The sequence below is a fragment of the Rhinoderma darwinii genome, chromosome 2 (assembly GCF_050947455.1).
Source record: "Rhinoderma darwinii isolate aRhiDar2 chromosome 2, aRhiDar2.hap1, whole genome shotgun sequence".
NCBI lineage: Eukaryota > Metazoa > Chordata > Amphibia > Anura > Rhinodermatidae > Rhinoderma > Rhinoderma darwinii.
In genome coordinates, this window is record NC_134688.1 from 409,851,285 (window position 1) to 410,122,205 (window position 270,921).

The window sequence follows — 270,921 nt, forward strand, 5'->3', positions numbered from 1 at the left end:
TACCTATTCTAGTGATTATTTAGTTAACCCTGTGGAGGACGACTATCATTTAACCTCATAGTGAGGGTGGATCACTAATTTTAGTTTAAAGAGGCTCTGTCACCAGATTATAAGTGCCCTATCTCCTACATAATCTGATCGGCGCTGTAATGTAGATAACTGCAGTGGTTTTTATTTTGAAAAACGAGCATTTTTGGCCAAGTTATGACCATTTTTATATTTATGCAAATGAGCCTTTCTTAAGTACAACTGGGCGTGTTTAAAGTTAAGTACAACTGGGCGTGTATTATGTGCGTACATCTGGGCGTTTTTACTACTTTTACTAGCTGGGCGTTGTGTATAGAAGTATCATCCACTTCTCTTCAGAACGCCCAGCTTCTGGCAGTGCAAAGATACAGCGTGTTCTCGAGAGATCACGCTGTGACGTCACTCACTTCCTGCCCCAGGTCCTGCATCGTGTCGGACGAGCGAGGACACATTGGCACCAGAGGTTACATCGACTTACCTGCAAACGCCGATGATGCTGCAGAATCAACTGTAGCCTCTGTCGCCTGGTGCCGATGTGTCCTCGCTCGTCCGACACGATGCAGGACCTGGGGCAGGAAGTGACGTCACAGCGTGATCTCTCGAGAACACGCTGTGTGTCTGTGCACTGCCAGAAGCTGGGTGGTAACGAAGAGAAGTGGATGATGCTGATTCGTTAGCATCATACACTTCTATTCACAACGCCCAGCTAGTAAAAGAAGTAAAAACGCCCAGATGTACACACATAATACACGCCCACTTGGACATAACTTTAAACACGCCCACTTGTACTTTTGCAAGCCTCATTTGCATAAATATAAAAATGGTCATAACTTGGCCAAAAATGCTCGTTTTTGAAAAAAACAAAACGTTACTGTAATCTACATTGCAGCGCCTATCTGCTGCAATACGAGATAGGGGTTGCAAAATCTGGTGACAGAGCCTCTTTAAGCAGCACCTGCCTTTTAGCCATCTCACTGTTGTACTTTCTAGATCAGTGTTCTTCAGCTTCTGCTAAAAAAACAACGCCTGCCATGACCTGACAGCATGCTGGGAGTTGTAGTTGAACAGTAGCTGAACAGACACAAGTGGGAGATCATTGGTCTAGACTGAGCTTGCTGTACACAGAACCTGCCAGAAACAACTTCGTTCCCATCCAAAGAAAATGATAAACATCAGCACAACCTAACCTACAGCACACAAGGACACGCCTCTTTCCGGTTTCATCACTTCCTGGAACTAAAGAGTGCTGTGATCCTATTGGTGCGGAGGTCGGCGTGATTACGTTGCGTCGTGGATTCTACATCCGGGTCACCGTCTGAATCGTGTGTGCTGCGTTTATCCGCCATTGTGTTTGTACGGGTAGTGGATCCAAGCGATAAGCACGGAGGAGAGGAGGCGGGGAAGCAGGTTTGTGCCATAGATCGCGCTCGGGGTTTAGTCTGAGGTGATCTTCATATTGAGGTCATGTTTGAGCTCTGGGAATTGTAGGCAGAGGTTTTGGGCCTAAAGTGCGGAAGGTGCTCGTGAACGTGATTCGTTGGATAGCTGCACCCTACAATATAACCCCACCCCCCTGCTTTTGCATCCCTAATAAACGTATATTGAAGGTTCTGATCTTACAATGTTGTGGCGCACTGCGATCATGGGGTCCTGAGAATGAAATGACCGAGGCCCCTTCTGTTTTTCGGTTGCACGGTAATGCTCCTGTCAGCCTTCTGCACGGAGATCTGCAGCAGGGCCACGGTCTGCTGAATTGGGCTGTGTTGCCATTTACTGAGAAGTGGGTGTACAATAACTCCAAAAGAATCAAAACGCGTAACTAGCGCTGGGGCTCATTCATTCTGAGGATCAGAGGTATTTGGACCTCCGCCGTTCAGGAATTGATGGCAAAACGTAGTAATATGCTTTCCCTTCTATTGCTGGGGACTAGATTTAGGGCTCTAAGCGACCAGCATGTTGTTTTAGTGTGTCTCAAAACAGTACGTTTTAGTGTTTTGTCTAAAAAAAAAAAGTTAGAATAAATGCGCTGTGTATAAATTACCAGAGCAGTCTTGAGATGAGTCCAGCAGCATCCTGCACACGCTTAGTGCTCAGAAGAAGTGGAGGCAAGTGCATCCTAGGCGAGATGTGCTGCCGACGATAATGATTTTTACGTCCACATAAAGGCCTTTTTACATGCGCCGATTATCGGAGGACTCAGACTGTTACTTTGTCGGCTGATTGCATCTTTTATGCCGCGATAAGAATCATTGTTATAGTGGAAGGGGAGGGCGTTGTAGCAATGCCTGTTATCTCAACGTTTAATTTTCCCGGCACTTGATATGCGCTCTTGGCTTCTCTTTAGAGAGCATTGCCATCCCCTCTGCTCTGAGTTAAGGCCCTAGTGGTCTCCTCCTTAGACGCTAGAGCTGTCACTCAGAGCGTGGCGACTGCTGCGTCGCTAGAAACAAGCGTCGACAACAGGTATTGTAATGCCCTCCCCTATACAGCGCTGTCAGAAGTTTTGAGACCTCAGAAGTTCTGTGCACATAACCTCCTTTTTGTTTTGCTTCTATCAATTTTACTTTGTTTTTCAGCTTGAAACACCATGGCTGGGGTGTTTCCATACAGGCCTGGGGTACCCCCAATGACTGGCCCACCACCTTTAGCGCCCGATTACATGTCTGAAGAGAAGTTGCAGGAGAAAGGTGAGCAGTAAAGGGTTAAAACTGAATTATAGTTATATGGTTTGGGCCTACTTGGTTGAGAAGCATTTGTTTTTTCTAAAATTAATTTTCCCTCGTTCACTTCATTAGCTCGGAAATGGCAGCAGCTCCAGGCCAAGCGTTACGCAGAGAAAAGAAAGTTTGGTTTTGTGGATGCCCAGAAAGAAGACATGCCTCCAGAGCATGTTCGGAAAATCATCCGTGACCATGGAGACATGACCAACAGAAAATTCCGGCATGATAAGAGAGTCTATCTAGGGTAAGTACAGAAAACGTGGTCAATAAGCGTATAGAATATCTGGACAGATAAAACATACACTAGATTCCTTGTGTCGTGCATTTTATTAATGGAAAATACTGTCTTTATTTTCAGAGCTTTGAAGTACATGCCTCATGCGGTGCTAAAATTGCTGGAAAATATGCCCATGCCATGGGAGCAGATTCGAGATGTGCCAGTGCTGTATCATATTACAGGAGCCATTTCATTTGTCAATGAGATTCCTTGGGTTATTGAGCCGGTCTACATAGCACAATGGGGGTAAGAAACTATTAGGACTTGCACAATGTTTGGGAATGATGTATAATGCATATGAATCTGTCACGAAGTAATATCTATTTGTCATTTTATGTTTTACATTAGCCACAAGATTTAAAATGAATGTTCACTTATAACTATCTGTCCTCTTCTCAAAGAAGCCATAGGGGGAAGTCCATGAGCTTAGACCTCCACCTATCGCTTAGGTGCCAGCTAGGGTTATGGAGCTTCCATTGATACCAATGGCATTGTAATGCTCGTGTACATTGATGTTCTGTAGATGGGAGCACGGGCAGCGTAGCTCAGATACAGAAACCTGAATATCTATGTCCAAAAAGAACAAATGACCTTTGCAAATAGACTTGTTAAATATATCTTAACATTGTTTTCTCCCAGGTAACAGACACGCAGTCTTTTCTCTTCCATCTGTCCCCTACTTCTTGCTATTGTACATTCTTTCGGTTAGATAAGAACTAGGGGGCAGACGTAAGGGAGTATGACTACACCAGGTTTACTTAAAAGTTGCCTTATTTTTCTAGTTAGCGATGTATTGAAACAATCAAATAAATTTGCTTGTAATGATGTGCAAACCCTTATAAAGTGGTTTTCCCCAAACCCTAAATTGTCACCTTTCCAATTAAATGAACTGCTATCTCAGTCTCCTCAGGGACCAGGATAAATTTACCTATGAAGGTCGATGAGAAAGCAGGAGCAGATAGACACAGGCTGCTGCTAAGTGGTTTACGTCACCCCAGTTCTAGATTCTCAGCTACACTGCTCCTTACTGCTGTATAATCTCCTCCTGCTGCTGCAGCGGCTTCTGTATATGTGATCTATAGAGAGAGGATAGCCGTATTTTCTTCTATGTTTTCAGTGAAGAGAAGATATGATGGCAGACTCCACGCACTAGTACAGAGAATTAGAGATGGCTCCTGCAGAAAACTACTAAATGCCATATACAAGTCACATAATGGCCAGGAATAGTTTTATTCCTCATGTACGCACATGTGAAAAGTCACCTGAAAGGTTAGGATGGGACACAGTCTCCAGTACTGGTCCTAATTGGGGATTGTTAAGGAAGAGTTTGAGGAGGACTTGTTCCATGTGCTCCTGTCTTTTAAGTGGCCTACAACGAGAAGTGAGCTGCATGCTATCCAGGGAGCGGGGCATTAATTAATTTGAGCAGTTGTTATGGATGGCAAGCACTTCAAAGACTCAGTCATGGTATGGGAGAGTCTGGAAATATCCCCCTTTTGCCTGTTAAGGGGGTGCCAAATGCTATGCGGGTACAACACCTTGGGTGTATTTGGATTGCAGGCCCTGTGGGTAGAATGTGGTAAGCTGGTGGCAGGTAGAATTTTTCATAGTTGCTGCAGGCATAGTATATTACCAGTCACCCCTGGCCCGGCTGTCTGCTGGGATTCTCCTAAGATGAGACATGTCATAAAAGGGAACGGAACAGACAACTAAGGCTCTGTTCACACTGTTTTTTTTTGCAGGCAGAAAAATCTGCGTCAGATTTCTTTTTTACCTGTCTTCAAATACTTGCCGCAAATTTTGCGGCGTATTTGTGCCTGATTTTTGCCAACGTCCTGATCAATGTAATATACCCTATGTGTTCGTATAGAAATTTACTTCGTGATGTAGAAAGTTCTGCTAGTTACACTGAATCTTTTAGTATATCACTCGCTAAGGCTCCGTGCACACGACCGTGCCCGCAATCACGGTCCGTGATTACGGGCGGCCGCGGACAGTCATCCGCGATTGTGGGCCGTGCTCCCATTATAATGTAAGGGATAACGGTCCGCAAAATCAAAAAATAGGACGTCCTATATTTTACAGATGCTTTCTACGGTTCGGACACCTTCCCGTAAATATACGGGAAGGTGTCCTTGGGCCACAGAAATTAATGGAACCGTATTTTGATACTCAATTACGGTCCGTAATTGCGGACCAAAATTACGGTTGTGTGCATGGGGTCTTACGTGTTGTTTTCCTTTGTTTTCTCATAGGTCGATGTGGATTATGATGAGAAGAGAAAAGCGAGATAGACGACACTTCAAGAGGATGAGGTTTCCTCCATTTGATGATGAGGAGCCACCGCTGGATTATGCTGATAACATCCTTGATGTGGAGCCCCTGGAAGCCATTCAACTAGAGCTGGACAATGAGGAAGATGCTCCAGTCATGGACTGGTTTTATGATCACCAGCCACTAAGGGACAACAGAAAGTGAGACTTATTACTCATTAAATGTAATCTGATAGACAAACTTTTAATCCAACGTCTGCTATTGTTAAATACTAAATATTTTATTGGGTTTTCCTTAGATTTGTAAATGGCACAACATACCAGCGCTGGCAGTTCACTCTTCCAATGATGTCTACGCTGTACCGACTGGCGAATCAGCTGCTCACAGATCTAGTAGATGATAACTACTTTTATCTATTTGACTTGAAAGCCTTCTTCACATCCAAGGCGTTAAATATGGCAATTCCCGGTGGTCCCAAATTTGAGCCTTTAGTTCGGGACATTAACCTGCAGTAAGTGAAAGCTTGTTTACTGCTGTGCTTTGTCGTTCAGTATGTTGCTTTTTTTCTTTTAATTGCCTTGTTTTTTTTTTCTTTCCTAATCTTCAGGGATGAAGACTGGAATGAATTCAATGACATCAATAAAATCATTATTCGCCAGCCGATCCGCACAGAGTACAAGATTGCATTCCCCTATCTCTACAACAATCTGCCTCATCATGTGCATTTGACATGGTAAGACACCGACTACATGTTATGTGAAGTTGCTTTACATGCAAGGAACAAACTGCTGACCTTGGGTTTTGACATTTGACAGGTACCACACTCCAAATGTAGTGTTTATTAAAACAGAGGATCCAGATTTACCAGCTTTCTACTTTGATCCCCTCATAAACCCTATATCACACAGACACTCTGTAAAGGTAAGCAGCTACCTTAAATGTTTCTGATGCTTAGGAAAACATGGTTATTTAAGTAAGTTGTGTTCAGTTGTAGTTCACATGCCGCCATTGCTAGCAAATTTTATATAATTCTGTATACATAATTAAATACCGGTTTCTGTTCACCATTGATCACCATCTGGTCTTGTATTGTTTTCAGCTTTCACTATAGCACCTAGTCTGTGCTGCACTTCAGTTTGTATGTGTGGTAAACCCCACGCTACCCAGAGTGCAAATGAACAGGGCAGGCCTGTTCTGACCTTGAGCAATTCAGAGAATGCTAGAAGATTATTGCTGGATGCTGAAAACATACCGCTTTAACCTTGCATAAGCCAAACAGCTTAAAGTATACCTCCTGTCTTGTAAAACGATTGACACATCATTGAGACCCTTCAAAAGTTTTCATTAGTGAGTGTATGAAGCTAGGGGCTACCCCTGCTCGAATGAAGTGACCTCAAACTCTTTAAGGCTCTGACACTTTTGGCCTTATTCACACGACCGTGTTCGGTCAGTGATATACGGTTCGCATGTCGGGCACATTTCCCGGACCGAACCACAGTTCAGGGAGCCGGGCTCCTAGCATCATAGCTATGTATGATGCTAGGAGTCCCTACCTCCCCGCGGGAATACTGTCACGTACTGAAACATGTTTTCAGTACGGGACAGTAGTCTCGCGGGGAGGTAGTGACTCACAGCGTCATTTATTACTATGATGCTAGGAGCCCGGCTCTCTGAACTGTGTTCGGTCCAGGAAATGAGGCCGACGTGCGGACCGTATATCACTGACCGAACATGCTCGTGTGAATAAGGCCTTAAAGGGAATGTGTTGCCAGCAAAACATGTTTTTTTTTTTTTTTTTTAATTAAACAGTGTATAGGTGATTAAACATTGTTCTAATTTTTTTTTATTTTTTTTTCACGAGTCAGGAAATATTATAAATTGGATTCAATTTATAATATTTCCCAGCACTGGTCACTAGATGGAGCCATTCCCAAAATTGCAGCATTGCATGTGGTAAAGCAACCACATTGCTTTATGCTGCAAAATTGGGTAAAAATCCCTCGCTCTAGTGAGCTCTCAGAATCCCCCCCCCCCCCCTCCTTTATCCTGGCTAGTGCCGGAATAAACGAGGGGTTTGAACGGTCTAACCTCCTACACTGTGTGTCGCCATTTTTTGAGCTAACACACAGTGTAGAAGGTTAACATACAGTAGTAAACACACTGAAACACGAACATACATAGAAATAACTTACCTGCTCCAGTCGCCGCCGCTCCCTCCGGTCCATCCGCTCCGTCTGCTCCATGTGCACAAGTCCGGAAGCCGCGACCGGAAGTAGTAATCTTACTGTCCGGCCGCGACTTCCGGTCCACAGGAAAATGGCGCCGGACGGCGCGCATTTCAAATTGAACTGTGTGGGAGCGGCGCATGCGCCGTTCCCACGCAGCGGCGTACACGAAAGTGGATGGAACGGGCCCCGTTCGCAGTCCCTATGGGACTGGAGCTGCCGTATTCCATGTCTGTATGTGTCGTTAATCGACACACAGAAATGGAAAAAAAAATGGCAGCCCCCATAGGGAAGAAAAAGTGTAAAAATAAAAAAAAGCAACACACAAACACACAAATTAATCCAAACGTTTTTAATAAAGCACTAACATCTTTAACATATTAAAAAAAAAAATGTGGTGACACTGTTCCTTTAAGCTGTGCGCTCAAACTCCTTGTCTCCAAACATCCTCAAGTTAAATTATTGACAGTGCTCCAATATGAATGCACATTGTTTAGGTTTTTTTTATTTTATACCTGGATAATTTTTCCACTGCAATTTTATAGCTTTCTGCCATAACTTCTTATAATGCATTTATTCTTAGCTGTTTTTATTTGACTGTCTTTTCAGAGCCAAGAACCTTTGCCAGAAGATGATGAAGAGTTTGAGCTGCCGGAATATGTTGAGCCCTTCCTCAAAGAAACACCTCTATATTCAGACAACACGGCCAATGGCATTGCGTTACTTTGGGCTCCTCGTCCTTTCAATCTCCGGTCTGGTAGAACTCGGCGGGCTGTGGACATACCGCTTGTGAAGAATTGGTAAGTGATGGTAACTGCTATGGGACCTGCTTTTGACTTTAATTTCTAACAAATGTGTTGCAAATAATATATGCATTAAGTTAAACAATAGGAATATTTATTAATTCTCAGGTACCGTGAGCATTGTCCTGCAGGCCAGCCAGTTAAAGTTCGAGTGTCCTACCAAAAACTTCTGAAGTATTATGTCCTTAACGCTCTTAAACACAGGCCACCCAAAGCACAGAAGAAGAGGTAAGATAATCCGTTTTTCAATTTCACAATCTTTAATTTTTAATGTAATGAAATTGAATTCTTAGTAATAAACATTGTATTTCCAGGTATCTCTTCCGTTCATTCAAAGCCACAAAGTTCTTCCAGTCTACGAAGCTTGACTGGGTGGAAGTGGGTCTGCAGGTGTGCCGGCAGGGCTACAATATGTTAAACTTGTTGATCCACAGAAAGAACCTTAACTATCTTCATTTGGATTACAATTTCAATCTGAAACCTGTGAAAACACTGACCACAAAGGTAGGTTCCCAATACTTATAATACTGCTTTAACCATTTGTTGCTTAAGCCATTTTTCATTTTGTGTTGACATATTTTAAGCCCATTTTTTTTTTGGATCCCGCTCAATACTTCACCCTCCTGACCATGAATGTGCGTCAAATTCCGTGAAGGGGTTGAAGTTACTTACTAATTTACTGTATACTTATCTTTTTTTTGTTGAGATAGAAATATCAATGAAAGTTAGAACTGATGATTTCCACCCCCCCCCCCCCCCCTCCCAAACTAACTTCTCGGGAGTCCTTGCTTCTATATTTGTAGTATTTTTTTTTTTATACTTACTGCTTGAATGAAGCGACCTTATAACAATCGTATTTGGAATGCATCAGTCAGTTTTAATTTTGTGGTTTATAGATGTGTAAGCAAATTCTAATAAACGGAACAATACATTTTATATTTTTTAGGAACGTAAAAAATCTCGGTTTGGCAATGCTTTCCACTTGTGCCGAGAAGTTCTGCGACTGACCAAGCTGGTGGTGGACAGCCATGTCCAGTATAGGTTGGGAAATGTGGACGCTTTCCAGGTAAAAATAAGTTTGTATTTGATATCTACCTAGTTGTGCACCACTGCTTGTCTAGCTGCCAATGGGTTTTATTTATTCTAAAGTACCATGAAAGTGTAGCTTACAAATGTATTAAATATGTCTTGCTGTATTAACAGCTCTCAGATGGTTTGCAATACATCTTTGCCCATGTCGGGCAACTGACTGGAATGTACAGATACAAGTATAAACTCATGAGACAAATCCGAATGTGCAAAGACTTGAAACATCTCGCCTACTACAGGTTCAATACAGTGAGTACTGCACTTGTAACTCCAACACTCTCTAATAACCGTTCTGAAATGACTTCACTAAAAGCTTCTTTTTTTTTTTTTGTCTTGTTTAGGGCCCGGTTGGGAAAGGACCTGGTTGTGGCTTTTGGGCAGCAGGCTGGAGAGTGTGGCTGTTCTTCATGCGCGGCATTACTCCTTTGCTGGAAAGATGGCTTGGAAATCTGCTGGCCAGACAATTTGAGGGCAAGTCATTACGCTACTTTGTGTTTGTGACTTATAGTACTTCCCTTTGCCCACCCCTCCGAGGGTGGTCCTCACATTCTACTTAATGTTTCTCTTACTATAACTTCACTATGTGCAGCAATAAGTCGCTGCTATGATATTATATTCCACTGCACCCATCTTTTGCATATAGACGTGTCCATGTTCTCTGAATCTACTGCCTCTGCCTTTTTCATGGTTCGCTAATAAATTGCAAACTTTTGGGAAACTGAAACCCTTTGTTATACGTTTGTCAACTTGAATAACTGCAAAGTTTTATAATATTTCAGACATAAATGGTAATGCACCATTTAGGTACCCAGAGCAGTGACATTTTTGTTACAAGCGGAGGTCAATTAGATCTAAAAGAGCTGTAATAGTCTTTGAACCATTGGTGTAAAATATCTAGTCATTTTAGTGCATTACGAATCCTGATGTGAGATTTGAGTTAGTCATTGAATTTAAGTTCTCTAACGGGTTTGTCCAGTTTTTCTATAGCATAGGAAATCCTACAGATTTCTGATATACATGTATTAAAAATTCTTCTTTCATAATAAGTATTTATTAACAACACGACAACATCCCTTAGAGACAGGCAGCCATTTAAAAAAATATATAAAAATCTAGACCATAAATCCAGGCACAGTGAAGTAGTTCATCATTAGTCCTGTTCACATAGCCCACAGGCGTGTCCCCTAAGTTACCCCAACACATGTATGTCATGTAACCCTGTTGCTAACTGAATGCTAGCAGTCACATGATTGACGCCATGTTTAGTCCTATTCAGTTAGCCTGCGGACACATTACACAGGACTTATCTGTGGGCTATACCGTTCCACTGTGTCAGGGGCCTCATGCACTGTAATAAATGTATGTGTGCAGAATTTCTAATACATGTATATTAGAAAACGGCATGATTTCCCATTCTACAAATAAATAATACTATCTGGACAGCCCCTTCAAGTGTGTGATTTTTATGATTTGAAAAAAGTTTTATATTTTTTGCGGGTCGTTTTCTTTCAGGTCGTCATTCTAAAGGGGTAGCGAAAACTGTGACAAAACAAAGAGTAGAGTCTCATTTTGATCTGGAGCTCCGAGCGGCTGTCATGCATGACATTTTGGACATGATGCCAGAGGGCATCAAGCAGAACAAGGCTAGGACAATATTGCAGCACTTGAGTGAAGCCTGGAGATGCTGGAAGGCAAACATTCCTTGGAAAGTGAGTGCTTAATACTGCATATAAGCCATATCTTACTGCAAATGTACATTTGTCTGCTAAATATAAAATCCTGCTGTTAGTGCTTTTCTCTCATTACTTCTCATTATTTTGCATTTGGTCTGATGTGATCTCTCTCTAGGTGCCTGGTCTACCTACACCCATTGAGAATATGATTCTGCGTTATGTGAAGGCCAAAGCTGACTGGTGGACAAATACTGCTCATTACAACAGAGAGCGTATTCGCCGTGGTGCGACTGTGGACAAAACGGTTTGCAAAAAGAATCTGGGCCGACTGACACGACTTTATTTAAAAGCCGAGCAGGAGAGACAGCACAACTACCTGAAGGTGACCGCTTGTCCCCAATATAGGTTTGTGTTTTCCTAAATGTGTCCTATCATATGTAATCTGTTTTTGGATCTGTTTTTACAGGACGGGCCATACATCACTGCAGAAGAGGCTGTAGCTGTGTACACCACCACAGTCCACTGGCTGGAGAGCAGGAGGTTTTCTCCTATACCATTCCCTCCCCTCTCATACAAGCATGATACCAAACTGCTCATCCTGGCTCTGGAAAGACTGAAGGAAGCATACAGGTAAATGGTCATATATATGAATACTCATTTGGCCAACCGTTATTCCTCCAGACGCCCCTCCCTCATACACATTTTTGTTTGTTCAAGCGTTCATGTATTCTTAATAAGTAGAAGAGAGAAAGCGGTGTCTGGCGGTGGCTTATCTTAAGAACAAAAGGATCGGGTATTGTAACAGCCCAATCCCTTTTCTTCGCCAACATCTGCCTTTGGGGTAGTGTCGGGAAACGGCCATAACCTTTAGATGGTAGACTGGTCCTACCAAAATCTTGTGTATGGCCCCCTTTATTTTCACTTGAGAACTTCTGACTTGTTTTTATTCCATGTTAGTGTGAAATCCCGTTTAAATCAGTCCCAGAGAGAGGAGTTGGGCTTAATTGAACAAGCTTATGACAATCCTCATGAAGCCTTGTCCAGGATCAAGCGTCACTTGCTCACTCAAAGAGCCTTCAAGGAGGTAATATTCTATTTTATATTCTTAGTGCATAATAAAAACCCCTTTTGGGCAAATAAATGAATACTGGCACAAAGGGTGAAATGGTGCATTTGGCCTTAACAACCAATACTCAACAACAATTCTCCTGTGCTTCCCAATCTTTTGGCCAGCCAGCCTATTTTATGGAGTATTTGTAAACCAAAACCAGTAGTGGAACATAAAACTAGGAAAGTCTAATTGAAAGATTTATACCTAATCTGTGTATTGGAACCACTACTGGTTTCAGCGTAAAAATACTGGCTAAAATATGCCTGTGAAAATCCTAGCTAGAGTCTCGTTACTGCGGACATCCCCGCTTGTCTGGGCAGCTTATAAATACTACATGTGTGCTTCATCCTTTTGTAACCGTGAAGGCTAGTTTTGTCCTGAAACCCAATGTGTTACCTCTCTAGGTCGGGATCGAATTTATGGATCTTTATAGTCACTTGGTCCCCGTTTATGATGTGGAGCCCCTTGAGAAGATCACAGATGCTTACCTTGATCAGTATTTGTGGTATGAAGCTGACAAAAGACGTCTCTTCCCTCCTTGGATCAAACCTGCAGACACCGAGCCACCTCCATTGCTTGTATACAAATGGTGCCAAGGTATGATGAATGCGTGTTTGCATAAATGAGTACCAAAGTTTTGTTTTGTTTTTTGTTTTGTTTTTTTTTTAAATTATTATTAGGCTGGGTTCACACAGGTTTTTTTGCAGACGGAAAATCTGCCTCAAAATTCAGTTTTGGAATTTTGAGGCAGATTTTGCTCTGCATGCACGCCGAGTTTCGCTGCTTTTTTCGCCGGCGGCCATTGAGCGCAACGGGCAACAAAAACGCCGCGAAATACGCTTTCTCTGCCTCCCATTGATGTCAATAGGAGGTTAGAGACGTAAACGCCTGAAGATAGGGCATGCCGCTTCTTTTTCCCGCGAGACTGTTTTTCCGCTCTTGGGGGAAATCAATGGGAGGCATTTTCGGCCGTTTTCTGACGCGTTTTCCCCCGTCAAACGTGTCAAACTCCGTGTGAACTGGCCCTTAAACTATATTCTAAATTTCAGTTCAGTCCCATAAGTTATCCTTCTGATACCCTGGATTTTATTATAGGTATCAACAATCTACAGGACGTGTGGGACACAACTGAAGGAGAATGCAATGTGATGCTTGAGTCACGGTTTGAGAAGATGTATGAAAAGATTGACTTGACACTGCTGAATCGTCTCCTACGTCTCATTGTGGATCACAATATTGCTGATTACATGACAGCAAAAAATAATGTGGTGATCAATTACAAAGTAAGTATTGAAACTAACTGGAGATCATTATAAAACTAATTTGCGCTGCTTTTCTTATCACATTACTGTTATGAGAATGCTAAAATGTCATCTTCCATTTTTGTAGTACATTTATGAACATTTATCTTGTACAGGACATGAATCACACAAACTCGTATGGAATAATCCGTGGCTTGCAATTTGCATCCTTCATTGTGCAATACTATGGGCTGGTGATGGACCTGTTAGTTCTGGGTTTGCACAGAGCTAGTGAGATGGCTGGCCCACCTCAGATGCCAAATGACTTCCTAAGCTTCCAAGATGTGGCCACAGAAGCTGCTCATCCTATCCGCTTGTATTGCAGATACATTGATCGCATTCATATATTTTTCCGGTGAGTGTGCTGGTGGGTATAACAAGATATCTATCTATACCAGTATTGTTAAATAGCTAACATGTCTTTTCCCTCTAGGTTTTCAGCTGATGAGGCGCGAGATCTCATCCAGAGGTACCTTACAGAGCATCCAGATCCCAACAATGAGAATATTGTGGGCTACAACAATAAGAAATGTTGGCCAAGAGATGCTAGGATGCGGCTCATGAAGCATGATGTCAATCTGTAAGTGTTGGGTATCTTGGTATAAATTTTGCTGTACGCAGCTTTTTATTTTTCTTCTCCCCTGTAATTTGACTTTGTTTTTTTTTGTTTTTGTTTTTTTAAAGTGGTCGTGCTGTTTTCTGGGACATTAAAAACCGCCTGCCTCGTTCTGTCACAACTGTACAGTGGGAAAACAGCTTTGTGTCTGTGTACAGCAAAGACAATCCCAATCTGTTGTTCAATATGTGTGGCTTTGAATGCCGAATTCTCCCCAAGTGTCGTACAAGTTATGAGGAATTCACTCATAAGGATGGTGTCTGGAATTTGCAGAATGAGGTGTGCATGCAAATAGTTTTTTGTTAGTTTTTTTGGGGCGTGGTAGATTTGAAAAAAAAAAGTTAATAAGGATTCTGCGCTTATAGGTGACCAAAGAACGAACTGCTCAGTGTTTCTTGCGGGTGGATGATGAGTCCATGCAGAGATTCCACAACAGAGTTCGTCAGATTCTCATGGCTTCCGGTTCAACCACGTTTACCAAGGTTAGTACTTCACTTTATTAATGATTTGCATCACTAAATAGCATTTTGCATTTTTAAGTTAACTTAGCAAAAAATCCCACATTGACATGATTGTATTAACTCTTCATTCCAACTGTTAGGGCTTGTCCACACGTAACAGAGTTGCTCGGTATTTTCCGCCCAGAATTGCGGACGGAAAATACGCAGCGGAATACAGTAGCTGCAAAGCGATGAGATTTAACAAATCTCATCCACGTGCTGTGTAAAATTTCAGTCCTGAAATCTCCTGCTGCAGAAAGTGGGCTGAATTGCTGTGTTTTTCAGAGAAGATATCCCCATCTCAGACTTACAGGGAATGTGTTGCCAGCAAAAAATGTATTTTTTTTTTTAGTTAAACATGTAAGTGTGTAGGTGATTAAACATTGTTCTAATTTTTTTTCACGAGTCAGGAAATATTATAAATTAGATTCTAATTTATAATATTTCCCAGCACTGGTCACTAGATGGAGCAATTCCCAAAATTGCAGCATTGCATGTGGTAAAGCAACCACATTGCTTTATGCTGCAAAATTTGAGAAAACACACTCGCTCTAGTGAGCTCTCAGAATTTCCCCCTCCTTTATCCTGGCTAGTGCCGGGAGAAACGAGGGGATTGAACGGTCAAACCTCCTACACTGTGTGTCGCCATTTTTTGAGCTAACACACCGTGTAGAAGGCTTACATACACTAGTAAACACACACTGAAACACGAACATACATAGAAATCACTTACCTGCTCCAGTCGCCGCCGGTCCGTCCGCTCCGTCTGCTGCCACTGCTCCAAGTGCACAAGTCTGGAAGCCGCGACCGGAAGTAGTAATCTTACTGTCCGGCCGCGACTTCCGGTCTACGGGAAAATGGCACCGGACGGCGCTCAGTTCAACTTGGACTGTGTGGGAGTGGCGCATGCGCCGTTCCCACACAGACGGCGTACAGCATAGTGGATGGAACGGGCCCCGTTCGCATTCACTATGGGACTGTAGCTGCCGTATTCCATGTCTGTATGTGTCGTTAATCGACACATACAGAAATGGGAAAAAAAAATGGCAGCCCCCATAGGGAAGAAAAAGTAAAAAAATGAAAAAAGTAACAAATGCAAAAGTTTTTAATAAAACACTAACATCAAACTTATATAAAAAAATTTTTTGGGGTGACACTGTTCCTTTAAAAAATAAAAAATAAAAATGCAGCAAAAGCCGCACCGTTTTCTGCAGTAAAAAACGCAGGAAATGTTTTTCCCGCAGCAGAATGTCTGCTAGTTTTAGTGGAAATGCAGCAATTCCGTTACGTGTGGACAAGCCCTTAGTGTATTGTCCTTCCAATACATACATAAGCATAATTGGGCTTTTCCTGTTTGGTGGTTAACAAAAAAATAATTACTTATTTTGCGATCTTTCTCCAGATTGTAAACAAATGGAACACTGCGTTGATTGGTCTCATGACTTACTTCCGGGAGGCTGTGGTAAATACTCAGGAGCTGCTTGATCTGTTGGTGAAATGTGAGAACAAAATTCAAACTAGAATAAAGATTGGTCTGAACTCCAAAATGCCAAGTCGTTTCCCACCTGTGGTCTTCTACACGCCCAAAGAGCTTGGTGGTTTAGGAATGCTGTCTATGGGACACGTGCTCATCCCACAATCTGACCTCAGGTAATAAACTGTTCAATAACTTTATGTTTATAATTGTTATTCTCCGAAATGTATTTATTTTCTTGCCCTCTTCTTGCATTCACGTGCAGGTGGTCAAAACAGACGGATGTTGGAATCACCCATTTCCGTTCTGGTATGAGTCACGAGGAGGACCAGCTGATTCCTAACTTGTACCGCTACATCCAGCCATGGGAGAGTGAATTTATTGATTCTCAGAGAGTTTGGGCTGAATATGCGCTGAAGAGGCAGGAAGCTATCGCCCAGAACAGGTACTGATCATCATCTTCCATACTTTACAGGCACAGGTTTTGTGGTTGCAGTTTATTGATGCGATCCCTTTATTTCAGGCGGCTCACCCTGGAAGACTTGGAGGATTCATGGGATAGGGGTATCCCACGCATCAACACACTCTTCCAGAAGGACAGACACACTTTGGCTTATGACAAAGGCTGGAGAGTTCGTACAGATTTCAAACAATACCAGGTAACCTGACACAATACATTTATAGATCTATTGGCGACTTGTTCCGGGTGCGTGCTTCCTGGTGTTTTCACCATACCATTTTGTTCCCCAGGTACTGAAACAAAACCCCTTCTGGTGGACACATCAAAGACATGATGGGAAACTCTGGAATCTGAATAACTACCGTACAGATATGATCCAAGCCCTCGGAGGTGTGGAAGGCATCCTGGAACATACATTGTTTAAAGGCACTTACTTCCCTACATGGGAGGGGCTCTTCTGGTATGGAACTCTTCATTCATTTTCACAGTATTTTAAATATATGACTGCTGTACTGCAGGAAAAAATTTCCTAAATTCGTAGGGAGGTAACTTTTCATGTTTCTGTATTGTTTGTCTTCTAGCAAAGTATTTGGTTAAGTCCTTAATTATTTCTTATTACATTCCCATGTGAGAATACGAAGTGTTATTAAAAGTGCATTGCTAAAACTTACCATTTTACATATGTAATTGGTTAAATAAATTGAGCAGACATGCAGACTTGAATGTACAGAATGGAGAGTTTTGCATTTGACTGTATTCCATGTTTAGCGTTGTGTACACCTAGCAATATCAATTCTTCAGCACCTGACGTTTTGTCAAACTTCCGTTACCAGGGAAAAAGCTAGTGGCTTTGAAGAATCTATGAAATGGAAGAAATTGACCAATGCTCAGAGGTCTGGTCTGAATCAGATCCCCAACAGAAGATTTACACTTTGGTGGTCACCCACAATCAACAGAGCGAATGTATGTTCATAATCTGACAGTTAAAAGTACCTCTCTCTGCTGGCTTTCAGACCCCTTATTTATAGTCTGTTTCTGCCTTCTAGGTGTATGTTGGATTCCAGGTGCAATTGGATTTGACTGGCATTTTCATGCATGGCAAAATTCCAACATTAAAGATCTCACTGATTCAGATATTCAGGGCCCACTTGTGGCAGAAGATCCATGAAAGCATTGTCATGGATCTGTGTCAGGTAAGTCTGGTTCACACTGAAAATGTTGTTTTTGTTAATACTGCGTTGTGAACGTTACAAAAGGAACGATTGCTGACTGCTAGAACTGCTGTGTTCCAGGTGTTTGATCAAGAGCTGGATGCTCTGGAAATTGAAACTGTTCAGAAGGAAACGATCCACCCTAGGAAGTCTTATAAGATGAACTCGTCTTGTGCAGATATTCTGCTTTTTGCCTCCTACAAGTGGAATGTGTCCCGTCCATCTCTGCTGGCTGATTCAAAGTATGTAACTTGTATTTCTGTTCAAACCTATTATACTGGCTACACTTTTGTGTGAAACCTAAAGCATAGATACCCTATTGGTGAACCTACTTTTTATTTTGTTGTTAGATTTCATTTTGGCAAATTTCCTTCTAACGTCTTAGTCAAATTGCTTCTTGTAAGAGCGTCAGGGGTCTTGTTGCTAGTGGGGAGCAGATGTAGGGAAATTACATTTCCGGTCGAATACAAATGCCATTTTTCGGTCAATGGAAAGGGCAGTGTGGCTGATGCCGGTCATGACGTTCCCTTTCCAAAGGGACTTTTTTTTTTTTCCCCTACACCATTCAGGTGCATCTACTTTTTAACACCGTACACACCTTTTTCTACTACTGAATGATGGTTTTGTTTCAGAATTAACCGTTAAGATTTTGGGTCTATTATGGGGACATCTGAAAAGTTTTTTGTTTAGTAGTGATTTCCATTGACCATGTTTGTTGCAGGGATGTCATGGACAGCACAACAACACAGAAGTACTGGATTGATATCCAATTGAGGTGGGGAGACTATGATTCTCATGATATCGAGCGATATGCTCGTGCGAAGTTCTTGGACTACACCACTGATAACATGAGTATTTACCCATCGCCCACTGGTGTCCTCATTGCCATAGATCTGGCCTATAACCTCCACAGGTAAGAAAATGTCTGACCTTCAGTGTTTGTCAGCTTTTCATTCTCTTATTTTTTGTATTTTGCACATAAGCCACCTTGAATTTGGATGTAACAGGCGGCTTCTCTTTGTATTGCTAGTGCCTATGGAAACTGGTTCCCTGGGGGGAAACCTCTGATACAACAAGCAATGGCCAAGATTATGAAAGCAAATCCGGCCTTATATGTGCTGCGTGAGCGCATCCGTAAAGGATTGCAATTGTATTCTTCTGAGCCGACTGAGCCATACTTGTCCTCCCAGAACTACGGCGAACTTTTCTCCAATCAGATCATCTGGTTTGTGGATGATACCAATGTGTACAGAGTCACCATTCACAAGGTATGGCATATCATTATTCTTGGGAATTTGACACTCTTAAAATGGCAAAAGGGCCTGAACTTCTGCTTCTTCTATATATATTGATTTAGACCTTTGAAGGCAACTTGACAACAAAACCCATCAATGGAGCAATTTTCATCTTCAACCCCAGGACAGGACAACTTTTCCTGAAAATTATTCACACATCTGTATGGGCAGGACAGAAGCGATTGGGTCAGGTAAGTTGTAAAGTTAAAAAAAAAAACAGACTACATGATACAACCCAGCAGCGTGGCCACGTGACAGGTTGTCCCCAGTGGCCACGCTCATTTGAGTTATCAAAACTAGTATGAAGGAAAAGTGGAGCGATTGCTAGGAGCAACCATCGGATATATATTTTTTTAATCAGTAACATTTTATTAAAGATTTTCAGATATTAAGAAAGCAAAACATCCTCTTACCCCCCTCCCTGGTCCCTCCACTCTAGGGAAGCTGCCATGCGGCCAAGTTCACAGTTCTTCAGCGTCTCCAAGCCAATAGTCCTTATAGTCCACGATGATAACAATCAGATTTTAGTCCTCATTGGTCAGAGTGTACTTGGGAAAAATTAAATCCGCTACCTGATTGGTTGATATGGGTAACTGCTCCACTTTTGCCCTCCGAATGTTGAAGTCTTCACATGAATAAATGTATTGCTTACTATTTTATTTGTTTAATTTAAAAAAAAAAAAAAAAATTCCAATCTAATTTTGTTTTTTTGTTTTTTTTTGTTATATAGCTTGCCAAGTGGAAAACTGCTGAAGAAGTTGCTGCTTTGATCCGTTCCTTGCCTGTAGAGGAGCAGCCTAAGCAGATTATTGTCACCAGAAAGGGAATGTTGGATCCTCTTGAGGTGAGAAGGAGGATTTTTGTTCCCTTTTTCAGTAATTTTGGGAAGGTTTGTATCCATCTGTTTGCTAATGTACTTATGTGATGTTTCTCCCCATTTTGAACCTTAGGTACATTTATTGGACTTCCCTAACATTGTAATCAAAGGATCTGAGCTGCAGCTGCCTTTCCAAGCCTGCCTGAAGGTCGAGAAGTTTGGAGATCTGATATTGAAAGCCACAGAGCCACAAATGGTTCTTTTCAATCTCTATGATGATTGGCTAAAGACTATCTCTTCATACACGGTACCTAGGATAAACTAATATTGATTAGAGTATGCTTGTCTGCATATATTAACCCCTTAACGACCAAGGACGAAAATGTACGTCATGGTCGGCTGCTAGTTCCCGCACCATGACGTACATTTTCGTCCGCATTTCAAACTGTCACTCTGTGTAAACACAGAGTGACAGACCCGCGCTGACAGTTGTCCCCGACAGCTGAGACATCAGTCTCGCCGGACAGCGGACCATCGCCGCTGATTTCGGCAGTTAACCCCTTAAGTGCGGCGACGGATTGCCGTCGCCGCATTTAAGTGGTTTGAAGCACATCAGCAGCCCCCACGAAGTGATCGTGGGGGCTACCGATGCTTGTCACGGCAATCGGAGGTCAGATAATGACCTCCGGGTTGCCATGCACGGAAGCCTCGGAGGAACAGCCTCCGGCCGTTCCTCCTCTGCTTCCTGTCAGTGTGACAGTCACGTCACAATGACAGTTAGAGTACATTACACTACGTGTGTAGTGTAATGTACTCTAGCAGCGATCAAAGCTGCAAGACTAAGTGTCCCCTAGTGGGACAAGTTAAAAAAGTAAAAAAAAGTAATAAAAATGTTTTAAAAAAAGTGTAAAAATAAAAGTTATAAGTTCTATAAACACTAAATGCTTTTTTTCCTATAATAAGACTTTTATTATAGAAAAAAAATGAACACGTTAAAAAAGTACACATATTTGGTATCACCGCGTTCGTAACGACCCCAACTATAAAACTATAATGTTATTTTTCCCGCACGATGAACACCCCAAAAAAAATCAATAAAAAACTACGACCGAATCGCAATTTTTTGGGTCACCACCGCTCCCTAAATAAAGAATAAAAAGTGATCAAAAAGTCGCATGTACCCGAAAATAGTACCAATAAAAACTTCTATCCGTCCGCAAAAAACAAGCCCTTACACAGCTTTTTTGACTAAAAAATTATGGCTCTCAGAATATGGTGACACAGAATTTTTTTTTTTTATAAATAAGTCATTTTATTGCGCAAACGCTAAAAAAAAGGACCAAACCTATATACATATGGTATCGCCGTAATCGTACCAACCCGCAGAATAAATTAAAAATGTCATTTATTGCGTACGGTGAGCGCCGCAAAAAAAAACAACTAAAAAAACGGTGTCAGAATTCCTGTTTTTTGCTCAGGATTGCAAAAAAATTGAATAAAAAGTGATCAAAAAAAATCGCATGTACCCCAAAATGGTACCAATGAAAACTACAGATTGTCCCGCAACAAATAAGCCTTCACACCACTCTATTGATGGAAAAATAAAAAAAGTTATGGCTCTTGGAAAGCGGGGAGTGAAAATCTAAAATATGAAAGCAAAAAATGGATCAGTCCTGAAAGGGTTAATTCATTTCTAATGAAAAACCGTATGACCACATGTGGGGTATTTCCGTACTCGGGAGAAATTGCTTTATAAAAAAAATGGTTGTTTTTTTCCTCCTTTATCCCTTGTGAAAATGAGAAAATGCAACATTTTAGTGGAAAAAATTTTGATATTAATTTTCGCACCCTAATTCTAATAAACTCTGCAAAAGACCCGTGGGGTGTAAATGCTCACTACACCCCTAGAAAAATTCCTTGAAGGTTTTTCCAAAATGGGGTCACTTTTGGTGGGTTTCCACTGTTTTGGTCCCTCCAGTGCATTGCAAATGCGACATGGCACCGAAAACCATTCCAGCAAAATCATAAATCCAAATGGCGCTCCTTCCCTTCTGAGCCCTGCTGTGGGTCCAAACAGCAGTTTATTACCACATATGGGGTATTGTCGTAATCGGGAGACATTGCTTTACAAATGTTGGGGTGCATTTTCTTCGTTATTCCTTGTAAATAATAAAAATTTCTATGTTGTTTCAGAAAAAAAGTACATTTTAATTCTTACAGACTAATTTCAATATATTTAGCGAAAAACCTGTGTGGTCAAAATGCTAACTATACCCCTAGATAAATACCTTAAGGGGTCTAGTTTTCGAAATGGGGTAGTTTATGGGGAGTTTCTATCATTCTGGCAGCTCAAAGCCTCTCCAAATGTACATTGGGGCCTAAAACATTTTCAAGCAAAATATGAGTCCTGAAAGCCTCCGGGTGTTCCCTTCCTTTGGGGCCCTGCCGTGTGTCCAAACAACGCATTAGGGCCACAATGTGGGTATTTTTGAAAACAGGAGAAAGAGGGTGATAGATTTTGGGGTGTGTTTCTTCATTTTCATGGTCGCTTTACAAAGAAATCGGTCTTCAAACAAATACTTTTATGAAAAAAGTGAAATTATTATTTTTTTCACCTGATATGCATTAAATTTAGCAAAGAACTGTGGGGTCAAAATAATTACTATACCCCTAAATAAATACCTTATGGGGTCTAGTTTTCTAAATGGGGTCGTTTATGGGGAGTTTCTATCGTTCTGGCAGCTCAAAGCTTCTCCAAATGTACAGTGGGGCCTAAAACATTTTCAAGCAAAATATGAGTCCTGAAAGCCTCCGGGTGCTCCCTTCATTTTGGGTCCTGCCGTGTGTCCAGGCAGCGCATTAGGGTCACAATGGGGGCATTTTTGAAAACAGGAGAAAGAGGGTGATAGATTTTGTGGTGTGTTTCTTCATTCTCATGGTCGCTTTACAAAGAAATTGGTCTTCAAACTGATACTTTTATGAAAAAAAGTGAAATTATTATTTTTTTCACCTGCTATGTATTACATTTAGCAAAAAACTGTGGGGTCAAAATACTTACTATACCCTTAGGTAAATACCTTAAGGGGTCTAGTTTTCTAAATGGGGTCATTTGTGGGGTTTCCATCACTCTGAGACCTATGAGCCTCTGAAAACCTGGCTTGGTGCCGGAAAACAAAATGTACTTCAAAATTTATAAAATTATTATTCAATTTGTAAGTCCTCTAAATTGCTGAAAATTTATTTTATTTTTTCAAAAGTGCTGCCAAAATGGAGTAAAGAGATAGAAATATATATTTAATTAAAAAAATTGTACTGTATGTATGTACATATGTGACATATTGCAGTTAAAAATAGGGGAAAATGGTAATTTTTACAAAATTTCTTCCATTTTTCTATTTTTTAATTAATTTCCGCAAATCGTATCAGTCTACTTTTACCACTAAAATAAAGTACAACATGTGACGAAAAAACAATGTCAGAATTACTTGGATATTCAAAACTTTCACAGAGTTATTCTCTGATAAAGTCAGACATACCAGATTTGACAAATCTGGCTTGGTCATTAAGGTACTAACATGCCCGGTCATTAAGGGGTTAAGAACACGGCCAATTTTGGCCTTGTGGACAGAACAATTATTTTTTTATATTTCCCTCTTTGCATCCTGACGCTCAACTTCTTCTTTTTTTTTTTTTTTTTTTTTTTTGTATGAGACTGTTTTTTGCGGGACGAGTTCTACATTTATGTCGGTACCACTTTTTTGGTACAAATACATTATCGTTTAATTTTATATAAATTTTTATTTTGGCGAAAATTTGGAAAGAAGCAGTTCGGCTGTAGTTTATTTATTTTTATTTTTTAAACCATACAGCGAACATCAAATAGTGTTATACATTTGTTGTTCAGGCTGTTATGGTCGTGGCGATACCAAATATGTCCATTTCAAGTTTTGGGACCTATAGTTTAAAAAGTTAATTTATTTTAAAAAAAAAATGTGTACTTCTGTGAATTTTTTTTTTACTAGAGCATTCAATTATTTCTTTCTTTTTTTTTTCACTTTTTTTTTTTAATCCCATAGAGGGATTTTTCATTTTGATTTTTTTTAACTGTAATGTACTGGCATATCTACATGATAGTACATTAGCCTGTATACCTCCCATATACCCTAACAAGAAATATGGTCAGACAGCCCTGGGGTCCTTCAATGGACGCTGGGCTGTCTGGCCATACAAGTTAAGGGCTTTGATCGCGTCACAGGGATTTTCTCTAATTTACTTTGAATGCCGCGATCAGCTTTGATCCTGGCATTCAGGGTCTTAACGGCGGGGTGAAGAGGTTTCTCTTCTCTCTGTCGTTCAAGCGGGGCTGCGGCTGTGTATTGCAGCCGTTGCACTACTTGTGATCGTGGACGCTGCTGTCACACAGAACGAGAATACTCCTCCTAATGCGCGAAATACCCGCCGCTCTGGACGAGTATTCTCGTCCTGTGTTGACAAGTGGTTAAACAAGGGCTAGATGTAATTTTGAGATTGGAAATTTCATAAAATTCTGGCAGAGCAATGAGCATGGTTTACTGTTATAGTAGATTGGATATAATTTTTTTTCCTGCTGTCCGATTCTTGTCACTTGTTCTGCAGGCATTCTCTCGACTGATTTTGATTCTGAGAGCGCTGCATGTGAATAACGACCGTGCGAAGGTAATCCTGAAGCCAGACAAGACTACAATTACTGAGCCTCACCATATCTGGCCCACGCTAACAGATGAGGAATGGATTAAGGTAGAAGTTCAGCTAAAGGATCTGATCTTGGCAGACTACGGCAAGAAGAACAAGTAAGAATATTACTTAGTGTTGGTGTTTGATGACGGAGAACTTCTAGTCTCTTTTCATGACCTATTTTAACAAATGCATCCCCTTTCTCTTTTCAGTGTAAACGTGGCTTCTTTAACACAGTCTGAAATCAGAGATATCATCTTGGGAATGGAAATTTCTGCCCCGTCCCAGCAGAGGCAACAGATTGCGGAGATAGAGAAACAGACAAAAGAACAATCTCAGCTCACTGCAACCCAGACACGTACAGTCAACAAGCATGGAGACGAAATCATCACCTCTACCACCAGCAACTATGAGACCCAGACCTTCTCTTCTAAGACAGAGTGGCGTGTCAGGTAATAGATTTTTTGAGTAGTTTTGCAGTCTCTGAAACTGTTTGCAGTTGTCGCTTGCAGTTTTTGTTCAAGGTAGGTTTTTGCTTACGTTAGCGTGCTCGCTCTCATGGAAGGCTGCTTGTATTTCCAAATTATAACTTCTCTGATGTGACATGTTCAGATAAAACTAGTAGGGAATTGCTGACTCCTCTGCACACTAATCAAATTTGCCTATGTGACTGGACCTTTGTATAATTGCATTTATACATAATTAGTTGTTCGCCGTTGGGTCACATGTTGTGGTTAGAATAAGTTGTTTTTGGATATGGATAGAATTTTTGCTGCCCTGGATGCTCTTGTTTGTAGTAGATGCTGCACATCAGAGGTTGTGTTTTTTTTTTTTTTTTAATTGATTTTGAAAGGTAAGGATGGTTTTCCATCTTTATCTAACTTTATAGTCAACTTTTTTTTTTCTTTTTGGGAGTTTTCAATTAAATATTTACAATATGCAGAAAATAATTTGCACTATATAGGGTAAAAGGTGGCTGGGGACCGACCACTAGGGTGACCGATACCTTGATGCATGTTACCATGCACTGGCATAAAAGATCCCCAAAAATATTAAAAGCAGGGCTGTAGATATTATACATGTATCAAAACAAAAGTGGGGAAAGTAATGCAGACACCATACAGGATCATGCAAGTTTAATGAATATATCACAAATTGTAAAGGGGAACAGTAATATATGGTGATGAGAAGTAACGTTTGAGATTACCTGTACTACTTCTGTCCAAAATTGGTGAAGCAAAGTACCTTCCCGCCACAATATGGAGCACGTCACCAGTAGTAGCCTTCACTTTATGGTGGTATTTGTTTGTTTTTTTTAATGTCCAGAGCTATATCTGCTGCTAACCTTCACCTTCGAACCAACCACATTTATGTGTCCTCTGATGATATCAAGGAGACTGGTTACACTTACATCTTACCCAAGAATGTGTTGAAGAAATTTATCTGCATTTCTGACCTGCGAGCTCAGGTAAGTGTATTCAAACTGGAGGGCTTTCTTTCTTTTAATGCTACAATATGTATCCAAGTATGTGTAGCTGGAGCAGCGTGAACTTCATTCGAAAGGCTTCATAAGCTGTTAAACAGCTAGTTATTAATACGGATGTTTTTTTTTAGAAATCCAAAAACAAGAGTACCGTGTTTAACTCTCTTCAGTCTAATTGCCATATAATTGATACTATCCTTGTGGCAAGTTACTTTAAATGTGAGAATACTGGGTTTGTTCTAGTATAATTTTAGCTTGCAATAGCCGAACAGATGATCATTTACGGCTCGTCTGTCCTGCTGTGTTTAATCCAGACTTTTTTTTTTTTTTTTTTTTCTTCCTTCGAAACTTGTTTTGAGTAATTAGTATAGTGTTTTGTAACTCCACTATGTTCTAAAGAGTGATCTGGTGTCTGTTTGACCTTTTTATTTAAAGATTGCTGGCTATCTCTATGGGGTGAGCCCACCTGATAACCCTCAAGTGAAGGAAATCCGCTGCATTGTGATGGTGCCACAGTGGGGAACTCACCAGACTGTTCACTTGCCAAGTCAACTGCCTCAACATGAATATCTAAAGGCAAGTCCAAGGTCCCGGGTGGTGTCTCCTTCCTTTTTGTTGTTGCTGATTTTATGAATATTATTATTTCTTTTTTTCTTTCAGGAAATGGAGCCGTTAGGATGGGTTCACACGCAGCCGAACGAGTCTCCTCAGCTATCTCCACAAGATGTCACCACTCATGCTAAAGTCATGGCAGACAATCCAGCTTGGGATGGAGAGAAAACCATAATTATAACATGCAGGTATGTGGCCGTAAGATCCTTTTGCAAGGTATGCAAATTCAATCAGATATTGTGTGGACAAATATGTTTTTTTTTATAATATCAGAACCATTTTAGTTTTTTGTTTTCTCATATGATCTCCAATTTCTGCAGGTTTCTATGATAACCTTTCTGTATAATTTCTGACTTGACAATATTTTGTGTCCTCAGCTTCACTCCTGGATCCTGCACTCTGACCGCTTACAAACTGACACCCAGTGGTTATGAGTGGGGAAGACAGAACACTGATAAAGGGAACAATCCTAAAGGCTATCTGCCTTCTCATTATGAAAGAGTGCAGATGCTGCTGTCTGATCGTTTCCTTGGTTTCTTCATGGTACCAGCCCAGGCATCGTGGAACTATAACTTCATGGGTAAGTTGTGTGTTTTTTTTGGTTTTGTTTTTTTAAGGTATTGTGTGAAGACGCACGCTATTTATGTAGAACACTAGTAAATGCATGATAGAATGTGGTACTTGCTTTGTTTCAACTTTATCACTTAACTCCTAGGTGTCAGACACGATCCCAACATGAAGTATGAACTACAGCTTGCAAACCCTAAGGAATTTTACCATGAAGTTCATCGCCCATCGCACTTTTTGAATTTCGCCTTGTTGCAGGAAGGGGAGGTGTACTCTGCTGACCGTGAAGACCTGTACGCGTAGTCAGTACATGAAATGCATCAAGACTTGATGGCTGTTGATATTCAACATGGGACTTTTTTATGCACATGCTCAGAATTCTACACCTTCAGTTTCTGTCTTGCAGCTCTTGACGACTTGCTTCTCTACATGAGTTTTTTTTTGTTTTATTTTTTGTTATTTACTGTTATGTAGTTTGGCTGCAACTGTGTAGAAATTGAATGGACCTCTATTGTCAATATCCTTGCAATGTAGTTGACAAAAATATTGATTCAATAAAAGTTTTTTTTATAAAGGTTTTTATTTATTTTCTTGTGGAAACTTTTTTTTTTTTTTTTAATTTAGCTAAAATCAATGCATGATCACAGGCTTAGTAAGAAAGATGCCTGTGTTTTCACTTTAGAGGCTTCAGTCCTTATGTAATTTAGAGACTTCACACGGATTTGAGATCCAGTAGCACGATCTTCAGATTTAAGGCATTTGATTCATCTAAAGGAGACCTGAGGGGATCCATTGGCTCTTCTGATAGGTAAATACTTGTTTCTTTTTAATCGTTGCAGGACAGAGCATCATTGGTAGATGCTCCTGCCTCTAGGAGGCAACACTAGGTAGGAAAGTCTTGGCTCTGACCAGGCAGGCCATACCCTTCCCACAAACACCCAGTTTTTAGCCTATGTAGTAGGAGGCAGACATAACCTGAAACTCAGGCCTGCTGCTATTTATTTTTTTATTTTTTCAATTTTTTTTAGCCACAGGTGGGGTTTCAGCCTGTTTAGTCTGTCAACCCCCTGCGAGTGTTGAGAACCAGTCCTCTGCTTTGTTTCTCCCTCTTCGCAGACTGAGTGCCAGTACCCCACTATGTGCGAGGTGACCCTACGTGCACCTGAAGACGCCTGAGCGTTAGTACATACCCCGTCCCACTCTATTAGTATTCTAGTAATAAAATAAAACACAATCGCCCTTTTTGCTTATAAAGTGCCTTTATTAATAAAAAAATAAAAATAAACCATACATATTTGGTGTCACCGCGACCGTAACGGCCTGAACTATAAAAATATGTTCATTCCACGTGGTGAATCAGGCTGCATGGACTGCTCTTCACACCAGGATGTAAAGGTTTTCCAAACTCTATTATAAACCTTGACTGTAGATGGCAGTCTAGTTGATAGAAGGGTATTAACAACTTCCACGGATAAACCCAAGACTGTCAGCCACCCAACCGTAAGTTGTAACATTTGGGGTCGAGGATGGAGGAGATCTTGTATATTGGGAAGTCTCCAGAATCTGCCTTTCGAGAGAGACCATACACTAGTGAACCATGCCCTGCAGGGCCAGAAGGGAAGAATAGCTATTAATTCTGCTTGGTCTTGGATAATCTTCATCAAGATCCTGGATATCAGGAGGAACGGAGGAAAGACATAAATCAGACCCTTTTCCCAAGGTGAAAGGCTGTTTATAGCTAGAGTCCTGGGGGGGGTGGTTTAGGAAGCAGCAGGTTTGAACTTTTGAGTTCTCTGTTGCCGTGGTGTCCAGAACTGGCATTTCCATCTTCAGAACAATCTGAGAAAAAACTATTGGATTTAAACTCCATTCTCCTGGATGCAAGGGAAAGCGGCTGAGAAGGTCTACCTTGACATTCAAGGCTCCTCTGATGTGCACCCCTGATATGCCCAGAGTGTTGTGCTCTGCCCAGGACATGAGGTCTCTGCATAGTGCAGACATTTTGGAACTCCTCTTTCCTGTTTGTTTATATAAAACACTGTGTGGAAATTGTCTGATTGGACCACCAGATGAAAATTTAGTAAATGTCGGGTTGCTCGTTTGACCGCCATTAGTTCTCTCAGATTGGAAGATTGCCTTGTTTCTACTTTTGACCACTTGGCCTGCGTGAATAGACTGTCTACACGGGCACCCCAACCCCATCCGTGGTGAGAATCTTCTGAGGTTGGGGAACCAGAGATCTGCGCTGCAAAAGTCTGTCGGAATTGAGCCACCACTTCAGTTCCTGTATTGATGATGGAGAGACTATCATTTGATCTTCCAGACTGATGTCTGTTCCAGGCTTGTAAGATGTTACACTGTAAGGTTCTGATGTGGGCTTTGGCCCAGGGGACTGCGGCTATTGCTGATGTTAGGAGCCCGAGGAATCGCATAGCTTTCCGAATTGAGACTTTTAGGTGATCTATTGGACGTCTCACTGAGGATTGTATGGATTTTCTTCTGTCTGGAGATAAGGAAATTGTGGGATGACATGAGTTTATTACGAATCCTAGAAATATGAGCTCTTGTGCAGGAGTGAGCTGTGATTTTTATTTTTTTTATTTTTTTTATTTTTTTTGGGGGGGGATTTATGATGTGATCGTGCAGAAATTGTGCAATGAAGATGTTGACGTAGGCGCTGTTCTGTAGGAGCTTTTGTTAGCCAATCGTCAAGATAAGGTATAATGCCTATCCCTCTCAACCAGAGAGCGGCGGTTAGGACTACTGTAATCTTTGTGAATACCCTGGGAGCTGATGTTATGCCGAATGGAAGGCAAGTGAACTGCAGGTGGTATAGGTGTCTGGATATCTGAACTGCTATCCTCAGATTTCCGATGACTGGGAAGAATAGGGATATGCAAGTAGGCGTCTGTGAGATATATGGTTGCTATAATGTCGTTTAATTCCAGAAGGGATATCACTGAATAAATGGATTCCATTTTGAATCTCTCTGAAGATATTTGTTGAGAAAGGTAAGGTCTATGATTAGTCTTAATCTGTTGTCTGGTTTGGGGATTGCAAACACCATGCAGTATACTCCTTGGCCGACTTCTTCTGATGGTACCTCTTCCAGTGCTGATTTTTGGATAACTTCTTGAAGTTGATGAATCACAGAGAAAAACGATTTGTGGGTTTCTTTAAAAACTCTAGTGCATACCCATTCTGAAGTGTTGAAGCAACCCATGCATCTGATGACGTCCTAGATCATAAGGACGAGAAATTCTTTAATCTGGCTCCTGCCTGCATAGGGGGAGACCTGGTGTTCTAGTTCCAAAGGTTTCTGATTTGGACCCTTTTTCCTGAAAAAAAGAGGACGATTGCTTATTTGGTCTAAATCTTCTTTTGTCAAAGAACTTGTTGTTTGCTCTGGATCTTGGAGAGCTTCGAAGTCCTTTGACCTCGAAGGGACCGCTGAAAGGGCATTTTCTTAGGTTATCGAAATTTTGTGCCTTTACCTTCTCCAATGGACTCTTGAATGTTGTCCATTTGTGGACCAAAGAGGGTTCCAGGATGAAAGGGGCAAACTACAAAAGTTTTTTTTTTTGATGGAGTGTCACCTGCTGACCACAATTTAATCCGTAATGCCCTTCTGGTCATGTTAGAGAGTGCCATTGCTCCAGAGGAAAATTTCATAACCTCTAAAGGAAAATCACATAAAAATTCTGATGCGGCAAACGGCTGTGAACAGGGCCTTAGGGTTTTCTCTTTTTTTCCTTGTGGACATTGGGGTATTTTTGTTTTGTTTTTTTAGCTAAAAGTAGATCTTATTGGAAAAAAATTTAAATATTGCATTTTCATGTCCAAATTCTAATATGTGAAACACCTGTGGTGTCAAAATGCTCACTACACCCCCTAGATGAATTCCTTGTGGGGTGCAGTCTTTTTTTGGCATGTTTCCTTTGTTTTGGCATCACAAGACCTCTTCAAACCTGACATGGTGCCTAAAATACATTCTAATAAAAGAAGGCCCCAAAATCCTCTAGCTTCTGAGGCCGGTGCTTCAGTCCATTACCGCACTAGGGTCACATGTGGGATATTTCTAAAAACTGCAGAATCTGGGCAATAAATATTAAGTTGCGTTTCTCTGCTAAAATCAATTATGTTACAGAAAAAGGATTAAATATGAATGTCTGCAAAAAAAAAGTCACCTTTTAGTTTTGAATTCTTGTGAAACTCTTAAAGGGTAAAGAAACTTTCTAAATGTGGTTTTGAATACTTTGAGGGGTGCAGTTTTTAAAATGGGGGTGACTTATGGGGGATTGTATAGGCCCCCTCAAATCAACTTCACAACTGAACTGGTCCCAGAAAAAAATAACCTTTTCTTGAAAATGTGAGAAATTTCTGCTCAAGTTCTAAGCCTTGTAACGTCCTAGAAAAATAAAAGGATGGTCAAAAAAAGATGCCAATCTAAAGTAGACCTATGGGAACTATTAATTAGCCACTATTTTGTGTGATATTATGATCTGTTTTACAAGCAGACACCTTTTAACTTAAGAAAAATGCGAAATTTTGTTTTTCACAATTAAATACAGAACATATTGACCAAATTTGCTGCACCTCCTAAGATGGCGGAAGAGGCAGCGTTCTGCGCACGCACCAGACGGAGCTTCCGGTGTCAGCAAATTTCTATTTACTGCGGCCTGGCGTTGCATGCAGTTGCACTCAGCTGGACAGCAGAGTCTATCTGGTCACACTAAGTCCCTGGGCTCCAGGTGACGTTCCCTGCGGACATTCTGAATGTGTTGTCTTGACTCTGTCTCTATTTCAGATGTCTCATCGGGAAAAGATCCAGGAAAAGCAGGCACAGATTGTGCCTGGAATGTCAACAGCCGCTTCCAGAGGTACATGAGGACAATGTTTTGTGAAGCTTGTATACCTTGTCCAGATAATTCTTCTTTCCCTATTGTTCCAAAGGCAGCACACAATGGGTTAATGACCTGCTTCTTCCCAGCTAGTACAGAAGAAAAAAGACCATTAGTCTTAATTACAACCTCATTAACCCTCAGGCTAATGGTATAAAGCACACCTTGAAGGGACACCCAATGTTTTGTTTTTTTTCTTCTGTCTCAGCTGGACAGGTTAATTTTCTTCTCTCAACAGGTTTTTTTATTTTGTGCAACGTTGGCCATGTGTGGAATCCTAGGGAGGTCTCTAGTGCGTCCCCTTAGCCCTCCGAAGTTGTTTTCCCACTGTGTGGTGTTTACTGGAGTGGCATTAATTGACACCTCCCTGGTCGGATGATTAGGCGTGTCTCGTGCGTCTTACCAAAATTCACGGCCGGAGCATCAGCTGTGATTTCTGCTGGGCTTGTCTGGAGTAGAGCCGCACGCCTGCACTGAAGTCCCTGGTAAGGGAAATTGCCACTGTGCAACTCCGGAAGTCAACGCTGGGATGCCAGTCTGGACGTAATCGGTGTATGCCCAGTTCCGGAAGTCGGCACAGTGCGCATGTGCGGAAGTTACCGATCATCGCGAGATGCCATCTTCAATATAATGGTGCGCTTTTCAGCAATGGTGGCCAGTACCATTGCCAGGCTCCCAACTACAGTCAGCCAGAAAGGTGGGATGTGGTTATTTCTTTTGCTCTTAAGGCCTCATGCACACTTCCGTTTTTTTCTTCAGGGTGCTATCCGGTTTTGTCACTGATAGCACCCTGAACCCATTAATTTCAATGGGGCCATGCACACCTCAGTTTTTTTGACGGTCCGTTGCTCCTTTCCGTTCCAAAGTAGAGCATGTCCTACTTTGGTCCGGGATTCCGTGACCGTGAGGCCCATGCAAGTCAATGGGGCCGTCAAAAAAACTGAAGGCACACGGAAGGCATCCGTGTGCCGTCCGTGTGCCGTCCGTGTGTGACGGAGCCGTTGCCTAGCAACCGCCGGGCGGGCAGAAAAACATGACAAAAATATTACACTAATCGGCAGCCACTTGTCTCTATCAATAACTGATAGAGAAAAGAGGTTTCTAATTAAAAATAAAATAAAAAGCCTTTCATATGTACCCGGTCGTTGTCTTGGTGACGAGTCCCTCTTCTTCCTCCAGTCCGACCTTCTTTTGTGACGCAGCAGCCTGTGATTGGCTGCCGAGACCGCGGCAGCCTGTGATTGGCTGCCGAGGGCGCGGAAGCCTGTGATTGGCTGCCGAGGGCGCGGCAGCCTGTGGTTGGCTGCCGAGGGCCCGGCAGCCTGTGGTTGGCTGCCGGGGCCGCGGCAGCCTGTGATCGGCTGCCGGGGCCGCGGCAGCCTGTGATTGGCTGCCGAGGCGACATGGATTGAACGTCATCGCTGGAGGCCGGACAAGAGGAATGTAAGTATGATTTTTTTTCTTTATTACATTATTTCCGCGCGCCGAGCATGGTACTGTCACCCTGGACAGTACCATGCTCGGCGCACGGAAACGGAAACACGGAGTGCACACGGGAGTGCACACTGAAACCACACGGCCGCTAAAACGGGTTCATGGACCCGTCAAAAGCGGCCGTGAAAAAGGTGTCGGAAGTGTGCATGAGGCCTAAAGGTTTATAGAGCAAAGAAAAGGTCTTTTATTACTGGTCAAGCCTGCTGTTTTCTCACACTGTCCCTAGATGCCTAACTCTCAAACGGGAAAACGCTAAAAGATAGCTAAACATAGGATGTGTTCTCAGTGTGAATGTCAGGGATCATTACCATGTATATTGTTTGCAAAAATATTATCCATATATATATATATGTATCAGTATATTACACAAAGAGATTGGATCTATAGAACACAAAGGTACCTGGATACTGAAAGCTGCAACCTGTTTACAAAAACGGCCTTCAACTCTAAGCTGTACCTGCAAGTACGAGCTCTTACGGTGAGTCTAACAACTTACCACTACTATCCATCATTCTGCCTATCAAGGTTTATCTTGCACCATATGGCGCTGGGTATATTTTTCTCTTCTCAGATTAATGTCTCTGGCTCTGTACTGCGCAGACGCAGGCCACAGCAGTCACACAGCAGAGAAGCCGGTTTGTAGGGAGATCGCAGGTGCCATTATGAAGACCAGCTGCACTGCAGGTAAGGTGTGTGTCTCTGTCTGTCCCTGTCTGTCCCTCTCTCTCTCTCACAGACCCCCGCTCTCGTGACCCCCGACGGGCCGCCCATGCATTGCATTGCAGACTACAAGCTGACATAAACGGCCCTTGTATTCTGCTGACGACACCTGCAGTGCAGCCATTGAGTCTGTCATCCCCTGCTGATTTATTATCAGTGCAGCTCCTGCTGATTACATATCGTGCTTGTTCTGATCTTCTAAGGCATCATGCCCACTTCAGTCTTTTTCTTCAGGGTGCTAGCCGTTTTTCAGACAAAAGTAGAGCATGTCCTACTTTGGTCCGAGATTCCGTGACCGTGAGGCCCATGCAAGTCAATGGGGCAGTCAAAAAAACTGAAGGCACACGGAAGGAATCCGTGTGCCGTCCGTGTGTGACGGAGCCGTCGCCTAGCAACGGCCGGGCAGGCAGAGGTACACATACAGATAGATACTGCACTAATCGGCAGCCCCTTCTCTCTGTCAGCACTGATAGAGAGAAGAGGCTGCTGATCAGTGCTGGAACGCAGCAATAATAAGAAAAATAAGTTCATACGTACCCCGGCCGTTGTCTTGGCGACGCATCCCTCCTCTGACATCCAGTCCGAACTCCCTGGATGACGCAGCAGTCCATGTGACCGCTGCAGCCTGTGATTGGCTGCAGCGGTCACATGGTCTGAAATGTCATCTCAGGAGGCTGGACTTGTGGAAGAAGCAGGCAAGCAGGGAGCTCTGGGTAAGTAGTAACTTTTTTTTTTTTGTTGCGTTTTTTAAAAATGAACCATTGATCTATATTGTAAGCGCCGCGCATGGTATTCCCTGTCCAGTGGTAGTCTCTGTCCAGTGTGCTGAAAGAGTTAAAAGGCTGCACTGATCGGCAATAACTCTTTCAGCACCCTGGACAGTGAGTACCGATGGACAGGGAATAGCATGTGTGGCACTCACAATATCGTGTACATAGTGTGAACGGGTTTCAGTTTCCTCTCGGCCGTGACGCTGGAGGAGACTGTCAGCAGTATTGGGCGGTGATTCTGGAGGAGACTGTCCGCAGGATTGTATGGTGACGCTGGAGGAGACTGTCAACAGTATTGGGCGGTGATGCTGGAGGGAGACTGTCAGCAGGATTGTATGGTGACGCTGGAGGAAAGGGTCAGCAAGATTGGGTGGTGATCCTGGGGGAGACTATCAGCAGGATGGAGGGATAAAGACATTTAGCAGGAGAGGCATGTAAAATGCGCAAAAAAACCGTGTCAAATACACGCTGTGTGAACCGGTCAACTGAAAAGTTATTCACTTCACTTTCATCATTCTAAGGGTATGTTCACACGCAGTGTTTTCAGCCGTTTTCCGGGCCGTAAACGTCCCAAAAAACGGCTGAGAAATTGGAAGCAGAACGCCTCCAAACATCTGCCCATTGATTTTAATGGGAAATACGGCGTTTTGTTCCGACGGGGCGTTTTGTTCCGACGGGGCGTTTTTCCAAAAATGGCACGTAAAAGGATGCCCATCAAAAAGAAGTGCATGTCACTTCTTGGGACGTTTTTGGAGCCGTTTTTCATTGACTATAGAAAAACAGCTCCAAAAACTACCATAAAAAACGCTGTAAAAAATGCGAGTTTGTTTAAAAAATGGCTGAAAATCAGGAGCTGTTTTCCCTTTGTTTTGTAAGCGTGTGAACATACCTATAGCCTTTTGGTGTGTCATATAGCTTCTGCGAGCTGCATTTCAACAATCACACCCAAAATGGCAGCCGCACACTGCTTAGCAATTTGAAGACACCTTTTCCTGGCTTGTAGGAAGGGGGGGGGGGCGAGATTCCCTCCCATATTTACGGAGCTGTGCTTTGCCTTATTCACCTTGCTGTAATTCTGGGAAGTGATCCCTCTGGTGGCGAACATAGGAAAACATGTCAAATTATTATTTAATTTTGAATACTTTCCACCATGTGGAAGAAAGCAAAAAACGTAAAAAATATAATAGAAAAAAAAAGGTTTAATTAGCGACACATTCCCTTTAAGACCAGTACGGTTAGCACTGGTACATCTTCAATCTCTCCTTCAGAACAAGTCAGTTCTGATACAATCAATCTGGCCATTGTATCTTATGTCAACAAACAGGGTGGCACGAAGAGTCCAGCCCTGATCCGAGAATGTGCTTTCATAATGAAATGGGCAGAGAAGAATGTGCTGAATATCTCGGAAAGCCATCTTTGGGGTCCCTGAATGTGACAGCAGACTGGTTGAGCTGGAATATGGTCAAGCCCTCAGAGTTGGCTCTCAACAGACAAGTCTTCTTGATGATAACCCAGAGAATGGAAACTCCAGAAATGGATCTCATGTCAACCAGTCTGAACACTCATCTGCCTCAGTTTTTCTCTCTGAATAGAGAGGATCAATCGGTTGCAACAGACGCTCTATCCATCAGCTGGGAAGGAAGATTTCTATAAATATTTCCTCCTGTTCCATTGATCACTAGAGTCCTGCAGAAAATCAGGAGAAAACAATTGTGATTGCAGTAATTCCATTCTGGCTGAGACGGGGATGGTTTCCCCTTCTGCTTTCCCTATCAGAGGGAGAATATTGGAAGCTGCCACTGAGGAAAGATCTCCTGACTCAGAATGGTCTCCTTCACCTGGACCCTCAGCGCCTGCACCTTACAGCTTGGAAGCTGAAAGGGGGAACCTAAAGAAAGCTGGTTTCTCAGAGGAACGCTCTCTGCAGCCAAAAAACCCAACACTATCAAAGTGTATAACAGGGTATGGAGGATATTGTCAGAGTGGTGTACTGTGTTTTCAACCTACAGAAGTTCATCCTGTTCACCCTCCAGCTCCTTCATGGGACATTTCCATTGTAATCAAACATCTATCTTAGTCTCCGTTTGAGCCCATCAGTGAAGCTTCCTTGCAACACGTTGGTGGCGGTCTCGTCCGCTAGAAGAATTGTTTAAATTCAAGCTTTCTACCTTAGAGACTTGCAGGACTGTTTAGTTTATCGTACAATGCCAGGGTTCCTCCTTAAAGTACCATCTTAAATAGCCATTAATCATGAGATCTTCCTGCCAGTTCTGTCCCCAAATCCTGCTTCAGAGGAGGAATCAAAACTACACTCCTTGAATGTTGTTACGATGCGGGGTGTGGACCCACTGGACTGTACCGCGTAGCCACGGCCATCGAGGGGTAAGTCAGAACGACGGGCCGTGGCCATAGACGTAACATTATCCCCCCTCTTACGCCCCCTCTTCTTGGGACCGGAGAGGGAGGTCCCGGACGAGCTGCCAGGAGCCACTGCGGATCTAGGAGTCCTGGAGTAGTGGTTCAGAACCACGGGTTTCAGCAAGGAGACATTGAAGGAGTTAGGGATCTTGAGGATAGGAGGCACCCGCAGCTTGTAAGACACTGGGTTAATCTGTAGCAGGATTTCGAAGGGTCAGAGGAACCTAGAGGCAAATTTGCAGGATGGCACCCTCAGCCACATATTCTTAGAAGACAACCAGACCTTCGTACCTGGAAGAAACTGAGGAGGAGCCCGTCTTCTTGTATCTGCCTTTCTCTTCATTCGGTCCACCGCCAGCAGGATAGAAGATCAGGTCCGTTGCCATATTTGCAGAAAGTCCCTGAAGGTAGCATCAGCTGCAGGCACCTGGGACATAGTAGACACAGGAAGAGGTATACGAGGATGTTGGCCGTAGACGATGAAGAACGGACTGGACGTGGTGGACTCACTAGTGTGGTTATTATAGGAGAACTCTGCCCACGGGAGCAGCTGCACCCAGTCATCATGCTGTCTGGAAACAAAGTGACGCAGATAGTTTTCCATAGTCTGGTTAACCCCCTCGACTTGCCCATTGGATTGGGGATGATTGGCCGAAGAGAAATCCAACTTTACACCGCGGAGACAGCAGAGTGCTCTCCAAAATTTCGAGGTGAACTGGACCCCTCGGTACAAGACAATATGCCGGGGCAAGCCGTGCAGACGAACGATGTGTTGAATGAAGAGGTCGTTCAATCGTGCAGCAGAAGGCAGACCAGTCAAGGGGACAAAATGAGCCATCTTAGAACATCGATCCACCACCACCCAGATCACACTGCACCCCGCAGAGGGAGGGAGATTTGTGACAAAATCCATTCCGACATACTGCCAGGGAGCAACGGGCACAGGCAGCGGCTGGAGCAGACCAGCCGGTCTGGAGTGGGCAAGTTTATTTGCTGCACATATTGTACATGAGGAGACAAAATCCATGACGTCTTTGGGCAGCGTGGGCCACCAGAACTGGATGGCGATTAGATCTTGGGTCTTACGAGCACCCGAGTGACCTGCCAGCTTGGAACTGTGACCCCAGTGAAGGATTCTTCCTCTGTCTGCCAGACGCACAAAAGTCCTTCAAGGAGGAATGTCTCTAACTTGCAGAGGGTTCACAGAGAAGATGCAGGAAGGATCAATAATATTCTGTGAGGACTCCACAGTGTCCTCTGTTTCAAATGACCTAGACAAAGCATCGGCACTCACATTCTTGTCGGTAGGTCGGTAGTGGAGTTTGAACCGGAACCGAGCAAAGAACAATGACCACCTGGCTTGATGAGGATTCAACTGCTGGGCCGTCTGTAGATAGGTCAGGTTCTTGTGATCCATGAAGACAAGGATAGGATGGACTGCGCCCTCCAGTAGGTGTCTCCACTCCTGCAGAGCCAGCTTGATGGCCAGTAACTCCCGATCCCCAATCGAGTAGTTGCGCTCTGCGGAAGAAAACAGCTTGTAATAGTAGCCACATACTACAGTCTTTCCCTTCAGACCTTTTTGGAACAACAGTGCACCAGCACCAACAGAGGAAGCGTCCACCTCTAAAGAAAACTGTAGGGATACATCAGGGTGGTGAAGAATAGAGGCTGACGTGAAGGCTTTTTTTAAGGATTCAAATGCGGCTTCTGCTTCCGGAGTCCACACTTTGGCATTCATGCCCTTCTTAGTGAGGGTAGAGATGGGAGCTGTCAAAGATGAGAAGTTGGGAATGAACAGCCGGTAGAAGTTGGCGAATCCCAGGAAGCGTTGTATGGCCCTTAAGCATTGGGGGTGTGGCCACTCCAGGACAGCCTTTACCTTCTCAGGGTCCATCTTGAGGCCCTGATCGGAGATGATGTAGCCCAGGAAAGGAAGAGACTTTTTTTCAAACACACACTTCTCCCGCTTGGCATAAAGATGATTCTCTCTTAAACGAAGCAACACCTAGCGGAAATTGCTCTGATGAGTTACTGGATCTGGGGAAAAAAAATCTAAATGTCATCGAGATACACCACAACACAAACATAAAGGAGATCACAAAAACTGTCATTGACAAATTCTTGAAACACCGCGGGGGCGTTACACAGGCCGAAGGGCATAACCAGGTATTCGTAGTGCCCATCACGTGTATTAAAAGCAGTCTTCCACTCGTCACCTTGACGAATCCGGATCAGATTGTAGGCCCCCCGCAGGTCCAGTTTAGAAAAACATTTTGCCCCCGTATGCGATCAAACAGTTCGGAAATCAAAGGCAGTGGGTACCTGTTCTTCACTGTGATCTGGTTGAGGGTCGATTGCAGATTTCTGAGGGCTTAATTGCAGACTTCCTGCAATTATGTGCGCACTGGCCCTTTAAGACCGTGCACGGGTGGATACAGTCTTGATACCAGGAAGTGAGTGCCGGCGTCTCACTGGGGGACGACGCAGCAGAGAGCACACACGTCCATGGCCATGGCCGTCGAGGGGTAAGTCAGAACGATGGGCCGTGGTCATAGACGTAACAGATGTCAGGAGGGCAGTACTTTGTTTTCTAGACAAAGTCAAAGACTTTTGGCTTTCGGAAGCTCTATTCATGCAATACCAAGACAGGAATAAGGAAAAAAGACCAGCAAGTCAACGTTGGCAAGGTGGATTCGTAACATCGTTTCCTTCTATTATCAATTGGAAGGCATCAAATCCCTGCTTCAAATCAAAGCGCATTTTACAAGATCCACATCAGCATCTTGGGCAGAGTTTGCGCATATTTCTCTAGACCAAATATGCAAAGCTGCAGTATGGTCCAGTCCCACTACATTGATTATGAAGCATTTATCGTTTGAATCTAAGTATCACGATGGGCTCGGCCTTTGGCAAAGGAGTGCTTATTGCTTTGAACATTCTTTCTGTGCTGCCTGGGAACGACCAGGAATATGAAAATTTACTCACCGAAGTTGTTTCCTGTAGTCCGAAGGCAGCACAACTATATCCTCCCCAATAAAATTCCTTTTGCTGCACAAAACAAGTCTGGTTAATGTCTCCAGAGGGCTTATATAGGGAGCCTGCTTGCCAATTTAATTGCTAATTAATCTGTTATCTTCTGTCCAATAGGCGTCAAGTGAAACGTAACCCTTCTGTGCTCCCTTCAGGAAACAAACATTTTGGTGAGTAAAATTTCATTATTACAAGTTATGAGAACTACATTCTGGAGATGGGACGTTGATCCAGGGATTTATTCTGATTGCCATATGTGTAGTCGGGGAGAAATTCTTCCCCTAATGAGGCAATTGACATCAATCTCATGGGGGTTTTTGCCTGAAAATGACTGTCCACCGACGGTCCCCATCCAACCTGACAGAGCTTGAGAGGATCTGCAGAGAAGAATGGCAGAAAATCCCCAAATCCAGGTGTGCAAACCTTGTGGCATCATACCCAAGAAGACTGGAGGCTGTTATCGCTGCGAAAGATGCTTCAACTAAGTACTGAGTAAAGGGTCTGAAAAATGTTGTCAATGGAATATTTTCGTTTTTCCTTTTCAATGGATTAGCAGAGATTACCAACATTCTGTTTTCACTTTGTCATTATGGGGTAATGAGTGAAGAATGATGGGGGGAAACATTTTTTGCGCAAGGCCACAACATAGCAAAATGCGAAAAAATTAAAAGGGTCTGCAGACTTTCTGAATGCATTGTGTATATATATATATATATATATATATATATATATATATATATATATATATATATATATATACAGAGTCAGGCAGCACTGGCAGCGTATGGGTGCAAGCTCTAAGGAACAGACCAAGTTCCAAGTATATACAAATCGAAAAATAAGCAGCAACTCCAAAGTTCAAGTGAAAAAATGGGTACTTTATTTCCCGTGCGACGTTTCAGCTCCATCCACTGGAGCCTTTCTCTGCTTGAGAAAGGCTCCAGTGGACGGAGCTGAAACGTCGCACGGGCAATAAAGTACCCATTTTTTCACTTGAACTTTGGAGTTACTGCTTATTTTTCGATTTGTGTATAGATAGATAAGTAGATGGATAAAGAGAAAAATAAATCAGCACAGCTTCAGTAGTCGGGTGCAACTCAGTTCTCCCAGACTCGAGCTATAAGTCAGACAGATTCAAATAGCAAAAAAATAGAGGCAGCACTCCAGTGGTGTGAGAAAAAGTGGTGTGTTTTAATTCACTCCAGTAGGAACGTTTCAATCCGTCTCGATGCGATCTTTGTCAAGCATATTTTTAAAGTTGTGTTGGAAGCAGGAAAAATAGTCAAGCCTAAGGATCTGAGCGACTTTGACAAGGGACAAATTGTAATAGCTAGACGACAGGGCATCTCCAAAACAGCAGGTCTTGTGGGGTGTTCCTGGTATGCAGTGGATAGTACCTACTAAAAGTTGTCCAAGGAAGGACAACCGACGACAGGGTCATGGGCGCCCGAGGCTTATTGATGCGCATGGGAAGCAAAGGCTAGTCAGACTGATCCCATCTCACAGAAGAGTTACTATAGCACAAATTACTAAAAAGTTAATACAGGCTATGATAGAAATGTGAAATGTAAAAACACAGTGCATTTTGGGGCAGCATAGTCGGAGACCGGTCAAAGTGCCCATGCTGACCCCTGTCCACCGTCAAGAGCACCTATTATGGGCACGTGAGCATTAGAACTGAACCATGGAGCAATGGAGGAAGGTGGCCTGGTCTGATGCATCACATTTTGCATCACGTGGACGGCGGGGTACGTGTGCGTCGCCTACTTGGGGAAGAGATGGCACCAGGATTTACTATGTGAAGAAGGCGAGCCCGTGGAGGCAGTGTAATGTTCTGGGCAATGTTCTACTGGGAAACTTTGGGTTCCGGCATTCATGTGTATGTTACTTTAACACGTACTACCTATCTCAAAATTGTTCCAGACTTATTACACCCCTTCATGACAACAGTATTTCATAATGGCAGTGGCCTCTTTCAGCAGGCTAATGCATTTACATGGGGAACCTCTGTGGTATACAGAGAACATATATCCTGTCTGCATTGGCGTAACTATAGGGGTTGCAGTTGCGACTGGGCCCCTATGTCGATGGGCTGTGAGTCTTCAGTTGTCGCCCAAACATGTCGGCCCTTATAAGCCTTGCAAGCAACAATAGGTGATCTTGTCTCTTATGTCACATACATAGTAACAGTTTGTGTTAAATGACTTTCATGTTGCACGGCACAATGAGTAATTCATCTTTAATTTTTTCGGCACGCAGTACAAAAAAGGTTGCCTACCTCTGGTCTATGTGATAAACAGCCAATTTACAAATGACTTACTTTAAAAATTCCTGTTTTATATATGCAAAGTGTCCAGAAGTCACTGCCACTTAGGGTATGTGCACACAACATATTTTCAGACGTAATGGAGGCGTTTTATGTCTCGAATTACGCCTGAAAAACTTCTCTAAAACGCCTCGGAAACCAACTAATTTACGAGTGAAATAACGCCCCAATTTACGCCTCAACATGAAAAATGCTCCGAAATACGCCTTGAAAACACCTCAAATTCAGAGGCTGTTTTTCTTAAAATAGCTCCGTAATTTACGGATGTATTTTGGTAATCGTGTGAACATACCCTTAGTGTAACCCTACGAGCCAGAGGCGTAACTAGGAAAGACTAGGCCCCATAGCAAACTTTTGACTTGGTCCCCCCCCCCCAAGGTGCCACATACAACCCCCCTTATAGATGGTGCCCCCTGTAAACAGTTCTATACAGTAGACAGTGTCACACCGCACTTGTAGATAGCGCCCCACCTCCCCCTTGTAGATAGTGCCATACAGCCCCCGCTGTCGATATTACCATAAAGCCCCCCTGTATATAGCGCCATACAGCTCCCTTGTATATAGTGCCACACAGCTCCCCTTCCTTGTATATAGTGCCACACAGCCCCCCTTAGTAGATAGTGCCACACAGCCGCACCTTTAGTAGATAGTGCCACAAACAGACCCCTGTACACTGCTCCACACACAGACCCTGTCTAGCGCCACAGCTCTCCCCCTTGTAAAAAGTGCCATACAGCCACTAGTATAGTGCCACACAGCCTCCGCTTAGTCGGGCCACACAGCCCCTAGTATATAGTGCCACCCTGCTCCCCCCTTGTATATAGTGCCGCCTTGCTCCCCCTTGTATATAGTGCCACCCTGCTCCTCCCCTTGTATATAGTGCTACCCTGCTCCCCCCTTGTATATAGTGCCACCCTTCTCCCCCCTTGTATATAGTGCCGCCCTGCTCCCCCCTTGTATATAGTGCCACCCTGCTCCCCCTTGTATATAGTGCCTTGTACTGCCCTGGCATGCGCGGTGCAGCGATGAAGCAGGGCAGAGGACACCGCGCTGCACGGTGCATGCCCAAGTAATACAAGGCAATGGCGCATCCGAGAAAGTTATATCAGCCAGGGGGATGTCAATCAAACATGGAAAGGTGGGTTTGGAGGCAGGACTATGTGACTCTTCAGGATAGTGGCACCACCCCATGACCCTTTAATGAGTAATTAGCATACAGCGTGCACCGTTGAAAAAGATTTTATAGATTTTGCTGCATCTGAAAAAAACATACATTTGGAAATATTGTCAGGTCATGTATTAGTGAATGGTGGCGGTTCAAGGGGTTAAAATTACCAGGTTCCCATTAAATATACAATGAATTAAAAACAATTCCATCTGCCCTGCAATTTTGTTATTATAATTATACTCTATATAATTACAGCTCCAGAACCAAGCTCAGTACATATATGCAGCACCAGAACAAAGATCAGTACATAAATACAGCACCAGAACAAAGCTCTAACGCACGCACGCACGCACATACACGCGCACACACCCCCCCTATAGATAGCGCCAGGGTCGGGATTCCACTGCTGGTGAAGCCCCTGAATTCACTATCCATATATGGACAGTGACGTCAAAGGATCCTCCTTGGTCGGATTCTCCAGCCAGAGTGTTGCTGATGCTCAGTGTCCATATATGGCTGGTAGATTTAGGGATGATGGTTGTTATATAAAGGGATTATAGTTATATACAGGGATGATGGTTGTTATATACAGGGATTATGGTTATATACAGGGATGATGGTTGTTCTATACAGGGATGATAGATAGTCCAGCCATCATCCCCTTATATAACCCCCATCATCCCTGTATATAACCATCATCCCTGTATATACCAGACATCGTCCCTGTTTATAACCTCCATTATCCCTGTGTATACCAGCCATCATCCCCTTATATAACCTCCACCATCCCAGTATATAACCATCATCCCTGTTTATAACCCCCATCTTACCTGTAAATACTAGCCAGGCTGGTATATACAGAGATGATAGGGATGATGGCTGGTATATACAGTGATGATGAGGGATCATGGCTGGTATAGTCAGGGATGATGCAGGTTATATACAGAGATGATGGCTGGTATATAATTAGAATGCGCCTCTTCAGTTGTAAACATGCGTTAGGGGGTTTTTGCCTTGTCCCGCTCCACTAAACCCCTAGCTACGCCTCTGCCCGGTAGTAATAAATGAATCGCTCAGGCCGGGACTATGAAGGGGACGTGCAGGGAGCACTGGCGGAGTAAACCTAAGGTCAAACAGTGGGCGGTCCCGTACTTGTGGGTGGGGCGATGAAAAATTCAGTGAGTGGGCGTTCTCGTGTTTGTGGGCGGGGTTACGAGCCTCCCTTGGCTTGACAGCTGTGGCTGCAGGCATTAGAAGACAGCGGCGGGATGGAGGCTCCAGAGCGAGTGTGGCGGAGGGCCCCGGGTTCTCTGTCCCTGGAGGATGTGTACAGCATGGCGAAGAGCCTGGGCACCGAGCTGCAGAAACTGACAGAGCAGTACGGGCCGGAGTCGGTGTCCGGGGTGGTCCCGCAGGTGGTGCGCGTTCTGGAGCTGCTGGAGGGCTTCGCGGCCACCGGAAGGGAACGGGGCCCACCGGAGCATGAACTGCTGATCCGGGCCGTACAGAACATGCATATGGGCAGAGACGAGCGACCCGCACCGGTAAGTCCTATCTATTTATAGTGTAATGGAACGTGTGGAGGGCTACAGGTACCAGAAGGCAAGTGTGTATTTCCCCGTGGGAGTTATTGTTGTCAGATGGATGCTGACAGACACACGATCGCATATGTAAACCACTGCAGGCATGATTCATACAATAATATTGACTACTACCTGCTGCTGACAGCGTCACAACACGAGCAGTCTACTGCTGCAATGTGTGACGTCACATCGCGATATGATAAGACTAGATCGTGTAACGAGATTATGACATCACTGGTCCCCAGAGGATCCGGCCACATCACATGTCACAGACCCTGGGAACCAGAGATGTTCTGAGAAGCACAGCTAATGTGAAACTATTGTTCATTGATCAGGGACTAAAGGGGTTCCCCAGACCCTAAAAAATTTGTAATATGTGCAAGAAATAGTTAAATTCTAATATTTCCTTTCAAATTTGGCTCCGCTGGTCAGAGTTTCACCATTTTTTCTTTTGCCTTGGCTGAGCAATGACGTGATACCGCACCATGTGTCATGTGACCTTCAGCAGCTAACTGCTTTCCGCAATAGTGACGTCATTACAAACAACGCGTCTCTTTTGCGACCAGCTCCAGGAGTCATGTGATGCAGCACTGGACTTCATTAAAAAATAACAGGTAGCGGCAGGCGACCCGAATGATCAGCGATGCGGAAACGGTGGCTAATTTGATTGGTTATATATTACACAATTTTTAAAGGTCGGAAACCCCCCTTTTAGTAGAACTCTATATGTCTCCCTGGTCAAATAATCAACTTATTTAAAGATATTTACTTTCCAGATTTCCCTGTAGTACGTACAATAGTTGAAAAAACGTTGTCATTTGACAGTAAGCGTGGTTTTACATGGGCAGATTTTCCGGCCGTAGCGGGCGCCAATCAATGATAACTGCGCATCGATTGGCGCTCGTTTCCTCCGTTGACATCGTGAGTATGGGCACAACAATCGCTCATATGATTGTTCGTCCCCATACAGTTTGCATATTGTCGGTAGCACGTCCTCTGTTTACACGAATGATCAATATTTCGGTGGCATAAAAGATGTCAACAGCCGACAAACAAGCGTTTGCTCGTCAGTTGGCCAATCGCTGCCCTGTTTACACGAGGCAATGATCGAGAACGAGCGCTCACACAAGCCCTTGTTCAGCCGATCGTCTGCCTATGTAAAAGAGCCTTTAATTGAAGGTTAAAATAGTTTGTTCAGCCAACTAGTGGGTGAAGATTTGAAGCTTTTCCACGTTTTCCCCAAAGCAAGTGACAAAGTATCAGGTCAAAAATGGATCAGGCAGGTTGGATGATTCTTGGGCTTGTCAGCCAATGAAAACAAGCTTTGTCACTTTTTGGATTACGTCATATGAGTAGGTTAAAGGGATCTTAAGGTTTATATGGTATATCAACTAGTTATGCCATAAAACTTTAAATCCAGAGAATGTGGGTGCCCACTCAGTGTTCCGGGTATAGAAGTGGTCACTCTCGATTTAAAGTTCTACAGAAACGGCTGTTTGCTCACCCGCACATCCGTTTTCTTCAGATTGGTAGGGTTCTTTTTTTTTTTTAAAACCCAATAACTCCCTCTTATTCCTATCGTCTTCTTGATCCCAGTACGATCATTTAAAAAATTTTGGTCCCCCTATGGCCCCTGCTCCGCTTCGGGCCTAATATAATAATTTTTAGTAAATGTCCAGAGAGGAGGAGACCTCATCTCTCCTCAGTAGGCATTGCCTCCTGCATCACTGTGAGGCTGTCCGCTCTGATTGGACAGCGTCACAGTGAATCAGGAGGCAATGCCTACTGAGGAGAGATGAGGTCTCCTCCTCTCTGGACCTTTACTCAAAATTGACATTAGGCGCCAAGCATAGCAAGACAACGGGAGGGATAAAAAATAGACCGTGCTAGAATCAAGAGGATGCCAGGAATAAGGGGTCATATGTGGCTTGAGGGGGGAAAAAAACCATGACCGGTCCTTCATATTCTTGCAATGGTTAGATGAACAACCAGTTGATCGTGGGCCAGCAGATAGATTTCTCTCCGGTGTCTTTGGCCGACTTTACCTTTTGTACCTCTTCATCTTTCTAACCTCTCCAGATCCACTTCATGCAATCTGTAAACAGTATTTCTTTAAAACACACAGACGCACCTGCTAGAAGTGTTTTTCATACTTCCCTCTATTATACTGTATATTGTATATTTCAGTTTGGTGAACCTACTACTTTTATATTAGGAAATTTCATAAGTCCCTAATATTAACTTTACTGCTGCTTTCGTTTGCGAAACTTATAATAATAATAATAATAATAATTAATAATGCAAACCCGCCAGAGCAATGTAAACTCTGCAATGCCATACAAGCGTTGGTCAGGACTTTGTATTCTGCTGATGAATTTGCGGAGCAACTTCAGGGATTTGATATCTTTGCTGCCCTGTAAGTTTATTGACTCTTCGTGTGAACCTGTGTAAAGTTTTGTGTGTGTTTCTTTTTTTTGGTGTGTGTGTATATAATAAATCAATAGGATTTCTGTAGCTCATATGACATTCACTTTTAGTATCACACCAGTGAGGAGGTCAGATAAAAATAGGCAGCGACGGAACGTTAAAGGAAGTGAACGTAGTGCTGAACCAGACGTCTTGTGCACCATTACCCCATAGGCCATATATATATTTGTCAGAACAATATCCTATTGATAAGACTTTGGCAGTAAATTTTAACAGGTCCTTCTTTTTTTTTTTTTTTTGGTATTCTGTCTTCCACTGGACATCTGTACAGATGTCAAGCCTTATAATAAGATGACAAAGGCGTCGGAAATACAGGGGGGGGGGGGAGGGTCTGCCGCATTGTTTGTCATAATTAGTTTCTGGGACCCTACATTGACTGGGTGCGCCTCTGCATACAATAATTTACTGTACACGGGACCTGCTCCAACATGCCAGGCTTTCTATATTACTGATAACCGGTAGGAATTGAGGCTGTAACCCATTCCCTGCTCCTCTTGCTTTGTTTACCTCTGCAGTGATATCATTTTCCATGCTATAGTGTACTGAAAGTGAAGTTCTGGTCTAGAGCTACTAGAATAATTGGGGTATATTCCCGCAGGGTGGACATGCTGCGTAAAGCACACCGCGTATCCTCCCTGGGCACAGCAGGGAATTCCGGACGAAAAACCGCACCAAATTGTGGTGCAGTTTTTTGGCTGGAATGTCCGCACTGGAAAATTGCACTTAAAAAAAAAAAAAAAAACAAAAAAAAAAACTTGATACTTACATAGTCATGACGTCGCGTCCCTCCGCTGTCTAATCTCATCTACTCTGCTGCTACTTAATTATGCTGCGATTTTTTCCGCACCAAAATCAGTTGTGGAAAATCCCCCGTTTTTACGCTAGATGTGAACATACCCTTATTGTATGGAATTGCATAAATTACTACTTAATGTAATGTTATTATTAGAAGCTTTTGTTTTATGAGTGCAAGTGATATAATATTTTCAAGCATTGATGTACGCATGGGGGGGGGGGGATTAGAGATTAAACCTACCCACTCGTGCCTTCCCACATCATGGCAGTAGTTAGAAGATTCACTGATGTCCTGCCTGCTGTCATGTGGCTGAGACAGTGGTCCCCTGTGCACATCTGGACGTATATACATATATAGCCTGAAAACTTTATAATTGTTATGGTTGTCTAAAACTGGCCAAAGATGAACCCGTCACTTTCCATTACATTGATCAATTATACAAGACGAAAACCCCGGTAGCCACATTGCATATAAATTTGCTGGTGCCTAACTTTTTAAGTTGTTTTATTAAGGTTTTTACTTTTTGGCTACTAAAAAGTCCAACCAATTGAAACCTAGCAGCTGAAAGATTTTTTGGAAAGTGTCCCTGTTGCTGGATGTTCTAGCTTTTTCGGAGCACTTAACTGTAATTGGCTCAACGTCACTTGTTCGGGTCCGTGCAAGCCAGTTGTGCGCTGCGTTGTGAATTGTTCTGCTTATAGTAAAATCTTGGAAAACAAAGGGAGGATGTCTCCAGCTCACCCGTCCAACGCCTGACACTCCGACCTCGCACGGGTCTCCGCAACGGTCCACGGTGAATAGCAGGAAAAAATAGAGAAAATTGATCCAGCGCTGCAGGAGTGTATTTTAAAAAGGAACGTATTCCCAATTTTATTTTAATCCAGAAAAGTTAAAGTATAGCAGGCAGACTTGGTAGCAAGGCAGCAGCAGGTAGGTATAATAAGCCTACGCGTTTCAAGCACATCGAGTGCTCTTACTCATGGCTATCATTCATTCACTGAAGCACAAGTCCATGGGTTTATATCGTGGAGCTTAGGGTCTTATTTAATTAATTAATTAGGGCAACTTCTGTGTTTGCTTGGGAGTGTTGAGTATAGTGTTAACCCTTTGTTGTACGTTGGTAAAATGATTTTCTCTCCCGCAAAAACACAGAAAATATACCCTGGAAATACCAAGCGAAAGCGTCCAGTTTGTAAGTATATTTTGTGTTCTTTTTATATCTTGTAAATAATATACATAATATCTCCAATAATATATCTTTTATTAGTATGGAGTTAATTAATGTCGATCTATAATATAAGAATCGGCTATTATCGCATTTGGAACGCACCAAATGTGAAGGCAGACTAACGCTGGGGATCAGAAAAAAGGAGGGGTTTTAAATCCCTTTTTCTTTTTTGGACTTGTGTATCTGTGAATCAGTGAATTGTAGATGAATACCCGTATTGCATCAAGTTGGAAAACATAAAAGAAATTGGTATAAAAAAGATAATTTTAAAGAGGACATACATAATTTCAGTTGAAAAAACATGAGGAAATCTTAAAAACAAGTGTAGGTATGAATATCAACAAGGTAAATTCTATATTGTTTTAAGGAAAACAAAAGAATGTTTGTATGAATAAAGTGGAAACCGTTACTCCTAAGATGCTGTATATAATTGTTTCGTATATTCTTTATTCATGCGTGGATGTATGTATGGAGAAAACTACCTCCATGTATCTATTTCTTTGGGCATGAATAGCACGAATACAAAAGTGGTGGTAAATGTACACTTAACTAATAATTTTAAATCCTGAAGCTTCGGCTATATGGATATCGAAGTATACTCTGCATTTAAGGGTAAGATATATCTAGGCTCTGATTGAAACTTATTACAGAAATTATTTTTTGAGGAAATTAAAGGTGATACAATATTGATGTATTAATAACAAGTTTGTCATATAAAGAGGAAGTTTATTTATGTGGATGTTTGCCCGATTGTAATTTATTTGTGTTAGGTTGACTAGATGGAAAGAGAATTAGATTGGCTGGGTAACTCAATATAAAAACATGAGCTCTTTTCGCAAATTTAAACCCTGCGGGAATCTTGTTTTCAAATTATATATCCAAAATGCCTCTCGCGTTAGAAGCACTTTTTTGAGGTCCCCTCCTCTGATAGAACTTTTAATTTTTTCAATAGCATAGGCTTTTAGGAAAGTTGTATTTCTATCATGGCAGGTGATGAAATGCCGTGCGGCATTTGATATGTTGGTAATTGCGGGATTTCTGACATAGCTCAGGTGCTCCAGGATTCTGATTTTAAACCTTCTAGTAGTACAACCTACATATTTCAAGTTACAACTGGTGCATTCTATGATGTAGATTACAAACTCCCTGTTGCAATTGATATATGATTTAATGGGAAAGCTGTATTCACCATTAGAATCTTAGAATTTTCTGATTGAGTGTAATTGCACACCTTGCAGGGGTAAGATCCACACTTAAAGAAACCTTGCTGTTCAAGCCAGGTAGTGCTAGTTGTATTAGTTGGCAATAATGAGGGAGATCAGATGTTACCTATCGTCGGTGCTCTGCGTGCTACTATCCTACACCCTGATTTGAGAATATTTTCCAATTTGGTGTCCTCATATAATAATGGGATATATCTGTAGATCATATTTTTGATATCAGTGAATTGGTTGCTAAATTGTAAGCTTAGTGTTGGAATGTCATTATTTACAATATTTTTCTTTTTATTGGTATTTTTATCTATTAGTAAATCTTGTCTGTTTTTAGTATTCACTATAGCTTTAGCCCTATTGAGCATCCAATTCTTGTAGCCCCTTTTATTTAATTTTTTACACATTTTGGATTGTTCCCTATCGAAGCTCTGGCTTGAGCTGCAGTTCCTCCTTGCTCTTGTAAATTCACCAATTGGAATTGATGCAATGGTGTGTTTTGGATGATTGGAACTGGCATGTAATATAGTGTTACCAGATATCGGTTTCTGGTAAATTTCAGACTGTATTATCTTGTCTGTTGTGCCAGTTAATTTTAAGTCTAGAAAGTTGATGTTATTCTCTTGACTAATATAGGTATACCTGAGATTGAAGTCGTTATTATTGAGATAAATGAGGAAATCAGGAATGGCAGATACATCTCCCTCCCATATAAATAGGAGGTCATCTATGTATCTGCCATACCAGTGTATATATTTTGCAAAAGGATTGGTGTTGGAGTATAGGGTAATTTCCTCCCACCAGGCCATGACCAAATTGGCCAGTGAAGGAGAAAATTTGGCCCCCATTGATACTCCCCGTTTTTGAAGATAGAAACAACCATTGAACTTGAAATAGTTGTGAGTCATAAGGAATGTGAGAACATCCATGGCGAAATTCTGTAATATTTGGTCATATTTGCCATATTTCTGCAAATGAAATCCCAGGGCCTTGACTGCTACTGAGTGGGGAATACTCGTGTACAGTGCAATGACATCGCAACTGAGCCATGAAAAGTTGTTTGCCCATATTTTTTCTTGAAATATACAGAGGACATCTTTTAGTGTCCCTGAGATGACCAGGGACCCTCTGTACCAATGGTTGGAGCAGAAGATCCAACCATTCCGAGAGTCTCTCAGTAAGGGACCCAATACCAGAGACAATAGGACGCATGGGTGGTGGATCTAAGCCCTTATGAGTTTTCGGTAATGCATGAAAAATGGGGATAATGGGGTGTTCGACTAGTAAGTAATCATATTCTCTTTTAGACAGGACGCCACTCTCTAGACCGATATTTAGTAGATCGCTTAAAATTGAGCGATAACTTTGAGTTGGATTATTCCCTAATTTTAGGTATGTTTCGGTATCTGTGAGTAACTCCATAATTTGTAATACATATGTATCTGTATCTAAAACAGTAACACTACCCCCCTTGTCAGACATGCGAATTACAATGTCTCTATTCTCCTGGAGTGATTTCATAGCTTTCTTCTGGGCAATGGACATGTTATGTTTGCTGCTGCTCTTCTTCTTTGACTCTTGTAGTTCTTGAAGTTCTCTTTCTACGATAGCCTGGAATTTGTCCATGGACTCTGTTCTCGATTGAATGGGATAGTATGATCGATTAGAAGTTGGAAAATCCTCCATTCTGGTGATTGACTTTGACTCTGTGTTATCTGTTAATTCCTCTAGATTGATGATGGTCATTTGTTCTTGAAACGTGAATTCCCTATATATGTTATAATCTTTGAGAGTGTGGGAAGTACAGGGTTCTTGTGGAAATATATCCACATCGTCTTGTGGTAGAAAGTGTCTCTTTAGTGTAAGATTTCTAATGAATTTGTTAATGTCCAACAGAGTGCTGAAGATGTCGAAATCATCATTGGCTGGCACAAAATTTAAACCCAGTGACAAGAGATCCACCTGTGCTTGTGTTAATGTTGTAGAGGATAAATTAATAACATCCATGGTGGTAGCTGTTAGTGTCTTTGGTTCCTCAGTTTCCGAGGTTGTGCAGTCTCTGTTGGATTTGTGCTTCCGACCCCGTTTTTTGACGTTTTACGTGTATCTCTGTAATATTGTCTTGGCGCATTGAAGCTTGCGGGGAATTCTGTATCTGTTCCTCCTTCAGCTCCATCCGATGTTTCAGGCTCCGTGAAGCTGATCCTGTGTGGGCTGATGTTCCACTTTTTGAACCTTCTTTGATTCTTCAGGATAGATTTGGTTCCTCGACTGGTGTTCTCTCTCTGGCTCCAGTTATACACCTCATTCTTCGCATAATCGTTCATATCACGTTTGAATTTGTTTTTTTTGGTTTCAGCTATTGATTTCTCAAGCTGTTCCAGATATTTCATGGTGCGTAGTTCCAGGATCTTGAAATCGGGTGAGCTGGAGCATTTTTGTGTTTCCTCTTGTAACAGTGTAATTTCCGCCTGAAGCTCAGTTAGTTTTAATTCCTCCTGTTGAATAATGAGGTTCATTAGGCCCAGTGAACATTTTGATAAGTTGTTCTATTCCATCATGAAATCCGTGGAATATGAAAATGTGGGCATTTTTCTTATACGAAGTCCCCTAGGGATCATTTCTTTGGAGACATAATTGCGTAAAGTGGTAAGATCCCACCATATTTTTGTCTCATGTATAGACGCTTTTTCCAATTCACGAAATTGGTTCTGTAATGTAACATCAGGACTGTTGCCTGAGCCATAATCCGAAAATACTGAGGCCGCCAATTCAGCTCTCGAACATGGTTGACCATGTAACATTGTAACCATATATAGGAGTTTCCACTATAAATGTCCTTTTTGTTGTAGCCACGTAGCTTAGTTTTCCATGTTTCTTATTTAAACAATGGTGCAAAAAGTGGAGCTGCCTTGTTAATAATGACAAGAAAGTGCAAGTTGTTGTTCTAAACAATAATTCCTCTGAATATAATTGCACCTTCGTATTAGTGCTGGCAAGCACGGAGGATATGACCGTAGTAATTAAGAAAACAAAGGGAGGATGTCTCCAGCTCACCCGTCCAACGCCTGACACTTCGACCTCGCACGGGTCTCCGCAACGGTCCACGGTGAATAGCAGGAAAAAATAGAGAAAATTGATCCAGTGCTGCAGGAGTGTATTTTAAAAAGGAACGTATTCCCAATTTTATTTTAATCCAGAAAAGTTAAAAAGTATAGCAGGCAGACTTGGTAGCAAGGCAGCAGCAGGTAGGTATAATAAGCCTACGCGTTTCAAGCACATCGAGTGCTCTTACTCATGGCTATCATTCATTCACTGAAGCACAAGTCCATGGGTTTATATGTTAGGCTCTATGGGTGGAGCTTAGGGTCTTATTTAATTAATTAGGGCAACTTCTGTGTTTGCTTGGGAGTGTTGAGTATAGTGTTAACCCTTTGTTGTATGTTGGTAAAATGATTTTATCTCTCCCGCAAAAACACAGAGAAGTCTGGGAGAGGAGTTCAGCACCATCGGGCGCATGTAGCCGAGGACAGTATACCTCGCTTCACTGCACAAGCCCAATGTACTGTATGTGCCCAATGTACTTCATGTACCCAATGCTGCTTCCAGGCTCATCTCATTAAATTGTAATCTAATTATTCCCGAAACTGACGTTTTTGATGTGGGCAGTTTTGAAACACAACCCCAGCTGCATAACGAAATGCTGGTGGTTTAGTGGCTTCAAACTTAGTGACAGGTTCCCTTTAGAGGGGTTCCATAGGACAACTCCTTATCTACAACAAGCCATCCCCGAAAATCCACTACTGTTGCCGGAGAAAAGCTGCAGCAACCGCACATTTAAAGTTGCATAACGCCCAGTGAAATGAATAGGCAACCATGTATGAACCACTCTTTGCAGAGACTCTCCACTCTAGTTTTTAGAGGGGGGGTCCCCTGCTTGTGATCGTCCTCTGACATCCAAATAGGTTGTGTCCACTCCTTTTTGTTTTTCTCATAATGTGAAAATCCTTTGACAATCATTTGGCTGATGGTCAGTAAAAGTGAAATTTAGTTCTATTATATTTTTTGTTGCTTTCACTTATTTTTCCATTTTGTGTGCACTGTAGAAAACTAATATTACCTAGAAACTGTCGACAAGCTGCTGTTGACAGATCTGTTATTGTTCCCTTTCTCTATTTAGACCCATGCAAATAAAACGTAACAATTGTATAATGGAAGTTTATGCAACTTTGTTTCAATGAGTCACCGTTTTAAAGCCCTCTGTCAATAGAAACAAACATACAGTGGAAACCTACTAAGTTTGTTCCAATAAATCCAGTGTAGAAATATCAGTCTGGAGTTCAAAACAGGAGAGAGATTTGTGTTGCTCCAGGACTTGTTTAGCCTCTGAATGTCAGTCAGTCGCTCTTGAATTTCATGTATTTTACGGTTTTGAATGAGATTTTCTTCCAGTATCTACTTTATAAACTGTTACGACTGAAAGTAGAAGCTAAAAGAACAGTTCCAAATGGCACAACGTTCAACCATCCCGAATACACCTCCGCCCTGAAGGGCATGTACACCTATAAAAAGATGTCCAGAGATGAAAACAACCCTCTCACCCCGATATCTCATACCAGCGTGCCATAGGCTATCCACTTTAATTAAAAACACCAGGTATTATATCAGAATAAGTCTAGAAATTATCGTGTGAACTTTGATAGAGCTGAAATAATGTGCCTGTTTCTCCTGGGCAGGCCTATATGTGGCATAGTAAATCATTAGTCTCTATCCCTGCATTATATCCTTACCACCACCGTCCTAGTATTCACTCACCTCAGAAGTCATTCACAATCCAGACATCACATGTCAAGGTTGTAGCCTAACATATCAGCCTGTCCTTCCAAATAATATATACATTTTCCTTTTTATAAATCACTTTATTTACGAAGATATCATAATGCCTGACCGCACACAATGCTCTTAAAGGGTGGCACCTCTATTTGTGCCTTATGTTAGGGGCTTTAAATCAGTTTTTTCCACCATAGACCCTATTGGCATATCCTGTGGACATGCTATAAATAGCGGACAGGTGGGGGGGTCCCAGTACAAGGTTGTCTGTCTCTGTTACATAGACCAGGGCTCATACCCCCCTTCCCTGCTCCCCATTGCCTCAATTCCTGTAATGTCTGTAATGCATGGATAAGAGGATACCTCGTACCTTGCAACTGCTTCACTTATTTGCTGCCGAGGCTGCTTTGTTATTTCTTTAACATACCTTAGAATAATTGTCAAGTGTGCGCTCGTAAATGTCCTTGAGGCGGATGCACTTGTATAAAGCCAGGGTCACGCACACAAAGTTTGATTTAAGGTTTTTTTTACTCCGTTTTTTTAGCCAAACACAGAAGAATGTAAATGCATCAGTCTTTCCTTTATAACTTTTTTTTTGCTATTTTTTTTTAGATCTACTTCTGGCTTTGGCTACTACGCATTATTTGTCAGTATTCGTAATCCAAAACCAGGAGTGGAACCTCCACAGGGAAGTATAATGGAAAGACTTGCATCTCTACCGTGTTTTGGCTCACAAATACTGCAGCAGAATACTGACGTCTGAAAGTGGCCTATATCTGATTTTAGACCAGCATTTTAGACCTCCGAAACCCAAACTCTTTTGTCAGACTGGATGCTGCAGAGGCAAAAAAGAACCTCTTATTTAACCCCTTAAGGACGCAGCCTAGTTTGGGCCTTAAGGCTCAGAGCCCATTTTTTAAATCTGACATATTTCACTTTATGTGGTAATAACGTCGGAATGCTTAAACCTACCCAAGCGATTCTGAGATTGTTTTCTCGTGACACTTTGGGCTTCATGTTCGTGGTAAAATTTGATCGATATATTCAGTGTTTATTGGTGAAAAATTGCAAAATTTAGAAAAAATAGCATTTTTCAGACTTTAAATGCATCTGCTTGTAAAACAGACGGTTATACCACCCAAAATAGTTACTAGTTCACATTTCCCATATGTCTACTTTAGATTGGCATCGTTTTTTGAACATTCTTTTATTTTTCTTGGACGTTACAAGGCTTAGAACATAAACAGCAATTTCTCATTTTTTTAAAGAAAATTTCAAAAGCCTTTTTTTTAAGGTACCTGTTCAGTTCTGAAGTGGCTTTGAGGGGCCCATGTATTAGAAACCCCGATAAAACACCCCATTTTAAAAACTAGACCCCTCAAAGTATTCAAAACAGCATTTAGAACGTTTTTTTAACCCTTCAGGCATTTCACAGGAATTAAAGCAAAGTGGAGGTGAAATTTGCAAATTTCATTTTTCTTGCTGAATTTCAATTTTATTCAATTTTTTTTCTGTAACACAGAAGGTTTTACCAGAGAAACACTACTAAATATGTATTGTCCAGATTCTGCAGTTTTTAGAAATGTCCCACATGTGGCTCTACTGCGCTCGTGGAATAAAACACAAGCCCTAGAAGCAAAGAAAGCACCTAGTACATTTTGAGGCCTCTTTTTTTATTAGAATATATTTTAGGCAGCATGCCAGATTTGAAGAGGTGTTGAGGTGCCAAAACAGTAGGAATCCCCCAATAGTGACCCCATTTTGGAAACTACACCCCTCAAGGAATTCATTTATGGTTGTTGTTATCATTTTGACCCGCACCTATTTGAATTGGGCTGTGAAATTAAAAAAATTTCATTTTATCCAATAAGATGTAATTTGTGATCAAAATTTCCTATTTTCACAGGGAACAAAATACCCCATTTTGTTGCCCAATTTGTCCTGAGTGCGGCAATACCCCATTTGTGGTGATAAACTGCCGTTTGGGCCCATGGAAGGGCTCAGAAGGAAAGGAGCGCTATGTGTTTGTTGGAGTCCAGATTTTGCTGGATTGGTTTTCGGGTGCCATGTCGCATTTGCAGAGCCCCAGAGGCATCAAAGCAATGGAAACCCACCAGAAGTGACCCCATTTTGGATACTACACCCCTCAAGGAATTCATTTATGGGTGTTGTGACCATTTTGACCCCACAGTTTTTTCACAGAACTTATTTGAATTGGGCTGGGAATTAAAACAAAATTATTTTTTTCCAATAATATGTCGTTTTTGGCTGAAAATTTCTTATTTTCACAAGAAATAAAATACCCCATTCTGTTGTCCAATTTGTCCTGAGTGCGGCAGTACCCCATTTGTGGTGATAAACTGCCGTTTGGGCCCATGGGAGGGCTCAGAAGGAGAGGACCACCATTTGGCCTACTGGGAATTTTTGGTGCGAAGTCATGTATGCAGAAGCCCCTGAGGTACCAGTACAGTTGAAACCCCCAAGAAGTGACCCCGTTTTAAAAACTACACCCTTGAGGCATTCATCTAGAGGTGTAGTGAGCATTTTGACCGGAGACATACACCCCATAAACTGTAATGTGGGTTGCGAACATCTATTTGGGTTGGTGGGAAGAAATCGTTTTTGATAGAATGAGTGAATTTACCAATCATGTCAGTCTATGGCGGCGATTTATAGATGATATTTTGATAGTTTGGAGTGATACTGACTCCAACCTTCAAGAATTCATACGCCAACTTAATTACAACAATCTCAATCTTAGACTGACATTAGATTTTAGTTATAGCTCAATATCATTCTTGGATATCAAAATATACAGAGATGAAAATGGAGAGCTCAATACAGACCTTTTTAGGAAAGAAACTGCCACCAACAGCCTACTGGATGCTGGGAGTGCACACTCTCATGGTACCATTAGGGGAATTCCCAGAGGAGAATTTCTGCGTCTAAGACGAAATTGTTCAACCTTTGGAATTTTCAAACAGAGAGCTGCAGAATTAAAATCAAGATTGCAGATGAGAAACTACTCGAATAGGAGTATAAAAGAAGGCTACAACATAGCGCTAAGAACGAACAGAACTGATCTCCTAACTCCAAAAAATAAAAAATAAACTGTCTTTCCTCTTCAACCAAGATTGATCACGGATTATCATGAGGATTGGAACATAATGTTGGACATTTTAAACTAACACTGGCATGTTCTAAAAACACACTGATTTAAGAAAAATTTTACCGCAAAGGTAAAAGCATCTCCAATCTGCTTGTCTCAAGCCATTTCTCCCGCACAAACAATAAACAAAAAACTGCCACACCAGGATTTTACCCTTGCAAGGCATGCAGAATTCTAAAGAGTACTAAGTCTTTTTTGGACGGCTCGGGTAAAAGCTATATTATCAGGGAACATATCAAATGTACATCAGTAGGCGTGATTTATTTTTTGGAGTGCCCTTGTGGTCTCAGATATGTGGGCAAAACGAAAAGAGAGTTAGAATTAGAGAACACATCGGCTCCATCCTAAACTATGAAAAAAATAAGCAAGAAAGTCAGACACAGAACAAGCACTTCACCCCGACCCCAATTGCCAAACACTATAAACAATGTCACAATTTGGATTGGACAAACCTTAAAGGTTGGGCAATTTGTCAACTCACATTGGGCATCAGAGGGGGCAATCTTGATGAAGCCCTCTTGAAAAGAGGAAGTCAGTGGATTTTTCAAATGAACTCTGTCAATCCACATGGTCTAAATGAAAATTTCAACTTTGGCTGTTTTTTATAGATCTCTTCATATTTTACATCATGAAAGGAATTTGATGTACCTTATATAATTAAAGACATTTGAGTCTATGAACTAGACCATTTTCTTCATTAATAACCTGTCTTCCAACAACTAAAAATGTTTACTAAAAATTTTACTGATATACCTCCTTGGATATCCTATTAAATTTTCATAGATAGTTTATAAACAGTCTTTTGCCTTGTATAATTAAAGATATTTGAATCTATGAACTAGACCACTTTCTTCATTAATAACCTGTCTTCCAACACTTAGAATTTTACCAAAACACCTCCTTGGATATCCTATTACATTTTCATGGATAGTTTATAAACAACCTTTTGCCCTTTTTTCTTGCCAAAGAAAAATATATATACAATTATTTTATACATTTGAACAATATATACAAATGGCTATCTTCGCAAATTCATGAAATAGATACTCTAAAAATGTATATGTATTTTATACAATTAAAAGGAAAAAAACAGAAATAAAACAGGCATAACAGTCATTACTGACTAAAAGCTTTGATAATAAATGGTCTTCTTGAAAATATTGGAGCATTTTTGACAGGCATTTGGAATCAATCCACCTGCCATTTACACACTGTTATAAATATAAAAATACTATTGGCCCTTTTAGCTGTCAATCAGCACTTACCGTATTTAAGGGTGTCAAAACCGGCGGGTCACACCCCATTAGGAAGCCGGCGAAACGCGCGTCGGGTGTCTAGCCATACCAATGTATGAATACCAATGTATGAGGTCTAGCATCTATCAATAATATCTGAAATACAATCCAGTAGTCAATTCAACTTTGAGCCCAGCTGCTTCTCCCAGCTTGGAGAACGACGGTGATTCTCGGCGAACGCTGCCGAGTTAACTCACTGACAGCGTCTGCTTAGTCCTCACAGCGGCATATAGAGACAGCTCAGCCCGTAATCTCGCCGAACGCTGACTGATGGAATCACTGCTAGCGTTCACTGTGTCATCGTAACGGCACATAGAGATTGCTCAGCCCAAACACTTTACACAATCCTGCCCTACGTCTCTCCGATTTCTGCGGTGCTAACGTTCTAGACACTGACATAGTGTCTTCAAACTTAAAGCGTAGAAACGCAGGGCATTATACCTAAATTTGAACTGTTGTAATACTGTCTGTCCTAGAAGCAGGTGTTAGCGATGGTTAGCGGTGCACATGACACTAATTTGGTGTCTAACTTACTATAAGCATCCAACTATAAGCGCACTTCACAAAGTGCACCTCACCACTGGCAGAAAAATTGCAACGTTGGTGATTGACATATACCGTCTCGATCTGGACTGCCAGATTGACTAACTGGCACACCACATTGAGTATAACTAGCGGTGAATTCAAACTTCCTAGCATTGTATCTACTGTGCTTTTGCCTGTCATCTCTCACATGGTGAGGACGTCAAGACACCTACTCAGTGTCTATCAATTCACAGCTAGCATTGATACATTCAGTGAATGTAAATACAGCACAACATTGATACACTCAATGTATATAAATACAGCACAGTATTGATACATTGAGAATATGTGAATACAGCACACTGGGAACAAAGACTACTGCCCTATGGTTACTAAACTCTGATATAATAGACTTAGCTCACATTAGAGCATACAATACAGCTCGTCATAGAGTAAGATACTCATAAAAAAGCAAGTCTGATTTATATTAGTGTATAACAGAAATAAATGATAGATAATTATTCCTAAGGCTAATTTTGCCCAATGGTGTATGACCGGGGTCATCTACACCGCAATACAATAGACCCACATTGGATAACTTTTTTAAATAAAAAATGTTAAAATCTCAAAGTTTTTATTTATTTTTTACTATTTACATTTCTTTAACCCCTTAAGGACGCAGCCTAGTTTTGGCCTTAAGGCTCAGAGCCCATTTTTCAAATCTGACATATTTCACTTTATGTGGTAATAACGTCGGAATGCTTAAACCTACCCAAGCGATTCTGAGATTGTTTTCTCGTGACACATTGGGCTTCATGTTCGTGGTAAAATTTGGTCGATATATTCAGTGTTTATTGGTGAAAAATTGCAAAATGTAGAGAAAATTTTGAAAAAATTGCATTTTTCTGAATTTAAATGCATCTGCTTGTAAAACAGACGGTTATACCACCCAAAATAGTTACTAGTTCACATTTCCCATATGTCTACTTTAGATTGGCATCGTTTTTTGAACATTTTTTTATTTTTCTTGGACGTTACAAGGCTTAGAACATAAACAGCAATTTCTCATATTTTTAAGAAAATTTCAAAAGCCTTTTTTTTAAGGTACCTCTTGAGTTCTGAAGTGGCTTTGTGGGGCCTATGTATTAGAAACCCTGATAAAACACCCCATTTTAAAAACTAGACCCCTCAAAGTATTCAAAACAGCAGTTAGAAAGTTTTTTAACCCTTCAGGCATTTCACAGGAATTAAAGCAAAGTGGAGGTGAAATTTGCAAATTTCATTTTTCTTGCTGAATTTCAATTTTATTCATTTTTTTTTCTGTAACACAGAAGGTTTTACCAGAGAAACACTACTAAATATGTATTCTCCAGATTCTGCAGTTTTTAGAAATGTCCCACATGTGGCCCTACTGCGCTCGTGGACTAAAACACAAGCCCTAGAAGCAAAGAAGCACCTAGTGCATTTTGAGGCCCCTTTTTTATTAGAATATATTTTAGGCAGCATGCCAGGTTTGAAGAGGTGTTGAGGTGTCAAAACAGTAGGAATCCCCCAATAGTGACCCAATTTTGGAAACTACACCCCTCAAGGAATTCATTTAGGGTTGTTGTTACCATTTTGACCGCACAGTTTTTTCACAGCACGTATTTGAATTGGGCTCTGAAATGAAAAAAATGTCATTTTTTCCAATAAAATGTCATTTGTGATCAAAATTTCTTATTTTCACAAGGAACAAAATACCCCATTTTGTTGCCCAATTTGTCCTTAGTGTGGCAATACCCCATTTGTGGTGATAAACTGCCGTTTGGGCCCATGGGAGGGCTCAGAAGGAAAGGAGCGCTATATGTTTGTTGGAGTCCAGATTTTGTTGGATTGGTTTTCGGGTGCCATGTCGCATTTGCAGAGCCTCAGAGGTATCAAAGCAATGGAAACCCACCAAAAGTGACCCCATTTTGGAAACTACACCCCTCAAGGAATTCATTTATGGTTGTTGTTAGCATTTTGACCACACAGTTTTTTCACAGCATCTATTTCAATTGGGCTGTGACATTAAAAAAATGACATTTTTTCCAATAAGATGTAATTTTTTTACCAAAATTTCTTATTTTCACAGGGAACAAAATACTCAATTTTGTTGCCCAATTTCTCCTGAGTGCATCAATACCCCATTTGTGGCAATAAACTGCCGTTTGGGCCCATGGGAGGCCTCAGAAGGGAAGGAGCGCTGTGTGTTCTTTGGAGTACAGATTTTGCTGGTTTGGTTTTCGGGTGCCATGTCGCATTTGCAGAGCCCCAGAGGTATCAAAGCAATGGAAACCCACCAGAAGTGACCCCATTTTGGAAACTACACCCCTCAAGGAATTCATTTATGGGTAATGTGACCATTTAGACTCCATAGTTTCTTCACAGAACTAATTTGAATTGGGCTGGGAATTAAAAAAATATATATTTTTTCCAATAATATGTCATTTTAGCTCAAAAATTCTTATTTTCACAAGAAATAAAATACTCCATTCTGTTGCCCAATTTGTCCTGAGTGCGGCAATACCCCATTTGTGGTGATAAACTGCCGTTTGGGCCCATGGGAGGGCTCAGAAGGAAAGGAGCGCTGTGTGTTCTTTGGAGTCCAGATTTTGCTGGATTGGTTTTCGGGTGCCATGTCGCATTTGCAGAGCCCCAGAGGTATCAAAGCAATAGAAACCAACCACAAATGACCCCATTTTGGAAACTACACCCCTCAAGGACTTCATTTATGGGTGTTGTGACCATTTTGACCCCATAGTTTTTTCACAGAACTTATTTGAATTGGGCTGGGAATGAAAACAAAATTATTTTTTTCAAATAATATGTAGTTTTGGCTGAAAATTTCTTATTTTCACAAGAAACAAAATACCCCATTCTGTTGCGCAATTTGTTTTGAGGGCCGCAATACCCCATTTGTTGTGATAAACTGCCATTTGGGCCCATGGGAGGGCTCAGAAGGAAAGGACCACCATTTGGCCTACTGGGGATTTTCTAGTGCGAAGTCATGTATGCAGAAGCCCCTGAGGTACCAGAACAGTTGAAACCCCCAAGAAGTGACCCCGTTTTAAAAACTACACCCTTAAGGCATTCATCTACATGTGTAGTGAGCATTTTGACCGGAGACCTACACCCCATAAACTGTAATGTGGGTTCTCCCGGGTATGGCAATACCCTACATGTGGCTGTTATCAGCTGCCTGGACACACAGCAGGGATCAGAGGGGAAAGACGAGGGGGGATAAGCTGTGTGGAGTGCATCAGGGTAAGTAAAATTGGGGTAAATTATAAACCAAGGGATGTATGATAAATTTTAAAACACTTTCATACAGAGCTCTGGTTATTCGGGACACGTGTCACATTGATATATTGTGTCCTCCCTTACCCCCTCTTATAGCAGACTTTGCACCTCTTTTGACTTTTTCCCTTCTTGCCAGTTTGGGGAACTTCTCCTGGAAAGTGTTGCCCTGGTACGATGCGTGTGGGCTCGCTTCCAGAAGTACTGGGTGCCCCCCCCTTCTTGGTCCCTAAAGATTAGGTTCTTGATAATCACCTCTTGAAATTCCAGGAAAGTTCCCGTCTGGCCTGCACATCGACGTAGCATGTACGCATTGTACAATGCCATCTGTATGATGTGCCCGGCCAGCTTCTTATACCACACCGCATGGCGCTGTAGGGCTTCAGGGCTTGATCTTACAAGTCCATCCCTCCCATGTACCTATTGTAGTCCAGGATGCAGTCTGGTTTGGGGGTGGCCTTTCCTTCATATATCCTAAACCTGTAGGTATACCCTGATGCACTCTCACAGCTTATACATCTTCACGCCATACCTTGCCCTCTTACCCGGCAGGTACTCGCGGAATTGAACCCTCCCTTTAAAATGTACCAGGGACTCATCAATAGAAATACACTTCTCAGGGGTGTATGCTTGGGAAAACCGGGCACTGGAACGGTCTAATAGGGGTCTCCGTTTATACAAACGGTCAAAACTGGGGTCATCTCGGGGTGGGCACGGCTCATTATCAGTATAATGTAAGAAGCGAAGTATTGCCTCTATTTATTTTTTTAGGTTCCAGTTCAGTTCTGAAGTTGCTTTGAGGGGCCCATATATTAGAAACCCCTATCAAACACCCCATTTTAGAAACTAGACCCCTCAAAGTATCCACAACAGCATTTAGAAAGTTTATGAACCCTTTAGGTGTTTCACAGGAATTTAGAGCAAAGTAGAGGTGAAATTTACATTTTTTTTTGGTAAGAAAATCCTCTTTATACCATTTTTTTTATAACACAAAAGGATTTATCAGAGAAACGCAACTTAATACGTATTGCCCAGATTCTGCAGTTTTGAGAAATATCCCACATGTGGCCCTCGTGCGGTAATGGGCTGAAGCATCGGCCTCCGAAGCAAAGGTGCACCTAGTGGATTTTGAAGCATCTTTTTTATTAGGCACCATGTCCGGTTTGAAGAGGTCTTGTGGTGCCAAAACATTGGGAACCCCCCAAAAGTGACCCCAATTTGGAAACTAGACCCCTTGAGGAATCCATTGTAGTTTTCTTGGGGTGCATGCGGCTTTTTGATCAGTTTTTATTCTATTTTTAGGTGGCGTGGTGACTAAAAAACAGCAATTGTACGATTGTTTTTTTTTTCGGTTTTTTTTACAGCGTTCACCGTGCGCTATAAATGACATATTCACTTTATTCTGCGGGGCGATACGATTACGGCGATACCAGATGTTTATAGGTTTTTTTTATGTCTTATGGCGTTTGCACAATAAAATACGTTTTGTAAACAATCATTCACTTTTTGTGTTACCTTATTCTAAGAGCCATAAAGTTTTTATTTTTCAATCAATAAAGCCGTGCGAGGACTTATTTTTTGCGTAACGAACTGTAGTTTCGATCAGTACCATTTTTAGGTACATGCGACTTTTTGATCTCTTTTTATTCCATTTTTTGGGAGGTGAAGTGACCAAAGAATTGTGATTGTGGTTCGGTTTATTATTTATTTTTTTTACGGCGTTCACCGTGCGGGATAAATAATGAAATAATTTTGTAGTTCAGGCCGTTACGGACGCGGCGATACCAATTATGTATAGTTTATTTGTTTGTTTATATATTTTTATTAATAATAAAGGACTGATAAGGGAAAAAGGGGGATTTTTACTTTTAATACTTTTAAATCTTTTATTTTCTTATTTTTACACAACTTTTTTTAACTTTTTTTTTACTTTATTACTTTGTCCCACTAGGGGACATGAGGGCAGGAGGCCCTGATCGCTATTCTAATACACTGCACTACATGCGTAGTGCAGTGTATTAGAACTGTCAGCTACTCACTGACAGCAAGCATAGTGGGTCCTGACGTTGTCAGGACCCACTAGGCTTCCGTCTATGGCATCGCCGGACGCCATTGTTTGGTGTCCGGTTGCCATAGTCACCATCGCCGGCCGCTATCGCGTAGCAGGCCGGCGATGGCAGCTTAACCCCTAAAAAGCCGCGATCTCTATAGAACGCGGCTTTTAAGGGTTTAATCAGCGGGGACACAGCGATCGGTCCCCGCTGTAGGAGCTGTGACAGCTGCTGAACAAGACAGCAGCGTCACAGCTCCTGTATGTGTCGGGAGGACGGCCGAAACGGCCGTTACTCCCGTGACGTACTATTACGTCATGGAGCGCGAACGATACAGCTGCCATGACGTAATAGTACGTCAAGGAGCGGGAAGGGGTTAAAGGAACCATAATTCTTGTCCCACTTTTCCTTTCCTCCAATATAAATTTGTATAACACTGGTGGTATACACCATTTTGGTTCCAACACTCACTTAATATAACATAAAAAGTGAGGGTATTTGCAAAACTCCCTATTTTTGGTATGGCAATACCCTACATGTGGCTGTTATCAGCTGCCTAGGCACGCAGCAGGGCTCAGAAGGGAAAGACGAGGGGGGATAAGCTGTGCGGAGTACATCAGGGTAAGTAAAACTGGGGTAGATTAAAAATCAAGGGATGTATGATACATTTTGAAGCACTCTTTCATACGGAGCCTTAGTTTTTCGGGACACGTGTCACATTGATATATTGTGTCCTTCCTTATCCCCCTCTTATAGCAGACTTTGTACCTCTTTTGACTTTTTCCTTTCTTGCCAGTTTGGGGAACTTCTCCTGGAAAGTGTTGCCCTGGTACGATGCGTGTGGCCCCGCTTCCAGAAGTACTGGGTGCCCCCCCCTTCTTGGTCCCTAAAAATTAGTAACTTGATAACCACCTCTTGAAATTCCAGGAAAGTTCCCCTCTGGCATGTACATCGATGTAGCACGTACGCATTGTACAATGCCATCTGTATGATGTGCCCGGCCAGCTTCTTATGCCACACCGCATGGCGCTGTAGGGCTTCAGGACTTGATCTGACAAGTCCACCACTCCCATGTACCTATTGTAGTCCAGGATGCAGTCTAGTTTGGGGTTCTCTGTACTGGTACCTCGTACAGGTACATGGGTACTGGTGTGGCATCTCTCTTGTCCTTGTACTTGACACACAATATGTTGCTGCTAGAATGTGCCCTGCTCTCACCCCTTCTGAGTGTTTGCCCTGCAGAGTCTTAGGGAGGCCTCTCGGGTTTCTTCTAGCAGTGAAGAGTGGGACGCTGGTATAAAAATTATCCAGGTAGAGGTGATAACCCTGGTCCAGCAGTGGGTGCACCAAATCCCACAATTTTTGCATTAACTCCCAGTAAGGGCATTCTGGGGGCTGAATACTGGTGTCCTTCCCTTCATATATCCTAAATTTGTAGGTATAGCCTGATGCACTGTCGCACAGCTTACACATCTTCACGCCATACCTTGACCTCTTACCCGGCAGGTAGTGGCGGAATTGAACCCTCCCTTTAAAATCTACCAAGGACTCCTCAATAGAAATACACTTCTCGGGGGTGTATGCTTGGGAAAACCGGGCACTGGAACGGTCTAATAGGGGTCTCCGTTTATACAAACGGTCAAAACTGGGGTCATCTCGGGATGGGAACGGCTCATTATCAGTATAATGTAAGAAGCGAAGTATTGCCTAATTTATTTATTTTTTTAAGGTTCCAGTTCAGTTCTAAAGTTGCTTTGAGGGGCCCATATATTAGACACCCCTATGAAACACCCCATTTTAGAAACTAGACCCCTGAAAGTATTCACAACAGCATTTAGAAAGTTTATGAACCCTTTAGGTGTTTCACAGGAATTTTTTGTCAGAAAATCCTTTTTTATACCATTTTTTTTTTTTTTTTTTAATAACACAAAAGGTTTTACCAGAGAAACGCAACTTAGTACTCATTACCCAGATTCTGCAGTTTTGAGAAATATCCCACATGTGGCCCTAGTGCGGTAATGGACTGAAGCACCGGCCTCCGAAGCAAAGGAGCACCTAGTGGATTTTGAGGCCTCCTTTTTATTAGGCGCCATGTCCGGCTTGAAGAGGTCTTGTGCTGCCAAAACAGTGGAAACCCCCCAAAAGTGACCCCATTTTGGAAACTAGACCCCTTGAGGAATCCATTGTAGTTTTCTTGGGGTGCATGCGGCTTTTTGATCAGTTTTTATTCTATTTTTAAATGGCGCGGTGACTAAAAAAAAGCAATTCTACTATTGTTTTTTATTCTATTTTTTTTACAGCGTTCACCGTGCGCTATAAATGACATTCACTTTATTCTGCGGGGCGATACGATTACGGCGATACCCTATGTTTATAGTTTATTCTTATGTCTTATAGCGTTTGCACAATAAAATACGTTTTGTAAAAAATCATTCACTTTTTGTGTTACCTTATTCTAAGAGCCAGAACGTTTTTTATTTTTCCATCAATAAAGCCGTGCGAGGACTTATTTTTTGCGTAACGAACTGTAGTTTAAATCAGTACCATTTTTAGGTACATGCGACTTTTTGATCTCTTTTTATTCCATTTTTTTGGGAGGTGAAGTGACCAAACAATTGTGATTCTGGTACGGTTTATTATTATTTTCTTTTACGGCGTTCACCACGCGAGATAACGAAATAATTTTGACGTTCAGGCCGTTACGGACGCGGCGATACCAATTATATATAGTTTATTTGTTTATATATTTTTATTAATAATAAAGGACTGATAAGGTAAAAAGGGGGATTTTTACTTTTATTACTTTTAAATCTTTTATTTTCTTATTTTTACACATCTTCTTTTTTTTTTTTTTTTACTTTATTACTTTGTCCCATTAGAGGACTTGAGGGCAGGAGGCCCTGATCGCTATTCTAATACACTGCACTATATGCGTAGTGCAGTGTATTAGAGCTGTCAGCTACTCACTGACAGCAAGCATAGTGGGTCCTGACTTCGTCAGGACCCACTAGGCTTCCATCGATGGCATAGCCGGACGTCATTGTTTGGTGTCCGGTTGCCATAGTCACCATCGCCAGCCGCTATCGTATAGCAGGCTGGCGACTGTAGCTTAACCCCTAAAAAGCCGTGATAGCTATTGAACACAGCGATCGGTCCCAGCTGTAGGAGCTGCGGCAGCTGCTGTACGAGACAGCAGCTGTCACAGCTCCTGTATGTGTCGGGAGGACGGCCGAAATGGCCGTTACTCCCGAGACGTACTATTAGGTCATGGAGCGCGAACGCTATGGTTACCATGACCTAATAGTACGTCCAAGAGCGGGAAGGGGTTAAAAAAAAAAAACGGCCCTTGTAGTGAGACAGCAAGTCCTCCCTATCGCCCCCTGTGGGAGCACAATAGTAGATAAAGAATGTAGAGAGAGCCTTGTCCCTGCACTGAGTTGTCTCCTCTCTACAGCTGCATAACAAAACCTGGCAACCTCAATTGCCGTCAACATGGGCAATGCATGTAAATCAACACGAGCGCGAAGATCTGCATGTGTAACCCATAGGCCAGTCCTTGGCAAATAGCAGGGTCTATAATAAATGCAGAAAAAAATCTGCCTCCAAATTTCCTTCAGGTTTTTTTTGGGTTGGGAACCATATTCATCTGTAAAATTTCTGCCTCCAGTTGATTTCAATGGGAGGTTCAAGAGCAGAGTCGACCCCAAGATAGAGCAGAATGTTTTTTGTGTTTATTCAGCAAGCTGAAAAAAATCACGCCTCTTGTTTCCCATTGAAATCAATGGAAAGCATATTTTAACGATGCTTCTGAGGCGGAAAAACATGTAAAATAAAAAAAATGCTGTGTGAACAATGCCTTATTATGGGTAACAGATTTCACTGAAGTTTTTCCTGTACCCTCTACTAGGATCTACATTGTGGATTCCTGTTTATTTATAGTGAAGGGGAAAAATAAGCAACATGGAATACAGAGGTGTAAAATACCCGTCTGAATAAGTTCCTCTTCTGCTGACAGATGTGAAGGGGAAACTCCCTCCTCCTCTCCCTTCTTTACATAAAGGCGTATTTACACTAGGGATTTTCCTGAAAAGAAACGTGATACTTCTCTTATTGTAACACGTTACTCAAAAATATATTGCATGGTAGCATGGTCATCTGTTCTATTGTACCGCTGCATTAATGTGTGGAGGAGTTTGTTCTGCTGGAGGATCATGATCCCAGCTTTAGAAGGGAGTCTGCTGCCAGTATTGGGGCACATTGTTTGCACGTCATGGAGTTTGTACACAGTCCAGTCACGTTATTATGACCACCTCCTACTCTCGACGTCCGCAGCGCGCAGCCCATGAGGGACGTGATGTGTTGTAGCTGGCTTGGTGGGTATATAAGGCGTGCGATAGGCTGTCTGAACACATATCACTCGTTGCCATGGGTAAAAGGGATCATTATTGGCTTTCGGTCCATGGGTGGCAGTATTTCTCAAACAGCGCAGTTTGTGAACTGTTCGCATGCTGCTGTGTAGTGTAAATGTATAGTGAGCGGAGAAATGGCACCATTGGAAATAACCGACGTGGAAACTGCGCAGCACCACGTGCCATTGATGTGAGAGGTGAACATCGGCTACGATGGTGCACGAGGGCAAAACGACACGGTACAGTGGAGCAGCTCACCGTGAAAATCAACCAGGGGGCTACCAGACGTGTGTCTAAAACAACAGTTCAGCGAACCCTACTGCGTATGGGGCTCCGAAGCAGACGGATAGTCACTGCTCCTATGCAAAAAAGGCTTCAATTTGCACGGCAGTATCAGAATTGGACCACCAATGATTGGCAAAGGGTTTCCTTCTCCGATGAGTCACGTTTTCTTTATCGAACGGATGGACGTTGGCGTCTCAGGCGAGAAATGTCAGAGAACAAACTCCCTGCAACCATTTCTGGAAGAACCCAAGCTGGTGGCGGCAGCGTTCTGGTCTGGGGAATTTTTTCATGGCACTCTTTGCCCACTCATCCATGTCGGAGGTACTTTGAACCAATTTGGGTATGAATCCATTGATGCAGATCACATCCACCCATACATGCTGTTTGTCTTCCTGGGGCAGATGGAATCTTCCAGCAAGACAATGGGACATGTCACACGGCTAGAAATGTCTGACAGTGGTTGGAAGAGCACGACCAAGACTTCCAAGTCCTTCCCTGGCCCCATAATTCACCAGACTTGAGTCCAATTGAGCATTTGTAGGACCACCTCGATTGTCTTGTTCGCTCTATGAATCCTCCAGCAAATGTGGGATGCGCTGCAGTCAGCATGGCTCCAGATACCGGAGACAACCTACCAGCACCTTATTGTCACTCCCAGCCGGTCTAGCTGTTGTCCGTGCTGCACACGGCGGTTACTCTGGATATTAGCTGGTGGTCATAATAACGTGACTTGACTGTGTGTTTTCGCCCGATGTTTGTCTTCTTGCATAATGTTTCCTAGTACTCTGGTTTCTTCCCAAAATCCATAAACATTCTGGGTGGTCGGCTGAGGCAACGTATTACGTTAGTGTATCAGTGCTGTATCTTGTAACAAGCCGTGCACCTGTGTGTCTGACATGACCAGAACAGATTTATCTTCTGGAAGTAAACCGTGAATGCTCCTATTAATTGACAGCAAGCAGAGATCTTGAAAGTGGTGAGGAATTGATACAGAAAGTATATTTGAGAATTGTATAACTTCATTATACAATGAAAAGGCTGGCATTTCTCTTAATGCAGTCTGCCCCAAGAAGAAATTAATAAACCATGGGCTTGTTAATACAACTGTTAGGTTTTCCTTATGTCATATCACACTTATTTACAGGATTTCTATACGGTCAACATCTCTAGATGTCGTCAAAATTTCTGAAAACATTTTGGCATGGCGCTTGTCTATGCGGCAGATCTGGTTCTCTCATGAGTAGATGCTTTTGCAGTAATGTTCATATTTTTGGTGTTCCCTGTTTGACCCTTCCAAAGGGTGTCTGGTTGGAAAGAATTAGTCCTCCCCCTCCCCCGCAAGTCTTAATTTTAGTCATCACAGTTTACTGTTCTTTATTTTTCTTCCTTTTTATTGCAGTTTCGCTTTCCTTTCCCCGGTTTATCTACATGGGCAGCCAAGTGTTCTAATGTCAGACAATCTCTTTATTGACTTGGAAGTCAGACGTGTCATATTGGTGGGCTTCCAGCAGTTGGGACCCTACAAGTGGCTAGAACAAATGGAGCCAGCTCCCCATTGAAATTAGTATGAATTAAAGAAACTGATCAGCAAGAGCTGTTTTCTGTAGCCCCTATTGGTTTCAATGGCGAGAGAGCCTCACAAATGCGCAGCATGGACCTGGTTGTCCTTTACATGGGGTCCCAACCGCTGGACCCATCAATATGACTACAAAGATACGTCTGTTATGTTATTAAAGAGACCCAGCTTCTTTTGGAGTCTTGGGTGATGTCACTTGCACCCCAATATTTTATTACTTGGGACAGTAGCTACTCTTTTTGTCTATTCTAATAATCTTTATATAGCGCCAACGTATTCCACAGCACTTTACCATTCAGAGGGCTCATGTACAGACACGGAATTGCAGGCCCCATAATAATAACAACCATATATTATAATCTTATATCTGCAATAAAGAAATGCACAAGCCAGTATTATGGTGAAATTTTGCCGCAGTGTTTATTATGGGTAAGTGATACATTCAGTTTGGCAATCTATATCAACACCAATATTGTAAAACCATCAATAATCTAACCATTTTATTAAATACCGTCCATAAATTCAGCCAAATCACAATTCCACCCCCCCCCCCTGTAAAAAAAGAATGGGTGGGAGTGCCACAATTCCACTTGTCCCCCGTCCTATACAGAAAGGGGGCCCCCTAACAGTGACAAAACTAATAAATCAAACAAGAGGAGTGGGGGCCCTGCTCACCAGAGCTTACAATCTATTATACAAATATATCCTGGTAGTGTACTGATCTGCCCAGTATAAATTTCTCTATATCCATTATATATACCCTGCAAGACAGCGCACATGACTAAGATGTTATGCCTGTATAAGGCCTTATTCAGACAAGCGTAAAACTCGTCCATGTGCTGTGCGTGGAAATCACTCACATCACATGGACCCATTGATTTCAATGGGGCTATTCACACATGCAGGATTTTTCATGCAGCGAGAGTCCATTGCATGAAACTCTGCATGTCCTATATCGGTTCGTTTTCATGCACCTACGCGCCCATTGAAGTCAATGGGTGCATGAAAACCACACGCAGCACACGGATGCATGTCCGTGTGACTTGCGCATCATTTCCATTGGAAAAAAAAGGGCTTCGCGAGTGCGTGAAAAAACGCATGCCACTCGCAAAGCACAGATGCAATAACACAACGCACACTGACAGATTTACGCAGGTTTTTTACGCACATAAATCGGTCACGCTCGTGTGAATCTAGCCTAGGCGTCGAGAGGGGCGCTGTTTCAGGTAAATCAAAGTCTTGTGACTCTCAGATTAACATGACTTGGAACGCATATATTTTTTTGTAGTTGTTAATGGCTTCAGTGTGCAGTATTATAAAGTGATACTAAATACCACCCTGGTAAATATGTTAACCCTATCACTAACACTATCGCCCCGTGTGAATATGTCCCAATTGTAAACGGCTTCTCCTTTGTTTGACTGGTGCCCGTGTAGAGCCTGTTTTATTCTTCTATACGGGGATTTAACTTGTGCCTTCTGTTATCGAGATGTGGTTTCCTGAACTTGCTCTCTAGATATTTACATGTATAATACTTATCGGTTATGACCGTGGAGTTCGGGGAGGTTATTTGGTTTTCAATGACGTGGCTGTTTCTATATTTTTCTTTCCTACAATCCTGGCTTTAGCTCTCACTCGTGGTTTAGTTAATGTACGGTATTTTATTTGATAAAATCTGGCATTTCATGACATGTGGTTCAGAATAAATGCTGCGTTGAAAGCAAACAAAGAAACATTTTTTTTCCATTAGTTCTGCTTCATAATGTATTGATGAAGTGCATCTTCTTTTTTTTGTTTGTTTCCATACTTCTTCTTGAGGATAGCCATACAGGATATGAGCTTGATTCATCACGTGACCGGAAATGACTTCTATTCGATCCACCCCGTGTAAATAATCTCTTTACCATGGATTATCACGTGTATTCTGCCTCTGATTTTGTGAGATTGAAGATTGCTGGAATTCTTAATAAATTGTAAGAAAAAAAAAATTGGGCATGGATAAATCTTAGCCAGGTTTCCGAGCCATCTCCCAAAGTTAGAAACCAGCAATGACACCCTGTAGGGCCAGCTCCCCCCAACCGGTTAAGGAGTCAATGAGGATGTGCAAGCCTGGCTTTATATGTCATTGGGTTTTTGCACCCTAAATAAAGCTGCTGTTATTAATGGCCGTCTTACCAGTGTACCCCCTGCACTTCGTAGTAAAAATGACTGTGCCCACCACACCTCCTCCGTAGTCACAGCAGACTCTCCACCCAATAGTCACAGCAGGGCCCTACCTCATATTTGCCAATAGTCTCCGCACACACCATTGTTGTTATATGACCGCTACTGTGTGTCTTTGCTCATCTGTAAGCCGCTTCTGGAAAATGAATGGCTAGGAGCAAAACTCAAATTGTCTAATCACCATGGTGAGTGTGCTTTGTCCAGCCCTGATCAATCAAAAAAAAATAAAAATCTAATTCATATATGTATCTATCTTAACCCCTTAACGACCAAGGACGAAAATGAACGTCATAGTCGGCTGCTAGTTCCCGCACCATGACGTTCATTTTCGTCCGCATTTCAAACTGTCACTCTGTGTAACAGACCCGCGCTGACAGCTGTCCTAGACAGCTGAGACATCAGTCTTGCCGGACAGCGGACCATCGCCGCTGATTTCGGCAGTTAACCCCTTAAGTGCGGCGACGGATTGCCGTCGCCGCATTTAAGTGGTTTGAAGCACATCAGCAGCCCCCACGAAGTGATCGTGGGGGCTACCGATGCTTGTCACGGCAATCGGAGGTCAGATAATGACCTCCGGGTTGCCATGCACGGAAGCCTCGGAGGAACAGCCTCCGGCCGTTCCTCCTCTGCTTCCTGTCAGTGTGACAGTCACGTCACAATGACAGTTAGAGTACATTACACTACGTGTGTAGTGTAATGTACTCTAGCAGCGATCAAAGCTGCAAGACTAAGTGTCCCCTAGTGGGACAAGTGAAAAAAGTAATAAAAATGTTTTAAAAGTGTAAAAATAAAAGTTATAAGTTCTATAAACACAAAATGCTTTTTTTCCTATAATAAAACTTTTTATTATAGAAAAAAAATGAACACGTTAAAAAAGTACACATATTTGGTATCACCGCGTTCGTAACGAACCCAACTATAAATCTATAATGTTATTTTTCCCGCACGATGAACACCCCAAAAAAAAATCAATAAAAAACTACGACAGAATCGCAATAAAGAATAAAAAGTGATCAAAAAGTCGCATGTACCCGAAAATAGTACCAATAAAAACTTCTATCCGTCCCGCAAAAAACAAGCCCTTACACAGCTTTTTTGACTAAAAAATAAAAAAATTATGGCTCTCAGAATATGGCGACACAGAATTTTTCTTTTTTTATAAATAAGTCATTTTATTGTGCAAACGCTAAAAAAAAGGACCAAACCTATATACATCTGGTATCGCCGTAATCGTACCGACCCGCAGAATAAAGTAAAAATGTCACCTATAGCGCACGGTGAGCGCCGCAAAAAGAAAACCTAAAAAACGGTGTCAGAATTCCTGTTTTTTGCTCAGGATTGCAAAAAAATTGAATAAAAAGTGATCAAAAAAAATCGCATGTACCCCAAAATGGTACCAATGAAAACTACAGATTGTCCCGCAACAAATAAGCCCAAACACCGCTCTATTGATGGAAAAAGAAAAAAGTTATGGCTCTTGGAAAGCGGGGAGTGAAAATCTAAAATATGAAAGCAAAAAATGGATCAGTCCTGAAAGGGTTAACTCATTTCTAATGAAAAAACGTATGACAACATGTGGGGTATTTCCGTACTCGGGAGAAATTGCTTTATAAAAAAATGGTTGTTTTTTTCCTCCTTTATCCCTTGTGAAAATGAGAAAATGCAACATTTTAGTGGAAAAAATGTTGATATTAATTTTCGCGCCCTAATTATAATAAACTCTGCAAAAGACCCGTGGGGTGCAAATGCTCACTATATCCCTAGAAAAATTCCTTGAAGGTTTTTCCAAAATGGGGTCACTTTTGGTGGGTTTCCACTGTTTTGGTCCCTCCAGTGCATTGCAAATGCGACATTGCACTGAAAACCATTCCAGCAAAATCATAAATCCAAATGGCGCTCCTTCCCTTCTGAGCCCTGCTGTGGGTCCAAACAGCAGTTTATTACCACATATGGGGTATTGTCGTAATCGGGAGACATTGCTTTACAAATGTTGGGGTGCATTTTCTTCGTTATTCCTTGTAAATAATAAAAATTTCTATGTTTCAGAAAAAAAGTACATTTTAATTCTTAGAGACTAATTTCAATATATTTAGCGAAAAACCTGTGTGGTCAAAATGCTAACTATACCCCTAGATAAATACATTGAGGGGTCTAGTTTTCGAAATGGAGTCGTTTATGGGGAGTTTCTATCATTCTGGCAGCTCAAAGCTTCTCCAAATGTACAGTGGGGCCTAAAACATTTTCAAGCAAAATATGAGTCCTGAAAGCCTCCGGGTGTTCCCTTCCTTTGGGGCCCTGCCGTGTGTCCAAACAACGCATTAGGGCCATAATGTGGGTATTTTTGAAAACAGGAGAAAGAGGGTGATAGATTTTGGGGTGTGTTTCTTCATTTTCATGTTCGCTTTACAAAGAAATCGGTCTTCAAACAAATACTTTTATGAAAAAAGTGAAATTATTATTTTTTTCACCTGATATGCATTAAATTTAGCAAAGAACTGTGGGGTCAAAGTAATTACTATACCCCTAAATAAATACCTTATGGGGTCTAGTTTTCTAAATGGGGTCGTTTATGGGGAGTTTCTATCGTTCTGGCAGCTCAAAGCCTCTCCAAATATACAGTGGGGCCTAAAACATTTTCAAGCAAAATATGAGTCCTGAAAGCCTCCGGGTGCTCCCTTCCTTTTGGGTCCTGCCGTGTGTCCAGGCAGCGCATTAGGGCCACAATGTGGGTATTTTTGAAAACAGGATGATAGATTTTGTGGTGTGTTTCTTCATTCTCATGGTCGCTTTACAAAGAAATTGGTCTTCAAACTGATACTTTTATGAAAAAAAGTGAACTTATTTTTTTTTTCACCTGATATGCATTAAATTTAGCAAAAAACTGTGGGGTCAAAATACTTACTATACCCTTAGGTAAATACCTTAAGGGGTCTAGTTTTCTAAATGGGGTCATTTGTGGGGGTTTCCACCATTCTGACACCTATGAGCCTCTGAAAACCTGGCTTGGTGCAGGAAAACAAAATGTACTTCAAAATGAATAAAATTATTATTCAATTTGTAAGTCCTCTAAATTGCTGAAAATTTTATTTTTTCAAAAGTGCTGCCAAAATAGAGTAAAGAGATAGAAATATATATTTAATTAAAAAAATTGTACAGTATGTGTGTACATATGTGACATATTGCAGTTAAAAATAGGGGAAAATGGTAATTTTTACAAAATTTCTTCCATTTTTCTATTTTTTAATTTCCGCAAATCGTATCAGTCTACTTTTACCACTAAAATAAAGTACAACATGTGACGAAAAAACAATGTCAGAATTACTTGGATATTCAAAACTTTCACAGAGTTATTCTCTGATAAAGTCAGACATACCAGATTTGACAAATCTGGCTTGGTCATTAAGGTACAAACATGCCCGGTCATTAAGGGGTTAATTAATTGAGAACAGCCACCTAAGTGTCCCGTTTACATGTGAAGATAAATTGATTGTATCCGCGCTGGTTTCCTATCAAAAGACACGCGTTTTATATGTAACAATAATCGTATGTTTTCTTGTAGCTTCACTGGCTTTTGAGATCACTTTCTCTTTCCTCCTTTCGTTGTCTAACGGCTAGCAGACCCCTGTTTACACAAGGATATAAAACGCTGACAAATGATTATAGGCGTCATAAAATATTCAATCAACAACAAGGGAGCAATTTCTCACTAATTGTGCAATCGCTAAACAGAGTAATTTATGATTTATCGCCCTATTGCGGGTAAAATATTCTCTTATCTCATTTGCCTACGTTTTAACGATTAGGCCGTACGTTCCAACAACACGTAGTGTAATACATTGTCATCTGTATTCTTATCTTTATGAACATTCCAACGTCCCTATGGGTAGTCATATGATTCGCATCCTCATACAGGCTGCTTTCACTATAGGATAAACTAATATTTATGCTTTAGTGTTTTATAGTATGTTTTTAGGCTGTGTTTACCTGTAAAAAGGAAGCAATGACCGAACAGATCTATTATGATCCATTTTGTAACGGATCCAGTCAGATTCCATTGACTTTTATAATAGGACTTGCATTAAATAAAATATCGCAGCAGGCTATGCTAGTCTGGCCATAAAAAGTAGCGTAATTCTGTCTAATGGAAGTGTAAATATATCCAAAATGCTTATTATTCATATTTATTATTATGCAATGTTTTATGAAGTTGTGATTTTTCTTTTTATTTGCTATATTATCTTGTGAAAAATTCCTACCTAATAACAAATATATATATTTTTTTATTTTCTGATTTTTTTGTTCTATGAAAGTAATTTATGCCATCAACCTCCCCAATTTTATAGAACGATGTGGCCTCCGCACCAATTAAACGCAGCGGACACTTTTTTACATAGCACGGTGCTGCTCCTGATCCGCTGCTGTTCTGGTACCGCAAATGAGCTGAATTCACATGAAAGCGTCCCCTTAATTTTTCCCTTTAATTTTCACCGCAAATTTCAGAAAATAATGTTGCAAATTTACAATATATGGTTACAAGTTGCATGTGATTTCTATTGCTCCCTATGTAGAAAATAATAGATAAGTCTTGTATGCAACTTGTCACTTCACGTTATTTCACAAAAAAAAAAAGAACATTGAACCATTAACCAAAAATGCCACCTACTTAGAACCTAAAAGATATAATAAGCTTGGGTGTTCCAGTGACTTGGACATTAATATGGATTTCCTATGAATCACTTTTTTTTTTTTCTGCGTTCTTTACAGCTCTGATTGATCCTGCTCTTATTTGTACTCACCTGAAAAATTCTATACATCCTCAATGAGAATTTAGTTTTTTCTTAGATTGTCATCTTTGTTGCGGAATTTTCAGTGTACTGTAAATGTATTCACTATGTACATGAATATTACAGCATGTACACATCACGTCTATAATCACACGGCAGTATTCTGTCAATAAATGTTGTGAATGATCGGTTTATAGAACCTGTAAAATATTAAACTTTGGCGTTCCCTCTTGATTTGTATTTTTACATAGGATCTAGAGCAGAAGTTGCTTGAAGCGCAAAGAAAAGAACATGACCTTCAGAACCAGTTGTCCCAACTTACTGAAGAGAACCAGAATCTCTTGGTACAACTGACCGAGACAAAGTCCCAGGGAGGTAGGAGCGGTTTATCAGCTTTAAAATCTTTAATTGTACAATAAAATGCCAATTGCAATATATTTTATTAACATTTTAATAAAACAAAAAAAATGTATATGGCATGGGCTGGTATAAATGGGGCATGTCATATGTATTCAGTTCATGAAAGAAGAAGAAGGGAAAAAAAAGCAGATAAAAACATAAAAAAGGAAAGGTGGGCATGATCATTAGAAATGTAGGGACGGCTTAAAACTTATTTTTGGCACGTAGTTTTCAAGCTGCACTTTATCAACCCTTTCATTTGTCGACTGCGTTCCTTCTCTGTACAAACCGCATCCTTATCATTCCTTGTATTGTACAGGCTGTGCCATATTGAATAGTCCGTTTGTACCTCGATTTAAACTTTTTACTCTGACTTGACGAGCTGTATTCGTTGTTTTCTTCTGTTTGATAAAATTCAATAAAAAGATTTTAAAAGAAATGCAGGTACGGGAGAGGATTGGGGAGCATTTATATGGTCCGGAAGTGTGCGCAAAGACGGCAACCTCAAACATCGGCAATTTATTATATAATGTGTGCGTCATATTTTTTTTAATTTTTATTTTATTTTTTTTACCGCACGGCATGCTACCAGCCTATGTAAATACACCCTCAATAGTTAATGGACAAGGAGTACTAAAGTTATAAAGGGGAAGTTCTACAGTCCATTGCAGTGTTGGCCACAATACAGATCCATATATTAAAGATACCAGTTCTGTCAACAGCAACATGTTGACAGTTTCCATCAAAGAGAGAGATCTTCTTTATTTATTTATTTTTTAAACTCTGATTTTACATTTGCTGACTATTCACCTAATGATGGAACTAAAAGGGAATCGGAACTAAACACCCAAAACTTAAAGAGACTCTGTCACCATATTATAAGTGCCCGATCTCCTAGATAAGGAGATCGGCGCTATAATGTAGTTGACAGCAGTGCTTTTTTAAAAAAAAAATACGATCTATTTTTACCACTTTTATTTAGATTTATGCTAATGAGTTGCTTAATGCCCAAGTGGGCGTATTTTTACTTTGGTCCGCGTCATACACTCCCCTGTACAACGCCCACTTGGTCTAATCAGCCTCATGCACTCCTCTCCATTCATTTACACAGCGCATAGGGATCCTGTTAGATCCTTATGTGCTGTCTTATACTAACACATTAACAATACTGAAGTGTTTAGGCAGTGAATAGACATTCCACGGGGTGTCTATTCACAATCTCTGCACTTCGTTACTCTGTCTGTGGTAGTTACAGCCGAGGAAGCGTGATCTTGCGAGATTATGCGGTAAATGACAGGTTACAACGAGATCACGCTTCCTCGGCTGTAACTACCACAGACAGAGTAACGAAGTGCAGAGATTGCGAATAGACATCCCGTGGAATAAGACAGCACATAAGGATCTAGCAGGATCCCTATGCGCTGTGTAAATGAATGGAGAGGAGTGCATGATGCTGATTGGTCAGCGTCATACACTCCCCTGTACAACGCCCACTTGGTCTAAAGTAAAAACACGCCCACTTGGGCATTAAGCAACTCATTAGCATAAATCTAAAAACTCTAATAATGTGGTAAAAATCGTTTATTTAAATAAAAAGCACTGCTGTCACCTACATTATAGCGCCCATCTCCTTATGTAGGAGATAGGGCACTTATAATGTGGTGACAGAGCCTCTTTAACCTATTAAAGCATTCCTCTAAACCGTGAGTGGCCAAACTTTTTCAATATGGGATCTACTTTTTGTTTGAACCTAAGTGAGTAGATCCACTAGGGGACCAGGGACGGGCACATGTGGACACAGCAGCAATTTTTTTTTATTTTTGGCGCATGCCCCTTTTTCAGATTCTTCAGATCCCATTTTAGTAATAGCAGCCACCGTCCGTAAGGTCTCATGCACACGACCGTAGTGGTGTGCACGGTCTATGAGCGTGGCCAGCAAAATACGGCCGTAATAAGACATGTCCTATCTTTTTGCGGTCAGGCTCCTGGGCAATGCACGGACCGTGGAAACCACGGTCGCGTGCATGGGCCCATAGAAATGAATGAGACCGCAATTCACCCTCAAAAACACGTTCGTGTGCATGGGGCCTTACTGGACATGTTCAACAGCCATGTGTTCTTCATATATGCTGTTTTTACCCTGCTCTGTGCAAAATTGTGTATTTGCAGTCAGTAATGGAGTTCCATGTTGAAGGGTGGCAGGGTCCTGCAGCCATCCTGTCAGGCAGAACAGCACACATAAGTAAATCTGCCAGTGACTGACCTATCTTACATGCTGCCCTATTCCTAATCATGTACTAGTATACTTGAGCAAATTAGTGAAAATGAATTGTAACAGACAGTGGCGTAACTATAGGGGTCGCAAATGCAACTGGGCCCCGAAGCCAGGGGAGCCGCTGCCCCCCCGCATCACATCAATGAAAAGTTACTATGGTAACTGGGGCCTATGTAATAAACTATACGGGCCCCTGTTAATATAGTAACTGACAGTACTTACCCTCCTCTTTCCGAAGCGCAGCGGAGATCTTGACATCACAGCGCTGTGCGCAGCGCATGGCGTCACAACGCTATGTGCTGCGCACAACATCCCAACCCTGGATGGAGTCAGGACCTCTGCTGCGGCTGAAGAAGGGGGTGCGGCACTTGCACGAGCGCTACTTCCCCTTTATTCCAGTCACTTTTTCACACTGAATTGCCGACCTGGACGTGTCAGCGATTCACAGTATGAGTTAGTAAGGGAAATGAAGGGGAAGCAGCGCCCGTAAGAGCGCTGCACCCCCTTCAAAACAGCTGATTGTCGGGGGTCCCGGGGGGCAGACCCCGACCCATTAGCTATTGATGGCCTATCCTGAGGATAGACCACCAATGTTTAGGGACATGACAATCCCTTTAAGCTAACCTTGTGGTAGGCTTAGATACAGGGTCCAACAAACAGTATCACACATGCCCATGGGCCCTGTATCTAAGCCGCCTACCATATGTGTTGGGCTGTGTGCACATAAACATTGCCCTTCCATTGAGGGGTTCCGTAGGAGGTTTCCGCCGGGTATCTCATCAACGGAAAGGCAAACTGAAACCTCAGCTTCTGTTTACCTCAACATTGATCTCAATGCTAAAGGTTTCCGTTTGTCACCGTTGTGACAGGGTTCCGTTGTCCTTGACGGAAACCAATAGCGCAGTCGACTGCGCTATTGATTGTCAAAACAACAGTAATGTGAACAGGCCCTTACTAATGTATTTAGTTTTTTTTTTTTTTTTTTTTTTTTTACAGGTTCAGTTGTTGGACTACGTCGGATTCGCGGTCTACTTCGATGACGGCTTTTTTTTTATGATCGATAAAATGGTTAACGAGGGTTGTGTGGGGGTTTTTTATTTCAATAAACCTATTTTTTCTATGTCTTTGTATTTTTTTTAAATCTTATTGCTACCACCTTAGTAAAGGCTGCTGACTGACAGCGTCCATTACTAAGGCTGGGCTTAGTGTTAGCCGATGCAGAGGCTAACACTAACCCCCACTATTACCCTGGTATCCACCGCCACCAGGGGTGCCGGGAAGGGTCGGGTATGATACAGTATCCGACCATCTGTACTGAGGGGCGGGCACTGCAGCGGCCGCAGGCTGGTATTGGGCTGGGAAAGGCCAAAAACAGTGGCCCTTCCCACCCTGGTAATGCTAGGCTGCTGCTGCTGTGTTGTATCTCCCTGGCTATGAAAAATGGGGGGGACGGGACATCACGTCATTTAAAAAAAAAGAAAAAATAATTTGCAAGAACGATGTGGTGGTCCCCCATTTTCATAATCAGCCAGATACAACATAGCAGCAGCAGCCTAGCATTGCCAGGGTGGGAAGGGCCACTGTGTCTGGGCTTTCCCAGCCTAATAATACTAGCCTGTGGCCGCCCCAGTGCCGACCGTCACTACAGATGGTCAGGTGCTGGATCGTACCCGGCTCTTCCCGGCACCCCTGGAGGCGGTGGGTACCAGGGTAATAATGTGGGTTAGTGTTAGCCTATTCATGTCCAACATTAACCGCCTTAGTAATGGACGTTGTCAATCAGCCAGCGGCCATTACTAAGGCGGTAGTAATAAAGTTTAAAAAAAATACAGACACAGAAAAAAATATTTTATTGAAAGAAAAATCCGACACAAGACGATTGTTATCCATTTTATCTAAGTAGTCCTCGAATCCGAAGTAGTCAAACAACCGAACTTGTGAAAAAAACACACGCCTAAAAAAGCAAAACAATTATTATACTTGCCTTTCCTGTGTCCAGAGCTGGGCCCCATATATAAGCCTATGTGTGACACTGTCTGCTGAGCCACTGTATCTAATCCCAACATGTGCGATACTGTGCTGAGCTGCTGTATCTAATCCTATCCATAGCTATAGGGTCATAGTGCTATAGATATGCTGTCTCCTATTCACACATATATATATATATATATATATATATATATATGTGTACACATACAAATTCTTTTTTTTTTTTTTTTTTTTTTTTTTTTTTGGGGTGGGGACACACATGCATTGGGGCTAATTCCCCATACGCGTTAACACCTTAGTGACGCCCCTGGCTGCTAGTGCTGCGTCGTTGGGTCACTTAGGAGACCCAGTGATGCAGCTGAAACCTGCGGGCCTTCGGCCATGAGAAGTTTAGGGGAGGGGGCAAAAAGAACCTTTGCATCGGGGCCCATTAGCCTTTAGCTACGCCCCTGGTAACCGATCAGGATACTTGATAATTGGTGAGTGGCATCATATCTTCTACGCTTGACTTTGCACTTGTACGATAAACTGTTTGTGACTGCAATGTAGAAGCTATGAACTTACTGACTGGTGTACATTTCTAGGATGATGGGATCTATATGCAGCATTACATTTTTTGTCCTTGTGAATATTAGAATTTTTAGAGAAGTAGACTAACCGTATATTTTCCCTTATTAAGAATGCGCAGCAAGGGAAGAGCGAGATCTGATGTTGAAGTTGAAAGTAGTTGTGGACAGACAGAGGGATGAAATGCGATCCTTGACACATGAGATCCAGCAAAAGAACAGGGACTCTGAAGCGGTAAGAGCCAAATTAAGACTTCAGTCTAAGATTGCTCAGCTTCCCATTATTGATCATTTTGTGGGTGTTCTCCTTTATGGGAATGCCAGCCCTATAGCTAATTATCTTCAATCTGCACATTAGCTTTGTAGTGACATGCCCACACGATGAATCCGTGACATAAGTCATTGTGGAACGCATTCATCTTCCTAATAAACACACAAGCTTGTTTGCCATAAGATATACTTGTTTATAAAATCCATAATACGCTGTGACTTTTAGGGTTAGGCTAATTGCAAGTCAGTCCGGCCGGCCGGCTTTAGACATTCGTAATATATGGTGGGGATGGGGTAAAATGTGAGACTAATGGAGAAGAATATGGATGTAATTGTGGATCATAGACCAAGCAACAGCCTACAATGCCAGTGAGCTGCACTAAGGCCAGCAGAAGGATGTAAAAGGGGCATAGAACCAGCAATAATCTTACCCCTTTACAGCATTAGTGCGGTCTCATGAATATTTGTATTCTGATGTCCTGGAGTTAGGACAACAACATTGATATGGCGTCGTTGAAAACCGGAGGAAGACTTGGGGTATGTTCACATGGCACAAATTTGAAACTCGGAAATTGCCGCATATTGACCAGTGAATCTGTATGCATATTAGCCCCACTGTATTTCAATGGAACTAATTTGCAATTTGTAACCGCTTCAGGGCCAGGCTAGTTTTGAGCTGTCAGGACCAGACAATTAGCCATTATTAGCACGCATTAGTTAAACAGCTGTACGATTTTGTCGTAGATTTTGCAGCCTTTTTTTTTTTTTTTTTTTTTTATATACATCTTTTTTTGCTATTTTAGAATTTTCATTCTTGGGGTATGTTCATACACTTTGCAAAAAAAAACCTCAAATATGGAGCTGTTTACAAGGGAAAACAGCTCCTGATTTTCAGCCGTGTTTTTTTATTTTTTTTGGCAAACGGCTCAAGAAGTGACATGCACTTCTTTTTTTACGCGCCATTTTTTCAAAACTGTTGCGTGAAAAACGCCCCGTCGGAACAGAACGCTGTTTTTCCCATTGAAATAAATTGGCAGATGTTTGGAGGCATTCTGCTTCCGATTTTTTTTCGGGACGTTTACGGCCTGAAAAAAGGCAGAAAATAGCCCGTGTGAACGCACCCTTAGGGTATGTGCACAGGTAGTGTTTTCAGGCGTATTTCGGCGCATTTACGACTTGAACAATGCCTGAAAAAAACGGAAGCAGAACGCCTACAAACGTCTGCCTATTGATTTCAATGGGAAATACGGTGTTATGTTCCGACAGGGCGTTTTTTTACGCCTCATTTTTAAAAAAACGGCGCGTAAAAAAGATGCCCGCGAAAAAGAAGTGCATGTCACTTCTTGAGCCGTTTTTCATTGACTATAGAAAAACAACTCCAAAAACAGCCGTAAAAAAACGCGAGTGGCTTAAAAAATGTCTGAAAATCAAGAGCTGGTTTCTCTTGAAAACAGCTCCGTATTTTCAGACGTTTTTGATTTTGTGTGTGCACATACCCTTACAGTTTGAAAATAATTGAAAAGTAAAAGCTTAATTTTTTACAGCAAATTTTTTTTCTGATTTATAATTTTACCCTAAAATAGAACTTTTATTTGTGATCGTCATTGTCTACTCTTAATTTTGATATATTACACTATTTTAGGGCAATTGGGTCCGGGCTAGTGCTAAGACAATGAAGGCGTGGGGAATGTTTTGTGGTTTTTTTTTGAGTGGGTACTTCATGTGTATTTATTTTGTGTTTTGTGTTTTTTGTTTTTACACCTTGGTTTTTCCACGGTTACTGGGGGCTGCTGTGTTTGCAGGGGAAACCAGCCCTCTTATAATGACTATTGTCACTAATAGGTCTGTGCTGGATCTGGTTAGACCCAGCAGCAGCCTCTCACTAACTGCATCCTGGCGATCATGTCACTAGTCACCAAGCTAGTGAGGTGCTGCCTCTATTCTATACACGGCGCTCATTAAAGAGGCTCTGTCACCAGATTTTGCAGCCCCTATCTGCTATTGCAGCAGATAGGCGCTGCAATGTAGATTACAGTAACGTTTTTATTTTTAAAAAACGAGCATTTTTGGCCAAGTTATGACCATTTTTGTAGTTATGCAAATGAGGCTTGCAAAAGTCCAAGTGGGTGTGTTTAAAAGTAAAAGTCCAAGTGGGCGTGTATTATGTGCGTACATCGGGGCGTTTTTAATACTTTCACTAGCTGGGCGCTCTGATGAGAAGTATCATCCACTTCTCTTCACAACGCCCAGCTTCTGCCAGTGCAGACACAGCCGTGTTCTCGAGAGATCACGCTGTGACGTCACTCACAGGTCCTGCATCGTGTCAGACGAGCGAGGACACATCGGCACCAGAGGCTACAGTTGATTCTGCAGCAGCATCAGCGTTTGCAGGTAAATCAATGTAGCTACTTACCTGCTAACGCCGATGCTGCTGCAGAATCAACTGAAGCCTCTGGTGCCGGTGTCCTCGCTCGTCTGACAGGATGCAGGACCTGTGAGTGACGTCACAGCGTGATCTCTGGAGAACACGGCTGTGTCTGCACTGCCAGAAGCTGGGCGTTCTGAAGAGAAGTGGATGATACTTCTCATCAGAACGCCCAGCTAGTGAAAGTATTAAAAACGCCCCGATGTACGCACATAATACACGCCCACTTGGACTTTTACTTTTAAACACACCCACTTGGACTTTTGCAAGCCTCATTTGCATAACTACAAAAATGGTCATAACTTGGCCAAAAATGCTCGTTTTTTAAAAATAACGTTACTGTAATCTACATTGCAGCGCCGATCTGCTGCAATAGCAGATAGGGGTTGCAAAATCTGGTGACAGAGCCTCTTTAAGCGCTGTGTACAAGAGATCAGAGAAGACTGAAGCAGTGAAAGCTGCTTCTATCTCCTCTTCAGGGTCCCCGGCAGTAGCCACTGACTGCTGGGCACCCGACATTCAGCTGCCCGATCGGGCTGCAAACCTGTGCCGTAGCCGTAGATACACTATGGCGCAGGTTTCAAGGACCTCGACCGCTGGCTATACATATATATATATATATATATCTCACACTCACACTCCTCGGTCGGTTAAGAAACGTGCTGCAGATTTTAAAATCCACAGCACGTTCACCGTTCCACGCAGATATTTTCCTGGTCGTATGAATGGAGCATAAAATACTTAATACCCCTGAGTTACAGGCAGAATGCGAATGTATTTTTGACCGCATCCTGGCAGAATCTTGAACGTGTGAACATGGGATATTCAATGGTCCTTACAAAATATATGATCTCCCTTGGCCGAGGGTCACGTGGTTGCACTCAAATTGAGATAAAATTGTGAGATTGCAAGCCGCCGGAGTAAAGCTCTTCACATTTTCGTCAGGGCTCGTTGCAGTAGCCTTCAATGCAGATTCTGTCATTTCTGCTGGACAAAATAGTGCAGTCTGCAGCGCTTTATAAAGTCAACAGGTTTCGTTTAGCACTGTCGGTTCCCATCATGCGACTGATCTGGTGCTTCTGTTTTTCTCGGTGTGACTGAGCAGAATAACCGAAAACAAAACGCAGATGTAAACCCAGCCTGAAACGGTGTGCTGCCATGTAGCCCTAGCTTTGGTGGCTGGAGGAAAAAAGCTGCAATCTCCAACTGCAAGATATGGATCAATTTAGGCCCTGTTCACACAGAGGTTTTTTTTACGTGGAAACTGCACCAAAAAACAGTAGAAACCGCCTCCCACTGATTAAAAAAAAAAAAGAAAAAGCGACATGACCTATGTTGAGGTCATCTACTTAGATGTCTTATTTTGCTTTCTTGCTCTGCGTCATATGCTGTTATCGGACTCCTGCCTTAGAGCAGTTCACACAGTTTCTTCTGATGGAAGTTTTTTTTTTCTTCCCTTCTTTTTTGTGCTATACACTAGTGGTTTCCTATTGTCCTCCTACACTACTGGAGGTATACAGTTGTCCGATTTGTAGTCTACTTTTTATCTATATGTAATCTGTATTGTCAAATAAAATTTATTTTTCTATGCCCTTGGCAAATTATATTCTAATAGTACATGACTCCTTATTCTCTGTGTTTTTCTAATGTATTTTGGAGTTTCTATTCTGACATTGGGGAGGTCTAAATCCGGACTTGCTGGTGACCTAGCCCATATAGTAATTTTCCCTGTGAGACATATGTTTATACTAAGGAGCTAACACTGGAGAACCCAACACTTCCATGACAACACAGACCAGTGGTTATGATAAGAACTGTTATGCTTCATTTCTCCTGTGGTAGCGCTGTAGATGTATCGAGCACTATCTGCTGGGTTTCACCCACAGATTACAGCGGATTACTGAGGTTCCCTTCAGTGAGACACCTTGTGATCAGTTTATGATTTAAAGGTTGCATCTAACAAAAAGGGAATTTCCATAGCAGAAAACCCCTTTTAACTGCAGTAGTAAAATAAAAAAATCCCATGGAACAGCATAAAATCCCAAGTAAACAGAAGTCCTTTAAGGGGTTGTCGATTTTGTTACATTTTTTTTACATATGCCTGCAAATATCCTGAAATAAAAAAAATTATATTCCTTCACCCGCCTATCCAGCACTGACGTGCCAGCTGTCCTCTGAGTGTTTGTTTAAGTGTGGGCAGCATGTGACCGCTGCAGCCAATCGGAGGGCTCCGCAGTCATGTGGTATTTTTCTGGCATGAACGCTTAGCGATGGGCGCCTTGATGCCAGGAATGCGACACGTCACCGCTGAGCCCTCGGATTGGCTGCAGTGGCCACGTGACCCGCATGTAAACAAACCCCAGAAGGAAAGCCGGCACTGGGTGAAAGAATAGATGAGTGCTGATTTTTATTTATTGACTTATTTATTTTTTCGGGACGTTTGCAGTGGCAAAAAAATTAACCAGGATATCCCCTTTAATTTTTCCTTCTGTGACTTTTAAGATCTGTGTTTATCTGTTTCTATCAGTTCCTAGGACAACTAATGTGAACGTTGTAATAACGGCTATATTGGTTATAACCCAGCTTTCCCACACTGCTAACCTGCAGATATTCTTAGTTTTGCGTGGTGTTTTATAAGTAGGCAGATTTGCCATTCAGGAGTAAAATGACAAACTGTATGTTAAATGTTTACTATCTGGGGTTCATGGCGGCCAAAAAAAGCCACAAGCGGGAACTCTGTTTTTGGACTGGGCACATCTTCTATAGTTAGGCGGCAGTAAAACTAATCCTGTAGCCCTTTAAATAGTGTATGTGCTGGTCGGACAGGGTGACATAGCCACGTGCTCCTCCATTAGAGATGCTGTACCAGTGCTTCAACACAGGGAGCTATCTATAGTCATCCGGCACTATTTTTGACCCTCTGTGCTGCTTTTTTTTTTTTTTTAAGTTTGTTGTTGTACTTGCAATATTTGTATCTCAAACAGAACCTGTCGCCTGATTTATTTTTCTTTTTAGTTTATTATTTTTTTTTATGTCTCTGTCTGTCTATCTGTCTGTCTCAATAAATTAGGCAGCACTCCAGCAAAAAAAGAAGTGTTTATTCACCCATCAGTATGCAACGTTTCAGCCCCAAAACATGGACCTTTCGCAAGGTCTATCATATCTATCGCCTCCCAACATTGCAGTTTCGTAAAGAGGGACAACTGAAGCAGCGTGTGTAGCAAATTTTTCCCCCGGTTAAGCCATGACTCTAATCCTGCCCACACACACATGGTTCAGCCCACACAGTACAATGCTCCCATAAAACACCCTACACGGTATAATGCTCCTATAGCTGACTGCTCCTGCTCCCTCACTCCGGGCACACAACACTGTTGCACCGAGCGACGTACTCACGCTGGGCGCAGGCAGCTGACGAGCCAGGTCACTCAATGAAATTTTATTGCCTTGTTTTATGGGACATTAAGGTGATTAGCTGGAAGGAGCGTTGTCACCATGACTCCTAAACAAATGACACGTGAATATGGGAAAACCCCAATTCACTGTTGTACGTGTTATGGCATGAACTCTGGTTTTCCTTGTTTTATTTACTTTTAAATATAATAATTTTTTTTATTCTGATTTATTTTTAGAAGTGTTTTGACATGTTTAACCTTTTTACGACCGGGGTGTTTTGGGCCTTGATGCCCAGAGCAAAATTTCACCTTTTGCAACACTGCATTCTTCGGCTACATTCACACGAGTGTATCAGATTCACGCGTGTGAATCTGGTCCGTGTGTGTTGTGTTATGCATCAGTGTGCTTTGCGAGTGGAATGCGTTTTTTACACACTCGCGAAGCACATCATTTATTTTTATTTTTTCAATGGAATTGATGCACAAATCACGCACAGCAGACGGATGTGCATCAGTGTGCTGTGTGTGATTTTCACACGCCCATTGACTTCAGTGAAAAACGTACCAATATAGGACATGCAGTGAGTTTCACGCAACTGGCACACGCTGCGTGAAAACTTCTGCATGTGTGAATGGCCCCATTGAAATCCATGGGTCAGTGTGCTGTGCGTGATTTTTACGCTCGTCTGAGCCCTAAAGGTAAATTTTGTTTTCTAAATTTTGGTGTTTTTTTTTTTTGTCTATATTCTTGAATTGTTTAAAATTTAGAGCTGGTGTATTTTATTTTGTAGGTCTTATTTAGGAATTTTGTTTTTAAGGTAATTTTGATTAATCAAAGAAATATTTTATCCCAAAAATTGGTGATTAATCTTTTGTTTTTTTTTGGGTAGTATACATTCTGTGCGGGTTCGGAAAGTTGTGCACTTTTCATTTGTGGGGGGAGGGAATTTTAGCTATTTATTATTTTTTATTTTTTTTTCCCATTTTATTGTAAGCTGAAAATATTCTCCTTATGGCTACTGTATAGTAACTGTCAACACTGTATATCTGACTCTTACAGCTACAGGAACAGTTGAACCGTTTCATGAATATGAATGAAGACTTGCGGCGTAAAGTGGCGGTTGTCCATGCTCAACTTAAAAGCTCCCTGCAGAGGAAAACTGACCTGGAGAATCTACTTCAAGAAAGACAGAAGGAGATAGATTCCATGTTACAGAGGTTCCATGTGGCCCAAGTGGTCACTGATAAAAATATGGTATGTGGTGGTGCCAAGCAAATGTCCGTCATATACTACAGGGTGTACTTGAAAATTTTGTTGGTAAATTTACTTTATAATGAGTTTGTCGTTACAATAACGTGGATGTTGAGCTTTCTCTGAAACCTATCCGACTCTATGGAGATCTGTGAGCTGAGGACCCTGCGTTCACTAGAATAAAGGAGGCTGTGGTGCTTTACCAAGTGCGTTGCCTGTTCAACTTCCAGTATTTTGGGGATTTCCATAGCTCTGAGTTTGGCTGACTGCGCTCGTAATGCATTTAATTGGACTGTAATTTACTTACAAAGTTACACAAAGGTTCATGATAGAGCATCACAGACACATCATTTGAGTGATTGTTGGGGGCCTCCGCACACGGACCCCCATTGATGATATCTTTTGACATGTCAGATGATAAACAAAGGTGTATATACCCTTGTTCTGGGCAGCAAAGCTTTTTACGTGCCCATTTCCCTCACCCGTCAAGAGTCATGCACTAAAACGAATATTTCCTATTTGGAGCTCGTGTCCTGTTTATGCACTTCACCAATAAATCCACATTCTGATGACTCCGTGTATAATAAACTATTCTGATCACACAAGCGATCACATCATTCTAGCAATATTTTTTTTTCCCTTCAATGTAGCCATATGTGGGCTTGATTTATGTGGGACAAGATGCCGTTTTCATTGGTACCATTTTGGGGTATATGGGATTTATTGATTAGATTTTATTATATTCGAAGGTAACTTTGATCCTGGCCATTAGAGCAGGAGCCTGGCTGTCATTAGACAGAAGAGCACCTGCTCTAGCCCACACTGGATACCCATGCGCAAGACTTAGACTAAACTGATTTAAAAAAAGCCGTGGGCTAGCCTATGGCCATCCGTGACATTCATGAAAAGGCGTGGTCATTAATGGGTTAATTTGCTAGGACATGAGAACCGATTAGATCTAAATACTTCTCTAGTGCCATATACTGGTCAGTAAGAAAAATGTAACGTGAAATAAATGTGCGTACAAATGAATAGAATACATAATATATTTAATTTTTTCATAGATGATCCTCCAACAGAATTAGTAGCCAAAAGATTTATTTTTTATATATATAATAAATAAATATAAATAGAGATATATATATATATCTATATCTCAGATTTACAAAAATATATCTTGTATATATTTTTCGGAGAAAAAACCCAATATATTTTAACCAGTTTGTGTGTGTTTTATGGTACTTTTATTCCCTCTTCTGTTCTTCTCCGTATATCTCGGCCTGTATTTACGTCATGTAATATGTTTCAGAATACATCTGAATGCCAGTCTCTGGAACAGGATGGAAATGACAAACCACCACCATCAAACCCACTATGTTTCACCAAGGAAGATGTGAAGCATATTTTACAGGAGAGGAATGAGCTGAAGACTAACCTGTTCCTGGTAAATGAGGAGTTGCAATATTATCACAGGTATTTTTTTTCCCAGTAACTTTATAATATATCTGTATTAAGAATAGTCAAGAAAAGCTGTGCTGCATTTCTGGACCTGGTTTTACCTGTGCTCTGCGGGCTTACTCAGACAAACGTATAATACGTCCGTGCTACGCGCGTCGCACGGACCTATGTTAGCCTATGGGGCCGTTCAGACTGTCAGTGATTTTTACGCAGCATATGGCCGCTGCGTAAAACTCACGACATGTCCTATCTTTGGCCGTTTTTCGCGCATCACGCACCCATTGAAGTCAATGGGTGCGTGAAAACCGCGCACGGCACACACACGCACTCCCGTGTGCCGTGCGTGATGCGCTATACAGTAGTCAAAACTATGAATGAAAACAAAAGCACCACATGCTTTTCTACTTACAAACATAAAAACAGTGTCATCATGATGGCGGCTGCGTGAAAATCACTCAGCCACGCATCATATGGTGATGACACACGGAGCTTTTATGGAACTTTTGCGTGCACAAAACGCACACACTCGTGTGAATCCGGCCTGATGGATCAATCCCTTATCAAAATAAATAGGGCTTGTAGACTGTATCCCTAGTTTTGTTGTTTTAGAATCCGTCTTCTACAAGCCCAGTTGATGGTGATGTTCTTGTGCTGGAATGGCCAGAGGGACTGTTCACACCCAAACACCAGGCTTTTTTCCACAAAAAAGCCTCTCAGACAGAGGAGTAACTATAATGGTAGCAATCCCCATTAGGCCCAACATCTGGCGGCTCATATTCCACACAACCCATATGGTGGTGCAATGACTTTTTTAAATTCTACCTCCACTTTCAGGTAAAAACTATTCTAGTGCCGGAGTGTGCACTAAAACCTCTTTTCTTAATCGCTTGTAGTACTGATTTTGCTTCTAGCAGCAGCATGGACTGTGTAAAGTCTGGGCTACCGGCTGCTCATAACTCTTTAGTGGGAGACAGAGCGTCCTGCTCGTCTTCTTGGCTCTAATATCCAGAACAGCCGCCAGTACTATAGAATCCTATAGCGCTGGCGGTCGCTCAGGAGACCTGGAGACCAGCAGGACGCTATATAGTTATTGTCCTAATTATATAAATATACATTTTAAAAAAAAATGATGCATTTAAGGTCACTTGGTAACATGTATTTTGTTTTTTGTTACTAAGGGAGTTGCTGAATGATGAGAGGATCCCCAGCCTTTTGTTGTGTGGCATGAAATCTGCCATTAGGAAGCAGAAAAAGAAAATTAAAGCCAAAATGCTGGGAATTGTGGAATCTCCAACCAGCAGGTCAGCTATTGCTTTATATTCCTTCAATTCTGTCAGAAATACATTAGTTATAGCAGTGCTAGTGGCTATTTGTGGCAAAAAAAAAGGTGCAACATAGGCCGTAAATCTGGCGCAGCACTAATAGTAAATCTGTCCCATTGTGGTGTTCACATTCTCTATTTTGCGGACAAACTTAATACACAAATTCTGATAATCTGGCATCCTCAAGACTGCCAAAATTGCTGGATTATTGAAAATTCCATAATAATGGAAACAAAGAAACACACACACACACACACACACACACACACACACACACACACACACACACACACACACACACACACACGCGCGCGACGGGGTCATAAGTGTATAATGCCAAACGCACTCCGGTGTAGACCATATACAGAAGCCTACAGTATTTTGATGGGCCTAACAAGATTCCTATGTGAATTCAGGGCTTGCGTTCTTTGAAGTGTTGGTGCAGTAGAAATAAAATGGCTCCTCTAATCTTTATATAGGGAGCAGGAATTCTGGTTAGTTGTGTAGCTTTGTCTTTTAAAAGTTTTGGGTTTTTTGCGTATTTACCTTGTAAAGTTACTCTGATTTTCAGTTACGTTCTAATAATTCTAAATCTGTATGTTTCTGGTTGTTGCAGTGATGAGGAGAACACCTGGACACAGACCACAGGAACAGACTGTGTGGACGCCAAGCCGCCAGACTCCAAAATCAAGAGTTTGTAAGTTTCCTTCTCCTCACAATTCTGTCTAAAGATCAGTTCAACAGCAAATTTTCTTCAGACTGAAAAAAAATAAAAGCCTGCTGATGAGTGTTCAAGATGAACAACTGGTGAGAGTCCATGCTAGACTTGCAGAGCCAGTTAATATCGAAATAATGGCAGAGATTCTTAGTCTAGCCGTTCAGTACTGGTTGGAGCAAGTTTACGGTTTGTCGCTTCCTTACACCGCACATCGGTACTGAGGCGGAGCAGAGTTCTCCTAACTTATGTTGAGGACTAGCACCCCAATACATAGTTAATGGTTGTAAAGTTTGGTCAATTAAAAATTCTTTATAGTTGGTTGTATACTTGTACAAATACACTCCTCAACATTGAAAAGTTTTGGAGTTGTGGAAATCATAGATAGACATGTTAATGATTAGCAAATGATAAAAAATATATAAACAAAATATTCCAAGCGTCTTTAGTTTTTCAGTTTTCTATTATGACTACCTTGTCTAGATATACATGCACTTACACGCCTTGGCATGCTATCAATGAGGTTAGGCCCCATGCACACGAACGTGAAAACGCCCGTAATTACGGGCCCATAGACTTCTATTAGCCACGGCTACCTCCCTGTATGCTTACGGGAAGGTGCCCGTGCCGTTGAAAAATATAGAACATGTCCTATTTCAGGCCGTAATTACGGCACGGGCAGCCCATAGAAGTCTATGAGGCTCCCGTAATTACGTCAGGGGATAGTTACTGTCCAGGGTGCTGAAAGAGTTAAACGATCGGCAATAACACTTTCAGCACCCTGGACAGTGACTACCGATCACAATATAGATTAACATGTAAAAAAAATAGAAGTTCATACTTACTCAGAACTCCCTGCTTCTTCCTCCGGTCCAGCCTCCCGGGATGACGTTTCAGCCCAAGTGACTGCTGCAGCCAATCACAGGCTGCAGCGGTCACATGGACTGCCGCATCATCCAGGGAGGTCGGGCTGGATGTCGAAAGAGGGACGCGTCACCAAGACAACAGCCGGGTAAGTGAATTTCTTTTACTTTTACTAAGAAAAGGGCTGCCCCTTCTCTTTATCCTGCACTGATAGAGAGAAGGGGCTGCCGATTAGTGCAGTGCAATTTTGCAGCGAAAACGTGCCCGTAAATACGGGTGGAATACTGGTGACACCGGACCCGTATTTATGGGCATGGGTCTGTAAATACTGGTGCAATATGGGTCGAATACGTGTGACCAAGGACGGGAGGATAAAAATACACTGCACACCTCTTGTTGTCATTCCCATTCGTTGTTGTGCTCCCAAGCTCCGGGACATGCAACGTTGAGCAGTGCGGACATCGCGGCCTAGGTACGTAGCGATCTGCTGGAGTGATTAACCCAAGATCTTTCAGTACAAAGATTCTGTCTCCCTCAGTTTGCGACAAGTGGCAATAACTGGCACGTCTACGAACAGGAGGTATCGCACAATCATCCTATACCATTTGATCCGATTTTTGACGTTTCATGGGGCTAAAAAAACCTTTGCTTTCAATCTGGCTTTCATGCCTCTCCCACATGCCACAGATTGGAGCTAGGTGCTTAAACATTTGATCATTTGAAGATCTTGGCGACACCTGCTACTTCCTCGATTTGCATAACCTTACGGCTTCTCCTTCTTGGTGTTTCAATTTCAATGTTTGGGACTGTATATCTTGGGTGGAATGTATAGGGTCACATAAAAGAATCGAGTAGCGACACCAATTTGCTTTGACCTTTACTGCACAAAACAAGTCTCCTAGAATAGCTGAGGTTGCAACAACTGATTTATTATTTGTTTGCCTCTTTACAAGCTGAAGCGAGGTGGGTGAGCAAACCACCGGGATATACAGTTTCCTGCAGTTGCTTTCCCCAGTGCTATCTGCAGAATACAAGTACTGTTTATAGTACTTGTACTTACCAAGGTGATGGGGGTGGTGGGGGGGACATGTGCCACAACTGCTGTCTAGGATCCCACAAACTGACTAATGTCGCAGTATTTTGGTTTCACAGGTTTGGGATGTGGTACGGGAAACAGGAAGCAGAACCAGGCCCCTGGGAAATCATCAATGTCAAAGAAATCAGCCTGATCGAGAAAGAAGACAGCAGTTCTGACATCGTCTGAACCAGAGTACAAATGTCTTGTACAAATCTCTGGTTATCTACCACATTGTGCTGACTGAGAGTATGTGCACACACACTAATTACGTCCGTAATTGACGGACGTATTTCGGCCGCAAGTCCCGGACCGAACACCGTGCAGGGAGCCGGGCTCCTAGCATCATACTTATGTACGATGCTAGGAGTCCCTGCCTCGCTGCAGGACAACTGTCCCGTACTGTAATCATTGTTTTCAGTACGGGACAGCAGTTCCACGGAGAGGCGGGGACTCCTAGCATCGTACATAACTATGATGCTAGGAGCCCGGCTCCCTGCACTGTGTTCTGTCCGGTACTTGCGGCCGAAATACGTCCGTCAATTACGGACGTAATTAGTATGTGTGCACATACCCAAATTCTGATCACTGTTGTGAAGGAATCGTACCTTTGTGGCATAGTAGACTCTGCATCCTATGTAAATTGTAAATTAATTGTCCCATGAAAGGGAACACCAATATATTTTTCTAACACTATTTTTATTGGAAATTCCTTTTTATTAAATTAAATGTAATTTTTAAATGTGTGTATGTATACAGAGTATTTTTTCAGATGTAAATTCTGTATAATGTATATCTGGATATTTCTAGTGTTTATTAATCTTGAAGTTTAGGAAAATAAATGTGTACACCTAAAATTAGTATTCTCTGTAGATTTATTTATATTTTGGTGTGCTGGATATTCACCAACATTTGATCTGCCAGGAATATTCATAAGGCCTGAATTTTACTGCATTTTAATAAATCTTCGTATAAATGCATAAGATTGCCATTTTGTGGGTTAGATGGCTGGCTGGTTGGTCCATGATCTGAAATATTAGGAAAGTGCTACATAGGCGACATTCAAATGTCAATATTGGATCAATACTGTCTCCAGACATGCCACACCGCAGACTACCAAAAACTGCATCATCTATACACCACATTTATACCCTGACAACCTGAAGGGAAGGACCTGTTATTCCAGCAACATCGCAAGATAACCGTGTTGCCATAGCTTTTTTTTTTTTGTTCTGGCTGGAGGAACATCCAGCAAAAATCTGCTTTGTATGTGCGGGAAGGAAAATTATCCCTGTGTCCAGATGGACCTTGTCAAGTAGAAGAAAAAGTGGATAGTTTGCTAACTGGTCCCCTCTCAATGCCATGAGCATGCTGAGGATACTAAGCAGTGCTTGGCATGATGTGACTTGTAGTCCTTGTCACAAGGAGGCTCACTGGCTCCATATGCTGAAAGCTGTGTATTTTCACACTAATGGCCAGGAACAGAGAGAACTCTGATCCTGGCAATTTAACCACTTAGATACCGCGGAATCTAAGCTATTAGAAAGGGGGGCCGTCCCCTCCGACAGCCCATTGGCCCCGATGAAGGCCCCAGGACTGCCATTTTACCCTTTCACCTATGACAGCACCCCTGGAGAGACGTCCCATCCGTTGGACAGGAAACCTGCGGATATAAAATTGGACACACCTCTCCACACGCCCAGTCAGGTTTCCTGTCCTCCGGATGGAAGGATTGTCCTGAGGAAAAGCACTTCTCCTGGGGTTGCAGACCCCCTAGCAAGGTCTCACCTTATTCCACTAGGGGTGCTCTGGAAGGTATAAGTCTCCTTTGGAGAGAGCAACCTTGAGTCTGGTGCAGGTACTCCCTCCTCTCCCGGTCCATCGCCTCCCTCCTGCTGCAGCAAAAGGAGGTGGTTTAAGGCCCACACTGTGGGCCTTCCTCTGGCGGGGAGCGGATTCCCGGGGTCCCGTTCGGCTCTGCCGGACCATGCACAGCGTTGGCGGCTTTCCGGCACTCTCACTGGCACTTCCGGTAGCCGCAACGCGTCACTTCCGGGCGGTGATGCGTCCAACACTCCAGGGGGCGGTGTTTTGGTGACCCACGTGGGGAGGAGGGGCTCCAGCGTCCGGAGCCGAGGGCCTCCCAGCCAATCCATGGCCTATTTAGGCCAGAAACAGCAGGAGCTTCGGTCTCCAGTCGTCTTCCTCCATTATGGAAAAGCCAGGAGAAGCACCAGGACGCACTGACCGCTCGGATGCCAAGTCCTCCAGTCCGGTACTTGAGGACGCCAGGAATATGGGGTAAGATAAAAAACCCTCTTCCTTACCCAATACTGTTCCCTTTCTCTTGTACATATGTTTAGGCCAGGGATTGTCCTAGGAAAAAACAGGATAAGGCTCATAACCAGGAATGTGCGATATGTAAAAAGAAACTCGCATCATCCTATAACAAAAGGCTCTATCAGAAATGTTTAGACAACATCATCTCAGAAGAGTCTACAAACTTAGCCACAAGTATCAAGGATATTGTAAGGGCTGAAGTTAGGAACTCACTAAAGTCCCTTAAGAGGAAAAGAGATCCTCTGTTTGCTTCTTCTAGCCGGATGGATTCTGATTCCTCAGCTGAAGAGGATCCTCAACTAGGTGAAGAAGGGGAGTACAGCTCCTTTGATTCCTCAGGTGAGGATGAGGGAGAAAGGAATCTGTTCCCAACTGAGGACATAGACCTACTCCTAAAGACGGTTAGGACGACTATAAATATAGATGATCCTAAAGAACCTCGGTCCGTCCAGGATATAATGTTTCAAGGCCTAGGACCTAAGAAGAATAGAACCTTTCCTATCCATAGAAACATATCTAACTTCATTAAAAAAGAATGGAAAAATCCTGATAGGAAAACAAGTATTCCCAAATTTCTCAAAAGGAAGTATCCTTTTGAGGACGAGGCATGCAAGGACTGGGACAACATCCCTAGACTTGACGCTCCAGTAGCCAAGATATCAAGGAAACACTCCCTTCCCTTTGAAGATCTAGGCTCCTTGTCTGACCCTATGGATAGGAAGGCCGACTTCTACCTTAAAAAGACCTGGGAAGCCTCTACGGGGGCTTTTAAACCAGGCATTGCAGATCCCTGAAAATCTGGCTCGCACAATTGGATTTACATTTAAAAGACAAGACCCCTCGGGATCAGATCCTAGCCTCCCTTCCAACACTTTCCAAAGCCGCAGATTTCTTGGCAGACGCCTCAGTAGATTCTGTACGCCTTTCCGCCAGATCAGCGGTCCTGTCAAATTCTGCTAGACGAGCTATCTGGCTAAAAACCTGGAAAGGGGACATCGGATCCAAAGGGAAGCTGTGTGCTATTCCCTGCTCAGGAGATTACCTTTTTGGGCCCCCACTTGATGACCTGCTGGAAAAAGTATCAGACTGTAAAAGGGTTCCCTGCACAAACAAGGCCAACAAGAGATTCCTTTCGTCCCAAAGGGCTTAATAACAAAAGACCTAACCCTAGGGGACAGGACTTTAGACCTTCAAGATTTACTAGGAAGAATAAGTCCTTTCTCTTCAGGCCCCAGAACGACCCTAAAAATAGGGACCAACAATGACGCTACAGGGGGTCGTCTTTCCCTATTTTTCAAGGATTGGCAAAAGATATCAGCAAATCCTTGGATTCTAGGAATTCTAAAAACCGGGTACGTACTAGAGTTCAGATCTCTTCCCCCAGACAGATTTTTTTCCCAAAAGGGCCCTAAGGAGCCCGGACCAACAAAAGATCCTAGAAATAGAAGTTCTGTCACTCATAAAAAAAGGGGTCCTAATCCAAGTTCCAAGCATAGAGACAGGGCAGGGCTTTTATTCCCCTCTCTTCCTTGTGAACAAACCAGGAGGCAAACACAGGGTCATTATAAATCTAAAATAATTAAACCTTTTATCTGACCTACAAAAAATTCTGCATGGAGAGCATTGCATCAACTATAAATCTCCTCTCCAGGGATTGTGTGATGGCCTCCGTAGACCTAGAGGATGCTTACTATCACGTACCCATATGTCATCATCATCAAAGATACCTAAGGGTAGCAGTGACACTCAACGTTTCTGTATTTCACCTACAATACAGAGCCCTCCCCTTTGGCATCTTGCAAGCCCCAAGGGTATTTTCAAAACTGATAGCGGAAATGACCTCTTACATCAGGATGAACGACATTCTCCTGATACCATATCTGGACGATTTCCTGTTGGTTGCAGAAACATCTCAAACCTTGACCCTACAGATACAAATAGTCCGTGATATATTAAAAAAATTAGGATGGAACATAAATTTTAAAAAATCTAATTTAAACCCATCAAAAAGATGTGTATTCTTAGGAAGCCTGCTGGACTCCTCCGAGCAGATGCCCTTCCTTCCAGAAGAAAAAATCGGTCCCCTGATAAGCAGGATATCCGAGATCTACCTGAGCCATACGACATCTTTCAGGGAAGCTATGTCAGTCCTGGGCTCATGATATCATGCATCCCAGCCGTACTATGGGCTCACTTCAGATCCAGGCCACTACAGTGGGACATTTTAAATCAATGGGACAGGAGAAGTCTCTCCTTGGACTAGCCTTTACACATCTCTTCCGCAGCAAGGATGTCCCTCAGATGGTGGTTGAACAGGGAGAACCTCATGAGGGGTATTCTATGGAAGTTAACCCCTACTCTCAACATGACCTTAGATGCGAGTCCTTGGGGGTGGGGAACCCATTACGACTCCTCTTCTTCAGGGTCAGTGGGATCAGCAGACCGCTCAAAGATCCTCCAACTTCAGGGAACTGGCAGCAGTTCTTCAGGCCTTAAAGAGATCCATACATGCAATCTCAGGTCAGCACTTGAAGATATATTCAGACAACACGACCACAGTATCTTATATAAATCGGCAGGGGGGTACGAGATCGGCCTCGCTGATGGACTTATCCTCACAGATATTTTCTCTGGCAGAACAACACCTATTGACTCTATCAGCTGTTCATCTGAAGGGAAAGGACAACCAGGTGGCAGACATCCTAAGCCGAGAAAGGCTTCACCAATCAGAGTGGTGCCTGAATACAACAGTATTTCAGGAAATCATCCTCAAATGGGGAACCCCACCAATAGACCTATTTGCGTCCAAGGAAAAGAGAAAAACCCAGAGATTCTTCTCCCTAAACCGTTCAGACCACCCAACAGTAATTGACGCATTCTCCCAGTGTTGGAGTCAAAAGAGAGGATACGCCTCCCCCCGAACCTCCTCCCAAGAGTAATAAAAAAGGTCAGAGAAGACAGGGCCAGTGTGATCCTAATAGCCCCCTTCTGGCCAAAGAGACCATGGTTCACGTGGTTAAGAAAAATGTCTTCACACCAACCATGGGTTCTCCCAAACATGTCAGACCTTCTGAATCAGGACCCAGTAATACACCCCGACATTCAGAAACTCCATCAGACAGCCTGGAAACTGAAAGGATAATCCTTAGGCAAAGAGGATTCTCTGAATCGGTCATCTCCACCCTACTAGCCAGTAGAAAACGGATTACCTCGAAAATATATCTGAGGTCATGGAAGGCATTCTTGAATTTTGTAGGCAGGGATATTTAATCCTTTAACCAAACCAGATATTCCCTTAATATTGGATTTCCTGCAGGCAGGATTAAATAAAAACCTTAGGCCTACTACGTTAAAGGTTCAGATTTCTGCTTTAAGTTCCTTCTTTAATTTCAAATTAGCAGAACACCCCTGGATCAAGAGATTCCTAACTGCCGCCTGCAGACTTAAACCCCAGATAAGATCCCCAGTTCCTCCCTGGGACTTAAATCTTGTTCTCCAGGCACCTTTTGAACCAATAGACTCTATCTCCTTGAAAATGCTGACACTCAAAATTCAATTTTTGTTAGCCATTACATCAGCCCTTAGAGTGAGTGAGATTCAGGCCCCCTCTGCCTTCCCTCCACATACCCTACTGCTAGATGATAGTCATCCTAAAAACCTTACCAGAATTCCTTCCTAAAGTGGTCTCTCCTTTTCACTTAGACCAAGATATTGTCCTTCCCTCTTTTTGTGATTCCCCAAAAAATCGGAGGGAACAACAGTTTAACTGCCTAGATGTAAGAAGATGCCTAGTCCAGTACCTAAAGATTACCCAGGATCTGAGATCCCCAGAAAACTTGTTTGTCCAGTTTCAGGGTCACAAGAAAGGTTCGGCAGCCAGTAAAGCCACCATAGCAAGGTAGATCAAGCAGGCCATACAATTGGCCTACATAAATCAGAAGCTCAAGCCCCCAGAGTTTTTCGGAGCTCACTCCACCAGGGCCGTGTCCACTTCATGGGCAGAGAGAGCAGACGCATCCCTAGACCAAATATGTAAGGCTGCCACATGGAGTTCTCCTCACACCTTCTTTAAACCCTACCGATTACTACTGCATACAGCCTCTGACTTGGCCTTTGGTAGAAAGGTGCTACAAGCTGTGGTCCCACCCTAAAAATATTGGTTTCTATTTTACATCTCCAGGGGTGCTGTCATAGGTGAAAGGGTAAAAGATTGATTACTTACCGGTAATCGGTTTTTCAAGAACCTATGACAGCACCCCGCTGTTACCCTCCCATGGTTCTAGCAGATGATCCTCATAAGCTGGATCGCTAACCTTAAATTTAAGCATTTCTGTAAATATTGTGTGAGGGAATTTCACAAAAAAAAACCAAACATATAAACTAAACTACTTCTCATCCTGAGTTCTTCCTAATGCCTGGGCGTGTGGAGAGGTGTGTCCAATTTTATATCCTCAGGTTTCCTGTCCAGGGGTGCTGTCATAGGTTCTTGAAAAACCGATTACCGGTAAGTAATCAATCTTTTCTGCTCCTGTTGCCCAGCCTCTGGCAGGGCTTAAAGGACCAGTGTCACGAAAAAAAATTTTTTTAGACCAATTTGCTTTTAGTGTTTTATTAAACATTTTTTTTATTTATTAGTGTGTTTGTGTTTTACTTTTTTTTATTTTGTCACTTTTTTTCTTGTCCATGGGGGCTGCCATTTTTTTTTTTCATCTCTGTATGTGTCGATTAACGACACATACAGACATGGAATACCGCACATACAGTCCCATAGTGAATGCGAACAAGGCCCGTTCTATCCACTATGCTGTACGCCGTCTGTGGGGGAACGGCGCATGCGCCGCTCCCACACAGTCCAAATAGAACTGTGCGACGTCCGGCGCCATTTTCTTGTGGACCGGAAGTCGCGGCCGGACAGTAAGATTACTACTTCCGGTCGCGGCTTCCGGACTTGTGCACTTGGAGCGGAGGTAGCAGACGGACCGGAGGCGGCAGGAGCAGGTAAGTTAGGTCTGTGTATGTACGTGTTTTAGTGTGTGATTACTACTGTATGTTAACCTACTACACTGTGTGTTAGCTCAAAAAATGGCGACACACAGTGTAGGAGGTTTGACCGTTCAATCCCCTCGTTTCTCCCGGCACTAGCCAGGATAAAGGAGGGGGGATTCTGAGAGCTCACTAGAGCGAGCGAGTTTTCTCTAATTTTGCAGCATAAAGCAATGTGGTTGCTTTACCACATGCAATGCTTCAATTTTGGGAATTGCTCCATCTAGTGACCAGCGCTGGGAAATATTATAAATTAGAATCTAATTTATAATATTTCCTGACTCGTGAAAAAAATAAAAAAATTAGAACAATGTTTAATCACCTATACACTAACTGTTTAACTAAAAAAAAAAAAAATAATTTTTTTTTTCTAGCGACACATTCCCTTTAATAAGAGTCAGTAAAAATGACAACACACTGCAATACAATAATATTGCAGTGTATTATACCAGCAATCTGACTATCGCTAGTTCAAGTCCTTTAGGGGGAGTAATAAATAATGTAGAAAAATTGTTTGTTTTTAGTAGTGTACAAGAATAAAAAAAAAAAAAAAAAAAGAGGAAAACCTTTTCGCATTCTCTAAAGTAATGTAAAAGATTTTTTAAAAAAAATACCAAAATTGGAAGAGCCTTGCCCGTAAAAGTCAGAACTATTACAATCTAATATAATTGACCTCACACCGTGAACGCCGCAAAAAATGTTTAAAAATTTGAAACTCCAGAATCTCTATTTTTTTGGTCACCATAGCTCTAAAAAAAATAAATAAAATGTGATAGTCGTATGTACCAATAAAAACGAATTCTTATTCCGCAAATAAGCCATCCTATCGCTCAAATGACGAAAAAAATAAAAAGTTATGGGGCTCAGAATATGGCGACACAACCATTTTTTTAACATAGTTTTTTTTCTATGTAAAAGTAGTAAAACATTAACAAAAGCTATATAAATTTGGTATCGCCGTAATCTTATTGACCAGCAGAATAAAGTTAAATTTTTATCGCACAGTGAAAGATTTAAAAACAAAACCCAAAAAACAATGGAGGTATAGCATCTTTTTCGAATTCCACCCCACAGAGAATTGTTTTTCAGTTTCCCAGTACATTTATATGGTACTTTTAAATAGTGCCAATAGAAACTACAACTCCTCCCACAAAATAATTTTGCCTTCACACCATTCCATTGATAAGAAAAAAAAGCTATGACTCTTGGAAAGCAGGGCGTGAAAACCAAAAAACTAAAAATGGCTGTGGCGCCAACAGTGGCAAATCCTCATAAGGGTGGTTCGGGCGGAGGGGGCCCTAGTGCTAGCGGCAGCCACATTCACTTGTATCTGCGTCCTCAGGACGCAGATCCAAATTAACACCATAGGCTTCAGGCCACGTTAGGCCTGCAGCCTATAAGGCGCTGGGAAAACTCCCTGCGAAGGCCAACGTGATTAGGTCACTGCATCACGCTGGTCTGCGCAAGCGTCCCGCCCGGAGGATTGTACAGCACTATGTCCGTCGCAGGAACAAGGTAAGTACAATACCATAATTTTTTTTTTGGGAGGGCGATGTACAGGGTAAGGATTGCAGTGTAGCACTATATACAGGTGGGGCTGTGTGGCACTAAATACAAGGGTGGAGAGCTGTGTGGCACTAAATAAAAGGGAGTGGGGGCTGTATGGCACTATGCACAAGGGAAGGGGGTTGTGTGGCACTATATACAAGAGAGGCTGTGGTGCTATTTACAAGAGGGGGAGGTCTGTGCGTGGCGCTGTCTACAGGGGGGGGTTGTGTGTGGAGCTGTCTACAGGGACGGGCTGTGTGTGGAGCTGTCTACAGGGACGGGCTGTGTGTGGCGCTGTCTACAGGGCGGGCTGTGTGTGACGCCATCTACAGGAGGTGTGTGGCACTATGTACAGGGGGCACTGTCTATGTGGTGCTTAACAGTGACGCAATTATATTCAGGGGCAGTGTGTGGTGCTATTTTGTTCAGGAGCGCTGTGTTTGGTGCTATTTTATTCAGGGGCACAGTGTATGGCACCATGATGATAATTTTATATTCGTTTATTGGTGTGGAAATGTTAGAAAAGTGAGGAGCTGAAGACATCTGAGTGGCAAATTCTGCAGAAATGGGTCATGGCTGGGAGAAGTAGTAATGAAGTCTGGACAGGATAGAGAAGAAAAGGGGGGAAAAAAAATTCTACAATCTGAGAAGTCGTCACCTGTGAGTCACTAGATTTATAGAGAATCTATCACCTCGCCTGACATGTTTATTATAGGAATCCTTGTATGTCACAAAAAGTCTTTGTGCAGTCCAGGACTGATAGACAAATGGGTGTTACCATTCCCCTTGTCAGGAGGATGTGTCCCTGCAGGGGAATCATAATATCCAATTGTTAATGCTTGCACAAAAAGGTAGTGTTAACAATAGTTACGGTGCGGCGGTGGAGAAGGGGGGCACAAGTTTGGGTAACGCCCCAGGGCCTATGGTCTACCTAATCCGCCACTGGGTGTCAAGGGTATATATATGTCTGATAGATAAAGGAGGATAATCTTTCTCTCAGTGGCATATCTACCGCTATAGCTGCTGCTACGGGGCCCGCGCCACCTGCCGGCATGCCCCTCCATGCCCGTTGGCGCCGCTAGCAGCTGCTATGGCTGCTACAGAGGTAGCAATGCCATATTCAATAGTATCTGCGTCCTTAGGAAGTAGATACTGTTGAACACTTTGGCAGTGCAGGGAGATATCTCCCTGCTCTGCCATTTACTAGGCTACAGGCCACGTTCGGCCTACAGCCTGGCAGGGGCCGGATCCCTGCGCAGGCCGGCCTACGCAAGGATCCTGTCGGCGTTGTGAAGCAGCTCCATTCATTGTGGGATTGGGGCCTAGGTGAGTATATTTGTTTGGGGGTCACTATCTACAGGGAGGGGCTGTATGGTGCTATCTACAGGGTGGCTGTATGGCGCTGTCTACAAGGGGAGGGGGCATTATCTACAAGTGGGGTATGACACTGTCTACATGGGGTCTGTATGGCACAATCCACAGGGGGACACTATCTACAAGGGGGGGCGGGCTGTGTGTGGCACGAAGGGTAGAGGGGAGTGCCTAGTCAGAAGCTTTCTATGGGGACCAGTCCTAGTTACGCCCTTGCTTGCTCTCCTATTTCTGTGTGCTGTGTATAGAAGACATGATAGCCATTAGGCTCCAACCACTAGCACAGAAACCACTGAGAATTTCAGAGAGAGCCTGCAGAGGGGAAAACTGCTAAAAAAAAATAAAAATGCAGGGTACAAGTCTTATAAAATGGCCACAAATGTGGAAAATTTACCTGAAATTTTAATTTCCTGGAGTCCGTAGGCAGCACACTTAAGGGTTAAGATACTTCATCTGACCGGATAGAAGAGACTTATTACTCAGCAGTAATCAATTAGGAGAGCCCAAATCCCTTCAGAAAGTGTAACGTATGCAGCAGTGTGTGTGTATGTATGTATATATATATATATATATATATATATATATATATATGTGTGTGTGTGTGTGTATATATATATATATATATAGTGGGAAACTTGTGCTGCCTACAGACTCCAGGAAATGAAAATTTCAGGTAAATTTTCCACTTCCTGGTCGTCCTAAGGCAGCACACTTAAGGAACTTAACAAGCAATGACAATGGAACCTTCAGAAGAAAACAAGTCGAGCCAGCGGCATAACTACAGCGGTAGCAGCCGTAGCGGTAGCTACGGGACCCGCGGCTTGAGGGGGCCCGTGCCGCCAGCTGACACGCCCCCCCATATGCCCGGTGGCGCCGCTAGTAGCCGTCATGGTTGCTACAGCGGTAGCGCCGCTACTACGGGGCCCGCGCCTCTGAGCCCTCTAATACCCGTAGGCGTCGCTAAATGACTTGTCCCGCCAATCAGCGCCTTTCAATGACGCTAGCGGCACGATGACGTAATCGCGCCGATTCCGTGCTTGAAAGGTGCTGATTGACGGGGCAAGTCATTCTGCCCCGCCAATCCGCGTCATTGAACGAAGCGTCGTTCAGCTCCAACAGACCTGCTCAGAAGAGAGCAGATCTGCCATCGAAGGCGCGGGAACGTGTGAGTATGTAAGGTTTTTTTGTTTTTTTTCCAATAAAACTGTGGCTGGCATTATTGTGGCTGGCATTATTAGTGGGGGCTCTATCTACAGTGGAGGTCGTCTTTATTTGGGCTACTATATACAGGGGGGGTTCTATATGTGGGTTTGTGGAGCACTATCTACATGGGGGGACTATACGTGGGGATGTGGGTCACTATGTACAGGGGGGGTCTATAGGTGGGCCACTATATACAGAGAGCTATATGTAGAGCACTATATATAGGGGAGATATTTTTAGGGCACTTTCTATAGGGGTGGGCTATATGTGGGACACTATATACATGGGTGGGTTACCTGTGGGGGACTAGCTACAGAGTGGTTATATGTAGGGCACTGTCTACAGGGGTGACACTATATACAGGGGGAGCTATATGTGAGACTATCTACAGAGGTGGGCTATACGTGGAGCACTATCTATAGGGGAAGCTATATGTAGGGCAGCACGGTGGCTCAGTGGTTAGCACTATTGCCTTGCAGCTCTGGAGTCCATATGTAGGCACTATCTACAGAGGGCTGTATGTGGGACACTATCTACAGTGGCTTCTATGTAGGGCACCATCTACAGGGGGCTATGGGGGCACTATCTACAGGGTGCACGGTGTGTGTGTGGGACACAGTGTATGGTAGCATTATAATCAGGGACACCGTGTATGGCGCTATTATAGTTAGAAGCGCAGTCTTTGGCACTTTATTATATTTAGAGGTATTGAGAATTTTAACTTCGTTTATAGGTGCAGAAATGTTTTAAAAGTGTGAAGCTGGAGACATCTGAACGGAAAACTGCAGAAATGGGTCGTGGCTGGGAGAAATCCATCATAGAGGTCTGGACCGGAAGAAGAAGAAAAGAACTAGAATCTCAGACGTCACTGGTGAGTCATTTAATGTAAATGTTTATTCTGCCTCTAATCATTATTGTAGTCACTGTGTGATCTGCAGCGAGATGATGGTGGTATGATTTTTTTTTTGTGAAACCGCATCTCCCAGCATATCCTTACCATTGTTTGGGTCATGCTGGGAGCTGTAGTTTTACGCCGTACAAACCTATACAGCAGGGGTTGCACTAAATTGAGCTGTATTTGTTCTGGTGTTGTATATATGTACTGATCTTGGTTCTGATGCTGTATGTAAGTACTGAGCTTTGTTCTGGTGCTGTATATATGTGTGAAATTGGTTTTGGTGCTGTATATATGTACTAAGCTTGGTCCTGGGGATGTATATATGTACTGCGGTTGGTTCTGGTGCTGTATTTATATACTGAGGTTGGTTCTGGTGCTGTATATATGTATGGGCTTGGTTCTAGTGTTGTTTTTATGTACTGAGGTTGGTTCTGGCGCTGTATATATGTACTGAGGTTAGTTCTGCTGCTGTATTTATGTACGGAGGTTGGTTCTGGTGCTGTATTTATGTACGGAGGTTGGTTCTGATGCTGTATGTATATATATATATATATATATATATATATATATATATAATGTGTATGGGCTTGGTTCTAGTGCTGTATTTATGTACTGAGCTTGGTTGTGGTACTGTATATATGTCAGAGCTTGGTTCTGGATCTGTAATTATATAGGATATATTTATAATAAGAAAATTGCAGGGCAGATGGAAATGTTCTCAATTCATTGTATATTTAATGGGAATCTGTCAGGTAGTTTTAACCCCTTGAACCGCCACTATGCGGTAATACATGACCTGACAATATTTCCAAACATTCCCTTGAATGTTCTTTTCAGATGCAGCAAAAGCTTTAAAATCCACTTTTAAAACGGCGCACACTGTATTCTAATTACTCATTAGAGGTTCATGGAGCGATGCCGCTAACCTGAAGAGTCACATAGTCCTGCCTCCAAACCTACCTTTCCATGTTTGAGTGACATCTCCCTGGCTGATACAACTTTCTCGGATGCACCATTGCCTTGTGGCACTATACACAAGGGGGGCTGTGTGGCACTATACACAAGGGGGAGCTGTGTGGCACTATACACAAGGGGGAGCTGTGTGGCACTATACACATGGGGGAACTGTATCGCACTATTTACAAGGGGGAGGGCTGTGGCTCTATCTACAGGGGGCTGAGTGTGGCACTCTACTAAGGGGGGCTGTGTGGCACTATATACAAGGGAGGGGGCTGTATGCCACTATATATAGTGGGAGCTGTATAGCGCTATATACAGTGGGGGCTTTATGGTGATGTCTACAGGGGGCTGTATGCACATTCTACAGGGCCCCCGTCAAGAGTTTTCTATGGGGCCCAGTCTTACCTAGCTATGCCCCTGAGTCGAGCATATAGTGTTTAATGAAGGTTGAGGAAGAAGACCAAGTGGCTGCTTTGCAGACCTGGTCTAAGGGGACATGGTCTTTTTCTGCCCGCGATGTGGATGTAGATCTGGTTGAGTGGGCCCGAATATCTAAAGGGGACTCTAGGCCTTCCAGTGAATAGCAGTCCCTGATGGTTTCTTTGAGCCATCTAGCTAGTGAGGCTTTTTTCCCCTTATTTGGCCCCTGAAATTGGGAAACAGCCCTTCGGATTGTCTAAAGGGGGCCGTTATTTCTAGATAAGCAAGTAGGGACCTCCTTACGTCTAAGCATTGTGAATCAATAGGGGTATCAGAGGCTGAGTCTACAGATAGGACCGGCAAAACTATCTCTTGATTTAAGTTGGAGCTAGATGGTACTTTTGGTAAGAACCCTGGCATTGCTCTAAGGATAACACACTCGGGTAAGTTCCTAAGATGAGGCTCTTTACAGGACAGAGCTTGCAACTCACCAACCCGCCTTGCGGAGGTAATAGCTTAATAGCTATCAAGAATAGGGTTTTATATGATAGAAGCTTAAGGCTTATACTGTGAAGCGGCTCAAAACGGGGCACGGCTGACGTGCTCCAAAACAATGGGCAATTCCCAAGAGGGCAGAGGATTGTGATAGTATGGTCTTAATTTTTTAACTGCTTTCAGGAATCTGGTTATCAGTGGATGGTTGGAGAATTGCAGAAACTGCAATGCTGTGGACACTGTATCTGGTGACCTGTCATTATCCTGACACCATTTTGAAAATATAAGCCATATTCGAGAGTATATTTTTGTAGTACTGGGTTTCCTGGAGGCTAATAGGGTATAAACTACTTCATCAGAGAAGCCCTTATTTTTTAGAGACTGTCGTTCTGTTTCCATGCCGTCAACTGTAACCTGTCTAACGTGGGATGAAACCAATCCTCCTGTAGCAGGAGATCTGGACGTAATGGGAGTTTCCAGAAGTTTCCATTCGAGAGTTTCAACACGAGCGGAAACCATGCTCTTCTGGGCCAATGAGGAATGATCGCTATGGCCTTCACTTTCTCATCCCTTATTTTCCTCAACACCCGAGGAATTAGAGGGATGGGTGGAAAGACCTATATGAAGGTCTTTTCCCAACTCAATTATAGGCTGTCTAGGCATATGGGTGATTCGACCTGTTGAGGAAGCAAAACTTCCTTAATTTGGCATTTCTTTCGGTCGCCATGACGTCTAAAGATGGTTTGCCCATTTTCCTGGTGATTTGGAGGAAGATTTCTGGATTCAGGCTCCACTCTCCTGGGTGAATCCGTTTCCTGCTCAGCCGATCACCTTTCAGATTCAACACTCCTCGAATGTGGACTGAGGAGACTGATCTCAGATTGCGTTCTGCCCAGCGCATGATCTGACTGCATTCCTTTCTGAGAAAATTGCTTCTGGTGCCCCCCTGCTTGTTTATGTAAAACACTGCGGGGAGGTTGTCCAACTGAATTTGTACATCGTGATGATGGAGTACAGCCTGAAAGTGTAACAGGGCTAGTTTGATCGCCCTGAGCTCTTTCATGTTGGATGAAAGGCAGCTGTCGTGTGTGGACCATTTCTTTTGCACCCATGATGTTCCCACATGTCCTCCCCAGCCTGAGCCTGAGGCATCCGTAGTGAGGAGTATCCGATGAACTGGTTTCAGAGATCTGCCTCGATCGAGATGGTAGGGTACCAGCCACCACTGGAGGTCCCGTTTCACATCCAGAAGTACTGATATGAAGGTGTTGAGTGACACTATTCTCTTGTGCCCGCTTTTTAGTATGTTGGATTGCAACACTCGGATGTGTGCCCTTGCCCAGGGTACCGCCTCAATAGCCAATGTTAGAAGGCCTAACACTCTCATGGCCTGACGGATGGAGCAGTGACTCAATGAAGTCAGTCGCTGAACACCCTGACGGATAGAACATATTCAGTCGCTGGACAAAGTCAGTGACATTTTTTGTGTTTCTACCATGAAGCCTAAGTATTTCAACTTGGTGCATGTTAGATGAGACTTCTGGATGTTTATGATAAAACCGTGCGATCTGAGCACGTCTAGAGTGACCTTCAGGTGTTTTATGAGCATGTCTTCTGACTGGGCTCTCACCAGCCAATCGTCCAGGTATGGACATACGAAGATCCCTTTCATGCGTAGTACTGCAGACAGTACCACCGCTACCTTCGTAAACACTCCGGGTGCTGATGTTATCCAAAAGGGTAGGCAGGTGAACTGAAGATGTAGGACTTGATGATGAACAAGAACTGCTACCCGAAGAAACTTCCTTTGTTTCCTCAGGACTGGGATATGAAGGTATGCATCTTGCAGATCGATAGTGGCTAGAAAATCTCCTTTCTGGATAATATTTATGACTGATTGAATAGATTCCAGTTTGAACTTTTAATTTACAAAGAACTGGTTCAGATATGTCAAATCTATCACTAACCGCCACTTGTCTTCCTTTTTTGGAACAGCAAAGATAGGGAAGTACGCTCCCCGACCCCGCTGATGATACGGGACTTCCTCCAATGCTCCCTTCCTTCTGAAGTCCTGAATAAGCCTGAGAACAATAATCTGTTCTTTGGAATGGTGTTTAGTTATAGCGAGTAGCCATTCTGGATCGTGGATCTGACCCAGGCGTCTGTAGACGTTTTTAGCCATAGGTGAACAAAGTCTTCCACCTACTGGACACATCTCTCTCTTGACATCATAGGTTAGAATTTTTTTGAAAGGGTGATTTCTTCCAAAACGGAGGGGTTAAACCCTTGCTTACGTTTGAATCTACGCTGTCAACCCCCCTGAAAATATTTTTGACCCTTAGGGGACATTTTGCAACCGTTTTGAAAGGTTCTAAATGGCGGCCTCATTGGAGGACGTGGGAAGGAAACACCTTTTTCATCATTAATTAATTTAAGGATGTCTTCCAGCTGAGGGCCGAAGAGAGAGGAGGGATGGAATAGTAGGGAACAGAAATTATTTTTAGATGGCACGTCCCCTGTCCATTGCTTGATCCAGAGGGTTCTACGTGCCATATTAGAAAGAGCCAGGGATCTGGAAGAAAACTTCAAGACATCCAGAGGCTCGTCACACAAAAATTCTGCAGCCGCTTTCATGAGCAGGATATATTTAGCAAATCTTCTTCCTCGGTACGCCTTCCTCCAGATCTTGAGAGAGCTGACTCAGCTATGTACGAAGGGCTCTGGAAACCGGAATGGAAGCTGATGCCACTTTACACGCCGCAGCCGAGAGTAGGCTTTCTTTAATATGGAATCAGCTCTACGATCCATTGGATCCTTTAAGAGCGAGGACTCCTCTGAAGGAAACACAGATTTCTTTGACAATCTGGCGACGGCAAGATCAACGTTGGGCGGAACATCCCAGTTAGAACTGAACTTGGGATCTGTTTTGTAGGCGTGTTTAAACCTCGCCCCTTGATCGATGCGTCTCTCCGGCTTATCCCAATCTTTCTGGACCCAGTCTGTAATAACAGGATGGGAGGGAAGTACTCTGTCTTTATTGACCGGAAAATAATAAAGTTGTTCCATTTTAGGTTTATGAGACACATCTTTATTAGTCTCCACGGTCCGTTTGACTGCTTTCAGCAAGTGGGGGACCTTGTCTTTATCGAACAGATAAATATTCTCTAAGGGTTCCCCATGAGAGTCCTCTGAATCCAGATCCTCCTCTGATAGATCATATTCGGAAAGGGATTGCGGAGATGGCGACCGCTTTTTACCTTTAGGTTTTTTCGGCATAGCAGCCGACCTAATCTCCTGAAAGGTATCTGTAAACTGATCTTTAAAACAGGAAAGAAACCCCACGGCTTCAGTATGGAAGGATTGTTCAGGAGGTCTGCAAGATGAGCAGAAACTCTGGTCTCAATCCCCTGGCAACGGTTGCTGACAACCTTTACACATATTGTGCTTGGATTTCCTTTTACGTTTCCCTTGATATGCAGGACTTGCATCTGGAAAAAAAGGCATGCAATTACAATCTTATCTGTAAGTGGCCTTAAAGGGAATGTGTCGCTAGAAATTGTTTTTTTTTTTTTTTTTTCGTTAAACAATTATTATTTAAGTGATTACACATTGTTTTAATTTTTTTCACAAGTCAGGAAATATTATAAATTAGATTCGAATTTATAACCTTTCCATGTGCTGGCCACTAGAGGGAGCAGTTCCCAAAATTGCAGCATGGTCAATGTGGTAAAGCAACATCATTGCTTTATGCTGCAAATTTGGGGTAGACACACTCTCTAGTGTCTTCACACAATCCCCCCTTCCTTACTCTGGCTCGTGCCAGGAGAAGGAGGGGTTTGAATCTTCAAACCTCCTACACTGTGTGCCGCCATTTTCTGAGCGACTGCACAGTGTAGAAGGATTAGATACAGTGCTCAGCAGACAGTAGAACACAAAAATAAACGAACCTAACTTACCTGCTCCTGCTGCCGCCTCCGCTCCTATTCCTTGCGCGTTCGCTTCCTTGAACATATGGCCGGAAGCCGCGGCCGGAAGTCGTCCTCTTTCTGCCCGGCCGCGGCTTCCGGTCCACATGAAAATGGTGCCGGATTTCGCTCTGCGAACGAGCTTCGTTTTGATCTGTGTGGGAACGGCCGTTCCCACACAGACGGCGTACGCTGCAGTGAATGGAACAGCTCCCGTTCGCATTCTCTATGGGGTTGTATGTGCCATATTCCATCTCTGTATGTGTCGTTAATCGACACCTACAGAGATGAAAAAAAAATGGCAGCCCCCATAGAGAAGTAAAAGTAAGAACAAAGTAAAAAGTAGAACACGAGAATATAAATAAATAAAATTTATGTTATCGTATTAAAAGCAATATGATAAAAAGAATAATAATTTCATGACACCTTCCCTTTAACGAAGCAAAAAACCCTTCTCACATTACACAATGAAAGTTTTGGGTACCTTAATCTCCAGGGTCGAACAGCTGCACCAGCGCCGTAGCCCCGGATTCCCACGAGACTTCCGTTCTCGCGCATGCGCCGACAGCACCGAAGTCCTGGAGAGTGCACAGCGCATGCGCCGGAATCCAGCGTACACCTTACCTCGGCGGCGGCCATCTTGGGACACCCGTCCGGAGGTGTATGGGATCCACGTCTAGGAGCCGAGGGGCAGGTCAGACCTGTATGCCGCCCCAGACTGGAAGCGTGGCTTCTCATTACCTCCAGGTAAGAGTTTCAAAAGCCAGACCGAGGGACCGAGGAAACCCCCAGCATACAGCCCCCATGTCCTCATGGGTCGCAGCTTAGGGACAGAGGAACCCCCTCTGTATAAAGCATTTTGGTATAGGTGTCTTCTGTCTTCAACTATCCATGTTCATGGAAGAGAAAAAATACGCTTTCTGAAGGGATTTGGGCTCTATTTAAGGTTACCTGGGACCTAATTGTTTAATTGATTACTGCTGAGTAATATGTCTCTTCCATCCGGTCAGATGAAGTGTTAGGGTATGTTCACACGGCCAAATTTCAGACGTATACGAGGCGTATAATGCCTCGTTTTACGTCTGAAAATAGGGCTGCAATACGTCGGCAAACATCTGCCCATTCATTTGAATGGGTTTGCCGACGTACTGTGCAGACGACCTGTAATTTACGCGTCGTTGTTTGACAGCTGTCAAACGACGACGCGTAAATTTACTGCCTCGGCAAAGAAGTGCAGGGCACTTCTTTGCCACGTAATTTGAGCCGTTCTTCATTGAAATCAATGAAGCACGGCTCAAGGTTTACGAGCGTCTCCGACGCCTCGTAAATTACGAGGAGGAGCTTTTACGTGTGAAACGATGCAGCTGTTAACAGTCTGTCTTTTCACACGTAACTGCCTCTCAGCGTGTGAACATACCCTCAGGGATCATTAGCCTGTATATTGCTTGCAAAAACATTATTACTTTATATGAAGTAAATATCAGTATATTCCACAAAGAACTTAAATGAAACTAGATGGAGCCTGCATCAGGAACACGCCTACGGAGACACCGCCCCTGGAATGCAAGAGGAGTGCACAGATGAACTTACAGCTTAATAGAGCCAATAGGGCTTAAAGGAACAGTGTTACCACAATTTTTTTTTTAATATGTTAAAGATTTTAGTGCTTTATTAAAAACGTTTGGATTAATTTGTGTGTTTGTGTGTTACTTTTTCTTATTTTTACACTTTTTCTTCCCTATGGGGGCTGCCATTTTTTTTTCCATTTCTGTATGTGTCGATTAACGACACATACAGACATGGAATACGGCAGCCACAGTCCCATAGGGACTGCGAACGGGGCCCGTTCCGTCCACTTCAATGTACGCCGTCTGTGTGGGAACGGCGCATGCGCCGCTCCCACACAGTCCAATTTGAAATGCGTGCCGTCCGGCGCCATTTTCCTGTGGACCGGAAGTCGCGGCCAGACAGTAAGATTACTACTTCCGGTCGCGGCTTCCGGACTTGTGCACTTGGACCAGCGGCAGCAGACGGCGCGGACGGGCCGGAGGGAGCCGCGGCGGCAGGAGCAGGTAAGAGATTTCTATGTATGTTCGTGTTTGTGTGTGTTTACTACTGTATGTAAACCTACTACACTGTGTGTTAGCTCAAAAAATGGCGACACACTGTGTAGGAGGTTAGACCGTTCAATCCCCTCGTTTATCCCGGCACTAGCCAGGATAAAGGAGGGGGGGGATGCTGAGAGCTCACTAGAGCGAGGGCTTTTTACCCAATTTTGCAGCATAAAGCAATGTGGTTGCTTTACCACATGCAATGCTGCAATTTTGGGAATGGCTCCATCTAGTGACCAGCAATGGGAAATATTATAAATTAGAATCCAATTGAATCCAACTTCTAATATTTCCTGACTCGTGAAAAAAAATAAAAAAAATTAGAACAATGTTTAATCACCTACACACTAATTGTTTAACAAAAAATAAATAAATCATGTTTTGCTGGCAACACATTCCCTTTAAGCACGTTCCACATCTTTATGGAGGAGATTTGTAAATTCTTTGTTCAATAAAGCTCAGTTGTACTTCCTGTCTCACTGAGGGAGGATCTCTACCAACATTTGTCTGTCTGGTACATGTCTTCCATGCATGCCCTCAGTTTCCAATTTACAGAGGTGGCTATTCGGTATGGAATAACAGGGAGAAGGAAGTAACCCTGTCAGAAGTGTCTTAACCCTTAAGTGTGCTGCCTTAGGACGATCAGGAAAGTGTTATTCCTAATGTACACACGACAGTTTATTCTAAGTCACCTGAAAAGTCAGGTACGCTTTAAGGCACCATGCACACGACCGTAGTTTTCAGCCATAATTCCGGATGAAATTGCGGACACGTTTGTTTCTACAGGCCACGGACACCTTTCCGTATATTTACGGCTGTGTGTCCGGGCAGTAGAAATGATCCGAAAAATATAGAACATGTCCTATTCTTGTCCGCAATAGCAGCACGGACTTGCCCATAGTAGTCTATAGGTGCTTCCATAATTGCGGACGGCTACGGATGTGCATCCGTATTTGCGGATCCGTATTTCCAGACAGTAAAAAGCCGTACGGTCGTGTGCATGAAGCCTAAGGCTGGAATTACGCATGCAGTTTTTGTTGTAGTTTTTAATGCAATTGTAAGTCTTTCCTTTATGCTTTTCCTTCTATTTGGCTCCACTTCAATTTTATTTTTAAAATGTATTATATTTATATTCTTTTTCTAAAGTTATTGATCAAAATACTGCAATACTTTGAAGACTGGATTAATATAATATTGTGTTTTGCTGAATGTAATAATAAACCACTAAAAACAGTGTAGCTGAGCAAGCTCTGCTGTATTAGTAAAACTGTCCAGCCATGCACAGATTCCCTGACTGTACACAACTGCCACCTCACCTGGCAGGACAGGGTTAAAGACCCCCATTCAGGATAAAGCGGTGGGTCTCAGAGCTGGGATCCGCATCTATCAGACATTTATGGCAAATTCTCTGGATATGATGCATTTCCCTCTTTTTCTTAAACGAATAGGAAACAGAACTGTAAAACCCCGCAGCCTCTACGTTTAATTTTGCCTCTTGCCACCAGATGGTGCTATAGACTTGTTTTCAATATGACACCTCTGATACAAATGTTTTAATTTATTTAAGTTTTAGTGGATTACTACTGGTTAAAACCCTGGGTCATGAGACATCACAGTTAATATTATAATAAAGCCAGGGGACTAACCTGTACTTGTCTAATGGGTTTCCCAGGGATTCTCCACAATCAAGCCAAATACAGGACAATCACAGGCTACAGTGGTCACATGGACTGCCGCGTCATCCAGGGAGGTTGGACTGGATGTCAAAGGAGGGACGCGTCACCAAGACAACGGCCGGGGTACGTATGAACTTTTTTTTACTTTCAAACGCTGCAGAAACTCTGCCCGAAAGGGCTGCCCCTTCTTTCTATCTTGATAGAGAGAAGGGGCTGCCGATTAGTGCAGAGAAAACGGGTCCGTAAATACGGGTGGAATACTGGTGACACCGGACCCGTATTTATGGGCACGGGTCCGTAAATACTGGTGGAATACGGGTCGAATACGTGTGACAATGGACCCGTATTTACGCAAGTATTTACGGGAGGAAAAAATACGTTTGTGTGCATGAGGTCTTACACTGGTTGTTCTCACATAACTTTTTACCTTAAAGGGTAAGTCTACTTTTGAAAAAACTTTTGATTTGTCATAGTGACAAGTCAGAAGTTTTGATCGGTGGGGGTTCAAGCACTGAGACCCCTGCCGATCGCTAAAATGAAGTGGCAGAAGGGCTCAGGTGATCGCTGTTTCCTCGAAAGCCAAGCAAGCAGTGTACGGGCTTATAAACCTTCTATTGAGCCGGTACACGACTTGCTCGGCTTTCTGAGAAAAGCTGATCAAAAAAAGGAAACCACTGGGGGGGCGGAGTTACCGCGCATTGTGATGGACGCTTAACTTAAGGGCTCCTCACTTCACCTCCAGAAACAACAGCTTTTAAGCGGTATACAGCGATAAAACAGCGACAAAATGGTGAGAACCTCTAAAGATAAATACAAAGAATCTCCTGGTCTGGCAAAACAGGGGAAACAACAACCTGAAATGGATAAGTTTCTGAGGAAAAAACTCACGGCCCCGGCTAAAATGGCGCTGGAGTGCCAAGCAGAAGAGGCCGGAGATGACGACTCCGATGGAGAAAGCTCGACAACATACTCGGATACGGCAAGAAGTAGAGATACTTTATCGAGGTCATATTTTAAGAAAGCCCTGACACAGGCGGTCTCACCGATAATGCAAGAATTAGCGGATATCAAAAACGACATCAGACAAATTGGGCACAGAGTGGATGCGTTGGAAGAGGCCCAGTCCTCCATCTTGGAGCATAGTGCTGCGATTAATACGACGCTTGCATCACATCAACTCCACATTAATAATACTCACCTGATGATAGAAGATCAAGAAAATCGTAGCAGAAGACGGAATATAAGAATTAGAGGCCTTTCCGAACTGACAACAGGAGAAGAGCTGCAACAGGTGACGAATCAAATTTTTGTGGAACTAGTGGGGCAAGAAAGAGCCGCTACAATGGTGATAGAGCGTGTACACAGAGCTCTGAGACCAAAACCTGCGCTGCATGAACCTCCAAGAGATATAATTTGTGGACTGCTGAGTTTTGTGGATACGGCATGTTTGTTGAAAGCAGCGAGAGAAAAAGGAGACTTTCAGTACGAAGAATCCAAATTATTATTTTTTCAAGATCTTGCTCCTAGTACCCTTGCAAAGAGGAGAATTTTGAAACCTGTCACGGATAAATTGAGAGCTAATAAATTACCTGTGAGATGGCTATATCCGTTCGGGTTAGCTACCATAAAAGATGGACGGCAAATCTCCATTCGAGCTCCAGAAGATTTGACGAAATTCTGGGAGAAGACGGAAATACAACCAATTGACATCCCGTCCTGGCTACCGGCACAGATGGATACAAATTTTCCGGTTCTACCGACACAAGAGGAATGGCAGAGAGCCTCTAGATTGAAGTCTCCAAGGAATAAGAAACAACAAACGTCCGACTTCAGACCTCGAGACACTTGACTTGGACAGAAGGATGTTTTGTGATAATATAATTTTCTCATTACTACAGAAGCGGTGAAATTAGAAGATGCGTGAGTGATGTCAAAATATGTTTTATCTATATCTCACCCATTTTATCTCTTTCCATACTTTTTCAAGATTACGCCATTTTATTTCATGGCATTATATAAATATAAGTGGATGAGAAAATGTAAAATGGCTGTACTAAAATATCCCTGTAGAAAAAGATGTTGCATTCAGTTTAGCATAAAGAGAGGAGAAGCTGTTCTTTACCGTAAAGATTGTTTAATATGCTACTAAAGATTCTGGAGGGGGAATTTATATCTGGTGGCGCTATGCTTACCCCCCCCCCTCCTGTTTTTCCTTGCTTTCTTGTTGTTCTAGTGAGGAGAGGCAAACAGTGACCAGGGAGAAGTTCTGTCTCTATATGGTCATTAAAATATGTTTAACTCTATGTCTTGACATATTACTAAGCTCAACTAGACAAGGAGAGCAGGATATAGAAGAAGAGTTTGAAGATGTATTTGTATATGAGTTGTTAAGTTTAAACTGTGATCGTGCTTGGATAATACTGCGCCTGTCTCGCAATGAGGTAAATAGATGGCTTCGTGCAAAATAGTATCTTTTAATGTTAAAGGATTGAATATCCCGCAAAAAAGAAGCCAAATATTTAACTTAATGAGACGGGAAGATGCCGATTTGGTCTTCTTGCAGGAAACACACTTTAAAACAAACAAGATCCCCGCAATCCATACCAAAACATATGACAAATGGTATCATTGCACTCATAGTGCGGCCTCTAGAGGCGTTTCAATTGGAATACGGAATACTATACCATTTACCCTGGAAACTTCACAAGTAGATCCATTAGGTAGATATATCTTCATAAAAGGTTCTATTTCCGGTAGGAAAGTAACGTTAGTAAACCTCTATGCACCGAACGTGAGACAGGCGCAATGGTTACTGAAAATTATGAGTTTATTGCAACCCTTTTTCGAGGGTCTAGTAGTATTAGGGGGAGACTTTAACCTGACTTTAGACCCGCTTATGGATTCCTCTTCCAAAGTTTCACCTGTTGCCCATAGAAACTTGAGACGTCTTAAAGTCATGCTAAACAAATTCCAATTAATAGACGTATGGAGACTACAACACCCATCTATGAGAGATTACACCTTCTACTCTAACCCACACGATTCGTACCATCGCTTAGATTATCTGTTTCTATCTAAACAATATTTACCCCAAATATGTGCTTCCACAATTGGGAACATTACGGTCTCCGATCATGCCCCGATTTCTGTTAAGATAACTTTGACAGAATTACCTGTCAGGGAGTGGAATTGGAGATTAAACGACACACTATTAGAAAATAATACAGATGTAGCTTCAATTGAAAGTAAAATGAAAGAATTCTTTGCTTTTAATGATGATCCTCTCATATCTAGACCTGTATTATGGGAGACACATAAGGCGTTTGTGAGAGGAGAATTAATAGCCTTGGGCTCGAGAGTAAAGAAACAGAGATCTCAACTAATAAACGAAGTGTTAAACCAAATATCCTACTTAGAAGCAGTACATAAGAAATCGCAATTGAAAGCTAATCAGATAGAACTACAGAACCTCAGACAAAAATTGAAGAATATATTGAATGTAAGAACAGCGAAATCCCTGCAGCTACTAAAATATAAAACATATGCACACGGAGATAAGGGAAATAAAATGATGTCAAATCTTATTAAACAGCAGAGAAGGAAAACATTTATATCAACTATTCGAGACAACGTAAATAAGAAAGTCACAAAGACAGCCCAAATAGCTCAAGAATTCAGGAAATATTATGAAGGGCTATATAACCTAGATACAAGTGAACAAAATAAGGAAGATTCTAGGGCTAATTTGGTAGGGAATTTTTTGAAGTCAATTGAGACCCCATCCTTAACAGAAGAGGAAAAATCCTCGTTAATCGCACCATTCACTTTAGAGGAAATAGAAAAATGCCTGAGCTCAATTCCAAATGGGAAAAGTCCCGGACCAGATGGTCTCCCGATAATCTACTTTAAAAAATTTAAACAAATCCTATTACCTTATTTTATGACGGTATGTAATGATGTTTTGAAAGGAACGCAATTCCCAATGCAAACATTAGCAGCAAATATCACAATAATCCCTAAGGAGGGGAGGGACCTGGAAAGATGCGGTAACTATAGACCCATCTCACTGTTAAATACAGATTTAAAATGGTGGGCAAAAATATTAGCGACAAGAATAAGTTTCTTTCTGGCCAAACTGATAGGAGTGGAACAAGTGGGATTTGTGCCTGGACGAGAAGGGAAGTTCAACACTACTAGAACCATTCAAGCCTTGTTCTATGCAAAACAACATAAAATTCCGCTAATGCTTCTCGGCACAGATGCAGAAAAAGCATTTGACCGGATCGACTGGCCTTATTTAAAAGCGGTTCTACACAAATTTGGCTTCCCGCAACAATTTATTGATGCAATCTTCTCCTTATATAAGAACCCCTCAGCAAGAATACAAGTGAATGGCGTCTTTTCAGCCCCCTTCCCTATTGGAAATGGAACACGCCAAGGATGTCCATTATCCCCTACCTTGTTCATACTGGTAATGGAAACTTTATTATTAAAAATAAGACAAACTTCTAAAATTAAGGGACTTCAAGTAGGGAATTTTGAACATAAAACAGCTGCCTTTGCTGACGATTTACTAAGTTATATAACTAATCCCCTAGAAGCGCTTCCAAACATTTTACGGATCTTTGAAGAATTTGGTCAAGTATCTAACTTTAAAATCAATTATGACAAATCAGAAGCGCTTAATGTATCACTACCACATAATTTGTTTCTAGCGGTCAGTACAAAGTCTCCCTTTAAATGGCCAAAGTCTGAACTAAAATATTTAGGTTTAAAAATTACAGCGAACCCAAACATGTTGTTTGATAGAAATTATAATCCAATATACTACAAAATTAAAAAATTTTTGGCAAAACTGAAAATACCATTTATGACAATGCTAGGTAGGAAAAACCTGATTAAAGCCTTTGTCATACCTCAAATTCTTTACATTTTACAATCCTTGCCCATTGATGTACCAAAGTATTACTTTTCTAGATTCAAAAGATTATTCATGGAGTTCTTATGGAATAAAAAACGCCCTAGAATTGCATACGCACAATTAATAAGGAAAAAAGGAGAAGGGGGGTTGTCATTCCCGGATCTAAATACTTATTATAGAGCTATACAACTAGGGAGATGGACACAGTTAACAAACAAAAATATATCTCTGCCACATGTTGATATAGAAAGAAACTCTTTAGGTAATAACATGGTATCTTATTTGTGGGTAAAGTCACAATTACCCCCCAGAACAGTGATTCAGAGTGACATGACTAGGGGACTAATTAAGACATGTCAAACTTCCTCGGCCTTACATCTACAGGAAAATATGTACTCAACTCTGATGCCTTTATCTATAGCACCATGTGTAGTCGACAAAAACTGCTCTCGGATTCCAGAGACATGGTCACAGCTGCACCCCATAAAAATAGCGAGGCTCTTCGAACAAACTGAACTACCATCTTTAAAGCAATTACACAGAGAATTACACATACCGCAACCCAATGATATACAAACACTAGATTTTACACACACATGTCAGAAGTTGAAGTCGTTAGCAAAAGAGAGAAAATCAGAACCGACTTGGTTAGAAAATTATATACTGTTCCCCACAACTCCCAAAAAATCTATTTCCAAAATATATAAAGAACTAATAACTAATATGACAAATAAGGTTCCGAATTTTGTGTATGCTTGGGAGAAAGAATTTGACTGTAGATTCTCTGAAAAAGAGAGATCTATTATACTGAGACACTCCCATGGTTTTTCGAGATGTATGAGAGTACAGGAAAACTCATATAAAATACTCACACGGTGGTACAGAACACCTGAATTCTTACACAGTATATCAGTCTTATCAGTGAACACATGCTGGAGATGTAATAAAGAAATAGGTAATATGTCACATATTTGGTGGTTATGTGCGAAAATTCAAGATTTTTGGAAAGAAGTGGAAACTTTAATCAGAGATGTGTGCTCGATCTCAATAAACCTCACGAAAGAATTAGTGTTGCTTTGGTTACCTATTAAAGATTTCTCGCCTTCAACAAAAAATCTACCCACTTATTTAATATCTGCAGCAAAGTTACTGATCCCAGCTCAATGGAAAAAGACACTCCCTCCTACTAGAGCGCAACTTTTGATAAAAGTACACCAGATCTGCAGGTTGGAAGAATTAGCTGCGTGGGAAAACAAAAATAGAAGTTCCTTCTTAAATATATGGCAGCCCTGGATAGATTATAGGGACAAATTGTAGAAATAAAGTTTGGAAATATGAAAGGACACAAGGAGGCAAATAGTAAACATAGATAGAAGATAAGAAATAGATCTTTATTTGCTTATTAACATTGCAATCCGGTCCGTAAACAAATGATATCTGCGGTTTATATCTGAGACATGATCACAGTGGTTCACATGTTCTTTGGTTCTTTTAATGTATGTATGTCCGTTCATTATTTGTTCCGAACACTAGTAGACACAAGCTTGGTCATGAAAAGAAACACATTATTTACGCGAACATAGTATGTAAATTGGCATGAGATGATAAGATGTGATGGCTCACTGATAAACAGTGTTAATGTACTATGTAACTCAAGAAAACATGTAAAATAATATGTATTAAAATGTTATGTATGTCTACTTTCAATAAAAAGAGTTTATACAAAAAAAAAAAGGAAACCACTTATCACTCCCCGAGCACTTCTGCCACTTTGTTTCAGCAATCAATGAGGGTCTCAGTGCTCAAATCCCCACCAATCAAAACTTCTGACATGTCACTATGACATATCAAAAGTTTTTTTAAAGTTTAGTTACCCTTTAAGTTTCCACATCCTTTTGAAAAACTGTTTAAGGCTGGGTTCACACGACCATGTTACGTCCGTAATGGACGGAACGTATTTCGGCCGCAAGTCCCGGACCGAACTAACTGCAGGGAGCCGGGCTCCTGGCATCATAGTTATGTACGACGCTAGGAGTTCCTGCCTCGCTGCAGGACAACTGTCCCGTACTGTAATCATGTTTTCAGTACGGGACAGTAGTTCCACGGAGAGGCAGGGACTCCTAGCATCGTACATCACTATGATGCCAGGAGCCCGGCTCCCTGCAGTGTGTTCGATCCGGGACTTGCGGCCGAAATACGTTCCATCCATTACGGACGTAACCTGGTCGTGTGAATCCAGCCTAAGAATGAAAGAGTAGCAAATGTTAATAAACATTGTGCAATCAATCCAAATAATGAAGCAAACAGATGAAGATCTCGCTGACAAACTAGGCCACCAATTCTGGACATATTTACCCTCTTCATAGTTTACTGTGACCTGAATTCAGTGCTCGGGGGTCGTCTGATATACTGTCTGCGGCCACTAGACACAAACAGAACACTTGCTTTCCTCAGTCCACAAAATGTTGCGCCATTTCACTTTGGGCCAGTCAATGTGTTCCTTGGCAAATTTTAACCCATTCAGGACATGTCTCTTTTTCAACAACGGAAAAGATGGGGACGTATGGCCACCACTATGTATGAAAGAAATCTATATGGGGTGCTGCAGCAACATGCAAAAAAATATGCATACCGGGAGAGAGGAAAAGGCACATGTACAAAATTGCGCACACACACAAAATAATAAGAAAGGGATAAGAAAAAACAGGAATGAAAAACCAAACTTTATTATACACTACATACAAAATATAAAACCATTAAAAAAATGTAGAGAATCCGCAAACCTGTAAAAATGAAACCGGAAGCAAAACACAGACAGAAATCTCAAATAGGATTCCAAATGGGACAATATGAGCCAATATCAAAAGAATACAATAGTCGTATAAATGTATTATGTGCAACTAGTAAACCTGGAAGGTAACCACATGCTGAAACACACAAGAATACAAAGTGCAAGATAATATCTATACCCCAATGAGGGGAAACTGTAGCCACACAGATAGGTTCACCAAGTGTATATATATATATATACACTTGGTGAACCTATCTGCAATAGGCGGGCACAGCACTGACCACTCGTTGCACAAGCAGTACGGTCCTAGGCACAATAAGCGGAAGATATTGGATCTAAAGAGAAATTATCATGATAGAGCAAATTGATACATGACCCAAATAGGCTGTGGAATTAGGACAGACGACCCCACGCGTATCGCTGCCTCTGGGTGCAGCTTCGTCAGGGGTGAATGAAATAAGCCCATTAGTGTAGAGCATAAATAGATGTTTAGCCAATTAAACAACATTAGAAACAGTTGAGAAGAATGAATCACTTCAAAGATTAACAAACCCTAGTTGCAGTTAGGCTGGATTCACACGAGCATGTTAGGTCCGTAATGGACGGAACGTATTTCGGCCGCAAGTCCCGGACCGAATACACGGCAGGGAGCCGGGCTCCTAGCATCATAGTTATGTACGATGCTAGGAGTCCCTGCCTCACTGCGGGACAACTGTCCCGTACTGTAATCATGTTTTCAGTATGCAACAGTAGTTCCACGGAGAGGCAGGGACTCCTAGCATCGTACATAACTATGATGCTAGGAGCCCGGCTCCCTGCAGTGTGTTCGGTCCGAGACTTGCGGCCGAAATACGTTCCGTCCATTACGGACCGAACATGCTCGAGTGAATCGAGCCTTACCTTCCAATGCAGCTCCTACACAAGACTCTCACACCAGGATACGAGCGGCGTCCGGATGTCCGCACTGCGCATACCCAGGGCAAAAAATCAGGGCACGCGCAGCGCGGGCAAGCCCGACGCCACCCTGATGGCCTAAGGCTGGGTTCACACAGAGTTTTTGCAGGAGGAAAATCTGCCTCAAAATTCCGTTTGGAATTTTGAGGCAGATTTTGCTCTGCCAGCACGCCGATTTTCACTGCGTTTTTCGTCCGCGGCCATTGAGTGCCGCGGGCATAAAACGCTGCAAAATATGCTTTCTCTGCCTCCCATTGATGTCAATGGGAGGTCAGAGGCATAAACGCCCAAAGATAGGGCATGTCCCTTCTTTTTCCTGCGAGCCGGTTTTTCCGCTCGCGGGAAAAAAACACCTCCGACCTCACATTGAAATCAATGGGAGGCATTTTTGGACGTTTTTTGGCGCGTTTTACGACGCGGCTTCTGCGTCAAAAAACGTGTAATAAAACTCAGTGTGAACTGGCCCTTATAGTTAAAATATTAGGCTGAGAGTTTAAGAGATGTAAATACATAATACTCTTGCTATATTAAACTAAGTTAAAGGGGACCTGTCACCAGCTTTTCACCTATTAAACCAGCAATACCTAGTGGTAGAGGGTGAAAAATCATTTCTATATTACCTATAATTATCTTCTTAGTCGGCTCTGTAGCGTTATTATTCAGCTTTTTAGTGTTCCCACACTGTATGCTAATGAGCAGAAAAGAGTCAGATCTTCATTTGAAGAGAGTCAAATCTTCGTTTGGAAACAGTCATATCTTCATTCCTCAAGTCTTTCCAAGTTTACCCCGCCTCCTTACTTTTGATTGACAGCTCCTCGCCTTCCCCCAGCACACACAATCCTGCGCTTGTGCATTGATGTCCTCCTCTGGGGTGTGCACACAAAGGGACACCGTATAATTACGATAAAAGGCGCAAAACGTTTGCAGACCGTTATTTACAGTCGGAAGAGGAGTTTAGGAGCGGGGATAACGGCAATGAACTTTTTATAGCAGCGGCCAGTGAGGGAGAAGTAAAGTTCAATAGGTGAAATGCTGGTGACAGGTTCCCTTTAACCAAAAACAACGAAGAAAACATAGGCATAGAAGAAAAAGGAAACTAGTGAGCAGCAGTTCTTCATTAATGCCATATGGTGTCACTGAATTTAACAAATAGATCCACTTTGATTCCAAATGCAGGAGGCTATTACGTGGGTCACAACCGTGTATGCCAGTGATACATTTTTCCAAGCCTACAACCTTCATGCCTTTGGATCTTCCATTGTGGCATTTGAGAAAATGAAGTGCCACTGTTAGCGTGTTGTCCATTTTTATATCCTGCTGTGCCAGTGTAACAGTGGAGACATGTTTTTGGATTCTTTTGCGTAACTCCTGTGTTGTTTGGCCCACATATACTTTTCGACACGGACTAGTGATAGCATAAATTACTATTTCAGTCCTGCAGTTAATGTACCCCTTAAGCCTAAATTCTTCGCCATTGGCCGGGATTCACAAACACTTTTGTAGAATTAAAGAATAGAAGAGGCTGGATGCAGCCTGCAAGGCTTAGGAGGGAAGCCTCCATGACGGACCTAGTAGGGAAAGGGTTAACTATGAGGGAGAGGTAGGGGGTGGAGGATGAGAGGAGGGAGGAGTTAGGGGGCCGTTACCAGGCTTCCCGCTGCTTTCGGCATTGAGCCGGAAGCAGCGGGAGGAGTAACACATAACAGTATAAGCTCCTCTGTTGTCCCGCTCTGTGCCATGTCGGAGGCCGACATACTTGCGCGGCTGCGTGCTGCAGCTGTTCACCACGGTCCCGGATGGTTGGAGGAGACCGTGGCGGCACTCACCAGGATCCCAGACGCCGAATCGTCGCCACGTCAGGCACGGCACCCGAGGTCTGTTGCTGAAGAGGACAGGCTCCCCTCCCCCGGCCCCCTTCCTAGCAGTAATATGGCGGCGGGGGGGGAGTCGGCAACACCCGCTCCTGCTCAGAGGAGGCAGAAAGCGTCGCCAGGGGCGACGGTGACTCAGGCCGGGTCTACCCGTCGCTCCCGGCGGTCCCGCCCTCCAGAAAGCCTCAGCCCTGAGGTGGTCCCGCGGACACGGCGTCGCAGAGGGAGCCCTACAAAGGACGCTGCAGGCCAGGCAGCTGGGGGGGCCGCCTCTTCCCAGGCCCTGCGTCCTGGCAGGAATCCCCAGCCGCGACGGGGTCCGGCGGTAATCAGGGAGTCGCAGGCCGGGCTCCCTGTCACCCCTCCCCCATCGGATGCAAGACTTGGAGGACAATCTACGGCCGCCCCGCCTGGTGATGCTCCGGCCAGGGGGCAGGCTTCATCGGGATCGTCTAGACGGACGCCTAGAGCTGCAGCGACGACGAGGCAACAGGTCCGGTCGGAAGTCTGGGTCCCAGCGGTCGGGCGGCAGGTTGCCGGCCCATCTGTCAGCGCGTCGTCGTCCCCGTGTAGGAGATGTCGGTGGGATGGCCAGTCGTCTGCGAGAGAGGAGCTGGAGGAAGGTGAACTGGACGTTTATCGGCGAGGTCAGGATGGTCCGGCTGACGGGAACACAGCGCCTGTGCAGCCCGGTGAGTGCATAACTCCGTCTTTGTCATATCCTGCGATTTTTATGTCGGGTGTCGGCGGGGGGGCTGCTAGTGTAGCGTCGGCGGCCGGTAGCGGCGCGGTCGGGCGTGATGGCGCGGGTCTAGCGGACTTAGTGGGTTGCTTGCGGGAGCTGGTCGGGCGTCTAGATAAGGCGGCGGCTCCAGTAGTTACGGAGGTGTCCCCGGTGGTAGTTTGGGAAGGCCCCCGGGAAGTGGGATCGTTACAGGCGCGGCCCGGGATGGCGGCGAAAGAGGCGGTCGCGGTGTCAGTACAGACCGAGGCCCAAAAGGAAGGCGATAGGGTGCGTATTGATGATCGTGCTCGTGGGGAGGTGTATGTTTGCTTCGAAGGTCCGTTGGGGGCGCATTTAAAGCAGGAGGTGCGTGAGCGGATATGGAAGGACGAATTTGTCGAGATTTTTTCTCTCCTGCCGCTTGCTAAATTCAACTTGGATAAGAGCAAGCGGGACGAGAGTAAGAAGGATGAGGAGGAACGTCGGCGGTATAGGCTTATCCCGCAGACGTTTGTTAATTGGTCGCAGGCGTTTGCCATATTAGCCAGTGTGATAGGGGAAAAGGCGCCGGAAAATTGTTCGGCGTTGTTTTGCTATTTTGATGCCATTGGGGAGGCTCATAGGGCGTACGGGGGGCAGGCGTGGCTAAGATACGACGAGCAATTCCGTCAGCGGAAAGCGGTTCGGCCGGCGATTCGGTGGGACCAGAAGGATATTGCTCTCTGGTTAAGGGTTACGGCTCCGGTTAGGCAGTCCTTTCCCGGGAACGTCGGCCAGGGAGGCCAGTCCAGTCAGGTCGGGCAAGGCGTCGGGGCAAAGCTGGGATTCTGCTGGCAATTCAACGATGGCCAGTGTAAGTTCGGGGCCACGTGCAAGTTCAAGCACGTGTGTTCAGAGTGTAATGGTGCATCCCACGGGGCTGCAAAATGTATGCGAAAGAAGAGGTCAGGGAACCAGTCCTCCTCGGTTAGTCAAGGGGTTGTCACCGGTGAGGGTGGAAAGGATGGTCCCTTATCTAAATGAGTATCCGGATAGGGCGGCGGCCAAGTTACTTTACGAAGGGTTTTGTGTTGGTTTTATTATTCCTCCGCCTCCTTATGAGGTCCCGGTTACGCGGAGGAACCTTAAGTCGGCCTATTTGCATGCTCAGGTTGTGTCGGAAAAATTGTTTAAAGAAGTTTAGTTGGGTCGCATGGCAGGGCCTTTTGTTGATCCGCCAGCAAAAGATTTAGTGGTGTCCCCGTTGGGTATTGTTCCAAAGCGCGAGCCTCGGAAATTTCATTTGATTCAGCATTTATCGTTTCCCAGGGGTTCGTCGGTGAATGACGGGATTGATCACGAGTTGTGCTCCGTAGTGTATACCTCATTCGATAAGGCGGTGGGGTTAGTTCGGGCTGCGGGTCCTGGCGCGCTGTTAGCAAAAACCGACATCGAGGCGGCTTTCAGGTTGTTGCCAGTTCATCTAAAGAGCCAACGGCTGTTGGGTTGTTTTTGGAATGGGGATTTTTACGTGGATAGGTGCCTTCCGATGGGATGTTCCCTTTCTTGCGCATACTTCGAGGCGTTTAGTAGCTTCGTTGAGTGGGTGACGAAGGGAGTAGCTGGGGTCGACTCTTTGATACATTACTTGGACGATTTCTTGTGCGTCGGCCCGGGGGGTTCGCCGGTTTGCGGTAATTTGCTTCATGCACTGCAGAAGGTGGCGGGGGATTTTGGGATCCTTTTGGCGCCAGAAAAGACTGAGGGCCCGGTATCGACTATTTGCTTTTTGGGTATTGAAATTGACTCTGTGGCAATGGAGTGTCGTCTTCCTGCGGATAAGTTGGGGGCTTTGATTCAGAAGGTACGCCGGGCTTGTAGGTTAAAGAAAATTACGCTGCGTGAGCTTCAGTCGTTGCTGGGGAAGTTGAATTTCGCTTGCCGGATTATGCCAATGGGGAGGGTATTTGGTAGACGTTTGGCGGCGGCAACGGCGGGGGTGCGTGCGCCACATCATTTTGTGCGGCTCAAGGAGGAGCATCGAGCTGATCTGCAGGTATGGGATGACTTCTTGGGCCAGTATAACGGTCGCTCGCTATGGATGGCTCCGGCACAGGATACGAGTGATTTAAATATTTTTACGGATGCGGCTGGGGCGGGCGGTTTTGGAGCGTACGGGGGAGGTCCGTGGTGCGCAGGTCAATTGCCGGCTAGCTGGGTGTCCAGTGGACTCACGCGGAATCTGGCCCTGCTCGAGCTGTTCCCCATCGTGGTTGCGGCGACCATTTGGGGGGACAGGCTCAGGGATCAGAAGGTTCGTTTTTACTGCGACAACATGGGGGTGGTGCTGGCCATTAATAACATCACGGCATCATCTCCGTCGGTAGTTCAGTTGTTGCGACATTTAGTGTTGGTGTGCTTGTCATTGAACGCGTGGGTGGTGGCGGTTCATGTGCCGGGGGTACGGAATTGTATCGCTGATGCTCTTTCTCGCTCGCAGTGGGACCAGTTTCGGCAATTGGCACCGGGAGCGGACCGTCTCGGTTCGGCTTGTCCGGAACATCTCTGGGATCTGGTCTCGGTCCCGTAGAACGATTGGTGGAAAGGTCTTTGGCACGCACAACGTGGAGTGCTTATTCTGCTTGTTGGAGGCAGTGGGAGGAGTGGGTAAGAGAGTTGGGTGACGTCAACACGGATAGAGACAGGTTGGTGGCACTTTTGTACTGGTTAGGGGACGCCTGGGAGGCGGGTTTTTCATTGGCAAAGGTTAATCGTTTCATGTCTGCGGTAGCGTTTGGTTTTAAGTTGCGGGGCTTTCGGGATATATCTAAGGAATTTTTAGTGGGACAGGCTTTGAAGGGTCTGCACCGAGGGAGGGTCGAGGCGGATTGTAGAAGGCCTGTGTCGTTTTCTCTGCTTAGCTCTTTGGGCGGATCATTAGCATCGGTCTGTCGTTCTTCGGCCGAGATGGAGTTGTTTCGGTTCGCATTTTCTTTGGCGTTCTTTGGGGCATTTAGAATTGGCGAGCTGGTGTCGCCTAGTACCAAGCGGGCAGGGGGGTTGAGACTGGGGGAGGTGAGCCTATATGCAGATCGGCTCGAGGTATGGTTGCGCCGGTCAAAAACTGACCAATTGGGAAAGGGAAAGCTGATAGTTTTGTTCGCCCTCCCGGGTTCGGCTATGTGCCCGGTCGCTTGCATGCGGGGTTTTGAGCCACGAGGGGGGTCTCCAGAGTTGCCATTGCTATGTCACGAGGATGGGTCATTTTTGTCCAGATTTCAATTTGGAGCTGTATTTAAAAAATGTTTGGCGGTGGCGGTCGGTGTCGCGGCGGGCCCGTATTCATCTCATTCCTTCAGGATTGGCGCAGCAACAGAAGCAGGGCACTGGGGGTTGGATGATGAAGGGGTGCGGCGCATCGGTCGTTGGGAGTCCAACAGATTTAGGTCTTATGTCCGCCCCCATCTGTTATGAGTCATGTTGTTAGCGGTTGAAAAATGTTTGTGAGTTGGTATCTAACTTTCTTTTCCGTTTCAGATCCGCCTCCGTGTCTGGTGTGGTTGTTGGGCCACTGTTACGTGCATTGGGGGGCTTTGAGGGCGGACGTCCGCCCGGACGGTCGCCAGTTGCGCATTCCGCGGCAGGATGCGGTTTTGCATTGGCTGGGATTTAGAGGTATGTCATGGAACAGGGTGTTAGCGGAATTCCAGACATATTCCCGGCTGGATAGGGTTCCAGAGGTCTTGGTATTGCACGTGGGTGGGAATGACTTGGGGGTCCGCCCCTTCCGTGAGTTGGTGCGGGATATCAAACATGATATGTTGTGTTTGTGGGTTTCTTATCCCAGGTTGGTGATAGTGTGGTCGGACATTGTCCCAAGGAAACATTGGCGACTGGCTAGGTCAGTGGAAAGAGTCAATAAGGCTCGCATTAAAGTTAATCGGGTGGTGTCCCGTTTTGTAGCCAAAAATGGGGGCATTTGCGTGCGGCACAGGGATTTGGAGTCAGGAGTGGGGAACTACTGGAGGAGTGATGGGGTTCATTTGACCGAAGTTGGGATCGATCTGTGGAGCCTGGCAATAGCAGAGGGAATTGAAAGGGCGGTGGTGGTGTGGCGGAACTCACAGGCTTAAGGTGGTCAAGGCCTGTTTCGCTGTGGCGGGGGGAGTCCTTGAGGTCAGTCAGTACAAAATGGTGGGGGGGTCGCATCGGGGGTATGCGTCCCCCAAAAAAGGTACATGGTTGAAGACTTCATCGGGTGTTATCCCTTTGAAGTGGTCTTCTGGTGGTTGGAGCCATCTGTAGAGGTGAGCGGTGCCTCCGAGCTGGTTTACGGCTGGAGGTAATTGGTTGGTGGTGGTTGCAGATGGCTAACTCGGGGTGTTTAAAAAGGAATATCTAAAATGGCTTCAAGGACTTCCCCTGCTCGGATTAATGTTAACGTTAAATTGTTATTTATGATTCTGACCCATGTTGGGTCATGTGAATTATTAGAAGGAATTCTCTGGTTGGATTCCTAATTAGTTATCCGAATGTTTCGGATTTAAATGGTATTTTATAAAACTGTGAAATTAATAAACGGCTGCTGTGGCCATTTCACATCCAACCTCGGTGTCACGTGTCTTTTCTAAAAGGTGGGGGTGGTGGGATAGGAAGGGATAAGTGAAGGTTCACTAACACACGACTCTACTTAGGCAGGTCATGACACGAGGTGCAGTTTCCACAAGGGTGGGATCCAACAAACTTCATACCTCTTCCCAAACTAACAGTAGGTCGTAGTAACCGTGATAAGCGGGGTCTCAGAAATAATATTCTTCACTCAGGGATCTGATTGTAGGATTTGCCAGTGGCTCCTAAACAGCATCCACATCTTGTTCTACCGGTTATTGAACGGTGCAATAAATCTAAGTTTTGTCTTGTACTCGTGATCCAGGTTTCAGCAGATCCTTCCTTTCACTAGTTCTGGCTCGCTGGTAAGCATTTGATAGAACCTGTTATAACCTCATTGGGGTATAGATATTATCTTGCACTCTTGCACTTTATATGTGTGGTTCAGCATGTGGTTACCTTCCAGGTTTACTAGTGGCACATAATACATTTATACGGCTATTGTATTGTATTCTTTTGATATTGGCTCATATTGTCCCATTTGGAATCCTATTTGAGATTTCTGAATGTGGTTTGCTTCCTGTTTCTACTTTTCAGGTTTGCTGATTCTCTGTTTTTTTTTTTTTAAATGGTTTTATATTTTGTATGTAGTGTATAATAAAGTTTGGTTTTTTCATCCCTGTTTTTTCGTATCCCTGTCTTATTATTTTGGGTGTGCGCAATTTTGTACATGTGCCTTTTCTTCTCTCCCAGTATACATATTTTCAACAACGGGACTTTGCGAGGAGTTCATGCTGGTAACTTGGCTTCACTTAATCATCTTCTAAATGTAGCAGAAGTACTAACTGGTACCTTCAGATCAACTTTGATCTTTCTGGACTGAGCCTTTGGCATTTTGGCTATTCTTCAATCCATTCAGCCAGTAGTTCCCCACTTACTTCTGCGTCTTTCAGGTTTTGGATGCCACTTCAAGGCATTTGAGATCATTTTAGCTGGGCAGCCTATAACTTGATGCACTTCTTTATATGTTTATCCCTCTCCAATAAACTTTTTAATCAAGGTACGTTTTTCATCAGGACAAATTTTCCGGAACGACCCATTTTCCCCAGTATTTCAGAAGGAAATGCACTATATCCAAAATGTTAAACATTGGCCACCCTCCTACCTTAAATACGGGCCAAAATTGACACCTGTTATTCCACAGAATGAATGACTTCACCAATGTAACTCCTCACTGCTATTATTTTGAGCCCCTTTCAATTAATGATTGAATTCCTCAGAATGAGCGGCATGCATGTCCTAATTGTTGGCTCTGGTTTTTTTCTACTACACTTACAAGTCAATTATTTGCTATTTAGAAATATCACTTCTACCAAAAACATTCTTTTATCAGGTTAATGATGTTGGACTGCTATTTTTTTGAACACCACTGTATATGGCGGAAAATTGAGTTTAGCACTGTCTATTTTGGATTTGAATGGCTCAAGACCATATCTAGGATTCTCCATGTAGAAATGATAACAGTATATTGCATTTAGCAGCACCCATTGGCCTATAATGACCGCTATTAAATAATGAAACATGTCTGAATAAAAAAACTGACTCATACAATAGCTGCTAATGAGAGAAGATGACAGAGCACATGTCTATAGGACTTCTTCCTAACCTTGGCATCTGCACAATTTCAGGCGTTACTACAGACATAAATGCTATCACAGTCTAAAACACAATAAGCAGTGATACATTCCGCAGCACCCAGAAATACAACGCTCTCCCGTTATAACAAAGAATGACGGTAGTCACTTCCTGATGAGTGACACACTTCCTGTACTCTCCTTAAAGTCTGAATGTATCATCAAATAATACAACAGATTTTACAATGTGTGTATTTTATTTCCTTACAGGCACATATCACTATTGCAAACTATATTTAGGCACAATTTATTTTCTTTGCGATTTCAGAATTTGTATTCTTTAGAGGCAACGATGTGAGTTTTGGATCATTCATTGGTTTGAAGACTGGAGGGACTAGAAGAAATAATCTTATGTGCAGAGCACAAAGGACACAGTGCGGCTGCCAGGAAGACCCGGCCTGATCTGCTGATATGCGCAGGAAAAAGGTGCTTCCTACAAAACTGCTGACTGCTGGGGGCAGTAAAACATGACAAGGAGAAGGAGTGGTTACAACAATGATAGGAACATGCAAAGCAACTCAGGGAAGTCTAATGCTATAATAGAACCATCCGGTGTCTGCCCACATGTTTACTCACTAAGAGTTCGGACCTGTTTGATGTGCTGGACATTATCAAACTTATACAGAACTATATTACAGAGGATTACTGTATAGCTGGTCATTGACAGACACAAGGAAACATTAAACCAATATTACGCGGCTAAAAAAATACATTTAAATTGCTTTGGATAAATTGAGATACAGGACACAAAAGAGTTTCCAACACAATGTTGCACATTGCTGTAAAGCATTATGGCTCCCAATTGCAGGACCAACAAAAACACCCTTGGATCACTTTGATTTATGAATTAAATCTGATTGTATTCCCATATAGTTCGTTCCGAGTCTGGTTCCCAATAAAAATAATAGATACAAGGTTTTTCTTTCTTCTATAATAAAGAAGATGATTTGCGCTTTTCTTCTCAAGGTTTTGATTTGCAGAATAGGATGCTATGGTTGTGGTCATCATGCGGAACCCGGCAGAAAAAAATCTTATGGTACCTAGGTATAATAGCTTCTTATACACCTCTATGGTTGTTGCATCACGGCTATGTTGTACACAGTAGTAATGCAGTCTTGTGCATAAGCCCTTATTTTCAGGGTAAATTTATATAAATATTATGGAAAGCATAGTCGTGTAGAATAGTATCCAGATTCCATTTAGTATAAACTGCAATATAAGGAATTGTTTACTTAAATAATTGGTATTTTCCCAACTGCTAATCTATTATAAACAACTAATGTTTATTATCCCATATTCCAAAATCCTCCCTACAGATAATAAACAACCCCATAGTGACTAGTCTGTGACAAGATTAATGGACGTCCCTGTGATCCCAAGATCCAGTGACCTTGTCAAAACCAATGCTGTCTGAAATGTCCCATTGTATTCTTATCTCCCATGCCTTGAACCCATAACACTTGTATTCATAAATTGACCTGTGTTCTAAGGGTGGACACAGAGAGTAGAGGTTCTCCATGCAAGTATAGGGGCCCCTAGCTCTCCAAGAGCATCTCCTTTATGTCTCTCCAGCAAATCTCTTACAAATAAGCTAATTTAATCAGTAATTGTAATCCATAAAATGTATTAACTAAATCCCTTATTAATGGAAAGTATAATCCATCTGATGTCCTATTATGGAGCTATTCTCCCCTAGAAGCATTTCTGAAGCACCATAAGTCCGTTGAGGGGGCATACTTTCAAATATATATTTTTGGCGGAAATTCGTTTTCAATGTTGTACATATAGCTTATATCCATTGCTATTCTTGTCTTGATTTCTCTCATCTGACAGTTGCTTAAACTCAGTGATTGTAAAGTCCTATATTTCTTTTGATTGATAGATTGTTCAGAACGGAACAGATCCCACAGAAGTAGAAACAAAAAAGCTGATCTGTTCCTACTAATTCAAAGATACATAATTACATAGCAATAAATTATTTAAATTGCTCAAATAAAAGTCACAACAGAAAAAAAAGAATAATTAGACCACGTAACAGGTATACGGAGGATAAACACAGCGGGCAGAGAGTGACGTCATCAGTCATGTGCTCCACGGCAGCATCGGGAAACGGGGGCCAATTTTGGAATTCAGAATCCTGACACTTCGGTAATGTTTGTGTGAGATTTACAGCAAGGCAAGCGTAATCTCGCGAGACAACACTGTAAATTGTCATTTAAAAGGCGATTACGCTTGCCTTGCTGTAAATCTCACACGAATGTTACCGAAGTGTCAGGATTCTGAATAGACATCACGTCCTGGTTGGTAGTGATGTCTATTCACTGTCAGGACACTTGAGTAACGTTAATGTGTGTGTATGTGGCTGCACATAGTCATCTATCTAGATCACTATGTGCTGTGTAAATGAATGGAGTGAAGTGTATGACGCTGATTGGACAGCGTCATACACTTCTCTCCACAATGCCCACTTGGTCAAAAAGTAAAACACGCCCAGTTGTCTATTAAGAAAGTCATTAGCATAAAGCTAATATAGGTCATAACTCCATCAAAAATTATTGTTTTTCTAAATAAAAAACACTGCTGTAATCTACATTATGTAAAAGATAGGCCACTTATAATGTGGTGACTCCCTTATAGTGGTGTTCATACATGACCCCTGTTGTACCTAAAAGTGTTTACTAATACTGAACCCATGTATCCATATATGTTGCGATACTTCGGCATTTACATTTTATTGCACTTCAGATTCTGTGTCACTGTTCCCCCTCCCACTTGATGGATTCAATAGCAGGAATTATGCACCCCCTCCTTCACTTCCTCAGGAAAAAAAACTCAAGAAGGAACTTGATCCCGATGAGTGGGCATTCACACTGGGATGGATACTGCAGGAAAAAGACCACTCAGCCTGTGACTATGATGGAGGTATTCCTTACCAGCTCCTGGCTTATCTTTCAGCCTCTCTAGGATCTCAGTTTCCTGGTTTCTCATTTATTCCATGTAGCAGTACAGTGAAAATGTCCAGTTATTGCAGGAAGCTAAGACTGATGCTAATGCTCTGGACCTGGCTTCAAAAAGTGAACTCTCAGGACTTGGATCCTGGTGGAAAGAATGTCTGTAAATCTGATAGGTAAGCAATCATGTCAGTTGATATACATAAGTCTTCGGCTACTTATCTATATAATATTACTGCACCCTACAGGCACATTGTGATTATCAGACTGTACTACTAGGAAAATGCTAGAAAACCTCTTAAAGCTTTGATAATTTTAACAAACTATAATGTAGAAATGTAGGAACGTTATCTCATTATACTATATGATGGATGGAATCTAAAGGCGCATTCAGGAGGAGAATATAAGTTCAGGTGCCTATTATGCTGTCAATCCCATTAAATACATATATATATATATATATATGTATATACACACACACACACACACACACACACACACACACACACACACACACACACACACGTTAACTCCTTGTTCATTTTGTGATTTCACAATTTAAAAAATTACTGTGAAAGGCAAAATTTCAATATGTCTATGCTATGTATAAATATTTTTGCAAATCTTTACAAATCTTTTGGGGCACCCTGACTATACAGGTGGGAAGGGATGGGGTGACAACTTTTGTCTCCTCCATATATGGATCTCTTATATAATATGCCACTTATTTAGGCAAGATGAAAAATAACCGCATATGGCTCATACCTCATGGCTGCGACTAAGACCATATTATTTTTATGAGAGGATTTTTTTTGTGCTAAAACATCATTACACCTACTAGTGACATCACGGTGCCAAGTGGCTCCGGGATAATAACTTTAGTCAGTTCATCTGTAGTGTCTGAAATGTTGGTTATATTTTTATGGTGGTGTTTAAGTGAACGGTTGAACTATTGATGATCCAATTTAAAGCAATAAGTTACAAGTGGGATTTTGACTGAAAAATGTAAAAATGGCAATGTATATGATTGATATTTTCGAGCAGAAGCCAAAGTACGTTTACAATGTTTCACTTTCAGCAACTTCAGCATGTTTCCATTCTGTTTTGGCAGCCATTTTGCAAAAGTGACAAAAGGAAGTGCAGCCATATTGGTTGTTACTTTAGGTTAGCTTCCCAGAGAAAACTCTAAATTTTGATCCACTAATATATGGGCAATTTTAAGTTTTGTGTGTAATCACATATTTTCTATCATCGTCATTTCTGTTATATATATAGATAGATAGATCCTGAGAAAGACATGACAGTGCCTTGAAAATAATGACACACGGTGAACATATAGGGGCCAAATTAATATTCTCTAGGTGGTCACATAATAGTGATATACATTGTCCACATAACAGTGAAATATAGTGTGCAACTAACAATGTCATTTATTACCCAAATAGTGCCACTGAAAGGGCAAATATTGAGGCTATACCATGCTTGTGAAAAGGGGTTGCTTTGAAATGTCGCTGTGTCCCCTAGGAATTGGATAATATCTGAAGGCTGCACAATTTTCTTGGAGTTTTAACACCCTTCCAGAACCTTAATGACATCACAGTCATGTTACTGTTCTGACCAATGATAAAAGGGGTGTGTTTATGTCAAAGTGATGTCATAATGGTTATTCTACCCTCATGCGACATTAACAGTCAGTGCCAAGAATATGCCCAGCCCTGGAGATAACTGCAGGTTGAACTTAGTGAGACACCAGAGTTTACCATGGGGGGACACTGTTGCTGGCATAAGTACATGTGTGGCTGACATTATAGGGGGCACCTGGGGCTGAAATGGGTGCATGTGAGTCTGGCACAATAGGGGGCATCTGTAGCAGGCTGCCCCTAAAGAGACTAAAACTAGCCCAATCCTCTATATCATGGAGAAAAAAATGTGAAATAAATTGTATCAACACATCCTTATACCAATGATGTCCATGTGGAACCCCACATATATTGCAGCTTACTCAGTGGTCCGTTGGGGCTTCATCTTATTCAGGGTTTTTTGTTTCTGTTTTTAGATGTTTCTTAAATTGTATTGCTTTTGTGGGTGCCGTGTGTTTACATAATCAATAAAGTAAACTTTTTTTTCATTATAATCGGTGTGCATGTGTCCTTTTTCGTTTATATTGTAAGTAGAAGAGACACATACTGTACTTCAAAGCTGCAAATGGACATACACATCAGACTACTAAGACACCAAGCAAATGTTAAATAGTTACAAAATTTGCACTATTCCAGTTTCAGTTTGGGCACAGGTTTAGGTGCTCATAAACAATAGACAAAACTCGTCCGAACCTGATGATTTTCAGGGAATCGGACCACTAATGTGTAAGGGGGTCTCCCAACTCTCCCCTGACAGCAGATTGAATAATAAAGAAGAATTGGGTATTTTGGATAGCAACATGCCTGATCCCCTGTTCCCACAGAAACCACAAATAAGTCAATGCGGTCTAACAGGTGTCCTTGCGACCCACTAACCTGGAATCCCTAGTTGCAGACAAGTATAAAATATTGCTGTCAAAATCGTGAAAACCCCAAATAAGCCAATGTGGTATGTAAGGTGCCGTTGGGAACTGCTAACCTGTCATCCCTCGTTGCACCCAAATATAAGCTCCTACAAGAAAACAAAAGCGTTTTCTTTGTACTGATTTTGTGTTTGACAAAAATGATAAATGACCCTGAATGAATCCCTTTTGCACGTCCTGCTATAAAACACAAGTGGCAAACACATCAAAACCTTTTTTTCCAGATATTTAAGGGGAGACAGAAGAACATACTAAAAATAAATAAATCTACAATGAAATATGTACAAGTTGTCTTGTTGTTCATGCAAAGTATCTAGTAACTAATAATTTGTAGGGACAGCAAGTAAAGGCAAAGTATAAAGGATCTGGAAAAAAATGGGTCAGATAAGTTAACAATTTTTTAGCAGACAGAAAACTCAGAAATAAATTGTAGGAACTGGTTGATGACTTGGCTCATTAAAGAGGCTCTGTCACCAGATTTTCAAATCCCTATCTCGTATTGCAGCAGATCGGCGCTGCAATGTAGATTACAGTAACGTGTTTTTTTTTTCAAAAACTAGCATTTTTGGCCAAGTTAAGACCATTTTTATATTTATGCAAATGAGCCTTTCTTATGTACAACTGGGCGTGTTTTCTCTTATTTCCAACTGGGCGTGTATTGTGTTCGTTACATCTGGGCGTTTTTACTTGTTTTACTAGCTGGGCATTGTGAATGGAAGTGTATGATGCTGACGAATCTGCATCATCCACTTCTATTCACAACGCCCAGCTTCTGGCAGTGCACAGACACACAGCGTGTCCTCGCGAGATCACGCTGTGACGTCACTCACTTCCTCCCACAGGAACTTAATCACGTCGGATGAGCGAGGACACGCTGTGTGTCTGTGAACTGCCAGAAGCTGGGTGGTAACGAAGAGAAGTGGATGATGCTGATTCGTCAGCATCATACACTTCTATTCACAACGCCCAGCTAGTAAAACAAGTAAAAACGCCCAGATGTAACAAACACAATACACGCCCAGTTGGACATAACTTTAAACACGCCCAGTTGTACATAAGAAAGGCTCATTTGCATAAATATAAAAATGGTAATAACTTGGCCAAAAATGCTCGTTTTTGAAAAAAACAAAACGTTACTGTTATCTACATTGCAGCGCCGATCTGCTGCAATACGAGATAGGGGTTTGAAAATCTGGTGACAGAGCCTCTTTAAACAGATTCGTTATCTTTAGGGCAGATACAGACGGACGTTGCGTTTTTGCGCGCGCAAACAACGCAGCGTTTTGCGCGCGCAAAAACCATTTGACAGCTGCGTGTGTCATCCGTGTATGATGCGCGGCTGCGTGATTTTCGCGCAGCCGCCATCATAGAGATTAGGCTAGTCGATGCCCGTCACTGTCCAAGGTGCTGAAAGAGCTAACTGATCGGCAGTAACTCTTTCAGCACCCTCGACAGTGAATGCCGAACACAATATACAGCAACCTGTTTAAAAAAAAGAAAAAGTTCGTACTTACCGAGAACTTCCCGGCCGTTGCCTTGGTGACGCGCCTCTCTTGACATCGGGCCCCACCTCCCTGGATGACGCGGCAGTCCATGTGACCGCTGCAGCCTGTGCTTGGCCTGTGATTGGCTGGAGCTGTCACTTGGACTGAATTGTCATCCCGGGAGGTCAGACTGGAGGAAGAAGCCGGGAGTTATCGGTAAGTCAGAACTTCGTTTTTTTTTCTACAGGTTCATGTATATTGGGATCGGAAGTCACTGTCCATGGTGCTGAAACAGTTTAACTCTTTCAGCACCCTGGACAGTGACTATCTCCGGACGTCGCGTACCGGAAATTTTTTTGCCGGGTTCGGCCAAAACGAGTTCGGCCGAACCCGGTGAAGTTCGGTTCAATTGTCCGGGTTCGCTCATCTCAAAGACACTCCATTTGGATGTTTGGAAACAGAAAAGCACGTGGTGCTTTTCTGTTTCCATTCATCCTTTTGACAGCTGGTGCGCTGTTTCAGTCAGTTCGCACGGAAGTGCTTCCGTGCGACCTGCGTGGTTTTCACGCACCCATTGACTTCAATGGGTGCGTGATGCGCGAAATACGCAGAGATATTGAACCTGTCGCGCTTTTTGCGCAGCTGACAAACGCTGCGCAAAAAGCACAGACTGTCTGTACTGCCCCATAGACTTGTATTGGTCTGTGCGTGGCGCGTGAAAACCACGCGGCCCGCACGGACCGAATACACGCTCGTGTGAATCCCCCCTTAGAAGGATAATTCTATATAGAAAACTTAAACAGATGCAAAGGTTCACATGCTTAACCCCTTCACGCCGCAGCCATTTTTCAGATTTTAATTTTTTCCTCCCCGCCTTCTAAAAGCCATAACTTTTTTATTTTTCCGTCAATAGACTGGTGTGAAGGCTTATTTTTTTTGCGGGAGGAGTTGTAGTTTCTATTGGTAACATTTAAAGCACAATATAACGTACTGGCAAACTGAAAACAAATTATTTGCATGCCGAAATTGGAAAAAACTGCGATTCCTCCATTGTTTTTTGGATTACATTTTTACGGCTTTCACCGTGCGGTAAAAACAACAACTTAACTTTATTCTGTGGCTCAATACGATTACAGTGTTACCAAATTTATATAGGTTGTTTTATATTTTACTAAAAACTTTTTGTTAAAAAAAATTAGATTTTGTCGCCACATTCTGAGAGCCATAACTTTTTTATTTTTTCATCGATTGAACGGTCTGAGGGCTTGTTTTTTTGCGGGACCTTTTATCAGTATTATTTTTTGGTACATATAATTTTTTGATCACTTTTTATTACTTTTTTTTAGGAGCTAAAATGACCAAAAAACAAAGATTTTGATGTTTTAAATGTTTTATTTTTTACGGCGTTCACTGTGCGCGTTAAATAATGCTATATTTTAATAGTTCAGACTTTTACGGATGCAGCAATACCAATTTTGTTAACTTTTGTTAATTTTACATTACTTTAGAGGAAAAATTTAGGGAAATTTTTTTTTTTTTTAACTTTTAATTTAAAAAAAATAATAATTCACTACTAAAAACTTTTATTTCACTTTTTTTTCTACACATTTAATTTGTCCCTCTAGGGGACTTGAACCAGCGATCAATAGACTAACGTATTGCAGTATATTGGGCATTTTGGATATCAACATATCCAAAATAACTAACTGTCCACTGGTTGTGTGTGGTATTGCAGCTCAGCCCCATTCATTTCAATGCAAATTAACTACAATACCAGACACAGTCCATGGACATATGTAGCGCTGTTTCTGGAAGAAAGCAGCCATGTTTTTTCTAATCCTGGACAATTCCTTTAAAGGGGTTCTCTTTAATATTGAAGAATATTCTTAGCGAATGCCATATATGTTTGATTGGTGTGGGTCTGGCCTCAGGGACCCTTGCCAATCAGCACAGTGAAGGGACTAGCTGCAGTACCAGACACAGCCACTTGTATAGACAAGCCTCGGCCCCTTCACTGTCTTGATCAGCGAAGGTCCCAGAGCTCCGACCGCCACAGATGAAACCAGGATAGGCAATCAATATTAATGTTCTGGAACCCCTTTAAGCTGCATGTCAGGTATCTGGAAAATTCGGAAAAATCCATTTAAACTGATATGATGTAAGTATTCGTCCCCACTAGATGTCCCCTATTATTTCTCAATCTAAAAGGCTTCTAAAAAAATATATAGATCCCACAAAACATAAAAAAATTTCAATTGGAATCATTTTTAAAAAATGTTCTAAATATTGCTGTTATATACTTAACCTTTTCCCACCGCAGCCATTTTTCGGCTTTTCACTTTAGTTTTTTCCTACCCACCTTCCAAAAGCCATAACTTTTTGATTTTTCTATCAATATTGCCGTAAGAGGGCTTGATTTTACGGGACGAGTTGTAGATTTTCACGGCACCATTTATTGTACAATATAATGTAGTGGGAAACTGGAAAAAAAATCTTTGTGGTGTGGAATAGAAAAAAAACCTACTATTTGGCAGGTTTTGTTTTTACGGCGTTCACCGTGCAGTAAAAACGGCATGTTAACTTTATTCTGCGGATCAATGCGATTATGGTGACACCAAATTTATATATATTTTTTTACGTTTCACTACTTTTAAAAAACCTGATACTGACTTTTATGGACGCAGCTATACCAATTTTGTTAACTTTTGTTATTTTTTATAATTACTTTAGAGGAAAAATGGGAAAAGTTTTTTTTTTAAACATTTAAATGTAAGCCCGCTTCATATTCTCCCACCCGACGTGCGCCGTATATATACACGGCGGATGTCTGGAAGGGGTTTGGTTGATTCCATTTTAGAATGTTCACCTACTTTTTTTTAGTGCCGATTCTCCGTGGCCGGTAGGACTGAGCTATTGGGCATGTGCAACCTTTAGCACTGGACACATTAGGTGAACGTTCTGAGAGGGAAACAAAAAGAACACCAGGGGTCGCCATATCATGTATGTGACAGCAATATCTAGACACAGGAGCATATGGTTTTTTTAAAAGATTCCAAGTGCAAAATTGTTATGTTTTGCTTGATCTAACAGAGAATTTTAATATTGAATTGTGAGACAAACCCTCTAAGAGGACACCACCGGTGGCCGACAAAACCCATTGACTTTTATGGGTTCTGTCGGGATTGGACTTAAATCAGAACATTGATCAGTCCAACCCACAACTTTTTTTGTTTCCAATTAGATGCTGGATCTCTCATATAGTCAAGGATTTATGTATATTACAGCAGATCATGTGGCTGCTATGGAGTCAGATATTATGGGAAAACGTTTTGGTGTTACCTAAAGAAAATGCGTAAATCTAACCAGTTAGAAGGAACCCATCTGATATTGCTGGCAACAACGAAAAGTATGCTTAGACACTGGTTAGATAAAGATGAGGTATCCTTGGTTGAAATAACAACACTATGATATATTTTATACATATGGAGTGATTAAATATAAATAAATATAAAAAGTATAACAATATTTTCCTCTATAAATCGGGATACTATCTCTCAAATATGCGCTCCACAGATAAAAGGGACAAAATAAAAACATCTTTCATTTTTATAGATGATTATAGGGTTTGGCCGAGCCAGGGCAAGTATGGAGGAAGGTGAAGGGGATGGGCATAAAATAATTCCTGTTTTTTTTTTTCTTTTTACTGCTAAATTTTAGAAAGAAAAAAACAGCATCAGAAGGGGGACTTTATTTTTAATTTTTTGCTATGAGGACTCCTCTATGTACTGGCCTGCATATTAAAAGGGTAGACCTTGGGTTGAATTTTTGAGAACCACTGAAACTAGTAAAGTATTTAATAAACTTTATAATACACTTAATGCATGTCTCTTACCCAAGAGCATAGATATAAGGGGTGCAGAGGTAGCAATCGCACCTGTGCTCTGGTGACTGAGGAGGCCTAAATTCCCCTCTGCTTCATAGGAAGACACCAGTATTATAAATATAATGTGGTAGGTGGGCGGGGATCCTGTTACAGATTTTGCATTATGCCTCGGCCCCACTGCCAGTCCCCCTCTGTCCCGTGTGATGACTACATTACATTACAACACTAAGGACAAAACTTCACAGTAGCCTAGTCATCACAACCAATGGAGGGAGCGGGGCAGCGGGAAAGAAAACCATTCCAACAGTAAGTACATTTTATTCTTTCTTTTTTTTAACTGGTGCAAGATGTCTGGATCTTGGTAACAACATATTACTTTATAAACACAAACCTCTGTATCTTAAACATCACATTAGGTGAGACCACAGAGTAAACTTTAGTCAAAATTCAGGAAAATATCTTAATGGGAAGCTTGAGGTTTGCCAGGATCTTGGCATGTAGGTTAAGGAGAAAGTAACTGAATCAGGGAAGATGCTGAAGAGTTCGCACATCATCTGTCTAGTGCCGATTTCAGGATGTCATCAAAAGAAAATGGTGAAACTAATCTACTTCCTGCTTCTCCCTTCCCTTAGTGACAGCAAAAGGCTGGTGTGCTGCCCGGGTTGGAAACAGGAAGGGCGGGAGTGTACAGCTGGTAAGTTAAAAAGTCCATCCTTGAAAGTTGACAGGACAGCTTAACCAGGCAAAAAAAGGATGTCACTAATGGCAATAGCTCAGGGACAAAATGTTAGGGACATATCATCCCAAGTTTGTGTGTGAGTTTTTCACTAATGTATACATTCAATAAATCTACACTATATGGCTTAAAGTATGTGGACACCCCTCGTCATTATTTAATTCAGGTGTTTCAGCCACACTCAATCAAGCACACAGCCAGGCAACCTCCACAGGCAACCATAGCTAGTAGTATAGGTCATACTGAAGAGCTCAGTGACTTTCAACATCCCTACTTTCAAGTATCACAAAGAGGGACAACCGATGTGCAGCGCCCCACTGCAAATGTTTTTTTTTCTTTTAAGCCATGCCTCTAATTCCACCCAGTCCCCGCCCATACACACCCAGGTCAGCCCACACAGTACCATGCTCCCATAGTGCCTCCCACACAGTATAATGCCAAATAGCTGCCCCCACACAGTATAATGCCAAATAGCTGCCACCATACAATATAATGCCCCCATAGCTGCCACCATACAGTATAATGCCCCCATAGATGCCCCCATACAGTATAATGCCCACACAGATTCTCCCATGCAGTATAATGCCCACACAGATGCCCCCATACAGTATAATCCCCACAGATGCCCCCGTGCAGTATAATGCCCAAATTCCCAAATACATCATAATGCCCCATAGCTGCCCCATGCAGCATAATGCCCCCATAGCTGCCTCATACAGTATAATGCTCCCATACAGTATAATGCCCACACAGATACCCCCATACGGTATAATGCCCCTATAACTGCCCTATACTGTATAATGCCCCATAGCTGCTTATACAGCTTAATGCCCCCATACAGCATAATGCCCCCCTAGCTGCCCTTATACAGTATAATGCCCCCAAAGCTGCCCCTAGTGCCAGTGCCCACGTATAAAGTGCCAGTGCCCTTGCAGATAGTGTCACAGTGCCCATGTAGATAGTGCCCCAGTGTTCATGTTGATAGTGCCAAACCCCCCTTGAAGATAGCGCTACCCCCCTGCAGATAGCGCCATTGGGACTCCCTATAGGAGTGGCATCCCCAGCCAGAGCATAGGCCAGGGATTCTGCTGCTAGAGGGAAGTCCTGATGTCACTGTCCATATATGGACATAGACGTCAGTGGCTACTGATTGAGCGGAATCCCCGTTGCCAACTCTGGCCGGGGATTCCACACCAGGAGGAGCCCCTGATGTCAATGTCCATATATGGACAGTGACCTCAGCGGTTTCCTCTAGGAGCGGAATCCCCGGTCCGATCATCGGCAACAGGGATTCCGCTCAGTCAGTAGCCCTGATGTCACTGTCCATATATATATTCCCCTGCTTCAGAATTGGGTTCAACTGTATCTCCGTCTTGAAAACGCAGATACAGTTGACAGCAGGACATACCCCCGGCCGCTCAGGACAGCGGGACACCGCTCAGAATCCGGGACTGTCCCGCTGAATCCGGGACGGTTGGGAGGTATGCTTTAAATTTGGCACTGTTATAGGATACCACCTTTACCACAAGTCAGTTTGTGAAATTTCTGATCGGCTAGACTTGCCCTGGTGAACAGTAAGTGCTATTATTGTGAAGTGGAAATGTCTAGGAGTAACAACAGTTTAGCCACAAAGCGATATAGCACGTAAACTCACAGAGCTGGGCCCCAATTGCTGTAAAAATCTCCTATCCTCTGTTGCTTCAATCACTAGAGTTCCAAACTACCTCTGAAAGTGACATCAGCACAAGAACTGTGTGTCAAGAGCTTCATGAAATAAGTTTCCATGGTCGAGCAGCTGTATACAAGCCTCAGATCACCATGCACAATGACAAGTATCGGCTGAAGTGGTATAATTTACGGCACCACTGGACTCTGGAGCCTTTTCCTCAGCTTCCTCTTGGAAGACGTCACTCTTCAATTATTCACACCCTTTATGTGCCTCTCTACTCCTTCTGGCCCTATTGTTTCAGGCCCTTGTCACTCAGTAGCTACAATTCCACCCTTCCAGGGCAAATCTACCAAGCCAGTGGCAGATTATAATATGGGCGCCCATCAACTTTAGACACATGACATTGATTATTAGCCCGCAGTCGCCACGTGTGTCTGGCTGCAACCACGGCACTACATAAACTAAAAATTGTCCCCCCTGAAAATATGGGGGAAATGAAGTGGAGTGGTAGCCTACCCGTGCTTACAGCTGCTCAAATACTGTCTGGCACTGACTGCTACCTCAGCCACTTATGCGACTATATAGTAAACTGAGTAGTCACTGGTTGAGATAAGCATCACTGTCAGTCAATGTTTCAGCAGATGTAAGTGCGGCTGGGTCCCCTCCTTACTCCACCTCCTCCATATTGCCATGGCCCCCTCCTCCACTCTCCTCACTAATCGATTTTCTGACCTGAGCAGCATTTACAAATCACTTCCCGTTGCCGGCTGCCCACCCACATCCTGCTGACTGCTGTAAAAGCAACATGGCAGTGGGAGTAGGAAGAGAAGAGGCCTGGTTGGCGATGAGTAAAGTAACTACAACTACCAGCATATCTTGACAGCTGCAGACTTCAGTGCAAAACTGAAACTCCCAGCAATGCCTGTAGGCCTACAGCTATAATTTACCAACAGATGAATAGATAACCCATTTTATAAGTGTATGACCCTCCATCTGTTGGGAAACTACAACTCTTTTATTTACAAAAAGGCTGCAATTTGAGCTTACAAATTGACCCTACATTAACAGCGCATATGAATATTTACAATAAATCTATATTTAACCATTATAAGGTGTATAAACATTAAAAAGCATGTGTAACATCTAAGATTTTAATTCCCTATTAGTTTTTATTTTTATCTATTGGATCCTATTGCCAAAATCCAAATAGTTTATTTTTTTTTGTCATCTCAATATTAGGTTTTTATCATAGTAACAATAAAATATACTGAACAGTTGGATACTATTCAATGTAAAGAGCATTCAACCCAATCTACATAACAATACAGTAATAAACAATATTTAATAACCCCCCCAGAGCCCCTCTAAATAGTTATTACGGTATATATTTTGTGTCCATGTTTCTATCTTTGTTGCTGTATTCATAGACACTATTACATTATCTGTAACAATTATGTATCCAGATGAGGACATGGTATATAGACTGAGATATAAAAACTGCTACACAGATACCCCCAATAAGTTTTGATGTCATTTATGGCTTTAGCAAGAGGACTAGGATCTATCTATCTATCTATCTATCTATCTGTCTGTCTGTCTGTCTGTCTGTCTGTCTGTCTGTCTGTCTGTCTATCTGTCTATCCGTGCTCAGCACTGCGGGACGCAATGTAACGCATCCCCCATAGTTGAGAGTCTATGGAGGGATGCGTGATGCGCGAAAAGAACGGACATGTCCTATTTTCCCACGGACCCTTCACACGGTCCGTTGAAACAACGGCTGTGTGAACGGCCACATTGAATTACATAGGTCCGTGGGACGGCCGCTGTTTCAACGGTTGGAACAAAGTGCTCACTCCTAATTCATTTCTCTTCGCAGTGGCTCTCATCTCTGGCTAATAGAGTGGGGTCCTAAGAGGCAAACTGCTCTTTGTGATGTTCATATGTCCAAATAGAGCTAGTAGTATTAGTAATATTCTCAGCAGAAGTATTATAGCAGAAAGGCTAAGTTCACACTACCGTTATAGTACGTTGATCACTCTTCCGTTGGAGGAAGAGATGAACAAGAGTCCAAACGGAAAGCATTGCTTCCGTTAGAATTACCATTGATTTCAATGGTAATTCTTTTGTTTCAGATGCTTTCCGTTTGCTAGATTTCCCGATTTTTGACGGAACCAAAAGTGCAGTCTGCAGCACATTTGCTTCCATGACAAAAACACGGAAACCTAGAGAACGGAGGCAAACGGAAAGCATCTGAAACAAAAGAATTACCATTGAAATCAATGGTATTTCTAACGGAAGCAAAGCTTTCCGTTTGGACTCTTGTTTATCTCTTCCTCTGACGGCAGAGACCTAAACATACTTGAACGGTAGTGTGAAAGGAGTCTTACAGCAATGTAATGCAATGTTAGAAACATTCTCAGTCTTCTCAATTAATTTTCCAGCAACAGTTACATACCCAATATTCAAAAATAGAGAAAGGGACCTCCAGCTCACCTTGTATATATGGTTTAGATCATCTCGCACGGATCCTCGTGTCGGCACACGATATGTAGACAGCAATAGAAAAAAGAGGATTTGGATCCAGCGTGGATTTGTGGAATAAAATGGAACGATGTTCCAAGTTTAATGAAAAAAATTTGTATATTAAAAAAGGAAAAAACCAGGATAGATGCTTGAGAGTGTGCAATCCTGGTAGTGTGAGGAAAAATATCAGTAGTGAATGAAGCCTTTACCCAATATTGCTTTAATGTTATTGCCAAGGCAGCATGAACTATATAGAGGAGAATTTTGATATGGACTTATAATATGTTTGCAAGAAGTTACTTTTGTAACTTTGCCTTTTCTTTCACCCCAGCAATCTGTGATGGGGATGATTCCTGCAAAACCGATGAAATTTGCATAAGACCTGGAGTGTGTCGTTGTAAACCAGGTTTCTTTGGTGCTGATTGCAGTTCACGTGAGTACAGCGACAAAGATATCTGTATTTTATCAATTATGCAATAGTTTACATCTACATAACGTGTCAATTATGAATACTCCAAAATACAAGAAATGCAGCCTCTGTGACTCCTATCGGCCCCTGGAGAATGGTCTCTCTTGCCACTTTTGAAAAAAGGGGATGTGACATTCCAAATGGGACCGCAGTGGCCAGCCAAATTTATTGTAATTTACATCAGAAAAATGGAATAAAATATATCAGAAATTTATTCCAGCTACTAGCTGGAGTAGATTCCACTCTGTGGAGCGTAGTAAAGTAGAGGCCCATGCCAGGCTCCGTACCTTGCTTCCCCTTCCACATCTCCATGGGACAATTTAAAAAAAAAAAAAATGTATGTTCACCTCACCGCTCATCTTCGTTTCTTCCTTCTGTGTACGCTCAGGCTCCCGCGACTTGTATGTGATGCAACAATCAGGAAAATTAGTGCTGTGTCGCATATAAGGCCCTGACGCTGCTCGGCGTCAGGACCTTGTATGAGCTGCAGCATGCTGAGGGAGCCTGAGGGGACTGGAGGGGAGGAGAAGTGATGAGGAGCGGTGAGGTAAGGATAAAGTTTTTTTGGGGGGAGAAATGGATGACTTCCCCAAAGACTGTGGGAGATAATTGATAAAATTTGCAAGTAAAGATCTGACCGGATGCTGATGCTACACTTGGACTGTATTCAACAACATTTCTTGATTTCTGTGTATCCAGTTACATAGTGTGAAAGCAGGAATATGAAATGCAAGAATTAGGGACGAGGGACGACTAGGGGTAGCAGGGGTTAAAAATGGCCAGCATGTCTGGGGGGAGGAGGATGAACTCTTTGTTCACCTGGGGATAGGTGTAAAAAAGGGGGGTTATGGCGGGAAGATCTAGGTGAGTGCATCAGTAATGAACAAAAGGGGAGGGGGAGCAGTGTAGGGGTTTATAAGGGCAGAGCAGTGTGAGTTAAGACATTACTTACCAGGAGAAGGAAAGACCGACCCAACCCTCCCTTGTTAGGAATAATGTTATGTTATGTTATGCTATGTGATGTAAAGCCGGATCGGATCGTGGCACTGCACTCCTGCTAAGAGCAGTTTCGGTGGTTGAACCACAGCGAGTTTACGACTAGCTACATAGGGGGGTGAACTCGAACGTGGGGGGACACTAGTTATGCGGCAGGTCCCCAGGATGTTTTGGCATGGGCAGTCACGAAGGCCGGACGGCGATCCGGCGGCTGCCTGGGGGTAAGCCGTGGCAGGGGGCACGGCTGTCCTGGTGACAGGATGCGAGCTGGGGACAGACGGGCCCCAGCTCAGGGTGTGCTGTGTTGCGATTGAGGTCAGGCTCCTCCTGCGCTGTATTGCCTATGGTAAATTTTTAACCCCTAGGCGCACCACGACGCAACTGTACATCCTGGTGGCCAGTGTCTTAGCGCACCAGGACGTACAGTTGCTGCGCAGTTCCCGGTGCACACTGTCACCTGACAGCTGACACCGACAGCTGACACTCCACTGTTGCCGATCAGTGGATCATGGCCGCTGATTTAGGCAATTAACCCCTTAAATGTGGTGATCAATCGCCGCATTTTAGGTTTTGTTTTGCACATCGGCAGACCCCACGATGAAATCGCGCGGTTTGCAGATGGTTAGCATGGCAACCGGAGGCCAAACAATGGCCTCCGTGTCTGCCATGTACGGAAGCCTATCAGGACCAGCCCCCTGATAGTCTTCCTGTCAGAGTGATAGGAAGTCACTGTGTCGTTCGCGATGCACACTGTCGGTGACAGTGTGCATCGGCAACCGGGGGTTGACACTCCACTGTTGCCTATCAGAGGCTCATCGCCGCTGATTTCGGCAACTAACCCCTTAAATCGTCTAAATTAGTTTTTTTTAGCACATCGGTGCTACAGGTAAAAACCAAAAAAGTGTAAAAAGTAAAAAAAAAAAAAAAAAAAAAGTTAATAAAAATGTTTTATAAAAGTGTAAAAATAAAAGTGTTTTTTTTCCTATAATAAGTCATTTATTATAGGGAAAAAAAATGAAAACGTTAAAAAAAAGTACACATAGTTGGTATCACCGCGTTTGTAACGACCCAAACTATAAAACTATAATGTTATTTTTCCCGGACTGTGAACACCGCAAGAAAATAAACTAAAAACAATGCCAGAATCACTATTTTTTTGGTCACCACCCCTCCCAAAATATAGAATAAAAAGTGATCAAAAAGTCGCATGTATCCCAAAATAGTACCAATAAAAACTACAATCCGTCCCGCAAAAAACAAGCCCATACACAGCTATTTTGAATAAAAAATAAAAAAATTATGGCTCTCAGAACATGGTGACACAAAAAATTAATTAATTTGTGATTGCAAAACATAAAAAAAATATATACATATGGTATCGTTGTAATCGTATTGACCCGCAGAATAACGTAAAATTGTTATTTATAGCCCACGCTGTACGCCGTCAAAAATAAAGAATTGAAAACGCCAAAATCACTGTTTTTTGGTAAAATGTAATTAAAAGTGATCAGAAAGTTGTATGTACCAAAAATTGGTACCAATAAAAACGACAGCTCGTCGTGCTAAAAATAAGCCCTCACACCACTCAATCGACCAAAAAATAAAACAGTTATGGCTCTCAGAAAAACATTTTTATTTTTAACAAATAGCTTTTCTTTGTAAAAGTAGTAAAATATAAAAAAAACTATATAGATTTGGTATCACCGTAATCATATTGAGACGCAAAATAAAGTTATGTTGTTTTTTTTACCGCACGGTGAAGGCGGTAATAACGAAACACAAAAAACAATGGAGGAATTGCAGTTTTTTCCAATTTCGGCCTGCAAATTTTTTCAGTTTACCAGTACATTATATGGCACTTTAAATGGTGTTAATAGAAACTACAACTCCTCCCGCAAAAAATAAGCCCCCACGCTCTATTCATGGAAAAATAAAAAAGTTATGGTGTTTGGAAGGTGGGGAGTAAAAAACGAAAATGAAAAAGCAAACAAAGGACCAGTCTTGAAAGGGTTAATTAATTTCTAATGATAAAACATTTGACCACATGTGGGGTATTGCTGTATTCGGGAGAAATTGCTGTACAAATGTTGGGCGGCTTTTTCTACTTTATTTAATTATTTTCACAGCCTAATTCCAATAAATTCTGCAAAAAATCTGTGGGGTCGAAATTCTAACTATACCCCAAGAAAAATTCCTTGAGGGTGTAGTTTCTAAAATGGGGTAACTTTTGGGGGCTTTCCACTGTTTTGTTCCCTCCAGTGCATTGCAAACGCAACATGGCACTGAAAACCAATCTAAATGACGGTCCTTCCCTTCTGAGCCCTGTTGTGGATCCAAACAGCAGTTTATTACCACATATGGGGTATTTCCGGAATCGGGAGAAGATGCTTTACAAATGTTGGGGTGCATTTTCTTCTTTATTTATTGTAAATATTAAAAATTTCTATGTTTTTCCGAAAAAAAGTAGATTTTCATTTTCACAGACTAACTCCAATAAATATAGCAAAATACCTGTGGGGTCAAAATTCTAACTATACTCCTAGATAAATTCCTTGAGGGGTGTAGTTTCCAAAATGGGGTCACTTTTTGGGGGTTTCCACTGGTTTGGCACCACAAGAGCTCTTCAAACCTGACATGGTGCCTAAAATATAATCTAAAAAAAAAGGAGGCCCCAAAATCCATTAGGTGCTCCTCTGCTTCTGCGACCTGTGTTTCAGTCCAGTAGCACACTAGGGCCACATGTGGGGTATTTCTAAAAACCGCAGTATCTGTGCAATAAATATTGAGTTGCGTTTCTCTGGTAACTTTGTTACAAATTCATTTCGGCCAAAAAAATGAAATTTGTAAATTTCCCCTCTACATTGCTTTATTTCCTGTGAAACGCATAAAGGGTTAAGAAACTTTCTGAATGCTGTTTTCAATACTTTGAGGGTGCAGTTTTTAAAATGGGGTGATTTATTGGGGGTTTCTAATATATAAGGCATTCAAAACTACTACAAAACTGAACTGGTCAAAACTGAACTGGTCCCTGTAAAAATAGCCTTTTGAAATTTTCTTGAAAATATGAGAAATTGCTGCTAAAGTTCTAAACCTTTGTAACATCCTAGAAAAATAAAAGGACGTTCAAAAAATGATGCAAACATAAAGTAGACAAATGGGGAATGTTAACTAGTGACTGTTTTGTGTGGTATTACTATCTTTTTTACAAGCAGATTCATTTAAATTTAGTAAAATGCAAATTTTTGCACATTTTCTCAAAATTTTGGTGTTCTACACTAATAAATATTGAATTTATCGACCAAATTCTTCCACTAACATAAAGTACAATATGTCACGAGAAAATCTCAGAATCTCTTGGCTAGGTAAAAGCATTCCCAAGCTATTGGCATATACAGTAACACAAGTCAGATTTGAAATAATCGGCTGTGCCGCAAGGCCAAAATAGGTTGCGTCCTGAAGGGGTTACTAAATGGTGGTGCATGCCACAATTTACTTGACAAATTTAAGACTGATGTGTTTGTTAATGTTTTAAAGTATGTTACTAAGGGTCTAGCACGTGCACACCTTATGAATGTAACAAAAAAAGATAAGGCTTGGTTAGGGATAGTTAGGCAACATTCAGGTGAGAGTGGCAGTCGAGACATATAGCAGATATATGACTGACGTAGCTTGCTGTCATTTGTAGGTGATCTGTTTTTTATATCAGCATGGCTATATGGCCACAGATTAACCAAGGCTAAAGGATGAGGTCACAGATGGCTAGATACTAGAGACTGGGGATATGCAACACAAATTATACAGACAGACAGACAGACAGACCAACAGATAGATATTATTAACAGTTTTTTCTTTATTTTGTAGCATGCCCTGATCAGTACTGGGGTTCAGATTGCAAGCAGAGGTGTTCATGTCATCCCTTTGGAAGGTGTGATGGGGTCACTGGCCATTGCACCTGCTATCCTAAGCGATGGGGGTCTACTTGTCAGAATTCCTGCCACTGCATCCCACACGGGACCTGTGATCAGCTCACTGGATTGTGTAAGTGTGAGCCAGGCTGGTGGGCTCAGCACTGCAATAAACCATGCGTGTGCAACCTGGAAACTTCACAATGCAACCAGACTAATGGACAATGTATATGTAACAGCGGTTGGTGGGGAACACGATGCAGTATAAAATGTAGTTGCAACGAATCGCCATGTCTACAAACAAAAGGAAATTGCATGTGTCGAGAAGGCTGGTATGGTCAGGGATGTGAACACCAGTGTGACTGTGTGAACGGTAAATGCAACTCCAAAAGTGGTGAATGTGAGTGTTACACGGGATACCAAGGAAAAAAATGTGCAGATCTCTGTCCTGTTGGATATTATGGACCCAAATGTGAAAAACGGTAAGTCAAAGAGACAATTAGAGATGTACAGTACATTCCCAGCACTCACACTATCAACATGAACTGCAAAATCCAATGTGATGACACTAATATATCAACACCTAACTAAACATAACACATGCATATGCTTTAACCCTACTGGAAACTCACAAATATATTGCGAGCCAATTTTGTTTTCATGCATTGTTTTCATGAACTGCAAAATCCAATGTGATGACACTAATATATCAACACCTAACTAAACATAACACATGCATATGCTTTAACCCTACTGGAAACTCACAAATATATTGCGAGCCAATTTTGTTTTCATGCATATTTGGACAGTGATGTCAGGGGCTCCTCCTGGACCTGAATCCCCGGCTGACGCTCTGGCCGGGGATTCCTCTTCTGGAGGAGCCCCTGACTTCACTGCCCATATATGGACAGTGACATCATGGGCTATTCTAGGAGCATTGCCAAAGCTCTGACCGGGGATTTCGCTCCTAGAGGTAAACCCTGACATCACTGTCCATATATGTACAGTTACGTCAGGGGCTCCTCCTGAACCGAAATCCCCGGCCAGAGCATTGCCGATGCTCTGGCCGGGGATTCCTCTTCTGGAGGAGCCCCTGATATCAAAGTCCATATATGGACAGTGATGTCAGGGGCTCCTCCTGGACCGGAATCCTCGTCCAGAGCATCCACTCCTAGGAGGTAGTCCCTGACAGGGACGTCAGGGACTCCTCCAGGAGAGGAATCCCCGGCCAGAGCGTTGCCGATGCTCTGGCCCGGGATTCCTCTCCTGCAGGAGTCCCTGACGTCACTGTCCATAACGTCAGGGGCCACCTCTAGGAGCAGAATCCCCAGCCAGGGCATCGGCAACGCTCTTGCCAGGGATTCCTCTCCTGGAGGAGTCCCTGACGTCACTGTCCATATATTGACAGTGACATCAGCATCAGGGGCTACTTCTAGGAGCATTGCCGATGCTCTGGCGGGGATTCCGCTCTTAGAGGTAGCCCCTGATGTCACTGTCCATATATGTACAGTGATGTCAGGGGCTCCTCTAGAAGAGGAATGCCCGGCCAGAGCATCAGCAAGTGCAGACGTTGGTAACAAAATTATTTTATTAAATAATTTTATTAGGGTATATTGCTGTTGAACCGCAGCCCATTGTGCGGGCAACACATCAGACAGTAGGAGACTGTCTTGCTTTGTCTCCTAGGCTCTTGACATCAGTGCAGGTGAGGGTGGGCATCTAATGTGCAGAGCACAGCTCGGACCGCGGTTACTCCATGCTGTGGTTTAACAGAAATATACCCTAATATAATTATTTAAAAAATAATAATATATTCCTACGGCATTATAATTGTTTTTCTTTTATAACTGGAGGTACACTTTAAAGGGGTTGTACAGGACTAAAAAAATAAATTCCTTCCAGAAACAGCACCTGTCCATGGCTTATGTCTGGTATTGCAGCTCAGCATCATTAAAGTTGATTACTATGTACTGCATTTCATTCTTATTATGTTCAATTTACCAGCTGTGGAAAATGTAAACTGGGTCAAACATGCTCCCCTTTGGATGGATCCTGTGTGTCCTGTGAGCCTGGCTGGAAGGGAACACATTGCGATTTGCCTTGTTCAGCTGGATATTATGGAGAGAACTGTGCACAGAAATGTCCAAAGTGTCTTGGGGGAGAAGAATGTATCCGAGAGAGTGGGACTTGTCTAAACTGTGATCCTGGGAACATGGGACCCAGGTACTTATTGCATACCAGTACATACCTAGAGGTGATTATTAAAGGAGCCCAACCAAAAAGTGGTCTCAAATAAATATGTTTTATATGGATAGTGGCATAAAAAACATTTTGAAAAATACTACAAACATTAAAATAAAAACAAAATGTTTATACAAAAAATCTGATTTAACCCTTTGAGGACGCAGCCTGTTTTGGCCTTGTGGCACAACCAATTTTTTTCAAGTCTGACATGTGTCCCTTTATGTGGTAATAACTTTGGAATGTTTTTACCTATCCAAGCGATTTTGAGCCTGTTTTCACATGACATATTGTACTTTTTGTTAGTGAAAAAATGTGGTGGATAAATTCAATATTTATTTGTGAAAAACACCAAAATTAACAGAAAATGTGCAAAAATTAGCATTTTTTCTTAATTTAAATGTATCTTCTTGTAAAACAGATAGCAATACCACACAAAATAGTTACTAGTTTACATTTCTTATATGTCTACTTTATGTTTATCATTTTTTGAACGTCTTTTTATTTTTCTAGGACGTTACAAGGCTTAGAAATTTAGCAGCAATTTCTCACATTTTCAAGAACATTTTAAAAGGCTATTTTTTCAGGGACCAGTTTAGTATTTTGTTGGCCTGAATTCTATTTATGTGGCCTAGCCTGATATGGGTGTTAATTGTTGTACTTGTCTCCAAAGGTGTGAGTTCTTTTGTCCAGACGGAAGTTATGGGAACAGATGCAAACACTTGTGCCCACTCTGCATCCATGGGAAGTGTGACCCAGTAACAGGAGAGTGTGTTTGTGACTCTGGATACTGGAAACAGAGGTATGACATTCATAGGTGTATGCAAAGGGGAGGTTACAGGGACCAAACTGCCCCTTCATGCCTGCCAAGTGCCCCCGCAACCATCCCACTGAGTCCTGAAGGTCCTGACATCTGGCAGGACTCTCATGCTTGTTAACCTGATGTCTCAATGAGATAACTTGTTTTACTGGCTGCAGACAGCAGAGTACCACGTAACTAGTCTGATCATTGTAGGAGACTTAGTCAAGGTTGGAAGGAGGAGAACCGTCTGCCCTAAATGGGAACTATAAGGCTGATGATTATCTGGGCACTCTGGGCACAGTACATCACCATGTGGGTACAATAAGTCATTATGTGAGCAGTGTAAGGCTCTATGTAAAGCATGGCACTATGTGAGTAATGTTTTTTTTAATGTGAGAATTATATGACACTACGTAGGTAAAAAATGGAATTCTGGACAATGTAGCATGCACTATGTATCTGAGCAATGTATGGCATTTATTGGACCTAATGGATGCTGTATGGCACTGTTTGGGCAAAGCATGACTCTAAGCAAGAGGTTCAATATTTATCTAGGGATACCCAATGTTTATCTGGATGGCAGTACTATGGGGGCATTGTTATATGGGTACTGATTTTGAGATTTAAGATCCTGCATATGCTTCTGATTACATCAGTATTAACCAAATTAAAGCATAATTTTGCAGCCTTTTTTCTATTTCACTTTTTTCTAATCTCATTTAACAAAACAATACATGTTTCAAACCTTCCTTCTAGTATTGCCACATGGCCATACATCAGAGTTCCATTTGGTCGCTTATATAAGATTTCAAATAAATGAAAATGAAATTTGCTACCTACAGAACAGTGTACGTACTCGTCTGCCTATATCTTCTGACCTATTATACTAAAATATCATACACAAGTGTTTTTTAATATATACATATTTTTTTAATGTTTTCTACAGTTGCAATGAAACATGTCTTCACGGATATTTTGGATCCAACTGTTCAAGCATCTGTGATTGTAGTGGTGGCCCATGTAACCCAAAGCATGGAACATGCCAACTGAGTAAGCAAGCTCTCTACTATTCATATTTACATTTTCCATCTCCCCTATACTTTTTCTCACAATATCACTCTTCTCACATGTCCCCATTACAAGGCTCTGCACTTCTGTAAATGACTACATTTACAGGCCTACAGCAGGGGCGGACATATCGCCGGTGCAGCCAGTACGGCAGCACAGGGCCCGCTCAGCTGCCCTAAACGCTGTGCGCATAGATCGGCAAATAGATTGGAACGGCTGTGCGGCTGACAGAGGGGCGCCCATTCCCTCCTTGTGCATGTTCAGCAACACACAGATTGGGCCCCCTTCCTTCACATATGTTATTGATGCCATCAGTAACATATGTTAAACAAGGGGGCCCTCCATCTGCCGTGCGGCCACGCCAATCTATTACTTAGAAAACTTATTAGGAGGGGAGGGGCCTGGCGAGGCTTGCTCTGTTTGGTGGTCTTCGTCACCTAGTAACCAGCGTCACTGTCAGATGCCGTTCAATATCTGACAGTGACGCTCACTAGGTGACCAAGACCACCAGATAGAGCGCGCCACACCTATCAAGCAGCATCGCTATTTTCGGACAAGTTATTGATCCGGGATAGTGGCGCTGCTGAAATTAAGCATAATACTGGTTGGCTGAGCCTCTCAGCCAATCAGTGTTAGGGTTCTTCTTGCTCCGCCCCCTGAACCTGCAGATGCTTTTACTGCGTGGTGTGTGTGCTGAGTGTCGTGAGGGGGACTGACTGAAAATAAAAATAACTAGGAGGTAGTGGTTAGTGCCCTGTATGTAGAAAATGAGGGGAATGGAGTGGAGCTCAGTGGACAGTTAAAGGGGTTTGCCCTTCTTTAACATTTATGGCATATCCACAGGATATGCCATAAATGTCCAATAGATGCGGGTCCCACCTCTGGGACCTGTGCCTATCTCTAGAATGGGACCCCCTAAACCCTGTTCTGCCTTTCTCGGCTCCTGCTGCTTCCTGGCCACTTCCTGATTAGATGGTCGGGAGTTACGAAAACAGCAAAGCTTGCTGAGCTACGCGCTGTTTCCGTAACTCCCACAGAAGTGAATGGCAAGTATTTATTTTAAAATATTTAACTTTTCTGTCAACACTTCCTTGGTTCAGCACTATTGCATTTCTATAGGTGAAGTATCGCAAGTTAGTCCTGCTTGATAAGTGACAGTGCAATGAGCCAGAGAAAGTCATTATAAGTTAGTTACATGAGTGCTTTGTGTTATACTCAGTTATTAAATATGGAAATTATTTATGTTTGTTACTTGTGTTCTAAACTAGTAATAAAATGTGCAATATAGATTTGTATACTTTTATATGCGCCCGGGGGTGGTTAGGTTATGGGGGGCCAAGGCACATCCTTTGCACAGGGGACCTCTGCAGTCTGTGTCCGCCTCTGGCCTATGGTATATCAAGAAATATTTACGAAAATCTATGTGCATAGTGGACAAGAAAATATGCTTTGCTTCTGTAATCTTGGGAAGACAATCTTGGTAGAATAGAAACAGAATCATTATTCACACAGATCAATGATTTATCATTGAACCACAGACTGTTTTGTTATAAGGTCAAACTGATTGTGATGAAAGAAAAGAAAATGGTGAACACTATATGAAACCTCTCTTACATCAATAATACAAAATCACATTCATACAGCATTATTCTATGTGCATATATTTAGTAAAACATATGGATTGATGCGTTTTCTTAACAATGACCTTATTATGTCCTGCCTTGTACTAGAAAATATTTAGATGGTGTTTGAGAATAAATTGTGCGATAATATTAATGTTACTAAATGAGCATCACACTGTTGTTACTAAAGAATTTTCACCCTAATTTTCACACAAAATGTATTCGTACACAGATGCGTTAAACATTAAAGGGGTATTCAGATTTTGAACATTTATGGCATATTCACAGGATATCCCATAAATGTCTGATAGATGTGGAACGTGCACCTATCTCCTGAACAGAAGTCCCCTCACCACGTCCCACCAGGTGAGACGGCTGCTGGCCAACGCAGCGTGTGCTACGCTGTTTCCATATTTCCCATTCTCTTCTAAAGGAGTTACAGAAATAGCGTAGATCAGCGAGCTCAATAGTTTCCAGAATTCCCAGCCACCTGTGCATTAATTCCATGCCTGGATGCGGCGGATAGAAGGTGCTTCATCAGACTGCCCGGTGTCGAGGGACCCCTGTTCGTGAGACAGGTGGATGCCAGGGGTGGAACCTAGATCTCTCAGAATTTTTTAGCATATCTTGTGGATATGCTAAAGGTATGAATACAGCATTAATAGTGCATTTAATAAACCATAACCCTATTTGCTATTATATGGTCTCCAATTGAGCGCTGAATTCTAACATCACCTAGATGGTTGTATTCTCAACCAAGCTGGAAGTCTAGCTTTCCCATCAAACTACTATGAAAGGAACACAGAATTACATCTCCGCCTATAGACCACAATGTTTTAGCCTTTATGTCTGGGACTTGATTGACACTGTAGTTAAGGCATCTAAAGACGTAACAGTTATCTATAATGATACAAAATATTTTATGATCCTTAATGATAATTGTTTTAGCCTAAGTTGCACCTTCATTTGGCGCAAATCAATTATGACCAATTATTATTGATTTGTAAGAAAAAGAACAGATGATGTTTGCACCTCAGTACACAATTTTCAAAAGTGTCTGGAAAAGGAGGCGTGGCTTAGCAGAAAGGGGTGTGGTTCACCAACATTTTTGCACAAAAAAATGGGATAAAATATCACCAAGAGTTATTATAAGGAAAAGAAAGGTAACATGGCTTAGTCAGATGCTCCAAGTCTATCATACAGCGTGCGCCACTTTGATAAATTTGGCATATCATCTGATAGCCTGGTCTAAGTTTACGTTGTCTAAATATTATTAGTAAATCTGGCCCCTATTGTTTATGCTTCAAAAGTTTTGTTAGTAGTTAATATTAACATTGTCTTGCATTTACTTTACCAAGGAAAATGCTTGTGTGGCACGGTATTTTCCATGGTATAAATAATTTTCTATATGAAAATTTGTTTATATAGTGGAAATATATCTTCATGTATGCCTCTTTCAGTTCAACAAGAATTGGGACACCCATTGGATCAGGGAAAATCTTTGCATCTATGGCCAGTTTAAGAAACTGCAGTGTGTGGGTCAGTTAGATATTATATAATTTGCACCCAATAGTAGTGCAGATTGTCCAAAGTTAAAATGCATTTCCAGGAATTGGATGACAAAATACTTGCAAATTGTGTTTCTTTCATTTCTTATGTGTCAAAGAGCAAGGAGTGGTGTAGCTATGGTTGGTGCAGAAGTAGCAGTCAGAAACAGCTTCCTCCCGATGTGGGACCCTAAAAATCTTGATGCAACATACAGATGTAGCGATCTTTAAATTAACTTTTGACGTGTTATACACACAGTGGCAATAACCTTTAACTTGACTTTTTCAAAGATTTTCAATGACTTAGGCCCCATGCACACGGCCGTACGGTAGTTTTCATCCGTTATTGTGGATCAGGTATTTAAGGATGAAATTGCGGACCCATTTAGTTCTACAGGCCACGGACACCTTTCAGTATATTTACGGATGTGTGTCCAAGCTGTAGAAATGAGCCGCAAAATATAGAACATGTCCTATTCTTTTCCGTAATTGCGGCACAGACTCGCCCATGGAAGTCTATCGGCGCTTCCGCAATTACCGATGGCTACGAATGTGCATCCATAGTTGCGGACAGTAAAAACCCTTACGGTCGTGTGCATTAGGCCTTAAGTGATAAGTTATCATGCTGCAACAAGTTATCAGAGTCAAGATAAGGATTGCTACATCTGTAAGAGAATGGTCTGGCTATATGTTAGTGGTGTAGACGGATCATGCTATTAAAGATAGAAAAGATGGCAGAAAAATAAAATGGAAATGAGCGTACTTATATCTTCTATATGTATAACGGTCTGCATGCCCCATTATTTCTGTATGTGTGTTCTATTGTAGCATCCAGCCAAAGAGGAGCCATAATTGCTGGGGTTCTCGTTCCTTTATGTCTGCTTATGCTCCTGTGCTGCTGTTGCTGCTGCTGTGGGAATAATGAACCTGAGAGTAAAGACAGGTAAATCATATATGTTTTAATTAATAATAACAATAATAACAAAATAAATAACAAAATAAAAATGAGAGAGAGTTTTCTTGGTAATGGATTCTGCTTTGAACATTTTACAGTTTGAACTATATGAAATGTTAAATACTTTTGTGTCAAAAAAGACAAAAGTATAATAGGTATGATACCTTTATTGGCTAACCATAAAAGTTCTATATGCGGCTTTCAGAGCACAGAGGCCCCTTCTTCAGGCAGTTTACAAATGAATGACTTAGAAAAAAGCACAACATTTAGATGTTACACAAAGACAATTAGTACATGAGGTGATACATCATTAAGATAAGCCGGGGCAATAAAACGGAGGTTATAGGGGTGATGACTTAGGAGTTAAGGCATCTGGAGTCAGTCTGATGGGGGACGTGACGTGTGTCCATGTAGTGGCTCATAAATCCTGGTGTTAGATTGAGGCCTTGTGTCAATGACTGGAATTTTATCATCATCTTGAATTCCCAAATTTTTCTTTCTCTGTTGTTTTTAAAATGACCCTTCAGAATGAGTACCTTTAAATCTGCCAAACTGTGATCAGGTCCAGAGAAGTGTTTTCCCACGGGTGTATCCACCTCCTGTTTTATTGTATGTCTGTGAAGATTCATCCTGGTTTGTAGTTTTTGTATTGTTTCTCCAATGTACAGTTTGAACTAAAAGGGTTTTCTTACGTTGAGGCTGTGTTCACACGTCACGATCAAATCACATTTCCCGCTGAGATTTTTGAAAAAACAGGGGGAAAAAAATGCAAATTGACAGGGACGTTTGAACACAAACATTTACCACCTATCCTGTGCACAGGTGTTAGGTTGATTGTTGGGGACCCTACCCTTGGGACCCCCACTGATCACTAGAATTGGAGTCCCGTTCCTCTTCAACTGCAGGGACCACTGCTCCATTCAAACTTTACAAAGTTATGGCTATTCCTGTAAGGCTGGGTTCACACGTCCTATTTTCAGACGTAAACGAGGCGTATTATGCCTCGTTTTACGTCTGAAAATATGACTACAATACGTCGGCAAACATCTGCCCATTCAGTTGAATGGGTTTGCCGACGTACTGTGCAGACAACCTGTCATTTACGCATCGTCGTTTGACAGCTGTCAAACGACGACGGGTAAAAGTACAGCCTCGTCAAAAGAAGTGCAGGACACTTCTTTCAGACGTAATTTGAGCCGTTCTTCATTGAACTCAATGAAGCACAGCTCAAAATTTACGGCTGTCAGAGAAGCCTCGCAAAATGCGAGGAGGAGGAATTACGGCTGAAACGAGGCAGCTGTTTTCTCCTGAAAACAGTCTGTCATTTCAGCCGTAAAAGCCTCTCATCGTGTGCACATACCCTTACTCTCATAAATACATGAAATAACTTATAATGCTAAAAAAAAAAAGAAGATTGAACACCTTCCTAAGAGCTTACTGAGCTCCTATGATGGAGTTTTTCCTACATCAGATTACATACTATTCAATGGCTCTCTGTCTGTACCAGAGCAAGTTATGTGCAGAAATCAAGCCAACAAGAAATGATGATTACCGATCTGGCACCTGCAGTATTGTGAATGCAGCTCTGGATAATAATAATATACTCTTGCTCAGAATCAGTGCAAAATAAGAAAATTAGTGTCTTTTGCAAAGTATTTAAACTTTTTAGAAAGATTAATAATATATTCAAACTGTAAAATGGTGTTGAAAGGAAAATATACACTTGAAAAATGTTTTGTTTTATTTAGATTTTAGTAATCTTTTGCAAACAATTTTTCATTGGGTACATATTACAGTTCCCTTCAAACTTGTAATATGTATGGCTTAAAGCCCAGAAAGTGAGGCTGATTTTTGTTAGTTTCACTCCCAATTTTAAATAAACAATATATTTTCAGAGACATATTTATTATTTGATGGAATTTTTTTACATTTTTCTGCAGAAACAAAAAATAAACATTCATCCTTGCAAATTGACACTAGTCTGCTACCCAGTGGTGACTAAACCACTAGACTAAGTTGCACAAATTTTTGCTGCTTTCAATTTTAAATTGTCTCTACATTAGCCCCTCCTTACTGGTGATGACTACACCAACTCTGCAATGTTGGTGTAAAGAAAGATCCTCCTGTTACTTATCATTCCAAAAGTTGGACATACAGAATCAATAGTTAACTGTTATATCTGATAGTCTATGGTAGTAGAGGGGTTTATGTTAACATTTTAAGAGCTCGAGTAGTGAAGGGGTAATAGGTCACATTCTTGTGGTCAGTGTGGCGTAATGATCACGGTCGCAATGGGTTCAACTGTGACTGGGCCCGAAGAAGGGGGCTCGCAGAGGGCCTGCCCCAGATCGTCTCAGTCTGCCACATCAGCCTCTGGCACAAAAAGTCTGTGCTGTGGCGCATAAAATGTTCTGCTGCGCGGTATGTGATGCACACAACGTCCTCCAGCATCAGGACCTTCTATGTGCCACAGCAAAGAACTTTTGAAAAAGCCAAGGGTGGGCTGGACCTGAAGAGGAGCCAGGGGCGTTGAGTAAATACTTTCTTTTTGTTAATATTATGTCTTATCTGGGTTTGATATAGGGGTCTGATCTGGGGGGGTCCATACTGGAAGAATCCATGCTGGATGAGTCCCATTCAAAAGTGTGGCATGGTGCCCCGCCCCTCCAGTTATGCCTATGCTGGTGGTCCAGTGCAGTGAAGGGGTTTATAATTAAATCCTTGGTGGTCTGGGCCTTTAGGGTAGTGAGAGGGTCAATATTAACATCCCTGGTGGTCTAGGGCAGTGACTCGTAAACCTCCATAGAAATGCTTTTCATTGTTCTTTTAATTGCAGAGTATCTAACGGTGACAGAGGATGTCTATCAAGGATGAAGCACAATTTCCAAGGAGCCCTTGTTAATATAGGCTTCTTCTTGCCATGTTGTTCTGTTGGGAGTGATAAAGTTTCTTGGGTTACCGGTAAGAATTTTGCCTGTACAAATTGTTTCTAGTAATTATAAAAATGATTTTATGTTTTATCTTTGTTGAATACATGAAACTAGTGAATTATAATTAGAAGCTTACACAGCGTGAATGAAGGTGTCACAAAAATATTTTCATCTTTTGTTTTTATAATTCCTCCCTTAGACACATAATATGCAACCATGGGCATTGCTATAGGGGGTGCAGAGGTAGTGGTCGCGCACAGGTCCTGGAGTATGAGGCTCCCAAAAGGCCCTTTTACCACATAAGAAGACACAAGCATTATCAATGCCACATGATGGGTAGAGGTTGAGTTAAAGATTTTGCATTGGAGCCCAGGAGTTTCATGTTAAACCTCTGTATGCATCTCTATTACAAAAAGCTGTGTCACATGTATACCATACCCATGTCTGAATCCAGCATAAATTTCTCATTAGAAATGTTAGCACCAGCAGCTTCATCATTTAAGTCATCTCATCAATAATGTTCAGGTGGATGTCCTTAGAATGTGCATTTCTTTAGACTTGAATTTTCTAAATTAAATGTAGCTCCATGCAATTATTCTCCATCCTAGAATTTCTTTGCCCTGTATAGCATATCATGTAGTACTAATACTTTGGCCCCATGCACACGACAGGCGCATTTGTGTCCGCAATTTATCTGTATTTTTGCGGATACATTGCGGACCCATTAATTTCTTTGGCCCTATGCACGCGAGTGTAGTTTTCACGGATCAGTGCTAGAGCCGCGAATCCTGACTGCAAAAAACTCGAAACAAGTAATTTTGCAGTCTGGATTTGCCGGTTCACATTACTGGCGATATAATTTTTTGGGTTGTGGATCCATGAATCCTGATGACACACGGATTCACAACAAAGGTATTTTGCGGGTCAATGGACCACAACGGATCGGTGGCTTTGCAGTACGCAAAAATACTACGGTCGTGTGCAGGGGGCCTTACAGTATAGCTCCACCTTTGAATAAAATAATGCAGTTTACTTATAGATATAATCTATATAAAAAAATTGAGTAACATGGGAAGGATCTTGACTAATAGCCTATAATACAGTACGACTGCAGTGTCAGCTCGGCTGGTTTTTGAGTTAAAATCTCTCAACACTCCTTGTTAGACAAATAAATAATTTACCGCTGTAATTGTACATAATAATTATGTTTGTCCACTTGTTAAGTTTAAATGGTTGTCCTCCGACATTTCCTAGTAAACTGCATTGCTGGTACGATCAAATATCATATAAAATGTAACCCTTAACTTTCCCAGAATGCAGAGCAGTACAAAGCATTGTAATATAAGATCTCAGATGACTTGTTAAGGGAGAGTTTGTAAAGAAATGACTGCTGTAATTAGCAATCAGCAGAACTGTAAATGCAACTCTGGACTAAAATACACATTGTGGGATGTATGAGACTATAAAAAAGGCTCATATAACCCCTGTGACCTGTTGGCGCGTAGTGCAGTAATAGTGCAGAGCTGTCGGGACTAAGCTCACGCACAGCTCCATACTTTTATGGCCTTGACATTGCATGGACAAAAACTTTGCCCCATGATAAGGAGCGCAGCATCCGCAATCCCCCTGTAACGGCAGAGATCAGAGAAACCTCTGATGTTCACTATTTAACCACTTCTTTCGCGCGCTCAAGAAGAGGTAGATCAAAGTGTGATATGCCTCTTTGTGAGCGTTCCTTGTGCAGAGAGCCCAGGATCTATTGAAGGATCCTACGTCTTTTAGTAAAGCCAGTTGCTAGGGCATACCTATGAATGTCCTAGCAACTGCTTGTGTATTTAACATACGCAGGGTAATATACCGCCATATATGTATGTATATGCTAGCATATTACAAAGTTAAAAAAAAGATCAATAAAAAAAATCCCTTAAAATAACGGTAAAAAAAAAGTTTAAAAGGAGAACAACACTAAGGGCATGTTCAGACTTTTTTTCTTTGGTTTCTATAGCTTTTTAGTTAACTTACTGCAAACATTGCGGAAAACGTTGCAGAAACTAGCTTGTGGAGCGAAAATTAAATCTGCAGCATGCACAGTCTGCTGCGGAGAAAAAGTCAATGCAATGCTGAAATGTGCGGCAAGTCCACGGCGAAATCCACGACGTTTGGATGAACAGTTAAATATGCAAATTTTTCTTCAGATTTGTTGTGTATTTGCCTCAAACTTGTGGCAGAATCCACAGTGGAAAAATTCTACCAGATCTGACTGTGCGATAATAAAGCACCATATTTATTTTTTACAATAAATAAATATTTATTAAATATTAATTGGAGGACACCAAATAACAGAGATATTTGGTATCCCCATAACCGTAATGACCTATATAATACATTTATTATACTATTTAAGAAGATTGGTGAATAGTGTAAAAAATAAAAACAAAGGCAAAATTATTTTTGGTCTACATTTCCCTTATATTATAAATACATAAACATTAACAAAGTACAACTTGTCCGGCAAAAACAAACGCCTCACACAGTCATGTGACAATCAGAATGAGGGTAGGCAAAAATAAAATAATTCTTTGGGTCCTGAAGGCCAAAACTGTCTGAGTAAAAGAAGGTATTATAGCCATATTGTGGATGGAAATAATATTCCATGTAGCACAATGTGTAATGTTCTGAAAATGTATTGACTTTATTAACTGTTCCAACTCAAGCCAATAGTGGCACATTGATGATAGAAGATTCCTAGATATGAAGGTATATGATAAACATTGGTGGAAATTTATCAAAAATAGTGCAAAGGAAAAGTGAAGTAGTTGACCATAGCAACCAATGAGAGTCCACCTTTTATTTTGCTGAGGTCCTTTGAAAAATGAAAGTAGGAACCGGTTTGGTTGCCATAGGCAACAACTTCACTTTTCCTTTGCACCAGTTTTGATAAATCTCCTTTAGGCTACATTCACACGAGCGTGTCCGATTTGCGTGCACAAACAATGGACCGTATTTCCTGCATTTCATGTCCGTGTGCCATCAGTGTGCGTTGTGTATGGCATCAGTGTGCTTTGAGTGTGGCATCTGTTTTTGATACCCTCTGCATACATTTCCTTTTTTTTTTTCTTTAAATTCTCTGCATTTCTTTACCAACTGATGTGTGAAACACGGACAGCACATGGATGTCGGTAGACTTTAATGGACGACAACGTCCACAAAAACGCACCAATATAGGACATGCAGTGAGTTTCATGCCTTGGACACTCGAAACGTGAAAACACGCATGTCTGAATAGCCCCATTGAAATGCATGGATCAGTGTGTTGTCAGTTATTTCAACGCACAGCACACGGACAAGGAACACGCTAGTCTAGCGCTTAATGTGTGTGTGTTATAAAGTACACATTTTTTATCTTTTATCTTCCAGTTTCTCATCATGACACAGACTTTCCCTTCAACCACAGCTTCATTGAATCCCCCTCTACAGGCTGGTTATCTGAAAACTCCTTTTCTTCCTTTGAATCAGATGAAGAAGGACCTGTGTACTGCGTTCCTCCAAGAGAAGGTGACAGCAGATTAATCTCAGTTGCAAGGCAATATACTTACATAATATAATGACAACTTAGAGCATAGGGTGTACATACATGCATATCCCTGTCCCAAAGGAAGAAAATAATGGAGCGGAGCAGTACACTACTGTTAAAGGGTTATTCCCATCTTATAAAGTGATAGCATATCTTACGATGTCCCAGAGGTCCAATCCCCGCTGATCAGAAAGAGATGGCATATCTAAGGGATATTCTATTACTTTATGAGATGGTACGCAGATGATATTATTATTATTATTTGTGAGGGACCCAGAGATCTCCTTGAGACATATTAAAGGAATTCTGGCCGAGTATTCTAAGGTTTCTTTCTATAGATTAAATTAAACTAAATCGCAGTTGCTGCCGCTCAAAATACCCTCTTCAATGGAAGTACAATTGAAATCTCTATACTCTTTTAAGTGGGTAAGCACTGGAATTTCTTATCTGGGAGTCACGATAGCTCCAGATATAAGAAATATAGTTAGGCAAAACCAGTCTGGGTTGGTGAACAGGATCAAAGAGATACTCCAAAAACTCAAGAGTATCAAGAGTTAACCTCTCTTGGGTCACTAGGATAAACGCTTATAAAATGTCTGTGCTACCCATTATATTATATACATTTCGGTGCATTCCGTTTAAGTTCACCCGTAAATTTGTGGACGAGCTACGGCGTAGAATGCTGCATTTTATATGGGGTGGGGGAAGAGGTAAAGTACGCATCACAGATAGAGTCATGACCCTTCCACTAAAGGAAGGGGGAATGGGACTCCCCGATCTGCACGCCTACTACTTGGCCACACGTGTAGAGACACCGAGGTTTTGGTGGGTAGAAGAAACATCAATGTCATGGGTTCAGTTGGAGGCAGATGGCCTGCCGAGGGGTTGGTCATTGAGGCAGCTAATGCTGTTCTCCATTCTAGATCTAGGTACCCTGACAAACAAGCTCATAGGAGATCTTCTGAAAGAGTGGACACGATTTCATAAAATCGAAGGTAAGGCATTAGTCAGCATAAAACGATCAGATTTTAGGATCTCATACTTTGAACAGATTATCCCAGATTGGAATTCAAGGGTTGGCAGAAGAAAGAGTTTTATATAGCAAAATTTGATTCCCGGAACACAAATCATTGTTGGAGACGATGTGGTGAGGTGGGGGATTTGCTCCACATGTGATGGAAGTGTGATAGAATCAAGCAATTCTGGGCAGAGGTCTTTGACCTGATACAGATGGCTACATCACAGTTGATAACTCCTAGCCCCGAAACTGCCTTGTTGAATATAAATCTGGAAAAGGTGAATAGGGAGGCCAGATGGGTGATCTCCCGAATCTTAGATGCTGCCCGAAGCTTAATCTTATATGGTTGGAAATTCCCTAATATCTCAAAAATTATGGAAGTCAGAGATAAAGTGAATAATATACCTGAGATATGAGTATGGAGTTGGGATCGAAAACGAAACTAAGAAGGAAACTTTCCACCAGAGATGGGACACATGGGTGACAGACCCAAGTCTATTTAGGGGATATGCTCTATGGTAGTCCATGGGATGGGCTGAGAGGAGGTTTTTGATGGTTGTGAGAGGGAGTAATATCAACTCCTTATTCTCTCTGTTTTATTTATTTATTTTTTATTTACTTTCTCTCTCCTCCTTGTTTTCTTTTTCTTTACTTCTCTATTTTTTTATTCGTTTATTTTTAATTTTTAGTTGAGTCGTTTGGGTGGAGGGCACGCCGACCAAGGGTGGGTCTCCATGTGGATGCCTACCACAGATATGTTGATGTCCTTCAGTGTTACCTTTTTGGATTGTTTGTTTTTGTAAAAGAATAAAAGAAAAAAAAAGAGATGGTAATAACCCATGAGGGAAGCCTCATTGACTTACTCTAAGAAACAGTGAAGCTAAAAAAAGGCAACCAATGGCCCCTATAGTGCCAGATTCACATTCACCCATTCCATCGCCAGGTACCCACCTATAATGCCAGCTACAAATGTCCCTATGCCAGCCACAGTGTCCTCCATGGTAGCATCAGGTATCTCACATAGCTCAGTCCACACTTACCTCCAGGGCTGGGCTTCTTTTCTCAGCAATGTCTGTCCATGTCCTGCAAGAGTGACCTGTATGATAACACATTCACTTTCCCTCCTCTCTGAACTTGCAGAATTATTTTCATTGTTTGTGATGTCATAAAGGTCCTTCTGCTCCTGGTTTTTATTAGCCCTCTATTTACATTTTCCTTACAGAATCAAACTGTCTAACATAAAAGCTGGCTTTGTTGCCCATAGCAACCAATCACAGTGTAGTGTTAATTTTTCCAAAGCCGTTGAAGAAATGAAAGCAGAGCTCTCATTGGTTGCTATGTTAGACAGTATTAATAAATTAGACCCATAGTTACTCATTTACATATCTGTCCCTGGTGAGTCTAAGGGTGCCCATACACATTAAATGAAAGTTGGCCCAACCCGCCGGACCGGCAAACAATTTAATGTGTCGGGAGGAATCTAAAGTGTATGGGCACCTTTAGATTCTAGAAAGCCTGCTGAATTGGTCACAGGGGATCAAGGGAAGACAGAGTTACTAATGGGTTCTTTAGCTCTGTATATACAACAGAAGAAAGAGCAGCTGATGTAGCTTAACCCCTTAACGACCAAGGACGAAAATGTACGTCATGGTCGGCTGCTAGTTCCCGCACCATGACGTACATTTTCGTCCGCATTTCAAACTGTCACTCTGTGTAAACACAGAGTGACAGACGCGTGCTGACAGCTGTCCTAGACAGCTGAGACATCAGCCTCGCCGGACAGCGGACCATCGCCGCTGATTTCGGCAGTTAACCCCTTAAGTGCGGCGACGGATTGCCGTCGCCGCATTTAAGTGGTTTGAAGCACATCAGCAGCCCCCACGAAGTGATCGTGGGGGCTACCGATGCTTGTCACGGCAATCGGAGGTCAGATAATGACCTCCGGGTTGCCATGCACGGAAGCCTCGGAGGAACAGCCTCCGGCCGTTCCTCCTCTGCTTCCTGTCAGTGTGACAGTCACGTCACAATGACAGTTAGAGTACATCACACTACGTGTGTAGTGTAATGTACTCTAGCAGCGATCAAAGCTGCAAGACTAAGTGTCCCCTAGTGGGACAAGTGAAAAAAGTAAAAAAAAGTAATAAAAATGTTTTAAAAAAAGTGTAAAAATAAAAGTTATAAGTTCTATAAACACTAAATGCTTTTTTTCCTATAATAAGACTTTTATTATAGAAAAAAAATGAACACGTTAAAAAAGTACACATATCTGGTATCACCGCGTTCGTAACGAACCCAACTATAAAACTATAATGTTATTTTTCCCGCACGATGAACACCCCAAAAAAAATCAATAAAAAACTACGACAGAATCGCAATTTTTTGGGTCACCACCGCTCCCTAAATAAAGAATAAAAAGTGATCAAAAAGTCGCATGTACCCGAAAATAGTACCAATAAAAACTTCTATCCGTCCCGCAAAAAACAAGCCCTTACACAGCTTTTTTGACTAAAAAATTAAAAAATTATGGCTCTCAGAATATGGTGACACAGAATTTTTTTTATTTATAAATAAGTCATTTTATTGCGCAAACGCTAAAAAAAAGGACCAAACCTATATACATATGGTATCGCCGTAATCGTACCAACCCGCAGAATAAATTAAAAATGTCATTTATTGCGTACGGTGAGCGCCGCAAAAAAAAAAACTAAAAAAACGGTGTCAGAATTCCTGTTTTTTGCTCAGGATTGCAAAAAAATTGAATAAAAAGTGATCAAAAAAAAATCGCATGTACCCCAAAATGGTACCAATGAAAACTACAGATTGTCCCGCAACAAATAAGCCTTCACACCACTCTATTGATGGAAAAATAAAAAAGTTATGGCTCTTGGAAAGCGGGGAGTGAAAATCTAAAATATGAAAGCAAAAAATGGATCAGTCCTGAAAGGGTTAATTCATTTCTAATGAAAAAACGTATGACAACATGTTGGGTATTTCCGTACTCGGGAGAAATTGCTTTATAAAAAAATGGTTGTTTTTTTCCTCCTTTATCCCTTGTGAAAATGAGAAAATGCAACATTTTAGTGGAAAAAATTTTGATATTAATTTTCGCGCCCTAATTCTAATAAACTCTGCAAAAGACCCGTGGGGTGTAAATGCTCACTATACCCCTAGAAAAATTCCTTGAAGGTTTTTCCAAAATGGGGTCACTTTTGGTGGGTTTCCACTGTTTTGGTCCCTCCAGTGCATTGCAAATGCGACATGGCACCGAAAACCATTCCAGCAAAATCATAAATCCAAATGGCGCTCCTTCCCTTCTGAGCCCTGTTGTGGGTCCAAACAGCAGTTTATTACCACATATGGGGTATTGTCGTAATCGGGAGACATTGCTTTACAAATGTTGGGGTGCATTTTCTTCGTTATTCCTTGTAAATAATAAAAATGTCTATGTTGTTTCAGAAAAAAAGTACATTTTAATTCTTACAGACTAATTTCAATATATTTAGCGAAAAACCTGTGTGGTCAAAATGCTAACTATACCCCTAGATAAATACCTTAAGGGGTCTAGTTTTCGAAATGGGGTCGTTTATGGGGAGTTTCTATCATTCTGGCAGCTCAAAGCCTCTCCAAATGTACATTGGGGCCTAAAACATTTTCAAGCAAAATATGAGTCCTGAAAGCCTCCGGGTGTTCCCTTCCTTTGGGGCCCTGCCGTGTGTCCAAACAACGCATTAGGGCCACAATGTGGGTATTTTTGAAAACAGGAGAAAGAGGGTGATAGATTTTGGGGTGTGTTTCTTCATTTTCATGGTCGCTTTACAAAGAAATCGGTCTTCAAACAAATACTTTTATGAAAAAAGTGAAATTATTATTTTTTTCACCTGCTATGCATTAAATTTAGCAAAGAACTGTGTGGTCAAAATAATTACTATACCCCTAAATAAATACCTTATGGGGTCTAGTTTTCTAAATGGGGTCGTTTATGGGGAGTTTCTATCGTTTTGGCAGCTCAAAGCCTCTCCAAATGTACAGTGAGGCCTAAAACATTTTCAAGCAAAATATGAGTCCTAAAAGCCTCCGGGTGCTCCCTTCATTTTGGGTCCTGCCGTGTGTCCAGGCAGCGCATTAGGGCCACAATGTTGGTATTTTTGAAAACAGGAGAAACAGGGTGATAGATTTTGTGGTGTGTTTCTTCATTCTCATGGTCGCTTTACAAAGAAATTGGTCTTCAAACTGATACTTTTATGAAAAAAGTGAATTTTATTTTTTTTTCACCTGCTATGTATTAAATTTAGCAAAAAACTGTGGCGTCAAAATACTTACTATACCCTTAGGTAAATACCTTAAGGGGTCTAGTTTTCTAAATGGGGTCATTTGTGGGGGTTTCCATCACTCTGAGACCTATGAGCCTCTGAAAACCTGGCTTGGTGCCGGAAAACAAAATGTACTTCAAAATTTATAAAATTATTATTCAATTTGTAAGTCCTCTAAATTGCTGAAAATTTATTTTATTTTTTCAAAAGTGCTGCCAAAATGGAGTAAAGAGATAGAAATATATATTTAATTAAAAAAATTGTACAGTATGTGTGTACATATGTGACATATTGCAGTTAAAAATAGGGGAAAATGGTAATTTTTACAAAATTTCTTCAATTTTTCTATTTTTTTATTAATTTCCGCAAATCGTATCAGTCTACTTTTACCACTAAAATAAAGTACAACATGTGACGAAAAAACAATGTCAGAATTACTTGGATATTCAAAACTTTCACAGAGTTATTCTCTGATAAAGTCAGACATACCAGATTTGACAAATCTGGCTTGGTCATTAAGGTACAAACATGCCCGGTCATTAAGGGGTTAATTCCTTAATGACCGGGCATGTTTGTACCTTAATGACCAAGCCAGATTTGTCAAATCTGGTATGTCTGACTTTATCAAAGAATAACTCTGTGAAAGTTTTGAATATCCAAGTAATTCTGACATTGTTTTTTCGTCACATGTTGTACTTTATTTTAGTGGTAAAAGTAGACTGATACGATTTGCGGAAATTAATTAAAAAATAGAGAAATTGAAGAAATTTTGTAAAAATTATAATTTTTCCCTATTTTTAACTGCAATATGTCACATATGTACATACATACTGCACAATTTTTTTAATTAAATATATATTTCCATCTCTTTACTTTTATTTTGGCAGCACTTTTGAAAAAAAATTTTTTTTTTTGAGCAATTTGGAAGACTTACAAATTTAGTAATCATTTTATACATTTTGAAGTACATTTTGTTTTCCTGCACCAAGCCAGGTTTTCAAAGGCTCATAGGTGTCAGAATGGTGGAAACCCCCACAAGTGACCCCATTTTGAAAACTACACCCCTTAAGGTATTTATTAAGGGGTGTTGTAAGTATTTTCACCCCACAGTTTTTTTGTAAGAATTCATGCAAAGCAGGCGTAAAAAAATATTTAACTTTTTTCATAAAAGTATCACTTTGAAGACCGATTTCTGTGTAAAGCGACCAGGAGAATGAAGAAACACACCCCAAAATATATCATTCTGTTTCTCCTGTTTTCAAAAATGCTCCCATTGTGACCCTAATGCATTGATTGGACACACGACAGGTCCCGAAAGGGAGGGAGCACCCGGAGGCTTTCAGGACTCATATTTTGCTTGAAAATGTTTTAGGCCCCAATGTACATTTGGAGAAGCTTTGAGCTGCCAGAACGATAGAAACTCCCCATAAACGACCCCATTTAGAAAACTAGACCCCATAAGGTATTTATTTAGGGGTATAGTAAGTATTTTGACCCCACAGTTTTTTGCAAAATTTAATGCATAACAGGTGAAAAAATAAATTATTTCACTTTTTTCATAAAAGTATCAGTTTGAAGACCGATTTCTTTGTAAAGCGAACATGAAAATGAAGAAACACACCCCAAAATCTATCACCCTTTTTCTCCTGTTTTCAAAAATACCCACATTGTGGCCATAATGCGTTGTTTGGACACACGGCAGGGCCCCAAAGGAAGGGAGCACCCGGAGGCTTTCAGGACTCATATTTTGCTTGAAAATGTTTTAGGCCCCACTGTACATTCGGAGAAGCTTTGAGCTGCCAGAACGATAGAAACTCCCCATAAACGACCCCATTTCGAAAACTAGACCCCTTAAGGTATTTATCTAGGGGTATAGTTAGCATTTTGACCACACAGGTTTTTCGCTAAATATATTGGAATTAGTCTGTAAAAATTGAAATGTACTTTTTTTCTGAAATAACATAGAAATTGTTATTATTTACAAGGAATAACGAAGAAAATGCACCCCAACATTTGTAAAGCAATGTCTCCCGATTACGACAATACCCCATATGTGGTAATAAACTGCTGTTTGGACCCACAGCAGGGCTCAGAAGGGAAGGAGCGCCATTTGGATTTATGATTTTGCTGGAATGGTTTTCGGTGCCATGTCGCATTTGCAATGCACTGGAGGGACCAAAACAGTGGAAACCCCCGAAAAGTGACCCCATTTTGGAAAAACCTTCAAGGAATTTTTCTAGGGGTATAGTGAGCATTTACACCCCACGGGTCTTTTGCAGAGTTTATTAGAATTAGGGCGCGAAAATTAATATCAAAATTTTTTCCACTAAAATGTTGCATTTTCTCATTTTCACAAGGGATAAAGGAGGAAAAAAACAACCATTTTTTATAAAGCAATTTCTCCCGAGTACGGAAATACCACACATGTGGTCATACGTTTTTTCATTAGAAATGAATTAACCCTTTCAGGACTGATCCAGTTTTTGCTTTCATATTTTAGATTTTCCCTCCCCGCTTTCCAAGAGCCATAACTTTTTTATTTTTCCATCAATAGAGCTGCGTGAGGGCTTATTTCTTGCGGGAGGAGCTGCAGTTCTTATTGGTACCATTTTTTGGTACATAAAAAGTGATTCAAAAGTTGTATTACATTTATTTTTAGAGCAAAGGTGACAAAAAAAAACAAACTGCGATTTTGGCGGTTTCAATTATTACATTTTTTTAAGGTGTGCACTGTGCAAATTAAATAATGGTGTATTGTAATAGTTCGGACCTTTACGGATGTAGCGATACCAATTTTGTTAATTTTTTTTACATTACTTTAGAAGAAAAATGCGAAAAGGTGTTTTGTTTTTTTAACTTTAAAAAAAAAAATCTCACTACTAATAACTATAATTCTTCTACACATTTTATTAATCAATCCCCTTAGGGGACTTGATCCAGCGATCATTGGATCGCTGGTACAATACGCTGCAATACTAATGTATTGCAGTATATTGTTATTCTTACAGGCTTCTGTAACAGAGCGATCGCTGTTCCTGTCCGTTAGTCCCGGGTGTCAGCTGTAATACACAGCCGACACCCGCAGCGTATGGAGCGGGCTCAGAACGTGAGCCGGCTCCATACATCAACCGCCGCACCATGACGGGCAATTAAGTCATAGTGTGCAAAGGGGTTAGTGCACAGCGGATGGTTCAAAGTGAAAATTGCAATTTTCCACCGATATGCCATTTTAGTGCATAATATGTTGTGCCCAGTTTGTGCCACAGAAGACAAATACCTCATAAAACGTTAAGCGGGTTCTCTCGGGTATGGCAACACCGTATGTGTGGGCGCAAACTGCTGCTTGGGCACGCTGCAGGGCTCAGAAGGGAGGGACGTCATTTTGCTTTTGGAGCGCACATTTTGCTTGGTAGGTTTTCTGTTTTTGGTTTCGCTGGTATTTCAGTTTATAATGTGGGGGGCATATGTAATCTGTGCGGGGTACATCAGGGCATAATAAGAGGGTATAATAATGGGGTAAATAAATAATAATTCATAGATATGTGGCCGGTGTCGCACTGATAAATGGCGCCCGATCTTATCCGCTTTTGGAACATTTGGCATCGCCATATTCTGAAAGCCAGAACTTTTTTATTTTTTCACCACCGGAGCCGTGTGAGGGCTTATTTGTTGCGGGACAATCTGTAGTTTTCATTGGTACCATTTTGGGGTACATGCGATTTCTTTTTTTTATCACTTTTTGTTACATTTTTTTGCAATCCTGAGCAAAAAACAGGAATTCTGACACCGCTTTTTAGGTTTTCTTTTTGCGGCGCTCACCGTACGCTATAAATGAAATTTTTACTTTATTCTGCGGGTCGGTACGATTACGGCGATACCATATGTATATAGGTTTGGTCCTTTTTTTTTAGCGTTTGCACAATAAAATGACTTATTTATAAATTTCTGTGTCACCATATTCTGAGAGCCATAATTTTTTTATTTTTAGTCAAAAAAGCTGTGTAAGGGCTTGTTTTTTGCGGGACGGATAGAAGTTTTTATTGGTACTATTTTTGGGAACATGCGACTTTTTGATCACTTTTTATTCTTTATTTAGGGAGCGGTGGTGACCAAAAAAATTGTGATTCTGTCGTCGTTTTTTATTGATTTTTTTTGGGGTGTTCATCGTGCGGGGAAAATAACATTACAGTTTTATAGTTGGGGTCGTTACAAACGCGGTGATACAAAATATGTGTACTTTTTTAACGTGTTAATTTTTTTTCTATAATAAAAGTCTTATTATAGGAAAAAAAGCATTTTGTGTTTATAGAACTTATAACTTTTATTTTTACACTTTTTTTTAAAACATTTTTATTACTTTTTTTTACTTTTTTTACTTGTCCCACTAGGGGACACTTAGACTTGCAGCTTTGATCGCTGCTGGAGTACATTACACTACACACGTGACTGTCACACTGACAGGAAGCAGAGGAGGAACGGCCGGAGGCTGTTCCTCCGAGGCTTCCGTACATGGCAACCCGGAGGTCATTATCTGACCTCCGATTGCCGTGACAAGAATTGGTAGCCCCCACGATCACTTCGTGGGGGCTGCCGATGTGCTTCAAACCACTTAAATGCGGCGACGGCAATCCGTCGCCGCACTTAAGGGGTTAACTGCCGAAAGCAGCGGCGATGGTCCGCTGTCCGGCGAGACTGATGTCTTAGCTGTCTAGGACAGCTGTCAGCGCGCGCCTGTCACTCTGTGTTTACACAGAGTGACAGTTTGAAATGCGGACGAAAATGCACGTCCTGGTGCGGGAACTAGCAGCCGACCAGGACGTGCATTTTCGTCCTTGGTCGTGAAAGGGTTAATATATCAGTTGATATACTGAATTGGCTGAATGTAGATATGCTCCAAGCTAAGTTCAATAAAATAAATGTACACAAGGCCCCGGGACCAGATGGGTTACACCCTAAAGTTCTTAAAGAGCTTAGTTCAGTTATTTCTGTCCCCCTCTCCATAATATTCAGAGATTCTCTAATGACTGTTATAGTGCCAAGGGACTGGCGCAGGGCAAATGTGGTGCCTATTTTCAAAAAGGGCTCTAGGTCTTCCCCGGGTAATTATAGACCAGTAAGCTTAACATCAATTGTGGGGAAAATGTTTGAGAGGCTATTGAGGGACTATATAAAAGAAGTATGTGACAAAAAATAGTATTATAAGTGACAGCCAGCACGGTTTTACTAAGGACAGAAGTTGTCAAACCAACCTGATTTGTTTTTATGAAGAGGTGAGCAGAAGCCTAGACAGAGGGGCCGCTGTGGATATAGTGTTTTTGGACTTTGCAAAGGCATTTGACACTGTCCCTCATAGACGCCTAATGGGTAAATTAAGGTCTATAGGTTTAGAAAGTATAGTTTGTAATTGGATTGAAAATTGCTCAAGGACCGTATCCAGAGAGTTGTGGTCAATGATTCCTATTCTGAATTGTCACCGGTTATAAGTGGTGTACCCCAGGGTTCAGTGCTGGGACCACTATTGTTAAACTCATTTATGAGGGTATGTTCACACACTAAAGTAAAGGCAGCTGTAAAATACGGAGCTGTTGTCAAGGGATTTTCAGCCGTTTTTAACCCCTTCCCGACATTTGCCGTACATGTACGTCATGGAAAGCATTGACTTCCCGCATCTTGCCGTACATGTACGCCAAATGTTTGGGACCGGCTCAGAAGCTGAGCCGCTCCCATCATCACCGGATCTCAGCTGTATCTTACAGCTGACATCCGGCTGTAACGGCGGGGACCGAAATTAGCTTCGATCCCCGCCATTAACCCCTTAAGTGCAGTGCTCAAACGCGATCGCTGCACTTAAGGTGTTTGCAGCTCATCGGAACCCCAGTAATGAAATTGCCGGGGTTCCGGTGGCTGCAATGGCAACCGGAGGCCTAATACTGGCCTCCCGGTCTGCCTAGCACCGAAGCCGGTCAAGATCCGCCCGGCGGCGGAGCCTGATCGGCTTCCGTAGCTGCCGGCAAGATGGCGCCGGGTCAGGAGCTGATCCGGCGTCATCAGCGGTGGAAGTCAGCTGTACTGTACAGCTGACATCCACCTGTAACGGCAGGAACCGGAGCTAGCTCCGATCCCTGCCATTAACCCCTTCGATGCAGCAATCGAAAGCGATTGCTGCATCGTAGCGGTTACTAGCAGATCGCCAGCCCTGACAGGCAATCAGGATTGGCGACTGCTGTTATGGCAACAGGAGACACAATGGTCTCCTGCTCTGCCATTACGGAAGCCGATTTAGGCCCCGCCGGGAGGCGAAGCCTAATCGGCTTGCTGTCAGTGAATGACTGACAGATCTAATACATTGCACTACATAGGTAGTGCAATGTATTAGAAAAAAAAAATCTGACCGTTGGACTTTGAAGTCCCCTAGTGGGACTTGAGAAAAAGTGTAAAAAAAGTATAAAAAAGTGTAAAAAAAAGTGCAAATAATGAAAGTTTGAAAACAATAAAAGTTTCAAGTAATCAAATAAAACACAATCCCCCTTTTACTCTTATCAAGTCCTTTATTATTGAAAAATAATAATAAACCATATGTATTTGGTATCGCCGCGACCGTAACGACCTGAGGTATCAAAATATTATATTATTTATTGCACGCGGTGAACAGCGTAAAAAAAACCTTAAAAAACGTTACCAGAGTTTCTGTTTTTTAGTCACTTTGCCCTACAAATGTTAGAATAAAAAGTGATCAAAAAGTCGCATGTATCCAAAAATGGTACCTATAAAAACTATAGCTCGTCCCGCAAAAAACAAGCCCTCACACACCTCCGTCGACAAAATAAATTAAAAAGTTATGGCTCTCACAACTTGGCGACAGAAAAAATACATTCTTTTTACAAAAGTAATTTTATTGTGAAAAAAGTTGTAAAACATAAAAAAGTGCTATAAATTAGGTATCGCCAGAATCGTACTCACCCACAGAATAAAGTTAACATGTAGTTTATAATGCGTGGTGAACGCTGTATAAAAAAAACCAAAAAAAGCTGTGCCAGAATTGCGTTTTTTTGTTTACCTGGCATCCCAAAAAATAGGATAAAAGGTGATCAAAAAGTCACATGTACCCCAAAATGGTACAGCTCGTCCCGCAACAAACCAGCCCTCATACCACTACGTCTATGAAAAAATAAAATTAGTTAAGGCTCCAATAAGTCAGGAAATAAAAAAATATGCAGTTGTGCCCGAGGGGAACATTTCTTCTGTTTGAAGAGGCGATTTATCAAGGACCTAAAATTAGGGAACCAGGAAAGGGAGGGCCCAAACATATCCGCTGGAAGCGACGGTGCCCGTATTATACCAGGACAACACTTCCTAGCAAAATTCCCCAAACTACAAAGGTTGCGGAGTGTGGACCAAAAGGGGGATAATAAAGGACGCCATATATCAGTGCGACACCGGCCTGTGCAGAAAGGATTGCCTCACAGCGTAACACACATCTATGGATCATTTTATTGTTTTTTTTTACCCCATTATTATACCCCCTGACTATGCCCCTTATATACTCCGCCCGGCTTACATGTACCCCCACATTATAAACGGAAACACCAGTAAGACTCCAAACAAAACTACTATCAAGCAAAATCCACGCTCCAAAAGCCAAATGGCGTTTCCTCCCATCTGAACCCTACAGCGGCCCAAACAGCAGTTTCCTTCCACATATATGGCACCGTCATACCCGGGAGAACCCTTTTAGCAATTTTTGGGGTGTGTGTCTCCAGTGGCATAAGCTGGGCACGACATATTTGCCACTGAATGGCATATCTAGGGAAAAATATAAATTTTTAATTTGCACCATCCACAGCGCATTCATTTATGGAAAAGACCTGTGGGGTGAAAATGCTCACTACACCCCTTAATAAATGCCTTGAGGGGTGCAGTTTCCATAATAGGGTCACTTCCCAGGGGTTTATTTTTATTATTTCACATCTGAGCCTCTGCAGTTGTGAACCAATACTTTGTAAATCGCCAAATTAGGCCTCAATTTGACATGGTACACTTTCACTCCTGAGCCTGGTCGACTGTCCAGGCAAGAGATTAGGGCCACATGTAGGGTGTTTCTAAAACCAGGAAACCCAGCATAATAATTAGAGAGCTGTCTTGTTATGGTGGCACAAGCCGGGCACCACATATTGTCCACATATCTGTGGAAAAAATCCCATTTTCACTCTGCAACATCGAGTTCACACTAATTTCTACAAAACACCTGCAGGGTTAACATGCTCACTACACCCCTAGGTAAATGCATTGAGGAGTGTAGTTTCCAAAATTGGGTCACTTCTGTGGGGTTTCCACTGTTTTGGGCCCACAGGCGCCCAGAAACCAATCCAGCAACATCTGCACTCCAAATGGCGGTCCTTCCCTTCTGAGCCCTGCCGTGTGCCCAAACAGCAGTTTATGACCACATATGGGGTATTGCCATACTCGGTAGAAATTGCTTTACAAATGTTGGGTTCTTTTTTTTCCTTTATTTGTTGCGAAAATGAAAAAATTTGCGCTAAAGCTACGTCTTATTGAAGAAAAAGGATTGTTTTTATTTTCACTGCCCAATTCTAATAAATTCTATGAAACATCTGTGGGGTCAAAATGCTCACTACGCCCCTAGATGAATTCCTCAAGAGGTGTCGTTTCCTAAATGGTGTCACTTTTTGGGCGTTTTCATTGTTTTTTCCCCTCAGGGGCTTTGCAAATGTGACATGGCCTCCGCAAACCATTCCTGCTCAATGTGATCTCCAAAAGCCAAATAGCGCTCTTTCCCTTCTAAGCCAAGCCGTGTCTCCAAACAGCCGTTTATTACCACATGTGGGGCATTGTTTTACTCGGGAGAAATTGCTTTACAAATTTTGTGGGCTTTTTCTCCTTCAGTCCTTGTGGAAATGAGTAAAAATAAGCTAAACCTACATTTTCTTTGAAAAAATTTTGATTTTTATTTTCAGGGCCTACTTCCAATAATTTCTGCAAAAAACCTGTGGAGTCAAATCGCTCACTATACCCCTAGATAATTTCCTCAATGGGTGTAGTCTCCAAAATGGGGTCACTTGTGGGGGGTTTCCACTGTTTTGTCTCCTCAGGGACTTCGTAAATGTGACATGGCCTCCGCAAACCATTCCTGCTAAACTTGAGCTCCAAAAGCTAAATAGCGCTCTTTCCCTTCTCAGCCCTGCCGTGTCTCCAAACAACTGTTTATTACCACATGTGGGGTATTGTTTTACTCGGGAGAGATTGGTTTACAAATTTTACGGTGCTTTTTCTCCTTCAGTCCTTGTGGAAATGAGAAAAAATTAGCTAAACCTACATTTTCTTTGAAAAAATTTAGATTGTCATTTTCAGGGCCTATTTCCAATAATTTATGCAAAAAACCTGTTGGGTCAAAACGCTCACTATACCCCTAGATAATTTCCTCAATGGGTGTAGTTTCCAAAATGGGGTCACTTGTGGGGGGTTTCCACTGTTTTGTCCCCTCAGGGGCTTTGTAAATGTGACATGGCCTCCGCAAACCATTCCTGCTAAACTTGAGCTCCAAAAGCCAAATAGCGCTCTTTCCCTTCTCAGCCCTGCCGTGTCTCCAAACAACCGTTTATTACCACATGTGGGGTATTGTTTTACTCGGGAGAAATTGCTTTACAAATTTTACGATGCTTTTTCTCCTTTAGTCCTTGTGGAAATGAGAAAAAAAAATCACTAAACCTACATTTTCTTTGAAGAAATGTTGATTTTAATTTTCACGGCCTACTTCCAATAATTTCTGTAAAAAAACTGTGCGGTCAAAATGCTCACTGTACCCCTAGATAATTTCCTCAATGGGTGTAGTTTCCCAGATGGGGTCACTTTTGGGGGATTTTGACTGTTTTGGCACTGCAAGAGCCCTTCAAACCTGACATGGTGCCTAAAATTTATTCTAACAAAAATAAGGCCCCAAAATCCACTAGGTGTTCCTATGCTTCTGAGGCCGGTGCTTCAGTCCAGTAACACGCTAGGGCCACATGTTGGATATTTCCTAAAACTGCAGAAACTGGGCAACAAATATTGAGTTGCATTTCTCTGGTAAAACCTTCTGTGTTATAAAAAAAATTGTACTAAAAATTTATTTCTGCAAAAAAATATGAAATTTGTACATTTCACCTCTACTTTGCTTTAATTCCTGTGACATGTGTAAAGGGTTAAGACATTTTTGTAAATGCTGTTTTGAATACTTTGAGGGGTGAAGTTTTTAAAATGGGGTGACTTTTTTGGGGTTTCTAATATATAAGGCCCTCAAAGCCACTTCACAACTGAACTGGCCCCTGTAAAAATGGCCTTTTGAAATTTTCTTGAAAATGTGAGAAATTGCTGCTAAAGTTCTAAGCCTTGTGAGGTCATAGAAAAATAAAAGGATGTTCAAAAAACGATGCCAATCTAAAGTAGACATATGGGGGATGTTAATTAGCAACAATTTTGTGTGGTATAACTGCCTGTCTTATAAGCAGATACATTTAAATTGGGAAAAATGCTAATTTTTGCAATTTTTCGCTAAATTTTGGTGTTTTTCACAATTAAATACTGAACATATCGAGCAAATTTTGCCAGTAACTTAAAGTCCAATGTGTCACGAGAAAACAATCTCAGAATCGCTTGGATAGGTGAAAGCATTCCGGAGTTATTACCACATAAAGTGACACATGTCAGATTTGAAAAATGAGGCTCGGTCAGGAAGGTCAAAAGTGGCTAAAGAGGGAAGGGGTTAAAGCATCAAATGTTTTTTTTAATTTGTTCTTTTGGAGCCATTTTTGGAGCTGTTTTCCTATTGACACAATGAAAACCAGCTCAAAAAACGGCTCAAGAAGTGACATGCACTTCTTTTTACGGAGCGTTTTTTTACACGCCTTTTTCCAAACGACCCCTAAAAAAAACGCCCCGTCTGAACGAAACACAGTTTTTCCATTGGAATCAATAGGCAAATGTTTGAAGGCGTTCAGCTTCCATTTCTTCAGGAGTTTTTCCGAGGCGTTTACGCCCCCAAAAAATGCCTGAAAACACTGCGTGTGAACATACCCTCACGGATATAGAGCATGGGATTAATAGAACTGTTTCTATTTTTGCAGATGACACCAAGCTATGTAGTATAGTTCAGTCTATGGAAGATGATCATAAATTACAAGCCGATTTGGACACACTGAGTGTTTGGGCATCCCCTTGGCAAATGAGGTTTAATGTAGATAAATGTAAAGTTATGCATCTGGGTACCAACAATCTGCATGCATCATATGTCTAAAGGGGGTTTTACACTAGACGATTATCGGGCAGACGAGCGTTCACAGAACGCTCGTTGCCGATGATTGCCCAGTGTAAACAGGGGAACGATCAGCAGATGAACGAGCAAACTATCATCTGCTGGTTGTATCGTTTTAAAAAGTTAAATATTATTGTTGTCGACAGTAAATCTCACTGTGTAAACAGGGAGAGGCGCTGCCAACATGATAATAATGTAACGACCGCTTGTCCCCATCCATAGCTCCGTGTGACGAGTGACGATCAACGATGTCTCGTTGATCAGTGCTCACTGCTCCGGCTCCTTATTGGCAAGTGTAAAAGAGCCTTTAGAGGGAGCTATACTGGGAGAGTCACTTGTTGAGAAGGATCTGGGTGTACTTGTAGATCATAAACTAAATAACAGCATGCAATGTCAATCAGCTGCTTCTACGGCCAGCAAGATATTGTCGTGTATTAAAAGAGGCATGGACTCGCGGGACAGGGATGTAATATTGCCACTTCACAAAGCATTAGTGAGGCCTCATCTAGAATATGCAGTCCAGTTCTGGGTTTCAGTTCATAGAAAGGATGCCCTGGAGCTGGGAAAAAATACAAAGAAGAGCAACTACACTAATGAGGGGTATAAAGAATATAAGTTATGAGGAAAGATGAAAAGAATTAAACCTATTTAGCCTTGAAAACAGACGACTAAGGGGGGACATGATTAACTTATATAAATATATGAATGACACATACAACAAATATAGTGAAAACCTGTTCCATGTAAAACAAGGGGGCACTTCTGGAGAAAAAAAGGTTCAATCTCCAGAGGTGACAAGCCTTCTTTGGGCCGAGTCCCCACGGAACGGAAACCACGCAGCATATCTGACCTGGAACACGCAGTACATTCCGTCCGAAAACTGCGCCACATTGTAGTGCATTTTTTCAGATGGAATTTCCGCTGCGGAAAGCAGCAGTAAAAACTGCTCATACTAACGTAGGTCGTTATTATGACGACACGTCCCTCCATCGCAGTCCGGTCTCCCTGGATGACGCTGAAGCCAATGTGACCACTACAGCATGTGATTGGCTGCAGCAGCGAAGAAGGAGGGTGTTCTGGGTAAGTATGATTTTATTTTATTTTGCATAGTTGCGATTTTTGTGGCGTAATTGCTGCGAATACGCCACAACAGTTGCAACACTGGGCTTTCTGTTGCGGGTTTTGCTTCCCCATTGAATAAAATAGGGAAAACCTGCAACGGAAAATCAACAAATACGCAGCATTTATTAACGTTTACGCTGCGTTTTTTTCCGCAGCGTGGGCAGGAGATTTTCTGAATTTCATCCACTTTGTTGCTACTGTAAATGCTGTGGAATTTACGCACAGAATTGTGTTGCGGATATTCCTCCGCGTTTACTCTACGTGGGAACCCGGCCTTACTGTGAGAACTGTGAAATAGCGACCGCAGGAGCCGGTCACAGTAGGGACAGTAGATGGCTTTAAAAAAGGCTTCGATATTTTCCTAGACCAAAAAAATATTAGCTCCTATGTCAATGTCTAGAATTTTTGTTTTATCCCTTCCCTTTTTCCCATCACTTGGTTGAACTTGATGGACATATGTCTTTTTTCAACCATACTATGTAACTATGCTCATGCAGAAATCCACTGGATGCAATTTCATAGAATTTCATAGAAAGCTAGTCATCTAGCCATGAAATGTATAAATCAACAAGGCTCTCTGAAGCTATTGTCTAGAACAGGGGTGGGCAAACTTTTTGACTCGCGGGCCACAATGGGTTCTAAAATTTGACAGAGGGGCCGGGCCAGGAGCATTTGGAGGGAGTGTTTGGGCCGGATATACTAAAGCATTAAATGTAGTGTGTGCAAACCTCATAGCACAGTAAGAACACTACAACCCAATTTATTAACTGTCTTTCAAATGTGAAAAATAGCCCTTATCAGTTAATAAATTTGTCTCAAGGAATATGCAAGATATGGCATTTACATACTATTTCGCAGATACTGGGAGGAGGAAATGTAAATAGATAAAAATAACATACGCACTGTGATTTATCAAGAAAAAAGTTCTGTTGACTCTGTAAATTAGCTGCCAACCTCTGAGCAGTAGCCGCCCGTTCTTGTGTTGACTGCTTGCTAGCATAGTTTGCATGCTTCGTGGCAAAGTGACGGCTGATATTGTACTCTTTGAAAACCGAAGGGCTTAATGGTGACGTGAAACGAAGTGAAAATTAAAGTGAAATAAAGAGAAATACGCGCCACATTAACCCCTTAATGACCGGGCCATTTTGCACGTTAATGACCAAGGATTATTTTTTGTTTTTTCATGGTCGCATTCCAAGAGTCGTAACTTTTTTTTTATTACGTCGACATAGCCGTATAAGGGCTTGTTTTTTGCGGGACGAGTTGTATTTTGTAATTGCACCATTTTTAGATGCTTACAATATATTGATTAACTTTTATTAACTTTATTTTAGGAGAGAATTGAAAATAAGCAGCTATTCCAGCATTAATTTTCACGTTATAAATTTATGCCCTTTACTATGCTTTATATGTTTTCCTATGTTTGCACAATAAAAACCCTTTTAGAAAAAAATTACTTGTTTTTGCATCGCCGCGTTCCAAGAGCCGTCATTTTTTTATTTTTCCGTCGATGTGACCGTATGTGGGCTTGATTTTTGCGGGCCAATGCGTAGTTTTCATTAGTACTATTTTGGGGTACATAGGACTTATAGATTAACTTTTATTTTATTTTTTATGGGGGGAATGGGAGAAAAGAGAGAATTTTGCCGTTGTTTTTTGCGGGTTTTTTGGACGCCGTACATCCGGCGGTTTCATTAATGTGTTCATTTTATTGGTCAAGTTGTTATGATCGCGGGGATACCATATATGTGTATGTGTTATTTGTTTTGACACTTTTACTGAATAAAACCACTTTTTGGGCAAAAAAAGTAGTTTTATTTGATTTTGACTGTAATTATTTTATTTTTTTTCAACAAACTTTATTTAACTGATTGACATTTTTTTTTTAAGTCCCACCAGGGGACTTCACTATGCGATGTGCCGATCGCATATATAATGCTTTGGTATACTTAGTATACCAAAGCATTATTGCCTGTCAGTGTAAAACTGACAGGCAACCTGTTAGGTCATGCCTCCGGCATCGCCAAACAGGCAGTTGCGGAAGACAGACCTGGGGGTCTTTGTTAGACCCCCGGCTGTCATGGAAACCCGACGGCGACCCGCGATTTGTTTGCGGGGGCGCCGATCGGGTGACAGAGGGAGCTCCCTCCCTCTGTCAAACACATTAGATGCCGCTGTCACTATTGACAGCGGCATTTAATGGGTTAAACTGCCGGAATCGGAGCGCGCTTCGATTCCGGCAGTTGCAGCAGGAGCCAGGCTGTGTATAACAGCCGTGCTCCTGCCGCTGATCGCGTGGGTACACTGGCAGTACCCGCGCCATCACAGGACGGATATATCCGTCCTCCTGCGCGAACTAGCAGCTGCTGAGGACGGATATATCCGTCCTTCGGCGTTAAGGACAACGGTCAATGTGTTTTGAGTGCGCCATCTATTGGGAAAACGTGGGCATTGCAGGGAAAGGGGAAAAAAAAGGAGGTTTTTACTATGATTTGGACAAGTTCGGCGGGCCGGATTAAAAAGCCTAACGGGCCGTATGTGGCCCGCGGGCCGTAGTTTGCCCATGTCTGGTCTAGAAACTTAATAAGCTACAAATAATTCTGACTTAATTCTAGATATAAAAGGTGTGCCACAAAAAAAATAGAACCCTGTCTACCTTGTGTGGTTGCAACAGGATAATGGATAATGGAAAAATGACACAGTTACTCGTTACAGGAGATGCTGGAAGTGGTTTGTGCCAAAGTTGTGCCCGTCTTATGTTCAGGAACACCTTCTGCAACACCACACGTTTGATATACCGGACATGAATTTCAATTTACTGTTTCACTTTGGGCACTGTCTGGGGATTAGTTTCATAAACCTTACCCTTCAGGTAACCCCACAGATAAAAATCGCTCACTGTTAGGTCTAGTGAACGTGTAGGCCACAGCGCTTTGCTCACAGTACATTCTTCTGTAAATGCTGCATGAACTCGCCACAAGGATGCATGCGTCGCCCGTCTTGTTAAAAGAATATTGGACCCAGACTCTGCATACCCATAACAATAGACCAAACGCTGATTTTTGGATCATGAATGGCTGTTGGTGTAGCACTTATGAATTTTCTGTGTGCCAGTACCTATCATTCTGCGAATTAACATACCTGGTTAGATGGAACCACGCTTCATCGGACATGATTTATAGCAACGGGTCCAAATGGCTGTCTACGATCATATCCAGTAGCCAATTGAATACACCACATGCTTTTGTTTATCCCACTCCTTTAACTCTTGCACAACTGATACTCGGTATGGCTTCAGGTGTAGCAATTTCAGTACTCATCGACATGTTGTCCTGCTGACGTGCGCCTGCTGGGATAATTCTCAGGTAGATATCTTCGGGCTATTCATAATTGTCTCTTAGATGTCTGCAAAAACAACAGGTATACAAACACGTGGTTGTCTATTTTTTTTGCATTAGCCACGGATCCTGCGTTATGCCACTTCTGCAACAAACCATGTATACAGCTTTTCGCTAAAACGGGAAGGTCTGGAAATTGACCAGCAAAACAGTCCTGTGTTTTGAATAGAATACAGCATGTTGGACACACTCGCGCACAAAACACTACTGCCCTAAAGAGTACCACTTGACTGGCAGGGTAGGATATGATGGACTTCATTAATTTCTTAAACTGCTCTGGTAAAATAGATGTTGAACTTTAATTGGTTCCTAAGGGGAACAAAAACAGTTTTACTGTAAGACAGTTTTCATGAATGAGGACCAATAAGCATTATCCTATACAAACCACACAAGGGAAACAGGGCTCTGTATTTCATGGCCCATCCTGTAATTTGCCAAAATAAAAAATGTTTCCTATCTTTCTGTTTTTTTTAGGAATATCTGTTGCTGACTTGGATGGGTTTCAAGAAATAAGTTCAAAATGCAATATATTCCCTGATGCCATGGTTTTAAATGCAGAAGATGTATGTCTACCATTTTCTATCCCTAGAACTTCTAGCAATGCAAAAGCAAAAAGACCATCTGTATCATTTGCTGAAGGAACCAAATTTGAGAGTAGAAGATCATCCACAACTGATACTCCCAATCTTGTTCGGAAACCAAAACTTGCTATAAGTCTTCCAAAGTTGCCCTCTATACAGTCACAGACCATGAATGGAGATGACTCACAAAAGGATGAACATAATAATGAGCACTATGACACAATAAATTGTAATCCAGACTCAGAGGATCATCCCAAACTCCAGAGAAGTGGTCCAGTTGGCCGCCGAAGGACAATGTCTAATGCTCAAAAGGCATCTTTTATAGGAGAAGTAACAGAAGCTGGTTTGAAAGAAAACTCTGAAATGAAGAGGAAGGTTCACAATATTTCCACTCTTTATGTGACTGTGGGTCCCCCAAGAAAACCTTGTAAGCCTCGTAGAAAGTCAGAAGGCAATGTAGATGGAGCAGTACAGGCTGTGTTGAAACGTTTGGGCAGTTTTCAGAAAGGCATCCCAAAACCTACTAGGAGAATTTTGTTACAGCATTCAATGTCAAAGGTTTCTCAGCCAAAGCCTGCTTGTCTAGAAGAAGATGTAAAAAATATGATTATAAGCTCTTCAAATGATAATTTACAAGACAGTCAAACAAAAAAAATTGTTCTTCCAAATTCTTCTATCCTTAAAAAACACTTGTCGGAGGATAGTATAGAGAATGACGGAAATTCTGATAAACCAGAAAACATGTATTCCAACTTGCATGATTCAGTAACGCTGGAACAAGCCCAAAATGTTGAACACATTTACCAAAGCCCAGATGATAGAGAAGATTCAGAACCAAAGTATGAAAACATAAGTATATCAAAGAGTTTTGTGAACAATGACCTGGAACCATCTTCCTTATATGAAGATGCAGAAATGAACTGTGATAATCCTAATTCTTGAAACTTTATGCACATAACATAAAGAAATATATATTAGTGATTGTCTATAGCCTTTTCTCCAGTACTATGTTACTTGAGCCATCCCGTATGCTGTTTTATATGGATTTGATAATAAAACATTGATGGTAGTGTGTTGGGAAATTCTTGTGGAAGTCAATATTTAATATTTGTATGAGCTTTTGCCTCACGTTGATACAAGAATATCATGGCTTCATATACCAAAATGGTCCAAATGCATTGTATGAGCTTATTACGAGAAATTTTTACGGCAAAAAAAGTTTTCAACGAATACTAGACTGGACTGAACATGAGAAAACAATAGATATGTATAAATTATAATCAATGTTTAATATGTTGAGTGTCATATTCCTAAATCTAAAAGAAAAGAAAAAAGGCACGGCACCTCACGGGAGAGTATCTCCATTGGTAAGTACTAGCGCTTGGAATTTAGCTTACCATGAGTGGTTGCAGGGCTGGCCTTACATTGGATGTTGCTTGGTTAGCCCCCCTTTCCCAAATAATATTTTATCAATCACTGTACAAATAATCATATTAAACAGTGCCTAATTATAATTACCATATGTTGGCCAAATAACTTCTATACAGTTTCCTAAATAACAATGCTATACAGTTCAGCCACCACCACCATACACTGCAAAAATAATATACTATACAGAGCAGTACAGTGCCCTAATAATATCAACATACAATGACTACCAGCTCCATGTGTCATTTAATAACTGTGCTCTACGATTAATAATAATGCTGGTGGTCATAAACGCCCACTTAGCAGGGGCGGTTGATGTGCGACAGCACAGGTCGCACAACCGCCACAAGGCCAGGGACGAGTGGCGGTGAGAATTAGGTACAACACTAATGTAGGCATGCCACAATATAGGAGGATGCTGCAGACTCAAGGCTGTGATCGCTCGAACAAACTTTAAAAAAACAGGAGCTAAGTGTGCTTCCTCTTTGACTTAGGAGAAAAAAAAAAGATCAGCGTATAATTTCAATGCTTTATAATAATAATCTTAATTTAAATAGCGCCAAACATATTCCGCAGCACTTTACAATTCAGAGGAAACATGTACAGACGAAATCAGACATTACATAGTGACAAAACTAACAATTCAAACAAGAGGAGTGAGGACACTGCTCGCAAGAGCTTACAATCTATGAGGTAACACCAAATTTTAAAAAGTGTTTGTTTTGTACAATGGTCCAGCCATCTTTTATAAAAATAGGATAGTATACATAAAGCTGCAGGAGCCGGTCACCTGCCAGTATCTGTGTATAAACAGATATAAAGTGAATATGGGTGAAAGGAGTGTGGAAGATATTGTTGAATGAAGACATCAGGTATAGTGTACTTGGGGGGATAAAGGAAAGTAGTTAGATTAGGGAATGTGATAAACCTGCCTAAAAAGATGCGTTTAGGGCACAAATTAATCTGATTGTCCGGGGTAGCGCATTACTGAGAAGTGGTGCAGCACAAGAAAAGTCTTGGAGGGGGAGTGAAAAGTTTGGAATATGGAGGATGTTAGCCTTAGATCGTTGGCAGCCCGTGTAGGGTTATAAACAGAGTTGAGAGGGGAGATATAGGGAGGTGCAGCACAGCGGAGAGCTGTACGTTTAAATTATATTCTGAAGTAAATGGGCAACCAGTGCAGCGACTGGCACAGGGTAGAGGTGTTGGTGAAGCGGTTGGTTAGAAAGATGAGCCTGGCTGCTGCATTCAGGATAGATTGGAGAGGGGAGAGTTTAGTGAGGGGAGACCGATTAGTAATGAGTTACAGTAGTCAAGACGAGAGTGAATCAGAGCGACACAAAGAGTTTTGGCTGTTTCCACAGTAAGAAAAGGGTGATTGCTTTATTGTTTTGGTTAAATTCAATGTGTTTCAGAGATCAACTTCATCAGGAAAAAACCATGTGCGCTGATCCCTGAAAAATGTTGTCTTTAACCAAAACAATAAAAGCAACAAAACGATATGCTGGTCTTCATTACTCCAAAGAGGACAGCACTCGGCTCCTGTTTCTTCTCTTCACATATTCCTAAAGCGACTCTCTCAGTATATGTGCGGCAGTTAGTCTGTTTTTCATAATCATTCTGCCCTTGCTGTAATAGAAAGCAGCTCTAAATGCACTGACCTCCTGGTGAGTCAGTAAGGCTATTTGATCGGCACTTCTTGTAATAGGGGTGCCTGCTTAGGGCCTGAATATTTTAAAAAAGAAATTAGGCGGCACCATTTGCGTAGTTAGTGGAAAAAGACAGGGCTTGTTTCCCCCGGGCGCAACTAGAATAGAGGGTAGGTTGGGGGCGCCGGGCTGGGCGCAGATACCTCAGCCAGAGCTTTGCCGACGCTCTGGCCGGGGTTTGCGCTCATGGAGAAGCCCATGATGTCACTATCCATATATAGACAGTGACGTCAGAGACTGCTCCTCCAGGAGATGAATCCCCGGCCAGAGCGTTGGAAGGAGGGGGGGGGGGCCACCGCCAAACTGAATCTTTGCCCCGGGTGCTAGAGAACCTAGCTACGCCTCTGGGCGGCACTCCCAATTTTGTGCCATCAAAAAAGCGTAACTGGATGTCTATACGGGAAATGCACTAGTGGGAGCACGATAGTGTTCACATACATTTAATACAAAATGAATAGCAATATGTGTGGGTACAGCACATAAGGTACAGGTTAAATACCATTTAAGATATAAATAGTCAGTGGCCATACCATGATGAAATGGTGCTCTGCAAAGTTAGTCTTATTTTAGTGGCTCGTATGGCTGGGTGGTACAGGAGAATATAAAGTGGTGTTTCTGCTTCTGCGCTACATACCTCCCAACCGTCCCGGATTCAGTGAGACAGTCCCGGATTCCGGTGGTATGTCCCATTGTCAACTGTATCTGCGTCCACAGGACGCAGATACTGTTGAACCCAATGCTGAAGCAGGGAACCATCAGCTCCCTGCTTCAGAATTAGTTCAGAGCTGTGGAGCAGAGGGAGCTCCTCCACTCGCCGAGGACTCCCCGGGCACAGAGCTACTTTAAGCGCTGTACTTGGGGAAGCTCTTGACGTCACTGTCCATATATGAACAGTGAAGTCAGAGGCTATTCCTTGAGCGGAATCCCCGTTGCTGCTGATCTGGCCGGGGATTCCGTTCCTAGCGGGAACCCCTGAGGTCACTGTCCATATATGGACAGTGAAGTCAGTGGCTCCTGGTGCGGAATCCCCAGCTAGAGTGTCGGCAACGGCGATTCCGCTCAAGGAGTAGACACTGACGTCACTGTACATATATGGACAGTGACATCAGGGCTTCCCTCTAGGAGTGGGATCTCCGGCCTATGCTCTGGCTGGGGATTCCGCTCCTAGAGGGAGTCCCAATGGCACTATCTACATGGACACTGTGGCACTTTATAGGGGCACTAGCTACAGGGAACACTGTGGCGCTATCTATACGGGCACTGTGGCTCTATCTACAAGGGCACTGGCACTTTATATGTGGGTACTGGCACTAGGGGTAGTTAAGGGGGCATTATAATGTATGGGGGCAGATAAGGGGGCATTATACTGTAAGGGAGAAGCTATATGGGGCATTGTATTATATGGGGCAGCTGTGGGCATTATACTCTATGTTGAAGGGTGCATTATACTGTAAGGTGGCAGCTAAGGGGGCATTATAGCATATGAGGGCAGCTAAGGGGGCATTATACTGTATGGTGGAAGCTATAGGGGCATTATACTGTATGGGGCAGCTGTGGGGGCATTCTACTGTATGGGGTAGCTATGGGGCATTATACTGTATAAGGACAGCTAGGGGGACATTATAGCATATGAGGGCAGCTAAGGGCGCATTATACTGTATGGTGGAAGCTATAGGGGAATTATACAGTATGGGGCAGCTGTGGGGGCATTCTACTGTATTGGGCAGCTATGGGGCATTATACTGTATAAGGACAGCTAGGGGGACATTATACTGTATGGGGCAGCTATGGGCGCATTACACTGTATGTGACAGTTATGGGGGTATTGTACTGTATGGGGGCATTACACCGAGTTCCAAATTATTATGCACATTGGATTTAAGTCTCATAAACATTTAATTATTAGTTTTTCAATTAAACTCATGGATGGTATTGTGTCTTAGGGCTCTTTGGATCATTGTAATCAATCTCAGTTTTCCAGGTGTGCCCAATCAAAGGAAAACTACTTAAGAAGGACATTCCACATTATTAAGCAGGCCACAGATTTCAAGCAATATGGGAAAGAAAAAGGATCTCTCTGCTGTCGAAAAGCGTGAAATAGTGCAATACTTTGGACAAGGTATGAAAACATTGGATATTTCAAGAAAACTTAAGCGTGATCATCGTACTGTGAAAAGATTTGTGGCTGATTCAGAGCACAGACGGGTTCGTTCTGATAAAGGCATAATGAGGATGGTTTCTGCCAGATAAATTAATAGGATTAGGAGAGCAGCTGCTAAAATGCCATTGCAAAGCAGCAAACAGGTATTTGAAGCCGCTGGTACCTCTGGAGTCCCACGAACCTCAAGGTGTAGGATCCTCCAGAGGTTTGCAAGTGTGCATAAAGCTATTATTCTGCCACCCCTAAACAATGCTCACAATCAGAAACGGTTGCAGTGGGCTCAGAAATACATGAAGACAAATTTTCAAACCGTGTTGTTTACTGATGAGTGCCGTGCTACCCTGGATGGACCAGATGGATGGAGTAGTGGATGGTGGGTGAATGGCCACCATGTCCCAACAAGGCTGCGACGTCAGCAAGGAGGTGGCGGAGTCATGTTTTGGGCTGGAATCATGGGGAGAGAGCTGGTAGGCTCCATTAGGGTCCCTGACGGTGTGAAATGACCTCTGCAAAGTACGTAGAGTTTATGACTGACCACTTTCTTCCGTGGTACAAAAAGAAGAACCGTGCCTTCCGTAGCAAAATTATCTTCATGCATGACAATGCACCATCTCATGCTGCAAAGAATACCTCTGTGTCATTGGCTGCTACGGCCATAAAAGAAGAGAAACTCATGGTGTGGCCCCATGTTCCCCTGACCTCAACCCTATTGAGAACCTTTGGAGCATCCCCAAGCAAAATATCTATGAGGGTGGGAGGCAGTTCACGTCAAAACAGAAGCTCTGGGAGGCTATTCTGACATCCTGCAAAGATATTCAAGCAGAAACTGTCCAAATACTCACAAATTCAATGGATGCAAGAATTGTGAAGGTGATATCAAAGAAGGGGTCCTATGTTAACATGTAACTTGGCCTGTTAAGTTTTTTTTGATTGAAAGAGCTTTTGATTTCTGTAAATATGACCTCCTGATGCTGCAAATTCAACAAATTACCATTTTAGTTCTCTTTACAACCTTTAAAATGTTTTGATCTCTGTTAAGTGCATTTTGAGTTTTTTACTTCTAAAAAAAAATCTGTTATCATTAGGAGATTTGTTCAATAAAATTTGCATTATACTCCAAATGTTGATGGCTTGAAGATTATACTGACTGTCATTTGCATCAACTATTTAGGAAAATCAGCGAAAAATAACATTTGCATAATAATTTGGAACGCGGTGTATACTGTATGGGGCAGCTATGAGTGCATTATGCTGCATGGGGCAGATATGGGGCAGCTATGGGGCAGCTATGGGGCATTATGCTGTATGGGGATTTATTTCGGTATTGTACTGCACGGGAGAATCTGTGTGGGCTTTGTACTGTATGGGTGCATCTATGGGGGTATTATACTGTATGGTGGCAGCTATGGGGGCATCATACTGTATGGTGGCAGCTAGAGGGCATTATACTGTATGGTGGCAGCTAGAGGGCATTATACTGTGTGGGGGCAGCTATTTGGCATTATACAGTGTGGGGGCAGCTATTTGGCATTATACTGTGTGGGAGCCACTATGGAAGCATGATACTGTGTGGGCTGATCCGGGTGTGTATGGGCGGGGATTGGGTGGGAATAGAGGCATGGCTACACGCGTTGTATCGGTTGTCCCTTTTTGTGATACTTGAAAGTTGGGAGGTATGCATACCCTCCAGTATGAGCGTATTAGGTCAAACAGCGTGTTGTTGCCTTAGTGATTGGATGCTTAGACTGTGACATCACAGGCACGTTCTTGGATGAAATAGCATGTCTGCGTATGAACCTAAGGGTATATTTACATGGCTTATTTTCGGCCGTTTTAAGGGCCGTAAACGGTCGAAAAATCGGGAGAAGAACGCCTCCAAACATCTGCCAATTGATTTCAATGGGAAATACGGTGTTCTGTTCTGACGGGCCATTTTGTTACGTGCTTAATCTGAATAACTCAGTGTGTGGTAACCATGTAATTGTTAGGGTATGTGCACACACACTAATTACGTCCGTAATTGACGGACGTATTTCGGCCGCAAGTCCCGGACCGAACACAGTGCAGGGAGCCGGGCTCCTAGCATCATAGTTATGTACGACGCTAGGAGTCCCTGCCTCGCTGCAGGACAACTGTCCCGTACTGTAATCATGTTTTCAGTACGGGACAGTAGTTCCACGGAGAGGCAGGGACTTCTAGCATCGTACATAACTATGATGCTAGGAGCCCGGCTCCCTGCACTGTGTTCGGTCCACTACTTGCGGCCGAAATACGTCCGTCAATTCCGGACGTAATTAGTGTGTGTGCACATACCCTTACTGTGATGATACAAGTCTTAGGATATATCTGTATACGGTATAGAAAGACATTACTGTGCTCTGGTGAGTGGTGGCTCAAGTTCTAGATAAATCTGTTAGCATGTCGGTAATAAACAAAGAAGAGAAGTAAATAAAAAGAGGAATGGAGATCTGTCATTATAATTAAATATTGTGAAAATCGCATTCCTTATTTAAGCCATGAGGAGACAAAGATTGTAATCTATGTATCAAAAACAATAAGGTGTGCACGTGCTAAACCCTTAGTAACAACTTTAAACATTAAAAACACATCATTCTTAAATTGGCAAGTAAATTGTGGCATGCGCCACGATTTATTAAAAACACATTAACCATAGGCAATACAGCGCAAGAGGAGCCTGACTTCAATCGCGACACGGCACTCCCTGAGCTGGGGCCCGCCTGCCCCCAGCTCGCATCCTGTAAACAAGGACAGCCGTGCCCCCTGCCACGGCTGTTCCCCCAGGCAGCCGTCGGACCGTCGTCCGGCTTTCGTGACTGCCCAGGCCCAAAACATCCTGGGGACCTGCCGTATAACTAGTGTCCCCCCACGTGCGAGTTCACCCCGCCGTATAACTAGTGGTAACTCGCCGTGGTCCACCACCGAAACCGCTCTTAGGAGGAGTGCAGTGCCACGATCCGCCACCAAAAAAGGTAGGCTCCTCTGCCGATCTTACCTTTTTTACCCCATAAAAACTCCTTACCACCAGTCCTCCAGCCCTTCCTGCAGATTGATGTTAAATATGTCCAGTCCTACATCAGATAAGTGTACGCCATCATTCCTGTACATTCCTTGGCACCCAAAGTCGATGTCCTTGTGCTGAATAAAAACTCCTTCCATCTCCACCATAAAGTCCTTCATGGCCTTGTTGACCTTCTTTCTAACCTTTTCAATGGCCGCTGTTGATGTTGCCCCCATCCAACTCCGCCTTTGAATAATTTCTGACCACAAAAACTTTACCACCTTTCTTTCCATGCAGCAACATCCACCTTCATCCTGTTAACTAGTACCCAAGCTTTGGTACTCGTCAAGTCGTTCCCCCCGGTATGTATCACGATCACTTGCGGGCGCCCCCATTCTGCCGCTTCCTCCACCAGCTTTCTCATCTGGAACCATCGAAGACCACGTCTCCCGAACCACTTCACCTTGACCCCGTCGCCCGGCAGTCCCAGTTGTAATCCATACGGTCTCATCCTTGCCCTCTCCGCGGCCCAGTACATGAAGGAATGTCCAATCACCCATACGCTTTTTCCTTCTGTGGGAGAGACAACATACAATCAGTAACATTGCAATGGATTTCCATCTCCCCAAACGCTTAATGCTCCCCACATCTGATCCCGCCGCTGCTGCTTCTGATGCCGCCCCAATTCTGAAAGAATGTGAACCAATTCTGTCCTTTTCTAGCCCCGTTGCCACTGCTGCCCTCTTAAAGGGAATGTGTTGCCAGAAAAACATGTTTTTTTTTTTTAAATTAAACATTTAGTGTGTGGGTGATTAAACATTGTTCAAATTTTTTTTATTTTTTTCACGAGTCAGGAAATATTATAAATTAATTCTAATTTATAATACTACCCATTTTTGGTCACTAGATGGAGCTGTCCCCAAAATTGCAGCTTTGCAAAATTGGGTAGAAAGCCCTCGCTCTAGTGATGACACTGTTCCTTTAAGCATCTGACAAAACTGGAACCTGGACAGGGCGCTACCATCCCTGTGCTTAAGGAAAGCTCCTACTTCTGCTCATCGTGAGCCAAAATAATCCCTCACTGCCCCCACTGGACAAATTGCCCCCCCTTTCCTTACCATAGTCACCCATGTCCCTTTCCTATTTTGATCAGTCTTGGACCTTCTGATAAGGCACTTAACGGTTGTGCCATCCCATTTTATGTCTACGAGCTGTAACCCATCTTTACCCTTCTTTGAAGTGGACACCAATTCCCCTAACCTGAAATCACCCGCAAAAGCCAATGTGAATGCAGCCTTAAAAGCAGCACTTCGTGCCTGTCCCTACTTGTGGCCCCCAATGCTGCCACCAGCCTCTTTACTCTGCCTGAGTCTAATGGCTTCCTCTTGTCTACTCCTCGTGGCTGTGACCTTGACCAACCCTTCATCACCCGTCTAATTGCAAAAAACCTTTGTAGGGTCCTCCTCCCCTCTTACCTTCGTAATAAATGATACTGCCGCCACCAAGGTGGTGGCCCTACCTTTTGCTGCACCATCCCTCCACATGTTACCCAGCAGCTTCCATAAACACTGCACCGTACTCCCGCCTTCGTTCCTCCTGAAAACCTCCCACTTCTTCCATTCTTTCATGTAGGTCATCCATGTGTTTGGCGCCAACGATTTTTCCACCAGTTTTTCTAGAATCGGGTCAGTACCTGCCAAATATTGTTAGGGCACACATATCCTGTTCGCTCCGCATTTGGTACCAATTGAAAAAATACCTCCCACTTCCCCCTTAACAAAGCATCTGCAATCAAGTTATTGACTCCTGGGACATGTTCAGCTCTGAAGTTGATATTCCACTCCATGCACTTCCCTACCAAATATCTTAATAGTGCCAACACTGGGGGGGGGGGGGGGAGAAACTGGATAGATTGTCCACCGCTGACCCCACACTCATATTTTCTGGCCAAACAATTACCAACCTGTTCCTCAGCTATTCCTTCCATAATTCCACTGCTACCACTATTGGGAATAGTTCAATCAATGTCATGTTCCTCAACCACCCCTTTCTGTCCAACGTCTCGCCATACCCCTGCTCACCACTTTCCGTCAAAAAAGGATCCAAAGCCAACTGACCCTGAAGCGTCTGAGAACAATCTCAACTTCTGATTGGAGCATGGTTCCCGTAGCCAAATCCGCACTCCATTAAGTTCAGCAGGCAACTTTCCCAAAACTGCAGATCCTCTCTTAATGCCCTCATTATTCTAATTTTATGTTGTCCTGCCTTGACTCCTGCCATACTCAGCTGTAAACGCCTGGAAAATACTTTGCCCATTGGAATCACCCTACACGCAAAATTAAGGGAACCCAAGAGCGACTGCATCTTTCTTTATGTCACATTCTCGCTGGCTTTCACCTCCCTTACCTCCTCCAACAATGCCTTCCCTTCTCGACAGGTAATCTACATTGGCCTTCTAATAAGTCTATTTCGATGCCTAAATATGACAACTTTGTTACTGGCTCCACTGCCTTTTCTTGTGCTATGGGTACCCTCAAATCTTGAAGTAGCGCTATAAACTTTAATTGGCAAATTTCTGACCCTGCTGGCCCTACTAACAAAAAATCACCCAGGTAGTGGGCAATTGACTCCCTCCCACAAACTCTTTGCCAACCCTAATGCAAAAATAAACTGAATGCTTCAAACGACACCCTGTTTATTTAAAACTCTCTGGATGCAATGGTAACAATCTAAAAGCAGATTCAATATCTACCTTGGACATCAATGCCCCCTTTCCCCATCCTCTTACACTTTCTACCGCTGACTCAAATGACTGATAATTTACCTCGCTCACTTCCTTCCCTATTGCATCGTTTTAAATCTTGACTACAGATCCAAATCCTTCTCACCAAGCTAAACATTTGCCCTCCCCATCTTTTTTTTCTTTTTTTTTTGAAGGCCCTGTCATACCACCCTATTCCACTATAAGTAGCATGTGCGTTCACCACCAGATCCATGTATTTAACAAATCCACATATTGCTTGGCTTACCATCCACCCACACTCTGGCATACACCAGAAAAAACCTTAATTCCTTCCACAATAGTTTTCTCCTGTTATCTATCTGCCTTGCTAAGCCCCTTCTCCTTAGCTACCTCCACTTCCTTAGACAAAACAAAGACAACCACATACGTTTCCTCTCTAACCCTTCCCAAAAAAAAACAAAAAAACAAAAAAAAACATTTGTGGTAAATCTGCATATGTGGGCAACACTGAACAGGCATAGGTATCCTGCTTCCCCAGCCGCTAGCCCTTTTTCTACTAGATCACTGTTCTGAACCCCCCATGCCTGTACAAATGAAGATTTTGAATTTGAAGGCCTATATAATGTTATATATTATATTATATCATATAGTGTATTTTATTTGAATGAATCGAAGATGGAGGGTCGCATGTTTCAATGAAATGTGTCTCATCAGTATGCAAGACACCTATTATTTAATCTGATTCTCCCAACAAAGGACCCAGACATTCACAGGTATCTCCTACATATGATAACCAGTAGTGTGGACAATAGAACTATTGTTGATGATAAACAAAAAGTGTCTCTGTAAAGTTTATTGCTCATGACTGTCCCTGTGTACATATCTCAATATAAATCCCAGAACAACTGCAACAGTAATTTTACTCTTTAAACAATACATTTTTATACATCGCTCTTATTTCATTTATTGCACTTACCCTTAAAGTCTAACCCAGTAAAGAGGGTGGAAGAGAAAAATTCTTACACCCCCTACAGAAACAAATTCTTTACTTATTTGCTCTTCCCTTCACTACCTTTAAATGTTTTTATTAATTTATTTTTACATGTTGAGCATTTTTCCTTAATTACTGCATTATTCCTCATCTGAACACAAATAATGCCCATCCGATGCATTGGAATCAGACTCACCCAGTTGTTGCATACTTCGGCTTCCAGGCTCTTAAAGGGAATGTGTTGCCAGAAAAACATGTTTTGTTTTTTTTAATTAAACATTTAGTGTGTAGGTGATTAAACATTGTTCAAATTTTTTTAATTTTTTTCACGAGTCAGGAAATATTATAAATTGGATTCAATTGGATTCAAATTTATAATATTTACCATTTCTGGTCACTAGATGGAGCCATTCCCAAAATTGCAGCATTGCATGTGGTAAAGCAACCACATAGCTTTTCTGCTGCAAATTTTGTGAAAAGTGACTCGCTCTAGTGAGCTCACCGAATCCCCCCTCCCTTATCCTGGCAAGTGCCAGGAGAGGCAGGGGTTTCAATGTCTTCAAACCTCCTTACACTGTGTGCCGCCATTTTCAAAGTGACTACACAGTGGAAGGAGGTTTTACTGCGAGCATACCTGCGAGGAGACGCTTTGAGGAGGACCAGCGAGGCGGACCAGGACCAGCGAGGCGGACCAGGACCAGCGAGGCGGACCAGGACCAGCGAGGCGGACCAGGACCAGCGAGGAGACATTTCGAGGACGAGGAGGACCAGCGAGGCGGACAAGGAAGGACGAGGTGTACCAGTGAGTCGGACGTGGAAGGACGAGCGAGGCGACGGAGGAGGACCAGCGAGTCGGGCGAGGAGGACAAGGAAGGACGAGGTGTACCAGTGAGTCGGACGTGGAAGGACGAGCGAGGCGACGGAGGAGGACCAGTGAGGCGACGGAGGAGGACCAGCGAGGAGGACCAGCGAGGAGGACCAGCGAGGCGGTAAGTAACGCTGACATAGGCATCATGTGTGGCATCATATACGGGAGGCCTGTGTCGGCATATACGGGAGGTCTGTGTCGACATATACGGGAGGCCTGTGTCGGCATATACTGCAGGCCTGTGGCATCATATACGGGAGGCCTGTGTCGGCATATACGGGAGGCCTGTGTCGGCATATACGGGAGGCCTGTGTCGGCATATACGGGAGGCCTGTGGCATCATATACGGGAGGCCTGTGGCATCATATACGGGAGGCCTGTGGCATCATATCATGGAGGCATATCAGGGAGTCCTGTGGCATCATATACGGGAGGCCTGTGGCATCATATACGGGAGGCCTGTGGAATCATATACAGGAGGCCTGTGGCATCATATACGGGAGGCCTGTGGCATCATATCATGGAGGCATATCAGGGAGGCCTGTGGCATCATATACGGGAGGCCTGTGGCAGCATATCATGGAGGCCTGTGGCAGCAAATGCAGTGTGGCAACATTTCCAGTGTGGCAGCATTTCCAGTGTGGCAGCATTTACAGTGTGGCAGCATTTCTAGTGTGGCAGCATTTCTAGTGTGGCAGCATTTCTAGTGTGGCAGCATTTCTAGTGTGGCAGCATTTCAAGTGTGGCAGCATTTCTAGTGTGGCAGCATTTACAGTGTGGCAGCATTTACGGTGTGGCATCATACCAGCGGAGGCCTGTGGCATCATACCAGCGGAGGCCTGTGGCAGCATACCAGCGGAGGCCTGTGACAGCATTTCCAGTGTGGCAGCATTTCCAGTGTGGCAGCATTTCCAGTGTGGCAGCATTTCCAGTGTGGGAGCATTTACGTTGTGGCAGCATATACGTTGTGGCAGCTTATACGTTGTGGCAGCTTATACGTTGTGGCAGCGTATACGGTGTGGCAGCGTATACGTTGTGGCAGCGTATCCGGTGTGGCAGCGTATCCGGTGTGGCAGCGTATACGGTGTGGCAGCGTATACGGTGTGGCAGCGTATACGGTGTGGCATCATACCATTGGAGGCCTGTGTCATCATACCAGCGGAGGCCTGTGTCATCATACCAGCGTAGGCCTGTGGCATCATACCAAGGGAGGCCTGTGGCAGCATTTACAGTGTGGCAGCATTTACAATGTGGCAGCATTTACAGTGTGGCAGCATTTACAGTGTGGCAGCATTTACAGTGTGGCAGCATATACGGTGTGGCATCATACCATTGGAGGCCTGTGTCATCATACCAGCGTAGGCCTGTGGCATCATACCAAGGGAAGCCTGTGCCAGCATTTACAGTGTGGCAGCATTTACAGTGTGGCAGCATTTACAATGTGGCAGCATTTACAGTGTGGCAGCATTTACAGTGTGGCAGCATTTACAGTGTGACAGCATTTACAGTGTGGCAGTATTTACAGTGTGGCAGCATATACGGTGTGGCATCATACCATTGGAGGCCTGTGTCATCATACCAGCGGAGGCCTGTGTCATCATACCAGCGTAGGCCTGTGGCATCATACCAAGGGAGGTCTGTGCCAGCATTTACAGTGTGGCAGCATTTACAGTGTGGCAGCATTTACAGTGTGACAGCATTTACAGTGTGGCAGCATTTACAGTGTGGCAGCATATACGGTGTGGCATCATACCATTGGAGGCCTGTGTCATCATACCAGCGGAGGCCTGTGTCATCATACCAGCGTAGGCCTGTGGCATCATACCAAGGGAGGCCTGTGCCAGCATTTACAGTGTGGCAGCATTTACAGTGTGGCAGCATTTACAGTGTGACAGCATTTACAGTGTGACAGCATTTACAGTGTGACAGCATTTACAGTGTGGCAGCATTTACAGTGTGGCAGCATATACGGTGTGGCATCATACCATTGGAGGCCTGTGCCAGCATTTACAGTGTGGCAGCATTTACAGTGTGGCAGCATTTACAGTGTGCCAGCATTTACAGTGTGGCAGCATTTACGTTGTGGCAGCATATACGTTGTGGCAGCTTATACGTTGTGGCAGCTTATACGTTGTGGCAGCGTATACGTTGTGGCAGCGTATACGTTGTGGCAGCGTATACGTTGTGGCAGCGTATACGGTGTGGCAGCGTATCCGTTGTGGCAGCGTATCCGGTGTGGCAGCGTATCCGGTGTGGCAGCGTATCCGGTGTGGCAGCATATACGGTGTGGCAGCATATACGGTGTGGCATCATACCATTGGAGGCCTGTGGCATCATACCAACGGAGGCCTGTGTCATCATACCAGCGTAGGCCTGTGGCATCATATACAGGGATAGTGGGTGGCATCATATACAGGGATATTGTGTGGCATCATATCAAATGATCTAGTGTGGCATCATATACAGGGATAGTCTGTGGCATCAGATCAAATGAGCTTGTGTGGCATCAGATACAGGGATATTGTGTGGCATCAGATCAAATGAGCTTGTGTGGCATCATATACAGGGATATTGTGTGGCATCAGATCAAATGAGCTTGTGTGGCATCATATACAGGGATATTGTGTGGCATCAGATCAAATGAGCTTGTGTGGCATCATATACAGGGATATTGTGTGGCATCAGATCAAATGAGCTTATGTGGCATCATATACAGGGATATTGTGGCATCATATCAAATGAGGTTGGGTGGCATCATATACAGGGATAGTGGGTGGCATCATACCAAGTAAGGCTGTGTGGCATCATATCAAAGGAGGTTGTGTGGCATCATATACAGTGTTATTGTGTGGCATCATATCAAATGAGCTTGTGTGGCATCATATACAGGGATAGTGTGTGGCATCATCTCAAATGAGCTAGTGTGGCATCATATCAAATGAGCTTATGTGGCATCATATACAGGGATAGTGTGTGGCATCATATCAAATGAGCTAGTGTGGCATCATATCAAATGAGCTTGTGTGGCATCATATACAGGGATAGTGTGTGGCATCATATCAAATGAGCTAGTGTGGCATCATATCAAATGAGCTTATGTGGCATCATATACAGGGATAGTGGGTGTCATCATCTCAAATGAGCTTGTGTGGCATCATATACAGGGATAGTGTGTGGCATCATCTCAAATGAGCTAGTGTGGCATCATATACAGGGATAGTGGGTGTCATCATCTCAAATGAGCTTGGGTGGCATCATATACAGGGATAGTGTGTGGCATCATCTCAAATGAGCTTGTGTGGCATCATATACAGGGATATTGTGTGGCATCAGATCAAATGAGCTTGTGTGGCATCATATACAGGGATATTGTGTGGCATCAGATCAAATGAGCTTATGTGGCATCATATACAGGGATATTGTGGCATCATATCAAATGAGGTTGGGTGGCATCATATACAGGGATAGTGGGTGGCATCATACCAAGTAAGGCTGTGTGGCATCATATACAGGGATAGTGTGTGGCATCATATCAAATGAGCTTGTGTGGCATCATATACAGGGATAGTGGGTGGCATCATATACAGGGATATTGTGTGGCATCATATCAAATGATCTAGTGTGGCATCAAATACAGGGATAGTCTGTGGCATCATCTCAAATGAGCTTGTGGGGCATCATATACAGGGATAGTGTGTGTCACTTTTTGTACATCACTTTATCTAATCCCACCATGTGTGTGACTTTTTGTACAGCAGTTTACCAGGAGGAGAGGGAGCGCGCCAGTCAAAACACGACCGTGAGGAGTGTATTCGAGGAGCATAGATACTTTGAACAGGTGCGGCAGCAAGGGGACTACCCTAATGTTACAATAATTGCTAATTATGGTCTTTTATATATATTATTGTAATTATTTTATTAGGAGGGAAAGCAACGCGATCAGATACAGACGACGACAGCAGCAACCAGAGCGGATTACCACCGTGGAGACGAACAGGCCATTCTGAGCAGCATAAGTAACGAATTATAGAAAGTAAGTAAGCCCGAACAAAGGGAGTTCATATAAACATACATGACACACAAGTTCACCAGATGAGCCAAACTATGCAGAGTGATCAGACAGGGATGTCATTCTTCCAAAGCGACCATGTTGCGCATAGTGCAACGCTTGAAGTTGATCAAACCATTGATACATTTTTTATTTTATTCTTCTTTAGGAAATATAACTTTGACATGCCGCATGATTGGCAGAAACGTTCTGTAATACAATTTGAAGGTACGGTGGGATGATGTGACAAAGCAAGGTGTTTTCACCTGCTGCTAAAGGTCCGGTCGGATGATGAGACAAAGCAAGGTGTTTTCACCTGCTGCGAAAGGTCCGGTCGGATGATGAGATGAGAAAAAAAAAGGTGTTTTCATCTGCTGATGAAGGTCCAGTTGGATGATGTGACGAAGCAAGGTGTTTTCACCTGCTGATAACTTCTTTGTGATTGTCGTTGACGTCTGTGTGTTTTCAATGTAAATGTCTTTTACTGTTTCGTCTTCCATTTTCTACTTTTATGTGTTTGTTCCTATCCGTCAATGTTGACTTTTTACCTGAACTATTTTTTTGTGACTATGGAACAAAAGCTTTTTTTGTTCTGCATGTAAATTTTATATTTGTGTTTATGATGGAACACTTTTTCTGTGTTACTTTGGAAGCCAGTTATGGCTTCATCAATAAAAAAAAATTGGTTGATAAATGTTATTCTCTTTAATTCCCTGTCTCTATTACATAAAAAATAATAAAAAATTGGGGTTGGTCACACAAAAATGCTCTCCTCAAACATTGACATGGTGAAACTGTCTGGCACTGAGATCATTGACGGTTTTACAATGATCGTGTAAAACTACACACTACTATTTTGTGCCTTGGTCAACAGTCAATTACCAGTGCCAAACAGTTACCTATAAACAATGTAACATGTTGAATACTCACTTCTCCACATGACAATCTGCCACCCACCATAGGCCACATTTGTGTGATAACCAAGGGTGAGTTCACACACGGTGACCGAAGAACTTGCACAAATCGGATGTTATGTCTTCGAAAACACGCTGTGGATTTTATTATTTTCTACAAACTCACGACTTTTAATCTTGCACTTAGAAAAGACAAACTCACAGATCTAAATTGGAATTGTAAGTATCGTAGTACACAAATATACCTCATTAGGGGTATCAACTCTCTTTATGTAATCCCTCGTTATTACCGTAATGATGTTTTCTCATGCCATAATATTTAAATTTACTTTTTTGATAGAAATGCCGTCGTGCATTGTCTCTGGTTGTGACAGTCGGTCTAATCGAGCTACTTACTCTCAAGGAGTGATCCTGCATGTTTTTCCAGGCAACATTGACAAGATTAAAGTTTGGCTCCAACAGGCCAGACAATCGTTGGACAATCTAGATGCACTGTCACAAAGAATTTTGGATGGAAAAAAACAAGATTTATTTAGACTATGTTCGAAACACTTCGAACAAGACTGTTATGTTTATAAGTCTGAAAAGAAGTTACGATGGCTGAAGGAAAGTGCAATTCCCACTATATTCCCTTATCAGGAAACAGAGTCTCCACCATCTAAACGGAAACGGACAGAACATGAACACACTTATTCTTGTGCAACACAATGCATGCAATTACCTTTGGCTACTACATACACCAACAGCATTACATACGTTTCTACCGGTACCTCAATGCTAAACGATCCACCAACGTCAATGTCCCAAGTGATGGTAGTGAAAAATGTCAAAATTGGTGTCAACAGAAAATTTTTTGAAAGAAATGCAGCAACAAACACCCGACAGAGGACATTGGCAACGAGAGCCACCAACACACCTTTCAAAAGCAAAAGAGATGCAACCACTCAATCACACATCTTCACACTGGATACAGGATGCCAGTTTCCAGAGGAAGAACTTTCTTTTGAAAACCAATTAACAATGAAGTTGGATCATTTTTACCCATCAACGTTTTCAACCCCCCGCTTACAAAGACAAACATCAAGCAAAGTCATATTGGAGGATCCAGAGGAAAGCTTTGTTTCTTCTACTGGCAGAAATGATGCAAGAGATCTGGACTACGAACCACCAGATTCTAGTCTGTCATTTGACAACGTGACAACCAATTTGTTTTCAGAACGAGCAGATGAAGACCTAGTAAAAGAGCGGAAATTTTTGGTTTTTGAATCGGCTTTAGATGTACTGGTTGCTCAGTGCGCGTGTTTCTGTGGCCACAAAATAGAAAACCCAGTCAAATTCCAGCAAGGTACCTATCTTTCACTACAAGGCAAATGTTCCAATGGACATGATTATTTTTGGGAAAGTCAACCCAAGTGTAATCGTATCCCGGTTGGGAATGTTCTGATTGCAGCTTCCATTTTATTTAATGGTGGCAACTATGCCAAGATGTCCGACATTTGTAAATCTATTGGGATGCAATTTATTTCACATTCAACTTACTTTCGTCACCAAAGAAAATTGTTATTTCCAGTGGTGGACATTCACTGGAAACAAGAAAAAATGGAACTTCATAAAGAAATCAAACAAACACCATTGTGTCTCCTTGGTGACGGACAATGTGATAGCCCTGGGCATAATGCAAAATATTGTGTGTACACATTGATGGATTATAAGAGCGACAAGATTGTTGACTTTGAAATCGTTCAGGTTACACAAACCACATCTTCTGTGGCTATGGAAAGTTTGGCCTTTCAAACCTGTCTTAACCGTGTTATTCAAGATGGCCTCAATGTGTATGTTCTTGCAACAGACCGTCATGTCTCCATACGTAAAAAAATACGTGAACAATACCCAGAGATTGCACATCAATTTGATATATGGCATTATGCAAAGTCCATTCGGAAGAAACTGAAGGCTGCAAGTAAAAAAAGAAGCTGTTCCCAAATTGGTGATTGGATCACGTCAATAACCAATCATTTTTGGTACTGCTGTAGTACTGCTTGCGGTAATGTGGATGTGCTGCGGGAAAAATGGCTCTCTGTACTTCAACATATTCGTAATGTACATGAATTCCCGGGGGACATTGTGACACAATGTGATCACAGATGTTTAGACATTGATGACGATCGCAAACACAATTGGATGTCAACAACATCAGCAGCCTATGAGGAGCTTGAAAAGATCGTAAAAGATAAACAATTATTGAAAGACTTGCACCACTTGTCATCTTTCTGTCATACTGGAAAAATCGAGGTATTCCACAGCTTTATTCTAAAATACCGACCAAAAAGAATACATTTTGCTTTAGACGGAATGGAAGCACGGACAAAACTTGCTGTTTTGGCCCATAATCATAATACAAAACGGGAACAATCTAGAGTCCACCGACAGACCACAAAGTCGGATCTACTTGGTAGCATGAGGTATAATGTTGTTTTCTCCGAACTAAGCAAAAAATGGAATGCAAAGAAAGAGTACGTACCAATGTCTTTCTCACACCTCTTTCCTATGTTTGTAAATGTGATCAAATTGACAAAACAAGAAATTGAACATAGTTGGCAAACACGGACATTGACCCTACCACCAAACATAGCCACAGAACCACGGCCGGATAAAGCAGCAGCTGTTATAGCTCACAAATCCCGTTTTTAATGTACTGAACTATGTTGTGTTTGCCCTTCTCCAAAAATGCAAACAACTATTTCACACTATTTATATTGCCTGTCACTGGAAGAATTTGTAAGCTAACTATCTGTGTATATTGGATGTTGGTTCTGGGATTTATTCTGATTGCCATATTTGGAGTCGGGAAGGAATTTCCCCCACACACAACTAATGAAGAACAAAACGAAAATAACCTGGGGTTTTTTGCCTTCCTCTGAATCAACACTAGCACTTTATATCCTGTATATTATTTTCTCTTATGTACAATACTTATCCTGTGTTAATATATTATAATAAATAAACATCTAAAGTTGTGATTTTCTTAATTTTTTATTGAAAAATATAACATAGTAAAGTAATCAAACACATTTAAAAAATCTGCCATTTCCGAAGCATTATTGTCAGTGGCTAGCTTGAAACCAACATATACTTGATTTTCTTCTGGAAACATTGCTCTGACTTTCTGAACTGCACATGCTGGAATAGTACGCCTGTTTTTTAGTCCACGGTAACCGTGAACCCACACGGTGAACATTCGGTATGCAACCTTCCGTAAGGACCTATACAGGATAAAAAACTATTGTTAGGCAATCATATTTGCACACTATACAGACGACAATCTTATACTGTCACCCCTGACATGGTAATATTATTTACAATAATACATAACAGCTCACAAACGCTGGAGCGACACACATTGGTTGATTGCTGCGTGGAACAAGATCAAAGTTTACTTCTAGTGTTACAGGGACCACATAAGATTTTGGGCAGACACATATTAGACACATGCATGCTGCTGAAAGTAAACATAATAATATTTATTTGAGGAATAAGGTTAGGATCACAATAGCATCATTCAAACTTGACTGGAACACAAAATAATTTCCTTACCTGTTATTTAGTGGTGCTGGACGTGTTGGACCAAAACATCTATACCTTTCACATAGGGTAAGTTGGTCCTTGTCCAGACATGTGCCCATAAAAGTAGGATGCTCTGTAATGCACGTCATCGTCTCATCTTCCTCCATTAGGTTTAGCACATTACGTATATCTTTGCAACAGACGCATTCCTCTTCAGTCGGCAAATTCATGCAGTTCCCACACTGACACCACGATTCCACCGGTTTTACGGACGCTGAAGGACTTTGTCTCGCACTTTGCTCTTCCCGTTTTCTCATTGGCTGTTGTACAAGAATTCGATTTGGATCTTGATATTTTTGACACCTTGCTCGTAGTTCCTGCTCTAATATCGCTCTCTAAAAAAAAATAAAGAAATTGGCACTATAAAATGGAATGTAAGTGAACATTATGCCGATTGTGACAACAGTACAGAAATCAACAGCTGGATTTTGCATTATTTATCATTGATTTTGGAGTGGACATGTACATCTAGTAATTACATTTTTCATTATAAAAATGTGACACCAAACATAGGTATATTACACAGTGTGCGCTCCACTTACGTCAATGGTGAAGGTGAGTGAAAAGACAACAAAAATATAGGAACCAATATTATGAATGGAATGGAGGACCAAAAGAGGTCACAGAAAAATTACACTTTCGTACCGGTTTGGTTTATATTCAAACAAGTATATGGTGGTGTGCTTGGCCCCCCACAAATGCAAGAGTCAGCGTGCTATCCCACAGCACAGTGAAGCATTTCACAGACATCAACTGCACAAAGTCTTACCTCCTGGGCTCTTTTTTCTTTCTCCTCTGGGGTAAATGTTGGTGGTATTCGTTTTGCTATTGGTTGATTGTCAGCAATGGATTTCAGACTTCTCTTGGGCGCCATAACTGAGAATTACAAACAACAGTTGATACATATCTCTCCCAAGACGTCAAATAAAAAACAGTATACGCTGCCACATGCCTCCCTGCATATGCTGCCACACAACCTCCTTTGATATGATGCCACACAGCCTTACTTGGTATGATGCCACCCACTATCCCTGTATATGATGCCACCCAACCTCATTTGATATGATGCCACAATATCCCTGTATATGATGCCACACAAGCTCATTTGATCTGATGCCACACAATATCCCTGTATATGATGCCACACAAGCTCATTTGATCTGATGCCACACAATATCCCTGTATATGATGCCACACAAGCTCATTTGATCTGATGCCACACAATATCATTGTATATGATGCCACACAAGCTCATTTGATATGATGCCTGCCACACAATATCCCTGTATATGATGCCACACACTATCCCTGTATATGATGGCACACAAGCTCATTTGATATCATGCCACACAATATCATGCCACAACGTATACGCTGCCACAACGTATAAGCTGCCACAACGTATAAGCTGCCACAACGTATATGCTGTCACAACGTATATGCTGCCACACTGGAAATGCTGCCACACCTGAAATGCTGCCACACTGGAAATGCTGCCACACTGTAAATGCTGCCAGACTGGAAATGCTGCCACACTGGAAATGCTGCCACACTGGAAATGCTGCCACACTGTAAATGCTGTCACAGGCCTCCGCTGGTATGCTGCCACAGGCCTCCGCTGGTATGCTGCCACAGGCCTCCGCTGGTATGCTGCCACAGGCCTCCGCTGGTATGATGCCGCAGGCCTCCGCTGGTATGATGCCGCAGGCCTCCGCTGGTATGATGCCGCAGGCCTCCGCTGGTATGATGCCACACCGTAAATGCTGCCACAACGTATATGCTGCCACAACGTATATGCTACCACAACGTATATGCTGCCACAACGTATAAGCTGCCACACTAGAAATGCTGCCACACTGTAAATGCTGCCACACTGTAAATGCTGCCACACTGTAAATGCTGCCACACTGTAAATGCTGCCACACTAGAAATGCTGCCACACTGTAAATGCTGCCACACTGTAAATGCTGGCACAGGCCTCCCTTGGTATGATGCCACAGGCCTCCGCTGGTATGCTGCCACAGGCCTCCGCTGGTATGCTGCCACAGGCCTCCGCTGGTATGCTGCCACACCGTAAATGCTGCCACAACGTATATGCTGCCACAACGTATATGCTGCCACAACGTATAAGCTGCCACAACGTATAAGCTGCCACACTGTAAATGCTGCCACACTGTAAATGCTGCCACACTAGAAATGCTGCCACACTAGAAATGCTGCCACACTAGAAATTCTGCCACACTAGAAATTCTGCCACACTGTAAATGCTGCCACACTGTAAATGCTGGCACAGGCCTCCCTTGGTATGATGCCACAGGCCTCCGCTGGTATGCTGCCACAGGCCTCCGCTGGTATGCTGCCGCAGGCCTCCGCTGGTATGATGCCGCAGGCCTCCGCTGGTATGATGCCACACCGTAAATGCTGCCACAACGTATATGCTGCCACAACGTATATGCTGCCACAACGTATATGCTGCCACAACATATATGCTGCCACAACGTATAAGCTGCCACACTAGAAATGCTGCCACACTGTAAATGCTGCCACACTGTAAATGCTGCCACACTGTAAATGCTGCCACACTGTAAATGCTGCCACACTAGAAATGCTGCCACACTAGAAATTCTGCCACACTGTAAATGCTGCCACACTGTAAATGCTGGCACAGGCCTCCCTTGGTATGATGCCACAGGCCTACGCTGGTATGATGCCACAGGCCTCCGCTGGTATGATGCCACAGGCCTCCGCTGGTATGATGCCACAGGCCTCCGCTGGTATGATGCCGCAGGCCTCCGCTGGTATGATGCCGCAGGCCTCCGCTGGTATGATGCCGCAGGCCTCCGCTGGTATGATGCCGCAGGCCTCCGCTGGTATGATGCCGCAGGCCTCCGCTGGTATGATGCCGCAGGCCTCCGCTGGTATGATGCCACAGGCCTCCCTGCTATGATGCCAAAGGCTTCCCTGGTATGATGCCAAAGGCTGCTCACACGAACGCACATGAACAGAACTTACCTGCTCCTGACGCGACCTCCGCTCTGTCAAACTTCTTCCTGACTGTTCTTCTTGCGCCTTCGCCTCGCTGCACTGAACACATGACCGGAAGCCGCGGCCGGAAGTCGTCATCTCACAGTCCGGCCGCGGCTTCCAGTCGACATGAACATGGCGCCGGATTTCGCTCTAGCAAAGACCTGACTTTTGGTCTGTGTGTGAGCGGCGCATTCGCCGCTCACACATAGACCGCGTACGCTATAGTGGATGGGACAGCTCCCGTTCGCATTCTCTATGGGGATGTGTGTGCCGTATTCCATCACTGTATGTGTCGTTAATCGACACACACAGTAATGGAAAAAAAAATGGCAGCCCCCATAGTGAGGTAAATGAAGTAAAAACGTAAAAAGTACAACACAACAACATACATTAATAAAATGTATTGATCTATCACACTAAAACACATAACATATTAAAAAAAAAGTTGGTTGTGACACTGTTCCTTTAATGACTCTGTCCTAGGTTGCTGGTCGCTGGGCTGGCTTGCTGCAATCCCTCCTGTGCTTGTTGTGCTCTATCGCTGCTTCGCTCCCTGCAACAAAAGATATTGTGCGAGTATGTGTTCCTATGTGACCTTTCCCCTTGGCTCTGTGATAATGCTTCCTTACTGTTCCATCGCTGAAAGGCCCCATAGCCCATTGCTAAACCCCCCCCCCCCCGGCTTAAAGAGGCTCTGTCACCAGATTTTGCAACCCCTATCTGCTATTGCAGCAGATAGGCGCTGCAATGTAGATTACAGTAACGTTTTTATTTTTAAAAAACGAGCATTTTTGGCCAAGTTATGACCATTTTCGTATTTATGCAAATGAGGCTTGCAAAAGTACAACTGGGCGTGTTGAAAAGTAAAAGTACAACTGGGCGTGTATTGTGTTTGTACATCGGGGCGTGTTTACTACTTTTACTAGCTGGACGTTGTGTATAGAAGTGTCATCCACTTCTCTTCACAACGCCCAGCTTCTGGCAGTGCAGATCTGTGACGTCACTCACAGGTCCTGCATCGTGTCGGCACCAGAGGCTACAGATGATTCTGCAGCAGCATCGGCGTTTGCAGGTAAGTCGATGTAGCTACTTACCTGCAAATGCTGATGCTGCTGCAGAATCAAGTGTAGCCTCTGGTGCCGACACGATGCAGGACCTGTGAGTGACGTCACAGTGCTGCACTGCCAGAAGCTGGGCGTTGTGAAGAGAAGTGGATGACACTTCTATACACAACGCCCAGCTAGTAAAAGTAGTAAACACGCCCCGATGTACGCACATAATACACGCCCAGTTGTACTTTTACTTTTCAACACGCCCAGTTGTACTTTTGCAAGCCTCATTTGCATAAATACGAAAATGGTCATAACTTGGCCAAAAATGCTCGTTTTTTAAAAATAAAAACGTTACTGTAATCTACATTGCAGCGCCTATCTGCTGCAATAGCAGATAGGGGCTGCAAAATCTGGTGACAGAGCCTCTTTAAGGGAAGAAATATCCATGTCCTCCCCACCACCCCCCGGCTAGGCTGAATATAGCTTGCTGGCACCTGATCCTAATTGCCGTTGTACCTCTGGCTTAGCGGGTCTGCTGGCTTCCCAGAAACTACCGGGGACACTATTAAATTGGTGAGGGTTTAGCATGCCCGTAGGGCCACCTTGAAAATTACTCTCCCTGTGTACCTGCGGCCCATTAAAAGAATAAAACCCTGCTGGGGGGTGGCAGGGAACCTATGTGAGTGGGGGTGACATGGTTACATGTTGTGAGGGGGGGGTTTGGGAAAAATTGGGCTGAGATGGGGTGGGAGGAAGAATAATGGGGCCCTTGGGACTGGCGTGGGGCAGGGGGCCAGAGAAGAACGCTTACGGTATGGGACCGACTTACCCAGCCTAATGGAATCCCGAAGACGCTTGGAGACCACGGTCTTCCACCTTGGACTTGCTCCAGCAGTAGCCACCAGCTCCATTCCAGCGACAACCTCGCCAAACGACTTCTTTTGGGACGGTTCCATTTCTAACAAGGGAGGGTTGTGTGGTTCTTTTCTTCTCCTGGTAAGTAATGTTTTACCGCTCTGCTTTCTGGACTTATAAACCCTTATCCTGCTCCCCCTCCCCTATCCTCATTACTTATGCGCTCCTATAGTTCTTTCCACTATCACTCCCCTTTCTCCACTTATCTCACAGTGAACAATGAGTTCACCCTCCCCCTCCAGCCATGCTGGTGCCATTGGCCATGTGGCCAGCACCATTTTATATCCCTTGCTTCCTATAACCACCCTCATCAGGGACGCCCTGGCCCACCTTATGCTTCCTCGGGCCTAGTCGTCCCTCGTCCTAAACTCTATCTACTTGAGTAAGAGGACCCTATTGTCATCTCTAGGGAGTTGTGGAATGCGTTACTGATCCAGAAATTTCAGTTGAGATACAGTATATTCTGCTTGTTCAAAATGGTGTGGAACTGGTAGAAGGGTATTCTTGCATCTAAACCAAATGAACAGCCGGTAAGAATCACCTAAGGGTATGTTCACACGCAGAGTCAAAAACGTCAAGAGAAAACAGCTCCTGATTTTCAGACGGTTTTTGTGCCACTCGCGATTTTTGCTGCGTTTTTTACGGCCGTTTTTGGAGCTTTTTTCACCAGAGTCTATGGAAAACGGCTCCAAAAACGACCGAAGAAGTGTCCTGCACTTCTTTTTCGTGGCCGTTTTTTACGCGTAAAAAAACGCAGTGAAAAACGCTCCGTCGGAACAGAACGCCGTTTTCCTGAACATCTGCTTCCGAATTTTGGGCTGTTTTTCTGACATTTACGGCCCGAAAAACTGCCAAAAATAGGCCGTGCGAACATACCCTAAAGGTACTGACTAAGATATAGTTTTTAAACAAGCACTCCACTGTTTTTTTATTTATTTCCCCCTCCATTTCTACATTGGTGTTTCAGTGGGGTGCTGTGTGCAAAGATACTTACCGATCACGTCGTTTTTGGCTGCAGCGCCGCCCACGTGATCAAATTCTGACCTGGAATCGCTTTACTTTTGAGAAGACCGGAACTTAGGCTCTCAATGCATTCCTATGGGAGCCAGAACGAGGCTATGGTTTCAGTCAGGGTCCAGTTCTGACGGGAAGCTCCGAAGGAACATCAGAACGGGACCCTGACGCAGATGTGAACGAAGCCTTAGTTTTGTTTCTGATAACATTTTGAAAACATCAGTTACCCATTATCTGCAATAGAGTATGTGATCACGCTGTGCAGTGAAAGAAGCTGGGCTGGAATGAAGAGAAGTGTATGAGGCTGATTGGTCACTGATTGGCCAGCGTCATACACTCCTCTGTACAACACCCAGTTGGTAAAAAGTAAAAAAACGCCCAGTTGTCTATTAAGAAACGAATTAGCATAAATCTAAAATTGTTCAAAAATGATTGTTTTTCAAAATAAAAGCCACTGCTGTAATCTACATTACAGCGCCGATCACATTATGTTGGAGATAGGGCACTTATAATGTGGTGACAGAGCCTCTTTAAGGTTCATTTGTGCCTGGCAGTTGAACGCTCTACTTCTATATGGTTAAGTTCACACAGGGCGGATACGCTGAGTAAAAGCATGCAGCGTATTTGCCCTGTGCACCGCAGGGAATTCCGGGTGAAAAACCACACCAAACTGTGGTGCAGTTTTTCGCCCGGAATGTCTGCTGAGAAAAACTGCAGCATTTAGCCAGCCTGCTAGGATGACGTTTCATCCCAGGAGATCGCTTCAGCCTGTGATTGACTGCAGCGGTGGTTACATGGGATGACGTCATCCAGGCCGGCCTCCTGGGATAACATTTCATCTCATGTGACCTCCGCTACAGCCTGTGATTGGCTGCAGCGGTCACATGGGATGGCCGGCCTGGAGGAAGAAACACAGACTTCTGGGTAAGTATGAGCATTTTTTGTTTTTCTGAGTTGCGTTTTTTTACCTCCCCGTTGAATTCAATGGGGAAAACCCGCAACAAATAAGCAGCGTTTACGCAAATACAATTGACATGCTGCGGAATAAAATTTCACACCGCATGTTAATTTCTGAGCAGTTTTTCTGCTCAGTATTTACGCAGCGTGTAGATGAAATTGTTCTATCTCATCCACTTTGCTGCTACTTTATTATGCTACGCATTTTCCGCGACTAATTCTGTTGCAGAAAATCCGCAGTATTTACGCAACGTGTGAACGGACCCTAAGGCCCCATGCACATGACCGTAGAATTCGTCCGTATTTGCAGACCGTTTAATTTTTATTGACCACGTACATCTTCCAGCACACCTCCCAACTTTTGAATTCGGAAAAGAGGGACATTTTAAGCCACGCCCCCTAACCACGCCCAATATCCGGCATAAACACATCAAATCACGGCCAGATCATTTTACAAATAACACGCGTGCATTTTCACTGTGGATCTCTAGACTGTCTGGATATCACAAATATTATGGATCAGGTTATGTCGTCTTTGTGTTACTTTTCCTATCTTGGGTATAACATTTGCTCATCACGGCAGTAGCTGTAGGACAAACCAAAAGGCTGAGAACAATGAAAGTCAAGAGGGAGACCCTGTGGTGGATGACTTTTCAATTGACAGGTAGCAGAGTTACATGATGGGTATTTTTTTTTTCCAGTTGTGTAACTCTGCTAGCAGTCAATGGAAAAATCATCCACCAGAGCCCCCCTGTAGATAGCGCCACACACAGCCCCCGTGTAGATAGTGCCACACACAGCCCCCCTGTAGATCGCTCCACACACAGCCCCCTGTAGATAGCACGTATTGATTATGGAAAGGGAAAGAAGGGAAAGATTTGTGGTTCAATTGAACAAATAGGAAATATTAAAATAATAAACTTTATTAATCAACAAATGTTATGAATATTTAAAATGATCCAACACAGGTCCAATTAAATTGTAGTGCAGATGACCCCCAATCCTACACGACTGTCGTCGTGTATAATATTGGTGGTATACACCTTTGTGGTTCCCATTACTCACTCTATATAATATAAATGAGAGGGTATTTGCAAAATCTTCTATTTTGGCCCTGTAGATAGCACCACACACAGCCCCCTGTACATAGTGCCAGATACAGCCCCCTGTAGATAGCTCCAGATACAGCCCCCTGTAGATAGCGCCAGATACAGCCCCCTGTAGATAGCGCCAGATACAGCCTCCCTGTAGATAGCGCCAGATACAGCCTCCCTGTAGATAGCGCCAGATACAGTCCCCCTGTAGATAGTGCCAGATACAGCCCCCTTGTACATAGCACCAGATACAGCCCCCCTGTACATAGCACCAGATACAGCCCCCCTGTACATAGCACCAGATCCAGCCTACCTAAAGATAGCGCCAGATACAGTCCCCCTGTACAGTGGCGTAACTACCGCGGTAGCAGCAGTAGCGGCTGCTACGGGGCCCGGGGCTTGAGGGGGCCCGTGCCGCCAGCCGACACGCCCTCCCAAATGCCCGGTGGCGCCGCTAGCAGCCGTTATGGCTGCTACAGGGGTAGCACCGCTACTGTGGGGCCCGCGCCAACGAGCCTTACACAGGCACTCTCATGCCTGTAGGTGTCGCTAGCACCGGAGGGGGCCCCGGTGCTAGCGGCAGCCAAATACATGTATTAGCAATGAATGGCCGGGCATGTTCCGTGCCTGACCATCCAGTGCCTTACAATGACACTGATTGGCTAGCGGCGCGATGACATCATCGCGCCGCTTCCATGCTTGGAAGGTGCTGATTGGCGGGGCAAGTCATTCTGCCCCGCCAATCGGCGTCATTGGAGGACGCTCGTTCAGCTCCTGCAGACACGCTCAGAAGAGAGCATGTCTGCATCGCCAGTGAACAGCGTGGGAACCGGAGAATGTGAGTATGTCAACTTTATATATTTTTTTCCTCATAAAAATGTGAATGGCATTATCTATAGTGGGGGGGGTCTATCTACAGGGGGGGTCGTCTTTATGTGGGCTATTATATATAGGGGGGTCTATATGTGGGGCAGTAGCTACAGGGGGGTCTATATGTGGGGGTGGGGGCCACTATATACAGGGGGGTCTATATGTGGGCCACTATATACAGGGGGGGGTCTATATGTGGGGCACTAGCTACAGGGGAGGTCTGTATGTGGGGATGTGGGCCACTATCTACAGGGGGGTCTATATGTGGGGCAGTATATGTGAGACACTATACAGGGGTGGGCTATATGTAGAGCACTATCTATAGGGGAGCTATTTTTTAGGGTACTTTCTATAGGGGTGGGCTATGTGTGGGACACTATATACAGGGGTGGGTTACCTGTGGGGCACTAGCAACAGGGTGGCTATATGTAGTGCGCAGTCTACAGGGGTGGGCTATATGTGGGACAATATCTACAGAGGTGGGCTATACGTGGAGCACTAACTATAGGGGAAGCTATATGTAGGGCAGCACGGTGGCTCAGTGGTTAGCACTATTGCCTTGCAGCTCTGGAGTCCATATGTGGGCACTATCTACAGGGGCTTCTATATAGGTCACTATCTACAGGGGGCACTATCTACAGGGGGCACGGTGTGTGTGTGTGTGTGTGTGTGTGTGTGTGTGTGTGTGTGTGTGTGTGTGTGACAGTTATATTTAAAGGTGTTGAGAATTTTAACTTTGTTTACAGGTGCAGAAATGTTTTAAAAGTGAGAAGCTGAAGACATCTAAACGGAAAACTGCAGAAATGGGTCATGGCCGGGAGAAATCCATCATAGATGTCTGAACCGGAGTGAGAAGAAAAGAACTAGAATCTGAGACGTCACCGGTGAGTCACTTAATGTAAATGTTTATTCTGCCTCTAATCAGTATTGTAGTCACTGTATGATCTGCAGCGAGATGATGGTGGTATAATTTTTTTTTTGTGAAACCGCATCTCCCAGCATATCCTTATCATTGTTTCGGCCATGCTGGGAGCTGTAGTTTTACGCCGTACAAACCTATGCGCAGTGGCGTAACTACCGCTATAGCAGCCGTAGCGACTTCTACGGGGCCTGCAGCATGAGGGGGCCCGTGCCACCCGCCGGCACGGCCCCTCCCATGGCCGCAGGCTCCGCTAGCAGCCGCTATGGCTGCTACAGCGAGACGCCACTGAAGGGGTTGTTCCTACAAAAGACATGCATCCCCTAACCACAGGATAGGGATACATGTGGGATCGCTGGGACGCCCAGCGATGAGGAGAACGGGGGACCGAAAGTCCCCCCTAAGTTCTCCATGGCAAACCTCGGACTTCCGTAGTCTGTCTGCAGCTCCATGGAAATGACTTGCGCACCGGTCGTGCTTGTGCGCATGCGTGACCAGCGCTCCTTTCATTTTTATTGAACTGCGCAGACGCCAGAAGTCCGAGGTTAGTCATGGAGAACTTCGGGGAACTTTCGGTCTCCTTATCGCTGCCAGCGATCACACATGTATCCCCTATCCTGTGGATAGGGGATGCATGTCTTTTGTAGGACAAACTATAGGCCGCTTTTTTTTTTGGGGGGGGGCTGTATGGCGTAATCTACAGAGGGGGCTGTATGGCGTTATCTACAGAGGGGGTCTGTATGGCGTTATCTACAGAGGGGGCTGTATGGCGTTATCTACAGGGGGCTGTGTATGGTGCTATCTATAGGGGGGCGCTGTGTGGTGGAATCTATAGGGAGGCACTATCTACAAGGGGGGGGGGTTGTGTGATACCCAGCAGAGGGGGGGGGGGCCCAGTCAAAAGTTTGCTATGGGGCCCAGTCTTTCCTAGTTACGCCCCTGCCCCTGTAGATAGCTCCAGACACAGCCTCCCTGTAAATAGCGCCAGATACAGCCCCCCTGTAGGTAGCGCAACACACAGCGCCTTATACTTTGTGCGGAGAGCGGTAGTGGTAGCCGGCCCTACTGCTGCCACTCTCCGCTCTGCTTTCACTCACCGTCAGAAGAAGGCAGGAGTCTTGCAGCGGCGTTCTCACTGGTGTCGATGCCGGCCCGGAAGTGGACCAGTCCAGTCACCTGACCGGTGAGGTCAGATGACAGGTCAGGTGACTGGACTGGTCCACTCCCGAGCCGGCATCGATTCCAGTGAGAACACCGCCGCAAGACTCCTGCCTTCTTCTGATCGCTGCTGCAGTCAGCTGTTTTGATGCAGTGCCCAGCGGGACATTTTGAAGACCGGCCGGGACAGCAGTGAGAAACCGGGACTGTCCCGCCGGAATCGGGACGGTTGAGAGGTATGCTTCCAGTATATTTGCGGGAAGGTGTCCGGGCCGTTGAAAGCCACCGAACAATATAGAACATGTCCTATCTTTTGCTTTTTACGTACCGTGCTCCCATACTTTTTAAGAGAGCATGGGCAGAAAATGCGGATGGCTGTCCGCTGCCGCCAGCGGCCGCGCCTGAAATCACGGACCCATTTTCACGGACCGTGTTTATGGGCATGGCCATGTGCATGAGATGAGGCCTAAGGGTGCATGTGAACAGCACTTCTCTGTGCATGTGAACAACACAGTATATTTCCCATTGAAATCAATGGGAAATTGTTTGCAGTCTTATTTCAAAGCCTAAAATAAAGCCGTGTAAACATAGGCTCTCCCTCCTCTATGCTGTCGAGTTGGGATCGCGTTGTGCTCCCTCTAGTGGTCAGAAGTTGGCAGCAGCATTGGTTGTTCTGCTGAGCTCCTTGCTTCTCAGTTTCTAAGACTTTTACTCCCTCTAGAGGTCATGTTTTGTATTGCTCTGGCCAGCAAGTACTTGCCTTATATTTGCTCATGTCTTAGGCAGAGGCGTAGCTAGGTTCTCCAGCACCCGGGGCAAAGATTCAGTTTGGCGCCCCCCCCCCAACCTCTTTCCCGACATCTCCTTCCCCCTCGCCGTGTTTGTTTTCTCTACCAATCGACATGTCATTGCTTTTTATGTAACACATTTGTACATCTTACAAGCAATATGGTTCTATACACAACACCAGAACCAAGCTCAGTACATAAATACAACACCAGCACAAATACAGCTCAATTTAGTGCAACCCCTGCCGTATAGGTGTATACGGCGTAAAACTACAGCTCCCAGCATGGCCCGAACAATGGTAAGGATATGCTGGGAGATGCTGTTTCACAAAAATAAATCCTATCATAATCATCTCACTGCAGATCATACAGTGACTACATTACTGATTAGAGGCAGAATGAACATTTACATTAAGTGACTCACCGGTGACAACTCAGATTCTAGTTATTTTTCTCCATTCGGTCCAGACCTCTATGATGAATTCTCCCGGCCACAGCCCATTTCTGCAGTTTGCCGCTCACATGTCTTCAGCTTCTCACTTTACCAACATTTCTGCACCTATAAATAAATATAAAGTTATCATTATACCACATACTACGCCCCTAAATATAATAGCGCCACACACTGCACCTCTAATTATAATAGCACCATACACCGTGTCCCACACACACACTGTGCCCCCTGTAGATAGTGCCTGCCATAGAGCCCCCTGTAGATAGTGCCCCCATATAGCCCACCCCTGTATATAGTGTCCCACAAATAACTCCCCCTATAGTGCTCTACAGATAGCCCACCCCTGTATATAGCCCCCTGTAGATATAGCCCAGCCCTGTATATAGTGCTCCACGTATAGCCCAACCCTGTATATAGCCCCCTGTAGATATAGCCCACCCCTGTATATAATGCTCTACAGATAGCCCACCCCTGTATATAGCCCCCCTGTAGATATAGGCCACCCCTGTATATAGCCCCCCTGTAGATATAGCCCACCCCTGTATATAGTGCTCCACAGATAGCCCAACCATGTATGTAGCCCCCCTGTAGATATAGTCCACCCCTGTATATAGTGCTCCACAGATAGCCCAACCATGTATGTAGCCCCCCTGTAGATATAGCCCACCCCTGTATATAATACTCCACATATAGTCCACCCCTGTATATAGTGCTCCACATATAGTCCACCCCTGTATATAGTGTTTCACAGATAGCCCACCCCTGTATATAGTGCTCCACAGATAGCCCACCCCTGTATATAGCCCCCCTGTACATATAGTTCACCCCTGTATATAGTGCTCCACTAGATAGTCCACCCCTGTATATAGTGCTCCACAGATAGCCCACCCCTGTATATACTATATACAGGGGTGGGCTATCTGTGGAGCACTATATACAGGGGTTGACTATATGTACAAGGGGGCTATATACAGGGGTGGGCTTTCTGTGGAGCACTATAGGGGTAGATATTTGTGGGATACTATATACAGGGGTGGGCTATATCGACAGGGGGACTATATCGACAGGGGGACTATATCGACAGGGGGACTATATCGACTGGGGGGCTATATCTACTGGGGGACTATATGTACAGGGGGACTATATCTACAGGGGGACTATATCTACAGGGGTGGGCTATATACAAGGGTGGGCTATATACAGGGGTGGGCTATATACAGGGGTGGGCTATATACAGGGGTGGGCTATATACAGGGGGGACTATATCTACAGGGGGACTATATCTACAGGGGGGCTATATCTACAGGGGGACTATATCTACAGGGGGACTATATCTACAGGGGGACTATATCTACAGGGGGGCTATATCTACAGGGGTGGGCTATATCTACAGGGGTGGGCTATATCTATAGGGGGGCTATATACTATATAGCCCCCCCTGTAGTTATAGCCCACCCCTGTATATGGTGCTCAATAGATAGCCCACCCCAGTATATAGGCCCCCCTGTAGATAGACACCCCCGTAGATAAAGTCCCCCTTGTAGATGAAGGCCCCCCCCGTGAAGAAAAAGTCCCCCCCCGTAGATAAAGTCCCCCGTAGACAAAGTCGTCCCCCCCGTAGATACAGCCGCACACTTTTATTACAATTAAAAAAAACAAAACAATTCAAACTCACCTTATTCCCGCTCCCACGCCGTCCGGCAGCCATGGAGACCTGCTCTCTTCTGCGCAGGTCTCCTGGGGGTTGAACGCAGCGTCTATGAAAGGCGCTGTTTGGCTGGGCAGGATGACTTTCCCTGTCAGTCAGTCAGCGCCTTTCATCGATGGAAGCGTCACTGGTACAAAAGGTAGCAGTCGCTTCATTCGTGGAAAGGCGCTGAATGGCCGGGCACGGAACGTGCCCGGTCATTCATTGCTTCTAATTATACCTGTGTCCTTGCGACACAGGTACAATTATAGTGTAGGAGGAGGTGGCGCTGGCGCCCCCCTCTAAGCTGCGCCCGGGGCACATGCCCCGCCTGACCCCCCCTAGCTACGCCCCTGTCTTAGGGCTTATTCAGACAAACGTATAATACGTCCGTGCAACGCGCATGATTTTCACGTGCGTCGCACGGACCTATGTTAGTCAATGGGGCCATTCAGACTGTCCTATATTTGCCAGTTTTTCGCGCATCACGCACACATTGAAGTCAATGGGTGCGTGAAAACCGAGCACGGCACAAGGACGCACTTCCGTGTGCTGCGCGTGATGCGCGCTACAGTAGTCAAAACTATGAATGAAAAAACCATAAAAACAGAGTGTCATAATGATGGCGGCTGTGCGAAAATCACGCAGCCACGCATCATATGCTGCTGACACACGGAGCTTTTATGGACCTTTTGTGCGTTCAAAATGCCACCTTTTTTGCGCACGCAAAACGCACACGCTCGTGTGAATCTGGCTTTACTAAGTGGCTGCTTGGTAGCTAGCAAGTACTTGTATTATTTGTCTACAGCTGGATTTTCTTTTTAACTTTAAATTTCCAGATGACTAGCCTGCGAAGTTCGGGGAAAAGAAAGAGAAAATCAAGACACCGTTTTTGTACAGTCTGCATCCAGTCTCTCCCTGATAACTCTGCTTACAATATTTTTGTGAATTGTTCTCCCCAAGAACCTGACATTTCTCTACAGGCAAAATAATTTTTTCACCTTGTTCAAATTCCAAATGATTGAGACCTTCGAGGATGTTAAAACCGCACTTCTTAAAGGACAGGTGTCGCGAAAAAATATTTTTTTATATAAATTAGCTTTTAGTGTGTTATTAAAATAAATTTTATTTATTTGTGTGTTTGTGTTTTACTTTTTTCTTTTTTCTAACTTTTACCTCACTATGGGGGCTGCCATTTTTTTTTTCATCTCTGTATGTGTCGATTAACGACACATACAGAGATGGAATACGTCACATACAACCCTATAGAGAATGCGAACGGGAGCCGTTCCATTCACTATGGTGTACACAGTCCAAAAGGAAGGTCTTCGGCCGAGCGACATCCGGCGCCAATTTCATGTGGACCGGAAGCCGCGGCCGGACAGTAAGATGACTACTTCCGGTCACGGCTTCCGGACATGTGTTCAGAAGCAAGCATTAGGAGTGGAGGGAGCAGACGGAGCGGAGGCAGCGGCGGCGGCAGGAGCAGGTAAGTTATGTTTGTGTATGTTCGTGTTTTACTGTGTGTTTACTACTGTATGTAAGCCTACTACACTGTGCATTCGCTCAAAAAATGGCGGCACACAGTGTAGGAGGTTTGAACATTCAACCCCCTCCTTTCTCCTGGCACTAGCCAGCATAAAGGAGGGGGATTAATTGAGCACACTAGAGCAATGTGGTTGCTTTACCACGTTGCAATGCTGCAATTTTGGGAATTGCTCCCTCTAGTGACCATCACATGGAAATGTTATAAATTAGAATCTAATTTATAATATATCCTGACTTGTGAAAAAATTAAAAAAATTAGAACAGTGTCTAATCATTTATATACTAAATGTTTTACTAAAAAAAAAAAAAATTCTAGCGACACATTCCCTTTAAAGAGCCAGTATGTCGCATTTAGAGTGATGCTGATCGTTCCAGTTCTGTGGTCCAAGTCTTGTCAGATGCTCATGACTCCTCCGAAACGGAGATTGAAGTGTCTGGAGACAGTTTACTTTTTAAGAAGTCTTCAAGCTCATTCAAGCCGTTAAAGACATTATGGAAATTCCTGAAAACCGGTGTCCACCAGAGACTAAAATAATCTCTTCTATTTTTCTAAAGGGAAGGCCAGAGTTTTTCCGAATACTCTGTCATGAAAGAAGTTCTAGAGAAAGCTCCAGAGAAAAGATTGGACTTGGGCAGTTGAATTTGAGCCATCTACAAGATTGATCCCAAAGAAACGAGAGTTGGGACTGTCCCCACGTAGTTGATTTGGCAGTAGCTAAACTCTCTAGGAAATCTGACTTTCCGCCAGATGACTCATCCCTCTTAAGGAACCCCATGAACTGCAAGGCCGATACCACTCTGAAACGCTGTTATTCTACCTCTGCAGCTATCTGTAAGGCTTCTATGGCCTCAGGGCCTGTAGCCAGAGCACTCAGAATCTGGCTTAGTCAAAATACCAGAGAAATTCAAGGAGGAATCCCTGGGGAAGTTCTTCTTCAAATGTTGCCTTCCATGAAGAGTGCTGCTGAATACTTATGTGATTCCCCTCTATATACCTTGAGGTCGTCTTCCAGGAATCTTTACTGACATCAAGCATCGCTTGAGAGCCATCCAGCTGCCGTATGCTATGATGTATCCTGCTCAGTTTGTTGCACAGGGCAATACCCATTTATTTGATATACCCAAAAGACGCCATGCGATGGTTGGACACCATGAGCAACAGTTTTGTCAACGCCGGGAATTTTCTTTTATGGATGTAGCGGCGGGCCCTATGGCCCATATATTTCCCCAACAGGGGCACCGGGATGTGAGTAGATACACTCCTCTGATACTGTTGCATATTTCTGCTTAGTAATTGCTCCTTTTCCCTACTGTTATTTTCACTTAATTTCGTGGTAGCTACTTATTTGATCATTTAGGGAGCAGATGTACTTTAGACTGCATTCTGAAGCTATTGTAAGAATACATAGCAGTTTACATACTTCTTAGGAAGGAAGAGACATCTTTGGGTTTCTATGAGTACCTATACCGATGTGTGAGGACATATAATGTATCCAAAACTGAACAAATAACACACAGCACAAGATTTGTACCATGAAAATATAAAAAGAGCTTTATTACAATAAACATAACAACATATTGGCCATCATAAGTTAAAATCAATTATACAGACAAATTAAAAGGTGGTGTGAAGATACGAAGAGGACTACACAAGTAACATGCTAGTACCATATGAACATCATGTGATGCGGTAAAGTACAGAAAACTAACTCCAAAAGAGATATATATACACAAAAAAAACGTTTCATAGGGCAAAAGGGCCATAGATAAACTGCACACCTGACCAGTACCACATAAGACTGTGCATAGATATATAAATAAATCCAAAATGAGATTATATAAGTTACCAAATGAATAGCCCAAACAAAAGGCTCAGAGAACTGTACAAACCCGTGGATTGCATGGTGAATCACACACAGAGTATCTCCACGCTAAACGCCCCCGACGCGCGTTTCGCGGTCAGCTTTCTCAAGGGGTACTGACTGATGGGATAACAGTCACTTTAAATATAAGACGTAATTGTAGGGGATTCAGATAATACCCAATAGATACAAAGCATACACAGCATATAGGCATTACAATCATGAACATATCACGCCTACCGCAATTATGAGCTCCAAATCGTGCACATGACAAGGGAAAACCCTCACTCGTATTCACGGGCGCCATGATGTTGCGGGTGGCGCACGCGCACCGGCGCCAAATCGAGCGCCGGAAGTGACACTCATGGTCACGGGCGCCATGATGTTACGTACTGCGCATGCACACCAGCACCACCAGGAGCGCCGGAGGTGGGGCCCAGCAGGCCACGCGCATTATGTGGGGAGAAGGTTTGGCCATATTTTGTGATATGTGCGGACGCTTAATTTTTGGCGTATGTCTATGATCTATATTTGTATAGGTATTTACTATCTTTGGGTTTCTAGTTGTCATAGCCCTAGTCCCTTTTATTTTTGGTGAAGGGAGAAATTTGGATGGGGCTACCCAAATATACATGTTTTACTGAGTGTTTTTTGGATGAGCTGCGGAAAGGGAAGAGGAGGGTCCGCCAGGGTAGTCTTATTCAGAGTCTTTGGAGGGGTGTAAGGTTTGGGATTCTAATGAAACTCATCAAAAGGTACAGCATTACACATGCTAGATTAACACCTTCCCGCTGCTTGACGTACTATTAGGGCATGGTAAGTGCATCGTTCATGCTCCATAACCTAATAGTACGTCACGGGAGGATCGCCCATTTCGGCCGTCCTCCCGACGCATACAGGAGCTGTGACAACTGCTTTCTCGTACAGCAGTTGCCATAGCTCCTTCAGCGGGGACCAATCACGATGTCCTCGCTGATTAACCCCTTAGAAGCTGCGTTCAATAGCATGATAGCGTGCGCCGATGGTTGCTATGGCAACCGGAGACCTAAGAATGGCCTCCGGCTATGCCACCTATGGAAGCCTAGTGGGTCCTGACAAAGTCAGGAGTCACTATGCTCGCTGTCAGCGAGTAGCTGACAGCTCTAATACACTGCACTACACATGTAGTGCAGTGTATTAGAAGTGCGATCATGGCTTTCTGCCTTCAAGTCCCCTAGTGGGACAAAATAAAAAAGTTAAAATAAAGTTGTGTAAAAATAAGAAAAATAAAAGTTTTAGAGTAATAAAAGTACAAATCCCCCTTTTTCCCTTATCAGTCCTATATTATTAAAAATAAATAAATAAGTAAATAAACTATACATAATTGGTATCGCCGCATCCGTAACGGCCTGAACGACAAAATTAGTTTGTTATTTATCTCGCTCGGTGAAAGCCATAAAAGAAAATAATAATAAACCATACCAGAATCACAATTTTTTGGTCACTTTACCTCGCAAGGAATGGAATAAAAAGTGATCAAAAAGTTGCATGTACCTAAAAATTGTACTGATCGAAACTACAGTTCGTTACGCAAAAAACAAGCCCTCACACGGCTTTTTTGATGGAAAAATAAAAAAGTTATGGCTCTTAGAATAAGGTAACACAAAAAGTAAATGATTTTTTGTAAAAAGTATATTATTGTGCAAACACCAAAAGACAAAAAAAACTATAAACATCTGGTATCGCCGTAATCGTATCGCCCCGCAGAATAATTTGAATATGTCATTTATAGCGCACGGTGAACGCTGTAAAAAAAAAGGAATAAAGAACAATAGTAGAATTGCTGTTTTTTAGTCACCACGCCTCTAAGGGCGGGTTCACACATGGCGGATTTTCACTTAAATTCCGCTGCGGACACTCCGCAGCGTTAATCCGCAGCGGAGCCGTTTCTCCATTGACTTTCACTTTAATTTAGCAGTGTTCGTTTACACGATGCGTACAATTCCGCTGCGGAGCATAGGCTGCGGAGCGGAATGTGGTGTCCGCAGCATGCTCTGTCTGTTGCGGAGCAGTGGCGGACTGGTTGCGGACTCATGGCGGAATTTCTCCATTGACTTCAATGGAGATTCTAAGTTCCGCAATGAAGTCCGCAGCTGTCATGCACATGTTATGTGTGGTGCGGAGCGTATTGGTTTTTTAACATGACATTTCTTCATTCTGGCTGGACCTATGTATTTCTAGGTCTACAGCCAGACTGAGGAAGTCAATGGGGCTCCCGTAATGACGGGAGCGTTGCTAGGAGACGTCAGTAAATAGTCACTGTCCAGGGTGCTGAAAGAGTTAAGCGATCGGCAGTAACTGTTTCTGCACCCGGGACAGTGACTACCGATCCCAATATACATGTATCTGTAAAAAAACATATAAGTTCATACTTACCGAGAACTCCCTGTTTCTGTCTCCAGTCCGGCCTCCCAGGATGACGTTTCAGTGTAAGTGACGGCTGCAGCCAATCACAGGCCAAGCACAGGCTGCAGCGGTCACATGGACTGGCGCGTCATCCAGGGAGGTCGGGCTGGATGCCGAAGGAGGGACGCGTCATCAAGACAATGGGCGGTAAGTATGAATTTCTTTTACTTTCACTAGGGAAAGTGCTGTCCCTTCTCTCTATCCTGCACTGATAGGGAGAAGGGAAGCACTTTTCCCGCAGTCCGCAGCAGCTAGTCCGCATCAATTTTCTGCACATTTTGTGCAGATCCGCAGCCGTAATCCGCAACCCGGATTAGGTGCGGCATTGATGCGGACAGTTGCGGAGGAATTCCGCCATGTGTGGTCATGCCCTTAGGGTATGTTCAAACGCAGTGTTTTCAGACGTAATTCGGGCATTTTACGCCTCAAATTACGGCTGAAAAAATGTCCCTAATATGCCTACAAACATCTGCCCATTGCTTGCAATGGGTTTACGGTGTTCTGTTCCCACGAGGTGTAATTTTACGCGTCGCTGTCAAAATACGGCACGTAAAAATACGCCCGCGAAAAAGAAGTGCATTTCACTTCTTGGGACGTTTTTGGAGCCATTTTTCATTGACTCCATTGAAAAACAGCTCCAATAACAGCCGTAAAATAAGCCACGAAAAACGCGAGTTGCAACAAAAACGTCTGAAAATCAGGAGCTGTTTCCGCTTGAAAACAGCTCCGTATTTTCAGACGTTTTTGGTCACTGCGTGTGAACATATCCTTAGAATAAAGACTTCTAAGAAATAGAATAAAAACTGATCAAAAAGTCGCATTCGCACCATCAAAACTACAATGAATTCCTCAAGGGGTCTAGCTTCCAAAATGGGGTCACTTTTAAGGGGATTCCCCAGTACTGGTACTTCAGAAGCTCTGCAAATGCGACACGGCACCCAGAAACCAATCCAGCAAAATCTACATGCCAAATAGCGCTCCTGCCATTCTGAGCTCTGCCATTAGCTTTACATATGCTGCAGTCCTTTTTCTCCTTTATTCCTTGTAAAAAAAAAAAAATTTGTACCTTTTATTGGAAAAATTTGATTTTCAAATGCACAGCCTAATTCCACAAAATGCAGCAAAAAACCTGTGGGGTCTAAACGCCCACTATACCCCTCAATAAGTTCCTTGAGGTGTGTAGCTTGCCAAATATGGTCACTTTTGGGGATTTAGACTGTTTTGGCACCACAAGACCTCTTCAAACTAGGGCCACATGTCGGATATTTCTAAAAACTGCAGAATCTGGGTAATAAATATTGAGTTGTGTTTCTCTGGTAAAACCTTCTGTTTTACAGAAAAAAATAATAAAAAAGGATTTTCTGACAAAAAAAAGAAATTTGTACATTTCACCGCTACATTGCTATAAATTCCTTGGAAACGCCTAAAGGGTTAAGAAACTGTTCTGAATACTTTGAGGGGTCTAGTTTTTAAAATGGGGTGTTTTATGGGGGTTTCTAATATAGAAGGCGCTCAAAGCCACTTCAGAACTGAACAGGTACCTAAAAAAAAGGGGCTTTTGAAATTTTCTTCAAAATATGAGAAATTGCTGCTTATGTTCTAAGCCTTGTAACATCCTAGAAAAATAAAAGAATGTTCAAAAAAAATGATGCCAACATATAGTAGAAATATGTGGTATTACTATCTGTCTTACAAGCAGATATATTTATATTCAGAGAAATGCTATTTTTTACACATTTTCTCTAAATTTTGCTATTTTTCACAAATAAACACTGAATATATCGACCAAATTCTACCACGAACATAAAGCCCAATGTGTCACGAGAAAATAATCTCAGAATCGCTTGGATAGGTATAAGCATTCCAGAGTTATTACCACATAAAGTGATACATGTCAGATTTGAAAAATGGATTCTGAGACTTAAAGGGTTATTCCCAAGTTGATAAATGTAGCTATTAAGCTCCCCCATGTAAAAATAAGAACTTTTCTAATTACCTGTCCGTCGCCCAGCGATGTCGTTTTCCTGCTATTCTTGATTGAAGTTGCGGTCGGTCCCTCTTTGTATCTTGCTCGTTGCCTAGGTTCCCGGCCACCGCTATTTACCTTTAGCGGTGGCCGCGCATGCGTAATGACATCCTCTGCGTCCTGAGCAGAGGATGTCATTTACTCGTGAACGCGCATCTCGGCGCATCTCGGCGCATGCGCAGGAGATGCAGTGGAAGGCACCCGTCGCGAGAAGTCTGCGCTCCGCTAAAGGTAAGTGTGTGTGTGTGTATATCTGTGTGTCTGTGTATATGTGTGTGTGTTTATGTGTGTGTGTTTGTGTATATATGGGTGTGTTTGTGTATATGTGTTTGTGTTTTTTATGTGTGTGTGTGTGTGTGTGTGTGTGTATATATGGGTGTGTTTGTGTATATGTTTGTGTGTATATGTTTGTGTGTGTGTGTGTGTGTTTTTGTATATGTGTGTGTTTGTGTATATATGGGTGTGTTTGTGTACATCTGTTTGTGTGTATATGTGTATATGTTTGTGTGTATATGTGTGTGTGTTTTTTTGGTGTGTTTATGTGTGTGTGTTTGTGTATATATGGGTTTGTTTGTGTATATGTGTGTGTGTTTGTGTATATATGGGTGTGTTTGTGTATATATGGGTGTGTTTGTGTATATGTGGGTGTGTGTGTGTATGTGTTTGTGTGTTTATGTGTTTGTGTATATATGGGTGTTTGTGTACATGTGTTTGTGTATATGTTTGTGTGTATATGTGTGTGTTTCTGTGTATATGTGTGTGTTTGTGCATATGTTTGTGTGTATGTGTTTGTGTGTTTATGTGTGTGTTTGTGTAATATATGGGTGTGTGTTTATATGTGTTTGTGTATATGTTTGTGTGTGGTTGTTTGTGTGTGTGTAGGTGAGTATAAGTATCGGTATTGTTCACATTGCTAATTTTTTTTAATGTTGTTGCAGATTTTGATGTACCGATTGGACTACATCTTCGATTCGTTGGACTACTGCGTAGATCTACGTTTTTTGCAAATTTTAATAAAATGGTTAACGAGGGTTTTGTTGGGGATTTCGTATTTCAATAAAAAAAAATTGTATTTGTGTTTTTTTTTCAAACTTTATTAGTGCCTAGATAATGGCAGTTGGCTGATTGACAGCGTCCATTATAAAGGCGGTACTTAGTGTTAGCCGGGACAGAGGCTAGCACTAACCACCCATTATTACCCCGGTACCCACCACCACCAGGGGTGCTGGGAAGAGCTTGCTACGATCCAGTACCCGACCATCTGTTGTGATGGTCGGGCACTGGGGCGGCCGCAGGCTGGTATCATGAGGCTGGGAAGGGCCAAAAACAGTGGACCTTCCCACCCTTGTAATGCTAGGCTGCTGCTGCTGTGTTGTATCGGGCTGGTTATAAAAATGGGAGGGACCCCCACGTCGTTTTTTTTTTAAATTTAACAATAGACGGGTCCCCCACATTTTTAATAAACAGCCATATACAAGGCCGCAGCAGCCTGGCATTACACGGGTGGGAGGGGCCACTGGTTTAGTACATTCCCAGGCTAATAACACTGTGTTGTTTGTGGCTGGTTATGATAAATTGGGTGGAACCCCATGTCTTTTTAATAAAAATAATAAATAAATAATTTAAAAAAAATTACGTGGGGTCACCCCCGACTTTTATAACCAGCCAGATACAACACAGCAGCAGCCTAGCATTACAAAGGTGGGAAGGTCCACTGTTTTTGGCCCTTCCCAGCCTCATAATACCAGCCTGCGGCCGCCCCAGAGCCCTACCATCACAACAGATGGTCGGGTACTGGATCGTACCTGGCTCTTCCCGGCACCCCTGGTGGTGGTGGGTACCGGGGTAATAATGGGTGGTTAGTGCTAGCCTCTGCACCGGCTAACACTAAGTACCGCCTTAATAATGGACGCTGTCAATCAGACCGCGGCCATTACTAAAGTGGTAATAAAACTTGAAAAGAAAAGACAAAGATATAGATAAAATATTTTATTTAAATAAAGCACCCCCAACACAACCCTCATTAACCATTTTATTGTAGAAAAAAAAAACGTCATCTACGTAGTCCTCGAAACCGACGTAGTCCAAACACCAAACCTGTAAAAAAAAATATATAAAAAAAAAAGAAATAAAACATGTCGTAGGCTTAGTTTCAGTTTCATGTGTGATACTGACTGTTATACCATGTATAGAAGCCTGCCGCGAAGTTGACTTAGATACAGGGCGCCAGCAGACAGTATCATACATGGCCATACAGACATATATACAAACAAACATACATACATACAAACAAACATACATACAAACATACATACATATATACAAGCATGCACATATATACATGCAAACATACATACATGCAAACATACATACTAACATGCACATATATACATACAAACATACATACATGCAAACATACATACTAACATGCACATATATACATACATGACAACATACATACATGACAACATACATACATGACAACATACATACATGACAACATGCAAACATACATACTAACATGCACATATATACTAACATGCACATATATACATACATACATACATACATGCAAACATACATACAAGCAACCATACATACAAACATACATGCACACATATACATGCCAACATACATGCCAACATACATACATACATGCAAACATACATGCACATACATACATGACAACATACATACATGCACATATACACATACATGACAACACACATACATACATACATGACAACATACATACATACATACATACATACATACATACATACATACATACATACATACATGCCAACATACATGCAAACATACATACATGCACATATACACATACATACATGACAACATACATACATGCAAACATACATACTAACATGCACATAGGTCAAAAAGGGCTCTAGGTCTTCCCCGGGTAATTATAGACCAGTAAGCTTAACATCCATCGTGGGGAAAATGTTTGAGGGGCTATTGAGGGACTATATACAGGATTATGTGACAATAAATAGGATTATAAGTGACAGCCAGCACGGTTTTACTAAGGACAGAAGTTGTCAAACTAACCTAATCTGTTTTTATGAAGAGGTGAGCAGAAGTCTAGACAGAGGGGCCGCTGTGGATTTAGTGTTTTTGGACTTTGCAAAGGCATTTGACACTGTCCCCCATAGACGCCTAATGGGTAAATTAAGGACTATAGGTTTAGAAAATATAGTTTGTAATTGGATTGAGAATTGGCTCAAGGACCGTATCCAGAGAGTTGTGGTCAATGATTCCTACTCTGAATGGTCACCGGTTATAAGTGGTGTACCCCAGGGTTCAGTGCTGGGACCACTATTATTCAACTTATTTATTAATGATATAGAGGATGGGATTAATAGCACTATTTCTATTTTTGCAGATGACACCAAGCTATGCAATATAGTTCAGACTATGGAAGATGTTCATGAATTACAGGCAGATTTAAACAAACTAAGTGTTTGGGCGTCCACTTGGCAGATGAAGTTTAATGTAGATAAATGTAAAGTTATGCATCTGGGTACCAACAACCTGCATGCATCATATGTCCTAGGGGGAGCTACACTGGCGGATTCACTTGTTGAGAAGGATCTGGGTGTACTTGTAAATCATAAACTCAATAACAGCATGCAGTGTCAATCAGCTGCTTCAAAGGCCAGCAGGATATTGTCGTGTATTAAAAGAGGCATGGACTCGCGGGACAGGGATGTAATATTACCACTTTACAAAGCATTAGTGAGGCCTCATCTAGAATATGCAGTCCAGTTCTGGGCTCCAGTTCATAGAAAGGATGCCCTGGAGTTGGAAAAAATACAAAGAAGAGCAACGAAGCTAATTAGGGGCATGGAGAATTTAAGTTATGAGGAAAGATTGAAAGAATTAAACCTATTTAGCCTTGAAAAAAGACGACTAAGGGGGGACATGATTAACTTATATAAATATATTAATGGCACATACAAAAAATATGGTGAAATCCTGTTCCTTGTAAAACCCCCTCAAAAAACAAGGGGGCACTCCCTCCGTCTGGAGAAAAAAAGGTTCAAGCTGCAGAGGCGACAAGGCTTCTTTATAGTGAGAACGGTGAATTTATGGAATAGCCTCAGGGCCGCCATCAGGGGGGTATTAGGGGTACTGGTGTGAGGGGCCCGGCCAAACCTAATTGAAAGGGGGGCCCGGCAACTGCCGCGACATTCTTTTGGTAGGAAAAAACGGGCCCCTGCAATGGGGCCCCTTTTTTTCACCAAAAGAATGTCGTGAGCTGCTGCTGCTGCGGGCCCCCTCCCCTCGTCATGGGGGGCCGTCAAACAGTCTGCCCGCGCACCCGATCGCGCGCGCACAACGAAGCTCCCGCGCGTGCGCACTCGCGAGCGCACACCCACGAACGCCCGCACTCGAGACCGCCCGCGTGCGCACCCGCGACCCCCGCGCGCGGCGCACCCATGGAAACACATGGAAAAAACTTACCTGGAGCCTGGCTGGAGGTGAAGGACTGGACGTCTGGACCGAAGACCTCGCATGGAAGACATCGCCGGAAGAGGACTGGAGTGGGAGCAGCTATTCTGACACAGTGAGTAAATTATCTCAAAGTGCTGATCATGTATGGCCCTGTTCACACAGTATTTTGCAGGCAAAAAAAAATCTGACTCAAAATTCCTTGAAGAATTTTGAGGCAGATTTTGACCTGCCCACACTATCTTGCCGCGTTTATTTGCTGCGTTTTTTGCCCGTGGCGATTGAGGACAGCAGAAAAAAACGCAGCGAAAAATGAATTTTCTGCCCCCCATTGATTTCGATGGGAGGTCAGAGGCGGAACCGCGGCAAGAAAGGACGTGCTGCTTTTTCTTTTTTCCACGACTGGCTCCCATTGATTTCAGATTAAATCAATGGGAGGTGGTTTTGGAAGTTTTTTGGTGCTGATTCTGACGCAGTGTTCGAGTCAATATCAAGGCCCAAAAACTCTGTGAACTGGGCCTTATTGTTAGGGCTTATTCAGACGATCGTGTAATACGTCCGTGCAACGTGCGTGATTTTCACGCGCCTTGCACGGACCTGTGTTAGTCTATGGGGCCGTGCGGACTGTCAGTGATTTTCATGCAGCGTGTGTCCGTGTGTCCACTGCGTAAAACTCACGACATGTCCGATATTTGTGCATTGTTCGCGCATCACACACCCATTGAAGTCAATGGGTGCGTGAAAATCACGCCCAGCACTTCCGCAGCAGTATAAACTATGAATGAAAACAGAAAAGCACCACGTGCTACAAACATACAAACAGAGTGTCATGATGATGGCGGCTGCGCGAAATTCACGCAGCCGCGCATCATACGCTGCTGACACACGGAGCGGTTATGGACCTTTTGCATGCGCAAAATGCCATGTTTTTTGCGCGTGTAAAAAGCACACGCTTGTGTAAATCCGGCCTTAGGGTAGGAACACACTAGGCATGAACACTGCGGATTTTATGCAACACATTTTATTGTGGAGAATCCGCAGCGTATTACAGTCGCAGCAGAGTGGATGAGATATGAACAAATCTCATCCACACGCTGCAAAAATAATGGACCTGCAGTGTGGCTTTTGGCTTTTTAAGCCGCAGCGTGTCAATATATGCTGTGGAATCGCTGCTCCTCTGTTGCGGAAATGCTGCGGTTCTGCCGCAAAAATCACAAGAGAGAAAAAAAAAAGGTACTTTTTTAAATTGATAAAGTTTAGACTTGCCCCGGCCGTAGTTTAGGTGACGCGATCCTCCCAGGAGGCGGGGCTACGTTCAGAAGAGAGAGATGCGTCACTTAAACTACGGCCGGGGCAAGTCTAAACTTTTCTTCCCCTACAGGATTCCCGCAGCGGACAAGCCTCACGAAACCTGCGCCACTATTTGGTGCGGTTTTGCTGGCAGAATTCCCTGCGACTACCGGGGCGGATAAGCTGTGTAGTTCTGTGTAAGCTGTGTAGTTCTATCCGCCTAGTGTGTCCCTTATGATGTCGCTCCTGGAGCTGCTGCCGGTCTCTAAATAGGCAATTGGTCCAGTAGAAATTGGAATTATTTTTTTTTGTGAACCAGCTTAAAAAAATACAAAACTTTTGTGTTAGGGCCTGTTCACATCACCGTTCGCTTCCATTCCGGGGTTCCGTCTGAGGTTTCTGTCGGGTGAACCCCGCAACAGAAAGTGAAAGTGACAGCACAGCTTCCGTTTCAGTCACCATTGATCTCAATGGTGACGGAAACATCGCTAATGGTTTCCGTTCGTCACCATTCCGGCTGGTTTTCGGACGGAATCAATATCGCAGTCGACTGCGCTAATGGTGACGGAAACGGAAGCTGTGCTGTCACTTTCACTTTCCGTTGCGGGGTTCACCCGACAGAAACCTCAGACGGAACCCCGGAACGGAAGCGAACGGTGATGTGAACAGGCCCGAACACAAACGTTTTGTATTTTTATAAGCTGGTTCACACAAAAAAATAATTCCAAATTCTACTGGACCAACTGCCTATTTAGAGACCGGCAGCAGCTCCAGGAGCGACATCATAAGGGACACACTAGGCGGATATGCTGAGTAAAACTACACAGCTTATCCGCCCCGGTAGCTGCAGGGAATTCTGCCAGCAAAACCGCACCAAATAGTGGCGCAGGTTTCGTGAGGCTTGTCCGCTGCGGGAATCCTGCAGGGAAAAAAAAGTTTAGACTTGCCCCGGCCGTAGTTTAAGTGACGCATCTCTCTCTTCTGAACGTAGCCCCGCCTCCTGGGATGACACTGTAGACCATGTGACCGCTGCAGCGGTCACATGGGATGAAACGTCATGACAGGAGGCCGGGCTGCTCTAAGAATAGAGGATCGCGTCACCTAAACTACGGCCGGGGTAAGTCTAAACTTTTTTATAAATTTAAAAAAGTGCCTTTTTTTTCTCATTTGTGATTTTTGCGGCAGAACCGCAGCATTTCCGCAACAGAGGAGCAGCGATTCCACAGAATACATTGACATGCTGAGGCTTAAAAATGTTTTTTGCAGCGTGCGGATGAGATTTGTTCATATCTCATCCACTCTGCTGCGACTGTGATACGCTGCGTATTTTCCACAATAAAATGTGTTGCATAAAATCCGCAGCGTTCATGCCTAGTGTGTTCCTACCCTAAGGCCGGATTTACACGAGCGTGTGCTTTTTGCGCGCGCAAAAACGTGGCATTTTGCGCATGCAAAAGGTCCATAACAGCTCCGTGTGGCAGCAGCGTATGATGCGTGGCTGCGTGATTTTCGTGCAGCCGCCATCATTATGACACTCTGTTTGTATGTTTGTAGCACGTGGTACTTTTGTTTTCATTCATAGTTTATACGGCTGCGGAAGTGCTGGGCGGGATTTTCACGCACCCATTGACTTCAATGGGTGCGTGATGCGCGAACAATGCACAAATATCGGACATGTCGTCAGTTTTACGCAGCGGACACACGGACACACGCTGCGTGAAAATCACTGACAGTCTGCACGACCCCATAGAGTAACAGGTCCGTGCGAGGCGCGTGAAAATCACTGACAGTCTGCACAGCCCCATAGAGTAACATAGGTCCGTGCGAGGCACGTGAAAATCACGCACGTTGCACGGACGTATTACACGTTCGTCTGAATAAGCCCTAACAATAAGGCCCAGTTCACAGAGTTTTTGGGCCTTGATATTGACTCGGACGCTGCGTCAGAATCAGCACCAAACAACTTCCAAAACCGCCTCCCATTGATTTAATCTGAAATCAATAGGAGCCAGTCGCGGAAAAAAGAAAAAGCAGCACGTCCTTTCTTGCCGCGGTTCCGCCTCTGACCTGCCATCGAAATCAATGGGAGGCAGAAAATGCATTTTTCGCTGCGTTTTCTGTCTGCTGTCCTCAATTGCCGCGGGCAAAAAACGCGGCAAGATAGTGTGGGCAGGTCAAAATCTGCCTCAAAATTCGGTGCGCGGTTCCAGGCGGTCGCCGGTGCGCATGCGCGGGAGTTGCGGGTGCGCGCGATCGGTCGCACGGGCGGTGGTGTTTCACGGCCCCCATGCCACCCAGGGCCGATATCAGGGGGGGGTATTAGGGGTACTGATGTGAGAGGCCCGGCCAAACCTAATTGAAAGGGGGGCCCGCAGCTCATGACATTCTTTTGGTTAAAAAAACGGGCCCCATTGCAGGGGCCTGTTTTTTTTTCTACCAAAGGCAAGTCGCGGCAGTTTGCCGGGCCCCCCTTTCAATTAGGTTTGGCCGGGCCTCTCACATCAGTACCCCTAATACCCCCCCTGATGGCGGCCCTGGGTACCATGATATAGTGCTGGACGGAATACCGTTAACAGGCGGTGCCACGGTAGGGGGGCCCAGAAAATTTCGCTGTAGGGGGCCCTGAAATTCCTGATGGCGGCCCTGAATAGCCTACCGCAGGAGCTGGTCACAGCAGGGACAGTAGATGGCTTTAAAAAAGGGTTAGATAATTTCCTAGAACAAAAAAATATTAGCTCCTATGTGTAGAAATTTTTCCTTTCCTTTTCCCTTCCCTTGGTTGAACTTGATGGACATGTGTCTTTTTTCAGCCGTACTAACTATGTAACTATGTAACTATGTAACTATGTAACATATATACTAACATGCAAATATATACATACATGGCAACATACATACATGCCAACATACATACATACATACATACACATATATACATACATACATACATACATACATACATACATACATACATACATTACAACATACATGCACATATACACATATACATGACAACATACATACATGCATGCAAACATACATACATGCACATATACACACACATACATACATGCAAACATACATACATGCCAACATACATACATACATGCAAACATACATACATACTAACATGCACATATATACTAACATGCACATATATACATACATGCCAACATACATACATGCCAACATACATACATACATGTACATATACACATACATACATACATACATGACAACATACATACATACATACATACATACATACATGACAACATACATACATACATACATGCACATATACACATACATGACAACATACATACATGCACATATACACATACATACATACATACATGACAACATACATACATGGCAACATGCATACATACATACATACATGCACATATACACATACATACATACATATATACATACATACATACATACATACATACATGCCAACATACATACATGCCAACATACATACATTCACATATATACATACATACATACATAAATAAACTCACCTAAGACGTTCCCACCAAGATCTGAAAGGTCCCGTCACTTTTCTTCTAATGCTCCCATTCACAATAACAGAGCGGTGGGCGCAGATGACGTAATCACGTGTGCCTGATATGATTACGTCATCTGCGCCACAACGCATTGTCACTATGAATGCGAGCGGCGCCAAGAAGAAGAAAGATGGCAAGTGACAGGACTTTTCAGAGCTCCGTAGGAACGTCTTAGGTGAGTTAATTTTTTTGATATATTTTTTGTTGTTCGCCGTGTGCTGATGCAGCACCGGTGCGGCGGATACAACCATTACATGTAGTGACAGGGTGGGGGGGGGGAGAGTTGTTTGCCGAAACGGAGTGAATATACTGTAGTGTAGTGTAGTGTAGTGTAGGGTAGTGTAGTGTTGTTGACATTCACGGTAAGTTCGTCTCAATAGGGCTTACCATGCCCGCTTGAGACGAACATTCTCCCGATGTTGCTAGAACTACAGTAGATAGCAACGTCGGGAGCGCGCACACTGTAGAGCAGAGCGGCTTGATTGACATCGAGCCGCTCACGCCCCTTTTTAGAAAAGATAACCAGCACTTGCTGAGTTATCAAGTGTAAAAAAAAGGTACTTAGGGAATGAATTTTTAAAACATTTTAACAGCAAATGTTTTAAAGTTCATTTCCTGCTTAGAATGTCTAAAAAAAAATTTTTGGGCAACTTGGGAATAACCCTTTAAGGCCAAAACTAGGCTGCGTCCTTAAGGGGTTAAAGCGATCTATCGATTCTCAAGGTTAATCCCATATCGAATGTAACATGGAATGTGAAGGGTCTAGGGAATCCTAAAAGAGGAGAGCAGTAAGAGACTTTATTAAGCACCATCAGTCTTTGATTCTGTGCCTACAGGAGACACATTTGACTCCTGATAGGACACACCTTTTGAATGGCCATGGGTGGGCAAGAAATAACATGCGGTACACTCAGCCTACTCTGGAGGAGTTAGTATTCTCATGCATAGATGCATTCCTTTTGACTGTATCTCCTATGACATTGATATTGAAGGTCGATATGTTTGTCTTTATGGCATGTTGCAAACACTTCTTATGTATATTGATTGTGGTATATGTTCCTCCGCCCTATTCAGGGGAGGTTTTACAAAAGGTGCTTAAATTCCCTGCCTGTGCTACTCATATTCTGTTATTTCTCCTTTGGGATTTTAACAATATTTTGGATGCTTCTCTTGACAGGTTGACATGGGCAGTGGGTACTATTCAGGTATTACTCCCTTTGGGGAGGTGCTCCGAGAAGTTGGGCTATTGGATGGCAGGTTAAGAACCCTGGTATTAAGCAATACTCTTCCCATTCTGTCTCCCATTGGATGCTTTCTCGTATTTATTTTTATGTTAGGTAAAGCTTTACTTAATGATATTCACAGGGCAATTGGTCTCTCCCCTGGAGTTGTTAGTCTCTCTCCCAAAAACTCCCCTCCAATATCAGAGAGCTCAAGGCGGTCAGAATGGCTCTTCTCACCTCTCACCAGCTCCAAGCCAAACCTGTCAAGGTTCAGTCGGATAACATGCCTACTGTTTATTATCAACACAAACAAGGGGGTACTGGGAGTATTGCTCTCCAGTCCAAATTGTAAAGGATCTGCCAGACACAGCTTCTGTGTCGACACCCATGGTTAATCAGTCTGCATTTGCTCCTAGGTCTAATAGAGTGACTCGATCTGCTACCACTCAGGCTGGTAGGCTGAGGAGTGGGAGAACCTATCACAGCCTGGCCAGACGGTTCTAGCTCCCGCCCTCGGTCTATTTATACCTTAATTTCCAGCTTGTTTTTGCCTGTGATTCTCTCTTGTTTCCTGGCTCTGCTGTTCCTGCTATTACTATTGACCTCTGCTTCATATCGACCCTGGCTTTACTGACTACGCTCCTGCTCTGCGTTTGGTACCTCGTACACTCCTGGTTTGACTCGGCACGTTCACTACTCTTGTTGCTCACGGTGTTGCCATGGGCAACTGCCCCATTTCCCTTAGCTTCTGTGTACCCTTGTCTGTTTGTCTGTCGTGCACATATTGAGCGTAGGGACCGTCGCCCAGTTGTACACCGTCGCCTAGGACGAGCCGTGCAAGTAGGCAGGGAATGAGTGGCAGATAGATTAGGGCTCACCTGTCTGTCTCCCTACCCCTACATTACACAAATGTGAGAAGATCATGTGCTGGGCCGAGAGACATCTCCGGTATATTGCAGAAGTCCACATACAAGGGAAATAGATCATCCAGGCGAACCTCCTCAGCCCCTCAAACCAGATGAATGAGAGCTGAACTCAAACATCTTTCAGCAGTTAGTACACAGGTGGGGGTGCCCAGAAATTGACTTTATGGCCAGAAGAAGCAATGTCAAATTTCCCTGTTTTTGTTCTCTGTACAGAACAGATCACCCACAAGCCCTGGATGCCTTCTCTCTAAATTTGAGTCGTCTGTTCATTTACGTATTTGCCCCAGTTCCTCTGATTCCTCGAGTCATCAGGAAGATCAGGGAGCAGAAGGTTCAAGCAATCTTGATTGCACCTTTTCAACCTCTGGTTGCCAGAGTTGTAAACTCTTTCGAGGGGCAACTTTTGGCGTCTTCCTCAGACTTTAGAACTGCTGTCTGAACACAACCTGAATCATCGGAGCCCCGTCAAATTACATCTGATGGCATGGAGACTAACAGGGTAATCCTGTTTTATGAAGGCATTTCTGAATAATTAATCTGTGCGCTTCTTTCAGCAAGGAGACCATCAACTCTAAAGGTGTATCATAAAGTCTGTGGAATCTTCTCAAGATGTTGTACTTCTCACTACACTTCACCTACTTCTATTTTGATCAGCTGCTTCTATAGTTCCATCAGGATGGTTTCCAGTCGGGACTCTAGGTCAATACACTTAAATTCCAGATGTCTGCGATCAATGCTTTCTTGAATGGAAAGTTTTCAGGGCACACACTAATCAGAAGATTCTTTAGAGGGGTCAAAAATATGAGCCCACCTGTGAGATCGACTTCTCCATCATGGGATTTATCCCTCATCTTAAAATGCCTCAAGGAGTCACTTGTTGAACCACTGTTTGAGTCTTCTCTCCAGCTGCTATCTTGGGAGACCCTGTTCATAATTGCCAACACGTCTGTGACGAGAGTTTCTGATTTGCACACCTTATCATCTGTTCCTCCGTATTTAAGGTTTTGTTTGGACTGTATAGTTCTAAGGACTGTGCCATCTTTTCTACCCAAAGTTGCATCGGAGGAGAATATAAATCAAGAGATTTATTTGCCTGTTTTCTACCCTAATCCAGCGAATGAGGAAGCCACTAAAATTACACCTTCTGGATGTAAAGAGAGCAGTTAAAACTTACCTTTCTCATTCCAAGAAATTTAGAAAATCCAGCTCCTTATTCTTACAATACTTTGGCTTCAGAAAATGGGCTCAAGCATCTAAAGTTTCCTTAGCCCGCTGGATAAAATCTCTAATTATTAAGTGCTACAGTCTCAGGGATCTTCCTCCGCCTTTTCCGATTCAGTCACATTCAACCTGTGCTACAGCAGCCTCGTAGATAGTACCAGCGGAAGTTTTACTTCACACCATCTGCAGAGCAGCTTCCTGGTTTTCTGGAGACACCTTTATCAAGCATTACAGGCTAGACTCCCTGTTGTCGGAACGTTCAGCCTTTGCCACTGGAGTTATAAGTCTTGCAGCTGCTGATAACCCACCTTCCCTAGCTACCTAAATCCCATTGAAATTTGGACATGTGATCGTTGGATCGCTTGCAGAATACACTGCAATACTTATATGGTTGAGGGAGAAATTAAGCAATACACAGTTCCCATTGACACCTATTTATTCAGAATTCCCTAATAGTTTATATAAAAATGGGTTTTCTAAACTGGGCAAACCCTTTAACAGTAACCCAGCTAACAACCTCATTATCCTGTACTCCAATGCCTTCTCTCAAACCAACATTTGACCCAGCCAGTGCCTGCTTAGTAAGGAGTGAGCACCTCTCTTTCCAACTTAACATGCTCCACTCTATTGGCCTTAAAGACACGGCTCTCTCTTGGTTTTCCTCCTATCTCTCTGACTTCTTGTTCAGTGCGTAATTTTCTGGTTCTACTTCTTCTACTCTTCCCCTTGCTATCGGGGTTCCTCAGAGATCAGTCCTAGGTCCGCTCCTCTTTTCTCTATACACAGCCCCTATTGGACAAACCATTAGCAGATCTGGCTTCCAGTACCCTCTCTACGCTCTGATGACACCCAATTATATGCCTCTTCCCATGACATCACCCCTGCTATAATACGAAACACCAGTGATTGTCTGTCCGCTGTCTCTAACATCATGTCCTCTCTCTATCTGAAACTGAATCTTTCTAAAACTGAGTTCCTTGCGTTCCCACCATCTACTAACCCAACTAAACCTGATGTCTCCAGCTCAGTGGAGTGCACTACCATAACTCCTAGGCAGCAAGCCCGCTGTCTTGTATTATTTCTTACTCCAATCTTTCCTTTACTCCTTATATTCCATCCCTTTCACGCTACTGTCACTTTCACCTCAAAAACATCTCTAGAATCCACCCTTTTCTTACTGAGGAAACAGCCAAAACTCTTATTGTCGCTCTGATTCACTCTCGTCTTGACTACTGTAACTCATCATTAGTCGGTCTTCCACTCACTAAACTCTCCCCTCTCCAATCTATCCTGAATGCAGCAGTCAGGCTCATCTTTCTGACCAACCGCTACACCAATGCCTCTAACCTGTGCCAGTCACTGCACTGGTTGCCCATCCCCTTCAGAATTAAATTCAAACGTATTACTCTCAACCACAAAGCTCTCCACAGTGCTGCACCTCCTTACATCTCCTCTCTCATCTCTGTCTACCACCCTACTCGCGCTCTACGTTCTGCCAACGACCTTAAGATTAACATCCACAACCGAACCTCCCACTACCGTCTCCAAGATTTTTCTCGTGCTGCACCAGTCCTCTGGAATGCGCTACCACAGACAATCAGATAAATTCCCAAAATCCACAGATTTAAACGTGCACTGAAAACACATCTTTTTAGACAGGCCTATAAGATTCCCTAATCTGACTCCTTTCCTTTGCCCCCCTATTACATTAGTCATCAGAACCTGACTCCTTCATTCAGTAGTATCCCCCACACTCCGTGCGACCTAATGCACTTCATGTCTGTCATACACAGATATTGGCTGGTGATCGGCTCATGCAGCTTTATTTGTACTACCCCATATGTATAAAAGATGGCTGGACCATTGTACTGAACAAGCACTATTTTACATTTTGTGTCCCCCCTATTTCCTCATAGAGTGTAAGCTTTTGCGAGCAAGGTCCTCACTCCCCTTCTTTTTTTTTAAACTCGTTTTATTAAGAACTGTTGCAGTAACAAGTATCAAATCAGTCACACATATCTGATTGTAAAATACATCACATTGGATCAAGGAAATGTACATACAGAAAGTCAAGTAATGAGAACATACAGAACATTCCAGGAATATAATATGCCATAAACAATGGTCTTAGACTGGTTTACTTTGACGTATGTAAGACTATTATAATAAAAGGACAAAAAACAAGATCAGAAATAAAAGAAAACAAAACGTCCTCACTCCTCTTGTTTGAATTGTAAATTAGTTTGTCACTATGTAATTTCTGATATTGTCTATACATGAAACCTCTAAATTGCAAAGTGCTGCGGAATATGTTGGCGCTATATAAATAAAGATTATTATTTATTATTATTATCAGCTGATTACAGCATTGTCAGTTAATTATTTGAATCCTGGGCTTCCATATGAGCAATTTGCATAGTTGTTCAAGAACTGCACACATGGCACATATTCACGTAAAAGCATAGCTTGAAGGTCCTGGACCCTGAAAGAAAATATTTAACTTTGCCCCCCACCTAATTGCAAATGGTATTACATGACACTCTATGAAATAAGTTAAAGGTGTATTCGCAGAATTGATAATTATCAGCTATCCATAGAATATGTGATAAGTGTCTGATTGCTGTGACCCTTACCGATTGTGAAAACGTGGATCCCGAACCCCTGTTCCTCTACACTGTACCCCTCGCAGTTAGTCGGAAACTTAGTGAAACGGCGGTTGATCATGAGCGCTGCTGCTCTATTCAAAGTCCATGGGACTAGTGGAAACAGCCAAGTATAGTGCTCGGCTGTTTCCGTCAGTCCCATAGATATTGAATGCAATGGCAGATGCATGCTCGTCTGACACTCCATTCAAGCTCCTCCTCACTGTGGGAGTTGCAGTGAGGAAGAACAGGGGTACAGGATCCACGTTCTCGAGACTTGTGGAGCTCACAGTAGTGGGGCCCTCGAGGATCAGACAGTTATTACCTATCCTGTAGATAGATGATAATTGTTGATTATGGGACCAGCCCTTTAATTGTAGTTTGGAAGGATCTTTACATATCTCTGTTACTTTTCAAAAGATTTGTCACCTGTGGGGGTTAGTGCCCAAGCTCCTCTGCACAATTAGCACCTGTGTTTTCTGACTTGGAGATCTTTGGCTCCCCGGGCTCTGAGTAGTCTGTCATTAGAATTTATTTTTCACTTTAATGGGAATGTGTGTGCATTAACCCCTTCAGAACCAAGCCCATTTTGGCCTTTAGGACCAGACCCATTTTTTTCAAATCTGACATGCCACTTTATGTAGTAATAACTTGGGAATGCTTTTACCTATCCAAGCGATTCTGAGAATGTTTTCTCGTGACATATTGTACTTTATGTTAGTGGAAAAATTTGGTCGATAAATTCATTGCTTATTTGTGAAAAACACCAACATTTTGCGAAAATGTGCAAAAATTATGATTTTTTTTAATTTTAAATGTATCTGCTTATAAAACAGACAGTAATACCACACAAAAAAAGTTACTATTTCACATATTCCATAGGTCTACTTTATGTTGGCATCATTTTTTGAATGTCGTTTTATTTTTCTAGGACGTTACAAGGTTGAGAACTTTAGCAGTAATTTCTCACATTTTCAAGAAAATTTCAAAAGGCTATATTTTCAGGGACGAGTTCAGTTCTGAAGTGGCTTTGAGGAGCCCATATATTAGAAAGCCCCATAAATAACCCCATTTTGAAAACTGCACCCCTCAAAGTATTCAAAGCATTCAGAAAGTGTTTTAACCCTTTAGGTGTTTCACAGGAATCTAAGCAAATTAGCGGTGAAATTAACAAATTACATTTTATTTCATTTTATTTGCCAAAATTTTTTTCTGTAACACAGAAATGCATCTCAATATTTATTGCCCATATTCTGCACATGTGGCCCTAGTGTGCTAATCGACTGAAACACAGGCCTCAGAAGCAAAAGAGCACCTAGTGGATTTTAGGGCCTCCTTTTTATCAGAATATATTTTAGGCACCATATCAGGTTTGAAGAGGTCTTGTGGTGCCAAAACAGTGGAAACACCCCAAAAGTGACCCCATTTTGGAAACTGCACCCCTCAGGGAATTTATCTGGGCATTTGGTTAGCATTTTGACTGCACAGGTTTTTTGCTAAATTTATTTGAATTCGTTTTTGAAAGTACAAAATCAATTTTTTTTTTTCTGGAAAAACATAGACTTTTCTCATTTTTGCAAGGAATAAAGGAGAAAAGGCACCCCAACATTTGTAAAACAATTTCTCCCGATTACGGAAATACACCATATCTGGTAATAAATTGCTGTTTGGACCCATGGCACAGCTCAGAAGAGAAGGAGCGCCATTTGGATTTTGGAGCACAGATTTTACTGGAATGGTTTTCGGTGCCATGTCACGTTTGCAACGCATTGGAGGGACCTAAACAGTGGAAACCCCCAAAAAGTGACCCTATTTTGGAAACTACACCCCTCATGGAATTTGTCTAGTGCTACAGTTAGAATTTGGACCCCAAAGGTTTTTTGCTGAATTTATTGGAATTAGTCTGTAATGATGAAAATCTACTTTTTTTTCTGAAAAAAAACATAGAATTTTCTAATTATTACAAGGAACAAAGGAGAAAAAGCACCCCAATATTTGTAAATCAATTTATCCTGATTATGGGAATACCCCATATGTGGGAATAAACTGCTGTTTGGACCCACGGCAGGGCTCAGAACGGAAGGAGCGCCATTTGGATTTTGCAGCGCAGATTTTGTTGAATTGGTTTCTGGGGGCCATGTCGCATTTGCAGAGCCCCTAAAGTACTAGTAGAGTAGAAATTCCCCTGGTGTGATCCCATTTTGGAGACTATACCCCTCAAATAATTAAATTAGAGGTGTAGATCTGATCTTCTAATCCCCTGTACAATACACTGCACTACTTATGTAGTGAGGTATTGTAACTGTTATTTTACAACTGTCAGTCTAATAGGTCATGCCTTTGGCAGGACCTAATAGGCTTCCATACCTGGCCGACCAGGAAGTTGTTGCTAGGCTTCCTGGTTTCCATAGCAACCATTGCCACTCTGTGATTTTTCATGGGGGGCCAATGACAGCTGCCGTTGGTGTATTATCACTAAGTGATTTCACATAGTGACCGTTTATTCCTGCTCCGCAATAGTACGGCGTAGGTCTGCTTCAATAAGTGGCAGGTGCCGTACTATTGCGGAGCAGGTCCGCAACAGGTTAAAGTACAGATGAATATTGATTTATTTTTTTATTTCCTATTTCTTATATAGCACCAACATATTCAGCAGCATTATACAGATATTGTTCAATCTCCAGAGGCAACAAGACTACTTTACCATAAGAACTGTGATTCTGTGGAATAGCCGACCGCAGGAGCTGGTCACAGCAGGAATTGTAGATGACATAAAAAGGCCTGGATAATTTCTTAGAACAATATAATGTCAGCTCCTATGTAAATCTGTAGAATTCTTGATTGAATGTTGATTTATTCTAAATGCCACTTGGGATCAGGAGGGAATTTTTTTCCTTTTTACGGCAGATAGGTTAATGCCTTATGTTTTGTTTTTAAACTTCTTCTGGATTAATAGGAGTAAGACAAAGTTATACCCATATCCATTGGCGGATTAAGTAGACCATTGGCCCTGGGCTGTTACCCAAACTTGGGCCCTCCTTCTCCACCGCCGCCCTGCCGCGCTGTAACTGTTGTTTTAACACTACCTATTTGTGCAAACATTAACAATGGGTGTTTCGATTCCCCTTGTCAAAGGGCTGTGTCTCTACATACTGACAGTCTCCAATCATCGCTGACAGTATCACAGTGTGCAGGGTCACATCCTCCTGACAAGGGGAATGGTAACACCAATTTCTCTATCAGTCCTGGACTGCACAAATACTTTTTGTGAAATACAAGGATTTCCTATAATAAACATGTCAGGAGAGGTGACAGATTCTCTATAAATCTAGTGACTCACAGGTGACGACATCTCAGATTCTAGTAGTTTTTTTCCCTCTTTTCTTCTCCATCCCATCCAGATTTCATAATGACTTCTCCCGGCCATGACCCATTTCTGCAGAATTTGTCACTCATATGTCTTCGGCTCTTCACTTTTCCAACATTTTCACACCTATAAACGAAGATAAAAATATCATGGTGCTTCACACTGTACCCCTAAATATAATAGCACCATACACTAAGCCCGTGAATAAAATAGTACCAAACACTGGGCCCCTGAATATAATTGTGTCACACACTGTAAAGTAAAGCACCACATACACAGTGCCCCCTGTAGATAGCACCATAGCCCCATGTAGATAGCGCAACCCCCCCCAGTAGATAGTGCCACACTTCCCCATGTAGATGGCACCACACACATCCCCCTATAGATAGTGCCACACCCCACTGTAGATAGCGACACACAGATCCCCTGTATATAGCACCACATTGACCCCCTATAGATAGCACCACCCCAATCTCCCCTTGTATATAGTGCCACCAGGGGCGGATTATAATGAGGGCAATTGCCCGGGCCCGAGGCTGGATGGGGGCCCAGTTTGCCCCGGTTCTCCCTTACCGGCTGTTAAAATTACAGCCGGTTCAGAGAACCGGAGTGAAGCGGGACCGCTCACCCAACCAGTGGCGTAGCAATAGGGGCCACACTACACAATAAAAAGTTACTATAGTAATGGGAACTGCGGGCCCGTTACTATAGTAACTACAGTACTTACCTTCCTGTTTCCGGTGCGCAGCGCATGACGTCACCATCATCCTTTAGTTCAGATTGAGGACATCCACCGCGGCTGACTCCCAGGACCCCCGCCAATCACCTGTTTTGAAGGGGCCGTAGCTCTCGTACGAGAGCTGGTGCTTCCCCTTCGTTCCAGTCACTTGCTCCCGTTGTAAATCCGTGTCGGCGATTCACAGTGTGAGCGAGTAAGTGAAATGAAGAGGAAGCAGCTGTCGTACCAGCGCTGCGGCCCCTTCAAAACAGGTGAGTGGCGGATCCCGGGAGACGGACCCCAAGCCATCAGCTATTGATGGCCTATCCTGAGTCATCAGGACGCAGATACAGTTAAAGCCAATCCTGAAGCAAGAAACCGTCAGCTCCCTGCTCCAGCTCTCAACTATGAAGTCCCGGGCCAGAGCAGCGCAAGCTCTCTGGTTGGGGACTCCTGCCTTGGGAGAGCCCTTGACGTCACTGTCCATAAATGGACAATGATGTCAGTGGCTCCTCATGGAGTGGAATCCCTGTCCAGAGCGTTGCCGACGCCCTGGCCAGGGTTTTCGACATCTTAAAGCCCCTAACAACACTGTCCAAATATGAACAGTGACGTCAGGGGCACCTCCTCGAGCGGAATCCTCGGCCAGAGAGTTGCCAACGCTCTGGCCGGGGTTTCCCCCACTGGAGATGCCTCTGGCGTCACTATCCATACATGGACAGTGACGTCAGAGGCTCCTCAAGGAGTGGAATCCACGGCCAGAGCGTTGCCGACACTCTGGCCGGGGATTCCGACATCTTAAAGCCACTAACACCACTGTCCAAATATGGACAGTGACATCAGGGGCACCTCCTGGAGCTGAATCCTCGGCCAGAGCATTGTCAACTCTCTGGCTGGGGATTCCCCTACTGGAGAAGCCTCTGGCCTCACTGTCCATACATGGATAGTGATGTCAGGGACTCTTCCTGAAGTGGAATCCCTGGCCAGAGTGTTGCCAACGCTCTGGCCAGGGATTCCGCTTCTGGAGAAGCCCCTGGCATCGCTGTCCATGTATGCATGTGCCAGGGGCTTCTCCATGGAGGGGAATCCCATTGGGGCTCCCTCTAGGAGCAGAAACCCCAGCCAGTGCATCGGCTACACTGTGGCCAGGGATTTCAGTCTAGGAGGAGCCCCTGACATCACTATCCATAAAAGGCTAGGGTGGGCAGGCGGGGCATGTGCCCCAAGCGCAACTAGGAGAGAGGCTAGGGGGCACCGGGCCGGGCACAGATACATTTAAATATTATGGCAGAGCAGGATACGATCCATTCACTGCTCTGCCATTCACTCCTCCTGGAGCAGAATCCTCGGCCAGAGCGTTGACGGGGATTCCCCTCCTGGAGAAGCCCCTGCCATCACTATCCATATATGGACAGTGACGTCAGAGGCTCCTCCTGGAGCGGAATCCCGGACAACAGCATAGCCTATGCTCCGGCTGGGGATTCCGCTGCTGGAGGGAGCCCCAATGAAGCTATCTACATGGGGTGTTAGTGCTAACTACAGGCAGGGTGGAGCTATTGATAGGGGGGGTTAGCACTATCTACAGGCAGGGTGGTGCTAACTTTAAGGGGGTGTGGCACTATCTACATGGGCACTGGAACTTTATATGTGGGCACTGGCATTTTATATGTGGGCACTGGCACTTAATATGTGGGCACTGTGGCACTATCTACATGGGCATTGTGGCACTATATTTGCAACATCTAAATGGACACTGTGGCACTATGTGGGCCCTGACGCTTTATATTTGGGCACTGGCACCTTATATGTTGGCACTGGCACTTTATATGTGAGCAATGTGGTAATATGTGGGCAATAGCACCATCTATCTGGACACTGTGGTGGTATGTGGGCACTGGCACATCTATGTGGGCACTATCTGCAGTGGGCAGTGTGGCGCTATCTACAGGGCATTGTGGTACGATGGGGCATTATACTGTATGGGGGCATCTGTGTGGGCATTATACTGTATGGAAGCAGCTATGGGGGGCATTATGCTGTATGGGGGCAGCTATGGGGGCATTATGCTGTATAGGGAAAGCTATGGAGCATTATACTGTATGGGGGAATCTGTGGGGGCACTATACTGTATGGGGGCATCAGTGTTGGCTTTATACTGTATGGGTTCATCCATGTGGGCATTATACTGTGTGGGGGCAGCTGTTTGGCATTATACTGTGTGGGGGGAAGCTATAGTGACATTATACTGTGTGGGGGTTCTATGGGGGCATTAGACTGTGGGTAGGCACTATGGGAGTAAGATACTGTGTGGGGTGAACCGGGTGTGTATGGGCGGGTTTGAGGCGTGGCTTAAAAGGAAAAAAATTGCAGTGCGCCGCATTGGTTGTCTCTCTTTGCGATACTTGAAAGTTGGCAGGCATGCCATACGATATACCATATAACACTGTTTGATAGAAACCCCCTGGTCTAAATGCATCTAAAATAAAAAATGAAGCAACTTTGCTAATAGTGATGATTAAAAATCCTCTGCAGACCTACAGTATGTGCACCAGTTTGATGAAGTTGCTACTTCATGGCTACAGATTACAAACAAGCCATGCTTCTCTTCTGTTGTGTACTAGTCTTCACAGGGAATGAATGCCTATTAACTCCTTAATGACCGCCCACCGTCTTTTGACAGCAGGCGGTGCATGTCCTAAGTCTACAGCGACGTCTTTTGGCATTGCTGTAGATGAGGCTGGTGAGCGCTCGTGTGACTAACATCTCCTGATCTTAGAGGAGCCTGCTGAACACAGCTGGGGTCGGAAAACATTCGGACCCCAGCTGATCGCGGCATGGTCAAAGGGAAAATCCGTCTTTGAAAACCCGGTGACGTGATCAAAGACCGGGGAATCCCTCTGCAGTCAGCCCTGGGGACCTACAAAGGACCCCAGGGCTGTCTGTTCAGTTTGCCTTCTGTTCGGGCATACTATGTGCTGCCCTAACAGCAGCCTGTGTCATAGTGACACAGTGTAATGTATTAGCAGGAGTATGCTAATCCATTACAAGTAAAAAATAAAGTTATCCCTTAACCCCTTAACGACCAAGGACGAAAATGTACGTCGTGGTCGGCTGCTAGTTCCCGCACCATGACGTACATTTTCGTCCGCATTTCAAACTGTCACTCTGTGTAAACACAGAGTGACAGACCCGCGCTGACAGTTGTCCCCGACAGCTGAGACATCAGTCTTGCCGGACAGCGGACCATCGCCGCTGATTTCGGCAGTTAACCCCTTAAGTGCGGCGACGGATTGCCGTCGCCGCATTTAAGTGGTTTGAAGCACATGAGCAGCCCCCACGAAGTGATCGTGGGGGCTACCGATGCTTGTCACGGCAATCGGAGGTCAGATAATGACCTCCGGGTTGCCATGCACGGAAGCCTCGGAGGAACAGCCTCCGGCCGTTCCTCCTCTGCTTCCTGTCAGTGTGACAGTCACGTCACAATGACAGTTAGAGTACATTACACTACGTGTGTAGTGCAATGTACTCTAGCAGCGATCAAAGCTGCAAGACTAAGTGTCCCCTAGTGGGACAAGTAAAAAAAGTAATAAAAATGTTTTAAAAAAAGTGTAAAAATAAAAGTTATAAGTTCTATAAACACTAAATGCTTTTTTTCCTATAAGACTTTTATTATAGAAAAAAAATGAACACGTTAAAAAAGTACACATATCTGGTATCACCGCGTTCGTAACAAACCCAACTATAAAACTATAATGTTATTTTTCCCGCACGATGAACACCCCAAAAAAAATCAATAAAAAACTACGACAGAATCGCAATTTTTTGGGTCACCACCGCTCCCTAAATAAAGAATAAAAAGTGATCAAAAAGTCGCATGTACCCGAAAATAGTACCAATAAAAACTTCTATCCGTCCCGCAAAAAACAAGCCCTTACACAGCTTTTTTGACTAAAAAATTATGGCTCTCAGAATATGGTGACACAGAATTTTTTTTTTTTATAAATAAGTCATTTTATTGCGCAAACGCTAAAAAAAAGGACCAAACCTATATACATATGGTATCGCCGTAATCGTACCAACCCGCAGAATTTATAGCGTACGGTGAGCGCCGCAAAAAAAAAACCTAAAAAAACGGTGTCAGAATTCCTGTTTTTTGCTCAGGATTGCAAAAAAATTGAATAAAAAGTGATCAAAAAAAATCGCATGTACCCCAAAATGGTACCAATGAAAACTACAGATTGTCCCGCAACAAATAAGCCTTCACACCACTCTATTGATGGAAAAATAAAAAAGTTATGGCTCTTGGAAAGCGGGGAGTGAAAATCTAAAATATGAAAGCAAAAAATGGATCAGTCCTGAAAGGGTTAATTCATTTCTAATGAAAAAACGTATGACCACATGTGGGGTATTTCCGTACTCGGGAGAAATTGCTTTATAAAAAAATGTTTGTTTTTTTCCTCCTTTATCCCTTGTGAAAATGAGAAAATGCAACATTTTAGTGGAAAAAATTTTGATATTAATTTTCGCGCCCTAATTCTAATAAACTCTGCAAAAGACCCGTGGGGTCTAAATGCTCACTATACCCCTAGAAAAATTCCTTGAAGGTTTTTCCAAAATGGGGTCACTTTTCGGGGGTTTCCACTGTTTTGGTCCCTCCAGTGCATTGCAAATGCGACATGGCACCGAAAACCATTCCAGCAAAATCATAAATCCAAATGGCGCTCCTTCCCTTCCGAGCCCTGCTGTGGGTCCAAACAGCAGTTTATTACCACATATGGGGTATTGTCGTAATCGGGAGACATTGCTTTACAAATGTTGGGGTGCATTTTCTTCGTTATTCCTTGTAAATAATAAAGATTTCTATGTTGTTTCAGAAAAAAAGTACATTTTAATTCTTACAGACTAATTTCAATATATTTAGCGAAAAACCTGTGTGGTCAAAATGCTAACTATACCCCTAGATAAATACCTTAAGGGGTCTAGTTTTCGAAATGGGGTCGTTTATGGGGAGTTTCTATCATTCTGGCAGCTCAAAGCCTCTCCAAATGTACATTGGGGCCTAAAACATTTTCAAGCAAAATATGAGTCCTGAAAGCCTCCGGGTGTTCCCTTCCTTTGGGGCCCTGCCGTGTGTCCAAAGAACGCATTAGGGCCACAATGTGGGTATTTTTGAAAACAGGAGAAAGAGGGTGATAGATTTTGGGGTGTGTTTCTTCATTTTCATGGTCGCTTTACAAAGAAATCGGTCTTCAAACAAATACTTTTATGAAAAAAGTGAAATTATTATTTTTTTCACCTGATATGCATTAAATTTAGCAAAGAACTGTGGGGTCAAAATAATTACTATACCCCTAAATAAATACCTTATGGGGTCTAGTTTTCTAAATGGGGTCGTTTATGGGGAGTTTCTATCGTTCTGGCAGCTCAAAGCCTCTCCAAATGTACAGTGGGGCCTAAAACATTTTCAAGCAAAATATGAGTCCTGAAAGCCTCCGGGTGCTCCCTTCATTTTGGGTCCTGCCGTGTGTCCAGGCAGCGCATTAGGGTCACAATGGGGGCATTTTTGAAAACAGGAGAAAGAGGGTGATAGATTTTGTGGTGTGTTTCTTCATTCTCATGGTCGCTTTACAAAGAAATTGGTCTTCAAACTGATACTTTTATGAAAAAAAGTGAAATTATTTTTTTTTTCACCTGCTATGTATTAAATTTAGCAAAAAACTGTGGGGTCAAAATACTTACTATACCCTTAGGTAAATACCTTAAGGGGTCTAGTTTTCTAAATGGGGTCATTTGTGGGGGTCTCCATCACTCTGAGACCTATGAGCCTCTTAAAACCTGGCTTGGTGCCGGAAAACAAAATGTACTTCAAAATTTATAAAATTATTATTCAATTTGTAAGTCCTCTAAATTGCTGAAAATTTATTTTATTTTTTCAAAAGTGCTGCCAAAATGGAGTAAAGAGATAGAAATCTATATTTAATTAAAAAAATTGTGCAGTATGTATGTACATATGTGACATATTGCAGTTAAAAATAGGGGAAAATGGTAATTTTTACAAAATTTCTTCCATTTTTCTATTTTTTAATTAATTTCCGCAAATCGTATCAGTCTACTTTTACCACTAAAATAAAGTACAACATGTGACGAAAAAACAATGTCAGAATTACTTGGATATTCAAAACTTTCACAGAGTTATTCTCTGATAAAGTCAGACATACCAGATTTGACAAATCTGGCTTGGTCATTAAGGTACAAACATGCCCGGTCATTAAGGGGTTAATGGGATTAAATAAAAAAGTAAAAAAAAAAAAGGCCAAAAAAAAGGCATTATTTTGCATAAAATATATTTTATTGCCCCTACACTAAATAAAAAGAAAAAACCTACACATATTAGGGATTAATCTAACTGGTTATTTAGCGTGAAACATGAACAGGATAAAAAATAAACAAGAAAAACGATGCTGAGAATCGCCTTTTCTTATATTCACGCCATAAAAATAAATTTGTTCTACCTCCAAACTATGAAAAAAAATAACACAATTTCTCCCTCATAAAACAAGGCCTCATAGGGCCACATCAATTAAAAAATGGTCAGACCCAGTCATTAAGGGGTTAAGTCCTAAACTTGCAAGTTCATCATAAGTAAAAATGGCAGAGAAATCCGGTCTTGAAAATAAAAGCAATACAGAAATCAGCCAACAAAATAGTTTCTCCAGGTACATAGATATAGAAAAATAACTGTTTATATAACAAAGGTACACATCATGGTTAGCGTGTCATAAACATTGGGCAAATATTATAAATGAAAAGTAACAAAGAAAACAACAACAACATGTAGTTCCAGGCAAAATCACAAGGTGGCAGTGCTGAAAGACAGACCATTTATTCAACATTTAGCTTCCACTGTATAATGCAATGTCATGCAAGTCTCCTAAGCCGCCACATAAACACTGAGATGTCTCACCGATACCTATTATTAGTATCGGTACACCTGCAAAATAAGAATCCTGTCGGTTCCCCATTTGAACCATCATTGCAGCTTAGTTGTAATTTCTAACTAGGATATCAGCCACCTCATGGATGAGATTGAGTGCATGAATTTTAATTATAGGTTCTTAGTTAGGCACTCCATGTGCCGCTATATGGGACCTAATTCTACATACTGCACCATATTACAGAGATTATCCCCTAGAAAACAACATCTGATGGAGAATAGCACAAGTTGTTGTCTGTCAGATTCCTTTGGAATTTGATAGAAAACACGTCCGTATGCCCCCATAGAGAAGGGTATGTTCACACGAGGGCATTACGTCCGTAATTGACGGACGTATTTCGGCCGCAAGTCCCGGACCCAACACAGTGCAGGGAGCCGGGCTCCTAGCATCATAGTTATGTACGACAATAGGAGTCCCTGCCTCTCTGCAGGACAACTGTCTTGTACTGAAAACATGTTTTCAGTACGGGACAGTAGTTCCACGGAGAGGCGGGGACTCCTAGCATCGTACATAACTATGATGCTAGGAGCCCGGCTCCCTGCAGTGTGTTGGGTTCGGGACTTGCGGCCGAAATACGTCCGTCAATTACGGACGTAATGTCCTCGTGTGAACATACCCTTTGGGAGCCGTACCGCGATTCTGTACAACTCGAAGATTGTACGGAGCCATAATACACTTCCGTACATGTGCCGCTGGTCTCACCTTTTATAATATGAAAGGAAATAATATTACAAAGATAGGTGAGCGAAAGTGATCTTTAAAATATCAGAAAACTATTTTTTAGTTATGGATTTGAATTGTTATAAGAGTCACAATCCTAGAGAATATGGCATTCTATTTTTTTTTATTTTTTTTTCAAAATGTAATGCATTTTCAATCTAAAGCTGGCCAGAATCAACATTTATCTATCCACAGTACAGGTGATAAGTGTCTGATGGCTCCACTACTAGGACCCCCACCAATCACTAGAACAGGGGTCCCGAGCAAGACCGCAGTGAGGAGAACCTTGAATGGTGCAGAGGACGAGCATGCGCCCCGCCGCTCCATTCAAAGACTATGGGACTGACAGAGACAGCTCCGTACAGCGCACGGTTGTTTCTGTCAGCCCCATACACATTCAATGGAGCGGCAGGGCGCATGCTCGTCCTCTGCTCCATTCAAACTCCTCCTCACTGCAAGGGGTGCAGTGGGGAGAAAAAGGAACGGGGGGACTCAGGACCACCCATTCTAGCGATCAGTAGGGGTTCCAGTAATGAGGCCCACCAGCGATCAGACACTTATCACCTATCCTGTGGAAAGATGATAAATGTTGACTCTGGGTATACCCCTTTAGGTTATGTTCACACGGCTTATTTTCGGACGTTTTTCGGGCCGTAAACAGGCCAAAAATCGGGAGCAGAACGCCTCCAATCATCTGCGCATTGATTTCAATTGGAAAACGGTGTTCTGTTCCGACGGGGTGTTTTTTTTACGCGGCCGTTTTTAAAAACGGCCGCGTAAAGAGACACCCGCGAGAAAGAAGCGCATGTCACTTCTTGAGAAGTTTTTGGCACCGTTTTTCCTTAACTCTATAGAAAAACAGCTCCAAAAACAGCCGTAAAAAACGTGAGTTGCTAAAAAAAAGTCTGAAAATCAGGAGCTGTTTTCGCTTGTAAACAGCTCCGTATTTTCAGACGTTTTTTGCTGAGAGTGTGAACATACCCGTAAGTTCACATAGGTCAAATACGTTGTTGAAAAGTCTGCAGCGTATCCAATCCAGCAACTGCGGGATAATCCGCCGGAATATATGCACCAAATCATGCCTAGTTTGGTGCGCATATTCGAGCTGATTTTCTGTTGACAGAAAAAAAAAAAAGACTTTGACTGATCATGCCATACATGCCTAGTTTCAGCCAATAAAATCCAACATCGCATATCACTTCTTTTGGCAGACATCAATCCGCCAACAGCCACCGCGAATGATCGTTCACGTATAATTTTAAAATGATGGTTGGATTTCAGCCGAGTTTCATCTTGTGTGTATGCCCGGAAATGTTGTACTTGTTTAGAGAAATCCACCAGATGGCGGTATAGGCCACTTTTTTTTGATCCAGATCAACTGGTCGGTAAATCATGTCTGTCCTACAGCTTTTTTTTTTTTTAAACGTCCTGTTAATCTCAGATCGTTCCAGGAGATTTGTAAAGAACAAAACTACAGCTGGCTTCTTTTTTAACAAATACAGTCAGGGATTTATAATTCTTCTCAAGTCCAGTAATTCGTAGACTTTCTAACCAAGATGAATAAATAATCCGTTATTTTGGAAAAGTAGAACATCTGCAAAAAAACAAATCCATTAACTGCGCACAAAGACAAAGATTTCAGGACAACCCTCTTTCTTTCAGCAGAACTCCCAATGACAAGCGGAACACCAGGAGCCCCCCAACCATCAGCTGTTATCATTGGGGGACTCTGCTGCCATATCCGCACTTCGTTGTCAGACGATCATGTAATATATGGTGGTGCCAAGTCCTTCAAGATTAGAGTTCTATGTTCAGGCTAATAAAGGGGGGTCCCATGCAGGGGACCTCCTTTTATCATGACCATATCCCCTAATAGTGCATATAAGCATAGGTTATCCTCTAATATACACTTCTACCTTTAAAACTCCCTATACTACTTACTGTACTTTTTCTGTTTTATATTATGGTACACATGTGTATGCCCTTGTGCTGTTTCAAAACCTTAAATTATGACACTGTTTATAAAAAAAACATATTAATACTAAGCCTTTTGGGTTTTGTCCAGGTTCCAGTCATATTGGTGACTAACAAACCACATCACTTTGCAACTTGAAGTGTATTTACACATCACTCAGCATTTTTTTCCAACTTTGTCCTTAAAACACCCTTGGGTTGTAGACGATTTACTTTTGGTAGATTTTTTAAACTATAGTAAAAGAGAGACAATAAAGGAAATCTACAGACAAAAAGAAAAACTTGTCTATCCCATAGTGTTTGTATGTGCAGCTTGTGGCTCCTGGAGCGCGACTCCAGCTGGAGCACGACTGTACGCACAGGTGTCAGGTGCGTACAGTCGTGCTCCAGCTCAGCTCCACGCAGCATAGGAAAGCGTCGCTGTCATTTTAAAAAACTTCTGACCTGTCATAAAGACATGTCAAAAGTTGTGATTGTAAAGAATTTTTGTGTAAAGCTTTTTACTGCAATGGGCAATGTGTGTGACTGGGAATTTTTTTGAAATTACTTGGACTGAGACCTACCGCTATTTTTTTGCCCTTTTCCTGGACTATTTTTGAAAGTTTTCCTAATTGATTACAAGGTGGAAAAAAACACATAATTTAGAAAGCATGTAAAAGCTGCATGCAGAATTGCACATGTACAAGCATAAGGGTATACGTCAAATAATGAAAAAGTACAATATGTTTGGGCCCTAAATTGTTAGTAAGGAAATTACTACATGTTTTGGCAGGATTATGTGGACCCTTGGCCAGAAGGGTCATAACAGACCCCTCTAATCGCCACCCAATGTCCTGGGGATGCGCTACATTTTATACCAATGGTCTTCAACCTGTGGCTCTGCACCCTGCAGGTGCCGTGGCATGCTCGGAGCTGCAGCGCCACAGTGTGCATACTATAGTGCCAGACTCATATACCCCCATTTCATTCCCAGGCAAACATTTCCCCATGCTAGTCACAGTGCCTCAATCCCCCCCCCCCACACTGTTAGCCTGACGTGCTTATATGCCAGTCAGTGTCCCCCGTGGTAGCCTTCAGTATCTCACAGAGCCCATTGGTAACGATCTTGATGTCATAAATATTCTTCTGTAGCAACCATTCTCTAGAAGGTTGCCTGAAATTGCAAGGTGCTGTTATATTCAGTCAACATCTACTCGTGCCCTCCCAAAACATAGCACAACTGTTATATACACCTGACTTTAACCCAATTGAGCATCTGTGGGACCTCGATCATCTTGATCGCTCTATGGATCCTCCCCCATTGCACCCTCCAGCAAATGTGGGATGCGCTGCAGTCAGCATGGCTCCAGATACCGGAGACAACCTACCAGCACCTTATTGTCACTCCCAGCCGGTCTAGCTGCTGTCCGTGCCGCACACGGCGGTTACTCTGGAGATTAGCTGTTGGTCATCATAATGAGACTCGACTGTATATTAGTCATAGGGCAGGGTATTTCCTTCCCTGGTTTGTTTATGGGTTCTTTTAAAGCAAGCATGTGACTATTTATAAAGGTGTCCTGGCAGAGATTGACTGATATCAATACTGATTTATAACGTTGATGCCAACTGATAGTTATTTATTAATCAAAACCATCTGCAATAAACTGCACATATTTTGATGCTGTAAAACTGGAATGCTGTGGGCGTATTGGGAAATTCAAGGTGAATATTACTATAGGGCAGCCAAAATTTTCGATGCAGCTCTGGGTGCAGGACAACTTGTCATATTTCACCATACTCACAGTTGGCCAAATTGCATAGGGCATTGCTGTTTTATTCCAAGTGGCTAAGTAGGTGGATCGCTGTCAGAAAGCATCACCGGAATCTGTTAGAGCTGCCAGGAGATTGTATGCTGTTCAAAATGCTTGTCCAATTCAGTATTATCGCTGTGGAGTGTAAATTATTTTGTAATATTTCAGAGGTGGCAACAATCAGAATGGTCTCTGTTTTCATTGATGACTTAATTCTGTCCTAGTGCATTTTATTGGGGGTCCATGCATAAGAAAATGTAGACATTCCACGATACCCCTACTAATGGGCGAGATTTCCATTGAAGTTTTCTGATAAACTAGTTACTCTTGGCACATCTCTGAAGCCCTGCCCAATTTTCCATACACTTTTGTATGCGTCAGAAACAGTGCTGCCGGGGCTTCTTGAATAGGACATTTGGCCTGAATCTTATATTTTTCAATGTATTTACGAAAGCAAAATGGCAAAAATACATTGATAAATTTGCTCTATAAAGGAAATGTGAAAGAGCCGATTGAAGACGTTAACATGAATGACAAGGTCACGAAACAGAAAACGATCAGATATTTCAATGTTACAACTTTTCTGAGGGATCGTGTGTATAAAACATTTAGAATAAGTGCAGGTGGTTGTTATCACTCAATTGTGCAATTGTCTCAATAAGTTATCACTGATTCACTGGACAGGTGACAATGGTGGAGGTCGAACCGCTGGGACACTCACCGATTGCCAGAATGGAGATCTCGTGTCCCCCAGCCACAAGCCCGCTGTCATGAGGCATTGAATAAAGCGGAGGTAAGGCGTGCAAACTGTCGCTCCATTGAACGTCTATGGCACTGACAGAAATAGCCAAGTGATCCCAGCGGGCGACCCCTATTGATCCTTCAGTTATCACCTATCCAGTGGAACGGTGATAACTTCTTGTGACCGGAATATCTCTTTGATGAGTAAGATGATAAGGTGTAATTCACCTGCCTGAGGAAGACAGTAAAATGGCGCCCCTGGAGATAGGAAAGAAACGTGAAGCGTGCTGCATGCAGCTACCCTAGGGGCACAATGTCTGGACAGCAGTAGCCCCTATTAGGATGTGCTCAGAAGTGGCGTATTTGCATTGTATTTCCACAGTGTAAAATATGTTGCAGAACACGACAATGCATGCCTATGTGAAAAAATTCCGCAACAGATTTCTCTAGTTCTTGTGTTTCGGAATATTTTTTCCTATCGGCATAAATTGTAACGTTTTTTGCAGCGTGGAAATACAATGCAAGTACGCCATGTGTGAACGCACGCTTAGGCCTAATGCACACGACCGTGGTGATTTTGCAGTCCACAAAACCACGGATCCATTGCCTGTATTTGCGGTCCATTTGTCCACAAAAAAAACATCTTTGAGTCATCAGTATTCTCAAATTCGCAAAAAAAAAAGAAGGAAGGCTGAAATTGATGTCACCAGTTTGTCCCAACCCCGAGTAGGTCACATGATTCGCAAATACGGACAGTAAAATCACATGTCCTTAATATTTGCACTGTTCCTGTCAAAATGAAACATTACCGTGTTCTTTATAAAAAAAACTGCACACCTCCAGGTCATTACAACCAAAAAGT

At 42.8% G+C, this 270,921-nt stretch overlaps 3 protein-coding genes and 2 long non-coding RNA genes across 6 annotated transcripts; 3 read left to right on the forward strand and 2 right to left on the reverse strand.

Moving 5' to 3' along the window:
- Positions 1-1,313: 1,313 nt before the first annotated feature.
- On the forward strand, positions 1,314-27,822 carry PRPF8 (pre-mRNA processing factor 8). Its single transcript, XM_075854177.1, has 43 exons — positions 1,314-1,434; positions 2,604-2,714; positions 2,823-2,991; positions 3,106-3,270; positions 5,280-5,498; positions 5,597-5,809; positions 5,906-6,031; positions 6,114-6,219; positions 8,133-8,323; positions 8,435-8,554; positions 8,641-8,830; positions 9,273-9,392; positions 9,530-9,664; positions 9,757-9,886; positions 10,928-11,124; positions 11,264-11,470; positions 11,555-11,718; positions 12,046-12,172; positions 12,604-12,796; positions 13,295-13,482; positions 13,617-13,855; positions 13,934-14,080; positions 14,185-14,395; positions 14,482-14,598; positions 16,019-16,266; positions 16,356-16,535; positions 16,614-16,749; positions 16,841-17,010; positions 17,384-17,513; positions 17,597-17,743; positions 17,843-18,003; positions 18,483-18,674; positions 18,792-19,029; positions 19,119-19,247; positions 19,787-19,900; positions 20,007-20,180; positions 24,509-24,702; positions 24,799-25,038; positions 25,913-26,054; positions 26,505-26,645; positions 26,730-26,869; positions 27,059-27,261; positions 27,397-27,822. Exons 2-43 carry the CDS (start codon positions 2,615-2,617, stop codon positions 27,549-27,551), a joined length of 7,008 nt encoding a protein of 2,335 aa, XP_075710292.1. The 5' UTR covers positions 1,314-1,434; positions 2,604-2,614; the 3' UTR covers positions 27,552-27,822.
- Positions 27,823-45,291: 17,469 nt separating this feature from the next.
- On the forward strand, positions 45,292-98,147 carry RILP (Rab interacting lysosomal protein). Of its 2 annotated transcripts, none has more exons than XM_075850807.1 (8): positions 45,292-45,622; positions 80,100-80,223; positions 85,191-85,312; positions 92,228-92,422; positions 93,729-93,892; positions 95,056-95,178; positions 95,816-95,896; positions 97,915-98,147. In XM_075850807.1, the coding sequence occupies exons 1-8, from the start codon at positions 45,347-45,349 to the stop codon at positions 98,030-98,032; spliced, it is 1,203 nt and encodes a 400-aa protein (XP_075706922.1). In that variant the 5' UTR covers positions 45,292-45,346; the 3' UTR covers positions 98,033-98,147. The 2 variants fall into 2 exon arrangements, with proteins under 2 accessions (XP_075706922.1, XP_075706923.1); XM_075850808.1 differs by having other exon boundaries at positions 97,931-98,147.
- A 42,003-nt stretch (positions 98,148-140,150) lies between these two features.
- Positions 140,151-175,488, reverse strand: LOC142741430 (uncharacterized). Its single transcript, XR_012881131.1, has 3 exons — positions 175,402-175,488; positions 166,648-166,811; positions 140,151-140,545 (listed from the first exon to the last, which is right to left on the reverse strand). It is a non-coding gene; the product is annotated as an uncharacterized LOC142741430 (long non-coding RNA).
- On the forward strand, positions 140,307-196,116 carry SCARF1 (scavenger receptor class F member 1). Its single transcript, XM_075850810.1, has 11 exons — positions 140,307-140,552; positions 148,939-149,000; positions 153,566-153,667; positions 158,561-159,086; positions 160,609-160,827; positions 161,519-161,647; positions 162,594-162,697; positions 166,713-166,827; positions 169,676-169,800; positions 173,187-173,324; positions 194,974-196,116. Exons 1-11 carry the CDS (start codon positions 140,440-140,442, stop codon positions 196,020-196,022), a joined length of 2,682 nt encoding a protein of 893 aa, XP_075706925.1. The 5' UTR covers positions 140,307-140,439; the 3' UTR covers positions 196,023-196,116.
- A 19,962-nt stretch (positions 196,117-216,078) lies between these two features.
- Positions 216,079-217,440, reverse strand: LOC142741431 (uncharacterized). Its single transcript, XR_012881132.1, has 3 exons — positions 217,355-217,440; positions 216,556-216,920; positions 216,079-216,224 (listed from the first exon to the last, which is right to left on the reverse strand). It is a non-coding gene; the product is annotated as an uncharacterized LOC142741431 (long non-coding RNA).
- Positions 217,441-270,921: the final 53,481 nt, after the last annotated feature.

Coding starts and splice junctions, on each gene's coding strand:
- RILP (XM_075850807.1), top strand. CDS start 45,347: ATGGAGGCTCCAGAGCGAGTGTGGCGGAGGGCCCCGGGTTCTCTGTCC. Junction 45,623..80,099: donor GAGACGAGCGACCCGCACCG/GTAAGTCCTATC, acceptor ATTTTTACATAG/GATCTAGAGCAGAAGTTGCT. Junction 93,893..95,055: donor GAGTTGCAATATTATCACAG/GTATTTTTTTTC, acceptor TTTGTTACTAAG/GGAGTTGCTGAATGATGAGA.
- SCARF1 (XM_075850810.1), top strand. CDS start 140,440: ATGTCCAGTTATTGCAGGAAGCTAAGACTGATGCTAATGCTCTGGACC. Junction 161,648..162,593: donor TCTGGATACTGGAAACAGAG/GTATGACATTCA, acceptor TGTTTTCTACAG/TTGCAATGAAACATGTCTTC. Junction 162,698..166,712: donor GCATGGAACATGCCAACTGA/GTAAGCAAGCTC, acceptor GTTCTATTGTAG/CATCCAGCCAAAGAGGAGCC.
- PRPF8 (XM_075854177.1), top strand. CDS start 2,615: ATGGCTGGGGTGTTTCCATACAGGCCTGGGGTACCCCCAATGACTGGC. Junction 18,675..18,791: donor CTGGCCTATAACCTCCACAG/GTAAGAAAATGT, acceptor TTGTATTGCTAG/TGCCTATGGAAACTGGTTCC. Junction 20,181..24,508: donor AGACTATCTCTTCATACACG/GTACCTAGGATA, acceptor CTTGTTCTGCAG/GCATTCTCTCGACTGATTTT.